Source organism: Lepisosteus oculatus, chromosome 8 (genome assembly GCF_040954835.1).
Source record: "Lepisosteus oculatus isolate fLepOcu1 chromosome 8, fLepOcu1.hap2, whole genome shotgun sequence".
NCBI classification, from domain to species: Eukaryota; Metazoa; Chordata; class Actinopteri; order Semionotiformes; family Lepisosteidae; genus Lepisosteus; species Lepisosteus oculatus.
In genome coordinates this window covers 5,724,814-6,013,171 of record NC_090703.1, presented here as the reverse complement: position 1 = coordinate 6,013,171, position 288,358 = coordinate 5,724,814, and the positions used below count along the sequence as shown (strand labels likewise).

General features: G+C 38.2%; 2 protein-coding genes and 4 long non-coding RNA genes across 17 annotated transcripts; 2 read left to right on the top strand and 4 right to left on the bottom strand.

The window, feature by feature from the left end:
* Nucleotides 1-50,619: 50,619 nt before the first annotated feature.
* foxg1a (forkhead box G1a) lies at nucleotides 50,620-59,686 on the top strand. Of its 3 annotated transcripts, none has more exons than XM_015350093.2 (2): nucleotides 50,620-50,708; nucleotides 57,453-59,686. In XM_015350093.2, the coding sequence occupies exon 2, from the start codon at nucleotides 57,519-57,521 to the stop codon at nucleotides 58,746-58,748; it is 1,230 nt and encodes a 409-aa protein (XP_015205579.1). In that variant the 5' UTR covers nucleotides 50,620-50,708; nucleotides 57,453-57,518; the 3' UTR covers nucleotides 58,749-59,686. The 3 variants fall into 3 exon arrangements, with proteins under 3 accessions (XP_015205579.1, XP_006632231.1, XP_015205580.1); XM_006632168.3 differs by having other exon boundaries at nucleotides 50,642-50,730; XM_015350094.2 differs by lacking the exon at nucleotides 50,620-50,708 and adding an exon at nucleotides 50,867-51,409.
* On the bottom strand, nucleotides 53,675-57,339 carry LOC107077733 (uncharacterized). Its single transcript, XR_001478733.2, has 3 exons — nucleotides 56,997-57,339; nucleotides 54,887-54,984; nucleotides 53,675-53,792 (listed from the first exon to the last, which is right to left on the bottom strand). It is a non-coding gene; the product is annotated as an uncharacterized lncRNA (long non-coding RNA).
* Nucleotides 59,687-82,583: 22,897 nt separating the features above from the next.
* On the bottom strand, nucleotides 82,584-98,755 carry LOC138240994 (uncharacterized). The gene is made up of 3 exons (XR_011190174.1): nucleotides 98,667-98,755; nucleotides 88,157-88,192; nucleotides 82,584-82,753 (listed from the first exon to the last, which is right to left on the bottom strand). It is a non-coding gene; the product is annotated as an uncharacterized lncRNA (long non-coding RNA).
* Nucleotides 98,756-112,509: 13,754 nt separating this feature from the next.
* LOC138241009 (uncharacterized) lies at nucleotides 112,510-122,994 on the bottom strand. The gene is made up of 3 exons (XR_011190195.1): nucleotides 122,943-122,994; nucleotides 115,664-115,880; nucleotides 112,510-113,868 (listed from the first exon to the last, which is right to left on the bottom strand). It is a non-coding gene; the product is annotated as an uncharacterized lncRNA (long non-coding RNA).
* On the top strand, nucleotides 116,452-180,726 carry LOC107077735 (uncharacterized). 4 transcript variants are annotated; one of them, XR_011190191.1, is made up of 5 exons: nucleotides 116,452-116,531; nucleotides 122,655-122,706; nucleotides 129,962-130,003; nucleotides 144,022-144,074; nucleotides 179,829-180,726. It is a non-coding gene; the product is annotated as an uncharacterized lncRNA (long non-coding RNA). The 4 variants fall into 4 exon arrangements; XR_011190192.1 differs by lacking the exon at nucleotides 179,829-180,726 and adding an exon at nucleotides 145,345-145,503; XR_011190193.1 differs by lacking the exons at nucleotides 144,022-144,074; nucleotides 179,829-180,726 and adding an exon at nucleotides 138,443-138,549.
* A 7,002-nt stretch (nucleotides 180,727-187,728) lies between these two features.
* Nucleotides 187,729-259,986, bottom strand: prkd1 (protein kinase D1). 7 transcript variants are annotated; one of them, XM_015350605.2, is made up of 19 exons: nucleotides 259,314-259,986; nucleotides 222,504-222,642; nucleotides 208,092-208,223; nucleotides 206,713-206,873; nucleotides 205,077-205,100; nucleotides 203,135-203,342; nucleotides 201,259-201,336; nucleotides 200,514-200,718; nucleotides 200,297-200,420; nucleotides 198,158-198,235; nucleotides 197,374-197,653; nucleotides 196,591-196,643; nucleotides 195,315-195,387; nucleotides 194,986-195,092; nucleotides 194,511-194,672; nucleotides 193,684-193,782; nucleotides 192,597-192,864; nucleotides 189,692-189,777; nucleotides 187,729-188,693 (listed from the first exon to the last, which is right to left on the bottom strand). In XM_015350605.2, the coding sequence occupies exons 1-19, from the start codon at nucleotides 259,476-259,478 to the stop codon at nucleotides 188,475-188,477; spliced, it is 2,661 nt and encodes an 886-aa protein (XP_015206091.2). In that variant the 5' UTR covers nucleotides 259,479-259,986; the 3' UTR covers nucleotides 187,729-188,474. The 7 variants fall into 7 exon arrangements, with proteins under 7 accessions (XP_015206091.2, XP_015206090.2, XP_015206093.2 ...); XM_015350604.2 differs by having other exon boundaries at nucleotides 203,135-203,345; nucleotides 259,314-259,985; XM_015350607.2 differs by having other exon boundaries at nucleotides 203,135-203,345; nucleotides 222,504-222,670; nucleotides 259,314-259,392.
* Nucleotides 259,987-288,358: the final 28,372 nt, after the last annotated feature.

Here is a 288,358-nt window from a genome sequence, read left to right as displayed (position 1 = left end):
GCACAGACCCAGAGTGTAATTGAAACAGGAGAGTACTCCTACTCTTGAAAACAGTACTATGGGATCTATAAAGACCACAAAGGCAGGGTTTCAGTTTTAAATCTACAGTATAGTATCCCTGAGCATTACCCTGGGACACTGGTTTGGAAATTCTGGTACAGGGGGAAGAGTGCTACCTACCAGTGCCCACCAGTATTGCTTATAGCATCTTTCTTTGAAGGTCTCCCATCCCTGGCCCAGCCTTGCTTAACTTCTAACATCTAACATACTGTATATCCTCGTATCGAATTCCGACGAGATCAGGCTCCAAGATGATAACACTGCTGTCATTTATTCAAAGCTGCACAATAAATCAAATTTTTTATGAACTGAAACATAGTTTTGTTAAATTATATCAGTTAGGAAAACATAGCTGCATTCTTCTTTATTAAGAACAATTGTTGGCATGTATTATTGTTCTGAGGAATCACAGGCTTTTTTACATTTTATTGGTAATCGAAAAAGACGTGGATTTGCAGATCTAACAATACAAGAAACAGGGTGATGCACAGCAAAATCATAAATCAAAGACTGAAAGAGCAGTATTATGTTTCTCAGCATGCATTCATTTTGTATTTTCATGATGTTAAACTCCCACAGCAGATTTTTTTTCTTATCTCTCAAAAGCATTTTGTGACATTCAAACTACATCAATACAGGAACAATAAACAATGAATTGTCTTCTAAAGAATTGTTTTTATTTAGTGCCAGTGTCTGGGATTAGAAGAAATGTTGTAGTTTCTTCCAGGTTATATATTGGGGAATGGCTTGTGGTTCTTTTAGTGTATGATTTGTCCAAGTAATGACAGACGATAATTAATTTTTCCTGTTTTTAATCTGATATCTTGCTTTCCATTTGAATTATTGTTCTACACTTATGCTCAACAATTATGTTGGAGGTAGGAAAGTAAGTACAGTGATTATGTACAGGGATGAAGGCACCATACTGAAAATACTTTCATGGAGATCTTTTCATTTAGAGTTTTGTCAATAGAGATAGTACCTCCACAGGTTTCCACAAATAACTGGAATTATTTTCCAGTTCTAAAAAGAATTGTACCCAAGACGTCCCCATGTGCTGATCCTTAGTCTACAATAAATTGATCACCATTTCATGTGTATCTATGACACATTCTGTCATGCTATAAATAGTAACTGTTTGAAGAAATCTCAGATTTATTGCTGCAGCCCAGCTTTTTGAGGGAGATCAATTCCTAAAACCATGGATCAGGAAAGCCCAAACCTCCCAGCATTGACATCAGTGGTTGACATGTGGTGCCAAGACCCTGTCTCAGCGTAGTGCTGTCCAGGGGACTGTCGGTCTGTTTGCATCAGTGAGATAAGCTACATGAGGAAATTGTGAGAACTTTCTGTTGGAACATTTGTCCAGCAGGGGAAAGAATAATACTAAAAGCTTTGAAGAAGACATTCATGTCCGTTTTTGGGGTGGTAAATAATACAATTCATTAATCCGGCAGCTACAGTGCCTTTATGCTTTTGCGAAGGATCACGATAAATTGAAAGTGCCAGAGCTTTATTCCATTAAGGAATAAGAAAGGTCACAGCAGAAAAAAGCCTAACGCAGCCACTTTGCGGTGCATACAGAGACCCCTTCGCATCAGACACCCAGTTTGCTATACCTGTGTTGTTTCGTCTTTGTCATGCCAGTTTGCAAGGAGGGTTGTTGCTTGTCATGTCGCACTAAAAGGAACACATTTCTGTTGAGGAAAGGGCGTAGAAGAATCGACAGTACAGTACGTACTATCCGTACACAGTAGCAGGCGCTCATGAGAAAATCCGTTTGTGGAGTAATCCCTCTCCCCGTGCTCTGTGTTTCAACCAGCATGTTTGCCGTTCACTGCGGCTGACATCCTTAGCCAGACAGGCCTCTTGTTTTCTTTGCCACCCTGTCATGGGGGCAACTGCTAAATCAGTATGGAAGACTCCAAGAAAAATTAAGACCAAGACCAGCTCTTGGCGTGCCATTTGATTAACTGAGTGTAGAGATGAAATCCTTTTTGTTTTCTTTCTTGAACCCCTGGGTTCTCAACATCTGATTTCTGAAAACCAGGAACAGATGCAAATACAGAGCCTGTGAAAGAGGGTGAAAGATTTTTAATATTATGGACAGCTGTGAAATGTTTCCTCAATAAAACCTGGTATATATGCTGATGATTTCTGGGTGTTTAAACCTGTTGGGATTTTTTTTCACAAACAAAGATATCACCTCAAGGTAAAAGCAAAGCAATAACACAGACACATCAAGACCTAGGCTTCTACTTAGAACATATTTCTTATGTGATTATACTGTACAGTGCATCAACATGTTTCACAGTGGGTTTTACAGATGCATTTCACTCTCCACCAACCAACTCATTTTCGGTATGAGAACAACACAAACCTGTAAAATGCCCTCTGTGTTACAAAGACAGCATTCCAAATGTAATAATTTTCACCTTCTCTTTCATGTTTCAGGCTCATGTTTCAGTGCATTAAGATGGATATGTTGCCAAAGTATATTTTTGCCAAGAATAGCAAAAAGCCAAATATTGCAAATACAAGGGATGGGTAATGTAATACTTGCAAGAGAGGAAGTGAAATGTGTACCAGAAATTCTTAATGCAATTGGTGTGTTTCTGTTTGTTAAACATTTTTTTTTTAATTTTATTAGTTGCTTCTTAATTTTGGCACCAAGATAAATGAAAGTAGTAAAACAGCTGCTTCTAGAGTGCATATACAGTATAGTTTGAAATGCTGAATATCCAGTTTGTGCATGAAAGACATTAAACTAGTCAAATAACCCAAAAAGGAAAATGCAGAACTAGTGTTTTATAATTTAATAGAGGCAGAGATACAATGCCTTTGTTATAATGTCTTTGAAAATACAGTTGTTTGCAGTTATTGACTTGCAGGCCTAAATATATTTGAGGTAAACCGAAAATGTGCTATGAATATTGCAAGAATGCATTTCAACCTCTCATTTCAAGTTTGGGTAATGTTTCTGTTGAGTATTTCTAACTCTGTAATTTCTTTTTTCATTTCTACAAATCACAGCATTTTTGTGTAAACAGAACAGATGCAGTGCATCTGGTCCCATTTTGAGTTGCTAATGTTTTTAGGGAGCAGGGCTGCTGCTTTGCCGAAGAACAGTTGTTGATGATTTAAGAAGCCCCTGGGGAGAAGACCACCTCCAGCTTGGGGATGTCTTGGTTGTATTTGCCTTCATAACGACAAGCCCCACTGGGAGCCATATGACCATATTACCACACATTAAGGCAAGGAGAGAACGAGAACTTCCTGCCAGCTATAAGCATGAAGAGGGGGCAACGAATTCGGGAAATTGCATGTGCCCTTGCAAACAAAACCAGCAGTGTGGTCTGAAGCAGAGACAGCCCATTTTAACAAAGACGGAGAACAGAAACACTTGCTCCCACACTTATAATGATTAATTGAACCTTGGAGTGTTAACATGTGTCCATCTGACTGTCTGACTCAGAAGCTCCCACAAAGCTCCGACCTTTGCACTTCACAGCGTGAAGCTAGAACCCCTACAGAGCTTGATCATTCTTCTGTACCTCTTGTTGGCATCCTTCTTTTGTTATTGCCTCTCAAAACTAGATTAGGTTATGATTTCATACTTATTTTATTTTCCAGAATAGCAGGAGTCTAAAAGTGCTTTGTAATGCGAGTGCATGTGCAACTACGTGGGCTAAGTCAAAAACTGTTTTCTTCACTGCCAGCGTTTGCTTTATGCTCTATGCTATGTGAATTGCGCCTCCTAAATTTTAAATAAACAAGGGCTTCATAGACCTGCTCTGAGTGTGTTAGAGGAGCACGCATGCTGTGTTAAAATACTTCTCCAGGTGCTGGATCGATCAGAAATGTGATGGTGGAGCAAGAAGCCACTTCTGAGAGACACTGCCCAGTGCTTTAACCCTGACGGACTCTGGGTCAAAAAGGAATGAAACATGTTTTAAAATCATGTTTGGAGTTTGATGTTGGCACATTTGTTAACCAAATCAGATTCTCCCACTGTATTCTCCCCCTCCCCCAAACAGAGATGAACCCAATTTAATTACAACACTTGCGAGGGTGTTGTCTGTTTCAAGATCTTACCAAACTGGCTCTGTCTGAATGATTAAGGAGTTCTGTGCAATGTTGCTACACTACAGCTGTGGTTCACTAATAAAATTAAATGACAACAAAATGTCCCCTAATTTGATTAGGGGTCTTCCATGTTGTAGATAATGTGATTATGTAAGACGGTGTAAAGTTAAACAGCCAAATGTTCTCTCCTTCACTTGTTCAATCAGGACGATATGGCATAATCAGATTAATTAGCCAATTCTGGGAATGAATTTGGGAACTCCTGCCAAAAAAGCAGAACTGCAGAGACTGACATAGAAATAAGAGGAGTAACAAGAAACATAGTAAATAAATAATCATGAAGATGTAGAATTTATGAGGAAGCCCACAGTATTCGGAAAAGATAAATAAAAAAGAGGAAGAGGTCTGGTATCACAGCATAACAAACATGTCTTTGAAGTTCAGGAATGAAGACCATGAAAAACACACTTTAGAATCCATCTGGGCCAAAGAACTCAAAGGGCTTCGTAACTTCATTGTAATATAACCCAAGAATGCTGAAGCTAAAGAAACTACGTTTTCATTTGAAAGAAATCAGAGAAGCAGAATTGCATCTGCAGTAAGGCCACTCTTGTGCGAACGGGAGATTTCATTTTCGCATCTATGGGCTGAGGAAGCCCAGCTGGGAGTTCAGCAGATGAAAGTGAAATGACAAATTTGTACAGGTACACACAACAGGTGGTGTTTGTCTTGATCTAGTGTTTTCTGACAAGACAGAGGCTAGGAGAAGTAAGTTGAGCAGTGGAAATTGTGTGTGTGTGTGATTTTATGCAGTTATAATGTTATTGTAACGAACAGTTCTTTCCGGACCCTATGCGGACGACACAGTCCGACGGAGTGGGGAAACACTGGGGAAACGTCATGCAGGAATAGGGGCTGAAGACAGGGGGGCGTGTCCAAGGTGCGCTGGTGCACGGGGCGTAGCCGAGGCGAACAATCCCAGAGAGTAATCCTTAGAGTATCCAAAAACACATGAGTAAGTCCAAAACCAGGAGATTCATCAAAAGAAGGGAATTAAAACCACGAAGGCCGGGTCGGAACCGGCGGACAGGGAACAGGAACGGGAACCGAGATTAAAACCTTAACGGGACCAGGCGCTTCCAGGTCCCGGACTCGCACGATATGGAAAGCCGATGCAGAGCCCGGAAGAGCGTCAGCGCCTGGCTTTTAAGGTGGGCTAGGACTAGGGAGCAGGTGCATAGAATAAAGTCTTAAGTGAAAGGGCTAGAGCACCCTTAAGGAGGGGGAACTAATATCGTGACAGTTATTACACATGATTTCTCCATAGCTGGTTAGAACACAGGCAGAATAACATGACATCACTTACTACTCTACCTTTCCTCTGATCTGGTGATCAATGTCAGCTAATTTACCCTGAGGACATACCCTCTGCCCGCTTGCCAGTCTGTAAATGTGTGAACATGGACCAATATCACCATCTTATGGAAGCCCGTTTCCGCCAGGGAGTAAAAAAAAACGCGCTATGGTATCTCAGAATTGCGACTTAGTATCTCAGAATTGCGACTTAGCAACTCAGAATTCCGACTTAGTATCTCAGAATTCCGACTTTATATCTCACATTTGCGACTTCGAAATAGCCATATTTCATTGTCTGTCCTTTTGTTATTGTAACGGATTCGGGTTCTAGGGCTTGTGCCCTCGCTGCACTGGCTCACTTTCTTTAAGAACACTTTCTTTAGCCCGGCGGCCAGCATCCCTGTTATGCGCAGGGGAGGGTGGTGTACTGCAACCAGATCGTACAACCTGTATGTCGGCCGTTTCGTTACACTATTTTCACGAATCGTACAGGATCATAGGCTCTATAAGCTTGAAGACTTGTCCTGTACAGTGCCCTGATAAAAATCAAATTAATTACACTATTTTTTATAGAATCCCATTTCCGCCAGTGAGGCTTCCATAGTACCCGGATTGAATAGTGCACGGTGGGCTTTTAAAAAATAGTTTTTATTTACGTAGACAGAATATGAAATAAGATACAGAAATAGGCAGAAGAATTCACAATTATAAAAGCTGAAACATACTTTTTACGTATTTCCATTGTATGTCCTTTTTTACTTAAAAAAGAAGGTCTTCTTTAGCTCAGCTGGCAAGACTCAGGTTCGAGCCAGTGCAGCGAGGCACGAACTAGGGTGGGAGCGGCGAGGGCACAAGCCCTAGAACCCGAATCCGTTACAATAACAAAAGGACAGACAATGGAATACGGCTATTTCGAAGTCGCAAATGTGAGATATAAAGTAAGAATTCTGAGTTGCTAAGTCGGAATTCTGACTTACTAAGTCGCAATTCTGAGATACTTAGTCGGAATTCTGAGTTGCTTAGTCGGAATTCTGAGTTGCTAAGTCGCAATTCTGAGATACTAAGTCGGAATTCTGACTTACTAAGTCGCAATTCTGAGATACTAAGTCGGAATTCTGAGATAGCATAGCGCGTTTTTTTTTTCCTCCCTGGCGGAAACGGGCTTCCATATTATCTGGCTCCGCACTGAGTAAAAAAAATGTACGCCAGCAAATTGCTATTAAGGTGGGTATGCTGAAAATGATTTAAAGATATTTAATTTTTTCCAGATCCCTTCCCCTTGGATGTCTCCTCTTCCTTATGCTGTAATCTGTTGACGCCCGCTTTAAAAAGCCAGAGGCTGAAGTCATTGTTTCTTTTCCAAGCAAATGGAATTTCTTGGGGAATCAGCAAAACGTTGCCATTTAATAAGGAAATGGCATTCATATTTTTATTTTTGCCAAACTCCTGAGACTTTAATATGCCCATATGTGCAATGGTAGTGTGCTGAAACCCTGCAGAACCTTCTGTTGTGCTTGTTTTCTTTTGTTTTTTTCTCCTTTATTATCTCTCCAAGTACGCCATGTCCTTTCCATATGATACCACTTGCCAAAACATTGGCTTGGGTTAAGTTGTTTAAACCCTTTCACAGCCTAGCCCATGCTCTGGGAAATGTTTTTGTATTTTTATGGTGGGGGAGACTTTGGCATCGACTTCTGAGTGATGTCATTTGCAACCCTGTGAAGGCTGCAGAGAACAGTAGGTCTATTATGCTGCTTTTCTAACATCCCCAGGATCTGAGGTGAAATCACCTTCTGTAACGCTAAACAAAGCAAAGGGAGAATACAGAAGGGAAAAAAGACTCTTTCTAAATAAATAATTAAACAAGACATTCTTTATAGAGTTGCTAAAGACGAAAAAAGTACACAAACACAGATTAAAACGTCTCTGTCACTAGAAACACTTAGTTGTGAAAATCCACAGAAAGCACAATAGATTAAGCCTGCCAAACGTTTCGATATCCCTCTTCTGAGGATTAAATAAATGGGAATTATTGTACATCATCTAATTTAAATGTTGCCCGTCGGCTTTAAAACCGTTCCTCAAAGTGACGTTAAGATAGAAGTTTCTAATATAACAAGTAGTGTTGTAAAGAAGCACCAAAGCAACATAGTCCAACTCACAACTGATGATTTGTACAGTCAATTACATGTGATACTTTATTCTGTTTAAACTCTAAAGTGCCAGAAGTGAAGAGATAATACTGCTGAATAAGCAATACCTATTAGGAAGCCAATTTTAATCCCTTTTTTAAAATAAGGACAGTACATTCTAGCTTTAAAGTTTTGCTGTGCATGCAGTCTAAAAGCTTCACTTTTGACTTTTTTTGTCGAAGAGAAAAAATCCCAATTAAAAATGAGGTTAAAGGAAAATTGTACCATTAGTAAGCTTATTTTTTAAAACAACTGAAATAACCAAAGTCTTAGAAACAAAACAGTCAGTGTCTATGACATGCTTGATACACATATTTTATTAACATAGGGGTACAAGTATCAACAGCATCTATTGTCTATTTGCAGTTCATATAAGAAAGGTGTTTACTTAATTGCTAAAACCCTCAGAAAATGTATTTTTAATGAGAAGTACATTCACTAGGTTTATTGATTACTGGAAACCTGGTGAGGTGGCACAGGGCAGTGAGTGTTGGCGCTGCTGCTGCACAGTTCTTGCATGCTGGGTTGGTTCTGGAATGTGGATATTTGCATGTTGGCACTGTGTTTGCATGGGTTTTCTCTGCGGTTTCTCCCACCTTCAAAGACACGCTGGCTGTTTTAATCAGTGTCTACGAGTTGCCAGTGGTCTTGTGTGTAAGATAAGTTCACTTTTATTGGCCATATACAATTTCTTGTATTAGGCATTTGTCTTTTTGCGTACCCCAGCTTGGTCTCCATGAGACACACAGGCACACGGACAGGGAGAGAAGCCTGGGGTCAGAGCACAGGGTCAGCCATTTATACGGCACCATTGGAGCAGCTGGGGTTAAGGGCCTTGCTCAGGGGCCCAAAGGAGTAGGATCCCTCAGCCACAGGTGCAGATCCGGAACAGTATTATTAAATACCAAATGCTGAGGAGGTAGCACCCGAGAAAATCTTGGTAACAACACCGCAGCATTTGTTTAGGAAGTTTTAAAAACTGACAAGCCACAGAGCCACTGCACCACCCTCAGTGTTCTGTAATGAACTGGCATCCCATCCAGCTTGTTGTCCTGCACTGATCCCTGTTCTTCTGGTATAGACTCTTCCCAGAGATAAGCAGCTCTCTGATGCCAGATAGATGGGTGGCCCAAGTGTGAGTGCGTGTGTGTTTGCCTGAGCCTGTTCTGCGATGGACTGGTGTCCTGTCCAGGGCGTATCCTGCCCTGCACTCATTGCTTGCCAGGATGGGCTCTGGTTCCCCGGAGACCCGGTATTGGGTCAAGTAGTTAGAAAATGGATGGATGGTGTGTATACTGTTGTTCACGGATGCAGTAGCAGCCTCTCTTTTATTGACCATTATTTGTCTTGTATTTCCTTGAAATACAAAGTCTATCTTTTCATAGCAGAATATAAATGTCTGAATATTTTCCTGTGTTATTGCCATTTCTATCCACTTCAAAGTGGTGGAAGACTTAAGGTAGATTAAGGTTGAAACTGCAGGCTTCCTTGCTGGGGGACAGTCCAGTATGACTCTCAGAACTCTTTGTTTCCAGACATGTGGCCAATTTGTGAGCCAAAACAAAGAGTACTGTGAGTGAAGTTCCCCCCCTTTATGCCAGCTGAACCTCTCAATCCTTTGTCAGCTTGCACATGACGTGAGCTTTTAAAACTCGTAAGATCTGAATGCACCTGAAATGGGCCAGCAGAAAAAGAAAAAGAAGAGAAATGGAAAACTGTTTCAGTAATATCAAAATGCAATAAACAAATTTGCCAATTCTGAAGTCAGAAAGCTTTCTTACTCTGCATGATGTAATTGCTTTCTTGGATTTGAAAAATCTTTTAAACAGAAGATATTACAGATATTTCCCACAGGAGCGGCCCTTTTTCAGCACTATGAATTGATACATAACTTATGATTTGTTCAATAAATTCTTTATGGGATTTTTTCACAAATTTAATAACTGCTGTATCCTCTGGGTCAGAAATGATGAGACCCTGTGAGGTGCAGTGAAATATTTATGTATTTTTAAATTGTAAACATTATTTTGTGACATAAATTCAATATGAACACCAGATTCCCTATCCTATTTTCTTTCACTTGGCTCATTATTTACGAGGTTAAGAAACTGGTCTGAATTCTTTCTTTTTCAGGGTGCATTACAAAACAAAAACCCATTCATCAGAAATTTCAGCAAAATAATCACACTTCTAATCACGGCAATGTTGAAATCACACCATGGTAAAATAAAAATGTGTTGCAACCGAGATAATGGTTCACCTAATAAAGAGATACTTAAACTACTGTTTAAATTATTTAAATTACTTAACTATACAGTAGCACTGAGCTAAAACTATAAAGAAATGGTACACATTGAATATCGGGGAGAATCACATTTAAATACTAGACATTAACAGTACATTGTCATAAGGGTTTCAAATAAAAGACATCAGTTTCAATTGAACTAATCATATGAGGAATATTTCAGTGTTAAATTCAACAGGGTTTTTAAACTTCGGAAGAGATTTGGGTATATTACATGTTTTGACCTTATTTCCAAAATCAAAATCGTTTTGGAAATGAACCACTTATCTTTAAAAAAATGAACAACATTGTAAGTGCATGGATTACGATGAAAATGCGAGATACATGTACTTCTAATGATTTTGTATAGGATCTTAACATTCCACCAAATACAAGTACACATTTTTAAAAACAAAATAAAACTGGTTATTTTGTGGATAACACATGGTGTTTTTCTTTAGCAAGGGCCACTGATGTGTCCTAATTATCAAATGCAAAAAAAATGTTTGAAAATTACAGGGAAAAATAATATTATTTATTCATCTAGGTTTTTATGCATATAAATATAAGACATGAAAATAATTCTGGAGTTCTCTCAAAGACCATTTGTCCTTGGAAGAAATTTCTGCTACTTTATCTGTCCTGGTCGAGGTGCCTGTTGCCATAGAAACTAATTATGGTATGCTAAAAGTAATTCAAAATATGCAGTGCTTTTCAGATGACTTGCGTTACGTTGTGCTTTATTTGTGTAAATTACATTTATTTAATTTTATGCAGCTGTTCTCAATTAGTATTGTGCCTATTCATCTGTGTTATAGTGCTGAGCAATTTGTGTTTGGTCTCAACAAAATGAAACACTTGATGCAATGGTAAGAAAGCTAGGGCTGATGTAACTAATCGTAACACTTTTCCTGGAGAAGTACGTAGATGATACTAAAATGTTCTTGTTTTCTTCTAAACAAATGCGGTGTATTGCAGCACCAAAGTCTCTGACATAGGTTTAATAATTTATTTATAAGACTCAAAACAATTTTCTTATCAAAAACAAGCATACCATAAGATAACATTTAAAGATGGAAGTATGTGCTGTTTCTTTGGCACTCTATGTACAGTAACTTATATTTTTATGAGACTCAAAGAGACACAGACTTTTTCATTGCTACCTGACTCAAACTTTAGCAGCTTTGAAGAGGTCACCCTTTTCAGCTGTGATTGCTGTTATAGTTCTTTGAATAACTCATCACTTCTTCAGAATGGTGTAATTAGGATTATGATAATTACGCCGCATCAGGGAAGAGTGGAACGAATTATTAAAAGAGAGCTTGGAATGATTTGCGGCACAAGTAATACTATTACTAATTACAGCTTCACCTAAAAACATCTCTGTGATTTCTTGCGTGATTAGGTATGAATCGCATGAGTCATGTCTCTTTCAGGGGTTTCGCCACCTTCCTGTTCTTTAGTTTTGAAGGTAAAGACACACTCAATAACAACCAATACGATGCAGTGATGGAGCTCGTAATAAATGTCCAGGCGAAAGATGGGTCCCCAGCAGCTCAATCACCTCGTAACTACGGTAGGGTGGAAATACTGGTCTTCCCAGCATGCTTTGCTCACACGCCCTTCCACGAACCCCTGTCACCACCAATGCTGCATCACTTTGGCTCATTACACAGAGGGGTTCTGACTGCCTCATTCACTCAGCCAGGCTGGCGTGCCTCCCTTAAGTCAAGACGGACAAAAGCCAAAACAAGCTTTCAAGTCCTCATCTCATTCAACGCCAACACAATATTTGGTGCTGTATTGTTTGCATCTCCTGAACAATAATTATCAAGTGAACTGAATTACAGTGTTCTATGACCCGTTTAGACACCTTTTTCTTTGGTAATGATGCTTTTTATTCTGTCTTGTAAAGATATTTCAATTTGATCTTCGTTTCAGTTCATGACTGGTTTTGTTCATATTCTGCCTTGTTTTATCGCCATGCTTCTAACAGATGCAAGCAGGCGTAGGTGTTGGATGAAGGAAACGTGCAGCACAGTCAGACTGAAAGGTACTAGGTTATGTCTGTAAGTGAGTCTAGGGGGTTACAGAAGTCATAAAAAGACAGATACAATGCAAGATGTGTCTATAAACTAAAAGTGCTTTTTGTGCAAGAAAACGTTGTGCAAGAGGAAAAGACAAAGATTCAACAAAAATTAGAAATCCAGCTTCTTCGAGAAATCTTCTGCTAGCAGTTTCAGAAAACAAGCCTACCATCTCCCAGGCTGTGTAATGACATGCAGACAAAAGATACTCCGCAAAAACTACAAGCGTGCCAGGTGTGGCAAACTATTCGACTCTAAACTCCGTCCCCAGCTCCTGTTGATGCGCAAGCAACAGCAAATCAGTCCATTCATCAGTCCATGTTGGATGAACAAACAAGGACAAAGTGTGGAACCACAACATGTAAGCTGAAGCAACAAACAACAGCCGACACATAAACGAAGTTCACAATATCTATTTACCATAACAAAACATAAATACAGAGGTATAGAACCAAAGAATATTATATTTCCTGGAATGAAAAGATGAATTGAAGACCTCAACAGAGGTAGACCAACATTACCTCTGTTCAACAGTCCTTCGTCACAATGTCATCTAACAATTAATCAAAGACACAATTAACAAATGTATTAAAAGGGATTTTTGCTTTTGAATTGATATCATTATAAGCCTGGTTGTTTTCTTTGCTTTTCACAAAACACATTAGAAAGGCTCACTAGCCATCTATGCATGGCTGTATGAATCACTATTTATCCTTAGTTTTAATGTGGTTGAAGGAACCCTCATACATTTTGATCACTGAATGAAAAGCCTCTGTAGTTTAATTCACACATGTCAATGTTATTGACATTGTGCTGCATTATGCTACTGGGTTTGTGTTTGTGTGTCTGAAGTCTGGAAAGAAAACTCAGCTTCCTTTGCTTGAAAAATCATATATTTAGTCTAAGGAACTTTTTTTTATGAGAACATTTTCTTTTCTTTTGTTATTCATCCTCCTTTTAAATTCCAGAGGACAAAATCAGTTCTGATAAATCACCATTCTATATCTTCCTGATTAGACACATTAAGAAGGATTATTTTCATTATATTGTCAGAGGCACATGCTTAAGTTCACCTCGTTCTTCATCCTCTTACCAACTTTCAAGGTCTCTCAGAGCAGGGTGAACAATGGATTTTGATTGTGACAGGAAGTGTAACTTGTTAATCACGGCACAATTTAGATAAGTCGTTGTTTCACATTATATGTCTTATAAAGGTTCATAAACTAAAATCAGAGTGAAGTGGCCTAGTTTGTCTTTATTCCCTCTGGGCACAGCTCAATGCATATCCTTCCCATTATACATGCAGGGAATCAACAAGGTACTGTACTGTATATCAGCAGTAAGCCAGCTATGGAACAAACTGTTCCCTAAGTTCCCCTAATAAAGACTCTCTCTCTACTTTTCTTTTTCTGTTTCACATTTTTTGCACCTCTGTCACTTCTGGTCTCTTGTGGTTCAGATATTGATGGTGTAAAGAGTAATATGATACTACTCATTGAAGACACTTCTCAATTCTCTTTTTAATGATAATAATAATAACTATAATTGCTAACACTTACTGTATATAGCGCTTTTCAGGACACTCCACATAAAGTGCTTTACAGGTAATGGGGATCCCCTCCACCACAACCAATATGCAGCATCCACCTGGATGATGTGATGGCAGCCATAGTGTGCCAGAACGCTCACCACACATCAGCTCTCAGTGGGGAGGAGAGCAGAGTAATGTAGCCAGTTTATAGATGGGGATTATTAAGAGATTCAGGACCTCAGTTTACGTCTCATCAGAAGGACGGTGCATGTTTACAGTATAGTGTCCCCACCACTATACTGGGGCATTAGGACCCACATGGACCACAGGTACTGACCAGGCTCACACCTGCTGAGCTTCAGTGGGTTGCCAGTTGTGAGTTGCAGAGTGATATGGCTGCTGGCCATTAAAGCATTAAAAATAGCAAGAGAAGTGCAATTAGTTGCATCCTTCAAGTAAAACAAGAATTTTCCCAATCGCAAATTCAACACTGTTGTGTAACTCTAGAACGCGTTATATTAAAACTTCTAGTTTCAGATGTTTTCAGTCCACACTAGTGCAACAGATTTACTACTATGGAATTGTTCTTCTAATTAGAATCCATGAACTGTTGGTTTAAAACTTCACCAAGCATCCTGTTCCTGAAACACACTTAATATAGCCTAATATTGGCACAAAGTAAGGAAAGAAACGAAATTAAGTAATAATTGTGAGTGCATAGGTTTGTTTCTGTCTGTCTTCTGTCTGAGTGCTGGTATAACGAGGTTCACAATACCCAATGAGGCTGCAAAAGCAATGTTTTTCACTGTAGGGCTCTCAAGACTGTTGACAAGCATGGGACCAGTCACTCAGTATAGTATAAAGTGAGTCTTTGTTTTGTACTGTGCTACTTAGACATCACAGTTGTGCCTGCGATGTGGATCAAACCCCAGTTTTACAGTATATGCTGAGCTGACATCTTCTAAGAAGATAATGGCCTGATTCCCCATATGGCTGTTCCCTGAAATTATCATTCTTTCTCTATTCCAAAGACTACACACCAATACAAGCAGCTTCATTTCCAAGTCTCCATTTTGTGACTTTTTTTGTTTGTTTTCTATTCCTTTGGTTGGCTTTTGTGACACTCATAATCTTCTCTCTTCCATTTTTGAATGCCTCGAGTCAGAATTTAATTACTTGAGCTCTTTCGCCTGTTCTTACACACAGCTCAGTTCTTGGCAACCATTGATAAATGCATCAAGATGGAGCCATCGGGTCCCATTACTGGAGAGTCCTAAACCTCCTCAGGGGGTAACAGGTACTCTTGAGCACTAATTTGTAAGCAAGGAAGCGGCAGAAAATGAAAATGCCTTCAGCAGCTCATTAGGCAGACTCAAAGCTGTAAACAAAGTGCCTCCTACCTGTTAACTCTGCACAAACTTCACATCTTTACCTGTTGCTCTGTTGAGCACTTCTAACAGATTTTTTCTCACTTCAACTGGTAGAAAATTGAAAAACGCATTTCTTAGGATTTATCTTCAGCAGTAAAGTGTTGTTTCAGAAAAATGTTGATGTCCTGCAATTTACAAATGAATACTGTTATTTTCTCTCATTTCAGTTTTGGACCTGATATAAGATCTGATAAACAGCTCCAAAGGTGACAACTTATAGGGAATAAGGGAAGCCCACTAATTTTGTGACTCAATGGCAGTTATTTATTAAATATGATCATGTACAAAGTGGCCTTTGATGGTTTTGTTGCAAAAGAACACATTTCTCTGAGTCACAGAATACATACAGCTACATATTTGGAATATGTATATTGCCTCATCACATCGTAATTTTGAATAATTGAAGATAACTGGACGATGTAGTCTGTCAGTTTAACAATGCACAAATATTTTATCAGGCTGTTCATGAAATATTTCTATGCATGCTTGAAAATAACGCTCCTTATAAACACTCAACTCAACTCAAGTCCTTAATATGTGTCTGTTTCTATCATATTCTAACATATTCTAAATTTTGTTCTGTCTCCTATCTTCTTCCTCATTTTGCTCTTTTTCATATGAGAGCATAAGAAAACTACAAACGAAAAGAGGACAATCTAACCTGTCTTTTAGTTTGTTGTTAATTCATCCCAAGATCTCATCCAGTTTTGTTTTGAAAACTTCAAGACTTCAGGGCGTCTACAACACACCTGGGTAGCCTGTTCCATTCTCCCATGCCCTTTGATACGAAGCTTCACAAAGAGATCGTCCATCTAGTCCTGCACTGGGACAGAGTCTCACTCATCGTACATTGTGCTTGGCACGATTCTGTATCAGAACATTTGGAAATACAGAGTTAAGAAGCAATACCATGGCAGTTCAGCCTAACGGATTTTATTCAGATAGGCAACACTGATGTGGCCGCAGGCGCTGTGTGGTTTGTACTCAGTAGTGAATGTCCATCTCTGAATCAGAGAGCTGGGACAAAATGATTCCACTGCATTACAGAGCACTATTGAATCAGTCCCTATTACGTAGCCAGTTCTAGGCTATAAACCGGATCATTATTTAGGTATTAATGGCAGCTCCACAGAAGATGAAAATACCTGAGCAGAGGCTGAGGGTTGCGCTGTCTAAGGAAAGGTCCATGATTTATGTCATTATGTGGTTAGGCAGTGTTTTGGTTTCTTTCATTTTACTGAGGCGGACGATTCATAGCGCAAAGCCGGAAAGGGAAAGATAATGGTGTACTTCATTTTGGCTGCGCGTCCTGTCTAAAACAACTGGCTTCGTACATCAACTGAGCTGGATATGCATGCTGCGCCCAGAAGGATGCAACACCTCGCTTGAATCCCGTTTTGAGCAAATAATGAAATTGTTATTGCACTGAAAAGGGAGCTGCCTCCATTACAAACTATCACTTTTCTCAGCTAACGCCTACAAACGCAAAGCTGTATTTACAACACTGTGCTGTGTTTATTAACTTTCCAATATCAACTTCTCATAGTCAAGAATTAATTGGAAAATATCAAGCGACGGTTTGTCCAGAATTCAGCTGGCAGTGAAAATCCTTTCCGAGGATGACTGATGGGCTCTACATCGTGCAAGTAAGGAGAGAAAACTCCAACCTGTTTTTATTGTTATTTCTTTGTTTGTTTTGTTTTGTTTTCTCTCATTGTTTCCCCTCTTCTCCACAGGACTGGGACTGACTCACAGAAAACTGTTGCCACTGACACCCACCAGCAATATGTTCTAGGTTTCTATGCTAAAAATACAGAAAATAATTACTCTGTGGAGGGAATGTATTCATCTGAAGAATCAATACAATATAGCCAGAGCTCTAAGATGCATGTGTAAACTGAAAACGGAATGAATATGAAAGGTAACGGCAAAAATTAGTACAGAAAAGGAGCGAGAAAGGTATTTTAGAAAAACATTCATATTTGTTTTCAGTTTGTCAGATTGGCCAAATGGTTTCTTCACACTTGTGACTTTCTGATATAACATATTTCTTTATTTTGTTTATTTGCAGAGACGAGAAAGATAAAAAATCCAAATTAACAATGAATTCCGTTTTGTCTTACTATACTACAAGGAGAACAGGTAACAGGAAACTAAATATGTATTGCTTTGATTTACTGAATATAGGATTTCAAATTTTTATCCACAGTGTTTAGCATTTACAGTTATTCTGAACCCTAATGAGTTTCACTAAATCTGCACTGTACACTAAACCTTTTCCAAAATATGACAAACAAGAAACACAGGCAAGAGGAAAAAGCTCAGTTGAGAAAAATGTATTTTTTATATTTTTCTTCTGATTTGTTTTTAGCTTCAGGGAAACAAAAGAAAGCTTCCTAACTATGAGCGGAGCTGGACAATTAGAGTTCATCTGAGTTAGCTGATCAATCACAGTTTCTCTGCCACTTAGCAGCACAGTGGTTTTATCCTGAGGCTATATCCACACTCCGGGTAGTGAAACATATCATTGAACTGAATGGCACTAAAGGGACACATAATTTGGATGTCCATAAAGCCATGGCAGTATCATGGGATTTGTGAAAGGGTTCATACCTCGGCAGATTTTTACATGGGAAAAGCATGCTGAATAATATCAAATAGTATGCATGTAAATAGCGACCGGGGATAAATTCCTCTTGAATTTGTGGCAGCTTTTATGTATTGTTGTGAACATCTGAAAAACACTGTAATGTAAGCCAGCCGCCATATCACCCTGCAACTCACAACTGGCAGCCCACTGAAACTCAGTAGGTGTGAGCCTGGTCAGTACCTGGATGGGAGACCTCCTGGGAAAAACTAAGGTTGCTGCTGGAAGAGGTGTGAGTGGGGCCAGCAGGGGACGCTCACCCTGTGGTCCATGTGGGTCCTAATGCCCCAGTATAGTGACGGGGACACTATACTGTAAAACAGGTGCTGTCCTTTGGATGACATGTAAAACCAAGGTCCTGCCTCTCTGTCATGCAGGCTTACTGTTTATTTTATTTCTTGTTTCTTGAGCGATGTCTGCCTTAATGAAATGCAGCCTTACAGCCACGCTTTCTCCCAATTATCTGAAGTCATTTAAGTGCATTTCGCATGAAACCCTCGAAGCACATTGCCCCCTTCCCCGTGTATTTATCAAATTACTGAATCAATACACTGCGCCGCAGTCTCTGGCAGGCCTTCAACAATACACAAACTGCTACATGAAAATAAATCTTCACAGGCCGTCTTTAATCAAGATGAGAAATAAAGATTCAAAATGGACGGAAATGCTGGAAAAAAAATAAATATTTCACTGAGGTTAGTATTTCAAGTAGAGCTTAAAACGATTTTACTTTAACAAACCAGGAATTAAACTGGCTTCGAATTCATTTTCCTTTTCTCTTCTCCGATATATTACCTGCACTCCATTGGCAGAGTAATTTATTCAAACCTCTGAAGAGAAGGCTGGATCTTATTTGCCAGCATATTTATCTTCTTTGCCACCGCGCTGTCACTCATCTGTGATCTCCACAGAGCCCTGGACCTGCGCAGAATTTAAAAGGAGAATTGATTCAACTAAATCCTGGCCACAGAATCAACACCGACAGGGTGACCCCCTTGAGAATCGGGGATGCTGAGCTAAAAAAAAAAATGCTGGAAAGTTTAACACTGTAATAAATTAAGCCTCCAATATGCTGGTGCTTTGGGGCTAATCTGTGATAACAATGATCTCTTCCTTGAGGAGATCTATTGTGCCAGTAAACAGCTTTTGAACACTTTAATGTCCTGAAGAAAAAAAACCATTAAACCACCTCCCTCCCGCCTCATACCTCTAATCAACTTAGGGTGTCTCTCAGAAGGGTTTGGTAATGAACAGAAAAATAGCTTCGACTGATCCTGGTTCGCCACTTTTTATTTTTAATCTGGACCTTGAAAAGCCAATAGTTCTGACTCGCTGGAGTGGAAAGAGCCTCAGCCATTAAGATCACACAGAACTCACTGGAGCCCATGGTTCTTTCTGGGGTTTATGATCTGTATGACCAGCTTTTAGCTTGAACGAGCCTGTGATCCTGCTGTAATGCAGAAGGATATCAGATGGATATTCTGTGAACATTAAATTAGAACCACAGGCACACACGTTTGGACAAAGTAAGAAGGAGAAAAACTGTATTTTCAAATTCAAATAATCTCTCAACTGTCTTCCTAATTCGAGGGTTGTACAGTATATTCTGAACAGCAATGATCGCAGTGGTACAGGTACAGTATGTCACTTTTACGTTTTAATTTTATTACTAGCTATCACTCAGGATATGATTATCCACTGGTCGTAACCATTACACTTCTCAACAGGGCAGTTTGGTTCACAATATGTCGCCTCTGTAATTCTTCATACGAATAAAAAAAACAGATTACAGCATGAACTTTAAATGCGACAGCAAGCTCTTAGGAGCCGCTTAAACATAAATTTTCTCGGGTTTTTTTTTTTTGAGTACTCAAATCTGCGTGTGCAGAACTTCTCTTTTGATTTATTTACAAATCATTTTGCCGACAACACCAATTTGTTGTCCCCGTACTTATTTTCGAGTCGCGTTGTTTAAATTTCAGTTGAAAGGTTTCCACTACCAGTCATAATAATAGCTGTGAAATGCGACCACAGTTTATAGCAGCTGTAGTGAAGGCGCCGTGACTGCCTCAGCAGAGCTACGCGCTTCTGGATGTGGTATGCAGGTCTTCTCATTTTATTTTTTTAAATAAGATCTGCAAGAGGCGCTGATTTAAAACGGTGTGTATTGGCTGTTAGCACAGGTATTGCAAGGTTTTAAGTACCAGTACACGAGAGTGAATTGCAAAGACGACAGGAGAATGAAAGGTAATACAATAATTCCCTCACTCGCCAAGCTCTGGCTGAGATGCAGGTGTTGTTACTAAGCGGTCGGCGGAGGGAGCCAGATAATTCTAACAACCTTGCTCGGCTTTACTCCTTGTGATCATGACTTAGACACGGCGAACGTACTGTTTTTAGCCGCCGTGACAACGCGGTAGAATCTAATCCTTTTTACTATCACAAAATTCTATCTGTAAACAACACGAAGAGAAAAACAGAAGTCTAAAAAACGAGCATGTCCACAAAAATTCATGTTCATCCTGTCTCCTCTAGTGAAACAATGGACTGTTGCCAGAATGTCAAAATGCAGAAGGGAAATAACTGTGTAGCAATTTAGGAGAAGGTGATAAAAGGCATAGACAGAAAATATAGAAACATGTATTCCAGTTCATTTAAAGGGCATTGTCCCAATGAGAGTTATTAAGCAGTTCATCATAAAAACTTTTTGAAATGACTGTTTCAATGGACACTTAAAGGGTTCACATCACATCAGCGACAGGGAAAAGAGTATTACAATCCAAAAGCATTTATGGTAATGAGGTTTAAACATCTCTACTATTAGATTATCTGAAACAGTGCATCCATTATAAGATTGTCTTTATTTAAACCAGAATGACCCAGGCAGATGTCCTGCCTGTGAAATGCCTTGATCAATTTTCATGGCCAATTTCTTCCCACAGTGTTTCAGAAAGCAAGACTGGCACTTAACCTTGGCAGAGACCACATGGCCTAGGGCAAGGGCAGCCATGAAATGTTTGACACAGAGGACCAATTTCATCTTTATTTTTAGCCCAGCTAAGAAACAATAGATTCTGTGCTATGAACTCATGGGCACAAAAGTTAAAATTTGGATTAATATCCATCTCTCGGCCTTTTCAGTTACAAATCGGCTTTGTGTCCATATATAATATATTCAGCGTCTAGATTTATTTTAACATGTATCAAATTTTGAAATAATTGGACAGAATATCCTTCTTAAGATCTCTAATCATTTTCACAGGTATTTGTCTACTGATTTGTATTTTTTCCCTGTTATTTTCCTTGCTGGATTTAAAGGCCTTTAGAACACAATGAAAACGGATGTTTACTGCACTCAGAAAGCTGTCCCTAAATTCCTTTTATCTCCTTGCATTACACTTTGAAAACCTCCTGACAAAATTCCTGGTTCAACAGAAATGTGGCCTCAAGCTTTCATTCGGAAGGGCTTCTGTAAATTGCCAGTGTTTAACAAAGGAAAAAAGTAAATAGAGGCTAAAATACACAGCTGTAAAGAAAAACGACAATTGGTAATGCCTCGCAAGTAGTCTCCACACAGGTCTAGTCATTGTATTAGAAAAACCTTGCTGTGAAACCTAGCTTCATTTTTTACAGATCTAAGTTAAGCAACGTATAGTTAAACTTTAAGAAATGTAATCATTAAAGTTGTTCATGAAAACAATGCATGTATATTTATCACGTGTTAAGTGTACAAATAATGCACAGTGCCAAGATAGTTTTTAAAACTAAAAAATGCATTTTCTTTTATAACTTAGAGTTGTTTTCCACGCGTCACTGTAAATTATTTATATATAAATATATTACACAGCTCCCATTAAAATATGTTAACATATTACATGGTGGAGGACAGCAGAATCTAAAATTCACCAGTAAGGAAAGGTCTGTCCACGGGGAAGAAAAGACAATTGTAGAGTCTGCGACTTTGGAAAAATACTTTTTTTCCCTTCCCTCATTTTTTCCCTCAGCAAACACAAGGATCATGATGTAAAATAGTCTCATAAGAAAGTTTTGTTCAGAGGTATCGTTGCATGCTTTCATATTTGTGTATTGTTTGCGCATAGCAAATATTATCTTGCCTGTGCAGTATATTAAAACTGCTTTCACATCTGTGGCTAGTCATTTTTCCTGTTCCGCAGCAGGGTTGAAGAGAAGCGAGAGACATCTCTATCATTCAGATATGAGTGCTCGTGGATGAAAATTGCAGGTTAAAGTTTTCAAAGGCTATCACATATTTTCATATTTTAACTAAGAAGATAAAGTAATCTCCTGATTTACAGGCCAGCCCTGCCTGTGCACTACTGCATTGGGCAATTAACTTGCTGTGCTACAATATACAGTTTGTACACAGGTGTGCAGTAAATGCAAGTACAGTACATACTGTATACAGTATGTTAAATAGAGATTTGCCATGTCAGACCTACTGTTCGTTTCTGATTTACTACTACTTAATAAATCAATCTTCTTGTGCCCTCTGCTTTTTAAGTTGTACCTACAGCTCAGCAGAGAAAGGTAAAGAGCATGCATCATACCATGATTCATAGAGATGGTATCACTACAGTGTAACAATGTATCTTTCATAAAGGATGACCCTATTGTGGAGCATTCTGAGAGCACTGGCTACAAGGCAGAGCTTTTGCAGGAGAGTCAGCAAAGTCAAATTGCAAAAATGCAATATGTTTGCATTTTATGTATGGAAGTTGAAAAGAATTCTCTGCTTCACCTCTGGGAAACTCGTCTTCCATTTCGCCACCACGGAATTACACTATCAATATTATGCTTCCTCTCACAATGCATTCCCAGAGCGCCTTTCCCCCTTTGCCTCAGAGTATTAAGGTGAGGATATTTTCTATTGGCCTCGATTCCTTATTCTAAACATCCTGCGTTATTTCTCCAAAGGAGAATGGGGTGTCATGGCAAATCCATCCACTTCTTTTGTGGAAGAAACAGCTAATAAACGCTGTCATGTTGTCACGGCTGAACAAAATCTCATGTTTAGGGGAGGGACATGAGGGAAGAAGGGCACGTATTTGCTGTCCTTCCCCTTCGCGTTCTTGTCAATCAGCTTTTGCAAGAGGAAAATCAATGTCTTCATTGTGAACCCCTGATACACGCCTGCTGCCCACACCCAGGTGGAAAAGTGAGTGTGCTGTAATGAACAACTAACCACAGAGGCTTCTGCAGGGACTGATTTAATCTCTCTGTTTTATTGCAGGGAAACACTGAAGCGGGGCTTTCAAGAGAAGTGGCATTGATCATGCTTTCCAAGTCCCTAAATCAAATATAACGCTTGCTTCCATTTTAATAATGTGAGTGCAAACACATTTAAAACAGGGTGACTATGTTCGGATTCAAGTCAGAACGTTCCTGCAAACCTGGAGAAAATGAATTTCAAGCCATTTTTTCTTTGCAAAACACGAAGTGTTCATGTCACCTCATGTTCTACAGGGAAGTGTGAATCTATCCCTCACTCTAAATTTGCTACAACTCAGGGTCAAACCAGTGATACTTGTGAGACAACACTTCATATACCATTTAGATGTCACACTTGCCGTTCCTTGTCTTCTGAAGAACATGTGCATGTGCGCATGCTTTCAGGTCACGTTCATTTGTAACCTCAAACTACTGGATAATCGTGTGATATCTTATTTTGTATATGTGAAATTGGTTTCCGGTGCTATAATGTTGGTTTTACTCCATCTACCTGAGCAGAAGAAAAGTCACCTTACTTTTTTAAATATCACGATGCTAAACAGCCATTGGCACTATTTCTGCCAAGCAGCTCAAAGGCTGTGGCTTTCTTGACTGCTCCATTTTCATTTGCTCTGACTGCATTTGACCCAGAATAATAACTTCCACTAGATTTATTACTTACAAAACACCTAGCCCTTCAGTATAAAAAACATAAAGGGAGTCATGTTTACAAGGACTGCTAAGTAACTGTATACGTTACTACTGCACTTTCAGTGTGACTAGAAGCACACTTCTGGTTATATAATTTAAAGGCATTTAATGTGATCTAAAATATCTAAAATATAGTTTTACTTTTCATGTATTAATTATTTTGGAATCATGAGTTTTTTAACTATATGAGAGTTCAGAGTTACACAGTAATTACATATTGGTATAGAGCTGTTTGCATGGATGTTTTGTTACTGATAGTTTTTATAGAAACGGTGCACATGTATTGCTTCAGAACATCGTTTTGTTCAACCACAGATTCTAGCTTATAATTGCACTCTGTGTTATGCAGTTTTGCATCTGTACTTAAAAATGTTTTCACATGTAACACTCAAAATTAAATGTGAGTAAATGCAGATACACACAGTTTAAAACCTGTCGTTTTAAAACATTTGAATAGTGTTTTTTATTGTTCTGAATTATTATACATGTTTGACCACGCAATTTTCAATTTTAACAATTTTAAAAGTAATAAGCACTTAATAAAACCTGATCACAACAATCAAGTATTTGAAATGTTTGGCAAACTGAAATTCAAATTAATTAATGTGAACCTGGATTAAAATATCATATGAATGAAGTGGTCTCTTTTTTTAATAGGGTGAACTTTGTATCACATAGCGCAGCAATATAGGATGGGAAACTATTAAGAAAAAAATAGTATAAGCTCTAGGAATAACCTCTCTATATTGTCACTGTCTGCACTATTCTCTCTTTGCTGTATAAGTTCTTATCTCAAATGCATGGTTTTTCAGAACGCTATCTGGAGCTTGACTGAACCAGCATGCACCCCTCTGTTTTTGTAAAATTAGACATGCAAGACATATTCTTAGTGAAATATTAAAATAAAAAAGAAAACAAAGGAGAAAGGTGTTGAGCATTTCTGAGGTCTATGGAAAACACTGTACAGTCAAAATGTTATTTTTCTTCTTCTTTTTTTTAGTTCAATTAACCTGTACTTGTTTTTTTGCAGCCTGTACACCAACGAAGCCCTGTAGACTATGCAAAGCATACTGTATGTTCTTTATGACACCACATTGAGTATTTCATCAAATTCAACCAGTGCTTTTAGCAGTTACTTCTCCTAGTATCTGTTATATAATACTGCAATGCTGAGATGTTAATTAGGATATCAGAAAATATGGCTGCTTCTACATTTAGTGACTGAATCTTTTCTTTTTCTATTGTGTGCTAAATGGTAAATAAATTAAAAGTCTTCAAAACCAAGGGCAATAAAAAACGTTCAATTGTTCAAAAGCCTAGAAAGAATGAAGTTGTCAACAGTCACCCCCATGTATAATTACAAAAACATTTATACAGATTAACTGATTAGATGCTTGAAAGGCTTGCATTCATTTCAATAATTGTGGTTGGGTTTTTCTTTTCTTTAAGCAACGCTGACCTAGGCTCTAAACTTAAATAATTTTGGAAACAGCCAATCCATTCTACTCCAAAAAAACAGACCCTGTTGAATGAGAGAAGCACCAATGATAAAGATAGGTAGTACCTTAGTTATTAGTTATGTATCCTCAGCCTTAATGTTAAGCATAAAAAATAGAGGCTTGTGTATGTGCTATATCCATCACATGTAAATTTTCTAGGTGGGCTGTTGGCAAGGAAGAGATGGAATTTTATCATCCTTGTCTCAGATGAACAAAGCATGCAAATAAAATTGTGATATTAAACAAAAAAAAAGATGGATACAAATTCCCTGTCTAAAGTGGATTTTAGACTAAAATGATTATTTTTTTCTCTATTTGAACAAATGTTACATGCTGAAGTAACTCAGAACCATACTATAATCTCCACGGTAGTACCTGAATATAACTGACACTCACTTGTTATTGCCTGGTGATTCTCTACACCTGATGAGCTGCATTCAAATTAAAATGACTGATACAGTGAATTAAAAACAACCTGTTCTGATGTACTGAAATGTGATTGATTGAAGGCTTTTTTATTTTACTTAACCATCAGCAGACAGACTGAAGGTTTGCAAATGCCATAATGTTTTCTTCTCAGTGTCGTTACCAAAGACTTAAGATTTGCATTGCCTCTGAATCTATACTGAATAGTGCATATCAAATGCCAACAGACAATTAATATCTAATATAACAGATGGGTGGCAATGGTATTTGGATGGTGATGGTATTTGCTTTTATACAGTTTATGCATTTTGTACCATAAATTTTAATTCACATAGAACTAACGCCGCCAAAAATACTACAGCATTTCTCCTTCAGGAAGATGATACCAAGGATGCGGTGAAGGTGAAGTGCATTGAGCAGAACTAATATGCTAAGCTATCTAATGCATGAAACATTTCACCTGCGGTATATAATAATCCTGGGGATCTGTTGAGCAATAAACCCATTGCATATGCATTCTAGATTAGTCATTATCATTTGCCTGCCAATGAATTAATCAAACTTGTGCTTCTAAATTCAAGCAGCAACACAGAGGCAAGTGTGCTCATTAATTCACTGAGCAGAAATCACATGTGGCAGAGATGTAATTTATAAGCCAGCAAAGAGATTCAGATTTGTAAGTCTGGCTACCAAGGGACAGCAATGGGTTTTCAGTTAACTAATGCTTGCAAGTCCTTACCATTGGAAGCTACATTATGCATTTGTGCCAGGCTACCAGTATTATTCATGAAACCTCTTTTGATATTTGTTTATATGTGTTGAGTAAGTAATCTTCAGACATACTCTTTTCAAGCACTGCCTACATCATTTTTCTTGAATCTGGTGCAAATGATGATGAATGTCTATACGAAAACTAATGAAACTTTTTGAAAGGAGAGTAATTTTATTTAGATTCAGTGTATTTCCTTATACCATGATCTGTACTTGTGAGGTATAAAATATTAATTTTAAGCTTTCAATAGAGCCTTGTGAATAAGTCTGGCTCTGAGCTGTTGCATGCAGTGTTTTTACTAGAACGGAAAGTAATCTCCTTTTAACAGCTTCAGAAACAGAGGGTGTGATACTAATCAGTTCTTAATTAGCTTAAGAATTATGTAATATTCATTTGCTTAGCAACCCTAGGAGGGGGGAGAGTGAAGTCAACCAAGGCACCTCGCCACACCACCTGCCTGTACAATCAAACCCACAGGTAGAGAAGGGCAAAGGCAGTTTGAAATGGATCATATGTTTTTGGAATCTAATCATCTTATGGTACATGAATAAGACAGTGATCATGGGTTAAATGCCTCAGTTAAATGAACCATCGTACTCATGTGCAACATCCTGCATATTTTGACTAAAGTCTGACATATTCGCCTTTCTTTGTTGGGCTGTTGGGTCATTTCTATAAACATGGCAGGACTGTGCTACATTTACCTGAAATAATGTCTTCAGAATTTTAATAAGAAAGCCAATGAAAAATGGCGACTTCATAAAAGTTGCTATATCGGACTGTGTACATTTAACCGGGGAGACAAGAAACGAAACAATAAATGCAAGGTTCCGCATGCACACAGCAATGTCCATTCCAAGAGGTTCCAGATTGCCCAAGCCTGACTATGCAAGCCTGTTGCTTTCTGCCACACACTCACAGCCCTGAGTGATTCTGCAGTACAAACAGTACTAGCAGTAGATACCCATCCTTTCCCCCACTGTAGTTTCGAAGTGCATCGTTCTTGCAGTGAGAGAAAGAACCATATAATGAATGGGAGTAATATTTGGTTGTGGGAAATAATTACATTAATTATTACTCATTATGGTGTTTTTCATTCCAGAGGATCCCAATTCTGTCTGCTCATAGAAGGGGACCTTTAAGAAGGGTAGAATTCAGGCAAGATACTGGGCTTAACCCCCTAATGCTTTAAAAGGTGCCATGGGATTCTTAATCGCCAAGTAGATAAGGACTTTAGCTTAACGTGTCAGCTTAATGAGGCACTGGCTGGAAATTGTGGTGCAGAGAAAAGAGAACAGCCTACTGGTTCACGAGTAACACAGCATTAACTTGAGGCTCCTTGGAGGCCTCAAGTTCCAGTACTGAGTGGGCTCAACCTTTCATTGTCACGATTATAGTCCCTCCCCCTTAAGGGCGCTCCGGCTCTTTCACTTTTGAGTTTATTTTGTGCACCTGCTCCCGGTTCCAGCCTCCCTATTAGAGCCAGACGCTCACTCTGTTCTGGGTTCCCGTTCCAGGTGAGCCTGGGATCTAGAGCACCTGGTCCCGATCCCCCCTTGTTCCCCCCGACCCTCCACCGGATCCCACTCCGGTTTTTAATCCTGTTTGTCTTCGTCTCGGATGGACCGCCCGCCTTTGGACTTTTGCCTCGACTTGAATTTCCCTTTGGAATCAGTTTTTGATTGTGTGTCCCAGACTCACCCCACTGAACACCTGCATACCTTGGATATGCCCTCTGTTTTCATTACCAACTCCTGCATGCTTTTTTCCCCGTGTTTTCCTCACTCATCCCCGGATTGTGTTGTCTGCATAGGGTCCGGAAAGAACGCCTCCGTTACATCCATGGCTTCAGAGGTCTTAAACTACAAGGAGGTAACCGCTGCTGCAGTGCTTTCACTGTGAAAGTGAAGTCATGGCTGACTGACACTCCATAATATTTGAAAAGGAGATATTAGGAGAGATAAAGGGATGAATAATAAAAAAACAACAGATCTTTAGCAATGAAAGAAAAATAAGTTAATTGTTTTTTGTCATCATACAATATATTTTTTCGTGCTCTTGTAAAATCTTAACAAAATCAAGATCTATCCTAAATATGTAAATCTATTTCCATTCAAAATACCTATTAACTAGCATATACCAGAAAGGTTAGAGTAAGGAGAAAAAAAGAATATTTAGTTTAAAAAAAATAATTACATTTTTTTTTATTTTTTGTGTTTATTGAAGCCATTCTCTTAATAAGGACATCAAGAGGATTTATTAAGCTCCATTAAAACAGTCAAAGTTTTTTTTTTTAACAAAGTTAATTAACAAAGTTGTTGTAATAGTATGAAACACCAGTGGAGGCTATGAGGAGAACGTTGATGCTCCTAACATGTACAGTATACATAGTAAGAATCAGATTGTGTTTCAGACGTCTAAGACTCTTGCACAGCAGTGTAGATAGAACACACATCAGAATTCTTTCTGCTTGCTTTTGTTTGGATTTTTAAGCAGTGCAAAGCTTGTGTTTTGTGATGGTTGTGACTGGATGTTCTGGAAGACGAGATGTAATGAGGTCAAATGTATGTGATGTGCCCTCTTGTAAAAGATAACGTCTAAATTAAACTAAAATCAGCATATGTAATGTTCTAAGAGACCACTGCCCCCAGAAAACCTTCACTGCTGCAGCCTCGCCTGCTATAGTACTGTACGTGTATCTGAGCTGCAAGGCTCACAGCTGACCGCTGCCTGCTTCCTGTGCGTCGACTTCATCAATCAAGGGCGCCAAGTCATTACGCTATCCGTCGCGCTGTGATGGCTATTTATCCAAAACACAAGTTCCTGAACTTGAAACAATCGCCACAATTGGGAAAGAAGGAGATCGGTACGACTCGATGGGGCAAATGAAGAGGCAAACGAGTGTTCTAGGTTCCGTGGCGGAAACTCCGTGCGATCCTCTGAGAAAACAGTTCTTCGAACGTCGGCTGGATGATGAGATGGGCTCACTGGCCTCCCCTTGTTTGAAACTTTGCTTAAGTTAAAAACATGAAAAAAAATGTGACTTCCACGGGGCAAAAAAACAGGCTAATTTAGAATGATTTTAATTACATTGCCTTTGCACTACTGTGCAAAAGATTGAGCTATTTTAGACGCAATCCTGGTTTATTATGAGCACCAACCATTTACTCAAAGCCTCCTCTAGTATTTTCTATTATAACACGTTTTACTTTTATTAATACAATTTAGTTCCTGCCTTTAGCATCTTTAATTCAGATTGATCAGAATGAACATCAACTTGACCACAACGACTCAAGGTAAACTGTGCATGAGCATCTAAGACGAAGTGCTGTAGCAACTAATCCATCACATTTACCAGTCAAATCTAATTGACTCCTTGTCAGGTGTTCTTCATCATTGACATAATTTGTCCCTCTCAACACATCCCTAAAGTTGAAAGGGGGCCGTTTACTGAATACCAATCTGTCTGGTTTAACGTAACTTTAAAATGGATGCATTATTACTGGGAAATCACTATTTTTTTATCTGCAAGAAGTAGGAAATAGCGTGAAGAGTAGAACAAAGGAAGACGCATAAGGCTTCCACGGGTGCTTAAATGCATAGACGCATACCAGTATTCACAGATTTAAAACAGAGGTGCGGAGAATGATGATATGAATCCAGTCAGTTTTCAGACTACCATTGAAAGGGTTTTTATACTGTGCAGTGAAACCTCACACACGGAAAAAGCGTCTCGAAACGCCGACGAGGCTCTGGAACGAGTTTTCACGGAGCTCAAAGAGTTCAGAACTAGCTGGTGCCGTGGATCAGAATTTCAATCTCAGCCTGTCAGAGGCAGAACAGCGCGCATCAAACTCAAAGGAGCCTGTGACCCTGGAGCTGAAAACTCCCGCTGTAACGCCTGCATCGCTCACGTCAGAAGCAACCTCTGTGTAGCGCGTACCTGACTAAAATCAAAAGCAGGATTTTTCGTGGACTCAGGTTCCCGAATTTGGTGATTTACAATGTAAGAAAAAAAATAGCTTTGAAGGGTGCATGTCATTTTTAATGCGTGGGAAACTGAAACCGTGCATTGAATGTCCCCGTCTGCTTTTACCAAAATGTTTAAATGATTCGTTCCTGACAATTTCTTCGGGGTATAGAAAAATATTTGCTGCAGAAAATCTCAGTTGAAAGATGGAGTCAACATTATCATTGCGGTACAATTGAAATAATTTCCCCATTTGATATCGGGATATTTTCAAAGTAGAAAATTACAGGTATAAATAGGAGACATAAACTTGCTGATATGAGCTTCACGCTTCTTAGAATTAGGTCAATAAGTAAGTCAATATCATTTAGCTTATGCAAAACCAGTTAATGTGGTAATAATCCACTTATTTCCTTTATTTTACGTCCTTATTCTGTAGCTATTTTTGGTAGCACTTGCTCAGCTTACTGTGTGGTTGATCTTTGCTGTAGGTTAGAATTTAATTTTTCTCTACACTTTAACACAAATATTCAGCCTTTCCTTTGTGAAAATGCGAAGTAAATAATTCATACTAATGATATTGTATTTCTGAGGAAAAAAGGTGCAAGTGTTACTGCGCTGAACAAACAATAAAAGCCGTAATAAAAACACATTTCAAATCACACACCAGATAATTATACTAATTTATTATTCAAGCTTATACTTAAGTGGCAATATGTATTTATTTTGGTGTTAATGAACAGAATTCTTCTCTATAATAAACTATTTAAAAATTGCTTGAGAAATGCAAATCTTCCAGAACGAGTGAAGTTCTTGAATTCCTTTGGAGAGGAGAGACATCTAGTGGCCGCCTGATGAATTGACAGTTCTGTCATCTGTTGCTTGATTTGCTTTATAATATAGATAGATAGATACTTTATTGATCCCGTGAGGGAAATTGCAGTGCAACAGCAGCTTAACACACACAACACAGCCACAGTGTAACGAATTATATACTAATAGTACAATACATACAATACAATACAAGAGTTACTCACAGTCCGGACACACAAGAGGAAACTAGAACAGAACAGTACACAGAAAATCGTATCACACGTATGAATATAAATATAGATGTAACCATAGATATAAATATAAATATAAATGTATTGCACAGGTCCCTGGCATATATTGCACAAAAGTGGTTGTAAATGGGAAAAAGAAAAAGAAAAAGAAAGAGAACAGATGTAGCAGTAGATGTGTATATGCGTTTAGTCCAGAAACAGGTCACTGTCGCTGTTGCCTCTGCCAAGACGCAAGGTGGATGCGTTGTACAGTCTTATGGCAGACGGCAAGAATGACCTCCTGTAGCGCTCCCTGTCGCACCGTGGATGAATCAGTCTATTGCTGAACGTGCTCTTCATTCCTGCAAGCCTGTCATAGAGGGGATGGGAGAAGTTGTCCATGATGGCCTCCAGTTTGGACATCATTCTCCTCTCAGCCACTACCTCCAAGGGGTCCAGGTCAGACCCAATGACAGAGCTCGCTCTCCTGATGAGCTTGTTCAGCCTTTTGGAATCTACTGCTCTAATCCCAATTAATATGATCCAGATCCTCCCTCAGCTTAGTTGTATTCAACCTGACACTTCTTTTCTACGGCGGTTTAAATATCAGTTAAATTCTACATTTTGCATAGAATTTAGTTTAGTTTAGTTTAATTTTGTTCTATTTGTCTGCCGGCTTTGAAACATTAGGTTTTCCTCTGTCTTCATTTGCTAGCGAACCAATCCCCACTCACAAAACTAAGCCTGTCTCTCCGCACCTCTGTTTCTCACTATTTCTCATTCACAAGTTTATTCTGGAGCCTTTTAATAAACTGGGGGAGGTTTGTTAATACTCTGAAAATTCCTCAGGGTGCCTGTAGTTAGGGGAATGCAATCCAGTCTATGGCCACAAATGAGCTATTACAAAGAAAGAGGTGAAAAACAAATGCACACCCCAAGATAATAGAGATGCGTCAGTAGAATCAGCCAGGCGAACCCACACTCTCTGTACTCCAAAGCAATTTATGAACGCTTGTAACTATCTCAGCAAACACAAGCCTCCATCAGGGCCTTCGTCCGGAGGAAACGTTGGCAAGCGTCGAAAAATAAATTCTTTCGGAGTAGAGAAAGTGTGTGCCTGGTTGATTCTGCACTTTTCATGAATTAACTTTTGTCAGCAGCTCTGAGACAGTTGTGCGCAATATGCGGGGCTCCACAGGAGCTCAGTGCGCTGGGACCTTTGGAAGAACTGCGGCCCACTCTACACCTCCTAGCCCTCCTGAGTGCCTGCACTTTCGCACCCAGGGCTTGTTACAGCATCCTGAAATCAGCACCCTGCTTGCCAGGAGAATGCCACTCCCTTTTTTGGCACTGTGGTGACTTGACAATGGTCATGTCTCTGAGGGCACAGGTCTGGCACTCAGGACTGACTAGGGTACTGTCGGGGGGGGGCATGTTGGGAGGACAATGGCTTTTCCAATTTGGTAGACACAAATGTTGAAAAATGTTGCTTTTATTATTTCTATGACACGACGCACTGAGATTTCACTAGTGGAAGGTTAAAACCGAAAACTTTAGTTTACTGCTTATCAGCTGTTCTACCGAAAATCCCCTGTGGGATTGCACATCTGTATTGTCAACATTTCAGCCGAACACACCAGCTGTTAATTCCCTGAACTTATAAATGCATGTTAAATAGAGAGCTCAAAATTATCCCCCATTATTGAAAGGAGATTTACAGCAAAATACCCACAATACACCAACAGGCACTTGTCTTGCACTAATTGGGATTAAAGAGTATTTTGGAGGGCATAGACCCGAGAAATATACAGTAGCTGAATCACTCAGGGCCAATATCCAACGATGAACAGGAATGCAACTGCAGCCAAGCCCAGCCTTGAAGATTTGTGCAGGTGTGACCATCCCGGACGAACCCCCTCGCCGCTCCACCCCGCCAGTTCGTCCCGCATCACCTGGGCACAAACCCGGGTCTCCAGCGTAACGCCACAGGGAACCAGCCGAGTGAGCTAAAGGAGACCTCCCTCAGCCCAGGCGGCTGAGGTCCCTGCTACGCGCAGGGAGGGCGATGACATCACTGTGCCCAAATTAGCTCCGCTACACAGAGACGATCCTTCTTTCCACTTCCATTGGAATGTGAGAAATACATGATTCCCCCCACCTCCCACCCCACCCTGAAAGAAAAAAAATGAGAAAGGCACTCTGTACCCCAACAAAACATTTGCAAAGGGACCCCAGAAAACCACATTCTGCTAAGGCCGTTATATATGCATAATTGAGGGATTGAGCAGTCATCTAGTGGCACAAAAACAAAATAAGAAACTGAATTCAAATTTGGAAAGGGATCCTTTCTGTGGCCCAGCTTGTTCCATCCCGCTTTGGTCTCGCTTGTGACGCTAAAGATGTCCCATGCTCTTTGGAACAAGGCTCGTGGACTCTTACCGCCAGCAGCACGGATCTGGTATTTATCTCATACCGGCTCTGGTGCAGCCTTGAGCAGCGCAGAGCCCACTGTCGTCACACTGAGGCATCGTTCCAGGGCTTGATCCTCCCACGCGACTGCCAGCAGCAATCTGATTGCAGGCTTCCCATTCCACAGACCCCAGCCCTCCACTAACCGGAAAGAAATCTGGGAGCCTTATGGGACGTGAAAGTTTTCTAGAGGTACTGGTGCCCTTTGTCCTTTCATGCACCGTCCGTGAAATATTCTTGACTGCGAGACTAAACCCAACTAAGTGGAAATATTCAAATTGTTTTGCAAGCTATGGAACACTTTTCACAATAGTAGCAATTGCTCTTGCTGATAAACCAAACAAAATGCTATTCCCCAATGATTCGACGGATCTGCGTTTCCATTACTTTAAGATGAACTTGCTGTTCTTCATTTTTTGTACAGAATGTCCCTTTTCCCTGCGGTTCCAATACATTGTACAATGTATTCTCTGTTGCCATCTTGTGGCTATATCTCCTTATGGCAACTGCTTAAAGGCTCGCTAGAAGTTCACGAATAGAGGGCAAAGTGCTCTGATAGCAACTGAGACTGCAAGATCTATGCAATCTCATAGATTTATGAAAGATATTCATACTCTGATTTAATTACATATATCAATTTTTAATTCTTCTATAAACACCTTTACAAATTTGGCTGTGTATGTTATTAATTTTGTTTGGATTTTTTTTTTACGAGGTGCCAATGTCTTTCTGCAAAGTGAGAAAAGTATACTCCATTATATTTACAAGAAAGCTTTGCCATATTGCTGCAATTCAGTAGAATGCATTGAGATATGTGTGTAATGTACAGTATGTAGCCCTTTGATATGATTTTTATAAATCGTATTTTTACCGATCCCAACAGCCGATTGGCAGTTTGTTGGTTTCTTGAAGCCCATGCTCCGCATTGATTGTTAGAGAGTACTTCCGGAGGTGATAGTCCTGCCAACATTGCAGTCAGTCTTCGGCTGTATTATCTCCAATCTATCAGATCTCCAAAACAACGGGGGAAAAAAACACGATTCTAAAGTTTAAAAAACAAGAGAACTCACACAATTGCTTTTTTGAATTACTTTTTATAATTAGCATAATTAAATTATCATTAAGGGAAAGTAGAAGCAAGGATATTGCTCTTAATCATTGCTTTGGCAAAGTAATTATAACTTGGAAATGACTATTATTCATTAATGAATCTCTTTCGAGCACGATGGCTTAACGTGAAGAAGATAAAGGAACTCTCATCTGCCTTTTTTAATCACAAGCACTGAGAGAAGATCTATAAATGTCTCAATAATTGAAAGTAACGTTAATGTTAGTACCAATATGTTCAGGAGTCCTAAAGTATAAAATGACATCAAAATATAACTACTGTGCAATGCAAAAAATGATGGAGATACTCCTGGGTTCGTGCTTTATTCCTGAACATGTTTATGAAGTGCTGATGGTTCCCAGTCAGTATGTTGGTCACGGTGATGTATAACAATACAATTTTATTTATGAGCCCGTTTTAAGATTTGAATTAATCAACTGTCACGGGTGCAAAGGGTGGCCTTTCCTTTCTAACCCTGTCATGTAAACATATATTTGTTTATTTCTTCTTCCATTCTGTTCTGACTGGTTTTGACTAAGTCCACTGTCTTATACCGCCCGATAACAGGCCCGACCGGCGTCGCAATAAGCATAACCGATAGTAAAAACAGATTACAGAATAAAAATCGTGAGATGCAACATATAGCTTCAAAAGAAGTCTTGCAATCATTGTAGCTCAGAGTGTTTGAAAGCATAAACTGCGTCAGTTAACATAATAGTATAATTAACATGACAGTTGCAAATGAACTATGGAAGAATTCATTTTTAAAAAAGACATAAACACACTGCTTGGTTAATATTCACACATAGAGTCTGCAGAGCGTATGTCTTAGACTCCTTCTGAGTCTGGAAGGTGTCCGAGGACAGTACACGTTCCCAATCTGCAAAAAGCACTGATAGTCAAACAATTATTTCCAGGGGCTACCAAGTAGCACATTTGTTAAATCAGAACGTAGAAAAAATCACTTGTTCTACCGGTCTTAGCTGTAAGATTTGAGTTTTATCCTCAATATTCTTCATATAATTTAGCCTGCGATTTGAAGTGGTCGCAGGGTACAATATGCAGGGCAATCTTCTTACTTTGCACAGCGGTGACCTCGTGTGGATAAATAAAGAATTACAGCACAACAATTTTCGTGGAACATAATTGATCTCATTTTCACAGTAGAACGCCACCGAGACAATGCCATTTTTTACGAGATGAAAATGTGCCCATATTGATCCACAGTATTGAATCAATTGATTTTGCAGTGCTCATATTGATTCAGTAATGTTTGCACAAAGTAGGGAACTTCAGTGTCAAATTGTCCTGCACTGCTGGACTCTCAAGTCGAAAACTCAGCACTCCGGAAGAGCAGCCCAGCTCTCTTCAATTAGCAAAATACCAATTGAAGGTCACTTGTTATTACACGTTATCCAGATAAGAACCTAGAAGAGACTACAAACGTGAGGTCCCTTGTTTCATTGCAAATACCTTATGTTCTAAGAATGCCATTTATCCCTTTTAATTAATAAATAGGTTTATTTTCAGGAAGATACATATTTCTGTTTCTACATGCTATCTACATATTCACAGTCTTTATTGTTTATTATTAATGTCTCTTTACAAACCTGAGGTTCATCTGTTGTTTTCTTGTTGTGCTTATGCTAGGGCTAGAGTTTGAATGAGAAACAAGTAGCAAGAAGTAATTATTTTCAAATGATCTGATGTTGTGAAAAGATAAACACATCATGTACCCTATGGAAATAATCAGAAATCCCAAAAGATTTCCGATACTTTAATTGAATATGTAAAATGCACATCAACATCATAAGGATCAGATCATATTTCATCACAATTCCTTGCAATTAACAAGGCTCCACCACCATAATCTCAAAACTATCCACACCTGCAGGACAATTAACACACATTTCTAATTCCTACCTCATTAATTGTAATTAGATTTTCAAGCAACTGAGCTACACTTGCTGGTATTGTAATGATCCCTCTGGAGCCTGGCTTAATATGGTCTATTAATGGCACAAAAAGTTAATTTTCTTCAAGATCTTAATGAATCTATCATTCGTGATGTCTTTTTTATTTATTTTTTCCTTTAGCAAAACCAGTGTGTTCACATATTTTGTTTAAAGCTTCAAAGAAAGCCAGTGTTTCTAAAAATAGATTGCATCCATATGTTGGGGAAGAAAATAGTAAGACACAAAGCCTCTTATTTTTCAATTAATCAATTAGGTTATAACACTGTATTTGAATTAGCTGGCTGGCTTTAGTCAGTGTGCAGTTAGTATCATTTGTTAATTTTTCTCCAGCCACAAAACAATCAAGAATGGGATTGCAACTTCTTATCATTTCACACAGCCATGTTACTTCAGGTGTGGATGTCTAATAAATCGACATTTTATCTCCCTTAAATAAAGTGCCCATAAAAACACATACACAGAAAATACGTTTATTTTTATCACATATCTCTAGAGATAAAAAATAATAGATCACTTACAGTGCCTTGCGAAAGTATTCGGCCCCCTTGAACTTTTCAACCTTTTGCCACATTTCACGCTTCAAACATAAAGATATAAATTTTTTATTTTATGTGAAGAATCACCAACAAGTGGGACACAATTGTGAAGTGGAACGAAATCTATTGGATTTTTTAAACTTTTTTAACTAATAAAAAAATGAAAAGTGGGGCGTGCAAAATTATTCGGCCCCTTTACTTTCAGTGCAGCAAACTCACTCCAGAAGTTCAGCGAGGATCTCTGAATGATCCAATGTTGTCCTAAATGACTGATGGTGATAAATAGAATCCACCTGTGTGTAATCAAGTCTCTGTATAAATGCACCTGCTCTGTGATAGTCTCAAGGTTCTGTTGAAAGCGCAGAGAGCATCATGAAGACCAAGGAACACACCAGGCAGGTCCGTAATACTGTTGTGGAGAAGTTTAAAGCCGGATTTGGATACAAAAAGATTTCCCAAGCTTCAAACATCCCAAGGAGCACTGTGCAAGCGATCATCTTGAAATGGAAGGAGTATCAGACCACTGCAAATCTACCAAGACCTGGCCGTCCCTCTAAACTTTCAGCTCAGACAAGGAGAAGACTGATCAGAGATGCAGCCAAGAGGCCCATGATCACTCTGGATGAACTGCAGAGAACTACAGTTGAGGTGGGAGAGTCTGTCCATAGGACAACAATCAGTCTTACACTGCACAAATCTGGCCTTTATGGAAGAGTGGCAAGAAGAAAGCCATTTCTAAAAGATATCCATAAAAAGTCTCGTCTAAAGTTTGCCACAAGCCACCTGGGAGACACCCCAAACATGTGGAAGAAGGTGCTCTGGTCAGATGAAACCAAAATCGAACTTTTTGGCCACAATGCAAAACGATATGTTTGGCGTAAAAGCAACACAGCTCATCACCCTCAACACACCATCCCCACTGTCAAACATGGTGGTGGCAGCATCATGGTTTGGGCCTGCTTTTCTTCAGCAGGGACAGGGAAGATGGTTAAAATTGAGGGGAAGATGGATGCAGCCAAATACAGGACCATTCTGGATGAAAACCTGTTGGAGTCTGCAAAAGACCTGAAACTGGGACGGAGATTTATCTTCCAACAAGGCAATGATCCCAAACATACAGCAAAATCTACAAAGGAATGGTTCACAAATAAACGTATCCAGGTGTTTGAATGGCCAAGTCAAAGTCCAGACCTGAATCCAATCGAGAATCTGTGGAAAGAGCTGAAAACTGCTGTTCACAAACGCTCTCCATCCAACCTCACTGAGCTCGAGCTGTTTTGCAAGGAAGAATGGGCAAGAATTTCAGTCTCTCGATGTGCAAAACTGATAGAGACATACCCCAAGCGACTTGCAGCTGTAATCGCAGCAGAAGGTGGCTCTACAAAGTATTAACGCAAGGGGGCCGAATAATTTTGCACGCCCCACTTTTCATTTTTTTTTTATTAGTTAAAGTTTCAAAAATCCAATAGATTTCGTTCCACTTCACAATTGTGTCCCACTTGTTGGTGATTCTTCACATAAAATAAAAAATTTATATCTTTGTTTGAAGCCTGAAATGTGGCAAAAGGTTGAAAAGTTCAAGGGGGCCGAATACTTTCGCAAGGCACTGTAAGTGATCTATTCCAAACATTTATCTAGTCCCATATGTTCTTGAATAGTTGTTCTCTTTATTGCCTTTCAACACAAATGATATTTTCTAGGTGACAGAAAGGGCAGCCGTCTTTGATTGTTATAAGCAGTGAAAAGATTAAAGTCAGTGAATATACAGTTTTGTAATGATCTTCTCAGTCATCACACTTGACGTCTGGGAAATGGGTGCGTATGCAGTAGATACACAGTATTGTCTACTCAGAGTTGATTCAAACTCTATTTCTATAGAGCTACGCACTGTTAACCTACTGTATACAGTGTTTGAAACTTCATTCTGCATCTTCAGAAGAAATAGTGAGAATTAAGGGCAATCAATGTTGTGTTGTTGGTAAATACTTCTCTCTATCAACAAATTGTCTGATGACATTTCCTGTGTTTACATCCCTTGCCAAAGGGGCATGTATCAAGAGAATATGCACTACATATTGTATCCCTTGATTATTTAAATATTAATGTATTTATAGGCCATGCAGTATTGTATAAAGTCTGAAAATTAGTGAAGCCGTATTTGTTAGAGAATCAAACTCCATACAGTATGCCGTACATGTACAGTAACTGTCAGGAGCAGTTCTTTCCGGGCCCTATGCGGGCGACACGATCCAAAAGGTGAAGAAACAATAGGGAAAAATATCATGCAGGAGTCGGTCAGGAGACAGGGGGGCGTGTCCATGCAGTGCTAGTGTCCGGGGGGAGTGAATCCAGGGCGAACAATCCAAGGGTAAATCCAGAGGGGGAATCCAAGACGGGAGGTTTAGTCCAGGACCAGGGGATCCATCCGTAGTTAAAACCAGAACCGGGTCGGGACCGGCGGGGCAGGGAATCAGGAACAGGAAACTAAAACCATAACGGAGCCAGACGCGGCAAGACCCCGGGCTCTCACGACACGGAAATCAATGAGAAGCCCCGAGCAATCGCCTGCGTCTGGCTTTAAAGGTGGAACTAAAGAGGGGCTGGAATAAGGAACAGGTGTGGGGAATGGGACAGAACGAGGAAGGGCTGAAGCGCCCTTAAGAGGAGGAGTAACGATCGTGACAGTAACATAGCAGAGACCGTAGTCTCCTGTGCTTGTTTTACAGTGATCCAACATTCTGCAAACCTGCAGTTTCAGAGAAAATAAAAACAGATTCAATGAAAATCACAAGCTGAATAAAACAAAGCGATGTGCAAAAAACAGCACCACAGAATGTCTCAAAGCCATTCATTGTAGCTACTGTATCTGTGTGCAGTGATTCCCTAGGCCAGGGTCAGCAACCTACACCACGTGTGCCATTGTTGGCACACAATGGATTCTTAACGCCAATGGCAATAAACGACTAATAAGTCACAAGGAAATTAAGTTAAAAACAATAAAAACTATGCTTGACTGATCTGTAATTCTATACAACATGCTACCGAATGAAAGCTTTTTGGCAAGAGTAAAAAATAACTATTCAATTGATTTATTTACCACATTATTTTTAGCAGAGCCATCCAGTTGTTTTCACAGGAGAGTTCACGAAGCATACCGCTGATAACATTTTTTAATTTTAAGTGTAAACACAGACACTGTGGATAAAATGGCAGTTGCTACTAAAGGAAAAAGTGAGATGTTCTCTCATCTCCCTTTTGGGGAGATGAATAGGGATTTGTTCAACATAAAGACCGTGTTGTTTGTGTGTCCAAGCAGGTACTGCGCAGCGCAGTCATTGTCATCCCAGTATAGCAGGTACCAGGCTCCCGTGTGATGCAGCGTCGGATCACGAACAGATCTGGTGAAACACGACAAATATTTCAAGAATAAGACGGACAAGGCTGCGCCTGTCTAACATGCAATTGCAAGGCACAGACAACAAAGCACCAATGTTTTCCTGTCACGCCCTCTGCAGCCAGAGGAGCGCCTCCTTCTCTGTCCAGTCCCTAGTTTCCGGTCTGCTGTCCTTCCTGTCCCTCTCTTTCCCTTGGGCTATATATTTCCGGGTCTTGCACTCTGTCCTGGCTCAGCATTGACGTTTGGATGTCCTGAGACCCGCCTAGCACCAGGGCGCCCCACGTCCGCTCCCTGAGGGCATAGGTTTCTATACGGCATTCCTGAACTCTTTGCACTAATGAGCCCGGGCCTTTTTCCCGTCTCGCCGCTACGCATATGGGTCTTTTTCCGCTCTCCTGCTCCCCACGGTTAGTCCCTTTGGACGTCCGTGACATTTCCAATTTCTGTGTAAGTAAAGATCAAGCCACAGAAGCAAGTTACAAGTCGCACAATGTTTGGTGAAACATGGAAGGCCATAAACAGATGGGGAATATATAATGGAGGCCTCTCCTGTTTGCTCAGATGGATGTTTTATTTAGTGGTTTGCCCAGCACATAGGTGAAGAGAGACTTAAGAGAAATGGACAAAAATGTGAACAAACAGCCAGACATTGGTGTTACAAGAAGTTAAAATCATTAGCGTTGTGCTTGATAGTTGCATCGATATCAACGACGTACTGTGGTTAGTTGTTCTTACAAGATACTGTGATTCATATGGCATTTGAGACGAGCTGTGCTGACTAAAACCCATGCATGGCACAAGTACAGGGAAGATATACTGCAGTAAGACCTTTATTAAACATTTTGAGTACATAGGAATTTACATCAAAAGTTATTTTCTGTCATAACTGATGGTGCTTCTGCTATCATTGGAAAACAAGGGATTCGTAAAGAGCATTGTGGATCACATTTGCCACCCCACGGTAAATCTTTATCGTATTATTCATCAGGAAAATCTTTGTGAGAACATTTAGAATGATTAGCTTAATCATGTGAGGACTCCTGTGGTGAAAACAGGGAAATATCTTTTTGCTCAATCTGCCCTGACTTACAGGCAGTTTCAAATTTTCAAACTCTGCTTTAGAAGATGGAAATCGCTTTACAGCAGTGTTTGTTGGTGAAGCTTTTGGGAAGGGTTTGATGTGCTTCGTGGGCTGTCTTGTTGCAATCGAGATTAAGATCTTTTTGACAGAAAAAAGAAAAAGGTCAAAAGCACCCCAAACTGCAGAAAAGTTAAATGCGCCGCAAAACTGTGTTTCTAGCTGACATCACCACGCATATGAATCAGCTCAACTTGACGTGCTGCCCACGTCCACATTTCCACCAAAAAGAAATGTTTTTTCTAACCAAAACTCCAGAGGAGGCTGATAGAACCTGTTCTCTTGAGAATAGAACAGTGTGAGGGCAAGGAAAAATACCCAACTCTGCAAGAACCAGTGTGAAGACCCCCAGCATACATTCTCCACTTGACAGGGGAGGATCCAGTGGAGATCTTGACAGTAACCTTGCTGAAGGAGAAAACGTTTCTTCAAAAGCTGTAAGACATACATTACATCAACACCAAATGATCTTAAATTGACAAGTAGCCTTTGCTTCATCCTCTCTCTTTTGTTTCCTGTCCTTGGCACATGTGTCCAAGCAGCTAATTGCCCATTGAGTCCATTCTATGCTAATTTTTACTAATATGCAATTGTATCGTATGCAGTCAATACAGACACTAACATACCCTGGGGGGAGTGAGGCACTTTCTGCTGGATAGCCTGATAACCAGCGACATAGTAGCATGTCAGTATAAAAACAAGATTAAATATATTGTCAATATGTAATATACAGTACTGTACATGTCAATATAAAAATATGTTGTGCAATACCTCATTTTTACACAAGAGTATTAATATTTCATTTGTGAATCTTTAATTTGTAATTTGTATTATATACTTCTTTTTGGGGTAAAGCTCTGATAGTACATCTCAGTTTAAATGTTCAGCCTGTACTTACTGCAACAGCTTATAAAGAAGGATCTTAATGATGTATACATGAGCACTAAAAAAGTGTGCCTTAAAGACATGGAAATTGCCCTGCCAAACCTGAAACATTATGTGGAGTCAATAAAGGCAAGAAGCCTCCAGCACTGGATTCATGCACCTGGGTGGAGATGGAGGTTGAACTTTGTGAACCTGTTTCTCATGGAAACCCCTTAGGTAGGAAGAAGACTAATATACCCCTGCCAGCAAAAAAGAACCCATTAATACCAAATGTGCTAAAAACCTGGATCAAGATAACCAAATTCCTTAACTCTCTCCCTTCTCTTCATATATTATCTACATTAGTGGACAAGCCCTGATCTACCCCTGGACAAAAAACATGTTCCTGCTTTAAACATTGGCAAGCAGCAAGCATATATAGAATGTCAGATTCTCTATGATTGAGGGATATGAAAATCATTTCAACAGCTCCAATCACAATATAATATACCAACAATAAATTTCTTTTAGATACTGTATCTTCAAGTCAGAGATCATGTGAGTCCCAAGAACAGTAGGCTTGATTTTTCCAGCCAAGAACTAGGGTGCTGCAGAGGTAGTGATGCTTGGAAAGCTTTTCTTTCACTGCCTTTTAACAATCTCAGTCTGTAATCGGTGTAGAGAAATGCAGTACAACCTGTCACATAGAACATATATATCTCCACAGATCTACAGCAAACTTAGCACAGGCACATCACCCAACTGTCCAAAGTGTGAACCCAAGTCATAACACAGCTCCATTGTTTAATGGAAATGTACATAAATTCTGGAAGGTAGCATGCAAGAAAATAGCTTTGATCTGTAGATAGATCCCCATCCTCCTATGTGCATGTAAAGAGTTGTACCTGCTCAGCTGCAGAATAATAGAAATGTAGTCCAGCCTATTCTGATGCTGGCCAGAAAAGTGATTTTAATGATGTGGGTGGGTGACAAGTCTCCCTCCCTCGGACTCTGGGAATTGTTAACGTGACGTGATCTCTGATCTCTGACGTGATGTTTTAAACAACTGTTTGAAAGTACTGGGTTTAAAAGAGGAGCTCAATATACAGTATACTCGTTAACCATTATTATAACCAAACCATAATTATAATTACACTATAACCTTAATAGGATATCAGGTTATACAATTGTACAACATACATTTTTTGGTATACTCTGATATAATGTATTATATAATGTATTATACCATTTTTATTTCATTGTTGTTCCCTTACGGAAAAGAAAATAAAATGCATTATTCCTACTGTGATTACTTTGTAACACGTAAACAAAATTGTTAAAAAAAGACATAGACATTTATTTTGCTGTTTCTGTAAATTTGTGCTAAATAACCACACCTTTTCAATGGGAGGTACTCAGCTGTAGGAATCTCAGGACATGAACATTAGAATAGAAGAAAGATTACCCATTTGGTTGCTAGCAGCTAACTGATCTGAGAAATTCTTTCAGTCCTTGAGAGAATCTTTGACAACATGGTTTCCCAGGCCCACACCAAAAGCAAAAGGTATGAAATGATTTCAAAGCCAAATCCTGGTATCTGTAAAGGACTACTTTACCAATAGTTTGATTTTCCAAAAGTAAAGTACCAGCCTTTTCAGTAAGGATAATTCATCTGTTGTTTGCCCATAAGTGGTAGTCCTACTTGATGTGGCTTTTCTGATTGTAATAGGAGGAGTTCATTCTGTGTGAGGGCTATTAAAAAATACCAATAAAGTCCACAGCTCTTGAGGAGAGGAGACTGGGGCTGGGAGCCGGCAGTTTTACAATCCCAGCAATTCATGTTTACTGTTGATCTCTGGATGGGGATCCCCTTGAACCTATTTCAGTCTCCAGGGGGCAGTTAGGTCCTAGAAATCAGCTTGAAGCTCTGCTTTTTACAGAACAAGCTTGATCAGTTCTCTTGTGGTTTTGCACAGGAGCAGGTCATCAAGCCCTCGGTAGAACTAACAATATCCCAGGTGATATCTACCTCCAAGTTACTGCTGGTAGAACATGACCTGGTCCCTGTATAGCTCATTCCTGCTTCAGGAGCTTAGAGAGTGTGCAATCGTATTTATAGTTTTAAAGGAATAAAGGTACCTTGAGCCTTGAGTAAGATTAGTGTGGCCCTAATGTATACTCAATACTATAATCAATACTATTAACAATGCAGGGACACCAAAAAAAAACACACAAGCCAGTCACTGCTCTAGTCTTTATTCTACCCTTATTCTTAAGAATAATATTTACATCTACAAGCACATGTATTTATTATATGTTTGCTATGTAATTTTCTATATATCAAAATATCCACATCAACCAAACACTTTGAGTGGCGTTTCTAGAAAAGCGCTACATAAGTGTAAGGAATTATTTTTGTTATATAATTTATAAATACATCAAAAAGTAGCTGAGCAGTACGCCATTAATAAAAGTATCGAAGCATAATTGATCTAATGATTCATAATACTGTTACTTTGCCATTATTTTGGTTTTCTCATGTGAAAGTCATTTTACTAAAATATGATACTCCAACTGTAAAGAGGAATTATAGACAATGAAAGTGTTGTGCTGTTAATAATTATGTGGTAGAGAAGAACACTACAGTATGAGTAACAAGACCTAGAATATGAGTATCCACACTTAAAATTGCAACTACTAATTTATCTCCTTGATGCTTTTATCTGAGGTGACCTACATTTGCACTCTGTTCTACACCTGGGTATTTATACATACAATACATTGCTCAAAGATACAGTCACAGCCTAACAGGATTTGAACCCACAATCTTCTAGTAACAAGTCCAGAACAGTAACCTGTGCACCACATAAAGGTTAAACAAGTTGTTTTTGCAGGGTTGTGTTGAGTACCCAGTTTAGTAACAGGGTTTATAGAGGGGATCCACGCTCAATATATACACACCTACAGTATACACACAGGGAAATCAAACGTATGTTAGCCACTGAATATTTGTGCACTTGTTTTAGGTTTTATATGTGTTCATTTGCGACAGGGAAAGTTTGTTAAAACAAATTAAATATTGTGTCCACTTAATTACTCAGTATATCCTCATCCAAAAATGAGTGAGGCGACATTCATCAAAAACTGCATGAAAACTAAATGAATATTTAGCGATTTGTGGTTAGGAGAAATTATCGATGTCGCTGACTGATAGTTTCGAAACCCTGTGTGGCGGAGTTTGCCCCCGAAATATTTGCGCAGAAGGTCAGACAAAAATGTTTTGTTCATTTTTTTCAAGACGAGTTATGGCCACTTATTAGGGTTTGTTTATTTTGTACTCGGTAATAAAAGTCCTTTCGAAACAAAACAAAAGATTTTGCCTAATCTGAGATCAGGATCGCATGGTGCAGCAAGGAAAACAAGGGGAAATAGAAAAAAAACAAAAGAAACAAAACAAACGCCTGAAATATGTGTTAATACCTACGAGACTTTATTCCTGTGGTTGCTTTGTGCTTTGGGGTGTTAGTGCCGGTCGTTTTAAATTAAATATGCGTTGTTATTGTTAAATATTTAATTATGGTGCTGACTTTTCCTTTTTTAAAGTTAAGGTCTTATTTCGATACATTTTCGGTCGCATGACCCGAGTCAAAGAACAATATAATATACTGTGGTGCGTTAGGAGCGGCACTAGAAACCAGACCGATGGAGTTCTCTACACTAGGCAGTCCTAATGGGTCTGTTTTCAATCGTGTATTGAAAAGGCCCCTGAAGGTACTAAAAGCCCGTTTTGATCTTCTCGCTTCGGAACCTGAACTGAATTCCGTCAGTTTATTTATTTAGTTACAATTAATTATAATTGAGTAAGTGTGTACATCTGGGAGATTGTTTCATAAAAGGCGGGACACACAACACAGCTGAAATATTTAATACTGCTTGACTGGGATATTCTGGCGTGTGAATGTACAAAACCAATCTACTGATAAAAAGGGACGTAACGTATGGACAAGTCAGTATACAGTATGCTCAGTTGAACCGAAAAGCAAATTAACGGTTTTGTCTTCTAAAGATGAAACGCTTGTACTGCAGCTCGTGATAACGAAAAAGCTTGTACGGTAGGTGGATCTAATCTCGAGTTGTCAACATTGAAATCGGGAAAATTAATCAAGTTTCTGTTCCTCTGAAGCAACACGATCTCGGACAAACAGTTGTTACAAATTTTAACAAAAACAGGGAATGGTTTGTTCTAAATATAAGAGGTATTATGTCCATATTTATTCCCATAGTAGCATAGTATTTATTCCACATTTTTTCCCATACTAGCAGCGCCTCCGGCTTGTCTGATGGTTTTTCGCTTCACAGTCGGCTCTTGTGATGATTTGAGTCCCCACAAGATATTGAAGTAGGTTCTGTTATTTAAACTGTGTAACACTTGATTGTTTCGTTTAATGACACCTTTTTACACAAATTATCAATATGTTACGTCCCCATACCTTTGAAACACATATTTAAATATGCTCAGAGTCTGCTGGATATGACTTGTTTAATTATTAAATAATTTATTTTGCTTTGCGGCAAATTGTCTGACATATCACTGAAATGCACCGTTTGATGTATATATTTGTTTTTTTCCTTATAAGGACTCGTATTTTAATTCTCTTGTACACAGTACAGTTCTGTAACGCCGACTTGCTGGACTTTAGCTGAAATTGTGTTTTTCAAACATTTTAGCCTTAAGAGCAATTCTCCGTAAAGAATGTCAAATGAATTTTAAGCCTTAGAAGTACAATACGCGGGCGTGAGCTCTAAGCTCTATATTGAATCTAAGAATTTGGACTGAATCCGTTAGATCGTATTTTCGGAAGCGTTGAAATATGATTTCTCGCAAACTAAAGTTTTAGGTAGGCATTTACAGCAAGGGTAAAGGTTTAAGAAATGCACTACTTTTGCATAATATATTAAAATTACAACAATCTAAAATCATGCAATATGAAGTTTACTTCGTAAATAATACTTATGTAATAGGAAATCTTTGTAAATAATACTTAGAAGTTTAGGTTTGTTTTGTTTATGTAACATATTAGATTTGTGATCATACACCAATTGAAATATTTATTTTCTCTTGTAGTTTCTAAACGGAACCCTCAGTTTAATCGTTTTGAAGTTTTCAGTTCGGATTTTGTCAACCAAAAAATGACTGGTGTTTTGAGATTTTTAGAGGCTGAAAAATAACGATAACAAGTAAGTCAAGGTTGACTTGTTATTTCAAGAGTTCAGTTAGGCCAAGATTATAAAGCCTTTATCTCGCCCGATTAAGAATTTAAAGCAGAATTGTGGCTGGTTAAATTAGTGGCCACGCGGTGGCGCCAAATTACCGCTAGATTCCACAAGACCTTTATACTCCTCGTGGTAGATTTGGATGTCAGATAATTTGTACTTTAAGGTCAGTTTAAGACTACCCAGTATTTCATTTTTTCAACATTCCCTGTTGTCTGTTGTGTATCAGGTTTCAGTATTTCTATTCTGTTTTACAACTGTTAAAGAAAGGTTTCTTTTTCTTTTTACAATAACAGAGCTGGCCGTATTTTTACCAGGTAGAATAGGCGTCTTTGTATGTATTTTTTCAGTCTTGAACATCAACCCCTAGAATTTCCCCTTTGTTCGTTTAATTGACCCCAACTCCAAGCTGTTCAAAACTCCCCATTCCATCTCCAATTAATTATCATCAGTAATTAGACGACACAGAAATACATTTGTGCATCACATTTCTGCCTTCTGGTTAATTCCTGTTTCATTGTTGTTACGAATAAAGGGCCGACTAGTTACAGATGAGCCTCTGTTATAACAATAGTAAAAAGTTTGTTTTTAATAAATAAATATGGTCTTATTGTTAAATACGTGTGCTGAAAATAGTGTATTTGCATTTCTCGGTTAATTTATTTTTTTTAGAAAATGTTGTTCATTCAATGTGTAACAAAACTAGACCTAAGTATTTCTTTCTCCGTTATTTTCGAAATGCCTAATGCCACATATTAGTTCAGGTTTTTCTTACGTGTCTGAAAATCCACGTGGTATTTCCTCTACTTTTCTCCATAAAGAAGAATTATTAGATTTGTATTACAGGCAAACAGCTTAAATATAGTTCTAATGTGCAGATTAATTTCCAATTCGACAGATATGTGTTATATTTCCAATTTGTATAAATAAACTATTGAGATCGAGGTAAGACGATCGATTTTTTTTAGAAATACATTAATAGTTCGTTATTTCAAATCCTGAACTTTTCCCCACTGAAAATCGGAACAATTGTACCCCTCTGTCAAATGAAAAATAACTTCATACGACTCTTCGCCAGTGTTCTGTAAAAGTAAACGCACTGTGGCGAGTTTCATGTGAAATGCAAGGTTGCTATAAGAATGTAATTCCCTATAATCCTATAAATGGTGTAAACGAACACCCTAAAACTCCGAAAACGTCCACGTTTTAAACGTCATTAATAATAATAATAATAATAATAATAATAATAATAATAATAATAATAATGAGATGTTATCAAGTAAGCTGTTTGGTCGGCATGAGTCCTTGTTAGCATTAATGAGTAGGAAGTCCTTCATGTGTGTTAAAGGAGGTTCAAACAGAGCAATAAACTTAATAGATTTGATTCTGTGGCTTCAACTATTTTATGCAAAGAAATGCCAAGGCTACACATAGAGATGCAAATACAAAACGACGCAGATCTCAATCACATACTGGATGTGGATATTTTTTTCATAAACAATTCCAACTCACACAGCTCATGTTTCAAGATTAGACTGATAATCTTTAGATAATTGTGTTTATTTTCTTAAATTGCGATAGTGTTTTGGCTGAAAAACCTGAACTTGTTCCTGGGATTTGTTCGTTTTTCAATTAGCGTGGAATGAATACTCCTCAAAGAAATTCACAAAATGATCTTCAGAAATATTTCTTAGTGTTCTCTAATAGCGAATAAAACATAGAAGAATTTGTTATTCATTAAATGTGCATCCTATTTAGAAAATTGTAGAAATATACTTAAAAGGTTGTGATCGATTTCACGCAAAAAAAATGACAATAGTTTTGATGTTTAGAGAATAGCGGAAGACTTTCATTGTGTTTTTTGTTGATATACTATCTAGGTGACAATAACAAGATGGGAATTTAAACCTGTTTTCCTTTGCCAGAATTAAAGACAAGATTGTTTCCAGTGTAGGGCAGGGTTGTAGTTTATTTCTGGAATTAAGACGCTTGTTGGAATGTTTGTATTGACGTGCCTAAGTTAACGTTTTAGGTTGAGACGCTCCACATTCATCGCACAAATCTGTGTTAGCGCGGAAATGAATTTAATGTGCTAAGGCAGTTGATATTACAGCGGGCATAGGGGTACAGGTTGGAGTGGGCGCAGAGTAAGGCTGTTTGGCTACTGTGACTTTGAAGTTCCGCTTACTTTAGACAACCAGTACATAGAAAACAGTCAAAAGGGTCGTTCAAGTTTAGCTAGGTTAACGGGGGAAGGCTTTTACAGCCAGAGAGTGTGGTTACCAGCCCCCGCCGAGACCTGTGCTTGAGAGGCCCCGAAACCTCCAGCGCCGGCCTTGGTGCGGCGGAGCGCCCGGGCTCGGTCGCGCGGCTTGCCAAGGTAACGGTGGGAGTCGGTTTCCGGGGAGCTCGCGCTCCCGCACCGCCCGGCTGCGCTGCGCTGCCTGCGCGCTCGAGGAAGCCCGGGCTCTCGCGGGTGGGGAGGGGAGGGCGCACGCGAGAGGTCTGCCGGTTGGCGACGAATTTTTTATCATCGCTTTCGGCCGCTTCTCTTGAAATTGGAGGGGGGTATTCGCCTTGTACCGGGGTTGTGAAATCGTTCAGAACAAGTGGCCGCAATAAGGTATTGGGGACGGGGACGAAAGGTTTGTGGTATTTCAACCAAACTGCTTTTTCTTAGAGGTGTGTCGTTCGTAGATTCTGACACCCCTCCGTTGACCCCGTTTGAACGTAGGATATTGGATGTTATATATGATGGGGTTGTTGTTGTTGTTTGTTGTTGTTTTGTTTTTTTTGTATGTGAAATGAATGTTTTTCTTCACGTACGGCAAAAGTTATGAGGCGTAATTTTCGGGAACTTCTCAGACTCTGGTGATACAGTTACACGCGTCACACGGTGAACTGTCTCTGATACGCGAACTTGAACAAAGCGTTAGCTTGTTCGCGGACGACAATACAATATTTTTTCTTAAAACGGCGACGTTTTGTACAGTTACTGTATGACTTCACTGCGGTTTCCTGCCGACCGGTTTCAACCCCAAAGCGGGCTGCGCTACACATTTAGCCCGGGGGCAAAACTGTATTCTTACGTTAACGATTGAATGTTGCAGCAACGAGGCTCCGGTTTAAATAACAGGGCGCTAGTTTGTTGTATTTGTCAAGTGCGGTGTTTTAGGGGTGTTTTTACTCGGGGAAAGCGCTTCGCCAGCCTTTCGGAGCGCCGCAAACCAGCGCTGCATCTACCACTAGAGGGCGCTGCCCCGACAGCGCTGAGGAGAACCTGCTTCCCAAAGGCCCTGAAACCAGGCGCTGCAAAGTCTCCAGGTAGCCCTGTTTCCATCTCCACATAACATCTCTGATTTCCATACACAAAGTATGTGTGCCCCTGCAGTGAATCATGGCTCTGTTTGAATAAATAGCGTATTTATAAACATTTTGTTGTCAGCGTTAAACGCTTCCGTCATCTTTATTCAAACAGTAACACGATTATAATCAATTATATATTCAACAACGTTCGGTATTTTAGAGTAATTGTGCTTGTCAGTCTTAAAAAGACATAATGGTTCGTCATTGTTCTGAGCTTTAGAACAATTTTCTGTAATTAGTTTGAATTATATATCTTAGCTGCGACAATTTGTATTTATGGTTTCGTAATGTTTTAAAATTGCAGTTATGTTTTTTCTTTTTTTCCGTCCTTAAAGTAATGTATACTATTGCAAATATAGAAAGTCCCTTCAGCAAATTGTAGCAAATAATCATTTTAATATATGACCATATTTAAATTTACTCTCTTGCCAAGCCTAGTTTATATCAAGACAAACCACACAACGCGTTTTTATAATTACTCACGCCTTACAACAAAGTGCTCAAAGACGGTTGATTGAACTGCGCGGTATTAGTAGTTATACTGTTTTTATGTAATGTTTTTGTTTTGTATCTTAAGGTTTAAAACAGGAGCAAGTCTAGACAAGCTGCTCAATTTAAATATTTACCATGGGACACACACCTCATACACAGTGTAACTCTATTAGTGCTTTAACGCCAATTATAATCTTCCAAGCAATTAATGTAATTATCTGATCAGTATTCTCAGGTTTACTGTAAAGGAATACGTGGCTGCTTGAAAACAAACCACGTGTGAAGTTGTCCAATAACTGAAAATAAACTTTTTAACATGTCGCCTATAATTTCTTTAAATTGTGAATTTATTTTAAAAGTGAATATATTTTACCAAACATTTTATTTAAAAAAATAGCCATTGTGGATAAGATTTACTGCATATTAGCCTTTTTGGACAATATTGGGACAATAATAACCCTTTTTATTTGGGTGTATATTATTCTCAATATTTTTAGACATAGATCACGATGCACATTATGAACATATGCATAATTCAATTAGTGGTAAATATTGAGTTGTTCTGTTGTATGTGCCTATGCGGATTTATCGTGAACATCAGTATTGTGTTGATGTGTAAAGAGAAGTATAGATTCCATATAATATAGGCTCATACAGGGAACGTGTAATACACCATTGATCTGAGAAAACAGTAAACAAGTTGTAGAGGAATTAACAAGGGACACGAAAGACGAAGAAGCAAATAAAGGCGAAAATAATTGCGAATATCAGTCTTTCCAAAATGAAGAAAAAAAGCCACAAGAGGACCCCGGGGACATATTAGTTTTTCAATACTGTGGTTACCAAGAACTTCTGTCGCCAGACGGTGTTTTAGGGCAAATTAATTCTGCATTTCGAATTACAAATATTGTATGTTTATTGTACTCCACGTGAACGACCGTTAAGTTCTGTTGCGATCTGCTCTATGTTTGTTTTAAAAGGACGAGTCATGGTCCATCTACCTAGAAATAACCATTCAAAACCTGGTTACTCTAACACAAGGCTGTGTAGAGTATACACGTTTAACAAGATATTGCAGAAACCGAGGAATAGTCGTGCCTAGCGTAGTGTTCTGTGGACAAGCCTCTTCTTCATCAGATGTTTGTATCTTTGCTGTTGATATATTTTTAAACATTCGTTTCCGGCAACAAACAATAATTTAGCGGCATACCGCAGGCTGTAGTTAGGAGAGACCGGCGGAAACAGTAACTCGAAATCACTTAGTTTACAGCACTGAAAGATTTCTTATCGGACTTGCAATGTCAATTTTCCAGGTTTGGTTAAATAATGAATTGTTGTTTTTCTCGAGTCCGGAGTGCATTATGTCTGATGCTAATCATAGTTAGATATTTTACAATTATTATGTTAAACGGTATCAGCCAATAATCACAAAACACTATCAGAATGCAGGGGCAGTTTGCGACCTACTGTTCAGCTATATGACAAATGACGAAATACCGCATGTGATTTGTTTCGATCAGTCATATTTCTTTTTGTTAAAACCTATCACTCAGTTCGTATCCGAGGTTTGAACACTGCAGGTTGTCTGCAGGGATGAGATTTTGTGGTTTTCCAGCTACTTAGTAGAAAAGCCCGGTATTCATTTTCTCTGGTACCTGTAATATAAAGCAGAAAGATTATCTTTGAACATTTAAGGGAGTTCCGCTTACAATCATTGACAAAGTCGCCACATTTATTTGTATATTGTTTTCTGCAATGTTTATTGAGATGAACATAACTACATAACTGTTAAAAAATATGTACTGTAAAAATTACTGTTCAGCTTTATCATTTCCAATAGGCCAAGCATCTGTGAAGAAAAAAAAACATCTTTCAGACACTGTTTGTCTTAAACGAAATTAGTTCAGAGCACCAAGGCACAAACGAACAATGCATTCGTAAAAATACACCAGAAGGAGTTGTTGTTTAAAAATTAAGATGCACAATTTACTTTCCAACATTACTGGAACACATGAGCACGAGAGCGAATTTCTTCTACAAAAGGAGTCCCTGGAATACTCACCTTCTGTGGTCAATTACAATGTTTATCGTTTTATTGGACGATAACTCCGTGTGCTTTCATGGGGCTAGGAGGAAGGGTAACAGAGCACAGACACCAACAGGAGGACGCTGCTTTCAAAAGGGGGGTTTAAAATATTTCTTTCCTGTAGTCTTAAAAGGAAATTTCAACTGTGCCACAATGTTATGATGGAGAGATGCTGAAATGACAGGCCTGGTAGACGCTTGTCTTAATCATCGGGCTCTTAATTTAGTTTTAGTGCGGGGTTTCTGATTGCTGAGGAACCGCTGACAACCTGCCGACTCTTAATGAGTGACGCGGCGAGGCTGCTGTACTGAAGTAACACTTCCCTCGTGCGAAGACCTCTCACTGGGAAGTTTAGTTCACTACTGTTCTCGCAAACGTAATCATATAACCTGTAACCAAAACCCACATAAGATACAACATGCTAAATACAGTAACTTCCAATCACTAATTGTTAACACATTTTTCAGTCTACAGAGGCCATATTTGGATTTAGTTGCATCAATGGGACTCCTTTAAAAGCTTCCAGCACAGAGATTTAAAAAACAAAAAACAAAAATCGTGGAACCGAGGGCGGGGGTATGCATACACGTGTCTTTCACTATTGCAGGACGTGACTTAACTCCGGGGACAGCAATATGTCACGGATTTAAAAAATAATAATCATTCGAAATGAAAATCAATATCCTGAAATTCTGCCCTCAGAAATACGCACTTGGGTAACTACAGAATTTCTGTAACTTGAATTTTAAAATGCATAGAAAGAAAGAAAACGGAACCTACACGCAACACGAGTTTAACGAAATGCACCCCTGAAATGAAACGCACAAGTCCAAGACGTGTAAGCTACAGTTAATTACCATTTTGATTTTATTGTTATGAATGGCTGTAGAGATAATTTGGCTTCAGCGTAGCAGATCTCTTCTCGCATGGTGTGCTCCCATCTCGTCTCCTTGGACTAAAACAGAAGATAAGAAGAATTTTGGGAAAAAAAAATAGTTAACACCTAGATATCTAAGTGTGTTCGCGCAGGCTTTCTGGCAAACCTAAATGTGAAAAACAGTTTAAATATATTTGGACATTTTTATTTGACTTTTTGCTACATTTTTGTACTGTAATGTCAGGTGCTTCTCAGATATCACACATAAACGTCTATGGGACGGCTGGCTAGACAGAATGTCCGAACACGTGAGTAATAACCCAAAAAGGCCTGCAAACCACAAATCAAAATGCAGATATGGCGTGACTCTAACTGGATTGTTCTTACAATGTCCGGTAAAAACGAAACACAATACAATGTAAATAACGCTCGTACTAATGCCATACTGATAGATCTATGAGCATTTGTTCTATATCAATTGCTATTAATCTACGAAAGGAGCCTCCCGTTAAACGCACTTAACTCACACGCAAAAAAATGTTTAGAGTATAATATAGCACTTCTCCTGATATTATTTGCATATAATTAACAAAAAGGTTATTGTTTATTGTGCAGCTTCTGTTCTAGCATGTCATAATCAAAGTATTATGCCCATACTTCATAACGCAATAATTCATTTCCGAGAGCTGTATACAATCACAGCTGAATGTGCATTATGCTGTTTTGTATACAAAATTATGTCGGTTTTAATAGAAACACAAAGTATTTTTCAACACGAACACCCAGATGCGTCTATTTTTAAAACAGTTCCAATAACAGTTTGCTGTTTATGAGTCTGTAATCAACTAATCTCTTTTTTCACGTTAATCAACACTTTCCCTCCTGCATATCAAAGTGCGGTACAAATAGTAGCGATACTCCACAGCAGTAAATGTTTACGTAACCTGGACCCCAGAATCCGGTTGCACCAAATCACTTAACTACACGCCAGACTGAGTAATATATTTGTCACCCATACACTTTATAGCAATAACCTGATGATAAAAATAATCATTTTTGTCGACCTTTATCTTTTCTTTTCTAATGGAAATGTTGGAAAAACTGTCTTGGTTTAACTATCTTTAGATTTGTCAATTTTAGGTCAACATTATAGTATTGTAAACTTACATTTAATAATACAAATATGGATATATTATATATTTATAATACTTACAAGTGTTATTTTGGTATTAAGTTACAGTATTAAGTTTAAAAGACTTATGTTTATATTTAATAATTGCTAATAAGTATTCTGTTTTTCAAAACAATTCACGAGAATCAAAATATCTGATAATTTAATTTAACTATTTTAAGATGTGTATATATTACATGCTTATATATAGTGTCCACATGGTAAAATATATACTTGTATAAATTACATTTTTGTTACATTTTACACGTCGTGTCTATACGGGTTATAGGTTAAGGTAAGCTTAGCACATAATTCGTAAGACTGACATGCTGTATCAATTCTAATACTTAACGGCACTACAGAAAATTGTCTTAAAAGTGTACCATGTGTCTGTTTCTACACACATAAATTATATTCACATATACTGGTATCTAAATATAATGTAAATAAACGCCCGTCATATTGTAACGCGCTCGATTACGTATTTTCGTCCACCATGAAATCATTCGCAAAACAAAATGAATTTATATCGCAAGGAATTTCTAGCATTTTATCATAATAATATTCTGTTACGCGCCTGCGGATTTCCCCTCATTAAGACATTAAGACAAGTTAATCTACTGCAATTTTAGGAAGGAAGAAAGACGTAGAAACGGCTTAGGAAGAGCAAGGCCTACATCGACTCCTCAGCCGCTCCAAGACAAATCTTAATGCCCTGGCTTCTCTTTCACCTCTTTTTCGTTACATGTATTTGGCACAGTTAAGCCGTACTGTTCATCATGCACGAAAAAGTCCATACACGAACTTAAAGTAATTGACACGGCCTTTGTTAAAAAAAATATATATAGATATCCGCTAGTGTATTTCTAAAATCGATTAATTAAAAAGTAGAATTGGTGCTGGAGACATAAAGTAGTACCTCTCCTCTTCCATCACCTTTCTGTTTCCCTCTTGTGTTTTTCCACGGAGGTATAAACAAACTTTAAACAAAGAGAGAAAATATTGAATCACCAGACTAAAATTATCCAATACAGTGGGATGGATGGAGGCGATGTGATTTATTTTCTTGGTTGGGTTTGGAGCCGAGAACGAGAACCTTTGTTGATGGGATGGGCACATTTTGCATTGCGTTGGTGAACCTTGTGTATCCTTACGCGCTTCAAGTGCTGTGAATGTCCGCTCCGTGATTGGCTGGGAGGGGGGAAGACGCTTTCATGCTCCTAGTTCTGTGGTTGGCTGTTGTCAAAAAGGTTCAACCAAATTTTTTTTACAGCCTAGTGTCTGTGGCTCCGTAATTAATTGTAGCTAGCTGTCTCTTATCGACGTGTTTTTCAAGAACATGAAGTAGTTGTTTCATTTTTTTTTACTACTACAGGAGTCGCCAGCGTAAGAGATTGAGATCCAACTGTGCTGCTGCTGTTGCTATTTTATCCTGTGTGTGATGTTGGATATGGGAGAACGGAAAGAAGTGAAAATGATTCCTAAATCATCGTTCAGTATAAACAGCCTGGTGCCCGAAGCCGTTCAGAGTGACAACCACCACAGATCGGCTCCCGAAGAAGAGGAGAAAAATCCTTTGCCTGCCCAGGTGCAGGACACGAAATCCGAGAGCGTGTGCCCCAGGAGTGAAAATACTTCTGCCGAGTCCGCCTGCACGGAGGAGAAGGACAAGCAGGAAGAGAAGAAAGATTGCAAAGAAGGGGACAGCGCGAAAGACGGAGAGAAGAAAAATGGCAAATATGAAAAACCCCCTTTCAGCTACAACGCCCTGATCATGATGGCTATAAGGCAAAGCCCTGAAAAGCGACTGACGCTCAATGGCATTTACGAATTTATCATGAAAAATTTCCCGTATTACCGGGAGAACAAGCAGGGGTGGCAGAATTCCATCAGACACAACCTGAGCCTTAACAAATGTTTTGTAAAAGTTCCCCGGCATTACGATGACCCAGGCAAAGGGAACTACTGGATGCTGGACCCTTCTAGCGACGATGTCTTCATAGGCGGGACAACCGGGAAACTTCGGAGGAGATCGACGACCTCGAGAGCTAAACTGGCTTTTAAACGGGGAGCTCGCCTGACCTCCACGGGACTGACATTCATGGATAGGGCTGGCTCCTTGTACTGGCCGATGTCTCCCTTTCTCTCCCTGCACCACCCCCGGGCGAGCAGCGCTCTGAGCTACAATGGGACCACCTCGGCTTACCCCAGCCACCCAATGTCTTACAGTTCAGTGTTGACTCAAAACACCCTGGGAAACAACCACTCTTTTCCTGCGTCCAATGGCTTAAGCGTAGACAGACTCGTAAATGGGGAAATTCCTTACGCCACTCACCACCTAACTGCAGCGGCGCTCGCCGCCTCCGTGCCTTGTGGCCTGTCGGTCCCCTGCTCTGGCACATACTCCTTAAACCCCTGTTCTGTCAACCTTCTAGCCGGGCAAACCAGTTACTTTTTCCCCCACGTCCCCCACCCTTCAATGACTTCTCAGAGCAGCACTTCAATGACGGCCAGAGCGGCCTCTTCCACGTCTCCGCAGGCGCCGTCATCCCTCCCCTGCGAGTCCTTAAGACCCTCTTTGCCAAGTTTCACTACAGGACTTTCCGGAGGACTTTCTGATTACTTCACACATCAAAATCAGGGGTCTACTTCAAACCCACTTATACACTAACAAACATCCAGTGGATCAGACTGTAAGTGAACATTTTACACGCATTTACATTGTAAAATATATAAAGGAATCCGACAGCAAAACAACAGAAGCCCAGGTATTTTTTATTCAAGTTCCCCATTTTCTGTGCACATCTGTCAAGTCTCGGGGGTTGTTTATTATTCCACTGTCAGCAACGTGCAATGTGAGGGAAAAAAAAAACATAGATTTTTTTTTTGGGATGGCAGTATAATTACTGTAGAATGTGTATTTAAATAGTGACTGCAGTTTTAATTAATTTTAATATAAAAGAAGAAGATTCTACTACCATCACCGGAGCTCCATGTCTGCAGTATTATCACTTATCATGGCTTTCCTGGTGGGCTCTGATTTTTCAAAATTAAATACTAATTTTTTATTATTATTTTTAAATAAAGATGTGGTATAAAGAGAACGGAAAAAAAAATAAATCAGCAGTTATAATGCCCTTACCCCACCCCAGGCTCTTTGTTATTTTGTCCTTTTCTTAAAATAAATTAAATACACGAAGCGTTTTTATATATTTTTTTTTATTTTAACCTCTTACTGTTATTTTATAGACCAAAGAATGGGTTTAGAGATACTGAAGTATTTTTTTCCAGTATTCTGCACCATCTGACAGGAAAAAAAAAAGTTTCAGAAGGGGACAAAATCAATGATTGCCTTTAGATTGTGTTGTGCATATTTCAATGTATGTGGTCACTAACAGGTCACATTCTTTTTGTAATTAGTGAAATGTTAATACCTATTGTAATTATAGGTAAACTGCGAACGTGTAACCGTTTTGAGTAAATGCTTCATAAAATTCTTGAGTGATTGTTAATGTCGTCTTTAAATTTCATGATTGTGATATTGTGGTCATATGCCCGTGTTTGTCGCTTAAAATGTTTACCGAAAAATAAAACAATAGGTTACGTGCATATATCTGAACACTTTGTCTTTCTTGCACAGCTTTAGAGGAAGAGGTTGCAATATGCAGTCTGTACGGAAATGCTGAAAGCAGATCAGCTGTGAAATATGGTCTAGTTTTTGTGGATGTGACCGTTGGGCCTAGTCTCTGACCTTCAGGAACGGAAATCTCTGTATGTGCACTGTGGTTCAGATATGCTTCACAGGCAGCTATATTTCAATAAAGCTTACAGTCATTCGATTCAGTATTTGTGCGTGAACTGTAAGTGGTGTTAAAAGCCTATATGACTTTAAGAGGACGACGTATGACAAACGCTCTCTACATTTCAGCGTTCTAGCAACTCTAGATACGCTGGCTAAAATATAGCTTGCTGTTATTTATATATTAACATTAGATCTACGTATCTTTTCAATCAGCTTCACTAGAACAGAATTTAAGTAGACAAGGTATAGATGTAAAACTTCAGTAAACCTCCCATTACTGGCAGCATTGTTATAACAATCTGCATACGCAATGTAAAATTAGTTCTTTATTATTCACGTTGAATTCTCGATCTTGCCGAATAATCACTTCATTCTGTCCCGAGTCGCGAAAGTTTTAAAAAAATGTTTTGCTTCTTATTACAATGTTTTAGGCGCTCCGTTGAATTGTATTCAAATGTTCGAGCACTAGAACGTTGAGGAAGAATTGGTTTTAAAATACACAATAATAACTTGCGATAAACAAATACGTTCAATTTTGCTCCTCTCATTTCGTGCGACAAGTAATTTGCTCATTTCTTACAATTGCTTTGTGATATATTTGTTCAACTGTAACGCAATAAACCTCATTGCTTTTCACAATGGGCCGATGGAAATCAATCTCTCTACTCGAGATGTTATCGTTCAAATGTTAAATGGGGTGATCACGAAACTGACAAAGACTGTTGAGGATAATGGGAATCGGAAAAGAAAACGCATTTAAACTGACGTTAAATTTACATTTTTGTCAAGATAGTACAGGTCATACAATGGGATCCGTGAATTTGGAAAATCACTTGTATCTCCATGTCCTTCTCTGAATTCATACAACAAATAAAATACCAGATTACCGTTTCTGACACATAAGTCTCTGAAATAGTAAGAGATGTACTTTTGTACGTGTTGTGCAGTTAGAACTGTACACTAAGCGCCTTTTAAACCAAATGTATTTGCTTTTAAAAGACGAACAGTGAGAATAGGACTAAAATAAGTTCTAGTAAATCGTGTTGCGTGACCGAGGATTATTTATAATTTAATATTCAGACGTCTACAATAGCAATCTTTCATGGTATATTCTTATTGGTAATATGTCTTGAATTCAACTACAAATTTGGCATTTTATATAGTTATTAAATTATATAATGTAATAAATGCTGTGTGAGTATGATCTATATAAGATGCATTGATCAATAATCAGATCAAAGACATACATTGTGTTATCAAACAAGGACAACACGATACAAGGAAGCTATTTTCACTACTTTATTATTAAACGACTTTGCTGTGCTATTTTGTGTTGATTTTACTAAAAACCTTGTCCATGTTGGAACACCAAAATGTTTATTTCTATTTTCAGTGGATAACTAAGTACATTAAGTGTATCTGACTATATAAATTCTGTATATAGAAATTTATACTCTCATATCGAACGAAACAAGCGTTATTTGAATTAATTGCATTATTATTGTTGTTTAATTTAATCTAGCCATTTTAAGAATTATTTTCTAAATGGCGCGAATGAGTGTAGTTCTGTATAGACTACATTAAGAGCTTTAGTTTTGCTCTGTTGTGTTTATAATTTTGTAATTGAAACTTACACGCGCACAGACTTATTTTTGCTTTCTCGCAAAAGATTGTTTACATTGGTTTTCAATAAGTGGGTTTTCTGAAAGCATATGTAGACGTTTAGTTTACAGAAAATATCTGACACCACTGCGGGATGTTTTTGTGTTAATCCGATTGAACTACTTCTTGTTTTGTACCCTAAAGCAAATTAGTTTGTTTATGCATATTGTATATGTTATGAAGTATATATATATAAGGTTCAAATTATCAAAGCATAGCATAGCATTTATTGTTTGCAAATGAGACCAACCAGAAAATTTACAGCACGTACTATACTCGCGGTAGATTATTTTTTTATCTCGCCTGCTGATAAAGAGACTTTCAATTTTTTTTTAAATGATCATTTTGGTACGGAAAATCCTGATTGAGATAGGATGTCACACACATTGTTTAAGATTATAGGGGTGTATTGATGAATTGCTCTCAATCTGAATCTCAATCTAAATCTGAATTCGGTGGTTTAAATTTTTACAGTCCGTGCCCAGCCTCCCCATATGAAATTTGCGCTGCCCCCAACGGGTTTTAATGTGGTTGTACCTGCTGCACATTAAAACATTTCAGCATGTCCCAAACTTTTGTTTTTTTTTTTACAAAATAAGGAAATAAGCTATATTTACTTAGACACGGCGAGCAGGGAATTAGTGCTGCACCGAATATCCGCTTCTGGAAGTGGGTCGGCATGGGGGAAGGGTGTTGAAGTACAAGCGTGTTCGGGTCAAATGCGGTCCAGGGTGGGGTGGCCGCGAGGCTAAGGTGAAGATACATGGGTCTGGGGTTGGTGCGCGACTCCTCTGCTCAGTGCGTGACACCGGCCGGAGGGTGTGGTCCCGTCCCGTCCCCCAGTTTAGCAGCTCGTCTGCAGGCCGAGGGCCCTCACCCAGAACGGAACCCGGTGCTGTAGCCGCCTCGCAGTGTCTAGGTAGGTAGAAACCACCACCTCAGTCAGCAGACCAGAGTCTTTGTTTATGAACAACAAGTTGGCGCTTTCGCCGGATTCCTCCTTTGTGAACATTTTTACTTGATCAAGGTGATTTTACAGGAGGGGCTTTTTTTTTTTTTTGCTCTGTAATGATTCTGATTTTGTAGTTCAAGACAGTAGGCCTGAACTGCTGGAATTTATTCTTTATGTACCTGGTATCTGATTGTGTACCTAACTGATTTCCGCTTCTATACTGAGAGGCAGGGAAATAAAGTAAGTGGGAATAGCAAATACACCAGTGCCGCTTAAAGAACCACTTTCTTCTTACTTGTGTTTTTATGATTTTTGGCACTACGATGCTACAATTATCTGTCTGTTGCAAAAAAGATCTATTCAGGTCCTGTATTAAATGTTCCCGGTTTAAACATTCTACAAAATTATTTTGGTTTTAAATCCAAGCGACCTGCGTTGTTATTAATGAGTACACGTCGTGTACATTACTGTTTAGTATTTTGGAGAGAACTACGCCTTAAAAAATTCGATTAATTTGAAATTTCAAATATTTGCAATTTAGAAAAAGCAACAAAGCATGTGTAGGGCTTGATCCTATAATCATTATGGGTTTTGGAACACTTTGCTGCTGGTGATGAGTTCAAGCTGTGGTTTGAATGTATAGCAGAGCCGGCGGTTTGGGGTTGGTGCGCTGTAATTGCTGTGTAAAAGCTCAGCCATCGAGTAAGGAAGTCTGAGAGTATTGCACGCTATGGGCAATGACCATATCAGGGGCACACTGGAAGAGGAGACATTATTTATAATAAGCATTCTAACCTGGATTAGGCCTGGTTGTATCCAGGGTTGATGCATCACAATTTTTGATCCAGGAAAATGTCATTTGGCATCCAAGATTCTCTGAATGTTCCGCATCGTGCTTAAAACCTGGGCAGCCCTTTGTGAGAGTTTAGGTGTCAGAGGGGAGCGTTCTTAAGAAACCCTAGAACGCATAATTGGCACAATAAAAATACACATACAAACATTACAGTATTTAACATTGTGAGACTTTTCGATAACGAAAAAAAAGAATACTGTTTAGCAGTTATTCGAATAAAAAAATGTCATCCAAATATCGCAGAAAGAGGGCGCTCGAATCACGCTGTAAAATTAGTCCAGAGCTTCGCAGCTGAGTTGCTTACCCTGACTGGAATACATTGTATTATTGTATTATACCAAGACGAAGTTTAATAATAATAATAATAATAATAATAATAATCACTTTTTAGAATTGATGACCCCAGAGACCCGTTAACATTCAATTTATTTATATTAGTGGAAAAATAAATAGGCAGAACATACATATAAACAGAATAATTATAAATTTTAAAAAATCGCCGCATGATGCTGAATTAATGTTTCACAGGTGCAATAGACAAATGTCATAAGCATTTTTACACTTTAGACAGAGATTTTTGTGGATCATTAGTATACTTATTTTTCTTTGTGGCATTAAATATGGCATAACGTTTAACTATCTTGATGTCTATATTTTGTTTAGAGACACTTGGAAAATAAAAAGATCAGCAGATTTTAATAATATGACGCTCCACTTAAAAATGTAGCTGAAAAAATAAACATATTTAAACGTTTGAGAAACGATTTTGCTTATTTATGTTAAGCACGGGTGTCTAGAATAATAATAACAATAATAATAACAATAATTTAGATTTAAGTTTAATGCTTAATAATTTAAATGCTTTAATAATTTACGTTTAATGCTTAATTGCATTTTAGAAAATCTATTAAGACATATTGAAAAGTGCGCGTAATTTTAATCAGGAACAATTTCTGTTGTCGTCTACCCTCACATATTATTTTATTAAGACTTTTATGTAACGTGGAAAAAAGACAGTTCATGGCATCCATAATTATGTTCAGGTGTGTATATTTATTTCACGTTTGTTAGGGTAAGCAAATTACAACAATAACAATATTAATATTAATAATAATAATTTTGCAAGAAAACGACCGTTTCTGACATTTACAAATCTGTAAAATTTTATTTTAACCCCACTAGTCTAGAAAAATAATGCTTTTTACTTCACCGTAATGATTTTAGTTTTTTTGCATTTAAAACTCTAGTTTGCTGTGCATACAATCGTCACGTGCATAGATTTGTTTCACCAGCTCGCGCTACAAAAAAAAAATCAAACCGCTGTGCAAGACTAAATCACCAGGGTTTTGTTACTTTTGTGACAGGGTATATATACTGTAAAGCCCATATATCTTACATTCTGTACAGTTCTTATTATGTATTCGTCATTTTATAAATATGGGGATTGTATTCATGCTTAATATTATTTCAACGGCTCACGTAGGTTACCACAAATCGAACACAGTAACGCATGTAGAATTATTATTAACAAAATGAGATTTATCAAGCGCATTTAGTTTGAAATATTTCAGACATCGCAGCGGGCATTTCTATCCAATCAGCTTCTTCCCCGAAGGAAACACGCGATTGACTAAAATAGTAATTATAGCGTCCGTGCTTCCGTCGGTGTCGTGAAGAGGATCGGCGTAAAACGTTTATTTCACAGGCATTTCATCACATGTAGTCGTATAGCCGTTTTCTGTCGCTGCTCACCCATATATTGCAAATGTAAAATTCTAAAATCACCAATAATTTCAATATGGCAGATTTTTTTTCCAGTTGCCCAAGAGTTTGTATTTAATGTAGTTACTGTACTTGAGGTACTGATTCCTGATGCACGCCAAAGAAGAACTTGCAGAGACCGAGAGCGGTTACAATGCATTTGCTTCCCGAGCGTTTTACATGTGCGTGGCATAGATCTACGATAATATCAAATAGGCATTCACAGTAATCACCACAATATAATATATACCAACCGACAGTGACGTAAATATTTTATTCGGCAAAACACAATTTGTTGCGGTGAATTCAGGGACGTGATGAGCAAATCTACATGGAACGACCGTTAGCCTGTCGTTATAGGTAACTGTTCCCTTCATGTACCAGTCTTTCCAGAAATCTATCTGAAAGGTGTGCACATTTCAGTCTGCATTTATAATTGACCGTTTAACCGCGACATGCTTGTGGAAATGGTGCCCGCAAACCTTTGATAAAAAAAACACCCTAATTGGCTAAATCTCAAACACACGTGCACATTCTATGTGTTTATATGTGGCTGTGCTCTGGTGAAATGTGACACTGAGTAAGTGGTTTGTTTTTGGAAGTTCATTTCATTCACTTTTGCTCGAAGCAACAGGCTACTAAGCAAAGCGCGGCGCTTCCCCTGTCTTACGGATTCGTGGTAGTCCCGGGCTAGGCTTGAGCTAAGGGGTTTCGTGTGAATGAACTAGAAAACACTCGACAGGTCGTGAATAATCGTTTTAATGAGTGCGACTGGGTGCGCCGAGCTGTCGGGTTAAACAAACAACTTGTACCCTGACGAAATCGGATTGTTAAAGTGCAAAGTGGTGTCATTCCAATTTACTTTGGCTTTCCTTAAAACCACAGATCTTACACGCGGGAGTCCAATTGTCCCAATTATACAAAAATAACAATATTTTCTTCGAGTGAGTGTGATCTTTATTTTTAGTTTCTGGTTTAGCCAGCCATCCAGCGGATCACAAAGGTGATGTGCGAGGCCGCACTGGTGCGTGAACGCAGGCGAAGTTAACGCGTTATTTTTTTCTTGATCTGTTGATAAGAAGACATTGATATGGTGTAAGTCGTGCAATATTGTTTTTTTGTTTTGTTTTGATCACAGCAGAAAGGAATTCGTGCTGATATTTATATATGAGCAGGGTGAGATTTAGAATGGTGACTCTCATTGGCCCGTACCTGGTAAGTTATGCTGCTACAGCACTTTATCACGTGTCTTTCCTATAATGTGTCCATGTTTTAAAACTTCAGAATGCAACAGTCTTCGCATTTTAAACCACTCTGTCCCAACTCATTACATAACTATTATTCACCGGTTAAAGCTTATCCGTGTGTTTTTCTTAGTTTACCCCTTCAGTAGAAACCGGCGCGGCACATGCCACTGCTATAGTGAAAATCCTCGGGTTTTTTTTTCCAAACCTCTCAGTAATTGAAAAACTCGTTTCCGCAAAAATGTTGGAATTCGATATATTCCAATTAGATAAAAGGACGCTGTTTAAAAATAGACTCATCATTTCGATATAATAATAATATTTTAACAGAAAATATTTAAATATAAAAAGAAAGCCCGTGTTTAATGAAATATGACTGAGTCTTTGGCGAATACTTGTGTTTTGGGAATTTGGCTACATACGAACTTTTTGGACTCGTTGATGTAGCCTACCTTGGTCCATGGTCTGTCCTTGTTTGACACGATTTCATGATATATAAACAAGTGCGCGCGGTGGATATTCATATCAGTTTTCACGATTATACACCAAGGGCACAATTGTAAACGCGATGATAATAGAACGTTATTTGCTAGAACTGAATTTTGAATCTGTTGGAATATCTGGGGTGTTCCGCAATAGCATGAATACTACTGCTGTGGAATTCTAACTTGGAATTTTGATGTGTTTTATCCTTTCTGGTCGGACAATAATACGTTTTTTTTATCTTGCCTTTATAATTCTTTATAATAAGGGGTTATACATGGCATATCCTATGATGCTAGCTCACGACAGTAAGAAATGTTTGCTTTTCAAATATCTTTTCACGTGTTTCATTTCTGTAGTTTACTAGTTTAATTGATTATACCTTAATAATAATCATAATAAAAGTGGCGGTGTTTCACTAATTAATAGTATTCTGACGTCAGAATTAGCAGGTATATAAAGTAGGCACCCAGGTGCAGCACCGTCTGACAGACCTTAGACAAAACATCACTTTTAAACTGAGTGTGAAACTGATTAGCGTAAAGATGGAATTAACATATTCTAAAAAGACAACTATTAAAATAGACTACTAAGTCTATTAAACATTTAGGCTCACGTTTAAGCTAAATCTATTCTTCTCTAGATAGAAGGTTAAGGTTCGCTAGAAATTTATTAAAAAAGTATTTAAAACTGGCTTCACAAACGTTAAAAGATGCTCACTTGAAACAAGCATTATTTATTTACAGTGTCTGTCTTGGGACGAAATAGATCACAAAATAGACACCCGCTCCGGAAAGTTTTCCTGAAGTCGGAGGGAGACACGCTGTAAAATTCTTTCGCGTACCTTTGCTGTATTACAAAACATAACTGAAATGTAAATTGTCTTTAAGATCACTGAAACAGCCCGAGGACGACTGATAGGCGGAAGCGGCTCTCAGATGAAAGAAGTGCAATTTTATTTAAAAATATATATATATATATTCTAGCTATCCTGCATAATATAAACGTGCAATTAATATTTCTGAGGCTCTGTAATGAAGTATATTCATTTGTCCTATTTTGGTTTTTATCTGCCTCTTAAAGCTGATGAAGATCTTTTTTTAAGAGGAAATATTAAAATAGTTAATTTGATCTTTTGAACAACCACACTCGAAGAGATGTATCGGTCCACATCAAAGATTGACTAATTGTATATATATATATCTTTCTCCATTCGTAGTAAAATTTGAATCTACAAACCCTTCTCATGCCTAGAATGGTGATGATTTATGTTTCAGGATGGAGGCGTGAGCCGAGGTGTTGAAGTCAGCCGATGTATTTATTTTTTAACGTATCTAAAGACAAAACGAATCTCTCTATTCGCGATCGCCAAAGATGTTCTCCAAGGGTTCGAGACCACAAGCAGCGCTGTTGCTTTATCAGCTGCTGATAGTGCGTAAACGTTATTAGAAACAGTTTAAAAGCAGATATGTGGGCAACTTACAACCCCTCTTAGACCAAAATAACGCAAAAGATATTAGCACATCCCGCTTGGTTTTAATAACCATGAACAGGAGATATTGTACATTCGTAGGTATTCATTACACAATGAAGGCTCAATAGTAATAATGCTATATCCCTGCGCGGACAGACAGTTCAGTGCAACTCATTCATCTTCGCTGAAAGGAGAACCCTTGTTTACAGCAACCAGTGACCCTCGGAAAGAGGAGAGAGTTTTTTTTACGCTCAGCTATTGACTGAGCCCCAAGACCATGAAGAGGGCCCTCTTCATCTGAACGTGATGCAGAAATTTAGACTAAATTGCCTTTTAGGCTGGAGATCAGCGGGTAAAAGAAGTTTGATGATGTATCTTCAACGCGAATCGCAGGCGCGCATGCAAAGAAGTTTTCAAGTCCGTCCTCAGGAGGCGAAAATAAACTCTATGCCAGGGCAGGCCCGTGGCTGTAAGCTGCCCGTGCCATTACTCAAGCGGCGGGGCAAGATGATGAATGAAGGCATTAAAACCATATTATGACAGACGTGGTGCGGAATTGCTTTATTTCACGAAGGAAGGGAGAGGCGCGCGTGTAGCAGGGGAAGCCAGCCAAATCGAGGCAGAGAGCGGCAGGAAGCTGTCCTGGAGATCTGTGCAACAGAGTCCGAAAGTTAAGAGGCTTTTGGTCTCCGCGCTTGTTTCACCCAAGCACATGTTGCTCCTGGAGACCAAGGCCTGAAAACACCAGTTGCAGTCATGTGATTGGGAGCCTGGTAGTAGTAGCTTTAACGACAGCGGAAAAACAATTATTTTTAATGAATATCAACCCGGTGCCTCAAATCAACATACTTCATTATTATGCGACCCTTTGAATATTATTAAAATCCATTAACAAATAATTTCAATTTCAGCCACTTTTTCAATTCACCTGTATCATGACGTAACTGGCCGTTTTACGACATTAGAATTACCATCATAATCGTTGATATTATTTGTTCCAAATACACATTTTTAGATTTTCAAATCAATTAAAAAAACATCACCCATGGTGGCAGTTACCGAATTGTATGAGATAATATGTGTCAGATTTATAGATGAAATACAGTGAAAACGAAATTTCCACGTGGTTCACATTTTTACTGTGTGAGTTAATATAGATAATGGCACATTTGGTTACAGGTTAGTTTTATACTAAAACTAAAAGAAATGCGTACTATACCAAAAGACGTAATAGTTTAGATTATTTTTTCGAACATGCCCTCAGTTTCTTCCGGTTGCGCTTTTTTAACTAGTCTAAGTGCAATGATTCCTGCTCGTCTACAAGCATGTACAGGATTGTGCAATTTATATCTCAACACCGCGCGTTAATAAGAATTAAGTTCTAATAGGAGCTGGCAGACAAGGGATAAATTATACTTTCAAACTAATCAATAGTGCATCTTTAAAATAGAACAGCACACTGAGATTACAGAAATAGAGCATCTATACTGTGTTGCGTGTGGGATCGGGTACGAACACCGGGATCGAAAGTGGTTGTTTGGAAGGTAATAATCTAATCTTGATAAAAATAGTAATTGAGTAATTTATTATCTGCCTGATCCTTTCTTCCCGAATCTCCACCTCCTCTGTCCTAAAAATGGCGCATACACACTCCCTCCTACAAGTCTTTAGTTCCGCAGAAGTTTTGTTTTACGCACCACGAGTGTGTAACTCACGGCGAGTCCTCCTGGAGTGATATTCTGTGTGGACCGGCTGCACGCTGCGTGGAACTGTCAGGACAGGGTTTGCGAGGATGCTGAAAGCTCGGGAACGGATCAGCGAATCGAAGATTTATTTTTTTTAGTTGGTCTGATAACTAAATCCATAAGGTTCAAAACATCGGATTGCAAGTGCGGGTTTAACATAAGCATAGTGAACACGAGCTTGAAATCTCATGCTTAACCAAGTGGTATTCTTTAACTTTTCAAGGGTATTTTACATAGACTTAAACCTGAGGGCTTAACAGCTATTTTACAGATCCACCAAGAAGGTGTGTATTAAACCTAGACTTGAAAGATTATCATGTCATATCACAACACAGTACACTAATTTTGTGCCAGCACTCCGAGACCAGCATAATTCACTGTTTGTGGGACAACCTTTTGATTTTTTTCCATGAATGATTTATATTTTAACCAAAGAGAGTAGTTTAGTTACGATTTCACAAGCTTTCCCATCTTGGAAAAAATACGACAGCGGAAAAACTGTCAAGTGTAACTTTTCGGTTACACTTTTCAGTTTTCAGTAGTCTGTTTTTTTGTTCAGAAGACGACGACAGACTTTAGAAAAAGTGTTGTTAATACTATTAACAACAACAACATACAGTATACTGTATATCCTATTGTTAACATATATGTAATGTTATGTATATTTTAATGAACCTCAACCAAAATGTTTGACACCAAGTGAATTTATACTGCTTTGTCACAAGATAACAAAACAAACATATTCCATCTGTTTTGAGCCTGCTGACTTACGTCACTATGTCCAATATGTGAAAAAAGTCAGTTTCCAGGAGCCAAAATTGTGTCAACATAGCCAGCACAAAAACAATAAATAATTAGACACACAAAAGCTGACGATTTATACTGCTTCTCATATTAAAATAAATCATTGGCATCATAAAAAGAAATCCATTAAGTGTACCAGAGGGGACGTTGTTCCAGTGTCGCAGTGTTTACAAATGTCCTCATGACCGTTATGGAAGGTTTTAAGCTTATCTAGTATTCTGTTTTCACAACTCTGGGTTTATGCTGTAAACATAAAGGGACTCAGGGGAATACAACACATTTCCAAATCCCTTCAACCCATCGACAACACGAGAGTACTGCAGGATTTTTACTTCTTGTGTAGAGGGGAATGAGCGATGTGGCCACTCAGGCCCTGATCTCCTCATGACAACGCAAGCTGAAACATAAAGAATATCTGCCCCCACACCCCTGCGCCACTTCTTTAAAAAAAAAAATAACTACACACCCATGAAAGGCATCAGCTTGTTTTCAATGGGGTCCCCTGACCCAGGACAAATCACAGAAGGCTGATGCATGATTGAATTACCTTAAATGTGGATCATTCTCCTCTCATTGTCTTGGATGTGTACATAAGGGCTCCTCCTGGAGCTCCTTCTATTTTGTTCCTATAGGGGACATGTTGTCCGTATACCTGTCTGTAAAACTGAACGTGAGCATTATATAAAAGATCTGAATCTGACAGGTAAATTACATTTCCACTACAAAAAAGGGCTGATCAAAAAAGGAAAGAAAAAGGTTGCAATCTAGCTTTGACATTGTCTCCCCAGTAGAGGAATTGGGCACTTGTGCTCTGAGATGCATCAGGGAACCCAGATAACCTTTAACCTCTTCTAATTACTCTGGTCCTTTAAAAGTAAATATTAGCCTTTCCTCTTCCCCATATTACATTGGCTTTAGTAATCATCTATTTGCTAAAATCTTTTTATCAAAATTAGTAGTTCCTATAAACTGGAATGTTATTTTCAGATTTATTGATGGTGAACTCTTGCTCTTTTGTAATAGCAGACACTTCATCCCTAAATTGTCACCTATATTTTATAAATGTAAATAATTTTCCAGAGTTTCATGTTGTCCTTATGAAAGTGGATCTATTTTTTTTAGTTTGTTATTCGTTTAATAAATGATTTCAGCCCGCTTTGAAACAATAGCATGTTGTAAGTGATTGTTTACACAACTTAGACAAATTCTCACATTTTCCAGTAGGCACTTTCCGAACACATTGCACCAGTTCTGACAATGTGCTTTCCTCTTTCTACGGTGTGCTTATCTTCCGAAAAGCTGCTCATTCAGTGACCTGTAAAATTTCAGGTGATTATCAGAACTCTGCAGATCAAGTTTTTAATGCATTCAAGTCATGTGTTCGCAGACTCCAAGTAATTTGTTAAACACCTGCGTGATTTGCTAGAAATTTTAACAATGTGTCATATGAATCTGCAGGAATCCAGACAGAGCTCTCATATTTTTTTGTATCTGAAACTAATTACCCTAAAATCAGATTGCATGCAATTGTTTAAATAAAGCTTTTCTTCCTCCACCCCCCTCAAGCTCCTACTCTGTATTGAAAGTGTAATGGATTATTCTCGAATGACAAAACAAACAATGCTTAATGTCATCGTCAAACCTCTGAAACAAACAGCTTTTCATTGTCATGCTCCATTCCAGAAAAACAAATGCTTTTAAAAATTTTGGAATCTTTCACACTTTTCCCTCTGAGCTGCAAAGAATGAAGATGGGTATAATTTTTTTTTCTTGTCTGGGGTGAAGTAGGTTGTCTGTCAGTTGAGTTGAGGCGACAGTCTGTCTACAGGCTGTAAGATGATCAGCACAGTGCTTGAGGAGTGCAGGCAGGATTCCGGGCTGGCAAGCAGAGATATCGATCTACCTCAACTACCTAAACAATGCCTCACCTGTTTCCCTTGTCCATACTTTATTTTATGCAGTCTAATGCTTGTTTTGTTTGACTTTTCTTTTATTTCTGTGGATCTGAGCTTTGATACACTTTGGGGAGTACATAAACACTGTGTTGTACCCGAGCATCACCAGACATCACGGTTACTCCAGTGATTTTCAGACCACCCTCTCCCCTATACAAGTGCGACAGCACAATAGGAAATTATTAGCCGGTGACTAAAGAATCAGGCCGCAAAGAAAAGTTTTTCATCCAGCGTACTAGTGTCTAGTAACATTAAATGTGAGACACAACTAATTACTCCATTGTGCCCCCCCAGTTAATGTTTCATAAATTGGATCTACTAAAAGGTCTCGTATTATTTATCTATCTTTCTCATTGAGTTGCTTGTTAAACATATCAGGATTAGTTGCTGAGCTTGTTAGATTTCCATCCACCTTTTATGTGTCTGTACAGATAGAGATTGTTCTGCCTCGAGCAGTGTTGAAACTGAAGACGAGACTCATTTTCTTAGACAATCATTTTATAAATATATTACCTTTACTTATTATCAGTTTGTCATTTCCTGCTGACAAGTCTTCTAACTTTGCCAGTAGGGAAAATGTCAGGGAACTGAGTTTCGCTGTTATGGCCTAACAAGGGCAAACTGAAATTCCTCTATGAATAATATGTGATTGGAAGCATGACTGTAGCACACACCTACAGATATATGTATATATATTTTAATAAAGCCTCAGTTTTTAAAACTTAATTGGTATTCAAGATATAATGAAAGAAGCAATATTAATTAGAGGCTCTGATGTGTGTGATGTGTGTTATGAGCTCTGGCTTAGCTAGAGCAAGGAAGCTTATGATTACATTTAGAATTTGACCTGTGAGTGAGAGGTGGGCTAATTATTCAGTGTCATTTAATAATAAATGTCCATTTTGCATTTCATTTAAAAGTTACATTCAAACATTTCTTGCTAGGCAAATTATTTTATATTTCATGTGAAGAATACTCAGTCAAAAACTACAAACAAAACATTTATTTGAGGGAATTTCTTCATCTTGTTTTTATTGTAGCCCAGAGAAAACTTTGTTAAATTTTAGAAATGCCACCACAATTAAAAGACAGGAAAAACTAACACCAAGAACAACAAAAAACAACTTGATTTAAATATTCAGAGTGTTCTTACTACATTCTTACCCAGAGTTTTTGAATGCAAATACTGATTCTTAACACAAGACAAAGGCATACTCTGTATTTTTCCATCTAAAATGTATTTTCTGGTGACTCTCAAACAGAATAATAATGCATCAAGATACAGATACGGAAGTCCATCACCCTAGTAAATCTTGCTTTGTGCAGCTCTGAGCTGAAATGGAGAAAGTACTGTATGTATGTATTGGTTATTTTACACACTTTACTGATGACCCCAGTGTGAATGACAAGTTAATTATTTCTGATAACTGGTATTTCTTTTTCTATTATTTAGTTTTGTATCCCAGTATTATGAACTACACAAGTAAGCCAAAGTATTGTATATTATATATTATATAAGTTATATTAATGATTTACTTTGAATATATAACAAAAGGCAATGCAATTGAAGCACTAGCATTTGTTGCATTTTAATTAGAATAAATAATGTAATATACCATATCTATAGTATATTTTTTTCCATAGATTTGTGTTTGCAAAGATGTTTCCAGCCTACAGAATGAAAAGACAGCTGATTTTGATTGCATCTCTCTTGCGTGGAAGTATTACAGTGTGATTGTCTAAATTTGATTTTAAACGTAATATCCTAACAATTGAGTTTTATTTAAAAAAGACCGTGTGACATTCATAAAACAGAAAACAGTGAACAGGAGTCATGTTTTTTCACTAGTAGTATAATGTGTTGCATCACCTCGGAAAGAGAAATCAATGTGTGGACACCAAAACCCTCTGTATTTACGCTCAGAGCAGGAAAATATCAATTAACCTGTCTCTGAAGAGTCATTTTCGTCTGGCATTAAGTTTTAGTGTTATGAATTCCTTTGTCATAAGATAAGAGCACAAGAACATTGATGGGCTGGGCTGGGTTTTTTTTTTGAGGCAGAAACAGGGAAAACCCTTAACAATCAAGTTGTTCTCTCCTTTCTGAAATCTGAGGTGTAAGGTGTGGCCAGAAACCATCACTTCAACATAATGAGCACCTTCATCTTTAATATACATATTGTTTTACAAAGTAAAATACATCTCCTTCTTAAAATTATCCTCAACTAATTGTCTTCAGCAAGTACAAAAAAAAGTTCTGTCATCAACCTGTTATATAAATACAAACATATTTGTGGCTCACTTTTAAATGTGATTATATATCTTACTTTATAATTAAAACAACGGTATGTGCATTTAAACTATGTGGACGTCTTTTTCCCTTTATAATTGCTTTCCATTTATCAATGTAATTACTAATTTGTACAAACACTTCACTGCAAGTTGAGAGAAAGCAGTCCAGGTTTAGCAACAAAGTGTATAAGTTGAGTTCAATAATCACAGTTTCTACACAGAAAGATATTTTAGCTGTACCAAATAACCCCAGAAAGACTGTCCAGAACCACCAGAATATGGTTTTAATGCTGAAAATAAATTTCTTAGGTCTTTTCACAAAAAAAACAGAATTTGATATTGTCCACGGAGTCCTTTTGTTAGGAATTATGTAGCACAGTTTCGCTGAAATCATTGTAACATCATCATCATGTTGAGAGCAGTGTGCTTAAATTCAACTATGAGGTGTTGCAGCCATGAGACAAAAGGCTATGTGACTTTGACATCTATTCATACATTGTGTCCAGTTCAGACCTCTAGGGTTTATCTTTGTTAATGACATAAACTCACAAGCTCTACATGTTTTCCTTTGTTTAAGAAATGAAATATTTTTAAAAATGAGATGAGGATGAATTGTACAGATGGACTGTATGTCAATGACACTCTTACATTCATTCAGCAAAATGCTATGAAGATGAAATCATACATCCAGAAGAAGAGTTTAAAGGTAGTAACTCAAAACCCTTTGTGTCTGCCTTGTACTGATATTGCCTGGTTTGATCTTGGACCATAGTTAACTGGCATAATAAGGATAATCTTTGCTTTTACTGTTCCTCAAGGACAATCAACAATAAAACTTGCATATTGTCCCACTGTGATACCATATGTTTGATTTGTTTCAATAGTGGTTGTTAAATACCACTTGCCACACTTTTTCCATGATTTTACTGTTCAACTTCATTTTTCTCTGCTGTTGCCAAGTTATACCACAGCTCTAATACGGAGGGTCTGATTTAACAATTCAGTTATTCTGTCTTACAGCTATTTCTGGATTCAAATTCCATGAACCAAGGAAGATGTGGTTTGTTTTGCACTGTTTTTTATACATACATAAGACTGGATATCTTAGTGGATATCTGGTGTATCACTGAACAATTGGTGCTGATCTGCAACCAGCTCTGTATCTGGGTGTTAACAGGCCAGAAGACATAAGATAAGATCACTTTGATGGCCATATACAATTTCTTGCATTAGGAATTTGTCTTTTTGCACACCCTAACTTGCTCTCCATGGGACATACAGGCAGGGAGAGAAAAGCTTGGGGTCAGAGCACAGGGTCAGCTATTTATACAGCACCCCTGGAGCAATTGGGGGTAAGGGCCTTGCTTAGGGTCCCAACAGAGTTGGATTCTTCTGCTGGCTACAGGATTTGAACCAGCAACCTTCCAATCACAGACACAGATCCTTAGCCAAAGAGTCACCACTCTGCTCCCCAGCCACCCCAGCCAATGTTTTTCAAACTGAGGATTGAATCTGATACACCAAAATAAAATAAAGGAAACTTAACTTAATCGGTAATAAGCCTTCTGGCACAGTGAGGAGGGCTTCTTGATATTTTCCTGTTGTGCAATCAGATTGAGTGGCCTTAAAATGTTGTAGCAATGCAACAGATCTCCTGCAATGAAAATGATCAAACTACAAGTCTTCCAAACCTTCTGTCTGTATGTCCAAGACTTCAATTTCTAGATGTTATCTTCTCTTAGAGTTTGCTTTTGCACTGTCAGATAAACGAATGATGCAAACTGAAGGCTCATGAAGAGATCAGAGAGGAAGAAACACTCAAGGGTTTGTTGACTTGGGTAAACATTGAATTGAAGTGTGAGCCTCATGGGCTTGTTCAGGCTTATCTGCTGTTTGTCAATGTGACTTGCTACTACATCCACAGTGGAGAGAACACAAGCATGCCACTTAGGAAATCCCATGCTGCTGTCATTTACACTTGTGCTGAGGTTCTGTGTACACACAAGTTTATCTGAAACTTGAAGCTTCTGTTTGTAAACAACCTCACAGACAACACTGGCCGTAGAACAAAACCAAAAATGAATGCAGGCTTCTGTCTCATGCTTGTTCTTGGCTAATGTCTGTTCCAGACCAAGCAATTCCTACATCCATTGTCTGGCAGCACAATGATCACATCCCAGGAACTGTTTTCCCAATCACACACCATGCACACAGCCTCACTGCAGCATGTACTTCTGCTTCAAGAGAAAAGGACTTGAATCCACGAAGACACGCTGCCAAACTTTTGTCTGTCTTCCCTCTTGTGATATGCAGCATTTCCTTAGGGCCTGAATGACTCATGAACAAAAGATTAGCGTGCAGTCTGGCAGGAGACCTATTGACCCCACAAAGCACATCTACAAGAACTAGAAAATGCAATCCAAAATGTAGAGTTCTGTGCAAAAGACTCGGACGTCTTAAACACAATCGGGAGTTACGGTATAGCAGCTAGTTAGGAGAAACAACCGTTTAATCAAAGCCCCAACCACCAGTTTCTACTGTTACAATGGCTTTGTTAATAATACAGTTTAGTTTGGGTGGGAGAATCCTGTCATTAAGTTGATTGTCAATGATCAGAAACTCCAGAACAGTAATAACAACAGCTCCCGACAAACTATACATAAGCAGCCAATATGATTTCACATTACATCACATTAATCAATCAAATCTAATTGACTCATTGTCCTAAATTCCTCATTCTCTTCACATCCATTAAGTTAAACTGGTACTTTGTGTATTACATACTGTAACTCTAACCAAACAGAATAAACTTTGATTTTGACGACAAGGCTAAAATGTCTGTAGAAGATTGCCGTAGAATTGTTTCTGAACAAAGAACAGTGGAGAGAGCTAAAAGACCAGGACAATGCAAAATGTCAAAGACTTTTGCACTGTGGTGTATTTTATTCTATTTTTTCAATATTCCAGATGGATGTGCTGGCATGCTTATCTTTCATTTTAACATTTGCATAACACTGATTTGATCAAGCATATTTGATGATATACTGTATTTATTTATTTTTTTGTATTTGGCCGTTTGTCATATGTTACTTGCAATCTACATCACAGAAGTGCTTTCATGGTGTATAATGAATACTGACAATATTTAAATTTAACATTATGCATAAACTACATAAACCTCTACAGAATATGATTTATTTTAAGCAGTGATCTCCACAAGATAATAAAAGACACATGAAGATTAAACTGTTTCAACTCTGCTTTGAGATGTATGGTTTATGTAGTATTTCAGTGTTTTTAAGCTGATCATAAGGATCATTTTACAATATGTTCACTAAGATACAAGAGAGCAAATAAACAACGTGAAAAAGCATAAAAGCAGGTATTGATTATTCAGTGACATCTGACAATGTTCCTACTTTGACTATACTTATTCAATCTTTCTTTTAAAGTGTAGTAAATACAGCTCTTAACTTACTGAACTGGTCTGCCTCATTTTCCCACCTTAAAACCACATAATGCAAGACTGGCCTGCTCAAAAGGAAAATCCCATCATAAAAAGAAGTATTAACATATTGAAATGCTTTATTCACAGCCTTGTCTAGCCAATAACCCACAAAAGAATACCCAGCGCTCCTAATTAAAGATTTAATTGTATGTTGTCTGTCTGTTTGGTTCTGTGAAAACCACAGAGCCAGTAAGGGGATGTTCTTTCTCACAGAAAGATTACAGAGAAACACAGAGCATGTTGGCCTTTCAAAGCCCAACTCTTTCTTTAAATTAAAATGCAGAGGATACAGGTACTTTCAGAAGGTGATTTTTAAAGTCAAATCGCACATATACAGACAAGCCTCAGAACTCGTTTGTGGGGACATGAACATGATATGTTTAGAAAATGATTAGATATTTTAGCATTGTAGAAGTTGAAATCCTTAATGAGAAGAAGGTTTCTATGTCATTTTTCTGACATTTAAATTCTCTGCTCTGCTGAGTCACCTCTGACAATTGTGTTTTTTGTATAATTCAATACATACGTGATGTGTAATGTAAAACCTGCTGTATTGTGGTTCATTTATAATAAAGTTGTAAAAAGTTTCATTAACTGTAATTTAAGTCCATCTCAATTTGACAGAAGTTGCTTTCAGCTGTGAGGTTAAATCAGTGAGGATGGGAGTAGTTGCACACTGTCGTGTGTTTTTAAGTCAGGGTTCCATTCAATATTTCTCACTTTAAAATCCATTTTTTTTCTCAGTGTCATTCAGGCCTTAAAACACAACTGAAGGAGAAAGGAAATCAATGTGATCTGAAATTATGATGAATAGCATTTGATTAAACATACTGGTTAGTTTGCCCCAGTCAAAATGGATAAAAGCATTTCCATATCTCTCAAGACTCTTTAATAATTATGTTTAATCTAATATTGTATATTAATTTGTTAATTAATTATTTTCCTAGTTCGATCAAGTAAGTCAAGTTATTACTAAAGAAAGGTGGAGGACACTAGCACTGCCTCAAGCTATGATGCTACCAGTGGTCTCCTCCAGAGCTTTATGGTATAAATCAGCTATCAGCCTGCTGAACTTAACAGTGGCCAATTCATTCATCTTTAGGACTTTATTTCTTCCTTACAAATGAGGCAGATACCATCTATGGGTACATCTACACAGGGTGATTAGACCGTTTACCACATCAGAGGGACAGGGATGTCTGACATATTTATATATGCCTGTATGTACAGTATGAGTGTATGTGTGGGTGAGTGTCAAAATGCATCCTTAAAAGATTTGCTTTTTGTGTGGTACTTTCAAACAACTTACTCTCCCCCCTCTTTGTTTACTGTTATTAAAGTGATTTTTCAATGAGGCTCTGTCTGTATAAAATTCAATACAGTTTCACAACTTGTTTAGCTTGATGTGTTGCTGTCACACGCTGGGCATGTTTTCTGTTGTAATCAAGGCCCTTGTAACTTGTTTGTGAAATGTTTTGCTTTTATGTTGTAGATGTGCTATATAATTATAAATAGGGGGCATGCAGCCTGCGTTTGATGATATCGCTGTGGATTAAAAAAAAATCCCACTGATTCACAATTTAATTTCTTCTCTCCAACCTGCTTAAGTCAAATTGGTATTAGACTATCAGATATTGTGTTCATTAAAAGTAAAAATGCACACTTCAATTATTTGATTTATTTGTTGTTACAAAATTGTCATCTTGTCACATTTTTAGGGAGGATTTAAATAAAAATCCTTACACATTAGCTTTAGTCATGTATTTTATATGTTGCTTTGAAATCAATATAATCAGGTTTGATCAAAGTTGGGTTTATTTTCGGAACAGTTTTTGAATGAAGCATGAGTCTCAAAAGCTGTCTTTGTTCAAATAAATACTGTTTTTAAAATATGAATGCTGCTAACTTGAGATTTTGCTATTATAGTCAAAGTAATTAGGTTCTAAAGAGGGAGATAATAACCCTTAAACAATACAGTGCCAGTAGATATTAAGAACAAAATTATTTTATTATATAGAATACAAAGAGCAAAGATTCTTAAGGTATAATTCACCACACTGCCCAGGCATTTCTAAAGACTGAAGCACAAAGCGTTTTTATACTGTTTTTCCAATATTCTCCTGAGTTTGCTCACAAAATCCAGACTGCAAACCTAACGTCATTCTAGAAGCATTACTCAAGTTCAGCCCATGGGAACTGAGCTTCTGGTTGTAAACTGATAAGCATTTTTTGTAAACACAAGATGTTGAAACAAACACACAACTCCTTCATGTCTGTGAGTGAGTGACAATTATGAAGAGAAGGAAGGATACAGAAGGGTTGGAAAAATCACTACTTGTGATTTTTTAATAAGTGTAAAATCCATTTAGGATTTTATCATCCAGACTAAATAGTTCATAATTATGAATGAAGAAAAGTAGAATGTGTGTGTGAAACAAGCCTTCATGGCTGAAAATGAAATACTTGCTATTTAAAACGTTTCACTGGTCATAGTTTTCTTGTTCATTTAAACACAAACCTGAGCAGTAACCTTGCAAGCTCTTTCGTTGCATTGGGGTCTGGCTGCTGTTTTTAAAGATTAAAGGGCAGAAATACGTAATCAATCAACATCAGATAAACTTGGAGTTTTTCTATCTCATACCCAAAACAATCTATAATAATATGTTATTTATATAAAATGCAATTCTGATATTAATTATCAGGCAGTGATGATCCAAAAGTAATAACATTAGATACAGTACGTGGGGAAAGAGGTAGGGTTCAATGCAATGCATTTTGAAATGTTGCATCAAGTCAGTGAGTAGTCTAGTAGTCTTGCCAAGATTTATTTCAGGTGGTAGTATGACAGTGAATGCCATCATGGTGACAGCACTGGTTATAAACAGACACAGAGCTATTGTGTGCTTTCATCTCTACAAGCAGTGCCGTGCAGTTCATGGGGCAAATGCTACGACTTTTAGTGAAGAAGTGTTTTACTTATGGCAAACTCTTCGCTCACTAAGTTTATGAGATGTCAGACATTTCATATCACTACTATCTGATGGTTGTGAATTGTGCTTTGAAGAAACCTTTCTGAGGCCAACAAGATTTCAGAGATTTTTCTACAGTCCACTGCATCACTGAAAGCCATTCAGTGGAACCCTTTCTTTAAAAATGGTATATTTTAAAACATATTTTAATATGTTGTGATATTTATAATATGTACATACGGCAAGTCATTCATTATTATCCACATCACCAGTATCATTGTTGTTGTTTTCTCTGAATCTGAGTTTGTGTAAAATGTGGGGTCATTCTTTTATAACAAAAAATCTAAAAATAATGAAAAGGAAGGGGTAACTATACTCATCAAAAGAAAGCAGATATTAATGCAAAAAAGGAAATTTAGTAGACAAAAGCAACAAGTAAAAATAAACATTTCCAATAAAAAACATGGGAAGTGCAGTGCTTTCACAGCTGGGCATTGTTTCTGAACGATGACTTACATAAAGATGAAGAAGAAGACTTCTAGGTAGGTATATAATCTATCTATATATATATTAAAAGTCTTTTTGTACGATGAACAAAAACATGGAAATGCCAGTAACATCAAGGATCTATTTAAGTGGCTATAATTCCCCTGTCTTGAGATTTTGGGATATTTTCAAGCTATGAATATACATCTGCTTTGTGCCTTGTTTTTGAAATACTGCCAGTTTTATGTGAACAAGAACAGTGCAAATTGCACGTGTAGAAGTCGGCTGTGAGAAATTTTAGGCAGGTTTCCAGAAACACAGATCTGATAGATTTTCCATAATTAAACATCAAGGTTTAGTTACAGAAAAAAAAAAGTATAAATCCTTGCCACTGTGTTTAATGGAACAATTATCATGGCCAAGGGGAAAGAAAACAGGCTTCTCGATTGTAATAAGCATTAGCCTGCAGCTGCAACTCCAAAATCTAATAGGTGATTTGAAACTTGTGAAGGCATTGAAACAGATGAACAAATTCACAGGGGATTGATTCAGGCTTTCCCCCAATACCCACTGCAACATATTAAACCATGTCACTGTTGTCAGGTCTGCTAGGACTCCAATAAACCTCGACTGTAACTTCACCCCTGTAATGAGCTTCTGGAGAGCCGTTTTTTTCCGAGCAGCACCTGAAAACACAACAACAAAACACCTTTTGGATGAAATCTGTGAGGTTTGCTTCTGTCTAAATTTGTCTGTAAAAGGTCTGTAAACCTGCTCTCCGCCAGCTGGGATGCAAGAGAGCCGACTCTGCTCCTGCAATGAATTTCACAGGGCAATTATCTACTTGGAATCATGGGAGTTTAACAAACAAACACCAGCGCCTGCTGAGCCATTGCAATCCTGCGGCTTGTGGGAGATTCAGGAGCATCTGAGGCTTTTAGACAGATCAATTCTTAATCACAAAGCGCAAAGATTGAAGTCTTGCTTCTGCTTTAAAGTCTTTGTTAGCAGGCATTCGCATTTTATTTATTTGTATTTATTTTTTTTTTCCTTTCCCAGAGAAGGCTAAAGCTGTTTTATTGACTCAGCAGCTGCAAAATGTTTATGGCTTGTTAATTCATATTTACCCCCTTTACTTTTGCCTGAAATCAACAACACTTAGCACAGTTTGGTTACAGCCTGTCCAGAGCAAATTACAGGAGCTTACTAAGGGGATGAAATACCTAAAACCTGCAGAAAATCAATGCACCTTTGATTAAACAAATCATAGCAAATTCACGGTTTGGAGAAGTAGTGTCCAGACAGGAGTGAAGTGTATGCCAAATAAGCCACACTTGTTCAAACACAAAGAATTTATTTGTCAGATATAAAGATCCATGATGATTGCTTGGAATGAGACATTTTGCCGGACTGTCTAGTCAATACAATATTTTGTTACAATTTTCACCTATTGTCATAGAACAATGCCACATTTTCACAATGCAGTAATTATTTATCAATGGCTGTTGCCCAATTTTAAAACACATTTGAAATATCTGACTAACAGAAGCCATTGAAAAATATAAGTACATGGGCTGTGGCAATGAAGAAACATTAAAAGCATACATAATGTTTTCATTTGAAAATTAAAATAACCAGTTTAGATTTGACCAGGTACAGGTCATTGCACAGGACAGGTAATTTCAGGATCTGCTTCAGGTTTATGTCAGACATGATGTTGAAGAACCATTCTCTTGTAAGAATAGCCTTTTTCTTTCATGTTCATTCATGCCAAAATCCTTTAGTGCGGACCTTAACCCTTGCCATTAAAATGGTTCAATTGTAAGGTTGATTTTCCTCTTTCTTTAAAAGATATTTAAGTTTTTAACAATCCCTTTTTGAAACATTTTCGTATAATAATAACAGCGATTTGTCCTCTTTTTTCTCTTTCTTGTATGCGAACCCAGGCAATTATACATACCCTGCATTGTTAATCTTAAAGAGCTAGGGAGCTGAATCCCTTTCCCACTCAGACATCAGACAAAAATTTAAAATATCATTTTCCGTGACAGGATTTTGTGCTGCATTGAAAAAAATATGTCTTTTACACCTAAAAAGTCTTGAATGTTTTTTTGTTTTCATAAAAACTACTTTCATTTTTGTTGTAAACAATAACAAAGACAATGTATTACATCCAGAGAATATTTCATCTTCACATTACAGAAAATATTGCATAATGAGACAGTTTGTGAAGGATTTTCTTTCAGTGCAAACTTCTGGCGCGATTTGGAGTTGTCTTAAAAAAACAAAACAGGGAAGTGTTTCGACAAAATGTCTTGGTATAAAAGCAAGCCTGAAATAAATGCTAAGAGTAAGACAAGAGGGTATCTATAATTTATGGAAAGGTGAAAATCTCTAAGCAAAGTTACAATCCACATACTATAAGAATGAACATGACTTGAAGGCTGTGTTTCAAAGGAGGAAAGAACACAAGTGCCTTCAGGTTAGATTTCAGCAAGGACAGGGAGGTGTCCACTTTAACAGTGACCAGGAGAGAAGTGATGGAGTACACACAATGTCATCCCCTGACTTTCTATCTCACTGGCATGGGCGTTGTCCAGAAGTTAAGGTTCTTTCACAGATGGCCAGCTGGGCATGTACAATGGCCTAAATCGCATCCCACGCCATAACTATGCTGATGAGCCCACAACATTTCACCAGGGCATGCTAATGGTTCCACTGGAGCTGGACAGCACTACAGCCAGATCATCATCTGGACACTGTAAGAATCTGGCGAAATCTTCTTACAATAAAATACACTGTTTTGAAAGGCAGGGTGTGTGATATCATTATTTCACACTTACCTTTTGGTCCATTTTAACATTTCACAAACATTACTTACTGTACATCAACATATATCCTTTAAATATCCATTCATATAAAACTTGGATGATGAACTAAAAAATCATAGTTAAGATCTTAGAAATTTTTAGAGTGCTTCCTGACTTATAAAGTGATCCGTCAATTTAACCTTCATAAGCTAAGAATATGCTTTTAATGTGTAATTACGTAAGGATCTTTTTATTTATATATAGTAAATCCTTTTATCCCTCTCTTGTTCAAAGTTACAGGATGTGTATTATAAACACAGAGGTGTTTGTGTTTATCTACAAATTACTGCACGTTAATCAACATTATGCTTTTCCCTTCTTATTTCTAAGGAGAAGAATCCATTTCTTCAGATGGAGGAGCAGTCAAAAGGATTTGAAGTCAACCCTGCTCATATAGAAGTCCAAGGGAAGGGGAAATTAATGGGCGAGATTGTTATTAAGGTGTTTCAAGGCAGTATATTAGCACGGATTGCACCTTTTCGGTGTGCCGAGCTTGCAGTCCTTTCTGTTTTTAGCTAATATTAAACTGATATCTCCAACAGCTCCTTCGGTGTTGGCATACTCAGGAAACTGACATCGCTGATGATTTAAACATTTTATTTTTGAAAAGCCATTGCCTTTGTCAATTAATTGCCACAGTTACATTTGTTGTAGGAAATTTCGACAGAAAAAAGCAAAGCTTCTCTGGATGTGGGGTTTTACACTGCACTAGATCAATCCCACAACCAGTAAATGGATATTATTAAACAGCATGGGGTAGTACAAACTGGGGAAGAAAAACTTGTGGTGTGCTGTCTTTGAGCAAGCTTTGCTTGCATGCTGTGACAGGCCAATTGTTGACGTGCTTTTTCATGCCAATCTGTAGCTTTTTTCAACCCTGGATACCATGGCAACCTGTTCTTAACAGGCTATGTAGCTGACAAGTCTCCCTGATGGAATTGTCTGGTTCCGTGATTGCCGACTCTTAAAAATAATAAAATAGGATGCGAAATACTTAAGGACATTGAGCATTCAAATGATTATACATTGGTCAGTTCAGGTGCAATTGTCTTCTGAATGCCACTGGAATTTGCTTTCATTATTTTTTTTTGCACAAAAAGTGCAATATATACATACAATATATATATGACATTTCTATTTCTTTCACCTGGCATTACATTTGCTTGTTTTGTTTTTTAAGTTTTAAATGTGATGTCTGCATATGGACTGTAATACACAATGAGATGCAACATGCAGGTAAAGTTAATAGTACATAAATGAGGAAAGTTATTGTAAATGCTGGAGCTCAGACCTGGATTCTCATTCCAGGGAGAGAGACGGGGAACGGGGTCTGACCCAGGAGCTTCCCCACACTGGAAGGTGGATATTGTTACGACACAATCACTTTGAAGCATCATTTAAAAAAATGTTTTGAAACAATCGGGATATGGGATACGCCACCGTGCCTCCGTAAGACATTCTTAATGTCTTAGCTGGTCTGCAGTATGTGTGTGTCTCGAATTTTAATATGCTTTGTTAATGACACTTGTGCTGCTTAAATGATTGTATCCCTCTGTTGTACTACACCCTGTTTGGGGTCAGTAACACATCATTGTCGTGTTTGTTTTACAGCATCTGAAATTTCATTAAACAAAGTGGGTCTGTAAAGTCTGTCATTCTATATGGAATTCCTATTTAAAAAAAAACATACAATAGTAATTCCAGCATCTTAATCAGCTTTTTAGCTGCAGTAAGAGCAACCCCTGAAGCTCTCAAATATCAGCTTGTTGGCTTCACTGTGCTAACAATTTAATACTTTGCCTGGTAACTAATACCTTCTGTACTATGAAGAGATTAGAAGTGCCTTAAACACAGTGAGCATCCTAATATGTGCAAGATAGTTTCTATCCCTGCAGCTTAAAAAGACAAAAGAAAGAGCCTGTTCATGTTTCATCTGAATGGATTTAAAAATTGAAGTCTGCTGCCAATTGCCTCAATTACTGTGAAGGAGGAGTCACGGTATATTTTGATTATGTTACCTAATGACACACATCACCTAATATTTGTCCAAGACGCTGTGCACTCCTGGACACTAAAAACAGTAAAAATTGCTCAGCTCCAGGCAATTTGAAAAGCCAGGTGTGAAATTAGCAACATAATGTCACCATTTCTTCATATAGGCATTACCTATATTGAAACAAAAATGAAACAATGATGGTCTCTAAATAATTTGATTTCTAAGTACTGTGCAGGCGGCATAAATGAGAATAAATATTGATAATCTGCTTCACTTTGGTTCACGATCTGAATTTATGGCATAAACTGAATGCTAAATAACATTATCACAGTGTTCTGCAAAGATTGGAACTGCTGCTGTCTAAAAGGTTCTTAAAATTACTCCTAATTCAGATTTATACAGAATATCATTTGAAGATAAATATGTTGTGCTCTTTTATCACACCATTAAAGACATTTTGCATTTTTATTCCATGCATAAAACATTTGTCAATGAGTAAGTAAAACTGAACAGAACGCACATTAGCATCATTTTAGTTTTTAAGCTGTCATGAACAGCCTGGAAAAATGCTAAGTTACTATTGTTTAAATTCTGTCATTTTATAATGTTTTAGAAGTTATCTATCCTGTAAAATTGTTAACTGATGCTAAAATTGACTTGTAAGTATTAGGACAATAGCAATTCCAGAGCAACTGGGATTTTGTCAATGCAAGATAAGTACATTTTTCACACTACGTTTATAAAGTGCTTTGAAACTGTTTATAGCTGATGGATGGGTGCATTTTCCACTCAGAGAAACCAATGTTTTTGTACAGGGAAATGGCTTGAAAGCTGACACGCATGAATGCAAATACCAACCCTTCTCACCAAGCAATTTCACTTCTATTTTAAAAGCATAAGTGGCAGAGTTGGAAAAAGTATTCCTTATATTGCACATAAAAATACCGGGTATATAAAACAGCCGGAATAACGTTTCATTTAGTTGCAAAATACTGTAGTACAGTCAAGAAGAACTAAGTGAAAATAATCAGCTTTAACGTGCAATGTATTCTGTACACGAGCCATTGTTTCTTTTTATGATTAACAATCATCAGAAAAAAACCCACTTAAACATCAGTGCTGAAGACACAGTAATTCAGATGTATGTTGCCGTTAATGTATGCAGATATGAACGTTGATATGTCACAGTACTCGTGGAAACGATGACATCACTCAATACACACCCTTGGAGGTCCATATCTCTCTGCTGCGATTTCACCCTGTGGAAATAATTTAAAAAAAAAAACATCAGAAAGCTTACAAACCGAAGGAGGCCATTCGCCCCATCTACTTCAGTTGGTTGCCAATAGCTAAGTAATCTAAGGGTCCCTTTGAGGCATTTCTTGAAGGAATACAGGACATCAGCTTCAACAACATGGCTGGATAGCTTGTTCTAGACTCCTCTTTGTGTATAAAAGCACCTCCTGTTCTCAGGGTTAAATGCTTTTCTTCTTAGTTCTCTGGTTTGTGTTTCACTGTTGATTCTGAAGAAGTCCACTGGGTTGTTTAAGTTAGTGCTTCTGAGGATTGTGAACATTAGAACCAGGTCCCTTCCTCGTCTCTTCTGTTCAAGACTAACAGGTTAATTTCTTTCAGGCTGCCTGTATGGGAGAATCCTTTTAGAAGTGTTAAGCTTTGAGAACGTACCTGGTCGCCAGACTGACTCAAGAACAGCAAATTGTGTTTTGAAACAGGGTGACCACAGTTGCACACAATATTGTAAATCAAGTCTTATCAGTGCGTTGTATATTTTTAACATACCATCCCATGCTTTAACTTCTAGTCTTTTAACTACGTACCACGACATTTTATTTGCTTTCTCTCTATTGCTTGCCTGTGTTGTCTAGAGGACAAAAAACAACCTGTCGAACAAAGACATCTATGTCTTTCACAGGTTGCTTCTACAGGCTCAGTGTTTCCCGTTTATCCTTTATGTTTCTGCTACCTGCATGTAACACCCTGCATTTGTCTGCTTTAAATGTCATCTGCCAGGTGTTTGCTCAGTCTTGACGGTTTCTTAGGCTGTTTGAATTTCCTTTGTTGCTTCTATGTAGCTGGTGTTGCTAATACTTATTAAATGTTTTTTTTACTCCTCATACAGTATATTTAATTGATTTGTAAAGCTATTTTGGTCACTACGTTGTGGGCTTTGAATTACCTACCTTGGGTATGTATCCGTTCTGTGCTTTAAGTAGATTATTTTAAAATGAGTGCTGAATCCATTACACAGTTAAATGAAGTAAGATTAATATAAATATACCATAAAAAACAGAAGTGCTTGTTAAATATAAATTGTAAATAGTAATGTTTAAATATAGTTCAGGTGGGTAGCTGCGTCAGCATTTTTTCAGCATGGAATAAACCTATTACTTATTCCCATGTTTAAATATAGGATATTTCATTAAAATATTATTGATGAAGTTACATTATTATGAATGTTTAGGAAAGAACACCAGCCATTTTATTTTATGTTTCCCCATGTCAATAGATATTGAACTACAGACAGAACAGGTCCCACAGTTTTAAAAGGTAAGGAAATTCACCTTTGTTACGTGTGAATCAGATAAACCACAGCTTTCATGTGTGGTGTGAATACACAACCTCTGCTCTTTCAGGACTGTCCAGCTACATCACGGCATGCTTTTTTTTTCCAAAATAGAAAGGGGGCAGATGCCATTACTGTTGAGCGGTGTGAGAGTGCATTGTCCAGCACACAACTATAATGAACACTTTAATTCATCTGCGTTTCTTTAAGTGGATTAAACGAAACGAAGGAGGACAATTAACAGCGGAAAGCATGCCACCCCGCACTGTTTCATACGAAGTGTCTAAAGTCAGCCCTGAATATAACCTATTCAGATTGCACCTGGAGCAATGCTGAGCCTGTGGGACATTTTCTTTGTGCGCTGGTGTCGGCAGCAGAGCGGGGCGCGAGGCTCGGCGCCTGCGAGGAGAGCTGGATGGGAGAAAGGAGGATGAATCCCAGCAGTTGTCAGTGAAAGATGGATTTTCAAGCATTTGTATGAGAAGGGAAGGCTGATGACAGACCAGAAAGGCCTGGCACTAGAGGCGCAACAGACAGTGGTGTTGTAATCTGCGACCGGCAACGTACCTACAGTGGCCAACTTCAAAACAAACAGCATTTGAACAGGCAGACATGACATAACATTCCTCTACAGTACATGGTTAAGAAAGGCCATCATATTAAGAATGAAAAACATGTGTCCTTAAGATAAGAAGAAAACCTCATCTTGTCTGGAATGAGACAGAATCTGGTGATGAGACCCTTGTATTGGCGGCACAAACTCTTGAGGGCTCACTTCCAGCTGTTTATAATGCTTCCATTATGCTCACTAGCCTGCGAGAGTGGTGCTGGGATGTGATCAATCAGATATTATCAAAAACCTTGTGCTCTCCCTGCTCGCTTTTCCTTTTTAAATATTTCACTTTTTCTGTCTCTGGCGAGCACGTTTCTCCAAATGTTTTTTTTCTTTTTCGTGATGGAACGTCGTCAACTGCCAGCACCACAGCTTTAAAGAGGTAACTCATACCCCTTAATATACCCTCTGTGTGGCGTGACCGAACGTCAGGGGGACTTTGCTATTGCCATCCTCCATGGAGCTAAATTATCACGTAAGCTTCTGTTTTCAAAGAAGGGGGAGGGACTCTTGCCATTGCCCAGCATGGTATACCCCTTTTTGGGAGTTCATGACTTCATTACTTGGAAAAGTCTCCTTTTGTTGAAGATAATCTTTTATGAAGACGCAAGAAAAATCAAATTCCTCGTTTTGAATCAGCAGATCATAGTCCGCTGACCTTCCTCTGCTGGTTTCCTGTCAATTTCATGTTGCTACGGTGCTTGCACTGTGCCAGGAGACAGGCAGTTTCAGTAGTATTTACCAGGAATCCACCAGAGACAGGATATCAAGAGATCTGAACAAAGCCATGCTACTTTTAGAGCCCACTGGACTAATAAAATGTTAATCTAGAAGCTGACAACACCATTTAAGCGTGGATAAAATGACTTATATAATTAATGTAATCTAATGATTAATTACAGCCATACTCTTTATCTCCAAGGATCTCAAAGTGCTTTATATATAGGAGGGATTGAACTCATTTAATCTACAACTGAAGTGCAACTGCCACCTACCCGTTTAGGTGCCTGTACAGCACCTCAGGTGGAAAAGGGAGAAGCAGCTACACCAATTGAAACACAATGACTTAAGTGAGGCCACACTGTGAAAGCCCAGAGTGGAAAATAGCCAGGACACCATAATTAGCATCTCTACTCTTCCAAACGTCATGGAATTGTAATAGCTGGAGTAGTTAGCTAAACATCACATCAGGAACAGGATCACTACACTTTGGTATTGGACTAGATATTCTGGTATAGAGAGATGTAAGCCATCTACTGGTCTACCAATGGAATTTACAGTATTTTTCCTTATAGCTCTCCCGTCCGATTACTGACTACACTCAGCTGGGTCTTCTGCTTTTTGCCTTTTTATGTTTTATGCTTAGATTTTTAAAACTTTTCTGTTTCCAAAAATGCCATCTGCAATGTCTGCTTGGCAGAATAAATAGTCAGGACTTAATTTGCTTATGTGAATGGATCAGTCAATAAAGAAATGAAGTAAATTAACGGGGGTTTGGAAAAAGATTATTTGTGTGAGTCCTTTTTAACCACGTGTGCAAATTAAGACCCTGGGCTAATTTTCTTTGATTTTTTGGGTGAAACACTGACTATTTCTATGCTAAACATGAATTTCTGAGAAAGTGTCATTATGAAAAAAGCAGTGTCTGCAGTTCAACAGGGGAAAAAGTGGTCCTCCTCAACCTATCTTTGTGTGCTTTGATAATGGAATTTAAAAATGAAATTGCAATATTAGACCAAATTAAAATCAATTTGTTTGAGTTGAGAAAAAAATCTTCAGTGTATTAACTTGGAAGGATGGCAGTGGAATATATTGTATAAATCTGAAATTAAATTTAGAGAACATATATTGTTAACTGCTGTAAAAATCCAATGTCAAGTAGTCTTAACAACACTCACATTAAATTCAATTTAATATCTGCCCTGCTGTTCCACAATATTACCCTGCTCAGGAATAGAATTTTTATATAATACTTTTAATTTATGCCTGATAATCTGGATTTCTTCAAAAGAAAGCTTTAGAAAAATTGTAATACAATCAGCTTTATTTGTCTGACAGGTACTTTCACGTATGTATGTGTCACTTATACTTTAATTTAAAAACTGATAATTAAAATGCCCTGTTGAGTCCCTGTGCATTACTCTCTTTCAATTCATTTATGAACAACCTAATTCTCATGTTAAATAATCACCCAGAGAGCTTTTTATTTAAATATTTTGGAAATGTTATTGTTAATGTTCTAATTGAGTGCTTTCTTTTTGCTTTCTGATCTTCCTCTCTGTAGGTTTTAGCTGTACCAAACTTTGCATTAATCGATGAAAATGACAGAGGTAACAGATGAATAAATTGACACTGGAGTGGAAAAACTGAGCACACTCTGTTCTTCTAGGTGTTGGAGATATGGGGGAATGTGGATTTCCATTTTTAATATCTGCACTTATTTTGAAAAAATAACAATCCCAATGCGCACTGACAAAATGAGAGAAAAAAGCTGTCATATCACACCTCATGTGAAAGCATTTTAACATTTACATATCTCAGAATGATAGAAAAAGTACTTTTTTTGAAGTATAGCAAGGGACAATGCTCAAGGTTCACTGTAACACACACTGTTTTTTTTAAGTCAGCAAGAAAAACAGATTTTTGTAGAACATTTTTCACAGAACTGTCCAAACAAACACCGTGGTGATAGAAAGGACGACAGCACCTGCCTTTTCAGACCATTTTCAGACTCATTTGTGACCCCTGTGAAGCAGATTGAGCTTTTCCAATATTGGAATATGCAAGGCTTAATTTAATATTTAAGAATATATAATCTAGAATATGTATGGATGTAACATTTTAGTACAGGATGTTGGCAGCATCAGTGTCTGAACTGAACATCACATGTCATTTCTACTTTTTATTTGAGTTATTGTTTTTGTCTAAACATGAATCTTTGCTGATCATGCACAGTGACATACCCATTGTCTTTCATCAACAGTAAATAGGATTTCTAAATCATTGAAAAAATTGTGTTCAATATATAGTATCAGAATGGCTCTTATGAAGAATAATTTGAATACATCCTTTTGGCTAGCACAAAAAGATCTTCAACTATGTAAAATATTAAGAATAAGGAAATCCGTATTAAAAAACTGGTATGATCTATTTGACCAAATCCATTTCTAATTTCCCACTTGCCTGGAGGCAGTACAATAGTGTCACCTACACTCGTAATAATTTTTACTGGGGGGTGGGTAAATATTTCTATTGAACAGATTTTTCGCAAAACCTGTTCATTATCTGTTCTGCTTTCAAAAGTATCGGTTGTACATTGTGAGGTGGGTTATCTTAGAATTTGTACTGTAGACATGTAGGCTCACGTGAACATCCGTCCATGTTTTTCATCTTAAAACTTTTTTCTAATTTATTTTATTTCTTTTTACATCTCACCATAATCCCTCGTTATTATTCACAGATTCACACACACAGCTTCAGCAATTAGCATAACAGCAGAGAGCAAATTAATAGTAACTTCAATAATGTTAGTCCCTTAGGAATTCAAGTGATAATAATGCAGCATTCAGCTCTACCAATAAAGTATCTTTATCAACCTTGGAAAGAAACAGTACGATGATAAAAATAAGATCTTGCCACAGAACTACACAAGACCTGCAACTTATTATTACATGATAAAAAAAGCAATATCTATAGAACCTAGAGCAATTACTGTATTAGATTGTTTTTACCCAGAAGCAATGTCAATATTGGTTTCTCCTCATTCCACTTTTCCCATCACAAAACTGATCTTCTTCAATGCAAAGTATTGTCACCAAATCCTTTAAATATCTGCTTTGAGCATTGATGCCCAAGGCACTAGGAGGTAATTCAATTTTTATCTAACACCTTTAAAAAAATAGCCAGGTGGCGGTTAACTCAATTACTTTGTTGTGTCATTCATTCTCTCCATCTGTCAGGTACATAACGAATATATGTGTTTAAGGTTTCTGTTGACCCAGCAGAATTTAATAAGGCTGGATCAAAAAGCTACCAGCCACCAAGATAATTATTTGTGCATAGGTGTTCCAGACATTTATTTAAAAAGTGAGAAAAAAAATCAAGTGTGAACATGGCTGTTAGTGGCTCTAACAAATATTCTGACAGTATAGGTTCAGAATTATGTTGTGTGAAACTTGTTTGAAGATGTTTAGTCATTAAACAGAAAAGTTTGGTTTATTTTCTCTTTTCTAATTAGGTTCATATATTATTGATGTAAATAAAGCAGTGTGATGAATAAACATAGATGATTTTACTTCCAGTAATGCAATAAATGATAGAGCAATAGTTGTGTTCATGGCTAAGATCACTCATTTCATTTGTCAGATCTGTAAAGGAGAGGTGAGGCCTTGATTTACAGTAAATACTGCCTTGCTCCCCATACACCAGTTCAGCACACATGGAATACTGTAGCTTGAGAGTACACTTGGCTATGATGCAATCTTTCTGATAGAGGTACTGCTGATATAGAGTACGACACAAAGGTTTTTTAATGATCATCAAATGGAACACTCTTTGCTCTTGTCCAGTCTAGATATTGCATGACCTACATTTCAGAAAATCTATTTCCAAAGAAAGCATACAGTTGGCTAGGATTAAATCAAACCTCCAGCCTAAACACTAATTGCAAAATATAAGACCAGCATTCAATGGCATTTTTTTGTCTCACAGAGTTTTCTTCTTTCTTTCTACAGACCTGATTCAAGGTATTGACAAAACCCAACCGTTGGATTACTTTAAGATCAGCAGTGAAACAAAAACGCAGGGACACAACAGGAAGTTATGAAGATGTATTTAGGATCGGGAATTAGAGGCATTTTTTTACACAATGGGTGGTGGGTATCTGGGACAAGCTGTTAAAATGAAATTCCCTGGGAAATTTCAAGGAAGGATCAGATAAGATCAATATAGTGTTAGCAGCCAATTGCTTATATTCATCAACATCAATTTGTGATGGTTGGACAAGTCAAAATCTAATATTTTCAAGACAATACCTATTTTAAGCCATCTGCAAGAGAAGGCTGTTCAATCTATTGGTGACTGTCAAGATATCTTTAAGTATTCATGGAAAACAGAGAATAAAATGGTTAAGGTACTGCCGATATTTGAATCTAATGTACATGGTTCTGTATTAATGAAAGGAGAGATAAGGGTGTTTTGCAGGGCGCACAAACATTTTAACCCTCAGCAGCAGTCTTCCAGTTTAACTTCGTCAACAGTAATTTGGCAGAGGGAGTAAATAAGATCATAATAATGTTTACAAACAAGAGGAGGCCAACAGATTACATTTTGGACCAACCAACATATGTAATTGGTAGGCACTAATTGAGCACAGAATCTCTTCCAGAATTTTCTTAAAAGAAACTTCAACAAAATGTACATTAGCTGGGTTGCTCTTTCCATACTCCCACAACTCTGTATTAGCAGTTCGTCCTGTTCTCAGTTTTACCAAGTCGTTTTTACCTGTGTTCATTTGTCTGTGTTTTGGTGTTGATATTGAACTACTTCTTTGAGTTCACGTAGTACCGTACCCTTCTAAGGTTGTCTTTTCTGTTCAAAAAGTAAAAGATGCGGTTCTTTTAGCCTGTCAGTGTAACATATTCCTTTGAGGCTGGTAATGTCTCTTCTTTAGACCGTTTTTAGAGTAGCCATATCTTTTGGAATTTAGGGACCAAACATTACTCAAATATTAGTTATTTGAGTTCCTCAGTCATTGGATTCTATGCCCTATCTATGGCCTCCTTTACTTTTGTTATATTTGTGCAGCATGGATGATTCACATGTTCACACCTTAGTCTAACTGGCTTCTGCATCAATCATTACAAGCAGGAAAGAAAAACTGTTTGTAAATGTGTGTACAACACCAAGTTAAACCACAACATCTATATTGTCATTATCTATTACTTATTGACCTTAAGCAGCATATACCAAATTACGTAGATTTTCTTCATCTGATGAAATTCAGACACCGAAGACCGAGGATGTGACCCTCCATAAGCAATCCATCTTTTTTCTGTTTCATTTAGTGAACTCAAGATCAAAGTTCCATCAGACATGTAGAGTTGCTGAAGATCACAGTAAACTACACAGTACCTGATATTGCTTTATCAACATCCACCTGCATGTTACTCTGTGTGAGAGATGGGTAGTGCTATGTTCAGTTCCATTCTAGTGTTTTATATAGTACACGTACACTTATTTCCAAACAGCATTTATATAAAAAGTGTTGTAAGAGTTTTACTGTAGCTTTCAAGTGTCACGCACGGGATGGAAATGAAAGCACTAAGTCTTGCTTTGGCATTTAGTTGTACATTGTAAGTCTTTTGGTGGTTTTATAGTAAAATGTTAACGTTCTGTTGCAAAAATGCCTATGCAGAACAAACACAACTACAAATCCCTTTTCAGGGTGCACCATCCTTTAACCTCTCTGAACACTTCTTTGGTGCAACAGGTGCCCCCAGGAAGTAAAATAGAGTGAGGCCGGTTTTGGCTGCTTTATGAGATACATTTGATGCAGGAAATGCCGCATACACAATATTCACGGATTACATCCATCGTACGCGTGGAGTACTGCACAGAGCGCACATTGGGAGCCTCTGTTTGATGAGGAGCTGCTAGGAACCAGGAAGGGGGCAAAGGCGATCCGTGTGAGTGAAACTGAGCCTGCTCCTCTGGGGACCCACGCATGCATTCTGTAGTGCAAGCGTAAGTATTGAAACTCCAACAGCAGGCTAAAGTGCTCTGTTGGCACATGAATGGACCTAATGGAATTCAAATCATAACATGGAGGTATGTGCAGAAGAATAGCTGGGAAAAGTAACTGCGTGTGCAGCATAGCATGAATTGATACACCGAAAATAGAATGAAACAACTTGACAGCAACAACAACAGAAGCATTTTATTTTAAAATGATAGCCTTGACCTGCTTGTTGAAACTTTAAAATATCACGAACAAAATAATATAACCAAGATAGACCTTTGAAACGTGATCGGGATTTGTATTACTATGGGTAGATAATGCCAATTGAGCCACAGAATGTCATGCCAGGGCTTAGCCTGGTTTTAAGTCCTGGAGCAACCAGATAGCGCATGAATTCCCCACCCCCCTCAGTCCATCACAGCTCCCAACTCCAGCAAAGTTGGTTCCCACTTTAACAGCTGGGCTATGATACCTTACAACAATAGTGTCTGCAGTGGGGATTTGAACCTACAACCCAGCTGTTATGAGCCCAAAGACCTACCCACTACACCACACTAGTCTGCCCCCTCGCCCTCACTGTAATCCGCAACAAATTCCCAAATTTGCCACTTCAGCCTTTCCAGAGTACAAGACACAGGTTCTTCTGTAGAACTGGGTAGGAAATGGATATTTTGTTAAGCAGCACGGTGTAAATATTAAATGGGAAATGTGTCTCTGCTGCTATGCGCAACTTTGTCAGTACAGAATACTTTGCACAATGTCGGTATTTTGATAAATGCAAGCTGTAGACCCCCAGCACGGCTGTGAAGGATTCATAAATGGGTGACTCAGACCTTCATCTCAATCCTCATTTATGGCCCTTAGCTTGTTTGGAACCCTGAGGCACTGTTACCAGTTCTCATATACTATATACAAGATCATCTTTCCCTTCCCGTTGGACTAGTTAGTAACATTCTGCAGTTCTGGAATTGGAAATGTCCTCTGCTGTAAGTATCTGCATGACAGTTGTTGACTAAAAATAAATCTGCCCACATATCATATTTGCACCCCATCAGATAAATTCAAGTTTGAAAGCTTTCTATGGAAATAAAGTCTCTCCTGCAGCAAAAGTGAAATCCTCACCACAATCAAATCAACAAATTATTTTCCAGAAACAAATCTGGAAAAGCATTTAAAATGATCCATATATCTAGTGTGGATGTATTAATTTTATTTAATTTTGTTTGAGACCTTTTTATTCTAAAGAGTTGTGCAACATAATAGAGCAATTTTCAAAGAACACTATGAGATCTATGACAGTATGACACCTGAGTAATAGTATTTGCAAAAAAAAAACATCTTTCCTAAAATTTATGACCTAATTTTTTTCCCCTTCTGTATCACAGAAATTGGTATCCACGAACCTCAGTCACATCTGTATTGTTCTATATGCTGCTTCATGTTATCATAATTTCGTTTAACAAAATGCAAAGGCCTCAGCGATGTGATGTTGTACCTAAATCAGTTTGCAGTATACCCATTTATCTAGATTGTTTCTTTAGAACTTCCACGTGATGGTTTAAGGTTCGCAAAGTAAATAAATGCTGGCCGGTCCTTCTGCTGTAACCTCGGCAGAGGTAGAGACTCATGATTGCTTCAGTTTCATTTCATCCTTCCCATTTGTCTTTGGGTTGGCAAAATAACCCCCTCCTGACCCAGAGCTGAAGAGTAGCAAGTGAAAAATGCTTGTGTCTGGTGCATTAATCTGCATTAAAGATGTGCCTACTTCATTGAAATTAACGCACTGATTATCTGTACCTGCTGCGGTGGAGATTAGATGGCAACAACTTGACAGATGGAATCCCGAGGTTGAGCACGATATCCAAGGGCTGTGCTGTCCTCATCCCCATTTGCAGTATTTACTTTGTTAGCCTGTGTGGTCTTGCTGTACTGCAAGCTGTCATTGCCAGATAGGAGGGGTCTCAAGCACCGAAAGATAAAAAACAAACACTGAGTTTTAAGTGCTCAGCCAAAAGAATTTTTTTAAGCAAGCGTATCAAGGTGCCTTTGTCAAGCTCGTGTTGTTTTCTTTTTTTTTTTTAATTTTATTTTGGGCCGTCTCCTTTTTTTCTAGCAGTGATTTTTGCTGCTGGTTGATAGAAATGAAAATTTTTGCATCAGTTTGTTTGGCTTAACCTTGTCACTCACCGCTATGCTGCAGGCAGGATTGAAGAACACAGAATTAAAAAAAGAGAGGGAGGGGGAGAGTGATGAGATATAACTCTGCAGGATCTAATTACACAATGTATGATGTTTGGTTTAGCAACTACAGAAATGCTTTGGTTAAACAGCCTGATTGATTGTAATAATCCTGCTCATCAGAAGAGCTTGTTAAATAGATTAGCTCTCATGTTATTAAGCTCTAAAAAATAACCCTCCCCACGCACATATATTCTTTAAAAAGAAAAAAAAAATGTTTCTTATTCCTTATATGTGTATTTTTTATCACTCCGATTAAACCTTTCATCATTTCAAGCTGCTTATTTCAAATCTGTAATTAATTAATAGTCTTTCATGACAACTGGTGTGTCCTCCAAAAGAAATACAATTAACTGTTAAGAGTCTTTATTTGTTTTATTGTTCTTGACTTTACAGCATGTAAAATGACAAAAAGCATTCAAAGCCATAATTATTTCAACTGCAATTCTGCTTTGTGAAGGAGGTAGGAGGGCTAAGACTGCCATTAGCTGGTTATTTGTCTTACACTTTGTGTGGTTTATTTCTTTAATGAGATTTGCCAGAGACGAAATGCACAGTTCAGGTGTGTCACAACACTGGTGAAGAATACTGGAGGATTGCGAAGTGTCGAATGTTTGTTGGGTTGTTTTGATCTTCATTCCTGTTTTGCATTGTCTTTCCCTTTTTATACAGTAGGGTCTTGAGTGTTCTTCTTGTGTTCACATTTCTGCCCTATGCTCTGGTTTCCTTGTGCCTACCAAAGATATGCAGGTTAGATTTGATATGATGCTCTTGTCTCTCTCTCTCACCAGTTGTGGTTTCAAGTATTTTCATTCTGGTTGGGTTTGCCCCTGCTGAAACCCATACTGGCTTAGTGTTGATAGAGAAATGGTTGAAGACAACGCTTGAACACTCTCTGATTTGTTGTCTGTTCAATATACAGAAGAATAATAGAACATTACAGCCGTTCTAATCAATAGCCTCAGGAACTGTCTCATTTTAAATAAAGGGGAGTGTCTGAATAGTCTGGCTTCAGTAAACACCTGGAACACCTAAATATTAACTGTACTGCATCTAGAAATCATTCAAGTACATCAATTATAAAAATATTTCAAATAATGAGTTACTAAAATTAACTCTCTTCATGCATATATTTTACCATACAGGCATTTTGTAGTTTGATATGGTAAATACAAAATGTAGGTGGGGGTATTTAGATTATTTTTCCTGCCTTTACACTGAGGCATTTACAAGTGACTTTACACTGAGGCATTGTGTTGTCTCCACTGTGAAGGACATAAGATTAAGTCACTTATCAATGCCTACTATAGAGGCAAGTACAGCAAGCAGCTGATTATGGACTTTGGTGTTTTGCTGTGTTCAGATAAATGTGTAGCACAAAAATCCCTTTCCTGAGACCTTAGAGATAAAAGCAGCTCTTTGCCTTAATGTCCAGAGGCTTTGGTGAAAGGTGCTTCCTTGGTTGAAGTGGTTATTTGCAGAAAGAAAATCAGGAGTTCAGGAGGAAACCAATTCACACTCCTTGCAGACAGAAAACTCTTTTTTGCCTGGGCACTAAAGCAGTAAATGAAGGTGATTGTGTTCGTTAAACGACTGAGTTTCATGCTCCGTTAGGCAGTTTCCTATATGATTAATTGGTTTTGTTAGTAAATCTGTTCATTATTAGTTAATTGCTGTTAACTATAGAGGAATGAATGGCTAAAGAGGGCTTGACCTGCAAGTGGTAAAGGCTGGAGCTGTGAATACACGACGATTCTGCTACCTGTATTGTGCAGGGCAGGAAGGGTGGGAAGTGGGGAGAGGACCTTTGTGAGCTGTGCATTGATGAGCAGGGCTATAGCAGTCTGGGGCAGCCAGCATCCTGCGCCCAGCCATTCTGCCACTGGCTCAGAAAGAAAGGAGCGAATAACTTCAGGATGGGTGCCCCCTGTGCCTCTATTCACCAGCGCTCGCCGTTCCTTCAGGGGAATCTCCAAACGGCTTGTGGGTAATTCATCACCCTTAATGAATGGCTGGCTTTTTTTTTCTTCTTTGCACGTTCATGTGCAGCAGTGTGTCCCATAAGCCCATTTTCCTCAAGATCGAATTCGTTTGATTTGAAAAAAAAAACAACAACGTATGGTTTCTGTCAGCCTCACATTCAACTTCTCTTTGAGAAAAAGTTAACCTCAAGGCGTATCAAAGGGCTGCTGGTGTATTAGTGACGACGAGGCAATTCCAATAAAATCCTTTTGAAACCTGCTCCCTTAAGACAGGAATTTTTAGCTTGTGAACCAAACGCAGCCATGTTTGTCTGAAGTTTTGGGATTACACACTTCTTAGTTTTTGTATCTGTCCTTTCATTCAGAGACAAATTCCTTCTGTGTGTTTGGAAGTCAGAATTCTAGGTGGCTGATGTAAGGTTCATTGTGCTTTGCCTGTGTAGACACAGTTTCCTCTGCCTCCTTTCTGTAAACTCGGTGGCTGATGAATAGCTCTTGAGTAAATCACCTCTTGAGTGCCCATTTGTGCGCACAGCCTTAATTGTTTTTGTAAAGGTAAAATAAAATAAACACTAGAGAGTGCAGGAGTGGTTTGCATAAAGGACACTTATTAATTCATTTATGACAGTGAAGTGGTCACTACAAGGTCTTGGTAAGTAGCTGAGGGAAAGTAACCCAAGAAGCTTATGATCTTTGACATTACAAATGGGAAGAGTGAGCACTGGGTGAAATTTAATATATACCAGATAGCCCTTGAAAGCCAGAGCAGTCTTTGTCCTACAAATAGCAGAAATGGCTGCTACAAAAAGATATAAGCAGCCCCGTTCCACCAGTAATTTCTTCTGTTTGTCCTACTGGTGTTCTTTTGTGCTGTGTATGTTGCCCCCAGACTTATTTTTTGTGCACAGTTGTGTTTTTGTCTGAGTCACAGCACGAAAGAGCTAACAAATGCAAGAATAACAAATAAAGAGCAAGGGAACACAATAAGAAAACTGAAGAAAGCATTGAAAATGTGCTCATTTCCCCCCAAACTCCAGTGCAACACTAATGAAAATCGAAGTGTGGCTGATTGACTGAATATCCACTGTCAAAAAGGCTGATGCATGATCCTAACTTTCTTTTCAACACGAATCCGTGAAACACTCCCCTAGCAGGAAGTATTTTACTTTTCTCGGGACAGATGATCAATTGCTTTCACGATCTTGAAAATGTCTTCACCCATTTTCTTTAAAGTGCGCTGTATATAGACAATGCAAATCCCCAACTGAAAATCAAAAGAAGAAGCTTCAGCATCAGGAGTCAAAAGCAAATTAAAACTACAGGTGTTCTAAAATGAAAAATAACATCATATCAAATTATCTCAGTAGAGATCTTTGTTCGTGTAATTTTCAAATTAATTAAATTCTGTTTTCCCTTCATTTTTGTGTTTCTGTTTCTTGGTGTCATTAGAAGGTTTTGTAAACACTGTCTGCTTGTGAGCTCTCACTGTTGTTTGATTTTGAAGTGCAAAGCGAATGGTCTAAAATGTCTGCCTAGTGGCATTAGAACCATACATTACCTGTTGCATAAGTGTACTCCTCACTCTTGGGATGATTATGTGTGCTTTATTGTGATTTCTGAAGAGTGATTTCCTTTGATGTTTATGAGGAAAGGTGAGACCAGCATTAGGTAGCTAGCCTGGAGCCTGACATTAAATCTGTACATGAAGCTGTGACTCAGGCAGAACAATGACTCTTTACATACGTTATTACAACCCATCAGTCACTTGTTTACATTATCTCTGAGCAGATGAAATAGGTTTTGTCAGGATCCTTTGTTGGAAATGGAGAAACAATGACCACAACAAAGTTTAGGATCAAGTTTTTGCGCTGTATTTTTCCACGGAATGAGATGAAACAGGGAGCAGTCCCAGCTATAGAACATACTGGCGATCCCTAAAGTTATTGTCTCAGACTGTGTCACATTTCATTAAACCAGTGGAGACTCTGCCTGTGAACATGACAGAGAGACTTCAAATACTGCATTAAGTCAAAGGATTATGTGATACCTGAAGGGCTATAATTACACCAGAGGTGCTAATAGCATTTATCCACCCAGAAATAAGGAACGCCATTGTCGCTGGAATAATGAAGTAGTGTTGTCTCCTTTTGTGTGGCTTTTGTCACTGCAGTTGAACTCAAATAAAAGAACCTCCAAATAACAGGTGCAGAGTTTGTGTTAGCAGCCACATTCACCTATCGCCTAACACGGGCCTGGGTTTTTCTGTTTGTCGGCGAAGTAAAGGCCCCTCTCTTTTATGACCCGTTTATTATTCTTTTATGTTTTGCCCTGTTGATAAAACCTGACTCAATGATTGTTTTCATTCTGAGGCACAGAGGCAAGTCTCCCATTTAAAGTGGTGGTAACAGTTTACACCCTTCTGTCACAGTAAGGGGAGAATGAATAGAATCTGTCCTTAGTCTATTTGTGGTCTGAAAAAAAAGTATAAACACGGAATTCCTAAGCTTACCACGAGATGGAAGGTCATTAACAGGCCACTTGAACAGACTGGAATTACAGTCAAATGAGACACTGAAACATCCTAAATAGTCTAATGCAGCGGCTAAAAGCTTCTTGAATTCCAGAACTTTTCAAGCAAACAGCATATCATAAGTAGAGTGGATTGGCAAAGCCTTCCTTTAACGTAGAGAACTGAGCGTCTCACGTTTGAAAACTCGGAAGTGTTTTAGTTCCAAATTAGCTCATTTCTAAGATGATTTTAAACCTAACATAAAAATAAACAAAAACTAATTTACAGTTTGCAAGGTTTTAAATAAGATTCATGCTCACTTTTACAGCCATTAATCGCTGTACACGACACTCAACAGCTATAATAATGGTATTACAAACTGGTTGTTGACCAGTTTTTGTTTTTCTAAGACTAAATATAAATGCCTTTATTCTTCTCTATTATAATCCCTTTGTAGAAAGACTGTAGGTAAAGTCACTGCTAATTGAAATTCTAGGCATGTTCTATAAATGTGTACAGTACATACTGTACACTCACATCAATTACAATCAGTGGGCTTGCAGAAACAAACCAAAAAAGTTATTTTTTTACTTAAATGTCTTTTAAAATGAAAATGTGTTCAGCAATGATGTTATGAGAAATGATTTAATGAAATTTTACACTTGATAGTCTTGCAACACATAACTTGTGGTGTCACAAAAACCTTATTTGGTGATTGGTATAGGCATCACTTAAAATGTTAAATTGAATAATCTTGGAAAACTAACCTTTAATATTGATAGATTAGTATATCATCATGAACATTTAAAATTGTTATTTCAAAGACTTATTTCTTCACATAAGAGATGTAGGTGTAGCAATATAACAAAGGATAAACATATGCAAATTGGCTTTGAGCAAAATTTCATTTAATCTTCCTAAATCAAATTAATTTTTACATAAGTGGTCTTTGTGAACTCCAGTCTTAATAATTTAGAATGTTGAATACATTTGAGCACTATGTTACAAAAAAAGATACAGCTGCTATAGAATCAGTCCAGAAAAGAGAGAAATTGATATATTTGCAGAATAGAAGGAATGTCCTACACTGAAATTAAAATAATCTCCAAAAAGTTTTGTTTGCAGAATTTTCAGTAAACTCTATTTTCTAACTGACTGATTTAAACTTTTTTTTTCTTCTTCAATATTGTCATTAAAACAATGACTTTGGTGTTTGTCTTTCTTCAGGTCAAAAAAAGGTTAATTGAAATTCTGTTCAGTTTAGATGACTATTGCTCCTCTGTAGTCCAGACAAATAAAGCCATAGTCTTTCCTTGGCAGAATATGAAGGAATATTTTAAATGCTAACATAGACTTCTGATTATTGTGTTATTAAAATAACTAGCAGCAGCTGTTACTGAATTTAGTTTACTTCCTTATATTGCAAGATCCAACCCTGAATATATACATAAAAATGGATGGTGTTTTAACTCGTTTTTTCACCTTGGCACACATAGGAAAAACACAAATGATACAGGAAGTATTATATACACTGGGTTCATCAGTTTAGCGCTACATTTTCAGCCTTTCCTACGCAGGTAGGGGAACACGTCTGATTTTACGCTTTTGGCCTGTCCTTGATATGTTTAGAGTTTCTCCTGGCAATGAGACTTTGTTTTTTTCCGCGTTTGTCTTCATCGAATTACAATGGCTGAATTTATTAGTAAACCGAACAAAACGAGACCTGAAAAACGTATTGCACGTATCCAAGTTACAAAGCAGTGGAGCGGCGTGTCTGTTCTTTTATGAAATGGAATCAGGTGATACTATGAAATATTCCCTGCCAGATCTGTACTCGCATAATTATTAAGCTGGGCTTCATTTAGCTCCAGTTGTCTGGTACGCTGTGTCACCACAAGCCCCCATTATTGAGCTAAATGGGAAGAAGGTAGTTAGACAGACATAAGCATAGGCACAGAAATCACTCAAAAGTAACAGGACAAAGTTTAACAGCGCGTTTGTTTCCAAACGGGAAGAAACGAAAATTTCCATTTTTCATCAAGAATTCGTTCAGAGGCCTGTCACAGAGGAAACTAAAAATCTATTTCAATAAAATGAATATAATTGTCAAATATAATTTAGTATTCTCCCTGTCTGTGATACAAAACAATACACTAAAATTTAAACGTTTTTGGTGAGACAACCAGCTTCAAACAATACTCTGTGCTCCTCCCACAGTATCAAAAATAGAAGTTTGGCTGATTCCCTGATGTGAAGTTCTCCATATTTAAAGAATGACCATGTCACTTCTGGTTTTATTGTATGATATTTTACAACATATGAAGTACATATGTATGGCTGTGTGTTGTAATTGAGATGATCCATTGTTTCACAAACAATGTTTCTTGTAAAATACTTGATGAATTGAATATGGCTTGAAATCTTTTGTTTTATGAGTAAACCACAAGATATTATATTGAGGGTAAAAGTAAGAGGCCATGCCCATTAGAGCCATACAAAACAGGAATCCTTTGAGTCCAAAGGCTTCAGTTTTAATCAAGGTGTTCTACCTGTTCTTATAATAAAAAAAGAATGGCTTGTCTAAAAGGAGAGAAAATGTTCCTATTAAAGATTTCTATTATTAGAAAATAAACAGCAGTAGGAAGGCTCCTAAGACATACAGTACTAAAGTGTTGAATATGAGCAGAAACACTTACCTGAGTACAATGTTCCAGGGATCACCCAATGTGCTTGTAAGGCACACTCAATGGTCTGATTACAAACAGACTGAAGATCGGGAGCTGGGATATAAGTGAAATATGAGATTATAGTTGTCCTTCACAGTGTAAATTACTTTTTATTATAGAGGCATGTAATTAGTGTTTTCACCCAGTACGCTTCTCTAGTCAGACTATATAGTGTAGTAGTTGAGACAAAGGGAGGTACTCTGAAAATGAATAATAAGAAGGACTTCACCTGATAATTAGGAAAGTGTTTATTTTTACAAGCCCTCATCTTTTAATGACTGACTGTGAAAGACCATGAAACCCTAAAGAAATATTAGGTGTAAATGAAAGAAAGACAAATGGCATTTTGAAAGTGAATAAAGTGATTTTATTTAGCATCTATGGATCTGATACATTAATAATGTAATTGTATTATCAAAGGCTTGTTCTTCTTTATGGTAAGCCTATTTGGAAATTTCTAAACAAATTAATGTAAAGCTAGCATACACTGTAGGTAGAGAGCAATAAATACAATAAGAAAATATTCTTTAGCCTTTTAAAGGACAAATGCCTTTGAAGAATTATCAATACCAATACTATGTGTTTATTTTTTGTAAATCCCATGTATTTCTGGTGAAGAGTTTCTCCTGAGCTGAATTAGTTACATATAAATTATATGTGGTTTATTTTGTAAAAAACATTTCTTACTAAAATTTCCCTGAACCAGGGGAGTACATAAAAAAACTATGACATATTCAATGATATTTGCTATTTATTCAAAATACTGCTCTCAGTAGCATAATAATATGTTTTCTGTAATGACATAGATAATTATCTTTTAAATAAGAAATGGTCTCAACTTGTTGGTTGAAATGAGGCGTTATCATAGTTTTGAGACTACTTTTTGGCTACTTATTTTGGTGAGTGCTACATGATAACCCTTACTAAAGCAAAGTTTGCATACATTCCTGAGTGGCTTTTAAAATAGTGACATCTTCATTGTACACAATCAGCGAGAATACCTGGTCAAATGTCAAGCTCTTCTTAAGGAAAGTTTTGTAAATACCATGTGATAATGACTTTAAATACTTTCGAGACAGACAACAGTTTCACAACAAGGTCACTTTTCTCAAGACACAAGAAGCTTTCTTGAAAAGCCTGCAGGCTCATATTGTCACTAAAGAGTAATTTTTCTTACAGCCCAGCGGCCATGACGACTGTGCTTGACAGTGCTGCTGCTGCATTAAATTACCAACAGGCTGTGCTGCTGAAAATCTTTCTGTTGGATATATAATCTACACATAAATCATGTTGCAACTTGAGGCATATTTGAGAGCTTGTGTTTGTAGCTGATTTGCTTTCTGTTTGGTCAGGTGGAATATGAGGTTATGACAGTGTAGCCATCAATCAAGGTTCTCCTGTCTTTATAAGCAAGCTAATAAGCTGTAAGTAAACTCAAGTTTCAATTAATCTAGTATGACATCTAACAATCTGGCATGTTTTGTAAGAAACGCAAACATACAAAGTGCCAGTGGCCACAATATAATGGAAGACATATGTGCAGAGGATAAAAAGCTGATTATGATTATGACTTTCCGCAAATCACCATGACCAATTCTTTGATACGCAATGAAATAATGAATAAATGTTAGAAATCTAGGTGAGTCAAGCTACTGTGTAATGAGCTGTAACAAGACTGTTTGACTTGCAAGTCCATTTCAAATAAGACAGAATAAATCACACTCCAAACCAAGATCCTTGTTTAATGAGGGATCACGCTGTTGGTTTACCTGCATTAATACACTTGTCTACATTCTGGCTGATCCTAAAGGTTAACATTGTTTTCCCCCATTCGTTCTGATGGGTTGTCAGCATGAAAATTATATGACTAATCAGCAATGAGTCTGGTAGGCCACAGAGCCTTGAGAAGCCACTAATATGTTCCTGAGAGCAAAAGTGTTGTTTAACACACTTGTTGTTTGGCAGTTTATGGAGCCAATAACAGACAAGGGTGGGTAGGTATGGCCACAAAACGGATTGGGATTTGGTATAAAGAGTAACCAAAATTACTGAAGCACTTAGCTGAAACCACAAACGAGCTCAGGACCTGCGTGCTGCTGTCAGAACAGATGGGGGAAAGCGATGTACAGTATGAGGTGTGGGGGAATAGAATCAGAAACAAGCTGCAGTGTGTGACTTGGCCCCCTCCTTGTGCAGCAATATAGGGATTTCATTAGGGATGTACCTCACACATACAATACCCATACTGGAAAACCAGTGGGAATGTAACTTCACTAACACCCCAGACCTTATGAAATAAAAAGGCAAGTTGTTTTTTTCCTGAGTAAACACACTCTGTTTCACTGGAATGTGTGAGCTATACCATTGATCCACTCTACTGAAACATAATTAGGAAAATAGCCTCAGTAGTATTAGTCACCTTGGCCTATTTCTGGAGTGTGTGCTGGTGCATTCCTTACTATGCACTCCTTACTGTGTCACCAGGAAAATCTCATAATTGCAGAAAATGAATTTATTACAAGCTCACAGCACACAAAAGCTACATGAACATAAAAATATACATGCAAAATGTGCTCTTCTTGCACTCATTTCCTTTTTCACTTGTCTCAAAACTGGGACAGGTTAATTGACTGTGTTATCGTAAAGCCAAGGTGCATTAAAAGCATTACCCTGCTACTGAGTCAAGCAGCTAAAAATTCCACTTTGTTAGACTTCAGCGAGCTTCACTATGAACGTGATTACAGTGATGCCAAACCAAACTATACAGTACTTGTCGGTTTTCTCTCCCACAATGCCCAAGGTGTTCAGCCAAGGTGATGGCAAGAACTGCAACACGACCTTGTGCAGAATCAAACCAGCAATCTTCACCTGTGACACACCATGTGTAGTTTCAGAAAGATGAATACAGTGGATCCATTTTACAAAGCACATAAAACACATTTGACATGTCTGAGTAAATACCTCTGTCAGACTTAGCAGACAAAAAGGTCATTGTTCCCCTTTTAAATCGCATTACTGTAATTACTTAACACACTGACCAGCAGTAGACAAGATGGGACAGTACAGATTTTCTCAGCAATGTTGTGATTTCTGGCACCACCATGAAGCTACGCCTTGATTCCACAAAACCTGATACTGCAGTTCCCCCAAACCAGTTCTGAATAAGCATTTTGTTTCACCTGACTGATTTTCATATGCTTTTCTCTAGTGCAGCCCTACCTCATGGCAGCTATAAGATTAAAGAAAAAAACTTTCTCATTTAATTACATGGATGGGATCACAAAATCCAGTTTCCAATAAAGGCTATACCAGTCATGGGCCAAGTCTCTCAACTGTCTAGAATACTTGCAGATGTTAGAGAGGATCACCATGCATCACCATGTCCACTTAGAAGCTTATCCCCATCTTCCCAAGAAATGTGATCTCCCCCACAGCAGCAAGAGCCAATCTCTGGAATATGGATCCTTAATCCATGTGGCTTCTTTCTCATCACCCCTCTAATCACAAAGAGGGGATGATAAGGCAGAGGAAGGGAGTTTGTGACGGAGCAGTGGTTTGTGAGGGAGCAGTACAACAAGGAGGTTATGAGTTCGAATTTCAGTAGGGGGCACAACTGTTATACCTCGACTGTGGTCATCGGTAAGATTCCTTGCTGTACAAATGGGTACAATTGTGGGTAAAAGTGTCAGTCCAATAAATTCATGTTTTGTTTTAAATGCAGGTGTGGGATGAGAACAGCAGCAGCCTCTCTTTAACTGGTCGCGTGGCTGCTTTCTAACCTCTTGGCCAAGAGTGTTTTCTTTGTGCCTGTAATTTTAGGAACATCTCACAGCTTGTTTTCAGATCGTGCTGTGTATGGAGTCTTGAACCAGCCAAATCCCTCGCAACCCTTTCAACTCTTCAAAATAAATATGTAAATATGAGACACAGCAGCAGCACAGCAGAGGAGGTGAAGGCAGCTGGAATCCAGCTTCTCAGCGGTTTCCTCTGACACTCATCCCACAAAACAACTATGGAAAATCATCCTGTTTATACGAATACGATCTGTGTAAGATGTCTTTGTACCTCCCGAAACCCTGCTATCAAAATATTTTGGTAAACATTTCTTCCCTGTCAAAAAATAAAAATCCCTAGTATAATAAAAAGAACTATTACTGTGTATCCAAAGAGAAAATGCATTTGCAATCAGAATTTCCTGATATATTTAAATACATTTTTTTCCATGCTAAAAATGGAAAATTAAATAAAATACAAGTCAAAGACTGATAGGGCAGACTTTCACATTTCAAAAAGAAAATGAGTAAATGTCTAAGAAAAGTTTAACTTTTTATCATTTTGAAATGGTTTATTAATATAGTTTGCTAAAAAATATATTATTTGTTAAATAACTTAATGAATCAGTAGTCTTTCAGGTGCGGTCAAAAATAGTACTCTACTACATAGCACTGCAAGATATGTAATAAATTTTTCCTTTTTAAAGTTATATAAAACTGGTTTTAAGCAAGTTAGAAAATTTCGTCAATGATTGCAATGCTGTGCTATAGACATTTTTATTTTAAGATTATGCTAGTGAGAGAACTGAAGTTGCCTGAACTATTGAAAATCAAAATAGCAACCGAGTTCATGACCAATTACATTATCTTTTGCAATTTGAGTCAATTTATATTAAAACTTTCTTTAAGTTTCCAATTAGATTGGACATTAGATTAACAGAAAAGGGATTCCAATGTTTGTGATGATGTACAGTATGTGTGATATGTTTAGGATCCTTAGGGAAGAAAAATACAATGTAAATGTAAGCAAATATTATCTAAAAAAACAGAAAACCAGGTGACATTTGCTGGTGAACTCCCTCCACTCACAATTTGTGAAGGGAGAGAACAGAAATGCTCAATGTCAACTGAAGGACTCTTACCAATGTTGTCACACACAGATCTGATGCTCAAATGAACCGGGTCTCCACACTATGCCTTCTGTCATCCTGAGTTTTGTACTATGATGGATTAATTAAAAAAAAATAAAAAAGTGTGGTCTCTAGTGCAGAAATGAGACTAAAATATATCTGACCCTTTGTTCTTGTGCCCAGATGGAAAACTGCCAAGGCGAAATACTCACAGTGGTCAGAGAAGGACGCAGAGGCCTATTTCTAGCAGAGTAAGTTCTTTAAATATCAGCAGACACTGAGATTAATATTTCTAACTGATAGAGCATTAAAATAAATGTATCAATTACAACTGCAACGAATTTGCTGAAATATCAGGAAAACGACAAGCGTTTTCTGTAGTAGAGACATTGATATTTTATTGAGGAGAAAGAACCTGCATAAATTCATTATACTGATTTAACTTTTATCATCAGCACGGTTGTCTTCTTGTACTGTGTGTGACCGCTGTTGGAAGCAATACTAGCTGTGATTATATGCTTAGCGCCAGATTGCAGATGCTCTCTGCTGTCGTGTTCCTCTCAAAGAGCCTGGGGAGGCATGTGCCTGCTCACTGAGCTCTGGGCCCTGGCTGTGACACACCATCCCAGCTCATTCTGCAAATCTTCAATGGGGCTCTATGCTGGTGAGTAGGACACCTGTGGCATCACTGTCAAATTTTCAACCTGCAAATAAGAATTTGTCGGATGAGGACATACAGTACGTTGTCCTGCTGGAATGTTGTCACATCAGGAAGAGCCTTGATCAATGTATCGCAAAGCAGAGTTCTGTAGCAAAATATATTCTTTTGTCGAAAACACTTGGAACTCCCCATTGAATAGTCTGTTTATATTAGTGAATCTATCTGCATGTGTGTCATCATGATAGTCTACACAAAACCTTGATTCATCACTTACAACGGACTTGAATCCACCACCGCCAAGACCACCTGAGTTGCCCCTCCAACATACTGTTGACACGAAGGTGTTGTTTTTTTTGATAAACGGGGCATATTAGTTCCAGTAATTTTTCTTGATTTTCACTAGGCTTGACATTTATCAGGCTAAATTACCTCATCTCCTGTGCCCAATCAACTCTGTGCTTGTGCAAAAGTCAACATCCCTAGAGTGTATCCTTGTCTATCATGGATGATCAATGGATCAAAATAATCAAAACATTTAATCAGTTTCCAAAATCCATATACTTTATTTCTCTAAAAACACAAATGCATAAATACAGTGATATGTTTCTTATGATGCTCTAGTAAAATTTAAGCCCTCACCTTGGCCCCCTTAACATTTTGAAATTGGGTTATCATTTGGGCTTTCTTTTAAATCACTTCTAATGACTTATTTAGAAGGAACCGAATTAGGGTGATGCATTTTCAATTTCATTGTGTCAAAGGAATTGTCTCATACTATGAAGGTTAAAAAATTCCCCAGGTTTGCAAACAAACCTTTCCAGACATTAAAATTGCAACAATTCAGCAGAACAGTTCGCTTCTGTATCAAGCTACCTGACTGCCCAGCAATTAATGTGTGCAAACCATTACCATAACAATAAAAGGATAAAAATTGAAAGGCATTTATAAGTGAACTTCACATGATTCAGAATTGCTTGGCATTTACTCTGGCATTTAGACTTATATATTTATTTCCTTTATGTTCATTTTAATAGTAAAACATTTTGTTACTTAATGCAAATGTGGTTGTTACATATAAAAGACATGACATTTTAAAATGGGAAATAAATTGATATAGTCCATTTCAATTGTAACTAGGTTTGGAATCCAGTGCATACTCTATCCAAAATTGCTCTGTGCCCAGCACTGTATTTAATTACAGACAGTAGAGTGTTACATGATAACAGCAAGATACCTTTCAGTTTTCAGTATGAAGCTTTGAAAGTTGAATTCTCCCTCCAGCTGCTAGACTTTTGGAAAAAGGCCTGTATAATTGAACAAAAAGTTGATTTTTTTGGATGGCCTCCCATTTTTTTTTTTGTAATGCAACTGTTCTGGTTCACAATGACTTCAGACCAGACACCACATAATGATATAGATCTCACACCCATTGTAACACACATTTAAACAAGACAAACCTGAAATCTAATTCTACCTCAAGGTACAGTTACACAAGTGTATCAGCCACATATATTTTTAACCTGTAATGCACTGTGTCATAAGGAATGTTAAATGCATTATCTGAAAAGATCTCTGGGGGCTTTTGGAGTGGCTCAACTGGTAAAGGCGTTCTCCTGAGCACGGTTTGGGCTCTCTGATCCAGGTGTCGTGGGCTTGAGCCTGGGACATGGCACCAGCCAGCTGTGAAGTGCCCATCCCAAGCTGCAGTGCAGGACTGGCTGGGCTTCATCAGGAGTAGGGGTAGGGTGGGGTTTATCGGCCGGGGCTGTCCCAGCTCTCAGAGACAGAGCGGCACCTCCAGGAGCCTCCCAGGCATGCAGCAGGGCGAGATGTGCCCCGCCCCCTGCTGGCACTGAACCTGCAGTACAGGGCTGTGCAGCCTGCCACACATTAGGAGACTAGTGGCTTGAAGGTGGGCGGGTCAGAAGAGTCTGACTGAGCTTCCTCCTTGCCTCCCGTGTGCGTTTATGGGGTTTGCACCTGAGAGCCGAGACACGAAAAACACATCACTGGCTAAGTCAGCTAGGCGGTTGTTGCAAAAATAATTGACATTCCATTTTTTTTTTAAAGTAACAATCTAGGAAACAGAAAGAAACTCGACGTGCATTTAAATATATTTAATGTAGTATGTTTTCTAACATTCAGATGGCATGAAATCTATATCTGTGCATTACGCTCTGGTTCAAATTATTGAGCAACCTAGCCCCTGAAGCCTTGAGAATTGTAGAACAGACATATTAAGATATCCTTATAAACCTGAAATGCAGACAGAGACTGATGTCTGGTGTGAAATTAGTACCTGAGGGGACTAAAGAAAATGTCTTATTAAAAACATTTCACCAGGGTAAATGGTAGCGGTTGTTTATTTTTAGCCATCAGTATAAAAGTGATTGAAAATGTGGAACGATTTGATCAGCTGTCTAATTCAAAAGTTGCTGTTTGGGTCAGAGCCCAGTGTCTTAATGTAAGTCAGAAATGTATTGTACAGTATGTGTGGCATTTGTTTTCACTAACTTATGGCTATGCTCATTGCAAGCAACCTTGTGCTAATCATTTGATTGAAACAGCACATCTGGATCTCAGGAGGTGTCTATTTATACATGACACAGACAGCAGAGTCTTTTTCTGGTGACATTCAGGCTCTTGTTTTAACTTGTTTAAACGTTGTGTTGTAAAAGCCATTCACAAGAGCAGAACGTACAGCGTTTTCTCACAAAGTGTCCTCAAAACATCATAGTATGCGGGTTGTACTATGTGTAATGCATACTTCATTCATAAGTTTTTTCTCCAATTAAAGATATTTTAAAATAAAAGTCTGGGAAGGTTCTTTTGGAATACAGTAGAAGAGCAGTTAGAAGTACTGTCAGGCAGATATTCAAAAACTTTCAGCTGCAATTTAGCAATAATCCCCACATATGTCTGTATTCTTACACTTGCTATGGTTGACATCACTCAAAACCTTTTGGCACTGTTTAACCTTTAGACACACTAGGGTGTTTTGGCAGCAGTGCCTTCTAGTTTTGTGCCAGTTGGCTTCTTGCATTATTGTGTTTATTAATAAATGTTAGTGTTCAACAGCTCTGAATTAGTTCTGTCAGTGCCTGCACACACAGTACAACACCAGACAACAGCTTTTTCACTGCAATTTTTGTGACCTTTCCTACTTCCTTTCCTCGAGCACAGTTGAAAAGCTGCAAGGAAAATTGCATTCAGCACTTATCACATGGCAACATAAACACAACTTTCTTACATATTTGTACAGTGTTGAAATTCTGTTGTCATAATAAGACTCCTTCTTCAATGAAAAAAGTGCAGTTTCTTGGACAGCTTACAAAAAACAAACTATATGTTCTACCATCAAGTGATTATATAGGTTATGTCACATTTAAATGGAGAAATAATTAATTCGTTCCATTATATAAGGCTGCCATTATTGGCCTGTCGTTAACAGATATATTATTTCTTGTATTTGTAAAATACTTTCTGTCCCAAAAGAACCGAATGTGCTTTACATATAGGAGAAGACTCATTTCACCGTCTGCTGTTTTGCACCACCTACCTGGATAAGTTGGCAGCCATTATGCACTGATAGACCCATTTCAGATGAAGTGGAGAAGGGAGAAATTTAACTTATTTAATTAAAGAGGAAATTTAGGGAGGCCAGAATGAGCAAAACCCAAAATGGAATTAAGTCAGGACACCAGGAACACAATCCATACTCTTATGAACAGTGCCAGCTTGGCCAAACAGTCAGGACCTTCGATTGATGTCTCACCCTTGTGACAGGACCTCCTAGTGTCCAGTTCCCTGTCACCAAAGCAGAGCATTGGTTTTAGTCCAGAGGCAAGATCACCACTTGCTGGTCCACTCCACCAACAGCACTGACAGCAGCAACTGGGCTTTTCTTGTCCTCCTAGTGCTCTTCGGGCTGCACCTTGACCAGGCTACAAGGTGATAGTGCAGCTAATGCAATCCAAAGTGAACTGTTGAGTCTTAAAAGAAATGCAATACACAAAAAGGGTTGATTATCCAATCTGTCAAACCTTTACAATAATAAAAACTTCCTCAAGTTTATAATGCACACAGTCTCTTATTTTCTCCTATTTACATGCGCTGACAAAACGTTTTAGCTTGATTAAGTTTACTGACAATGATATTGAATGTATGCATTATTTGACATCTCCATTGTTCCCAAAATTTACTGAAATCTTGTCTTGAAGAAAAAACTTGTGTTCCGTGTCAAGCTGCCACTTTTATTCAGTGTTCTGAATCAAAACGTTTTTGTCAGGCAAAAAATTAAGTCTTCTGCTGAATTAACTTATGTGGAATCACTTTTTTTTCTATTCTGTGAGCGTTGATATCGTTTTCATTCAGTTTACATCCGGCGGTATATAGCCTAATAGATTAGGAGATTCCTCAAAGCCTAGACATTTTAACCACAACATAATCTTTACGAGCTTTAGGGGATTTGCGAGAAATGGTTAAAAATGGTTAAATTTGCGTCATAGCGTGCGTCTACGTTCACAGTGACGTAACCCCACATGACTGTAGAGTGGATTTCCCCGCGACAGCAGGACGCCCTTTCGGCATAGAGGAATTGCGTTAATAGAGAGTGCACCTGGGAGACAGCGATCGAATCCCAGGTAGAAACGAGCCAATGACCGTGCAAATAGGGTTGTCATTCACATGCGTTGTCTAATTAAAACTGCAGCGAATGCTCTATCAAAATGTATGTCTCATGGTGGCAATCCCGATGAAAAACGCACTTTTAATAAAAGTTTTACTGGTGTATAATAAGAGCCGAAGTGCTCTGAGTATTGAGAAGGCGTTATGTAATATTAGCAGTTATTTAAGGTCGATTACCGCTTTAACTTAGGTTGCTGGAAAAAAAAAAGTTGTTTTAAATAGCCAGTATGACTATTTTAGAGTAAAAAGCGTTGTGACTACTACTGTATTCCCATGATAGAGAATTCGTCAGAACGCACGTACTTTGAAAACTACAGTCATCCGGTCCAATATTTATCGACGTAACAGATCATTAAAACGTATGACTCACACCAACCAGTAATAGTCATAGAGGAAATTTTAACACTAAAGTTGTCTTCGTGTCTGTTAAGAAGACCGAGTCGGCACGTGTTTGCGATAGGAATGCTACAGGCGGTCCGGTACCAAGGCTAAGTTTTGAGATGAACGCTTACTAGGTTTGGAAATGCATCTCTGGACTCAAGATAGGAGGAAAAGGTCATATAACACATTTCCTGTTGCTAGGTAACACTGCCTTTTAACCAATTTTATCGTGCAACTGGAAGGGTTGTTATTATTATTTTTTTAAAGATAGGTTGTCGTGCTTCCTTGGCAGTTCCCATCCATCTCAAAGTCTGGTTTGGACGCATGCTTGTAACGCCAAGTGATCTCCGTATTGAAATCTCGCACTTGTTCAACAGTAGGGTGCACAGTTTATACTGATTTTTTATGCTCCAATTTAATTTTTTAACAATGATTGGAAAATGCTAGCGTATCTGAATATAGTGCTTTCTAATTAAAAATTGGCCTTTTTGTACCGTTTTGCTGGCACGTGAAGTTTTCCGGTATTTTTGATTCTGAACTTTTCCACCGCTTGAAAAAAAAAAGGTTAATGCTATCACTTCTTTTTCAGAAAAATGGTATTGTTACTATTTGCTGTAAGTGAGCTGTGGCCACTACATATTTCCAACTATATATTCTGCTGTATTTCAGTGGCTCCACATTAAACATAGAATTGCATTTCTGCTTCTGCCTGTTATGATCTGTTAGACTTTATAAGATATTGGTGAGATAATAAAATCATTTTGAGGCACTTTTCAGTATTTTGAGAAATATTTGTTATGTATATGTGTAGTTCTGCACACCAGCCTTAGAGGAAACAGCAGAAGAATTTGTCTTCTCAAATTTTTACAGCTAGTTGTTTATTGTGCTTAACGTTGTTAGCTTGCCTAAACATTATAATCAAATATAGACAGAGCTACAATATTTAGAAAACACTTTTCACACCTCCTTATTAAGCAAGATGATCAAAATTATGACTCATCACTATACCATTGTTTTTGCTTGTTTTCTGCTGTTGTTTGAATAGTCATAGACAGCTGGTATTAATACAATAGGCTGAGCCTGGGGAATTAATGGTTGATTTATAATATGCTACAAAGGTATCTGTCATCTGGAACAGTTAATGCAGTGATATATAACGCACGTATTTGGGGTGCTACAGTGTGGCGTCTTTGGGCACAAAGGCTTATGTTTAAGGTAATAGAAATTATTTTTAACAATAGTAAGGAAGTCTGCCAAAAAGATTGCTTTTTATTTTGCTTATGATCCTGACAGGATTTAAACTACACGAAGCTGGGATATATGTGCTCCTTCTCTCTTTGTTCCTATCAAAACAACACTAAAGCACTTATGCTCCAGGGAGATTTGTATAGAATCTGACGCTTGTATCAGCTCTGAAAAAAAACAACAAAATTACAGTCTGAGGTGATGCAAATGATATCCTTGGTGCATCTTCCCAATGCTCCTGTGAGGATCCTGACAGCTGATGCCTGGATTAAACAAAAAGACCAGTAACTTATGACTAATAGCTCAAAGCAATCATCTCTCATTATTTCAATTACATGGGTAAATGCATGCAATCATGTATCAAATCACTTCTCCCGTTTGAAGAGGTTCTTTTCAGCACAGGATTTCTGCCAGGGAAAAAAAAGTGCAAATATTTACATTGGTCTTTCATCAAACTGCACCTTTGTTTGCTAAAAAATAACCTCATGGCCACAGTTTGGAGCAGTGTTTTGGAGGGGGGGGGGGGAGCGAAAAACAATAAAAGTGATTCTTTTGGTCAGTGATTAATCTGAAGATGAGACGGGTTCGCTACCTGAGTTTTCAGACTCCTGCTATCTCAGTTGTCAGAATGGTAATGGCAGCTCTTCCCCCAAATAACGGTACCTGCAAATCGAGCTCTACTGGCCAATTCAGGGCTCTTTAGGCACCTATGATTGATGACTCCATGACTAGGAGAAAATTGCCTGCAATGAATAATTCATCAAGCTATCTATTTGCTGTTAAAGTAGCTGACAGGAAAGTTCTGACACTGTCTGGGCACAATCCACTTAGAAATCACTTGCAAGTAAGGAAATATTAAAAATAGCTTAGTTGCAGCATAGTAGCACAGTATCAGGTTAGGGCTTTTTGCTGTCTGAGATTAAACATTGCAGAAAACATGATCATTTCTTCCTATCTTTTGTATTACCAGCAGAAAATGTTCTGATCAGATAAAGAAGCAGTGCCATTTCTATTGACTCGCTTTGCAGCTGTACGATGTTCTAGTGCAACAGAGGCTACTAAATTTCATGTACATGAGCATATGTATATGCTGTCACAGACACTATCATTTGTATGCTGAAATACAAATTTAGAGATGGGTTTGCACTGTTTAGGATTTGCATGATAATAAAATCTTAATTGCCACTCTGGTTAAGTAACACAATTGTGGCATTTTATTATGAACCATGGCTTGTGTGTGTGTTTTTTTTTAAACATCCGAATGGGCTAAATGTTACTAAATACATCTAATTTAACTGCACTGAATGAGGGAATAATAAGACGGAATACTCCACTGGCAAAGGCAATAGCACGAAAAACCTCCAGTGCACCAGGATTTGTAGGTATCTGGGGGCAGACATTTTCTGTAACCTTGCCTGTAGAGCAGAGCTTTTACAGAGCTAGTCTGGAAGGAGCTTATTACAAACAGATGACACTTATCGGTGAACATCTCAGACATTGCCCTAGACCTTACCCCACTGCCCTTAGAATAATCCATATCCATGTAACCATCTGTATTTTCACTGTCTTTTACTGCAGACAGATAAAAATATTGATCTGTAGATTGTCAGGTTTTGTAAAATGTTTAATGTGTTTGATCAACAGGCATGACAGAAATATGGATCTGACAGAGTATTTTTCATTTCTTAAAATACATATTACTTGCTTTTCAAAGTTGACAACATTCCAAATGTTTTGATATCTGTCAGTGTCTTCCAAGACTTTTGTATCTTTATTTGTTAACCTGTCCCTGGTAATTTCGTTTATTTTTCTGAAATATTCTTTCATACATTCCAGACAGTTTTTCAGTAAATTAATTGAATTGTGTTAATGGAGCTATTCTTTAGTTTAGGCAAAATAATTAACAAAACAATAATTAAAAAATGATAGTAAAACAATTAACAAAACTGTCATGAATAAATGCTTTTCACAAGTGAATGTGAGAATGATTTGAAATTGAAGCTACTCTGCTGAACGTCTATGGAGTGATCAGAATCCACCATTACTTTTGTTTGATAGACAAATTATATTTTACCTATTTAAAAATACTAATCTACTACTAATAATTTAATAAAATAATGACGCTAATAGCCAGCCATGACAAAGTCAATATCTTCAAATGACTGTAGCGTGATACATACGTCTTTGTTTGAAACAAAAAAGAATGAAAGAGGTTCCACAGTTCTCAAAAGTAGCACAAGACAAAGTGAATCTATTTTCTATTGACTTTGTGACACAGCCAGGGTCTTTTGTAACTGAATTCTTCCTTCCAGTGTCGATGTCCTACAGACAGAATTTTTAGCCAGAACAAATTCAAGTGCAGCTCTCAGATCAGTCGAACCCAAGAGACAGGCACAAGGGTAGGCCTACCTCAATTGCTCTTCCCCTTGCATTAGCCTTTCCTGCTCAGGCTCCATCGACCTGTCAGAGACATCACTGTGATTGACTGCCCTGGCAGATGTGCTGCTATAACAGGTAACCTGATCATCCAGACCCATCTGTCTCTCAGCCCTCCTCAATTCACACTTTGAAAAATATTAGAGATTGGGAGGAGCTGTATTCTTTGTTAGGAGGGGAAATTATATATATATACTGTATATATTATATATAGTATCTTTGCAATTTGCAAAAGATTGCCAAGATAAATAGATACCGATAAAGGGATATGCATTTTAATTTTGAAGGATGATCCATAGATTAGCGGCTTTATTATAGTTGTCAAGTGGGGTGTTTAAAAACAATATTTTTTCGCTTTAAGTACAATAGGAAGTCTTTCACATTCATTGTGCTTTCAGTATGCCATGCTATTTAATGAATGCATTTTTTTTTAAGGAAAAGCAATTAGAGAAGCGTGTGAATATATTAAAATTAGTATGAAGGCTTCTCAGACAGATGGACTGTTTAATTGTGTGCAGCAAGAGGAGGCTGTCGTGTTCTGGTGGGGAGGGAGCGTTTTTGTTTGTCCTGTTCAGTGCCCACAGCCTGGCAAATGTTGTGACATCATTGAGCTGAATTACCGATTGCACTTGTTCTGCAATGAGGAGCTCCAACAAGAACAGGCAGAGCGAGCCTCTCAGCACTCTGAAACGCTGTTAGCTAATTTACTACTGTCACTGTTTTTGATAATGACTTCCCACCAAAATATTTTGCCGAGATTGTGTACGAAGAGTTTTCCTTCTCTAAATCAACACCCCTAGTATGTTGCCTTGCAAAATCTATCAACAGCCTCCAGTCAAGGGAGCATTTCATCTCGTAGAGAGAGAAGTATATAACACTCTCCCAGCCTGGGTGTCACCAAGACCTTCTGCGGAATCATTCTCAGAAGAATGCACATTGGCAATAAATGTATGGTTCACAGTCACTGAGTTAAAAACAACACGCTGAGTGCAGGCAGGGATATAGAGGGGGAAAAAAATAAGTGAGAATCCAGCAAAACAAATGTCAGCTGACACCCAGGCGAGGGACTAGCTATATGTTCTTCAAGGCAATCGATTTTTCTTTCTCCAAAACATACTCAATCTGTTTCCCAAGCAATGTTACATAAAAAGCTGGAGATGTACAAACAGCTTTGCCTGTAGCAACAGTGCTGTTTTTCAGCTAGAGCAAGGTTAGCCTACAAGCTTGTTTCTCGTGCAGTTTTTTTTGCTGTTGCTTTTTCATTGTGGATATGTAGGAAATATGAAAAGATAATGACAATGCTGTTTGGGGTCTGTGCCTTGTATTTTCTTTTGGCATTCGGTTGATTTGAGAAATGATCCATGTGACAACTGTAACTGTAGCAATAAAATCAGATTTATGTTTATCATTTAAGCCAGGTATGTAGATTTTTAACACAACATCGATAACATTACAGAATCCGCTTTGTTTATCTGGTTACTTTAGAAGTCATCGGAAAATGTCTTAATATTTTCCAGTAACTATTAATATCCTGTGATTTTTTTTCTTCTGAAGTGCACATTATGCAAGATTTTAAAGATGGATTTCTGCATTTGTATGCACTATGCATCTTGCAAAACTGCATCATTACAAAAAGTGTTAATGAGATTGTTTTAGTGTGGTGGAGGGTAGTGCGAAGTTTGTACGGAGATGACAGCAGTTAAGACTATTGCATGAAGAACCAGCAGTGAAGCACCTTTGCACCTTGGCTGTTAGTGTTGATCGAAGCACATCTCTGATCCTGAAGATAGCAATTACACAGCAAAAAATAGCATTGACTGTGGTTAAAATAGTGCCTTAAATGACAACACACATACTGTATATAACATACAGTATATAGGCTCTCCACTTCAGAAATGGCTTTTATTGCTATGAGGTTTATGTGTGCCCAATTTCATAGTACAACAAACTACATTGAAAGAGAATAAAGCTATTAAAAACTGAAGAGCCATAGAATTGTTTGCCCTTTGTTTTCATAGATACAGTACAGAGATGAATCACCGATGCCTGCTGTTCTTCACATTTAAAAAAGTAAGACACTTTTAAATACTTTGACCATGCCATGCATAATGACAGTAGATATATCACAATGTTCCAGGAATAAAAGAATATTTAAAAGCTTTATCAGTCTATAGTACACACACACATAGTGCATATTCTTGCTAGAAAGGGCATATCTTATTTAATTAGCAGTAAACATAAGTGTTACTTGTTTAAAAATACCAATATGCTCCAAGTAAACTCTCACTAAGCAAAATGAAACTGACCTGCGTTTTGTGTTCACAGAGGCCGTGAAACGACTGACTCCTGTGAAAGTGTATATGATTCTTTCTTCCGTTACTGTCTAAGTAACCTGTTGTGTTGTGGGGTGTGTTTTTTTCACACCGGAGTGAATTAGTGATGGCAAGCACTCCATCTGCTGGTGCAGAGTGCACACAGCAGACAGCCAGGGTTAGAGCCCCAGGACAAGTCTGTATCCCAGCCTCAGCCACAAGATTCCATCTCCCTGCTTCACGGCTTCTGGGGCTGTTCACCCCTCCCAGCAGAAACCAGTTCGAGATTGACGTCTCCTTTTTTGTTCTTGTTCACTTATTAATGTGTGCCTGCATCTCCCACATGTGAACAGCAGTTTGCAAAAGCCAGGAGCTCATGTCACGCTTGCAGGCTAGTGCAGGGGAAGCCTTTAATGAGAGAGACGGAGCTTGTCATTATGTAATCTTCTGAAACCAGAATAATGGTTACATGTTTGCTTATGAATGTTTGCATGTTGGAGGTAACATATGCTGTTCGATGCCCTAGAATCTTACTGTAGAGCAAGATTCTGGCATTTAGTCTAGATATTTAATTATAAAAACAAAACTGCTTTGGGTTAAAAGGTTCTGTAGTTTAATAAATCACTTGTGGATAATGGAACTAAAGATGTCAGTCAGTTTGTGTTAAGTCAGGCAATTGCAGTAAAGGATATAATAGCCCCTTTAGCTAAGAAATACTTGGTAAGGTTCCAGAATCTGCAGAGGCTATGAATTCGCATTTAATAATACTTAAGACGTTAGTGTTTATTTTTTCTCCTCTGTCTGACATGATCTCGCATTTCCCAGTTGCTGCTCTTTTTTTATGTTCAATGTAAAGTTTTTCAGCTGTGGCATTTTGTAGCACTGCAGCATCTGCGACTGTATGTTTTACCTGTGACTATGAATGGAAACATGCTCTGTGACCAGCACCTTCTCGGGACTGGGTCCACTGTTTATAGTCAACAGAGCTGAAGTGGAGGCCTATGGCTCCAGGTTTTTAAGTGGGAGCAAAGTGAATATAATGCATCATTAAGTGGACAAGTGCAACTGTCACAGAGCGCACCGCATACTTTCTGCAAACAGCTAGAAACTGGTTGCATTGCAGGAATTGCATGAGTTTTACGGCCAGTGCACACCCAGTTTAAGACTCAAGGATAGTTGGGACCGTTGATTCAGTTGAACAAACCTAGAAGCAGAACAACCTCCACAAATGAACCTTTCTTTTTATTTTTACATCTTCTCCTGTACTGTTGCGCCCATATTTTAAAAAAAATGATAAATTTATGTTCCCATATGTTAGCATGACTTCTTTTCAGATAGTTGTGCTGAAGAATGAGCATTAACTTAGAAATTTTAATTCTGTGAACTAAGACCAGTCACATCCTGGAGATAAGGAATTCAGCAGATCTGTCTGGGTGTTTTTGAGAGGTAGGTGGATGTAATGAAGTTTTTTTTCACAGGTCTCCTGAAAGAACCCCCTATGCTAGTTGACAGATTGCTACAGCCTGCAGAAGCAGCTAGAAACCTGTGCATTTGAAAAACAAACTTAAGGAACAGATACAGATTTTGAATTTCAAATTAGGAAAAAGATTTTGATAGCCGTTAGGTGTGCGTTGACTTTAAAAATTTGGTTAACCTTTGAAGAAACTTCAAATGAAAAACATGTTTTTGTGTGCATGTATTTAGAATAACCTTTCTTTTCATATAGTTTAGAATATAGGAATGTCTTTCCTGAACCCTGTTCCATGCGATTGAACTCCTGTAGATTCAGTAAGACCATTGAACGTGATGGGGTTTATTTTATGTACTGATTTAAATCCTGTCATTTAAAGGGGGCCATAAATCGAAACAATTCCAATGCAAGACATTTCTAATGGAGTTTTTGTTGTTGACCCGTTGAAAGGGGGCGGCAAGTGGGGCACTTTGCAGTGTAATCCACGCAGGACAACGAGGTTAATACTCTTCCTTTCATCCTTGGGGAGCACTGGGACATGTTGCTGAAGGACCTGTCAGGGCAAAGGTGTGGAGAGTTGTGTGGCCAATTAGGTCTCGTTGAGCTTTATAGCCAACCGCATAATAGGAGAGACGGTTTCTGGTGCTGCACACAGATTGTCAGCTTGTGCGCTTCAAAGAGGAGATAAATGTTGAGGGATTAACCGGTTTCAAAGTACTTCACTTCCACACATCGTCAAAAACAATTGAAATATCACTCACTGAATATTATGTGTGCAGAGCCGCAACATTTATAAGAAGCGACCACTGGGAAGGCTAATCAGGATGCTGAGGAGACTCCAGTTTAGGCTTTTTTTTTCCCAAAGACACCAGGAGGAGTACATGTGTACATACAAGAGTCCTCTTTACCCGCATGGCTTGAGGAATTCATCCAAGACGTCTGCTTTAGTGTGAAAAAGAAGACACTTAGGACTAAGTGTAAATAGTCATAATTTATTTACCGTGACATCTCTTAAACATGAGTGAGTGAATGTTTTAAATACCAGCTCTTAGCTCTCGCCAAGGTCAATCACTTCCCTTTGGTCTCAGGCCTTTCCCAGCCTTGCATAACTGAGTAGTTGTGGTTTTGCAGACATGGATGCACATTAACAGTTAAATTCTTATTTCATATTTCGGCAACAATTATGACATTGCCGTGCATTTCCTAACTGACTACTTAGCTGGAATAATTGCTATCCTTTACCTCCATAAACACTTGAAAATGTCAACCGCATTGCTGAAACCTAAGCAATTTTATAGATGATTTAGACAGCTGAAGAGCCGCAGCAAGGGAAAGTTTTAGGAGTAAAAGGAAGGGAGAGAGAGAGGGAGAGAAACCAGCAGGTGTATGAGATGGGCAAAGGAAATTCAAATTCCGCACAGAGAGAAGTTCAAAGAGTCATCCCAGGGGCCTGAAATCCGTTCTCTTTAAGAAATAAAAATATTTCTGCTCTCGATTACTGGAGCCAAGCACACTTAGGACCATGTTTGTCTATGTATGTTTACAACAGCTGTCATAAGAGTCACAAGAAACAAGAAGAGTAATGTAAAGGTATCCCTCCCTTTTGCTGAATATTTAATGTGGGCTGCAAGAAAGAAAGCACAAACATTCTTCTTCTCCAGTGCTTGCCTTTCTTGCCCTCTTCAACTCTCTCAGGGGACGGATGGGTTTCTCTGCCGGTCACTACCAGTGCCCATTTACTGCTTGATCTGTGCTCTTTACTCTTGGCTTTCTTCCTGTCTCCTGAAACGAAATTTGCTTCATTTTAGCCACCTCAAAGCAGACTTGTGTGTATATATTTTCAAGGAAATTTGATTGTCGGTATGGATTTTTAAATCAGTTTTCAGATCAGGTTTAGAAATATGTAAACTGTTGTGTTATTTCATCAGGCAGCAGTGGAACACATACCTCAGATGCTGAACATCCAATACTATAAAGCGATCTTTGAATGAGACGACTAGGGTATAAGTAGATTAAAGTGGCCATAATGGGAAAACAAGTACCCATTTCAAGTGCAATTGGAAGAAATTTAAGACAAGGAAAGTTGCATTATAAATTTATTATCAAATTGAGGGTATTTTCACACTCATTGTGGCCTGAAATATGAACCTATATTTTCTGTCTTTGGTTTCCTTTCTTGAAGTTTCCTTAATGTGCAGAAGATGTAATACTTTAGCTCAGATTACTGTTGTAGGTTTGTAAGCCAATGTCTAAAAAGTTCAGATTTAATTTGAATCGACCAATGTGCATTAAAACCACTGTTCTTTGATACAAAATCATATCTGACCTTAAAGTGAATGTAACAAAACCTACAGATTCTACAACATCCTGCTATTTTCTGTCTCTGTAATCCAGTTGACAACGCTAGCCATCAGCTGCAAAACAGTTTTTTTCATTTATCACAACAGCATAAGCTACCTTTAGGAGATGGAAAAGAGCCTACCAATGCAGGCTTCAATTATGCATGAAGATTCTATATCAGGTCTCATATACCCTGACAGAGGAGCACTGATTGCAGGAGAATGTAAGGTTGTGCTCTTAGTGCTCTGACAGTTGCTCTACTGTATTCCTGTTTTTTTCTTTTACCTTATTTGTGTATTATATATGTCATACACTGTATATAATGTAACAGTTGTCACAGTATTCTGATTCTCAATCATATTTTCTCACAGCAAAAGCTGCAGTATGTTTTAAACCTTAAAAAAATAGCGCCTAGGGACTAGCACGCTTACAAAATACCAAAGAAAGTACTCCAGAGGTTTTTGTAGTTTCAGAAATAAAAGCCTGTGCCAAAGTGTTATTATAAGGATGTTATGTACACCGTTGAATATCTGTTAAGGTATTTACTTTTTGGTTAAATAATCAATAGATTTTTTTCAATAGATTCTTGTTATGTCATAGAAAACTGACCTTACTATTCATTGCATTTAATAAATGCAAGTTTGCCAGTTATTCCATCCAGTTGTTCAGTCTTAAATGTCATTTATAACCATAATCTATAGAATGGAGCACATTTCATATAGATATATGACTATATGAGAAGAAAACGGTTTCACGTTGAGATATTAAAATTTGATAGTACTACTGCAGTTTCTAATTCCGTACCAATGAGAATGTTTGGGATTAGCCAACTGCAAATAAGCTCTATCTGCACATCTAGGCAGTGGCTTAGTTTATGACGCCTCACTGCCACGCCAGTGATGTGAGCTCTCTTGAGCCATGCTTTTGAACTGAGGTGTTAACGGAGGCCTTAAACAGCTCATCCCCACCATTTACCATTTCTTAACATGGCAGTGTTGTCATGCAGTAAAATTGATCAATATTTTAAAATACACTTCTCTTCAAAGATCAATTATGATGCTTGCAACTGCTTTTAATTTTCAGAATTTAACTCCCTCCCTTGCTGTACAGTCAATGTTTTGGTTTTTACTTCAGTGGAATAAATGTGTTTGCTTTCAACAGATGTGACTTTGAGTGCACTGGAGAACACTTTATGCATTAAGCCGAGAATTCTAAATGAACATGCCCTTTAATGATTTACTCAGCCCAAGCAGACACTTAAAAACTGACACTGAAACCCAGAAAAATTACTTAAAGGATCAGTTACATCTAAAATGATGGAATCAATAACAATATTTTCCCTGGGACTCTATCTCACTGATAAGCAAAATCTTCCCTTAAAAGCCACATTAAAATTTAATAGCAACCAGTTTGCTTCAGCAATTGATAATTTCTGGACAGCTGTCCTCTAGTGTGTTGAAAACTTGTCTTCTTTACCATTTTAGTGTCATTTACTAATTGTTCTTTCTTCGGATACATGATCCCATTGGGTTGAATCCTACTCTTATAATACAGTAAAAGGCTTTTTTTGGAGAGGTCACAGGAAAACATCACACAAGTCTGAATCCCTTAATGCATCGGCAGTGTGTTTTCCATGAGTTTGCTTAGTGTCTTGGTTCTGCTAATCTGCTGATTGTTGCTTATCTTCATTGCTGTATTTTCTATGCATTCATATTTAAATAGTCCATTCTGTGAAAAAATGATTTTATTTTAATGCCATTGAATACAGATTGGTTCCATTTTTTCATCATACTTCTACAGTTTTAACAAGAGTTGCCATCCACTGGCTTATCATAATGAAGTATAAGCATTGCGAATAGATTGCAGTTTTTTTTCTTGCAATGTCAGATTAGCATACAAACGGCTGTTGCATCTTATCATAATGATTATATTACTTTACACCGCTGATCAAAACAATGTTCATTACCAGCTGAATTTCACATTTTGCCAGAACTCCCTGCTTTGAATTAATGTTTTTATAAAAGCTTGCTTGATTTACAGAATACAATTCTCATTTTAAAGCTTTAGTGAAAGATGTAGTGCATCTAGAGAACAAAATACATTTAAAAAGATTTTTAGCTGCAATAGTTACAGTCACTATTTTAATATCGAAGCCATGTTAAAATGTGTCAAATCAGATCCTTTTTTTCCTCAACAGTTAGATATTTGACGGGCCTTCTGTGTTTGAGAAAATGCAGCAGCTTGCAACAGCACAATCAGTTTTTCTTTGTTACACTGGATAGCGTAAAGTAAATTTGTAATATTTTCATCAAAGCCGGCAAGGCCAGGCCCTTTAAGTACTGATTTCATAAGAGCAACTGGAGCAATTACTGTTGTCCCCTGGTTCCTTTATCGGTGTCTCAGAGGAGGTGAATGGGGAAAGATTATCTTTCAAAGAACTTGCTCTGATTACAGTTGCATTCCCTGATCACCTAACATGACTGCAGAGGCTTGCAGTGATAATGTAGTATTTATTAAAGACAGGCTATTTAAGAGGATCAATACATTCAATCTTAGGCTGCGCTTACAGGCTTTGAAGGCTAGAATAGCTGACACAGTGGACATACTATAGTGGCTTGTGGTAAAACATTCCTCACTAAGCTTTTTTAATGTGCTTATCTAAATCAATAAGGTTAACTGCGTTTGCCAGGATAAGAGTCAATAAAATTTGTATTTGTTCAATACAAGTCATATTTTTAAAATACTTATTGCCTGTTTCTCTCCTTCTTCAGTTAAAGGGCATGCAGCTCCTAACAGCTGACAGATTATCAGTCCTTACATTTTCAATAGTGATCCTTCATGGAATTAAAACCCCACTCATTAATTAAAAGGCTGTTTCCACCATTTTCTTTTTCAGGGTGATCAATGTTTTCCATCACAAAGACGTGTTTCATCCCATTAGTATATAAAATACATACAGTGCTTACATACACAGAGATATTGAATGGCTTGCAGGTGAAATATTTTCTTTTTCATTAGTGCTCAGTTCTTTGTTGAATTTGTTGTTGAAAAGGATGATGTGAATCACTCTTGGACTATGTACCAGACTATTGAAATAGTATACTGCACTGCACTGATTCCCTTAACGCTGAGCTTAAGCTGTGCATGTACAGTACTAATTAACATTTTCTTTCTTTTTTTCTTGTCCTTCTAAACTGTGCAGTATAGGAGCTGAAAACAAACAGCTGAAGCCGAATGACATACAGTAAGTGCATCCTGTGAATATTCTTACTCTGTTAAACAGCTCCCCTATAATAGCCCAAACTTTTAGCAGAGCTGTGCCTCATACATTTCGCAGTGGTTATCTGTAAAAAGGAAATTATAACATGCTTATTGGGGGGTGAATACTAGTATAACAAATGTAAAGGTCTTCAATTGGCTGTAATAATAAATGCATTATGCTGCAAACAGATGAACTAATCATTACCTTGCCCTCAGACCTGAGTACTGAACTACTGGCATCGAAGCTGCACATATTTGTTATGTAGGCCACAAATAAAACAGTATAATGTTAAAAGGGGACAGACATTGAGTGCAGTATTTCAGCTATGAAAGCTACACAGGCCTTTTAAATCACTCACAGTTCAGCTCTCCACTTCCTCTGAGTAATGGTCTTTTATTGGAATAGGAACCGTCATTTATCTACTTACAGTTACATCACCAAGGGACTCGGTTTTAACTTTCTTTGCTCGTTTATTGGGATTCAGTTTCTGTTGTTTGTAAAAGCTGTTTTCCACATTTTTGTGCCTGAATAAGACAAAAAAACACAAGAAGACAATTTACTTGCAAGTAGACGGATTTTAAATTAAGTTATTGGCAATTCTATACTATCTTTATTCATTGCTTTCCCTGACTCGCAGTGGTTTCAGAGAAACAAAAAGGAAATCTGTAACTGAGCTTTCTTGTTTTTCCATGTTGATACACCTCAAGGGCTATCTTAGTAGCACCACTGAAGTCATTAGGGAGGCCTTCCAATCTTGAGAGTGCCTCTTAACCTCTGAATTCCAGTGCACAGAGTTATTGTAGTTCTTCCATCAGAGGTGAGGTGCTTTTGACCTCTGACAGAAGACCTTTTAATGCTTTTATCTGAATCTACATTTTACTACTGACAACATAAGTTGCTCCTTATTCTAGGCCTTCCTGGTGCATTGTTGCAATTTGTATTGTACAGTTGGTGTAATGGCTTTTACTGTAGGATGGTGTGTTGATTTAGCACAGTTTAGTCCGGTTGAATGTTATAACCTTCTGCATCTGAATGCCAGTGTACAGCAAATGGCCTTTACGTCTGAAGCGAACAATGCATTTTCTTTCATTGTTTCATTATTTTTCAAGGTTTCATAAAGAACAATCATTTTCTCTCTGTCGTTTCACTTTGAATGTGTGAACATGTGAGATCCGTTGGAAAACAACATCGCGACCACCCTGAATGCGCACATAGGTCGCGATTTTAAATTTTAAATTCCCGTTTTACTTTTAATGGGATCTTGTCCATGGAAGTGGGGCCACCTGGTGGTTAAATATAGCACTGCTATTTATATGTTAGTAACGTTTAGAAGAAACCCTGCGTACAACATACAGAGAGACGAAGATTTTGTGAGCAGCGATTCTTTTTTTTCTGTTTTATATTCACAAGAAACATTATTTAATCAAAACAAATGACTAAACACTCCAAAACAAACAGGACTTCACATTTCTTCAGTCGGATTTTTTAATTATGATGACTTGAACATTTTGTCTTCTTCCTAGTCCCTTACAAGCATGCGCAGCTCTACCGAGCCTCATTTCGTTGTTGAATTGTCCTTATGCAGCTCTTCCCTCAGTTCCTCTGTTTCCCCATCCATCCCCTCGAGCGCTCTGGGCTCTCAGCCTCCTGATGTTCCACCTCCACTTTATCCTTATCACCACAATCTCTGGAGAGGCCTTCTGGAGAAGTAGGTTTTGGTACCATATGTGCAATGTTGTGGTCCTTGCTGGCCCTACAACTGTGTAGTTGTTAAAAATCTTCTTCTACATTGGTCTTCTGAGGTCTTCAAAGAATTTGACACCAGTGTTCCTTCTTTATGTCATGATCTTGTCTGCTCTGGGAAGCAATGCAAGACTGGTCCCGCTCACCTGTGGAATGGGACACCTCTAAGGAAAGTGCTGAAGTGCTGTCAATTGGATTGGTGGAGCAGTAGGTGGAGTTTATCCCTCTGGACCAGTATTTTCAGACCAATGCCCCAGTGTAGTGACTGAGAGCTGAGCACACTGTGTTGTTACTTCAGAGACACATAAGATTCTGACTACTTGGTTTTTGACCACAGCGCTCTAGTTAAATTGATAAATTCTTACTTCTCTACCAGATCTCTCATGTAGTGGAGCTGTAGGCGCTTAATGATTACCTTGCATCTCCCTTGAGGGAGTAACACTTCAGTTTATTTATTGCAATTAATTAGATGTCTGCTGTGGGCTGGCTTTACCCTGTTTCCATGCCTGTACTTTGTGTTCTAGTGACATTAGATAGTATTTCATTTTTGTATTGTTATCTGAAATTCGTGAAAAGGTGGTTTATCATCCAGAATTTCAGGAATGTTGACCTAGTTAAGAATAGACCTTCTTTCAGTCTTCTGTAAGAGCCAGAAGGAGTGGTTCTCTTTCTGCTGCATAGCCTGATACCCAATGATCTTTATCTGTCTTTGTACAGCAGGGTCCTTGCTGGATTACATGACCCTTGTTTCATCTACTGCTTTTAAAATTCTGACTCTAATGTTCAATTGATGGATTGCACACCTTGTTTACACTTGACTGCTACTTCAGCTTCAGCCAGCTATGAAGATGTTATCACATCACAGAGGTCTTGGAAACCCTACTGGATTAAATTGGTTGTAACACCCAGTTATTGTTTTCCTCATGCAGTTATTTTTTTATTGGTTGCTTTGAATTATAGCTCCAAGTTTACTCTTTTCCAATTTGTTTAAATTCGTTGCCTTTTATACTTTTATTGTTAATTTTTTAAATAATCAAAAACCAGTACAAAATAAAACATCCCCTCTCATTCCTACCCACAATGGCGTTCCTAAAGAAGGAGAAAAATAAAATGAAAACACCTATAACTGATTAGGCTGGCATGTTTTTAATACAGCGGATTGTTTTCTGTTCTAAATGTGAATAAAGGAAAAGTTCATACTCCTCCATAGGCTGCACCACTGTAGTTGTTTTGCAGTTACAATAATTAGGATAAAAAATATTACTTTATGGCTGTATTTCCTCAAATGGTTAATATTCTTGAGTGATTCCATGTTGAAAAACTGTGGCTCTTGGATTTAATATATTATTGTGGACTGGTTGACACAAAAATGTATGTAGTAAGATCCAAATATCTGAAAGATCCTTGTAGTGAGTTTGTGCCAAAAAGAATATTATTTTTGCATCATGATGACTTTCCTTAAGTTCACTCACTTTGATTGTTTGCAGCTTAAGGACGTTTGCTCTGTTGATCACAGTGTTCTTCACAATGGGTTCTGCCAGCCCAGCCCCACCTGGTTAAACCCCAACAGGAAAATATCAATTAATCTCCCTTAACAGAGCTGGAGTAGGGGTAATCCTCTCATTAAACTGTTTGAACTTTTCAGCATGTAAACAAAGGAGAGATAATTGGTGATTGGGGTTGTCTTGTTTTTGTGGTGAATCTTCAAGAGGCTTTAGGTTCAGCCTCTTTGTAGCAGCTATTGTTTCTCATCATTTCCACTAATCCTTTCTTGTCAGGCCATTAGTACACACTGATGACCAAATACAGGGTGTGTAGTCCGTATTTCATTTCAGTATTAGGCACTATATTTTCTTAATTTTGTTCCCACCTGGAGAACTTTAAAACCTTGAATGTGAATAATGATTTTGTGCAGAGAATGGTCACTACCAGAATGCAAACTAAATTCATAACATAGTGGCTTGTGTAAAAGTGCTATACTGTACATACCCATAATATTCCTGAGCTGGTTCTGGGAGATTGCAGCTGTAGAGTCTTCTCTTTAATCTGATAGACCTCTTGTACAATTTCATAAGCAAGGAATTGGGAAAGGATGGATTTCATTTTCCTTACTTTTTATAGACTTCCATCTTGTTGCCTCAGTTTATTTTGATGAAGTGTCCAGCCCCATAACTAGCCAGAAAATCCATCTTTCTTTTAATTGGTTTGGTTTCAGCATCCTGATTCAAGACTGATGGCACAAACACTTCCAATATGCGATTATCATTGAGATCAACACTTCAGAGTCTCCTGGTGACCTGGTGGAGTCCAGTTTGGCATTGTTCTTTTTGGTTACTGTACTAATGCAAACAAATTTTTATTTTTGGGGGCATAAGAAGAGTTACAAATGTAAGAAAGCTGTTCGGCTTATCCAGCCTACTTGGTAATTAGTAGCTAATTGAGGTGAAGATCTCACCCAGTCGCGTCTTGATAGAAGCCAGGGTACCAGCTTCAACCACATGCCTGGGTAGATCCCACAACCCATAAAAGAGAAAGAAAAATTTTGATAATTTTACAAGTGGTAAATAAACTAGCCAGTTGACCAGCTAAATCGTGTAAGTTCTATGAACATTTCCTGCTTATGACAAAAAAATTGGTTAAAGCTTGCAAGCACTAAAGCAATTAAAACACCAGGGGTTCAAACAGTCAATATCATTTTCCAAAATGTGTTTAATTAAAATTAATCATCAGCTGCATTATATAGCCTCCCGCAGTGAAAAGTGGTACACTGATTCTCACACCGAAACGGCTGTCTTCAGGTTTGAAGTTCTCCAAGAGATGATTAAAGCTTTGAGACAACTGTGGACAACAAACAATAACAATCCTTTTTTTCTCTCATTAAAAAAAAAAGTTTTGCTTCTTGGGTTTGTTTGATTCCCAGAGCCACTGCATCCATTTCACTTGCACCAAGCTCAGCCATTTTTGAGTGTCAGTGTTTACTGAATAGGTTCTGAAGTTCCTAGTCCATATTAATCTATCGGAGTCCTTATGTGTCAGTGCAGCTGTGTACGTTTCTGACTTCTGCGTAGACCTGCTGTCATCCTAGAATTTCCTGTGTTCATTAAATGGTTCATGCCTACACTAAGGTATGAATATGTGGGATATTAGCCGTAAAGCTGCTACAAGGGTAAAAAAGGCTTTTTAACAAGAAACAAAGAGAACCCAAAGTGGCTTGGAGCTGAGGGCTGAGCTGAAGGATTACAGTGGGGTAAAAGAAGCCTGTGTTTGTTTGCAGACAACCTCAGAGCCTTTAATAATGGCTTGCTACCTGGCTTCATAATAGTTGTCAGTAGGGGGAAATACAGGTTAAAAGGGTTAAAAGAGTCTGTTTTCATTTCGTTACTTCTCTGTTAGGGGGGCTTAGTGGCCATCGCCCAAAGGAAGTATGACGTCCTGGAAGCCATCGTCTGAAGACCGCGCTGCTTGGGCAGCTGTACACCAAGGGGCATCACCTAGTGCTGGGGATTTATTAACAGCTCATTAAGTAGATTTGTGCGAACCTCCACTTTTGCTTGTGACCTTTCAGGATCAACCATCAGGTTTCTTCCTGCCTGTGGAGGCTAAATCCCAGCTTTGTCTTCCAGGGAGCCCTGCACTGCACTGCCCTGCACACTCCCTGCTGGCAGAGAGAGGCTCAAGGGAGAGGAAACCTCTTTCCTACCCTAATGAGAGACATTGTTTTCCAGCACAGTTTTGTTCTCTGCCCTTGCTTCCTTTGTGGTCAGTTTGGTGGCAAGCCGCTCGCCCTGGTTGAAACTAGACAGCAACAGCAGACTTTTTTGCCTGTGCTGGAGAAACTCATCCAGCACCAGACTCTGCAAATACCAGAGAACTATCTTCACACAGTGTTCATTTGCCAGAAATTCACAATCTCATTCTAATTAATGCGAAGTTATTTTGTTTAGTTTTATTCAATTTTTTAAGCTTGTGTTATACAGTAGATTGGTTATTCTGTCCCACTGGGTTTGTGTGCTGTTGAACGATATCAGTCATTTATTTCACTCAATGTGGCATAAGGTTGCATTAATTCTGACTTTATTACTTCATGACATGTAAATACAAGGTGTTTCTTTGAAAAAATAATTTAGAAAGAGTTAAAGGAAATGAGACACAACAGTGAAATGATAGAGCAGGCCCAGCAACAGAGATCAATCAGCTAGCTCTACACACTGTTCCCCAGAGACACATCCTCCTCAATTCTTAAATAGCCTTTGTGGAAACCAGCTTTTACTTAAACATTCGTGTTTCCCATTTCACCTGTTAACACTCTTGACAGCTATCGTCATGAACGAATTGGTAAAGTTCATAAACGTTGCTTTGTAAGGTCAGATCCATCCAATGCGAGGTACTGTAGCTGTGCTGATCAATTGGATCCAACGTAGTATTCTGGAATTTATTAAGCCTAATGCTAACCATTGTAATTCAATAAACTATTCTGAAATCTGTTCATTTACGTTATTAGGTGAATGATAAAGTAAAGGAATTCCTTTGGCAAGATACAGCAGCATTGAGTACTGAAACAACTGATGATCTCAAGAGCACATCGGCATAGAAAATTACAGTAGTGACCAACCTTCTTCTTCTCTGTATGTCACACATCCTTCGTCTTAATTAGCTTTATCAGCCTAATGAAGATGGCAGCACAAACAGTTCGTCTCACAAACATCTGAACATTTTCCTGCTTGATTTAATTTTGTTTGCAATGTGTTAGACAAACTGACACCGGAGGGTAAAAGTATTTATATTAAATGTCAATGGATGCATTTTTCAAGTACAGGTCATAGAACACGGCATCACGCAGAAAGGCAGATGGTATCAATGAGCAGACGTTTCCCATACATTTGCGGTGCACCTCAGCTCTCCCTTCTCGTATACTAGGCCTTCAGTTTATCTTGCTGTTTTACTGTATGACATTAAAGCAGAGAACAGAATAGTCAATGATTCTCAGACATGGCCCAAATCAGCAGAGCCGGTGTCAATATTTTTCCAATATAGATAGATGTTGAACATGCTTAATATTTTTACGGGAAAACAGAGGGAGTGGGTGGGGGGAGGGACAGGGAAAACACACTTACAGTAACTTGCGTTGCTTTGGGGCCAAAAAGGTCTCCAAAACAAATAAAAGCTATAGGCATCTATTCTGGCCACTTTTAAAATAGTAATGAGGTTGTTGTTACAGCCATATTGAGCTAACGCTAAAAGAGGATCCTGTCGTATCAATAAATTCATTGATTCCTCCCTTTCCTATAGTCAGTGGACTAAAGGAGAAAAGGATCAGTAGCCGTTTGACCTTCAGTGTGTATTAAACAAACACCAGATGGTAAAGATTCAGCAAATCTATTATTCCGTTCCTGAGAGTGGTGCCCCCTCTCTTGCATCCTGCTGAGCCTTTATCTCTGTCTGTCATAGTGCCAGTGCTAGCTGAGCATTGCGTTTCATACATCGCAGCACCCTAAGGGTGTCCATTAGCTTCATTTACTTTAATCTTTAATAATCCAAATCCAGCCACATTACATTTTGGAATTACCTAATGGCATTGAGGATTTAAAAGGCAAAGGAGTGAAAGAAAATGACAGGATTTAGAATGTTGGTTTCTGAAATTATGTGGTTTAATTGGTAGGACACGGCAGTATTTCCTAAGATATGATGTGGGGAGAAAACTTGACTGTTTTCATCGTTCTTTTAAGGCAACAGTTATTTCTTTGATATTGTCTTGGCATGGGAGTTTCACATTAAAAGGTGATGCATCCAAGACACTGCTTGTCTTGAATTAGCATATTGATTTTTTGTTATTTTGAATTGTTTTGAGGATCAATTGGTCTTATGGTCCTCTCCTTCATAGGTGCATGGTCTGCTTATTTGTTTCAGGTTTGTTATCCTTTTGCAGTTGCAATTCTGTCTTTTTGTATTTTCACGGGTTTTAGGTGGATTTCTGTTCATATGTTTTAATTTTCATTGGAACGCAGGGATTCCGTTTTTGTTTGTATTTAAAAATATTCCTGGTTTAGTTTTTAAGGTATCCATTTTCATTGCTTTGCAGTGTAGTGACACTGCTTCAAATCAGAGTACTGTTCTGTGCTACAGAGTTGATGAAACTGCAGATTTCATAATTCATAATTCATAGCTGCAATTGTCAATACATGTTATTGTAGGTAAGTCTGAAAACCATGCTGACAGTGTAGTCTAGCATGACTGCCAAATTTTCCTTTTTTTCATTTAATCTTTTTGGTTTAAATTGGAATCTGTCAGGATTCTGAAAGCAGTGTAATATTTCTCATTTTATGTTCCTGGTATTTCCTGATTCCTCTTACTGATTCTACTAAATTAGGTTCATTTTAAAGTTCTGAATTGATCAAATTCTGTATATGGTATGGTAAAAGGTTTAAATAATAAATTATGACTTGACTTTGCTTGCAGTACTGCATTTGACTGCTGTTACACTGCAAATTAAAACGGGGGGTGATTCTAGTCAAGAAGGCCTAATCAATATCCTAAGATGAAAATAGGAATTGCTCATTCTTAACAATATCTAAAATGTGGTAGAGTATTACCTAAGTGACCTAAGTCCTTTCAAAATCAAACAGTTGGCATTATATGTCAATTTAAGCCTTTTCTGATTAAATCGTTATGTTCTTACAGAAAAGCTGCCAGGCTGGCTTCTTGCTTGAAAGCACCATGTAATTTGATGACTTTTTGATGGTGATGAATTGTGAATCAGAGGAACACAAATTCCAGCCCAGAGTGTTGATCAGGTAAAGAATTTCAGGGTTGTGTAGCAGAACATGGACATTAGGAATCTCCCGACATGCTTCTTCTAAAAACGTCTTTCACATGATCTCAATAAGTTTCTTTTTCTCAAGTCCAAATTTAATTAGTTTAAATAAATGAAGATATGGGCTACTGTTTTTAGTATAATGTTATGGTTAATTTATTATTTAGCTACATGCTCAAAATCAGCTTTAAGAATATAGTACTTTAGTATTTAATACTTTTTGCCGATGTCTTATTATGTTTCTTGTTTTCCCATTAGCCATCTCCCTCCTAAAGCGAATCTGTGTGAAGAATATTCTATTTGTTCTTTCTTGTGTCCCTAAGCCGGTTCAACACAGGTATCCCTATCGCCATCTCTGCCACCCGACCCAGAGCTAATCTGAGGAGGCCCCAGCTAAAGACTCTTTCTGTTTTCTCCTCCACACTTATTACTGACAGATCAAATCCAGTCTGTTGTAATCCTGATCGGTTTCGTGAAGCCATGAAGCCTTGTGAAGCTTTTTGTTTGATGGATCAAAGCAACTCTGTCCACGAGGCTGTAAGGAACGAGGAACTCCTTCAAGTGTCATTTTATGTCATTAACAATTTTCAGAAGGTATTACAGATAGGGCGGAGTGATTAGAATTGAGAGGAGGGGATCTTTTCCCCTTCCAGGAATATCCCATGAGACTTTGTTAGTGTGTGAAGTTTCATCTGATTAATGGGGGCAGAAGATGACTTTCTGTTCTATGGTAAATTGCTTTAGCTAAATCAAGTGTGCAGTACTTTTTATAACCTAGCATAATAAGCAGGAGATGCGGAGCTACAAAGCAAATCCATACCACGCTTGTGAAAATTATAAAGTTCATTGAAAATGGAAATCCCCATCAAATTAAATATACCAAACTAAAAATAAACCGTAAAGAATGCAGTATTTCACCACCCATTGGAGCATATATTTGTCTTGTTCATTTGTATATTTTTGGGTACCCGTTTGAAATTGAATATTATTTTTTTTCTTTCAGGTGAAAAGCACAAATTGATCATGCATTTCAAAACTCTTTCCATAATTTAAAAATGCACAAGTGTCCTAGAACAACTGTTTTGAAATTATACTAATTACCACTTGGTAAACACTGTCTCTCGGTCATGCAAATTCTTAAACTGTTTCAGTGAAATGAAAGGCAAGAACTAGTAATTAAATCATGCTTCGGGGGTACTGCAATTATTTTATCATTATAACATCAGCACTATTTTTAATTAAATAAAAAAGTTTTCTAATTAAGAGTCACAAACAAAAATCCCAAGCATTGTGTTGTGTGAAAAAAGCTTATCTTATGCTGACAGGTTTCTCTGAACTTAATTCCTCCAGAGGACATAAATACAAGTTCAAGCAGCTGTTCCTGAGTTTGAATTGTTAAATTGCTTCACTTTCAATCATAGATTTTTCATAGATGACTTCAGTCAGTTTATCAGATATTCATCATCATATTTCTCTGTTTCTCTTAAAAAATCTAGATCACACCTCTTCAAAATAACCTATTGAAATTAACACTCAAGGAAAACAAAATAAAATTGCGTGTAGTGGAGCACAAATTATTCAGATTTATATCTAAGTCATTCCATGCAGAATTATCCCATTAGCAAGACTTCAATCAGACAGGTATTACTGTTTATTTCTGTAAATACTGCACCCTTACTGTAAATGCCTCCACAGTTTAAATAAACCTCACTGTATACTTACACTACACATTGGCCTGATTTGCTGATCAATAGAAAATGTGTGCATTGTGAGAACAAGCTACCAAATGCTGGCTTGTTCATTTTTTTCCCTGTTCTATATGCATGCTGATCACAGGCAAAGGATTCAAAATGGTCTCACTGCTCAACTTCCAGCAGCAGAAGCAATTTGGGATGCAACACCTCGTGATGCTTATCTGTGGATTGGCTCGGAATTATTCACTGTTCTCACTTAGTGTCAGGTGTTGCAAGTGAATAGAGGAGCAGTGAGGTGCATCTAACACTTCTGTCTGTACCGCATGATTCAAGAAATCTGATGCCTTTAAAAGGGTCTTTTTTAGCTTGGATTCATGGGAAGGAACCTTAAGTTTCAAATAGACGTGTCCTGTCTGTTTACATACTTGGGTAGGCCTGTTATTTTTATCAGTTCATTTGCCTAGCGGATTTACCTCTGGTGACCTGTAGAATTGCAATAGATACAGTCCAATTCACTGTGAACGCAATTCACAATTCTACAGTGGTAATCAGGAAAATATCCGGATTAGCAGAATGAACCTTGTATGAACTATTCGGTTTTACACCACTCAAATGAAACGATTGCGGTACATTTTTGTGTATTGCTGTGGACGATCGCATTAAATCTAAGCGATACTGCAGAAGTGTTTACAACAAAAAAATATTTTTTTATATGCCTTACAGGGTACTAAGGTTTCCAAGTAAGAAGCCATTTTTTTCCATTTTGCATGTTGTTTAGTGGAAAGCTGTGGTGTGATTTATCCCAGTATTAATACTTACAGTACCTGTATCTCTTCCTTGCTCCAGGAGGATGTGTTAATGAGAGGGCCTGGCTTTTCTTCACTCTGGCCCAGAATTTCAAACCAATTTCCTGGTATGGTGACAGGGGATATTGTGCTGTAGGACTCACAATCCTTGAGATGTTAAACTGAAGTCCCGACTTTGGTCATTAAAGGTTACAAGTGCTGTCTAAATCTGAATAAGCATTCTTACTTTCACTCCTGATCTGCTGTGTGGTGGGGCCACTGTGCTTCAGGAGTGGATAAAGTAGGCTCCCCCCTACAGTATATCTTAAGTTCTCTGGTGGACCATATAGGATGAACAGCACTATATAAAATGAATCATTATTAATTGATAATAGTTATAATTATTATTATATTAATTATATTATTATTTTATAAAATTGTTTTTTATTCATGGCCATTTATTATTGTTATTAACCAATTCCATTATTAAAAATGTTTTCTTCATATTCATACTATGTCTTAATAACGTCTGTAATTCATATTTTGGTCTAGTTATTCATTACCTTAATCCTCCTTTAACAAGATAAAAAAATCCATTCAACTCAACAGTTTGGGGATTGATAGTCTTAACTAATATACCTATTTTGACTAGAGTTAGCTGATTAAACTCATTTTAACTTCCTGTCTGTTAACCCTCTGTTTAACAGATTAGTAAGTGGAAAGGGGTGTCCTTTATTGTAGAATTATGTATGTTTAATCACAATTTTTTTTTCTGGCTATAAACACACTATCATATGGTTAAAATGTATATGCTTCTTAGATGTTTTGTATGTACATGTATCATAAATATACTGTATAAAATCCGATAAAGCATATGAGACACAAACAGGACCCACCATGAGCTTACCTCTATTAGATTGGGCACCATCTTAATCCCTGAGTTTTAAACCTATGTAATATTTACTTTATCTTGTTTTGAGATTTGAGCATTTCATGATTATTATGGGGGAAAGTCCGGTCTGCTTTAGCAGATTTTGTCTGTTAAATCCGAAGTCCCTGAAAGCAAAGTCCATTCAACTGAGAAGTTACTGTCCAGTTTATTCAGCCCAGTTTCAGCTTTGAGTACTTGAAGGGAGTGTAAAGATCAGAAACAGGAGTCCCATACCAGTACTTAAGGTCCAAATGCTGGGGTCTTTTAAGAAAAGGTTTGTGCAAAATGTTGTGCTCACTTAGCTGCTAAACTACCAAACAAACATGATGGCTCCTCTTCTTTGAAACCTCTCTCAAAGAACTTGTGTGATCTGTGCCTCTTTATGTTATTGGTTTTGGCAGCATGACCAGTTAACGGAATTGGCAGATTTTAATGTTAAAGTAAGTGGCTTATTAGTCGTAATTTTGCATATGTTGTTGCTATAATTTGTGTTATAGCCAAAAAAAAAAATTGAGATAAGTGCCCTTCTTACATTACAAATAAATGCGTCGGCAACAGGTGGATATCCTGGATATATATCCTATATTGTTAAGTGATGCTTCCTGTTATTTCTTTGTAACAATGCTAAGAAATGTCATTTTTGGGGTCTTCTTCCCAAAGGATCCCAAAGTGTTTTACATGCAGGACAGGACCTCCTTCATCTACCACTGAGATGCAGCTTTTAGCAGGGTGACTTGTGGTAGCACCCCATGCAGGTCAGGTGGAGAAATGAGAAATTACCTCACCGATTAAGTCAAGGAGGAAATTAATGGACACCTGATTGTGAAAACAGAGAATGGAATTTACCCAGGACACCAGTTTAATCTGTCTCGTATCTTGAAAAGAACTTTGACTGACTATATTGTCAGGGCCTTGGTTAGTTTCATTTTTAATGTCTCTCATCATATATCATATCTCATCATCTTTGAAAGAACATGCACTTGTGAAAACAGTATCTGTCCTTCCCACACCCATTCCATTCTGTTTTACAGTAAGAATGGATTCAGTAGTTTGATTAGATCTTAATGAATGCAATCGAGGAATGAAATATGTAAAGTATAATTGGAATAACTTGCCTAGCTGAGGGAATGGCAGCCAAGCTGTGAGGATAAGGGTGTCCAAAACCCCCTCCTCACTACAGGGAGGAGTGAGCTAGGGTATGGCTGCAAGGGTGTAGATGGGGTGGAAGGTGGGTGTGTGAGAGAAGGGAAATCCTGGGTTCGAGACTTGTATATGTAGCTGAGTGGAATCTAACCTTCCTCCTGAATGTCTGCTATCAACTCCATTAAGTATGTTATACACACCACATATGATACATATGTCAGGTATCGTATATGAACATTACATAAATGTATGCACAACTATTTTAGTGGCTTCATAGATCTTTCAAAAAATCTATATCATTTCACCTTTGAATAAAACAGGGGAGGGATATAAAACAGGGGTGGAAAAAGGCATTGCCTGCACTTTGAGTTATTACACGTGCATCATAACCTGTTCACCGGCAATCTGGTGGAAATTCTTTGGATGTTGCTGAACAAAGAGCGCTGATGTTGGCATGCAGAGAAAAAAATGATATGGTTAAAACCTATACTCGATTTCAGGGTCATTAATTGCACCTCCTAATGGGCATTTCACTTTATATGACTATTTTCTGATGTGAAAGCCTCTTCATCTAAATTAGAAACCACATTGGGTCAGACCAGAGTGTTAGTCATAGCCCCATGGTATGTTTGGAACAATACGTTCTGTAGTGTAAAAAAAAAAAATTTAAATCACAGCCGCAGACTAGAATGGCCTTAGAGAACACTATGCCTCTGTAAGCAGTTAGTGGCCTTTCTTTTTTGAAAGATACTACCTACATTGTTTGATATGCATGTTGAGAGAATGACAAATGCCATACAGTGACCCAATGTACTATTTCTCATTTTGTTCTTTATTATGTTAGTCTAATGGCTTTCCAGTTTTAAAAGTTAATTTCATTTGACTTTATGCAGCACCCAGGCTCCAGAAATGTGCCACTGCGAGTCACTGCTGACAGAAATAAATGGTAAGTCATTTTTTTTTATCACCATTACACACAGGATTTGGACCGTCTTACTATGTGTTTTTTAAAAGCTTGAATTATAAAATCTAATATGTGAATTGTCGGGTAGAAACCTTCAAACATCATTTAACAGACATAGTGACTAAATTAATGCTTGAAATTATTGCTACTTTCTTGTGAAAAGGGAGTGGTTCTGCCATAGGATTCATGAATTCAATCTGGAAACACTGTGGAAGTCTTAGCATTGTAAATCTTCATGCTTAAAAAAAATAAGCAGTGTACCGTTTATTTTTTGTATTAATGTAAAAAGACAGGCTGTGGTGTGACTCACTATGACTAACAGCCTGATAGCAAAGGCCTTGGGGGTCAAGTTACATTAATACATTTGTGCTGGGAAAATAGTATTCCTGAAAGATACAATTAAAACTTAGGGAATGAAGACTTTAGTTTGTATCTTCTGATGCTGGTTTGCATGATCTGCTGTTTTAAATCTTCACGTGACAACTGAATTAAAACAATTAGGCATGTCCCCTTTGATGTATAACATGGGAACCTGGTAACATCATCATCGTTTTCAGTAGAACATTTACATAGTGCTGTTCATCTCAGAGGCTCATTCCAAGTATTCTTCTGTTTTGTATTCCTTTAAATAACTTGAAAAAGCCTTATGTAAAACAAAGAGAGGCCGGGGTTAATCAAAAATCATGCATATTATATGTCTGGTAATTTACGGAGGGTTTCAGTTTACCTTTGGGGTAGTTGACAGAAAGCTGCCGCCCCCTGAGAATATACAGGAATTTGTGATTGGTCATGTGTTGAAGTTTGCATTTAATTTGGGTCTGAGACAAGACAGGAATGCTCAGGTGTCCACGTCAGTGCTGCACACAACATCACATGAAATCACTTGTGTTTACATTCTCATCGAGCCAGAGCGCAGGGCTGCGACTGGCCAGCACTGTCGGAATGGAGCCCCAGGAGGGTGGCCCTCTCGGGGCAGAAGAGCTGTCCACGGGCTAAGCAGTGGGAGATGTCTGGGGCACACTGCCACCTGCTCCATCTCTGGGCCTGGTCCGGGGTAACACTGCCTCATGTGGCCCGCTCGCGCGGGCACCCAAGTGAGCTTCACCATGGAGCGGCCGGGTCAGGCCCCTAATTGCTCGGCTTACCAAGGATGCGTCATGGCTCATTAGCAGTGCAGCTGTAAATTGTATTCAATCTGGATGTGACCTTCAGTAAACACAGGAGAGGATATTCATATAATTTTTGCTGGCAGGGCCTGCCAGGATCCTGTGCCAAATGCGAAGAGGGAGCAAACAAGAAGGTTTTGACTGAGGTCTGCTGGCTTTCTGGTGGAATCCCAGAGTTCATCGGGTTATCAAAACACACACCCTCTCGAGGCTTTAATAAAGTCCCCCTAACAGGCAGTACTGTTTTGTTGGAAAACTAGGTAAGCCTCCCAGTACAGTACTTTATTGATTTCTGTTTTCATTCTTTCGAATCCTAAGTCAACTTGGAGTGAATACTGAGAAGGTATGATAGCTTGCATATGGCATCTAACTGGAGCTTGTAGGAGAAGAAGGCAGGCAGAAGTGATGCCCAGTTCAACATTCAAAATATTAGTTTACATATTCAGAAACTATTGTATTAGCAGTACAATTAGCAAGGCACCTCAAGTTACTCTGATCAATGTCAGTGAAACATTCTTTGCAAGTCATATCTTCTGCAAGGTAAGATTAAAAGATTATTTTTCTTTCATAAACTGTAAAGCCATTCGAAATGGATTATGAATGGTTACTTTATTGTTTCCTCGTAATCACGTCATTATCTTGCTGTATCTCTCCATAACGCTTATTGGAGATTTTGTAAAGCGTTTTTTTTTTTGCAAGGCAAATCCCTAAACCTCTATTCTGCAACTACAGTGAAAGTAGAAAACCTGTTTGACTCACTCACAGAAACGTGATTGTCTGTATAGCTGGATGCCTTCTCTTCCCCATGTAATGTGGCAGTGAATGTCTTGCACCTGAAGATTCGCTCCAAATTGTTTGATTTCTGGATATACAGTAGACTTGGAAAATAGCCAAACCCTGTACCTGTTTATCTAAAGAAAGGATTAGTGCCCATCAATCTGACATTTAGTAGAGAATGCCAGCTCTTGGAGTGCTAGCTGTTTTAACACCTGCATCGAATTGGTTAAGATCATTTTAAGGCTCTGTCAGTTCAACCTTTTGTTGTCTGATCAACTGCAGAAGCTCTGTAACCCCCATCCCCTATTAGAGTAGACTGAGGGAAGTTCTACCACAAATGAAATCTGTAAAGTGTTTACAAAATGACTAAGCTCAGCAACAGTGCCTATGACTAAGACACCTGGGGCTGCTATACCATGGCAAGTACTGTATGCTGAATGATATTTAAAAAAAAGAAATGTGATTGCTTCCAGTGGTCGTTTTTTTTTTAACACCTCTCATTATATTTAGCATTGGAAATTAAATTGCTTAGTTTCTCTGTTGATATCTTTAAACTGTGAGACTAAAAATTCACATTTTCCTTCAGAAAGATTTGATAATTAAATTGGTTAACTTTGCTGTAATATGGCAGCTATAGAATTTGAGTTTAAGAGCTACAGTATTTCCAGTAGATATTCTGAAAGATTTAAATGTGACCACAAACTAGTTGGACAATGTGACTCTAACTACAGTATGGAGACTATATGAGACCTTCTGTTGTAAAAACCTTCTATAACTATATTTTGTGTGTGTTCTGTTAATGATTGTTATTTAGGAATGTTCAAAGATCTATCAGTGTAGTTTTTTTATATTTTATATTAATTAATCAAAGTCATTTGTATTAACATTACATTGCAAGACTTATAAAAACAATAAAAATATATAAGTAATCCTTGCCAAGCTCATAAGAAGAATCTGTTTATCCTAGCTGATAACCTTACACCCTGACAGAATACACACATCAATCCCAGCTCTAGACATAACACACTGCAATTCACCGTGCTCAGTTTAATTAGCATGGATAGGGTTTCCAAACTGCAAATTACAAGGAATTCAATAATGCAATCTCCTTTTCCTACTCAAATGTAACAGCATGGTATTACCCTTAAACTGTGCTTGTTTTTAAGCTGATTTAACAACAGATGACTGAAGTAACACCTAATGTCAAAAGACCATTGTTTTTGTATTTTTCCCCCAAAGTTGAAAGAGAATTTTGGAAGGTGAGGTCCACAAAGTAATTTATAAATAACAAAACCCAAGGCTGGTTATTTTAAAGAAGGGAAAGTAAAGCTTAATGTTAATCAAAAACTTTTTCAGGATTTTTTTTTTCATTAATTGCAATGAACCTTTGGCGAAGCTGACTTTATAAAGTTACATTTTAATAATATCGCAGAAACCCTGGTCATTTGAAATGACACTGGTAATTACTCTGGTCTAATTACACAGCACAGCATGCATTTCACTGTTGGGCGAGTGTGAAAAGCCCACTGACCCGTCTACACACTGTTGATAGATGGCAAAAATACGTCTTTGAGTGAATAGCAGTTTATTTGACTTCAGAAGAGTTTGAAATTTAGTTGGAAATATGAGGAATTTAAAAACTCCCATTTAAACCATGGATTATTTTTCTTATTTTAGGAAGGGCTTGTCCATTCTTTTGAAAATTATAAAGACCTAATGAATACTCTTATTGCTCACCATATAACAATCCTATACTTTTGTTTTTCGTGATTGCATTTATTAGTTCCAGAGGGTATGCACAAGCGGAACTCATTGAGCCAATCTGCAGTCATGAAATCAACAGAGAGGAATGACTTTATATTCTTTTAAATTCATCTTTTTTATTCTGTATTGACTGCCAAAGCTGCCACCAATATAGACAGAAAGTGTGATCAGAAATACAGTATAGTTAAAATAGCAAATGAATATTAAAGCTGGCTGCCTAAATTCCCAAGGTTTGATTGTGGTTTTGATTTGTAGAATATCTTTTTGTGGTTTTCTTTCTCCAGGTAATGGGTAGAAAAAAATCGAGTGCAGGGAAAAAATGTGAAAAAGAATCTTTCTTTGCTTTCTCCATTTGGAGCCCATCCATCATCACAACCCAATTAAATGGAGACCGTCTATCCGCAATTAAAACAATCTGTTTACATGTGTTTGCTCTGTGTTTACTTTTGAAGATGTTGAAGACCTAAATATAACAGTAACATAGGTGTCCTGGGATATGCCAGGAGGTCAAAGAATTTAACCTAAGAAATAAGGTCAGGTCTTTTCCCTTGGAACATGAGATGTACTTTCCTTTACAAAGTAAAAGGCAGCTTTATAATGTTATTCATACCTCACGCAGCATAGTAACAACTTGTCTATTCACCCTAAAAGGAGTATATTCCCCTTTTCGTAATGTATTAGATTTGTCCCTGGAGATTAGTCTGTAGGCAGTTTTAAAGGATGAAACAGGATTAGATAAGGTTTCTTACTGAGAAAGTGGGCCTGAGTACATACTGCTGAAAACTACTTGGGTTACAGGCAATGAAACCATTCTTTGTTTCTACATTTTAAACTGCAGACTAACTTACTAAATTATCTGTGAACAAAGTGTCTCTTAACATGTTTTTTAAGTATTTAAGAGGCACTGATCATGCTTTCAATTCCTTTTGACATGTAGGATTATGTAAAAAAATAACTTGATTTCCAACAGAAAACAAAAAATCCATGTTTTTTACAGGAAATCTTGAAAAAACAACTATAAAAATAATTCTCATTGCCACCCCACAGCCTTTTGCAGTATGCAATGTTTTGCTAATGTACAGGAAGTAAGCTGTCAAAATGAACAGCAATTAATATACATTATGAACTCATTCTTCAGATTCCTTCATCGGGAAATTAATTCTTAATTATGTCTGCACTGTTACATTCAGTGCCTTTTAACAAATGAGTTGGGAATTCATGTCTTTATTTTATTAAATATAACTTTTCTGTAGTTAAAAGTTAATATGCAAATGCTGTAAAGTGATTAGAATTGGCAGTCTTTGGAGAGCAGCCAGTAATAATAGTGATTTTCAAGTTCTGCAGTCCTTTTTTGAAATTGTATTTGGGCTTACACATTGTTGTGATCATTGAAGTACATCACAGGTCCATCTGCTTGGCAGAAAAGTAAATCCTAAACCATCTGTGCTGCAACACATGCCAAGGAAGTGATATTGATAGGTACAGTTTGAAACAGATCACCCCCCTTTGGGTGGTAAGTTACACTTACTAAGATTCCAAATGAAAAAAAGGCACCATTAGTTAAGGAATAAACAATGGAACGTGTGAATTGATGAACTCTGATAGATATGAGAACTTGGGACGTGTTCAGTGCTGATTAAATATTTTCCCATTGAACTGGAAATCAAGAGTTTGACTCAGTTTGACTAAATTGTGTTTCCAAAAATTGTCAGTAGCCAATTTTTTTTATTTTATTTTGATTTCAGTGGTAGTTTCAATGCTTTGGAGATGTCCCTTAAACATCACTTCCAACATTTAAAGTGATTTTAGCTACAGCGTTACGTTATAAAGGTCAATACAGAGGATGGCATTCAAAAACTTTACAGCTAAAAGAGAATGCGTGCTATATATTACATTACAATGTCAACTTGTAACTTTGTGCTATAGGAGATTTTTTGAAGACTTAATGTTGTTTGCTCAGATATTATTTGGATTAAGAAAGCATAGTATGAAATGGCGAATAGGGCTTAGATTTTTTAAATTGCAGATCAGTTGATTTTCAATTGGCCTACTAAAGTTAAAATCAATGTCGTCAAAACATATAGAATATATGTCCGTACAGCTATTTGGATTTTTATATTACTGAATAAATATTAGTCTATTAGTGAAATAAATGAACTCATTTCTCCTTCACTGAGTCAGAATAGTTTACATTTCTGACTGTCAGACTATCTCTAGTACTGCTGAACTCGACAGGCCTATCATTGGTTTCCTTGAAGGGAAGGCTAAAAAGATACTAGGGCTTAACTAATGAGCTCTGAACACAGAATTCATTAAGGTGTCCAGTGTGACGTGGTTTTCTTAAGCTGTACAGAGTCGTTCATATGTTATAGTGAAAACACATGTACCATACCTGGAAGACTATAAAATGGTGTAAAACTTGATTATCTCTCCTTGTATCAGGTCCTAAGTAGGTACCAAAACTATGGAGCATAGTCAGATAAGATAGTGTTTCATATAAGCATGTAGAGGACCCTTCCTAAGAATAACTCTTAGATTAATTACATCGTAATCTTTAGCTGTTTGTCTTTTCCAGAAAAGAAAAGCAAGTACGAAACATTCTGACTTGTTGGAAAGAGACATTTTGCACATGATGGTAAAATAAGGCACTCAGTGTCCAACGAGGTTCCTCATGCAATGAGTTAATAAATTATTTTAGCATTTATTTAGCTAAGGATATTTGAGATGGTGTAAATGTTGGACAGCCTGGAATGTCTAGGGAAGAATAGACCAGCTGCTCTTCAGGGACTTGGATTGAGGTTTATTTTTTTTTTCAGCGTTCCAAGATTAAGCTTTGCCGTTTCAAATTTTCCCCTGCTGACTGGTCATGTTGTAAAACTGATGCTTTGCGTAACCTCCCAGTAACTTTTCATCACGTGCAGTTTAAAAATGTCGCAAGAACCTGGCGTGTTTGTCAGACTGGTCCTAATTTCTCCCCCCCTCCCAGAAACTGTGGTAAATATGTGAACAGAGTGTAAACAGTGAGTTTTTGTCTGTTCTGTCTGCTTTGCAGCAAATTGATGGGGAAATTCTGTTCAGCATGATTATTGTCAAAAATGACCAATTTTATGACAGGGTTTTCTTTCTGTAATGGTACAAGGCACCACCCAAGCTTGGGTACCAAAGACATCAACTAAAAGTGTTAAAATCCCTGAAGCGTCTGGCCCCTTCTAGGGGCTTGAAGCCATTCAGCTCAGACACACTGCCAGAGTCTCTCGGCCCTGGCAAGTTGTCTCCTTGTTCTCCTGTGACATCTGTTTGAGGTTGATATCCCATTCAAGACGGGTGGTGGTGGGGAGGGGCATATCAGTCCAGATTTTCCAGAGAGCTTGCAGCACGTTGGAAGGTGATCGAAATTCAAATAGAAACGGGCACGTTTAAAGCTCCATTGCCGGTCCAGAAATGTTTCATTCTTGAAATGTTAAACTTCTTTCATCTGTGTTGGTACTGACTGGCAAGCCATTGAACACATCTAGGAAACAGGCAAGGCATCCCGTTTGCTAAAACAGGAAGTGACAAATCCCAGAAATGCCCGTTCCTATATTGACAGGAAAAATGTTCTATATAAATATTTGTAATCTGGATTAGTGAAGAGAAACCAAATGGAGGTTTAAGTACATGTAAAACCCTACACATTTACAATAATGCAAGCGATAAATTCCTTTTGATTCCAGTGCGGATCATTTTGTGTCATTGGAAATGTTTGTAATGCAATAACTTATGACAAGTGTCAATATAGCGATCAAGGTTATTTCCAAAGGAATTTTGTGTGAAAGGAATGCAAAGAAACAAGAAGGAAGAGAAGATTGTTTAATAACATCTTTGATTTTTAAAATTGTGTTTGATGATAGCAGACGTTTAAATGCTGCCTTTTATTGTACCATTGTTTTTGTGTGCAAATTTGGTCTCCTGCTTTTGTATGTCTAGTTCGCTTGCAAATTAAGTTTTCTGCAGTGAAATCCATCAAATGTATTAATTTAAGAGTTAAGAGTAGTCAACACGCCTGCAGCCAGTTGTTTGACATTTCAATAAAATATTTTACATTTCATTTTGATTTTTGTAGTCATTACCACATGATATATCAAATTGCTGCTGTGTATGTTATGAATCCAGCTGAGGTGAGAAAATGCTTCATATCTTTTATTTAATCTGTATCTTTTGTGGTATTTTTTTATGTGTTCAAGGGTTTACTCTAAATATTGGAATTAATATTAATCATACTTGAGTTAGATTTTTTTAAAGATATAAAAATTTAATTGAGAAAATTAATTTTAAAACACATTAAGATAGACTATAGTATGTGACTGCATTCTCAAAAAATGTTTGCAACTTAAATTATTTTAGAGATAATTGAAAGATATTAAAATCTACGTTCTCAGTTGAACCTTACTTACTAACACTCAGTTGAACCTTACTAACATTCTTTTTTATATTAAAATGTACTTGTTTCTATATTAGCGGTTGTCCCAAAGCAGGTTATTTGAAGTGTTTACATTAAAGTATATCAGTTGACTGTTCTGTAATAAATATATATTGTATATGTACATTTATAATAACAATGTATTTCACTGATATTTTATTAAAATGAAGCAGGCACAAAAATCTAAAATAATTTTAAAATGTTCCTTGTTCTCTAAAAATGTTTTAAAAATGTTCTCCTATTTTAAAAAAGATTTTTACTCAATGGTATGGTGGTACAAAAAAGTTAATTATTCTGAATTCTAAAATCAGCTTATTCTGAACACAGTTGCTTAAACATCAAGTAGAAATAATATAACATGCCTTCTGGTATACAAAGATGCAAAACATGCAGTTTTCTCATTTCGATCAGAGTAATTTGTTTTAAACCTAGGAAGTGTTTCAAATGTGCATTCTTGTGTGATTTAACATTGTGATTTTTTTTTCTCACACTTTGATACATTTACAGTTGTAGTGGAAACAGTATATTTTTATAAACTCTCCTACCGTGGTGTCACACAGTAGTAGAACAGCTGAAAAAAGAAAAATCTCTTTATTCTACATCACTAAACAACAGTAATGCCATCGTACAGGTTTTTCAGATTAGCGGAAATTGAAAGATTGAAAATCTATATCACACTTTTTTTTAGAAAGTTTTAAAAAAGTTCCCTTATCTTTTTGCAGGTATGTCTGTGTTGGGTAATATTCCTTTATTTTACCACAACTGCTTAAGTTGATGAAGTGTTCAGTGCACAGTGATCTTGCTGTGCAGCTGAGAGTGTGAAAACACTCTCTGCCTTGCTATCTTGCTGAGAGCTGTAAGGGAAAAAGAAAACATATAAGACATTCTGTGTGACACACACCTAAAAGTGGTGAATGAAAAAACACAACATTCACAGGTTCCATTTAGTAGAGCTACTAATAAACAGCAGGGCATTAGCAGTGTAGTAATTACATGTACACACTAGTGCATACAGTGTCTACTATTCACGTTTCACTTCATGGAGTTCTCTTGCTGGGTCTTACAGTCCCTGAGTCCTAGTGAACTGTGTCCTCATAATCTTGTTGCACGAAATCTTTGAGATTTCATACGCCAGGAATTAAAACTCAGTGATTAGAATGTGTCGGACTGAGTGCGTACTGTGTGTATATTCGTGGAAGTGACAATTTCGTGTACCAGAGTGCCTTTTTCGTTCAAAATCATCTTTTTCTAACAATCCTTTTTTTTTTTTGAGGGATAAAGACTTTTCATTCAAGCCAGCACAGGGTTAAAAAATCTCCCAGGCCATCACTTCCAACAATAATAAAATCACTATGGCAACACAAAGCCCATATTCATAGTAGCAAATGTGTACACTTTTAGCTGGGCTAGCTGGCTTTTTAGTGCTTGAACCTAATTCAGATACTGCTGCTGCAGGAGCAAGACAAGCTGAATCTACTGAAATATATAGAATTCCACTTACTATAACAGTATGAAACTTCTCCTTTGACAAATCAAACTAATAATGACAATGGAATCCAATTAAAAAAAGAAACTGCTAATTAGCTAATTATTCTCTAGATAGAATGATTAAGGCACTAAGTGATAATTGTTGATTATTTGAGAAATAACTAACAGTTACTTTAGATTTAATTGACTCCTGTACAATTATTAGAAGCATAAGAACATACACCATTACTAGTGTTTGTTTTTTTTTTTAAATGTAAAATTAAAAATATTGAGTCATAAGTACTATGTGTGAAATACAGTGATTAGCTTGAAGTTTAAAATCAGGCTTAAATTTGAGCTTCATTCTGAGTGTAGAATGTTAGGAAGAAAACACTCCTTTAAAGAGTTAAAATGCTCATTAATGTAGCAAAATTTGCAAAGTTGATATATTTTACCCTTTCAGTAATGTGCATTCACACTTAAGTTTTTCATTATTTTGAATGCTAATGTTTCTTGTCTTTGGAGACTGAATATTGAGTGTGTTTTCTCTTTTTTTGTTGAAAATGGAATATGATTAATTTTATTTGGAGCACAGACAAGCAGACAACAATTCAGGGCATTTTATTAGAAGTTTAATTCCAAAAAAGGCAATTTTAGAGAAATGGATTACCCCGAATAAAAATAAAATTATTTGTTACACAGTAAGTTTTTAGAAAGTTTAATGTTTTAATGATTACATATTAGATTATTTTAAAGACTGAGTTGGTAAATGTTTCTCACTGATTCTAATGCTTATTATAGCATTAGAATGCTATATTATATTATATTATATTGTTAGATGTAATTTATATTTCAATATAACTTTTTAAATGTAACTGAAAACATTTTTCTCTATGACCAATGGCTTTAAAAGATGTACATGTAGGGTACTGCTTGTTAGAATTCAACTATTTTGTATATTTGTCATATTCTTTAACTGTTGAAATTTCATTTACGCTAAAGCATATTGCAGGATTATTTTAAAAAATAATACGTTGTACAGTTAGTTTATATTTTTTCCATGATTCAGATAATTTTGGTGCTGATTCTTTCAAAGGTATTTTACAACAAATCCTTAAATCTCATAAATTGTACCATTTAGGTTTGTGATAGGAAAACGTTAAAAATGAGAAATGACTGTAGTGGCATTTAAGGTTTTCTGTTGTGTAGTCATCTTGTCTATGTTTTTGCGTTGCGATTTCAGCTGAAGAGATAAACACAATCTTGTGTTACATATTTCATGACTAGGAAGTGTAGCAGGGAATGGTTTAAGCTAAAGTGCTAGAAGCTATTAAAGACAAAGTGCACTTTAAGTAAAGCTACGAATCTTTACATTGATGGTAGTTTACATGTGTTTCTGTGGTGTTGCCTTGAAGTGTTGGAAATAATGTTTGTTTGTTTTGAACTTAATGGCTTAGAGAAGATTAAGATTTTATTTGTTGTTAGTGCTGTAACTGACCACTGCACACAATAATGAAGACAAACAATCAAACATTTCCAAAAAGAAAGCCCTTTCTTTTACAGTACATAATGTAATGGGGTTTCAGTGCCACTCCTCTGCCTCTTGAATTATAATGTTCTCTAATCTGCAATTTAGGTGGGAATTGTCACTTGTGTTTCACTTAAGCTTAAACCTATAGCACTCATGTGAGTTGTGGATTTAAAGTAATGGAGTGTTGTTTCGCTTTGTAGCTTTAGGTGCCAGATCATGAGCAAACCCTTTTTTAAACCGTTTTGCCAATAAGCTTTTGCATTGCAGGTAATGGGTGTAGAAAGTAGCTTTTACAACATCTATTCTCCATATATACTTTATCTGAACTGCTGTCCCCAGACCAGACTCTTCAGCATTATTACTTCAGGATTTCAGCCTCGATGCTACCAAATGTGTTGTCCTGGATGTCTTGGCTTGATAAAGCTGTGCTTGCAAAAAAAATTTAAATACTGACTGTGGTATCTTTTAGAGCTTCACAGTACAATTCATAACCTAAAAATAAGAGTTAACCTCCATCACCCTGTTTTTGTAAGAGCTGCTCATACATATACTGTAGATATTCTAATTTCTGTATGGATTAACCAGGGTACTGTATTATTCTCAATGGCCTATATAGTCACATATGGATACAATATACTGTATGTATATACCCTATTGGGCACCCGTCTTTAGCCTTCCTCAGTCAACTAAGCCCGCATGTTTGCACTATGTAATTCCATGTTTTTGTTGAAGCATGTTGGTTTTAATAACTATTATAATTATTTGGATTCCATCCAGAACCATTGTCCTAGATGTACTGCATAAGTTAGAAAATTAAAAAAAATTATCCTGTATTGGTAAGCATGGAGATCCATTATGTAAAACATGAAATTATTTCCACTGCATTAAGCATTGCTATTTCTCTCCTTCTCTAATGAGAAGGAACTAAATATCATCGGCCTACTTAGAAAAATAGATTGTCTTGTGTTCTCTGCTGTGACTGGTACAATTTTATTGTAGAAGGTATGATGCACATGTCTAATTTTAGTGTCAAATTACTATTATATACAGCCACAGGATTTTTAACATTTGTTAGTTTTATTGCTTGTGTCAATATTCTAGATTTGACCATGCTTTAGGAGAAAAGCTTCTTAAAAGCTGAGTTGTTCATAGAAGGAACAAATTCACTGTAGGGTCGCATCTTGCAAGGGCTTTCAGCTGGGAAGGAGTTAATGTTTGGAATTGGGTTACACAGTGTTCAGGCTGGAGGGTTCATTTCTACATTTTTCTAAAGCTATCCTGTAAGAGGAATTTCACTTTCGATTATAATTTCCTTTCAAAGCAGACAGCTCCCGGCCCACCCCAATCAGGCAAATCCATTAAAACGAAAGACAAGTCAGTGTGTTTGACTATAGTCTCACACAGGCAACCCCTGCCAAACAGTTTTTTAAACTATTTCAGTGACTCTGTAGGTAAATATTGTTCGCAGAGATGTGGTTGATTAGCTGAAGATAGACTACTGGTGTTCAGCATGATTAAGCTTGGAAAGGGTTTTCTGGGCTTTGTGAATGATGATGGCCTAGGGCTTTTGAACTCTTGACTGATGTGGGCAATGTTGAATAACCATTGCCCTCTAGAGGTTCTCCTGTTCAGTGGACAGTCTAAATAGAACCAGGAGGGAGATAAAGAGCACCATTTTAGAGTAAATGTATAATACAGCATTTCCTAACCAAGTCAACAAAGATTTTAATATAATTTTATGGATGTTAGGTGCTATTTTGAAAAACAAGTCTTTGTCACAAGTGTGTTTGCACAATTTACTAAAAATGCATCTCAGCAGAGCAAATGTACTGTAATTAAACATATTTCTGTGCACTTTTCCTGACACTCAATTGTTGACCTATCAAAAAAACTATCCCTAAAGTTAAGTTCCCGAAACCATACAAGTGTTTTATATTGCACGTTGGGAGTAGTTTGAATGTGGACGCAGAAATGACGTTGCTAATGAAATGAAAGGACAATTTAAAATGAATGCAAAATAAATGATGGGAGTGACAGGCTCTCATGAAAAGATCTCAAACAGCCGTCATTTTCCAGCTCTGAAATTTGAAATAATTGATTGCCTCATAAATAAGTAATGTAGGGCAGAGTCTCTCCAAGCAAAATACATTTGAAAAGAAATCATTTGCTTTGCGAAGACAAAAAAAAAGTATAGAACGCTTACAGAGATTGTAGGTTAAAAATGAATAAGAAGTGTGTTTGTTAACTTCAAAACCATGTCAATGTTAGTGACTCAAAAGAAGGAATAAACCTACAGATGCAGAGAGAAAAGCGAGATGACAGGAACAGGAAGAGTGTGAGCAGCCTGCGTTTAATTAGTGCTGGGTCCTTTACAATAAAGTAAGAGGGATTTGCCTTGTTTTATGATCAAGATCCTGTTTTTCTAATTCTTGTCCTTTGTTTCTTTGGTGAGGACGGATCTGGCTCTTTGGATGCTAAATAGAGAGCTAATTCAATCGGGGCTTTCTCCTAGGGTCTGCTTGCAAACCAATGCCAGACTCACAGGCTCTTTGTGTACGGCCCTCTCTGCATGTGTCTGTGCTCCCCCGGCTGGTCAGATTTTTTTTGTCTTTGCCGGTTAATAAGCTTGGAGCCTAGCAGTCAGATGTGGTGGGAACACGGCTGGGATGGGGCTCCTCACTGAAGGTGTTTGTTGTTAAATAGAACAATTCAGCTGTCTCTTTAGAAAGCCTGACAAAAGCAAATACTCCCCGCTGAAAATTTTCTTAGCCTGTTGCACAAAAGATGAAGTTTGTTTAAGAAATGGCTGCTAAAGAAAGCGTCAACCCATTAAGGTAATTATATGGAACCTGTGTCGTATAAAAGCTTAATTGATGTTAATGTTTGTCTAATTGGTGATTCAGAGAGAGCAAAGGACTAAAGGTCTTCATAGCACTTTCAGTCATGGCTCTGAAAGGGGTCCTTCTGGTTTTCACTCTCTGCACAATGCCTGCCCGTCTTTCTCAGATTACGCCATGTTTTCAACCCCTTCCAGCATTCCGCACCACTACTTAAAGCACAAAATAAGGGTGAAGAGCCATTGTCTGGTGCAACCATTTTTCAAAGAGTGTTTCTGACAGGGATTGTTAAAGGAATCATGTTGAAGACAGGGGGGTGTGAGAGGTGAAAGCCACTGTCACCTACTCCTGTCACAGCCCCAATGAGCAGCAATAGCCTTCTAATTGCTGAATCTGTTTTTTTTTCATACCTCCATTCTTTTAAACAAATACTTAAACCAGCACCTCATGTTCCTGCGGAATCTCGGAGTTACCCATTGTGGTTGTCATTTTTTGATCAGGAACAAGATGGCTATGGAGAAAATAGAAAGCGAATTCACGTCTGGAGAGCAAGAGAAATGGGAAAAGCTTTGGAATCTATGCAAGTTTCTAGCCTCTGTTTGAGACCTTCTTAGAAAAAAACAGGTTTTTAATTCTTGCCCCCACCTGGGCTAATAAAATTCTTTATTATAGCATGTGGTATTGCCTATTAATTTAGTCCTGTATATATGAGTTTTCTGATTGATATGTACGTTGAGTTCTACTAAAGTTAAATGGGCTTCGTTATTGTTGCGATATCCACAGGAATTGCGAAGAGACCTATTTCGTTCAGAATTAAGTGTGCATTCTCGGTAGTGTGCAGTAAGGTTTACATTAGGCTCTCTACTTCTCTAATTAACGGAACTCAGTGGTGGCTGTACTATCAACAGAGAGGGTAGGCAGAAAAAAAGTAAACTGAACAGAACTGCCTACTTTTTATCTGTCAAGGGCTTTAAAAAAACACCTGTATTGCTGAAATACCCGACTCTTTGTCTGTTTCTAATATTGCTTTTCTGCCTAATTGCCATTACTGCCACGTACATTAAGCCCTTTTTCAGTGAGGTTAAAACAGGGCCAGCAATGAATGGCAAACTGATTGTACTGCTGTCAAACTCGAATGTGAAGCTTATTCTGGAGATAGAAGTGTGAGGGAAAGGACAGAGAATTGCACTTCATTAAAGCTCCACCAAGCTGATTGGAGTGGAGGAGGTAATTGAGATCTAAAGTGGAGTTCCCATCACACTGTCCCTTTTTTTAGCTTCACAACTGTACTGTCACTCAAACGGCACCAGGAAACATTTGCAAAATTTACGAGCTCTTTTTAAAGTAAATAACAATAAAAGCCTCAGGATTCACTATTCTGCCAGTTCTTCTCACAGACTGCACTTTTGGGCCCAATTCGTATGTCATTAAGGGATGGAAATTGCCAAGAAATAGCATTGACCCTGCAGATATGACCTTCCACCTCTGGGACCTAATTCTGGTCTGAACACAGGTTTGGCTCCGCTAAGGAAACACCTTTTCTTTGCACAAGAATGAATGGCTCTTTTTCCTCTGTGTGTCACCTCCCCCTGGTTCGCCGCTAGGTTCAGTCTATGAGCCATGTCAACTGCCTGTCACTGCCACAATGGACATGCAGCCTGAATTTTTCCCCCAAATCCGAGGGGAACTTCCTCCAACAAAAGAAAAAATGTTTTGCTGCACAGATTTGCTTCGAGAAATGCAGGTCATTAATGAATGCATCTCGCAGACAAATAGGTAGTTGTTAATTATCCAGGCAGTTTCTTGTTGAACATGTTAACATGGAACATAAGGCTTCCCTGTGTCACTGTTACCTGATCATCTTCTGGTGGTGAAATCGGAGGAAATCAGAAAAGATGTCACGACAAGGGGCAGGATTATGAATGTACTTCTCTCGCAGCGATATTTGGTCTCGACTGTGGTGCCTTTTCTTAATCTTAGATAACAAACAAGCCAGATGATGTTTTAGCAGTGTGTTTCCCTCCTAAATTGTCTCCATCAAAATGGCATCTCTCAAGGAGTAACATAATCTCAGCATTTTGTTGGAACAATTATCCTGTGGCCTCTGTGTACAAAGTTCGTATCATATTACTCATCAAAGTATTTTGTGGATGAATAAAGACCACAGGCCAAGCCCCTTGATCCCACTGATGACCTTTTAGGAATTTTGAGTAATTTTTGCCATTTAGGACATTGCAATCCTAAGGCATCGCACTTCGTGAATGGAAATTTGATTCGGTAGACGTAATCTGTTTAGTTCTGTTGTTGTTCATGGTAAGTGGACAAAATATTTGGATGATCCTAAACAAGCACAATAATTGAATATGTTATTTCACAGTAGCAGGTGTTTGAAATCTTGAGCTTGTCTTTACATAATGAAGCATTTTGTAAACAAAGGCAGGTTATTATGTTGCTTCAGCTTACTGGGGATATGCACAAATGAAACAACTAATTTTCTTGATAGCATACTGTAATCATGCTGTTATTCTATGGCGCACTGCAGAAAGCACTGTTGCTTATTAATTCACTCTTTCCCGACTGCTACAAGACTTGGATTTTCTTTTTACTTTCAGTGGTAAGCGGTTATTATTTATTATATTCCTTTTAAATGAATTATCCCCCGTGTTTAAAGAATTAAAGAATTATATTTGATTTTTTTAAGGTGACGTTTTCCACATTGTTTTCAGTCAATTCTGAAAGGCTTTAAAAAAAAAGTGAATTGAATTAACTGCTACTTGAAAGCCACAAAAGCTATTATCTGAACAAGTCACTCCCTCAGGGAAGTTTCTTTGCCTCTTGTTTGGTAGCTATAGTACAACTAGATTCCCTGTCTTAGGCTGAAGCCTGTCTGGTTTTAAAAATGTACCCTGAGTACCATAAACCTCTGTGCCTCAATCATGCATTCACAACAAATCTGTCATATTACAATCTATTCATTACTTCATATTGTGCCATTAAAATAAAATAAAAATAAGAATTTAAAAATGAAAAAAAATCTTTTGTTCAATGATATACTTTTCACTTCATGAATCTTCCAGCGTGATTTGCAATGACACATTGTACATTACTATCCCTATAATTACTCGGGATTAGTGATTAGAAAACTGAAAATCCATTGGCTCCTCAAATTGTCTCTTAATCCCCACATCCAACTAATTTGTTGAGATATATTTTGGATATATTTTGTTTTCCAGGAGCCTGATATTTGTTAGAAGACAAATGTTCTTTATGAGATACAGGTGCCCCACTGCTGTACTGTTGAACTGGGGAAGCTCACTCTGAAGAGCAAATGTTGAAGAAATGCCAGGGAGGAGGGCAAGAGAGAGATCATTCATATCAAGTATAGGATTTTTATAGAAATATTCTGGTGCAAAAATCCCCACAGTCCCCTGCCACTTACCTCACTTCAGTTGCTGTGCATAAAACAGAACCAACAGCTCCAAGGACTTTATTTTTCTGTAAAATGAGCTGAGGCCCTAAAGAAGGTTTGGGAATATCTTAATCACTGATATGAGCTATTGTTTACACTCAGAATGACCACCTTTTAATTTGTCCTTTAATTTAATGTCCTTGCAATGCATGAATAAATGGTGAAGAGGAGCTCTTTTTTAAAATAGGATTAAACTTTAGCTGTTACAATTATAGTGTAGGTGAACTGATAAGCATTTTAGGTACATACTGTACCAGCTGTAGCAAAAAATAAGCATTTCAATACATTTAGTGCAGCAACAGATTCTATGCAGTGAAAAGTTTAAGTAGGTAGAATCAGTTTCAGATTCACTTCCATTGCAAAGTCGTTTTGCTGACAATAGATTCTTTGTTAGAAAATTAAACAGAAAATTCTGTTTTGGACTTTTACATCTCTTTGCATTGTCTAATCCCAGATGAATATCCTGATGTCCAGGAAGGTCACAGAAGGGCAAGACCCTTTTCACATTTTTTGAGCAATTAGCTTGTGGTCATCGTAAACAATAAATCTGTAGCCACTTTGAGTCAGTCTGGTGAGCTCTCTCTATGTTCCTTTTGTACTGCACCTGTGACAATTGCTCTGTGTTAGTAAAACTAACAGGAGTCAGGTTAGAGGTTAGAGGTTAAAGCACTGTCAAGAGGAAGTTATTCTTCAGGCCAGTGAGTCCCTTATCATTTTCATCTAATGTGACATCCATCTGTCAATCAGGGAATTAAAGTAGCAGGCCCGTACCTCATGCTGGTGAGTCTCAGAAAACAGCCTCACTCCTGTTCGTATTACACTGCTAAGAGACCTCCTAATTATAACTAACAAATCAAAGTTCTTTCAAAATGTAACCGAGATGGTCTTTAAAGGCTACCATCTGTTGTCAGCGATTTAGAAGATTAACAAAACAATTAAAAAGGAAAGACCCCAAGTTTAGAAGAACATGACTGCTTTTCTTATGTGCTTTTGAGATACAGCCTAGTTTTGTATTCATCTTTGACAATGAAGAGAACATTTTAGAAAAATTCACACATTAACCAGTTGTGTGTCACATGCTGTTTACAATTATTTGAGCCTGATTTACTTAACTGAAATAAATTTGAGACCGATTTTGATTTTCGGGATTTATTGTATGCAGGGAAAAAAAAACAAATTCAACAACAACAACTAATTCATATGGCCAGAGCGCCTATACTATTAATTACGAGTTTGCACAATGCCATGAAAGGTTCTGAAACACTAGTATCCATTGGAACAAAAAAAAAAACTCCCTGGAGAACACAATGTCTCTTTGGTGATTTTTTTTTTAAATGTAGATATCACACAAGCATTAGCTATGAGATTTTACAGTCATCCATCATCCTACAGTGTGTTCAGTGCAATATTGAGAGGTGCTAGTCAGCCATCAGCCCAGCATCTGGTGTATAATTACTTGTTCTGTCTCGCCAGGCATGGATATATATATATAGTGTATAGACATGTTTAGTTATCAGTGACAAAAAAATTGAAAGACTTAAAATTATAAATAGATTAAGATTTTGGGGACGTTGCATCAGATATACAAGTTAAAAGTTTTTGAATACGAAACTTCACTGTGGTCTTGGGATTCTGCTTGCACAGGAAGCAGTGGGTCAGGCCCAAGAACTTAATTTAGTGGACACAGCTGGAGTTCATGCTAGAGTTGATTCCTCTGCCTTTTCCAGCACAAGACAGGGATATTCCTCCTGGAAGGGCCTGAAAACATTTCTTGAAATCCAGTGGCTATATTTTCTGATATCTTGGGGACCTGTTATATGAAAACAGTTCAGTTCAATTTATGATTATTCAAACAGGATTGAAAAGCAGAATGGCATCATGGCCTCATGCCCCAGACCCAGATGTGTGTAATCTTTTACCTCAGAGTTACACATGTCTTGGCCCGCTGGAGAACAACTTGATGTTGAAGGAACAGGCCGGGACTTTTTGTTTTATCTGTGCCCTTGTCCCTGCATGATCCTGTCATCAGCTGGATGTCAATGACAGTGGATCAGTGTTCTTCCTGCGCGACCAGCTTGTTACAGAGACATCACTTCTCCAGGTTCTCAGTAGTGTACAGATATCCTGCAATGTTGGCACAGTGGGTATGACACTTGTTTGGGCTGTGCATGGTGGGTGCTTGGAGGTCTGCCCAACATGGTTCAAAGGTGGGGTCTCAAGTGCTCTGTTAGCATAATGCAAGATATTATATCATTCTTACACGTGGGAGACATTTTTGTTTAGGCTGTCCTTGTGCTGGTCACAAAGTTACAAGCAAATTACGAAACACGAAAAAAAATAGATATATATATACTGAAGGGCATTAAAAACGCAACACCAGAGCATAGAAGCTTATAGTGTTTTTATGTTTTTAATGCCTCTCAGTATGGAACGTGTCAGTAAAAGTAACTCGATATTTGAAAATCTATAAGGCACTTGGGGTATCAGTGTACATATGTAAATCTGCACTCAAAACCATCAAAGCATTTTTGAATCTTGATTACAGTGATTTTATGTGCTGGAAAGCCTAGTTTAAATTCTCAGTCCTTTGAAAGTCAATGATATGCAAAGACACAACATATGTAGTAAGTTATGTTTTGCTCACAGTGCTGTTCAGTCTTACAGGTTATAAAATGTATATACTGTAACACTACTGTATGTATTCTTTAAAAAATTAAAAAGAAAGCTAAACTGTAAGAGCGCATGCAGTGAATGGCTTCAGACATTTGTGTTTGTTTTATTGTTTGATTGCTTGTTTTTTGTAAAGCTACCCACATTTGAGATAAATTATTTTGATTGGTAAAAATGTTTCCGTATACACACTGATACATGTCACAAACACTGTAAAACTATAACACGCTAGCTCAAAGTTGTTATTATACCCAATAATTGTGTAAATATATATAGTAACAATTTTTTGTTGTCTGGGTATATAATTAAGCAAAATGGGGGAAAAAAACAAAGCTGAATAGGCTTTTGTATTGAATCCTGGACAACAGAAACCAAACGTAAGCAGGGATCACATAGTTCTGACAGATGGAGACAAAACACAGCGAGTTCAGCTGAGGGCAAATTTGGATCAGGTGCCATGAGAAATGAAGGTACGAATCTGTGCAGTGATAACCTGGCAATTACTGCTGTTTCTAATTACATGAGAAAAAAAGAGAGAGAGAGAGTTTTTGACCTTGCAGGTAAACCATCGAGGAGCAGAAATAAATGAGAGGCAAGCAGCTGGTGCTGATCTGTCTTTGTTACAGTGGCACATGCTGTAGGTAGGCTGGAGAAGCAGACTGATGCACAGATGTTCCTATTTAGAAACAAACAAGCCTCTCTGGAGCCCCGAGACAGAAACATTAAATAGAAAAAGTGATTTAAAACACTCTTTAATGAATGAGCTCCAACGGAAAGAAATGTAGAGCAGTGGTGGTGGGATTTTTTTTTTCATCATTATTATTATCCAAAAATACAAAGGAGAAATACACACTTTGGATTTTCTTAAATTCTTTTCTCCGTGTGCCACTTGGTAAGAAACGCACAATGAAATTCGACATCTCTTCCTTTTAGTGTTTCTCAGTTGTGGGAGCTATATTGCTGCCTGCCTTCAGTAAACCTGCTTTTGCGCTCATCTCCATGTACAAATGAATATTTAAAAAATTTGTTTTGACAGCAATAATTATTGACAAGTTCCTTCTCCTAAATTTCCATATGTAATGTTTCTCAAATTCAGCAAGAAAATTAGATGAAAGTGTGATAATAACATGCTAATGTGGTTTTCAGAGACAAACTGCGTTAGTCAGCAATCAAAAGAGTTTACTGTGCAGCATCACAGGAGTTCACGAATCTCTGAAAGAGGGATCTGTTGTACAAAGTAAGCTGATTCATGTAGTCTGCGATCAATAAAGCTTTAAAACCCGACCACACAAGGAAAAAAACAGCCCAGGATTCACATTTCGGTATTTTCTGAATTGAACTATCGAAGGTAAATCTTTTTCATTTAGCCCAGTTGTATCTGGCAGGGACCCGTGTATTTAATTTGTGTGAATAATCCTTGAGAGGTTTTTCAGAATTGGAAACGTGCGTGAAATTATCCGTGTCTTTTGTTGAGAAATAATCTGAAATTATCTGTATCTTTCATTGTTTATGAAAGCCATAACCTAATGAATTTGTTTTAGCTTCTCATTAAGAATATCAAATGTACGGACACATAGAAGTGTTCACTGCACAGATTTATAAAGTGAAATACACACTCTCGTGTAATTATCTTTAAGAAGATCTATCAACTTCTACACGAGGAGATGGTGACGGCTGTAATGGGGTGAATTGTATGTTATACAGACAGTACTCTTTGCCCTCTGGGTATTAGTCATGGTCTACTTCCAATTCACAGGAAAACATGGAGGAGGAAGACACAAAATTGTGTTCCCATTATTTCAATTCTGTTGAAATTCCAAAGTGCGTTTCCTTATTATTTCAGCGGTGAGTAACGTAGGAGGGTAACAACGGTCTTTGGGAAGCAACACCTGCAGTTACATTGAAAGGACTGACATTTCCATGCAGCTTGTGGAGCGGCTCTGTATTGTGCTGTGCAGGATAAAGGCCTAGGCCTTCTACCTGACTAGCTGAAAAATTCCTGTGCCAATGGGGCTTTGCTTCCTAATTTAGAAGTAATGAGCCCTGCTGTCTGTCACTTGCAAGAGATTGAGGTCCCACAGGGAAAATGTGGTTTAAAATAATAAAGAAGGCCAGGGCTTTTGATGCGTTTCTTATCCTTAGAGCCCATCCACCCTTTAAGCTATTCTTTCACTTGCCATAATTTTAGCAGTGATTCCCAGGGTTATGATCAACACTTCCCAGATCAGTGTAACAGAATTCTTGTTAAGAACCCACTCTTTGATTGCAAATACCGTTCTTACTGAGTTGGACTTTGCTAACTTTAAGTTGCATGTTTCAGAATTCTTTACTCCAAAGATCCAAATGCTTTTATAGCTCGGTGCAAATGAGGTACAGTACACAGGTGCACTACCACCAAGTTGCAAAGAGCATAGGGTCACCATAAAACGTCCCAACCCTGACTCATCCCAGACACAGGGAGATTTTTGAAACCGTTGACCTGGTAAACAGTTTGCAGTTTTTTTTTTTTGCTGAATCATGATTTCCTGTTTTCTGAAATATCCTACAGATTACCCAAGCTTGAAAACTAGAGAATGTCTGAGTTGCAAAAAAGAGTGCTGATTATGAAATATAATCTATTTTCATATAATTTGTCCTCTGTTATTTTTATCAATTGGGGTTAATAATAGCACAGTTCATGTTTCTACGCTGGTTGCCAGCATATGCTAGGGTTGTTCCAATATTCAGATTTTTCAACTAATCCCCTTTAACACATCTTCAGCCTACAGGTATCACTTAAAATACAAAGGAACTTGTTTAAAACCTGTTAATTGCAGGATGAGACTTGCTGCCTCTTCCTTCATTTTCAATTTGCACATTTTTTCAGCACCAATGATAAAGAGAAAGGGTCTTCTGACAGTCTGAGTTAGATAACTTGTGCAACATACATGTACAGGGATTTAGCCAGACCACACTCAGTGGGACATGCAGATTAAAAGCTGTGGCGTCAAGTATCAAGTTTGTTGCTCTCATTATGCAAGTATATTCCTGGCTTACCTAATGCAAAGAGAACTGCAAAGTGTTAAATTCCCTCAGAGCTGTGTTTGTTATACATACTGTAGATGCCAAATACACAGAACGTCAACCTTTAGTACGGTATCTGTTCACTTGTGTCTATTCACTATACAGTTTATAGGGAAAGTGTAACTGTATATTTATTTCTGTACATTATAACTCCCAAATCAAATGGGAGTAATCCAGCATACTGGAAGTAAATGTGTATGGCATTTCCTATTTACTATTTACCTGCTGGCAGTAGCCCCTTCATAATTGCTGGAGAAGAATGTGTCTGAAAAGAACTGCTGTAGAAGTGCTGAGCACTATGAGGCTGAAACCATGTTGTCAAACATTTGTGCAGGGAAACTGACATTTCTGGGTCCTCTGCAAGTTTGCAAACAGAGGGAAAAGGGCAGAATTTGCGTTGAATAACACACCTAGCTTCTTTTTTGTGCCAAAGCATTTCATAGAGGTGTATCACTTTGGGCATTTTGAGGATAGACAAACATTAAGTGACTTTACCTCTTGCTTTTTTTCAATTGGCATAGGCACATCACGGAAATGAAGACTGGATTCTGCACATTTGCAAATGGGTGCATTTTTGGCAGGTGGATCATGTGGTATCATCCTGGCATGTGTAAAATTCGAGGCACTCTTATTTGTTTTCCAAAAATGCAGACGGCTATGATGAAACGCAGTTGAATTTCTGTTTTATTTTCTCAACAGGTTCTGCTTCTGAGCTTTCAGGGGACATTGTGACATCTGCTCTCTTGTATTTCCAATAATCAGTGTAGTTCAGGACACCCGTGATACCCAGAATTGTATTTCATGCAGGTTCTTCAACCATGCACTTAATTGTTTTTCTGCCATAGTCCCTACACATTAATATCAGACAGAAAATAAATGATGTATTTATTTATTGAATGGGGTTTTATTATACTTTGATATTTAACTTTACTTACTTGCTTATTCTGAATGAATTGCATTAAGGGTGAGCTGAATCGGGTTTTTGGATCCCATGATAACCTGTTGGGGAGATGTCATCCACACTCTCCATCACTGCAGTACAGGTGCAGCATTTTGTTGGAACAGATTTGTTGTCTGTGTGCTACATATCTTGCAGGGAAATACACAAGTTCACATACTCACATTAAAAGCTGTAATAACCTTTTAAAATGATGAACTGAATAACATGGAGTGAATCTGATGAGCATACATGAAATTCAGTGCCATGTGACAAACAGGATTAATGCCTCTCTAAAAATGATACTGTGCAGAACATCTAATGCATATTAAAATACTTACATCTCTTGAATTCATGACAGTCTTTATTTTGAATAATTAGTGTCCTATAACAGCATATCAATATTTAATGAATTACCATAAAGTAGTAATAAATGTTATATTCACAAAAGTCATTCTGGATGCCCACGCTCATAAATGGATGAACTAGAAAAATGTCTTGATCACATCTTTTTTTTACTTCTAAAGAAGGCTTAGAAGTGAAGATAATAAATCACATGAAGAGGAGGTTTATGTGCATAAGAGAAAATATTTGTGTGCAATTGTTCTCTGTTTGACTTCACTGTTACAGTTTTGTGCAATGAATTGTACTTTTTATTCTAGGATACACTTTTACACTAAATCCAATGCTCAGAGAGATAAGGGAAAGCTTATTTTTGTTACAATAGGTGTTTTTTCTCTGAAGGATTGTTTCCCCTGTCTCAGTGGTTCAGTATTTTCTGAACTATATACTGAATGTCTTGCATTTTTAATAGTATTAACATTTCCCATTCAGTTCCCTGTTCTGAAAATCTTTAAAGGAATGTTGTAGCACAAATCAGGCAGTTGACGACTGGTCTCTCTAAAACAGTGTGTCAGCTGCAACAGTGCAAGTTCCTCTTGCACAGAGATGGGAGTTCAAACTTGTGTGCCATGCTGTCGTGTTCGCTTTGCAAATGCTTAATGTTGAGCTCTGACTGGTGCCATGTAATCCAAAGAAAAGTACTCAAAATTCACAGCAAGATGGTGAGATTAATTATAACTGTGGAATACTATGATGGCAATTCTTCCACATGCTGTATGATTAATTGCATTGCACTTTCTACACACTTCACTAAATGATCTGATGAATGTGTAATCATTCACAGATTTCTTCAGTGCTGAAAATTGATTACCTTTGATTAGCCCTGATCCGCACAAAGAACTCTGACAGAGTATCAGCGAAACATTAGAACATACAGACAAAGTAACAAATGATTTAATTACCAGTGTGGCTGTTAATACAAGATTCCCTGCCGTGATCCTGGAAATCCTTGTTCAGTGTTGCCTGTGGGTTTATTTAATTCTCTTAAGATTTAGATTATACATATATATTTTAATTCACAAGTTCTACTGAAAGCCTTATTAAGTGCCCTAATGTCTCTGGTTTCTATGGAAAGATGAGAAGACCTCTGGAAGACTTCAGCTGAATAGGATTCATTCCTGCTATTTACTCTGTATACACAGATTGAGAAAACACAGTTGTGTGTTTTCTCAATAAATATCAGTTGTCTAGTTCACCCCTGTTCATTCGCTGATAATAACATGTTTTGTTTTTTGTAAAGATGCTCTTAGCTGTCTGTCGCTCAGAAGAAATATGTTAAATGTTTTGTTTCAAAAGTAACACAGTGCTGTTTTTTTACAATATTTTAACATGCTTTCGTATACTGTATGTTTAGCATTGAATTGTCATAACACCTCATTCACGTCCACTATAATTAAATGGCCTTTTTGTTTGCAAAACATTTCGTTTTACCAAGATACCATCTGAATGTTTTAAAGATTGCTAAACATTGACTAGAATTCTTGTTGGGCTCCATCCAAACTTCAAATTAGGAGCCTAATTAAACTTTGTGTTTTTGATCTGAATTGGATTGTGCTGTATTGCACCAGAAGGCAAACAATGAGTGCCAGCACAAGCATGTGAGACAGATGTGTATATTAATGGTGAACTGTTAGTTAATGAAGAGTATTAAGTAGATGCGGTCAGAGCACTTTTAGTTAGTAGTGCAACAGATAGGTCACTTCTGACACCTCAGAGCAAGGCTGCTTGGGGAAAGTTGACAAAGCAATGGTTCTACAATGTGTTTGGTGCATTGAAACATAGATAAACCCCCTTGGCTGCATTGTCCAAAAACCTGCAATTTCTGAAACGTAACAAAGAAACTCTGCTTGGACAGCCTGCTTCATCTGACTTTTCAGAGTACAAAAAAATGGAAATGTTTTGTGAAGCAACTTAAATAGAGCCATGTCAAAGAGGAAACTATAAGCAATTGAAGGACCATTACTTTTGGCTGCTGTATTTTGAATGATCTACAGTACTAACCAGGGTCAAGAGAAAGTGAAATAATAGTCTGTAAATTAAAGCATATTTAGATATTGAGCAGGATAAATAAATGCAACTAAAATATAGACACTCGTGAATAGAATGTACTGTATGCAACCAATGGACTGGAGCGAGTTTTAAAATACGGGATATTTTGAAGAAGAGTGCAAGCAGATCCTTAATCTGAGGGGTTGCTCTGAATGTAAGATGTAAAGTTCAGATTGCATTCCGATATTGCTTTAATCATGTAAAAAACACAAGATGACTACGTCCTTCCTGGAGCTGTTCCCCATCTAAATGAGTTAAAAATGTTACCTTAATTTATTTTTTAAAGTGAAAATGATCATTGGAATTTTTTTTTTTAAAGTGTCATTCTCATTTAGGAATTTATGCTTTTTTGTGCTTCGGCTGTAACTAAGCATATATTCTGTTGGTAGATAATGGTTTTATATGTCTGATCTAATTCCTGTCAAAAGATTTGGCACTTAAAACCTTCCCGGCTATTAGCTGGGGATGCCCGGCAGAGCAGAACATGTGGAGGTCTTGTAACCAGTCTCCTCTGAATGATACCAACCCTGGCACAATGAAAACACCCACGGGGGGGGATCTGTGTGCCTTCTAGGCAGAACGCCATAGCCCACAATTAGTCTATATATTCAGGGGGCCAAAAACCCTTATTGTCTCACTTGATGTATAATTATCTGTTTTGATGAACTGCAGCTCTGAGGTCTTTTGTCTTGGGTCTGTGTATGGAGCAGTTGTCTGGCTGGGGCGCCAGCCTGGACTTTCCATTTAGAGGCTATGCCTGAGTGAGTTCACTGCTCTCCTCCTGAGTGAGTGAAACAGGGAGTTTTTCTGCCTGATTTCTTGGGTTGATGAGACACAATTATGGCTCAGATGAAATGCATTCTTGACTGCCATTTTGTTTGCATATTTCTCAACATTTACCCATTATTAAACTCATCTTCCAGTTGTAAACTGCTTTCAAGTGGACTTCTGTTTCCTACACAGTTTTGTCACGACAGGAGAGAACAAAGTGGGCCTGTGCAGTCTACTCTGTTGTCGCCGCTCAAGTGAAAAACTCTGCTCACGGAAATTGAAAAAACAAAAGCTCTGTGGAAGCTTCATCTCCTTCCAGGTGGACAGAGACATGGGTCATATTCATAGAAAATATTTCAGATTTTCTTATTTGGTGGATGGAAATATTGCATGGAATGTCTTCAGCTTAAGCTCAAAATTTCTTTTTGATGCAAGTCATTAACATATGGTGGTGAAAAGAGAGGAGCAATGAGTTTTGTAGGAGGGTCACCTGCATGTCTTTCACACTGAACTTTTTGACTGACGTACGATGCATGCAAGTGTGAGCTGGTTGTCGTAGGCCAGCTGAGAGTCTTCTTGTTAAGAACCTTTTACAGAAAGACCTTTAGTTGTAGCACTGACATGGGCAGCAATGTCAGGTTATGGTGTTTTTTGTTCTCTGCAAAGTGAATGCCATATTCTGTTTCATATTCATGATTCATGTCCGCAGCTCATTGTATCCTGGATTTTTTGTTATTATTATTATTATTATTATTATTATTATTATTATTATTATTATTATTGTTATTATTATTGTTATTATTATTATTAGTAGTAGTAGTAGTAGTAGTAGTAGTAGTAGTAGTATAAATATTATTAAGAATCTCTTTCCCTCGCGGGGTCTGTGTCACCTGCCATCTCATTTCATCAAGCACAAGCTAAGTCACCAAAGCATTCGGTCAGTGCTAAGTAACCTGTTGTTAATCTGAAACATTTTTATAAAATCTAAGAACAAAATTCAGGTGGATTTAAAGTTTCAGTAAGCCCTCCTACCCACCTCTCATATTCTTTGATGCTTTGAGGTAAGGAAAGGTATATCATGTGTGGATCTATTTGGGGGTTTTTGAGTAACTTTTTTAAAACTTTAAATTCTTGACTTTTGCCTTCTAAAGAGTTCACTATACAAGGAATAAGCTGCTCTTAAACACCTTGGTTCTTGTGATTTCAGATGTTTGTGGTGATGATAAAAGGAATATTTGAAAGACTCAATATCCTGAAGAGCTTTGCTTTCATGTTTTCTGTGAACAAGAACACAACTGCTTTATAAAGTTTTCTTTTGATGGAATTGGTCCGTTACTTTTTTTTCCTGCCCTTTTGCTAATCTATCTTTGCATATGCATAAGTGTGTTCCTTTTAAATTCACACTTTGAAACACTCATCCAGTTTTGTCCGGGAGATAAAAATGTGATTTCGTGTGCATTCTTTGTGTCAGGGTGGGAAGGGGATGCACTTCTGTGTCTTTATGAAGTCTATTCGTTTGAAGCCCCCGCGAGCAATGAACTTGTTAATGCGCCAGAGATGTTTTAATGGCAGCATGTCAGCACAAACTATAAAAAGTCTTGTTCACAACTTCACGTTGTTACATTGTGGCACTTAAGCATAAAAACTGCATACAAGTTTTTCATCGCTGTTACTTTTTATGTTGGTTTCAATCATAAAAAACCAAAGATGGTTTAAATTGCCTTTTATCTTTGCTTTCTAGCTTTGATTGCCTGTGCAAAATCTGATCACACCCAAAACTCCTCATAACTCCTGGTTATTTTTGCCCCTTTCATAGCACAGATTACTGACCCCCTAATGTCTTTACCAAAAGTTAATAGGCACTTAAAAGAGAGAGTCTTTGTGCTGTCATCACCCAGTGTCAGGGATTGAGTTGGCTTTTCTGGTGGTATGATCGAATGTGGGCTGTGCCCTTAGCTCCCAGGAAGGGAATTATTTCATTTTTTCCTGCTGTAGATCACCCCCCATATGTTAACAGTACTTTTAGCAGTTGTACATTTATTCAATGCCTGTATTGAAATCCTGGGGATTATTACTAATGCTGTGACCAAACAGTTATTTGGAGTCAGTTACAGGAGTGCCTCAGCCTACTGCAAACACAGCAAAGGAAAGTTGTGAGATGCTGTTACGTAAATGACTATGGATAGTTAAATATATCCAGAACTACAGATGTTCTGTAATCAGTGAGCAGCAGACAATGTCCTCCTAAGGATATGAATCTACACACAAGGAATGTGTAGAATAGCATTTCATTACAAATACTGTATATGCTTCAGGAAACTCTTTTGACTAGTTGTGCCCTCATCCCAAACTGTCAGAATAATTGTTAAAAGATTAAAGATGTTAGTTTTTTTTTTTACATCAAATTTAAAACTTGTCAGTCTAGCCCAGCATTACTGAATATAGTGAAATTATGAAGGAACACTGTTTTGCTAGAGTTTGACAATGAATGATTACATTTTCACATTTCCTTCTGTATGATATGAGCACCTGTTGAAGCTTAAGGCTTTTTACATTTAAGATGACACAAGAGCAAATGATCTAAACAGATAATTAGGGAACGTACCAATCACATCTGAAATTAACCACAGTCTTCCTAAGCTGATAATGCCTTTTACTGATAATGCTTCGTGCCACATCTAAATCACCTGAAAAACAGGGTGACAAGCATTTCTGCGTAGTGTACAGAGTGTAGTCAAATAGATAGATTGTAACATTTAGATTGCCATCTCTTATTGTTTTAGCCTCATTGTTTCAGACCGAATAAATCTTCTTTTTAAGAAAAATGTCAGAAAGCAAGCGTGGTTGTGTGTTTTTTTTTCTCTAGTTAGAGCAACATTTCTGAGTTAAACGCAGATGTAATAAATTGCACATACAGCTGAAGACAGTGTACACTTCAAGTAATAATAATTTAGCCTGTAATATTTGTTGCTCGCACAGCCAGTATTTTACTTTGCTGGCTGGGTGTAAGGGGAAAAAAATGCGGCAAGCTGGTTCATTATTTTCTTTACCTGTCAAATTGGAGCAGTAGCGAAGGACTTCTAATATGAATCTGCTAATGGGCAGTTACCTAATATCCCTGACTGTCATAGAGATGATGTTCATATAAAAGTAATTCTATTTTATGCCTTAGAACATTGGTTTATCATTAGGCCCTTTATTAAACCTGGACTCTAATTTACTTCTTTCACACTTTGGGAGCCTAGCAGAGTCCTTTATGATTATGGTTTCCAAGGTGATGTTAGGCACAGCATCTACAAGCAACACCAGTGTCACTAGAGTGAACAACACAGAACAAGGTGCACAAACCTATGCTAAATTGCATGCCATTACTGTTAATATTTCCTCATTAAAATGTCCCCAGTTTTTGAGCTTGCTTGTGTGAGGCCTAATTTTTTTAATCAGCAGTTGCTCATACCGTTCATTATGATTTGGTATTTCTTTTCCAATTTAATGAAGATTAAAAGTGGAATTTGATCGGTTTTGTTGCTTTTTACAGAAAAAAAGTGTTATGTTTCTACAGATAAATTTAATTTCATCATTAGGTCTCATCTGTTAAAGTTTGGAATGTGTTAGTGGCTATACACACAGACTAAGATCTTCTGTGTTTCGCAGATGCATTGGAGAATTAGTTGTTGTCATTATCATATCGGATGATAATGGGTCATTTTAATAAGAATTCTTAGAATTTTCTTTTGTCACATAGCACTGTATAATTTAGATTTTTCCATGCAAAAATAGTGGTTCATGAATAACTGTCTTTGCTGAAGGCATTCTGTTTGTTGGGTTCGCAGTGTTTTTTCTGTCACTGTGCTTGTTTCAGGTTTACTGCTGTGTGGGAGTGTCATGGCTCACGGGCTGAAAGCTATGATTTTAGGCTGCAAACACCCAGTCTCAAATTTAAAAATTGTTCATTCCACTGGCTTCTACCTACTTTCAACTTGTTTGCTTTTTCTAATTTCTGTGTTGCGAATTTAGAAAGGGGGTGGATTTCCCGATGTATTTGAACTCACGAATGGTAATACTGAAATGTACTGGAATGCAATACTGTAATGCCTGTGTTGTCTGTTAAAAATGACATGGTGCATATAGTCTTATACAACAGCAGTGTTCTACAAGACTCTTTCCCCCAGTAAATGTAATAATATAAATTAATCTCCAAAACTTGTTTTATGGCATGAATTCAGATGTTTAGTAGACCCCTTTGCCCACCTGCCGCAATAATGTTTGTTAGGCTGAAGGGAAACGCAGAAGAGTAAGGTAACATACAACATCCTGTCAGAATGGTGTTTTTTTAGCTCTTACTAGAGCATTAAACTGCGCTGAAAAGGGAATATTGGTGAAATGTATTTCAATGCCAGCCACACAGAGGGTGATGTCTGAGTGGAAGCTGCACTAAAATGCCTCCTGCTGTTTACAGGTAGGGCTCTAAACCAAAACCTATTTCAAAACTAAAATTGTGCAACCTAGACTTTAAGGTAGATAAAAATGCCTGGCCTCTTAGAATTCCGCTGCTTACTCCGTAGACAGCACATCAGTGGTTTGAGTCTGTGCTACGTCATCGCCAGGCTGTAGCACTAGCTAGGGGCTGCCTTGATTCAGCCAGGGCACTGAAGTCTGGGTTTGCAGCAGGGACTCCTGTGACTTCCGGGTGCAGGTGTTAGTGAGAGTCGCGTCGGTTAATCCGATTTTCGCTACCTGTGAGCCAGCCGTGCGATGAAGGGCGGGCGATTCTAACGGCAGGGAAACGTCATGCCTCCTCGTCTGCACTGCTAGGGAGGCCATAGCACTGAGCCCAGTTAGCTCACAGGCGCTCGATCCAGACTTAGGATGTCTACGGGCAGAAAACGATTTGAGACTTTTCTTTGAAGTAAAACAGGGGCCTCCCCAGTGGCTCGAGAAGTAATCAAGCTCTCCCCGCCACAGGTCAAGTACTGCGGCCGCGGGTTCGAGCCTGGGTCAAGTCACTAGTGCGGTCACAAGTCACAAGTCCCCAGGCGGCGGCGCACTACTGGCTGAGCGTTGCCGTGGGGATAGTGGAGGATAAGGAGCCTGTCTAGGCCCTCGGTGGCACTGTGACCCCTGTGGGCTCCCCGCTGCTTGCAGCCGTGTCAGTGTGGGACGCGGCTCTCCTCCCACTGGCGCTGCAGCAGGAGTCCTGAGCTGCGGGACCCCATGCCCACTTAGCCAACGCGTGACTCGAACCAGGGAGGGTCCCCGGTTGGAGACTCACTTCCTCACCCCACCCCCCCCCCTTGTGTGCGGTCACGGATTTTGCGAACGTTAACACACAAGTGTGGCGAACGCTTAAACGCCCCCACCTTTTGGCTCTATGGAATCAGGTTGGCCGTACAAAAACAGACGATTCTAAACGCTCTTGAAGAAGTAAATGAAGTCTGTTGCTCTGAAGTTATTTTGGAGGGACACCCTTCCAGGTTTTTGCACCAGAAACACACCCCTGCCTCTTCTTCCTAGATCCATGCCTGTACTCCAGTACCAGCTGTTGATTTCCCACGACGGAAACATCCTCTCTCACTCTGGTGGAGCAAGAGGGCAACCCAGAACAAATTGTTTTAGGAATTCTCAGAGTGGGAAAATAAAGCATCAAGGCAACTTTTTTTTTAAGACAGATGGTTTCGAGAGATGTCCAAGAAGGATACGCTAACTGCGTGGAAAACAGTTTTTACGAAACTCATGAACGTGCAGTTGCGTGGAACAAGCTACAATACGATCCATCAAGCCATAAATGTATAACGACTGCCACCACTCACAAAAACAAAATGGCACTTTGGAAGATCAAGGGTCAATCAGAATACTACAGTTTGTCTAATCATATGACGTTTCGTTACACAAGATTTACATAACATTTCTACTTGAAAGAGGAATTCCTGTGATCCGGGCTTCCTTCAGCACAGTGTGTTGTCGAATGTAGCTTCCCATCATGCTCTGCAGCTCAGAGCGCAAGGACAGTCCCTCCTGCTGGTCTCGGGACCTTGTATCCCCTCAGCTAACTCCCTGACATTTCAATGAACTACGCAGTTGAAATGTTATACAGTAATTAATGTTGATCCTAGCACACACGCAGCCTGCAGTACAAATTAGGATGGAAAAGGTTATCATAATATTTAGCTAGTCCAATTGGCAGACTTGAACAGCTCCCCGTGGGGCACAAGGAAAAAAAAAATATATTTTAAAGTTTAAAATTTGGCACTGAGAGCGTAAAAAGATGAACTTTGTAAAAGTTAGTTTTCCTCATGTTCCTCATGAAAAGCAGGTACTTGCAAGACCAGGTAAACTGGTAAACCACGGAGAGAACAGTCAAGTTTGTAGCTAAGGATCAGCCCTGTATTCAAAACAGCCCATTTTTTTCTATGAATACAGGAAACTCTCTTGACACAACAAATGTGTCCTGTCACTGGAAAGGTATTTGTGGACACTGTCAGTATATTAGTGACTGGAAGAAGCACTAACGGCGTACAGACCCAGTTCAGATTCATCGCTGGAGTTCAGCTCCAGGTAAAAGTGCCAGCTGGGACTTTTCGGACTGACAGCGGTTCCTGAAAAATGCCCAGAGACTAAATAATTTAGATTGCAAGATTGTGACCTGTATAATTCTTTAAATGAGTTTTGCAGCAACTAAATGAAAGAGATCAGCCATCTGTGAGGGAAAAAAAAAAGATTATTTTACTTCTACATTTTTGGTAATGCCGATATAATTTGAGATACTAAAATAATGCTTTAATCATAATAATCACGTCGACAATAAGAATAATATCTGTAATTCAGTTGAACTTTCTGAAATTTGTAAATTAATGTGCTAAAACCTTGAGCTCTATTTGGATCGTAAATTACAACTTTCTCACATCCAGGCAACATGTTCAAAAGATAAGATTCCTCAAATGGTTCTCATTCCCCCTTTTAGAAAGGTGACCATTGTAATAATTTGCTGTGGATCATTTTAACTGGATTAGCTAGTTTAGAAGTATTCAATTGAACAGCAACTACTTTTCACATTAATATAGATTGTGCCTTTTGGCTATTTTAAATATTTTTTCCGTTGCGTACAAGCGTTTCACATTTTTAAAACGTTGTGCATGTAACTTTCGTTGTGAATTCAAAACTGTAGTTTTTGAAAGGCTTGGAAGTTCTGACAGATATTTTCACTTAGTCTCAATGCGCCCCCTGGCGATCGCTTTCTATACTTCATGTAGTTCATGACGGCTGAGAGACTGGAACTGTATAATAACTACATGACTTTGATAAATTGAAACGATTGTGGTAGTACAGCTGTAGTAACAGGAGTAATAACACTGTGATAGTATGATTACATTCGGCTTCATCACTATCATGATCTTGTAATACAGCAAATGTCTGAAGTCTGTATATCACGTAGGTGACGGAGCACCGACTTGTGGACACTACTGCAAGGCTTTGAAATATTTTAGCCTTTTAACTTATTTTTATTGTCAGTAAGAATTGTTATGACGAATAAAATGTAAGGTATTTTGTAGAAAAAACTTTTTTTTAGCTTTCATGGTGTTTATCTTTTAATTGCCTGATGATTATTGTATATATAAACCTTAATTTAAAAAAAAAGTAACGAAATGGTTATACTGTTAATACTGTAGTAAGTGTTGGCTAGTCTGTAACTACCAACCAATTTAGAATGAGCAGGAACCTATATATTTCGAAATTTTAACATAAACTTTGTTTCAGAACTAATTCGTTAAAAACACGAAACAATTTCGGGTTAGATAACACGATGCCGGTGTGTAAAATTATTCGACTTTACGAAATTCTAAATCTCTGAAATTAATATTCAAATTTGGAGTGCAGTTCATTTAAAGAACATTATATGGTATTTAAAGAGGACAGCATAATATTGAAACCTAGTAATTTTTATTCTATTGGTTTTGCTCCGGTCTTTAGTCACGGACATGCACTGCTATTTCTACACAAGGTGAAACAGTGCGCACAAAATATTTGTGTCCGTAAAATGCCTGTAAAATGCTTTAATTGTTTCTTGTTTTATTTTAAGCGAATTCCTCCACACTGCGGTGCTTTTGATGGCTGTGATAATAGCCGGCACATTGGTACACCACGCACATTTGTAGCGTATATGGTGGATTATCTTTTGAGGAATGCGCGCAAGCTGCCAAGAACTTAAGAAACGCTCACAAAACACAAGAAAGGGGTCAGTCAGCTCGTATTCTAGCCAGTGTTTGTTATTTAATGATTAAGAGATAGCTGGAATGCGATCCCCTTACGTTTGTAGCTGACCGGTGTACCTCTCAGATGTAAAGTGTTTGTTTTGAGGATTCTCTTGTGTTCGCAGGTGCAGATTGGCCTGGGGGCGAATTGAGCCGATCCTGTTCTGCAGGTGTACATTCTACAGACAGGACCCTGCCTATCCACTCAACACCCTGCTATCTCATCGCGGCCGTGGATTAACTGTTCACATTAGGAAGATACCCGGCGATAAAGGAAACAGCCCACTCCAAACCCACTCGGGTTCGGGTCCAAGCCTTGGCCGGTTACTGTGCTCAGCTTCTTCAAATCTGTCAATGAAAATATAAACGGAAGCAAAAGTTCTGACCTCGATTCGTACCTACAGCATTTTTATTGCAGTATCTCCTAACAACTGTAAAGAAACGGATGTCTCCCACTCTCCTGACACGCACAAACGAATATCCGAGCTCAGCCTTCGCAGCTAACAAACGCTGCGAAAGACGGCAGTGGTATACACAGTATACACAAGAAACCTCAGTCTGAGGTAACGTGTAAAATACCGAGACAACTCCAACAGACACCCGTGCAAAAAAAAAGGATGAATCTGATAAAAAGGGCGTTTTGTTAGAACAAGTTACATGTGCAAGGTGGTGTGTTATATTGGCAACACTAAGCATTTATATTTCAAGTACTTTTTAAAGGGCGGTAATGAGATGTTTGTCTGTTTGTTTGTATGTTGTATTTATGTCAGCATGGAAACAGCAAAAATATTTTACTGTTTTGTTATTGTTTTCTAACAGAAGTACTAAATAATTTAGATGTGGGAAACTATTATACTTGTTTGCCTGTAAGTGAAATTATCTGTGCCAACACTGACAGGATGAATAAATGAGTTACTAAGGCAACAATCACATTATATCCTTTCTCACAATATGCCGAAGAAGAACATATGGTTTATTATTGATGGAACTGTGACTTCTCATTAGCATACCAGCTATGTCTGAGCTTACAAACACAACAACGCTACTAAACTCTTTGCATGAATCTATTGCAGGAATTATGATTATTAGTATACTGTATTGTATAAAGAAGGAACTTCAGTTTATAAATGGGAAGTATTGCCCGAATTGTGTTATTTAGATTAACGACATATGTAAATAGTTACGATTGAAACGTTTATGTTGAGCTTGTTTCGCACAGCATTTTATTGGATAGACAGCAACGCAGTAACAAAAGCATTTTGATTCTTCATCCATGAATTAAATCTGCCAGGTCACAGTGAAAGATTAAAACGGAGTATTCCAAAAATGTCTAGTATTCAAAAGAATTGCTATAATTATTTCGTCTGCACTCCGTTTAGATCTAATTGTGCAAGCTGCGCATATGTCATATGTTATACTATGTCATACTATGGCTATCGCAAACCATGTCATTTTGACTTTTATAACCCGTAATCCTTCGTTTCGGATAAAGACGGCACTGTTTTATTCATCAATGCCTTCCTATTTAGAAATATGTATTTAGGTTTTAGAGCTTATACTAAACGATTGTATTCAATCCTTAAGTGAACCCTATAGATTTAATTTATAATATACACTATGAAGTCAGGTATAATAATATTAATTATGATTACTTCACAAATTGTTATAATAAAGTTTCATTTTCGATGCAGTTTAGCAATATTACTGAATGGTGTTTTTAAAACAAATTTCATTACAATCGTCCCATTTGCTGTAAGATACCGAGTCTCGATTATTTCAACGCGGTTTTATGATTATCAGTAATAATGATATGTAATTACTGAATGTTTTCTGCAGTGTTCGCAGTCTTGGTTTTTAGCAGTGTATATTCGGATAGCGTGTCAAGCGCATAAATACAGTAATTGACGATAGTGGGAAGGCTCAAGCGGTAGTAATATTGCTCCAAGGTGGTTTTTGTTTCACCTCTAATGTCATCAGCCAATTATTATATTTAATTACTTTCTTATTCTGATGTTTCATTTACGATTTCCCCGGCGTTAAAAGCTAAACAATTAAGCCTACAGCATGGGGGATCAGCCAGCGTAGTTTTAATTTACAATTATCTGCTGTGATTAGTGGTAATTGTAAAATATGTTTGTTAAGCACACGATGAAACGTCTATACTGCTCTGTCCCGGCCAGTATATATAATACTGTTCCCATTCTCCTTCTTCAATATTAGCACCACTAATATTGGCGAATGTCGACTTCCAGAACGCATTTTGGGGTTTACATCAATAGGACTGAATTAATTACGAATTTGGTGCAATAACATCTCGCGCGGGAAAGAGTTTTTTTCTTGCATTTTTTTCCCCCCCGAGCTGGGATAATTAACTCTATTTGTATTTGCGCGGTGAAACCTGATACAAACCTCATGCCCGATTTATTTTTTCTATAGTACGCTACCACGTTGGATTTAAATAGTGTTTAATGCCCTTCTCTGGGTTTTTGAGGAAGACAGGAGCGAGAGAGGGGGGGAAGGAGGGAGAGAGATTAATTAGACTGCGAAGAAAGCCATCCTTCTTATCACTGGATCGGGCTCCTCTGAAGTGATTCACACCTTTCGTAGCCGAAAGGTTCCTTGTACACCGTGCTTGCGAGCCCTATCAATTTGTATCTGAAGCCTGTAGTTTCCTTTTATAGCCTGTAGTTCTAACAGCTGCACGGGTTGGCAAGAGGGAAAAGGGAAGCACGGAGAACTATTCTTTGTCTTTATCTTGATTTTTTTTTTTTACTGTTTGTTTTTGCATCACTGTATGAAATGAAACAAAGAGGATGGGGATCCCTTCAAAGGAAAGGGTTCGCTACCCAAGGGGCTCACGCTCGCCGTGGCCGGAGAGCCCAGCCCGAGGTTTCAAAACGGCCAGGTGTCCAGTGTCTTATTGTGTTTTGACAGGTGCTCTTTACCAAACAAACTCAGAATGCTATGCTTGGACACATAGCCGAAAATAAGCAACACGCGAGCTCTTTGCTATAAAACCGAGGAAAAAATCCTCCACTCGTAAACTTTTTTGAGCTTTTTAAACGGTGTTATCTTTTTATGCATACTTTAATTTAGTTACAAAGTACGAACGACACAGATAATAAGTCCATTCGATCGCTATTTTTTTTTTCGTTCCCAAGCAAAGTACACTGAAACAGTTCTCATTTAGGAGGCTTGACCCTGAAAAGGCGGGTTTGTATGGACTACACCAAGAATGCCAATATTGTGGTTCATTTGTTCTGTATTTGAAAACTCTAACCCAGCGCAATTTTCTCTGCTGTAATGAATAACTATTTTAGGAGCGAATTTATGGTTTTTCTAAAAAGATTAATCAAAACGGATCTTTTAACCGCTGTGTTCTATAGTCTTAATTCCATTTACATCAGATGTGCGTAGTGAAACCTGAATTTAATTAATCGCGCTCTTCAACCTCAAACCCCCACGTTTAATTTGGGTTTTTGATTATTACCTTAGCTTTTCTGATTACTACTTCAGGTCGCATACAATGAATTATTTTTTTTTTCTTGATTCAAAACGACGTATCCCCAATTTGAGTATTAATGACGTTGGTCATAGAAACGGCAAAGTTATTATTCTTATCGTTTTACGCAAAATTGAGTTTTTAATATATCTAATTAGTATATTTTATTTATTCAATTCTTTTTATGTTATATAATTGTATTGCGGGGTTTCCGTTCTGGAAAAAAAACTAAATATTAAATCATTTCGATCCGATCTCTGCTGAAATAAAAACCTCTTTATTTCAATTGTCGAATACTATACTACAATTTCAAGGGATTTCAGCCCTTGATAGGGTGGGGAAAACATTATTATTACTATTGTGAGTGCTGCTTCACTGCTCCTCAATCCTTTGTTTGACTTCGGACTGTGTGTCAGGGACTGGGTGCCTAATCCGTGGAGTTTGCATGTTCTCTCCAGTTTCGCGTTTATTTTCACCGGATTCTTCGGATTCATTCAATCTTCAAAACACGTAACAAGATGAACTGGTGTTTCTAAACTCTCGCTCTTGTGTGTCCCGTAATGGCGTAGTGTACCGGCTAGGGCTTGGTACCGCCTTGTGCCCTGTGTCTCAGGGATAAAACCCAGGTTTTTTGCAACCCTTACCCGAAACGTGGGTGAACGCTGTGAACGTCTTCACGTTTTCCACAAACCAAATCAATGAGATTCTCTTGTATCTATCCTTACATAGATATATCCCTTGAAAAAATTCTTTTCTGTCAATTCACGTTCACGCCTGGCCTTCGTGACATGCAGTTGTGCTTAGAAAATGTGGCGAATCCAAGTGAAAATAGTGTAAGAATGTTGTCAGGATATTTAGGCAGGATCAGTCGGTGTGCAAATACAGATTTGCACGGAGCGCCATCTGCCGACAGAAAGGTCTGTGTCACAAAGAGCGGAAATCTACATTTTCAAACAGAACGAAGTATTCATTTGGTCACAGGGTAAAGTCTCGGAGGGTCACACAGTCGTACTTCAGACTTATTAGTTTGTTACATTAAGCTAATAATATTTTATAAAATTCATGCTGTGTTAGTAGTTTTCAGTTTCCTTTATCAGCTCATGACTATGCAGTGTTGATTAGTATAAGGTTTTTTCCCATCTTTTCAAGAACAGGCCGTGCTGTAGGCTGATAATTTGTCCTCAAGCAGCCTTGTAATGTGGGTTACTTCTGCTTACTTTATTATTATTTCTACTTGATAATCATAATTATGATTATTGCAGTTATTTACAACTGATCTTACATAAAAATATGCACATAACCAAAATCCAATCCAGGATTTATTTCATATGCGCATAATCAAAACCCTCTACCAGAAGGATTGTGATTTCCAAATATTGCTCACTCCGAACGCGCCGGTGTTGTGCAAAAGCCGTCTTAGAAAAAGAAGGTCAAACAAATTTGATACATTGTTGGTATCTCCTCGTTTGATCAAACGGGAATAATTCGCAATAAGCATTTCTGTGCATATTTGAGACGTTTTAAAGTTGATAATATTTCCTCTGTTTCAAAACAACCATAAATAAAATTTCCCTTTTGTGTTTATGGTTGCGAGATGCTTGTTTCAGTAGTTCTGCATCGTTTCTATTGACACCTTTCGGTCCTGGTCATTTACCCTAAAAATAATGATGAAATCATTTTTACAAGAGTAAGCAAAAAATGTCAAACATACCACACGCATGGTGTTGGAGATTTTGTTTTACAAAGTAGTTACTCCACTTCTTTGAATTAAGGTTAAAGGTTCCTATTGAATGCTATTGAAAGCTTGCAATGACGTCATTAATTGTCAACAGAGTTGTTGTAATTCAATTCAATTCAAGGTGCTTTATTAGCATGACCGATGGGTACAATCAGTGTTGCCAAAGCAAATAAAAATAATAAAATTAACATAGAACAAAACAAAAAATAGAAGTAAAATAAAATCTACAGACATGTTACAGACATTTACAACAAAGACATATTATATAATATTGACATACTGTAGGCAGCTGGAGCATTATTGGGAGACGGACTCACTGTTCCTCAGGCTGTGACAGGAGATCACATACTGGGCTGCCAGATCAACTGAGTTCCCTCCTCCCTCTCCCAGTAGGATTGGGACCTGTTGTGGTTTTGGCAGGTGTGGGAACTCTGGGATTAGATTTCTGAATTTTGGGAAGAATGTTTCTCTAATCCCAGAGTATCTGTCACAGTGCAGTAGGAAGTGCACCTCTGTCTCTATTTCTCCCTGCTGGCAGTGGGAGCACAGCCTGTCCTCTCTGGGCAGCCAGGTCTGCCTGTGTCGCCCAGTTTCTATGGCCAGGTTGTGGTCACTGAGCCTGTACTTCGTCAGGGTCTGTTTCTGTTTGTTATTTTTTATTTTGGTCAAATATTCAGCTAGTGTGTATTGTCTGTTTAAGGTTCTGTAGCATTCCAGTTTATGTTGTGTTTGTGTGTGTGTGTCCCAGTGTGTGAGATATTGCTGTTTGATCTGTGCTGTGATGTGGTTGAGTCTGGGTTGTGGTGCTCTAGCAGTGCTGTCCTGAGGCTGGTTAGTGTTGGTGTGGCTCAGGTCGGTGAGCCTCAGGACCAGCTGGCTCAGGGGGCTCTGTTTTGGGCTCAGCTCTTGGCTCAGCAGGGCTTTGTGGTGGTAGGAATTTTGGTCGCTGTTTTTTAGGTGTAGCCAATACTTTAATATTCTTTTCTGTATGTTTATCAATAGTGGGTACTGGCCTAATTCGGCCCTGCACCCGTTGTTAGGAGTTTTTCTCTGCACACGGAGGATGATTCTACAGATCTCCATGTGCAGAGTTTCTGTGGGGTGTTTGTCCCATTGGGTGTAATCCTGGTCTGTGAGGGGACCCCAAACTTCACTGCCGTATAGGGCAATGGGTTGGATTACACTTTCAAATAGTTGTATCTGTCTTCGTCTTCATGTTCATGAAACTGCCACAAGGTGGCAAGATTCACATGGTCATTTCAACTCTTGTACAGTATACTACTTCCTTCCCTCTTCACAGGCCTTGTCATTCAACAGGACTTCCGACTGGCTTCGTAATGTCAAACACTTCAGAATTTTACAGCGATAATGTTGTGAAAAGATTCCGTACTGTTGCCACCGATCACAGGGCAGCTACACGGAAAAGAACTTTCGCTGGAGAAGAAACAGCAGCAGAAAGATTAATTCTGAAATTAATGATATTCTGATATTGCGAAGAGCTTTAAAATGCTCTTCAGTTTGTAATGGAATCTTGTAAGAATGAATACAAGCTCATTTTCTAAAACAGGCAATCAAGATATAGTTTTTTTTTTCGCTACAGTATAGCAGTACAATACAAAATTACAACATTGTTTTTGTTCTCTCTCCGTAATTGGTTTAAAATGTAAATGCTTGCCCAATCCTTCCTTTTTTTTAAGGCACAAATTACCGACATACTGCTTAAGGACCACATAATTATACTCAGTTATGAACTTCTCTGATGCCAGATTGAGTTTAATAATGACAAAAATATATAATAACGGCAGAGTTAATTTTAGCTTGCTGCTGTTAATCAGATCGCTAGTCTGTGTAAGAATACATGTGTTATGACTCATTGGAAAAACAACATTATGACTTATTTTTCAGACCAGAAAGGAGAATGCAAGAGCTACAGTATAAACAGAAGTAGGAATTAAGAATAAAAAATGCAATCCTATTTTTTTCAAAGAATTGGTCATGTAAATAATTAGTAGAAATGTCAGCAATGACGAGCTGCACTTTGCTCTTAATGTCTTCTTAATCACGGTCCAAGTCTGCAGACTTCCCTGCTTCTTGTCTTTATAAACTGCTCTCACAGACAGATTTCAGCCCCAATCCCTGGCCTTGTCTTCTGTAGTGCTTAGACAGAAGCCCCAGTTCTCAAGGAATTGTCAGACGTTCTTATATCCCCACATCAATGTCTCTAAACAAATTGGTTACTGTATAAATGCTTTTCTGATCTAACATTACATAAGCTAATGCTGTGGTCTGTTAAAGCCCTGTTCTGACACATGGTTGGACGTGAGAATGTGTCACTCATTTCCCAGTAATAAGCCGGTAATCACACGGTTGTTAATTATGTGTCGTCTAAAATGGACCAAAACGCTCATGTCATCAAAAAATCCATGTTGTGTTTTTCTATGCCTTTGAATAGTTCAGTTGTATTAAAATATATGTTCACCCGTTTTAAATGTTTTTGGCTTTGCCTTGCTTCACTATGAAGAGAATGGGGATGATGAATCATGAAAAACACTGTAGAAAATATATTTTTTGTTGTTACGTGTACAGGTTTTCTTGTCTTAAAAGCATTCAGATTTATCCATCATTCCATTGTGCATGTTTTTCCTTACACGTTGGTAAACGTCAATTCTTCAACACTGTACTGTAGTAAGAAATCACACATACTTTAGGAACCTCTTTTCAAAGCTAATGTCTGCCATATAATAGTTTGAGAACCTATATAGAATAATACAAGTACACATAGAAATGTTTTCAACTTTTACAGCCCAACAAGACTTTTATTGAAAACTTACACAAAGAGGCCACATGTTAACAAGCTGCTGAACGTCATTAAAATCCATCTTCATAAGAAAAGGAATGTAATTTTATCAGAACTGTACTGCTGTTTACATTGTTACTAAGGCATTGAGGCTTACTTTTTCCATAAAGCACTTGTGCTATAATTGTACAGTAAGGTTTGACCCGTGTGTTCATTATAAAATACTCACATTTGTTGAAGACAGTATTCTGAAAATCTTCACATTCTGTATGAATCCTTAGACGTACCGAGACACAGCCAGCTGAACAGCAGCCCAAACCTCTCTGAGTGCATACGACACTGCTAAACTATAGTAATAAAGAAATTGACAAAGAAGCTTTTCCAAGGTGACATACGGGTAGCAATCTAGCAAAAGGCACACTTTAAGACATTCTTCTTTTATTTATATTTACGAAACATGAGCAAGAAACAGACATCGGGTAACAGATGGTGGTGGCTGTACTGATTAGGTGAATAGCTCTTAACTGCACACTCCAGCACAAGAAAAGTACAGTTGCTCCTGGGTGCTCAGCAAAGTGACATGGGCTGTCCTTATTCAAACAGAAGTGGGATGAGGGCAGCAGTAGCAGCAGTATTCTGAAATTGTTTTGGGTCGTGTGTTGTTTTTTTGCAAGGCCCAGGTGAAGGCTGGCTCCTGGCTGGTGCACCAGCCCCGTGTCAGAGGTCGTGCTTGTCTAGAGAATGCTGACTCTCTCGCCCAGAGCCCTCATCTCTGCCTCCTCGGCCTCTACGCCCTCACTGCAGTCTGTATGTGGGTTGACCAGGTGAGCTGGGTACTGCAGGCCGTGCTGTCCTGCAAACAGCTCCCACCGGGAGTCATCGCTTTCGTGGGTGATGTACCGCTCTCCAATCTTGCATTCAAGCCCTCTCAAGTCCAGCCATGTCTGGTAATCCTGCAAATAATACAGAAACAACCATTTCAAGACATGCTGAGTGATATAAAGGTTGCTAGTTAGGTGCATGCTCTGACGTGCAAGCTCAGCCTACCGGGGCCGGTTGACAGTAGCTACCGATGTAGTTCAAGTAGGGAGCTTTGTCAGCACGCGTAGGTTGCAAAGGAACAAGTAAAGGTTTATTCCACGCTGGGTGACCCGGAGAAGGCTACATCCGAAACATTGTGTTTCTTTTCTTCTCTTTTCAGCATGGACTAAACCTTTACTTGTTCCTTAGTAGCTACTGATGCATCTTAGGCATAGGAATTAGCTTCAGAGTCCTTTTCACACATGGTTCTTTTGTAGTGGAGCTGTGGTTCGATATTTAACTTTAGAAAAGTGTGAGTCGTCCCTCACAATCAATACATGCTTTTGCTTTGGTTATGCAGAAATCTGCAATGATGCATTTTGTACTGCTACTATAATGTAGAGAGGGCTTTGATTGTTTAATCAATAAGTTGGAAGGTACTGGATTGCATCTTCATTACTTTAGCTCAAACAAACAATTTAATTTTCTTGGGAAGCCACACAAATGTTGCATCATTGCTTTGAGCCGAGAGTATTAAACCTTTTGAAGCCTGACTTTGTAGAAGAATGTTTTTCCCATGAGCATGGTGCCACATGAGCAAGCATCTCTGAATCTGGCTACATAATCCCTTCAAACCTTTCACACAAGCTGAGAAAGAAGACTTCTACAAAACATCTATATTAAGACATGTATAAAATTTGTCTAACTATAACAACACAGTTGTGCTGTGTAGCGTAACAAGCAATTCACAATTATAACTCTCTGATGTACTCTATACTTTTTATTTTGAAAAAGATATGTAAAGGCTTTATGAACTGATATCTTTGATCACTGTAATAAAGCTGTAATCAACCTGTAAAAAAAACTACTTTTCACAATTCGGTTTAGAAAATATCATTAGTTAAGTGTTTCTTGAAAATAAGGAGCTCACCTGTAGCCAAGGGTGACTGAGAGACTTGTCCACACTGTACCTCTTCCTCATTTTCACTTGCAGGAGGTTGTTAATGAGGTCAATTGCTGTAATGACAAGGGAGCCTGTCAAGGAATGTACCTTCACATAACAGATAAGCTTGGAAGTCTCTATCACACACTTTTCAGAGTCAACATGGGGTAATGGGCAAAACAAAATGTAAAGCTTATTTTAAGGGTCATAAGCTTCTCAGCTTCACTTTGGATGGGTGACCTTAAGGACCTTAATTACAATTGCCATCAGTCAGCATTACTCAGATGAATACACAGTCAGAAAAATACAGGCTGCTCTCGTAAAAACCCATTAAACACAGTGAAGCCATGTTCACTGCAACAGAACAACTGCAATATATTTAACTGTTTCTCAAATTACCAAACACTAACAAAATCTAAAGCCTTAGAGACCGGCATGAATTGTGATGTTCTCGCAAAATGCTGTCAAAGGATGAGAGATTTAGGTATCGTGGCAGTTAGTGTCTAATGAAATTGCAAGAAACAGAACTCAAGACAGATTGTTATGTACAGTATAAAAGAATTATGAAACACAAAAGCTGCTGTTAACTGACCAATCTTTGGAAATGTTTGTCTGAAACTCAGACAAGCTTAAAAAAAGGGTCATCCTTAAGAACAGCCATTTAAACAAGGTTTTATCAGGTATTTCTTTCCAGACATAGATGCAAGATTAAGCTTCTCAGTTCTCATGTAAAAAAAATAAGAGAGGATAATACATTAAAATACCATTTTTAAAATGGAAACAAGAAAACCAATGTGATTAGGAAATGATATATGGCAAAACGGAACTCGGGGACACATGAAGAAATTCCCTGGACTGCGCATATTTCTGTACTGAGGAGGATAATGAGGCCAGGCAATGAGGAAAAAGGAAGCACGCTGATGGAATACTGTCAATAATGAGTTTTATGCTAGAGTAAACCTGCACTTAAACAGAAGAGTCACGCACAAGGATCCACCTTCAGATCCACAGATTTAGGATGGAGCTCTCTAAACAAAGAAAATATTCATCCTTATCTACGCACACATGCATGAATGTCTGCAAGTTAGCAAAAAACAGATGTTGCCAAGTACCTTTCCTTCGTTTCCCTGAAACACAAGCGAGGTGGTTTGTGGAAATGACATCTAATCTAAAGAGGACAGTCAAGTGTATTTTTTACCTTCATTTTGAAACAATTGACACAATCATGTTTAGTAGTGGATGATGGTCCAGTTTTAATGTACATGTAGAGAACTATATTTTACACTCTGCAATAAATTATTTGCTAGTAATTGTTCTTCATTTAACAGTTATTGTGGTTTTTGGCATGTGCCGCTCAAAAAGTTAATTCATTTGTATTTACTTCTAATTTTTTATGGGCTAAGTGAAATATTTATAAAGTTATACATTGATTCACTACTTGATTGTTTGATAAGAAAGTAAGGCTGCATTTCACATGGAATGTGTACGAACAAAAGAAAGATTATAACCGAGAGCTCATCGAGCTTGTTTGGTAGTTAGTAACTAATTGATCCAAAGATTTATCCAGGCATTTCCTGAAGGAAGCCATATCTGGGTAGCTTGTTCCATACACCCACAACCCTTTGGGTAAAGAGATGTATAAGAAAGGAAAAATGAACAGGTACTGAGCAGGTGTAAGTCTTTTGCCTACACCCCTGAAGCATCTCAAATTTCCATGATATGTCTCAGAGTGCTTGTCCATTGCTTCTCACACAAAATAGATTGTCTGCAATGCTTTCACCTAAAGAATGCTAGGTGATAAAGAGATCTTTGATTATCCAAAAGTACATAGTAGCTGAGGTATGAGGTATGATAATGAATAGGTAGTTTCCTTTCCTGGGCAGGACAGCTACCCTTCTTACCCCTGGGTTAATAAGTGAAGCTGGTTTGTTGATTCACAAGGTCATGCATGCAGTGAATTGGCAGATATGTTTGCAGAGTTTTCAAAAGTTACGTCAGTGTCATTTAAAGGACAATTTGGGAGAACTGGCCACATCTGCAGGTTCTCCATTCATGGAAACCAGTTTCCCAGCTTTTCAAGGGAGCGCCGCATGTCTGGCACCCTAGAACTTCTCTTCCATTCACGGTCACATCCGTGATGGCTGCGGGCAGGGAGAGTCTGCTGCAGGATGAGCTTTTACTTTGACAGCCTCTGGAGCAGGCATGGGAGGAGTCTGACTCAGATCTCAGTGCAAACCACAAAAGGGCTTGGCCCCTCGTTTCAGTGGGCTGGACCAACATTGTCTTAGTTAAAATCAAAACTGGGCCATAATTGCTCAAAACTCACAGGGATTCTTTAAGAAGCAGTTTTGATAAGACTCCTGGATCAGCAAGCAATTATTGATCACATATATTTGGGCTATGTGACCTCTCATTAGAGATCCCTCTTACATTTTCATGTTTTCACACTTTACAGTCGTTTAATGTGGCTTCATTGATTCTGATTCTGTAGATAATATTTAATACATTAAAGCTTAAACGAAGACAATGTTTTACATGATCATGGTGTATTTGTTTGTGTTGTGCAGTAATCTGCTGTTACTCGCAGGGGTAGGTGATGTACCTTTTTTCTCATTCTAGAACGTGCACTAAGATCTCCAAAATAAGGCTGATTTAACTAGTTTCTGATCTCCTATGCTCAGAATAAGCCTTTCATCAAGGACAGTTTTAAGGTTAATGAAATGTTTCTCCCCTGCAGGTAAAGGAGTTTAAATCTCAGGATTCACAAGGGTTAGACACCTTGAAGTCTATACTACAGGTGTCCGATTTGCGAATGTAGAGCTCGTGAATGTCCAGGTTTTACTCTATAATCATACAGAACAGACAAATTCAACATGAATGGTCATGGACTTGCCTTCTTGGGATACTTCTTTCCACGGGTTTGGTGGGTACATGAATGCGGCATTCTGGATCTGATCATGAATGTCCTCATCCTCATTAAAGGGAAAGGTGCCACTGAGGCTGACATAGATGATGACGCCTACAGACCACATGTCCAGAGATCTGTTGTATCCCTTATTCCTCAACACCTCAGGGGCCAGGTATGCAGGTGTACCAACCACTGAACGTCTGAAAGATTTCTCCCCAATGATCCGAGCAAATCCAAAGTCACACAACTTAACCTGCACAGAGAAGCATAACGCACAGGCAAGGAGAAACAGGAACACTGTTAATACAGTAAGACTTACAGCCCCCCTCCTGGGTTTTCATATCTTACTGAACTATTCCAACTTCAAAGTGGTAATTAAAAACACTCAACAAAGATGTTATTTATTTCTGCTGCTCTTTACAAATTAATTATAGCTCGTATAACTACTAAATTCCAAAAACTAATTGGTTCTCTCTTTAATCTCATTTAGCTAATGCACATTGTAAAGAAAAGGAGAACAATCTGAAGTCTAATTTCCCTTGAAGAGCTACGTTAGAAGTTGCTCATTATTTGTTGTGGTGGCCCACTATCCAGTTTTGCTGCAAGGCTAGAACAAATGCTAAAAATAAATTAGTATTAGCTGCAGGTTTCACATAAAAAGCACACCTAATACACAGAAAAGAACATTGGCTCAGAAAACAAAAAGCATTATGTACAGTCTCCAGCTATCATTGTCTTCAATAACCTACTAGGTATACTGTAATTTGTAGCGTTTTTAACAGAGTGAGTTGATATTAATCCTTCAAACCTTCACAGTTTGTTATAATGTGGGCATTAGTTTATTTTACTTTTAAAGTGTGAAACTCCTGATTGCTGCAGAGTTTTGCCCACTGACTAATCTTGTATAAAGAACAAGCAAGCAGGCTTGAGCAGAAAGTGCAGCATGCGTGCAGAGCCCATTAGCAAAAGAAAGGAAAAGAAAAAAAAAACAATTTGCAGCCAAGTTCTGCTGGTGTGAAACAATGTTGCAAGGCTTGGTATGATGGAAAAATAAAAAAAAAGTGTTTCTTACCTGAGGAAAGGGGTCAGCAGAGGCGAGTAAAACATTTTCAGGTTTGAGGTCACAGTGAACAATGTTCTTAAAGTGAAGATGTCTCAGTGCTACAAGAATCTGCAAAGAAGACAAAAAGTAATTATCTGTATTTTACAACTAGTGCTCTGATTACAGTCGCTTGGAATATTTTGAGTTTTGTGTTGGGATACAGTTGCTAATTATAATATACTGTACAATTAATAGCAGCTTTTGAAGCCCTCTATTATAGTTAAACATGTCATATATTAACTAGAACTGAATTAACCTTTTTACTGGCATGTTCAATTTAGCCATAAGTGATGAATTTCATTCTTTTACTACAAAATTAATCTCCCTTCTTTTAATTGCCACAGTGTTTTTGTAATTCTGCATTTCATTCATTCATCAACATCATTACAAGCAATATATGGAAGATTTTTAATTTAAACTGTGTGCTTTTTTATTAATCACAGTGTTGGTTATCTAATTTTATTAAAGCGTGCACCAAAAAGTGATAGTTTGTTGATAGCATCTTGCATAAATCACTTAAAAAATTTCACACACAGCGACTAGCTCTGGCTTTTAGACTAATCATCGTGGAGGAGATGCAGGTATTCAATATGGTTTTTGGGAGTAGACGTACTGTAAGTGATATTTGGAAAATACTTTAGCATATATGCAGTGAATGAATCATTTAATGCAAACCTGCTTTTAAACAGTCCCATTTTCAGAATGAACTGAGTGTTCGTTATGAGTGAAGATCTGTACTCTGAGCCCTTGGCAGGAAGTCTGTGTGTGTGTGTGTTGTGCAGCTCGCGCACACGTACCTGGGTGATTAAAAACTTCGTTATGCGCTCCGGCAGTCTTCCCTTTTCACTTGACAGGATCATCTCCAGCATGTCTCCATGGAGCTTCTCCATGACAACAAACACTCGCTCGGGCGTCTCGAACATGCACTCCAGATTGACAACACCAGGGTGATGGAGGTTCTGTGGGTCAACAAGCAGGCAGTTCTGCCTTCAGGGGCTCTTAACCCGGCTCACATGGTCCAGTCAGGTAACAGGAGGAAACTTGCATGCGCAGGGTGACATAAGGGGATCGCTGCATTTCTATTTAGAAAACACTTTTTATGTTTGCGATAGACACCCCACAAATAACGATAACATTCACTGTGCCTAAAGTTTTTTTTTAAACTTAAAATTATTTTTAATTCACCCACTTAATCTGACGTCATTAAAAATCTACTTTAACGCTGTCTGTTATTCTTTAAAGCCGAGGTTACACGAAGGAGCAGCCCATTACCTGTAAGATGGCGACTTCATTCCGCAGCTGGCTCTCCTGCTTCGTAGGAAACCTCAACTTGTCTATGATTTTAATGGCCACGTCCCTTCCCGTTTTCCTGTGTTTTCCTAACACAAGGATCAAGTGTCATCAAGACTTCAAGACGATTCATTTACATAAAAAGTCAATGTGGTGTACAGTAGGGAAAGAGTCTTATCGGCTTTAAGATGGGTGGCAAGGTATACTGCTGCATGTAGGTGGCCACATGTTTCCTATATTTGCATTCTGGAAATACATTTAAATAATTGTTGCTCTATTTATTTTAAGGAATAATAATGAAAAATACAGACCTCCATATACTATTCCAAACTGCCCAGAGCCAAGAACTTCATCAGGAAATATTTGGTAAACCGAACTAATATCCTGTTGGGAAAAAAGAACAGCATTGGTGTCATCTATTTTTCACTTTCAAAATCATGCATATATTTTCATAGAAGCTGACACGAGTGCACATACTGTATGTTTAACAAATTCATGCTGTATAAAATTAGAAAATGAATCACAGCTATTTAAGTAGCCGATGAGTAAAAGCTTAATGAATAGTTTCTCCAGCTGAAACATTACCAAGCTGCGTGCCGGAGCTGTGCTGTTTAAACCTGGCAGGAGATTCAGTGGGTGCCCAGGCGAGGCACAGGATCAACATATCCCATATCTGTGAGTTTACTAGTTCTTATCTGGCCAGTGCACAGTGGCTTCATTCCTTTAATGCTCTCTCAGTAATCCAAAGTCCTTGGAAATGCACTGAGCATTCACATGCTGTTATCCACTTACTAAACATCTCTTTGTCATTCCCAAGCTAATGGAATGCTCTGGGTTATAGGACTAAAATGCCATTCTTGTTATAAGTGTTTATGATTACATACTACATACACACACACACGTACTGTATAAAACAGATCTATAAAATGGTCTTCCACAAGCTTGCAGATCTCATAAGGTCAGGTCATAAGGCTGCTGCCTTCTTAATAATTTTTTGTTTGCATTGCACGTGTACGTTAATTGGCATTGCAATGTACAGAACCAAGCCATATTAAAATTGGCCACAGCAGCCTATATACTATATCTATCGCAAAACACCAAGCATAGGATTGTGCAGACACAATCAAATACCTCTGGTAACTTGGTGTTCTGCAGCAGTATAGTCATGCAGGAGGCTGATAATTGCAATGCTGATGCAGGAGTGCTAAATCCGCTATACATTTTTGTTGTTTCTTAATAAGGGTACTTATTTTTATATAGCAAGAGTTCTATATTTTTCACTACTTTTCTCTGAAAATCATGCTTATGGGTGGAAGACTTTTGCCTGACAGGTGTTTTCATCTGTGCTGCATGTGAAAAGTCAGCATCTTTGCTCCCTGAAGTCCCGTGTTTAAAAGCATGTTACTGACGCGTGAAGATACAGATACAGCTTAGAGTTTTCTAAGATTTAAGCCTACTGACATTCAAGAGATTAGCGGTAGCTCTGTGTTTCCACATGGACGGGGACTTATCATGAACTTAATGGGCTACAGGTGAAAAAGGTTTTACATTTCATTTTGAGCATTTGATTTATTTTCACATACTTACCACATTTTCCTGAATTTGGCAGTTGGAAACAGAAATGCTAACCGAAACATCTTCTGTTGGTTAAAAACAACAACAAAAAGGATGTAATTTGCACACTTGTATCATGCAAAATGTCACATTGTAGCAACAAAAAAGGTATACAATATAGGGATGTGATATGATCAGTTAATAAAAATACAGAAAAATTCCAAAGAAATTGATTTACTTTTTTTAAACCACAAATAGTGTGAATAGTAAATGTGTCAGATATAACAAACAAAAAAACAAAACTTGTCTTCAAATGTTACATATTTTCCATGTAGTATGTGTCCAGTAAGGTCAGACTAGAACTGTTTTTTGTATTTGACATATGACTGTAAGGATAGAGAATCACTGAAGCAATCTGGAGGTGTTCACACTTCAGGAATGACAAATATCAATGTGAATAACTAGCAGCATCAAAAAGAAAGGACCATTAAGTCATGGAGCCAATGACCGAGAACAAAACATGAAACAATTTTAGTAATTACCTTTAAATATTCTAAGTAAATAAGTAAATACAAATAAGTCACACAGTCCATCAAAGAAAGTTCTGTACAAAGCTTAGGGAGTCTACCTGTTCCCTACTATATTGAAATTTCCGAATGTTAGAAAGAGCCAGTGTAATCAATGAACATGAAAGGAAGTCTCTTTTTCCCACCTCCCCTTCCAAAGAGGAAGTGAATGAGGTGAAAATGAGTCTGTCGGTTTATGCAGAGCAGTGCAGTCATGACAGGCACAAAGCGGAGCGAAATAAAGACTTACTATGGTAGCTCTGTTGATTCCCATGGGACACACCCTTTGGAATGACTGGCATCAGGGCATGCTGTATTGCCATTTCCCACATTCTGGCAACATCCTGGCCGATGCCACTTATGAGTACGTTGTTATTAGCGGGCATGTTCACTGTGTTTACCAGATTTTCCCCGACATAGTACATAACATTTGCTGTAGTGATCTCAAAGCAGTGGGGATTTGCTCCAGAAGGAAGTAAGTTGAAGTTCTTAGCTGGTTCCAAGGACAAAACTTCAGATAATGGAATTTCCTAAGAGATTTATTCAAAACATGAACAACGAAGTGACAATTCAAAGTGCGTATATTTTTAATTTAATTTAATTCAATTTTCCTCATCAGAATATCTAATGCACTGTCAGAGCCAGCCATCTATTGATGAATCAAAAGTAGCAGTACAGCACTGTGCGATATAGATTCTTTAGCACACAGTATTCTTAGTGTGCAGTCTCATCTTCAGAACAATTAAAACAATGCATAAAGAGACTTAGGTTTTCGAATATCTGGTACCTTAGAAGAATCATTTCTATTGCACAGCAGCAGAGGAAGCAGAAGAAAACATATATTTTTAAAAAATGAGAATACAGATAAAAAGTTTACTTATACAGAAAAATTCCAAAGAAATTGATTTACTTTTTTTTTACAGAAAAAAGTTTACTTACAGTATACTTTTTTCTGGAACTATTGTTTAGGACCTTCTAGCTGTCCAAATACCACATTGCTGCAATCAAAAGATATCATAAAGCAAACATTTTACCTTATAATACTTGCTCCCCGTGTCATTCTGAAACAAAGTAATACATTTACTGTCCAGTCTCCAATAGTGTCTTTTCCGCTGTTTGAAAAACAAGAAGAAAGATAAAGCCTATTAGTTTCATTTAAGGACTATAGCCAGATTAAGGCCTGAACCAAGTGCTCCCAACCAATAAGACCCTTGTGGTCAGGCAGCCACCACCTGCTCTTCCTGGTGACTCCAGGAGTGTACAGCCATGTGCTCAGTGTCTGCTGTCCACAAATGAAGTGCAAGGGCTTGAGGAGATCTGACCTATCTGTTAATAATCTTGCATTTTTACAACTCAATAATTACTTTAGTTTAGGTTGCCTACAGGCATTCTTAGATGAAAGAATATCTGATAAGAATATCAGAGCCCTAACATATTAACATTGTGGAATTGTATGATATTAATGCCATTCCTTGCATTAGTAGCCCCCTGAATGAATCTCTAAATCTGTATGCAGATGCCAAACCTACTAGATGTTCCATTTTGTGTTTGGTAGGTGTTATATTTACTGTATGCTGGCTTGTGGGACAGGCAGGACTTCGTTGTTTCATTTTTTAAATTCAAATTGTTTAATGCAGTTTAATGCTGTGCTTTGGTTTTAAACTTGCACGCCTTCTGCTTCTCTGCGCAGATAATTGCGAGTTTGTATATGCTGTTACGTGACAGTTTAGCTAGAAGCCAGGGTGTGTGAAAGGGCGTGAAACCGCATTTCTGAGCGTGTAAAATGTAACAGCTCACATGCAATTTCTGCTGATTTTAAAAGCAAAGAATACATTTTTTAACATGTTAAACTCTCCTGTCTCAGAAGCACCTCATTCTAGTTATTAAAAAACAGAAGGGGCTGACAACATTCATATAAATAATCCAGAAACCAAAAGAAATATAAAAACAACCTGCACCACTGACATCCAATAGCACGGTGAAATCTAAGGTGAAAATCTAACTGCTTTGTTCAGAGGTTAGTCATTTAAAAATCTGGGGAAATATCATTCAACAGCTTTAGGGCTGTGGGAGAATTGCTGGCATTGCCACAGTGAAACTGCCGAAACGTGGGCTTCCTCTTGTTCAGGTGCTGGGAGTCACTTCTGCACAGCCCTGTCACTGTGTGCATCATGGTCAGGCTGGATCCTGAGGCGCTGATGAGGCAGGAAATGGTGAGGGACAACTCTGGCCATGACACCTTCACACAATCAGAAGCTTAGTCTGAGAGAGCGCGAGGATCGCTGATCTTAGTCTGAGAGAGCGCGAGGATCGCTGATCTTAGTCTGAGAGAGCGCGAGGATCGCTGATCTGAGTCTGAGAGAGCGCGAGGATGCTTGCACTGTCTGATCTAGAGGAGGGCTGTTGCCTCGTGGCTCCTAACATGGAAAAACACTGACATTAAATGAACTGCACTCATGAGGTCCATATGGAACGCTATGAGATAATATGTAATGGTGCAAAATATGTTGATATTCAGTTCTGTTCCTGTTTTGGAGCAACCCGTCTGTTGTGCTATTCAAGCTCAATTTGGAAATCCATCAGTTATTTAATTGGTTTTCTTGAGCCTAATTGCCATACTCTTTCATTCATCACTTTAAGTCTTCCTTCCATTCAGAAAGGTAACATTTTAAAGCTCATCTGCTTCATGATGCATCTCCATGGACACATTGGATTAAAGCACTTCTGTACGAGGTATTTGTTTTCCCCCAATTCCTTTAAGTTCATTAAGGCTTTCTTTATTGAACGATATTGAAACAATTAATCACCGAGCGGTGTCAAGCCCCAAGCACTAAAACCATTGGAATAAGTGATGAACATTTAAATCCACAAAGGAACATTGGAAACTTGATCTTGATCATTTTTTTTTTAGTTCCCTTTCAGTCTGTAGATGGAAATTCAAACTGCTACAGGGATAAACTCACTCCGCGGCCCCAAGTGTGAGGGGATTTGGAATGAAGCATAGAAGACGTTGAGCATCACTACTGGCTGCTTCTTCCCCTATAAAATGTCTCCATCTGTCACATGCATAGGCACTTACACGAAGAAGGAAATGGATCAGAACGGCCTCAAGATGTGCTGTGAAGTTGCAACGCTGAGAATCTTCACTGTACCAGATGACTTTGTTCTCTTACCAGTGTGTCTTTACTTGTAAAATGGACCATCCATCCTTCCTTCAACACGTTGCTGCTTTTCCTCTTGGTGTGCTTGACAGACTGCACCACTCTCATCAAAGGGATGTTGTTGCTAGTGGAAGGGCTGTAGAAACACCGGCAGTGCGTTAAAGTTCTTGGCGTCTCGGGGGGCGTGGCTGCAGCTAGACGGGGGCGGGGGGGGGGGGGGTCTCCTGACCTTATCATCCTGCTGGAGTCGTCAGGGTCCGTGTCGTGGTCCTGCATCTCCCCGATGTGGCTGTGGCCGCCGCTCATGGAGATCACCGAGTCGTGGGCCAGGGACTCCTCCATGTCATCCGCCAGCCCGCCGTTCCTCTCGCTGTCGTTGTCGTCACTTCCTTCCTCCATGACAACATCCGACTCCGGCCCCGGACTGAGCAGGTCTGAGGGAATACAAATGTCGTCGGCTGTCAGAGAGTGTTGTGTGCTTCCTAGCTAGACAAGGAAACTGGTTGAAGCTTTTCCAGTCACTACACAGTCGCTTCTTTTGCGCTGAATGATTTATTTTTAAAATAATCTATTTTCTTCTTTTTTTTTTTTTTACATTTTAACAAGCAGATAAGGCCAACACTGGCCCTACAGAGCCACCGTCCAGCAGGACTTTAATCATTAACTTACTACGATCAATATCAAGAAAATGTCAAACTGTGGTCCTTGAGAACTATGGGGTGTTATTACTATCTTCTCAATCGCCACAATATACAGCATTTGTATTTCACTTTATCCCAATATTAATTTTTGAATTAGAAATACATTGGCTCATGGCTCAGAAGTCTGTTTCAAAGTTGCAGGGTAGTATTTTTAAAACTGCAGCTGATCTGCCAACAAGAAACTAGTACCAGTTTCGCGAAACATTCATCTTGAATAATCTTCCCTCTATACGTCATGGAGATACCAGGGGACACAAAAAGTTACAGACTTGCCTCCATTAATGGCTACTTCACCAAGGCAATTATTTGGCACTTTGGGAGCACAGCGTTTATGGCAGTTGAACTTGCAATCTACAACAAATGGAAAAAAGAACAGCCAGGATTTACTGTGGACATCATCACAGATACCTACAATGCCGACTACTTCCCTAGTTCACCCATGGCCTTGTCCAGATCAGACTCCGAGACTGAGAGGACAGAGAGGTCTTGGTGCGATCAAGGGAATGTTAAACAGGTTTCTGTCATTTCTTGTTTAGTGATATGGCGTGAAAGGCTACTAAAGAGCTCTACAGTTACACAACTGACCATCTAAACATCCACAGTTAATTTTCTGTTCATAGGACATCCCTTCAGCTTATGCATTCGTGCCTATTTATTCTCTCTTGACTGAACATTTTTTTCCCCTGAGAGTGGAATGTCACTTACTCCAAGTATGATTATAAAGAACATATCTTGTTAAAGACTTTATAGAACAAAAGGCTGTCGGAATGCCAGAGTTTTCGTCCAATGAGTAATGTAAGTTGACAGTCTTTCTTTTTTGTGATTTTTCTGCAGGAATAGTTTTTATGCGTGACAGCGAGAGGGCACTCAGTAATCAAGGGCAGCATTCTCACATTGCTGCCATTCTGCATGTACTTTGCAATGAACCATTACGCTGAATACAACACAGAATGCCTGTATTCCTGTGAGAGCATCCATTTAGAGGTTAATGTTAGGAGCAGCTTAGAGAGTCATGATTGTTCTGTGAAACTGCCAGTGAACTAATAAGGATTGATACTGCTGTTAGCCTCCTATAGCTTTTGTTTGAACTTTAAACAGAGATGGGTATGTGTACAGGGTATGTGGGTGAAAACGTCGCTTTAAGCTGTAGTGTGTGGCGTTTCTCAACTTAATACATGAACTGATTATGATTCTGGCAAAACTGCAGGGACAGTTAGAATGCATGTTATTTTCTCACAAAGACTAACACTAATGTTGGGACGTTTATACTCGCATCTGCACCATGTATTTCACTGAACCACTTTGCAAAATGTGAAACTGGAGCAGGCAGGATTGAACTAACTTTGATATCACTGCAACACTATCTGTAAAGCTGTGAGGTGCTGTAGAGGCGTATGAACATGTTAAACCTACAAAATAGCCCTGGAAGAAGCAAAAGCACATCAAAGCTTATATTTTCACTCACAAACAGGAGCTACCAGCCTCAGGCCCATACTTTCCTATCCAGTCATTACAGGTTTCTATGTTTGCGCATCTAAATCGTGCCGTGTTTTAACTCCCTCAGGCATGTCACTTGTACCTGCTCCTAATATTTCATCAAGGCTTCAAGGAACAACAGCTTTTTATTAGACCCCTTTCTTACATTTGAAAAGCAATTTCCCCTACTGTTCACAATATTTCAGCTTCCCTTCTCTATTTGTTCTCTTGCTTTATGGACTAAAGCAGTGAAATTGCTTTTAAAAGCTAGAAAGCATGCCCTTCTAACAGAAAAGATATTGGTACAATAATTTTATCTTAATGCGCAGCTGTCAGGGCTAGATCTTGATTCGCCTTTTTGTCAGGCAGAAACTATAAGCATGTGTAATTTAACCCACAAATTTTAACACTTAAAAATTATTTAAGGCAGGGCTCTGTGCATTATTTGGCAGAGTTTGCACAATTAGATTTGGCCACTACTTGCCCTGTGCCCAAGGTAAGTGCATCCCATATCAGTCTGGCCATTGTGTTTCCTTCACTAGCGTGAGTAGGCATCGCTGACAATAGCTTAACTTGAGGGGGTTGACTTCTCCCATGAACATTTTTAAGTCAAGACTCGGATTTCCCAGGTGAATATCGATCAGCACAAGAGGCGGAGCCTGAGAAAATGCACCTTTACATTGAAGGCCCTGCCGAAACAGCCCTTTCAGAAGCTTCTTGCAGTACTGGCAGACAGTGGGGCGCGTGTAAGAATGGACAACGAAGGTGTGGGGCACTTTCACTTTGGAGAGCAAAATCTTGTCCAGCTGGATTGGCCGGCCGACGTATGACTGGGAGTTCGATCTCTTCTCCCTTCCAATAAAGGACTCAGACTGCGTTTTCTGCTGTAAATCGAGATTAAGAGAAGTGTCCTTTAGCACGTTCATTTTTTTTGGCATCATTCAAAAACTTTAAAAGCACATCTCAACAACAATTCTACCCCACTGTTTATTGTACTCACACATATGCAGAGTATACCGAAGTGTCTATGGCTACTGAGAACGAAAAATATGTTTTGTGGGAAACTAGATCAGTGAGCAAATTCCCTTCGTTTTAATTAGGACAGTCCAAATGAATAAGAAAAAATGCGGCTCAGTTTTTAATTAAAATCAGAAGCTGACAGTTCATTTTATAAATGTGGAAAAGAAATTGTAAGTTCACAAATATAAACCGATATAGATCACACCTATAAATACAATTAAAAACACTAAAACCCTTGGATATTTTAATTGTTTTACACGCTAGGGCTATTTTTGAAAAAGTGTCTTGAAGACCTGCTCAGTGAGTGTGTTGGCTATATCGTTTGTCAATTTCAGCTCCTCGTTTGTTTTTTTATACCTATGTATTTTCTTTGGCAAACACTTATGAAGCAATTTTTCACATAACAGGGGTATTATTTATCTTTGCATATTACTGTGGATTTGTGGATGAGCTGTAGATGGGTTTTCTATTCTGCCACAATAATTTTGTGTCTGTAGCTGTTATAGAGTCTGAAAAAATTCAAACTACTGATGCAAAACAGCTTATATTAGAATTCATTATATAATCTCCAAGGTACCAAGTGGAAGTAGTGTGAGACTGGTCTCACCAACTGCTACGATGCTTTTAACATCTGAAAAATCAGCAGCTAGACACACATTAATAAAACAGTATTCCCCTATGCATTAGTCATAGATAGCATTACTTATTAGTCTGCGAAGGTTTTAAATAATTAGTGATGCACCTAATTTCTTCACTAATAAAACTGGCAGCAGGACACTAGCTGATACACAGTCTAAATGTGTTTACCTGTCAGCACTTTAACACAGTCTGATGTTTTCTTGGAACACAGAAACTGATCTCTCCTCTCTCTGGGTTAGTGCTAAGGAGGAAGCTAGGGAGCAATATGTTGTTTTTTTTTCCCCAAAGGAAAACGCACTAATGTAGAAAGAAGATAAAGACTGAAAAATGTGACTTGATCACAATTACCTTTCATATAATATATTTGTAAAACACTTAATTTTCAGCAGAATGTACACTTCCTGTCGAACAAAGAAATCCCTAGTAACAGCCAACAGTATTGAGCAACAAAACATGCAAGACCAGACCGATGTTCTGCACTGAATTATTAATATCCGAAATGGAATTGTAAGAACGGAAGGTGTTTTTTGGAATATCAGCGTTTTTGTCATGACATGACAGAACTGAGAATAACGTTCCTTATTAAGTAAAAGTAGTTATTTATTCAGAATGTGCTTTGCTAACGTCAGAGAAAATGTTAAATACAAATGGACTTTGTTTTTTTTCTTTCAGTTCAGATTAAATCAGGTGTTCTTGAGAAACATATAGAGCTGGGATAAGGTTTTACTGCTCCGGTGAAAGTGTTAGAAGTTCTAATGTAATTGTGGCCTATCTACACCCTGTTACAGCTGCAGATTACCTTACTAAAAAAATAAAATCTTCATTTCAGATAGTAAAATACATAAAGGACAAACACCTAAAACCAAATCAGTGATCTATTGGAACATGTAAACTGAAAGCAGTCACTTGAATCAGCAGGGAAAAAAAAACATGAATCATGTTGAGACAGTACCTACCTCAACACTGGGGCTGACAGGAGACTGAGGCATGCAGAGCAGACAGGACACAAACAGGCAAAAAACATCGAAAGGGAACAGAAAGTAGTGATTATTCTGCTGTAAGTTAAAAAACAATGCTGCACCATGCAAAGAGCCCGTAGGCACAACAACTATTAAAGAATAGCAGGAAAGTACAGGGAACACTTTGAATCATTGCAGCATGTCCACTGTTAGTAACACTTTGCATGCTACCTGTTCTACAGTGCTATAAATTGGAAAATAACTATAACTAAATACATTTAATAGATCACTAAGTAAAATGAGAAACTGATTTTTTTCTACTGTGTACTGTATATTCCTGACAATTACTTAACCATCATTATTTCATATAGTTTGATCAATATCTTCAAATACCATTGCTAGTTTGGACCGAAACACATCTTGCCTGTAGTACAATGTCCTTGTCTAAGGATAGCTATAGCACTGGCAGAATACACATTTCTTTACTTCTGCAGGCGGTGCAGTAGCATATGAAAACAAACAGCTGTGATGTAATTCAGAAATGATGTGCATAGGCTTTATAAATAAACAGTAAATCTCACTTCAATCAAATTTAATCTGAAGGAAGCCCCTGTAATCCGAAACTATACAACTGACTTGCTGAAATGCAGTATACATTATTTTTATAATGGATCTTGAGAGGTATGATTATTAAAAAGTATTGATATAATTTATACATTTGATCTAGGTGGGAAATGCATTTTTACAATGAACCATGAAGAGCAAATTATCTTTAGTTATGAATGTTAAAAAAAGTAAAATATATATTAATAACATATTATTAAAAGCAATTCATTGGCTCAGGAAACAGACTCTTAGACGCTTTTATTTTAAGATCAAAAGGGGCTGTGTAGAAATATGGAACTACAACAATGCTTGCTTGTCCAGTCCAAGATAAACCTAACTTATGAACCTATAAATACTGATAAACTAAAATGCAACTTAGTATTTAGGGGAAACACCAGAGACAGGGAATCAAAATACGGAACTAATAATATTAACAGCTACAGTATGTATTTGAACAATATATCATTTACAGACTGGTTTCTGCAGAAGTATAATTACACAGTTAGACAAACTCACTGCAGATAAATATTGGGGAACTATGTAATTCTGAATCACCAATTGCTTTTACTGAAGTTATTTGCTCGGTGAAGTGGATATCATAAGATGTAAGATTAAAAGTAATGAAAAAAGACATTTTTTCTGCTGTAGGTGTCCATGCCAATAGTACTGTACTGTGCAAACTTTGATATTTAGTGTAATGAGCCTAATATATTTTCATTCAAAATGCTACCAGATTATGAGAAAGCTTTCTCAGTCAAGAAGAGAGTTAAATAAAGGACAAGTTAGTCTCCATTCTTTTAACTGACAAAAATGTACATTATAATAGAATCTGAAAATCTTCAACATTTTCTTCTACTTTTTGGTATTGACTTGCCCCTGTGTACATGAGGTTTTTATACACTGACGCTGTTCACAGACTGACATGAAGACAAGGACAGACACATAAGACTGTGAAATTCTGCCCTAGGTCATAGTGAGACACTTTTCTGAATTACTTGCAGGCAGTGTCCAGCGTTTGTGTTCTTACCAGTAGTGCTTCATCTGACGCGCAGGGCGAAGGCTCAGCAGAAACTGACCTTGAGGTAGTCAAGCCAGTTAAGGAGACATTAGACAACCTCCTCTTGCGTATTCCACTGCAGTTGTTTGGAATTTTAAATGCACAGCGCTTGTGGTAGTTCAAGCCACAGCCTTTTAGGGCAGACAGAGAGATAAGACAAAACATTGTCAGCTTATTTCTAAGGGTTATTTAGGTTAAAACATGCAGAGGGAGTACTGTAAGTCCTGCCAACCCAAAGAGACCGGTCGTCTGCATACTGGTGGTGGATGCACACTGCCGGTACTGTTTTTCTCAGCACAGTTTCAGTCCATCTGTAATGACTTGTTCTCTTGCTGAACATGTGCAAAGATGCCTTCTGTAGTGGGAAAGAGTTCAGAAATGCCCAGGAGTCAAAGAAAGACACAGGCCTCCACTGTTTCACCCCTCCTCCATCACTCAACAAAGTGACAGCACACCTTCTTTACACACAAATTCAGATCAGCTACTAAAGTCAGCATTATTTACTTTAATCGTCTGCAATTCATTTGCAGGGCATATTTTATGATCCCCTTGAATTCAGTGCGGTTTATTTTGGAGTGAAGTGTTAACTCTCAGTGCTTCTTCAGCCAGAATCATCTTCTTCACAACGAAGAAAGACTTTCACAGGTCAGACTCTCCTGCCAGGACTGCAATAGACGAGGTGTATTATAATACTTTCAAGAACAATTACTGATATCAGTTCTGCAAAACAAATCTGTTATGCAGAATTCATACAGTATGTAGGCCTTTTTATTATTATCTAACATTTTGTTAAAAGGTTTAAATATACACATTAGGATTTACTCCCACAACAAAGTCAAAGGGTAACTACACTGTTTGCATGAGCTGGAATAAGAATTCAGGATAGTGTGTGGGTAGCCATCAGTCAGCATAGAGTGAGACAGGACACTGATTGGATATTTTCGTACTGCAGAGCACTTCAACATCTTAGAATTCAGATGGAAAGAATTACATTTTTTCTAATCCCCTCTGACAGAATCATTTTTCCAAGCAAATTTTTTTCCCCACATACTGACGGCAATATTCACAAAGCATTTTTTGGACCTTTTTAAAAAATGACGACATCTAACAGGAGTGTCTGAACAGCCCACAGGGAGTTTTTAAACAAGCGTTCTGAAAACCTTATGTAACTAATTTGCGTCTTTATTGTGGTGGTTCCCTACTTCAGTTTCGGATTTTGTTCTTAAGGTTCCAGGATGAACTAATGGATGTGAAATGTTTGTGTATCTAAGGGTGTCCTGGATAAGCATTTTACGGTCTAGTTTTTAGTGTTTGCTTCAGCTGAACAGTTGCACAGGAGGGTCTCTTACCTTCACACTTGAGACCTTGTCTCACAAGACCCCAGAGCATTTCTCCACAGTGATCACAGAACGCCGGAGCTCTGTAGGAGTGGACGAACAGCGTGTGAGGACGGATCTGAAAGTCCTCAAATGTGGCAGAGGCTGTAAAACAATTACAAACCATTTATTTTACCCAGCAGTGCCCCGTAAGGAATCCCTCCTCTTTTCTTTTTCCCTCCACAGCTTAACGGTTTAAGAGAGAAAACACAGACTTGGTTGGCAGTCCCATTGTTTATATTCCCCAAAGGTAATTTGAACAGCAGAATCACAAGCTTCATCTTCTGTTGACAGCTACCTGTCAACCTCTAAGCCAAGCAGACAGGCTTAGATATAGCAGCTCCCAAGAAACACTTTGAGGTAAGGATAATAACTTGAAGCAAAATTATTTTTCCTCCCTTTCCAATTTGTGTACACACAGAAGGGCTTGAAGATCTCTGTTAGCTATTCATCTGCGACACCGCTCCTCGTAGTCCACAGTGGACTGGAGGCATCCTTGCAAACATTCAGAATCTCCCTTTGAATGCCTCTTTTGCTAAGAATGCTACAGTCCAGCAGATGAACAGAGTATGTATTCTATGACATTTGTCATCAAGGGAGCTGAGAAAACAGAGGTAACTCAGAAGGGAGAGAGTTAGGAATGGTAATTTAAAGAAATTAATCTAACTAGGAATGTCTGTTGATGACAGTCATAATCCTTCTGTGACAATAAGCCAGAATAGATGGCACAACTATGAAATTGATAGACTATATATACAGTATATATGTTTTCTACTGAACAAGGCATAGCATTTTAAGTGCCATTAGGTGGCTAAAAGCCCAAACCAAGATGGGCCATCAGCTCCATCATGAGCCAGATTGAGTAAATTAATCTGGACTTTAATTCCCCATGGAATATCAGTGACAAATTGCTTTTGGAAGGGAATTCCAAGGCTTAAGTGTGAACAAGAAAATGCCTTGACATTTCTGTGCCTTTGGATGAACAGATGGGATAGTAATAAAACTGGCATCGCTACATTTATTGTTTGGATGGTTTCCCTGTAACCTGGCCAAAGAAGAATCATGTACAATCAGTGTGCCAACCTTTATATGGTCATATACAGTAGGGCTGAAACTGGGTGCACAATATATACGTCTCACATGCAATTCAAGAAGCTAAAATACCTTTACATAGAAAATGTCAATAAGGAAATTTATGAATCATGAATATAAGCTGAAGAAAGAAAGGGATATGCTTTTTTTGGTGCAAGAGAGCATTCATTATCAAGTGTATTGAGCATTTAAGTTGGGCTTTAAATATACTGTACAGTATATACAGTATACCATACTGAGTATTTATGGAGGGGTTTTTAAACATAAACTAATCTGTGATATATTTGGTATATTTTTACAGTATATTTTAAACACAAAACCACAAAGATGAACAATCATCACAGAAAATTGCACAAAAGACCATATAGGATGTAAGCAAAAAAGATGTTGTCGGGTGACAGAAATATGCTATGAATGCATATTTCACTGCTAGGTTTTGACATTAAAACAACAGAAGTATAACCTTATTTCCTGTAAAGTAACAGGCAAATATGTAAACTTTGTAATAAAAGGCAGCACTGGTCATATAATGCAGAGAAAGTGACCTATAAATACATGTTTCAATTTTAAAAATGCTCCAAATTATTGGCAGTTTTTTTTTCTGTGCCTACTTTGAACATGCTGATTAGCAAGTAGGTTACTTAACAGCATTCTGCTGATTTGGGGTCACCTGCTGATTTGGATAAAGAAATGGTTGATGGACTCTGCTCTGGGCCCAGCATGTGTTCAAATCTGCCATCGGAGTTGCATGTTCATTCTTTTCTAAATTGGCATGTGCTTACCAAGGTACAGCCTATTGACTGAAATAGTCACTGCTCAATGAAGCATGTTTTTTTTTTAAGTCAAGGAGCATTTTTAGCTTTTGATTAAGCTTTTTGTCAGCAAATAATTTAAATTTATTGAAATTATTATTTTTGTATTTTGTTTAGAGGCTTAGTTCTGCCTGGAAATTAAAATAAGCTGTCATTAAAGGCTTGACAAATGACGCGCACCAGAAAAAAGGAACCCGACACACAAAAGGCGCAAATCTTGTTTGGGGTTATTTTCAGCATGTCACCTTCTGGCATTTTACAACTGCCATTGGGGAATTTAAAGTATTGTGACAAGCACACACAAACAAAAACTGTACATTTCAGATATTGCACTTCAAAACCGTGGATCTGTTCTTTTTTTACAGCAAACTGCTCTAAAAATCAGCTAGTGATTGTATAAAAATTATGCAATGGCAGAAATGATATGTTGATGCAATTTAGGTAGAGCACTAAAACGCAGAATTATATAAATATTCACTCTCAATCATGACTTAAATTGATTCATGACTTAAACAGCAGCGTTTGTTGTAAAAAAAACACTGTTTCTGAACAGTTGGAAACAGCGTGCAATGCTTCACTGCGCTTCTCCAACACGTCTGTGAGGTCTCATAGCCTGCTATGGGAAAAAGGTACCACAGGCTCTCTCCTTGCAGGCCAGTAATGTGAGCCGTGCTCATGGAGGAGCACCCTAAGGGAGAAGCCAGTCGACCGGACCAGCACGTCTTTGTGAAATCTTAATCCACGCAAAGGTGGGAAGAACATGCTGTCCCACATGTACTGGCCATTACTGAACCCAAGTATTCATGCTGGATAAAAGATCAAACAGAAGTATCTTTTGAAATTCGTTTTTTCCTGCTGATATCTTGACTTTGCTCCTTTGCTCTTTCCTTATTTCACAACGCCTTCTTACAACATGTCTCCTACGAGCAAACCTCCGGAGATGGCACGTGATACAGGCAGGTTGCTATAGGCAGTATACTATAGTAGACTATAGGCCCTGCTATAATCAGGGTGCTATAGGCAGTATACTATAGTAGACTATAGGCCCTGCTATAATCAGGGTGCTATAGGCACCATACTACAGTACACAATAGGCCCTGCTATAATCAGGGTGCTATAGGCAGTATACTATAGTAGACTATAGGCCCTGCTATAATCAGGGTGCTATAGGCAGCATACTATAGTACACTATAGGCCCTGCTGAAAAAGCAGGAAAACAACGCAGTGAATGTCAGGCAAACAAAAGCTGTCCTGGGTGCCTTCCTGCTAAGCTCTGCAAAGCAGTGATGGATTTTGAACAAGCAAAATGACGTGAGTGCATCATGTATTTGCAATGTGTGTCCTCTGTGGCAACGTGCAAACTAAACAGAATCAACATAGAGAAAACAAGGGCCGTTTGGGGATGCAGGCGAACAGCTGATACCAATAAAGAATTCTGTTCAGGGACCAAACAGAGAACACATGAAACCCTCCTAAGCCTGCAAGGGAAAGAATATCTGGACTACGATTGCCACCCAGTACATGTGTCATCTTTAACATGTGCTTTTGCTGGAATCGGAAACTGCCATGGGCTTCTCTGTTTCCTTTTAGTCATTTCACCCAAAACAGTGCCTGTCATGCAAGGTACACCTTAAATCTGCATTCAAAAATCCTGAATGTCTGTGCCGTGTGTCTGTGTAGATAACTGCTCTTTTCTGGCAGTAAGTAAACAGAGGTTGCCTTTTCCTGAAACAGTTTTTCTGCGCTTTATAAATTTAATTAAACTTATAATAATAACAACAACAACAACAACAACAACAAACTTCCTGTGATACAGACTATAAGCAGCTTAAAATGGGCTTCAAAACAAGTCAATAATGAAAATAGCTGAATTAATCATTTAGAAGCATCTTGATTTTACCCCATTTTTTCCCCCAAGAAGTAGCTGGATGGGATCTTCGGATCAATTCAGCAATTAGCCTATATAGGCTGAATGTCCTCCTCTCTTTTGTAATCATTCTAATGTTATTCGTATGTTATCAGGCAGAGTAAGAAGCAAGCTCTGCAAGCTCTAATACTGTAAACTCAAGCCTTCCACCCGTTCTAGTTGCACAGGGATGCTGTTCAGGTAAACCTCCCCTGTGGGCTGGTGCTTACAAGGCTTGATGCACATCACCGGGCGCCCGCTAGCCCTCCGTGGGTGCGAGGGTGTGACTGCGGCGACATTCAAGCCCAGGAGAGGGACACCCAAACAGGAGTGGCCCGGGCTGACGAGGAGGAGTGAGCGCAAGGGAAACGCAAAGTAACCCCCGAGTGGCCAGGAGAAACAGGATACGGCACAGCAGGACAAAGGAGTCGTCACGGAGGTTTGGAGTCAGTGAGCACAAACAATGAGCACCAAGGAAATTTTCAGCTCCCCCTTTTCCCTCCATAATTTCATTATGAGGGCAAAGTGAAGACAGGCTGTCGCTCTGTTGTAGCTCAAGGACACGAGCCTCAGTCTCCACGTTAACCCCGTACAGGTGTAACCCAGCCCAGGATAAAAATATATAAATGTGTAATTTAATAAATAATTTATTGATAGCATGAAGTAAAGTAATGTGAGAGAAAATGTATATAGTATATATTCCCATTCCTAACCAAATTGTGTACAGTACTTACTAAAAATGAGTCTAGTTTAAGGTTTTGTTACAAATCTATCATTAAGACTATTGGTAAAAAGAGATTAACATTTTGTTTTTTTTCCTCATTCAGTGTCCAAAAGAGTCTTACACACAATCTGAGCCCTGTATTCATGTCATTTCAAGGATAGAGCATATCTATTTTACCTTGTATTTGTATAACCAGTGATATGGTACGTTCCAAATCTTTTTTTATCCGTTAAATAACAGAGGCTGATAAAAAGTGCCCTTGACATACCATGTCTCATAAGGAGAAAGTGTTTTTTTTTTATTTAAAGACCTATTTTTTCCTCATCATCCTGCAGTTTTACCCGTTTAGAAAAAAAATCTAACCTCTTCAAGGCAGTCTTACATTGGTCATCACTAAAAGAGTTATTTTGAAAATTCTATGCAATCGGAGAGAGGTGAAAGGTAATTAAGCCTCAGTGAAAAAGTAGATTGGAAAACTACAAAAATAACGTAGTCATTTGAAGCCTGCATAAAAATGGGACAAAAATGTAAGCAGACCACCAGTGATGGGCAGGTGACAGCCATCCAGGACCCATTAGGCTGCTGGTAAAATAGAGACACCCATGACCTGCCTGACCTGCAGTGACATAAGTGACGGACATGTCTCTCCTCCAATCAGTGCAGACTCTCCTATAAGGCACAATGGAGCTTGAAGATCAAACGATGAGCAGGCGTGCAGGAGGGGCATGTGTGAAGGTCTTCATCACATAGCTTACTGGAAGTCACCGTTGCGATCCAGCTCACTTGCTAATAAAGTTCAATTCCAAACTGGGTAGGGCTATAACAGAAAATAATCGGTGCTTCCAAATTTATACCAAAAAAATCCTGCAAAATTTTGGAGCTGCTTTCCTTGCTGGATTGTACACTATACCACAACTCGTTGCTTGAAGTGGGGTTTAAATCTAAAAATATAATTAATTGCTTATGGTGGCGCTGTCAGTGTGAGAGAATTTTCTTTACAGTCACAACCACTGCTGCCATGCTCCAGGTCTCTAATATTTTCCCTTTGTGAACAATCTATAGAGCACTCGTTAACCAGCAAAGATGCTAATGTGAGTTCTGAATTTTTACTTGAAGGCAAATAAAACACTACAGCAGCCAACACAGCCTATTGTGCCCTTAACTATAATTACACCTGACAACATCAAAGCCTTTTGTCTTTTTCAACAATACCATAAATAAAATGAGACATGGTAGAATGGTAGACTTAGGGAAAAAAAAACACTCCGATCTTTTCATAAAAGGTTTCCCCTTGTAAACACAAGAAAAAAAGAAGAGTGGCTTTTTTCCCCAGTGATTTACATGATGTTTTGATTTTTTCCATATATCCTATTTTAGATGTACACCAATTAAGGCTGAACCCCTTAACAGAACAGGTACTGTGCTGCCTACACCAAAATCTGCAATTGTCTAGGATCTATTAAAGGGGCAGGCCAAGGCAAGAACAAAAGCTTACCTCCACCCAGTCTATGACTCATTCATGGCAAATCTCTGTCTTACTATGCAGGCTGTTGTTATTAGAATCATTACTATCCCATACTCCAGCTCAGATAAACCAATGTCCTGTGTACCTGATCAACTGAGATCCCATAGTACTGTTCATAAGAGTAGGGGCATTAATTCCAGTGTCCCACTTAAATTCTATTCTGGGATTGCACACGTCCTCCCTAATTTCCTTTAAATCAATTGGTGAAGCAGCTCTCCGCCTGTTTTACTGTGCAGTGGGGCTGCTGCACATCACCCAGCTGGGAGCTGTATTCCAGTGGTAGATGGCGTAGGTCCCTTCCTTCTGTATATGCCAAGCATCATGTTAAGGCCTAGTAGAGGATGGGTGGTAGTTATGTTTCCCACATTTATATATATGGATTTTAAAAGTTTCACTTCGGAAAAGATGTTACTTATGTGCTAAATAAATTTAATTTGTTTACTCCTAAATCTTCAAATTAAAACAATGAAACATTTGATCAGAGTATGTCAAAAATGTATGTCTACTCCAGGGTAAATAAATATGAAATAAGAAAGCTTACATGTAACTTGATGTATAATTATAAATTAATTATTTATTATGGTGTAGTGAAATACGACTTTGAATCTTGCAAGGGCAGAAGTAAGATGCTTATTACACTTCTGTGTTGTAGCCATACTTTAGAATATGATTATCAATGAATTGATGAGATATCAGCACATTGTCACACTTAAATATGAATGTCAAACCTAGGCCATAAAAGAGCCATTTTGTTGCAACAAGCAAACATCAGTCAGTCCAATTGATTAAATCTGTTACACACTTCGATCAAGGAAACAGAAACTGTTTAAGCATTTTTAAGTTTGTAAATAAGGAACTCTTCACAAAATGAAATGTGCTCAAAGACTCAATGTGCTAAATCTGTTCCTTTAGCAGACAAGTGCAAGAGGAGTTGGATCAAATTGACAAAATCTTTGAGGTACTGATAAAGGCAAGCCAGGAGATTACTTCAGGCTTCCAAACTCAATACAGACAGTTGCAAATTAAAAGGGGAAACATTTTGAACAAGTTGTGGGGACTGGACAAGATTTTCGGACTAATTAGATGCTATTAACACCTGAGAAAGATGAGCTCCATGACTTACAATAAAAGCCTTCCTATGTTTTTATAACATTAAGAGGTACAGTGAATTTTATAATTTCTCTTAACAGGGAATTTAATTACAACTATTAATATGCACATAAGGTATTCTGGATGCTATTTATCAGTGGTTCACAGATACTAATTTCCACTGATCCTGCGCTACGTATGGTAATCAGCGTACGTAAATCCAGGACCCGTCCTAATCAGGGCTGTGAAACTATTCCTGACTGCATCGCCTATTGGACTTGAAACTTTTTAGATCAAAAGCAAAATAATAGCAATTTAATTTTGGAATTTTAGGGGAAAAATACATACATTTGTATGAAATTGCTGAAAAAGATCAACGAAGCAGAAAATACCCTGAAGCCTCTATAACCTGAGCCCAGATCTTTCATCACGAAAGCAAAGGGGGACAAAAGGCACTAATCTCAGCCCTCAAAGGGCAAAGGGAAATGCACGCAACCGGCACACAAGCGCCCATCCTCCAGACCCACAACAGCCACGGTCTGTATTATTTCCCGCTGGAATATTCGCCTCCCGTGTCTCTGATTGCAAATCAATGCTGCTGCTGCTCCCGTGTCCCATCCTGTCGAGAATTCAGTTCACGGCTCTGTAATGAGCCTCTGCCTCACCACCGCATGCAGGACGTCACTCGTAAGGAAATCGGTCAATGTTTTATTTTTACCCGTTTTCAGTATGAAACCTTTTCCTGCCACCATATCACCATTTTACCTCGGCCTCCTGCTCCTTTATGCCGGCAGTACTGGTGATTCACCGAGACAAGGCTCTAAAGAATGGGACTTCTTCCCAGTCCGCATGGCAGAGGGAAGGAGCAGACGTTATAAGATAAGCTTATGTTAATATGTCAGTAGTTTTTATATGAAAATATAATGGATGCAATTCACAGCCCAAGCGCTAAGAACTCAGCAACCTTCCAAAATATCTCGGCATTTCTTTCATTACATTTTATACATCAGAGGGTTTTATTTCATTTATAACTTGGTTTTACAAATAGATGTTTAAATGTATAAAATATGAATTCCCTGTAATTCCGTCTGCTACAAGCCACAAAAACATCTTGCTGTTTGGTGCTATGGTGGTGGAGGACTGGCATGTCATTTCTTCTGAATAACAGAATGTGCCCTGCTGTACAGGGAGTCAGCTGGGGACAGATGTGAAACAGAATACAGAACATCCATCAGGCACATACTGTCCCAGTCTTTTCCCACTTTTGCTCAATGAATGATCAAACTCGGCTGTTTCTTAAGCTTTTTGCTTTGTTTACTGTCACACAGAAACAAAAAACCTCTGTAGGTTATACCTCATAACATATTCATCTGTCACACTCCCACCAGACCTGAGACTTCCATTTATGATAGTAATTGCTTTCACTTACACAGCGCTTTTCTGGACACTCCACTCAAAGCGCTTTACAGGTAATGGGGACTCCCCTCCACCACCACCAATGTGCAGCATCCACCTGGATGATGCGACGGCAGCCATAGTGCGCCAGAACGCTCCCCACATATCAGCTATCAGTGGGGAGGAGAGCAGAGTAATGAAGTCACTTCAGAGATGGGGATTATTAGGAGGCCATGATTGGTAAGGGCCAATGGGAAATATTTTGCCATTTAATCTCTTTCATGATTTTAAAGGTGGTGAATGTGAAATAAACATTTTTTTACATACCTTACCAAAGAAGATGCTCTGCGTCTTGAAACAAAGCAGAAAACCCAGTTCTCTGGTGTCTGGTCAAATGTAATCTTCTATACCTGTGGCAAACCTGGTGTCCACATACTGTACTGTACACCTAAAGCCACCATTACACAGCAGAGAAGATCACTGAAACTCAGGGTGATGGAAGAGGGGCAGAGGAGATATAAAGTAGCTACATTTCTGGGTTTATTTAGAGGCACACATTCTGCCATTAAAAATCACCTACATTCTCCTTCATTAAAAAAAAACTTCTAAATTCTTTTGTCATACCTGCAGTATCACAGCATGCCTTTTACAGTTATAGTGACAGTGTTTCGTTTATGTTGGACAGATTTTGTTCTGATAATATGAGTTGGTTGATGAAAACCTGGCTGAGTAGAATTGTATATTTAATGATGGGGAAAGGAGGGATAATTGAGAGCATAAATAATTTAAATGAGGCAGGCAGTCCAGGTTTAATAACACTGTGTCTTTTTATACCTGTAACTTGATTTGCGTCCAATATTATGCAATGCTCTAGAAAGACAATTGCTGTGTTTTCTCCTGGGGGTAGAAAGTCACCGTCTGTTCTTTTAGCTTATGTCTTTTCTTGCCTGACTTTAATTTTCTGGCTTCTGCATCACGTTAGAAAAATGTCAGGAAAGTGATCATAGATCACACTTTGGCTCCTATTTAGGGAATCTTTGTGATCTAGGGTGTAGTTTGCACTTTTGGAGTGAAAAAAAGAAAAGTGACAATATGTTCATAAATTAGTGAGAAAGAATTTGAGAGGTGATTTTATTTATATATTCATGTATTGTAAGGTTCTCCTTCTGCATTACTTTCATAAGAGCAGGCTTATTTTTTTTTAAAAAAAGAAGTGGGTGACATAGACTTAAGTAGTTAGAGACAATTTCTACGTTTTTAGCTGTCTGCCTAAATCTCTCCTCTCTTATCTGTAGAATAGGAAAGCCCTAAAATGATTAATTTATTTTTTATCTTTAATAGATTATTGCCAAGACATTGCAAATGTGTGCCACATCTTATTTATAGCGCAGTCTTGTAAGCAGCCCGAGGCCCAGTGAGGAGAGGTGAACTGCCTGCGGTCACACAAATCAGATCAATTGGACCACATGCGTTCTGTTTATGTTAACCAGAACTTGCCATAATTCACACAGAATTAATTTTAAAAATGCAGTGTAGTCATTCACCCCACAGGCACGGGGTAAGATGCCTTTTCTCTGTGCTAAAGAGACAAAAGTGTTATTTGGGAGATCTTGCTTGGACCCTAATGGGAGCAGAGCACAGGTCATACCCTTAAAATAACCTCAAGCTATTTGTACAGGAATATTGCCTTTTCTGTTCCTCTGCAGAATGGAACTGAACAATTCTGTTCAAAGCTGCGCCTTAGAGCTGTGAACAATGAGCAAGTTAGAGTAAAGGGGGGTCTTTAGTGCCCACTGATATGGGTACAGGGGCACCCAAACCGGGTTTAATGCTCATACAGTAGGACAGAGCAGACTGAGACAGCAGGTTGAATCCAGGTCCATCACATTTGCACTAAAGCTACTTTTGCAGCTTTGCTGACAACCTCCTCAGGGCACCACACAACAGCTGAGTACCACCCTGCTTTGACAAGGCTGCTGTGGATTTGGACATGGTGTGAGTCAGCAGCCTTTGTGGTTTATAACTCTGCCTGTGGTCATGTTCTGTATCAATGTCTAGCTAGTTCTTGTTCAGATTTACAGCAGATAAAGATGCATTACACGTATCTTTATCTGCTGTAAATACACGTTTTACACGTTTTTTTTAGTTTTTTCTAGGATCACTAAAAGCATAAACAGAGATTCTTATTCTGAATGGTTTACAATTTTGCTTACAATTTTACATCATTCTGCCTTTATCGCTTTATAGCTCAGAGTTCTAAGATGCAAATCCATTCCAGTGCTGACTACAGATGTTAAATATGTAGCATAATCAATTTACACACCAATGTGATGACACTCACAAGTTTGATATAGTGCAAAAATAATTATTCAGATAACATTTCTTACCAATGCAAAAATTCAAAGGCTATTTTTTTTAATATTAAAAAAGTTTGATATAAAGCATCACATTGTGCAAATCACTGCAAGATTTCTTTAGAGATTTTTTATAAAACACACATACTGTATATATAGTATATACATATGAATTATTCCAAAAGAACATTATTTTCCTTACAATATAATGTGAAATATTTATAGTAATATCTAAATTGTAGCTTTCGATTGTGCAGAACAGGAAACAGGAGAAGAATGTCTGTCAGAGCACTCTAAAGAGAGAAATATGTTAAGTCCTCCTTTAGGAAACTCTTGAGTGGTAGTAAATCTCTTCAGATTCACAGCAAACAAACAAGACTAATATCTTCATCAAACTGATGACAATCAATGAGTAAGAGGTGAATCTGCATTTTGCCCTGCGAAAATCAGGCCTTCAGTCTGCTGCATTGAATATGTATGACCTGTGAAGGGCTTGCTCTGATGAACTAAGACAGTGCACCAGCATTCATTTATTTTGCAGAAATAAATCACAATAAAACTAAGAGTCCTACTGTTTTACTCACAGAGTAAGTGATGGTCCACTCAGCACAGAGTTGGTGGCCAGGGATGGGTTGACGTTAATAGTCACACAGATAGTTAATCACAAAAGTGGAAAAAAAAACATTAAAAGTTTATTTTTAAATTGCATATACAGTATTTCTATACACATAACTCTAAGTATATACAGAACACATATAACTACTACTACTGATGTTAATGATGTGCCTTGACTACAAGATCATAGGAAGCAACTGCTACTGTTTTTTAAACCTGCAGAAAATATGAAAACAAACACTTCCAAGAAAAATTATCCTTGACATTCCAGTGGACCACTTACTGTGGGATTTTATGTGTTTCATCAGCACCCACAAGTTAAGCTGCTGTTTTTGTGTATTTAAAACAGCATGTGTATAAGCAAGGCTTTTCTTGCAGATAATCCAAGCCTCTGTTCTGCTCCAAGGGTAGAGGAGGCACTGAGGTAAAGCAGGTTGAGATTTTCTACTGCGTGCATCACTGCTGAAATCTAGCAAATCAGGAGTATGACTGAACACCCATATCCTTTACTCAGTGTCAGTGCTGCAAGAAAAGTTGCAGGCATTTTCTAGGCATTATACAGTATATAAGGTAGAGTCTAGAATTTCTTTACTTCTCCTGAGAAAAATCCAGTCTCTGTGAAGAGCTCACTTGGAAGGCTCCTCTTCATTAGGGAGGAGCGCAGTCTTCCACCATCCGTTTAGCTGACAAAAGTGTCATTAAAAAGTGTCATGACAGGTTCCCAGACAAATGTCATAAAAATATGTGTCTCAGCTCCTCTCCTCATTACCTTAATCACCTGAGCACTGCTACGTCGCGTAGCTCGGCAGGAGATGCTGTAATTTTCTTCCATTTCTACAAACCGAGTTTTAATCAATTACCTGACATAAAACACCAGAGCAAACCCACAGAGTGTTTGTTAAAACACATTATAGGTGTCAAACATGCTACTCCGAACACTTCCATTCTCAATCTGAGGCATCCAAGATTCTCACAAGGTATAACAGCCAAACTGTAGATACAACAAGCTTCCAAAACACTTTGAAACCCAACTTTAAAAACAACATCTTTGTTTCCATAGATGAGATCCTAGGATGACAACGTATGATTACTCTTTTTTACAAAATGATGGCACAACAGCACGATCTCTCAGAAATCATGGTCAGAGAATCACTACAGTGGATGTTAGCCAGGAAAGAATGAGGTTTTTATTATTATATCACATTCTAAATACGGTGCCTTTGTTTTATCTAAAATGTGTCATTTTTAATGCATGCACTATTAGTCAGTACTGCGGATAAAGTTTTTTTTGCTTGTTTTTAAAACCAGTATAATAACACTGGTTCACAATGTACTCATCGAGACAGAATTTTGGCCTGCTTCTAATCTACTACATTATAAAACATAAAACCTGCAGAAACAAACGTTCTCAGTAGAATCTCAGCAGGACAGACTGAAATGGCCCTAGTTGCATTGACAACAGCTCAGTGCACAGGCAGTGATATTTTCGTTAAGACAATATAGTATCTCATAATTATTAAAATATTAAGACTACATTTCTACAGCAGTGAGAACTTGGTATACAATAATCCCTAGAATGTTTGTCATAAATCCTATGTATTAAACAGATTGTTTGCACAAAATTAAGGCATTTGCTACTGTTTGTTTTTTCCAACTAATGAAAGTGTTGTGAGAAGGGCTTTCTGACAAATGTGGTTTGTTTTGCAAGATATATGATTCACGGTGGTGTCTTCTGCTGCAGATCAGGAGATACCCAGCAGGTATTACTTGTGTGCAGTCAGATAAAAGCCTCAACCCGACATCTCTGAAGCTGGGTAAGTGAGGGACACTTAGTTGCAGGACAATGCACCTCTATGACTGGAAGGTTTCTTACATCTCATCTCACCCAAAATGGCAACATATTGGGTGCTGGACAGCATCCAGGAGTGCACTGATGTGCTCTGTGTTTCTGGCTGTTATTTTAGGCTGACAAGATTAAAGTTCTTTAGATTCCAGCTTACACAGAAGCCTGGAAACCCTGACTCTTACATTGCCTTTTAATGGAATGCTTCACGCCATGAGATTAGAAATGGAAAAAAAAATGCTGAAAATGGAGTCCAGAGGCTTTAATGTGCAGCATGATAGCTACACAAGGGCTTTTCATATCTCATTAAGTTATAAAGGTCAGGAGAAGGAACACAGTCGGGAGCAGTAGTATATTTCCTTTCTTCAAATTATTCACTAAATGTTTGGCAACCTTTGCTTTTTCTAAAACAAACCAATTATGCAACTGTTTTTTGTGGTCAAAAGGTATTACATTTGAGAATTCAAGTTTATTTGGCACATAAACATGACTTTACAGGCCATTAACACCTGATGTCCTAAAACTCATTTTGGGTCATGTATTCTCAACACTATGCTAAATTCTGTCATTGTCATTATCAAGAGGAATGAAAACCAGGACAAGGAGTCTTATATTTCTGAAGCTGGATGGAGCTGGAGTTCTGAAGAGTTACAGTACAGTATGAGGCAGCAGAACCTGAAAACTTCATCTTTATTCTGACAAATCTTTCTGTTTGTTTGATTTTTACTTTCCACAACATCATGGCAGTGTTCATATGGTTCTAAGCATGTTTAAAATATATTTATACAGTAGTATCCATATATGGACATTTTCAAAGCATGTCAGAAAAATTAAGCACTGTAGCAAGAAAACCTTTAGCTAGAATAGTGTCCACAGGAATACACAACAGATATTTTGCATTCAGTATTCTGGAACCAGGTAGCACCTATTAAAATGGGATGACCGCTATTTCATCATACTCCTTCGCATGTCACCCAGGGCTTTGCTCGTTTTTATTTTGGATTAGCCTTCTCGGGGTTTAATTTCATACCTGACAGCACAACTTCAACAAGGTCTCCCTCCTGAATGTCTGTTGCACATTTCACCAGCTGGAGGATATTGTCCGAGCTTGGATCATGACGAAACAAGAGAATTTTGTCATACATCCCATAAAAGCCACACTCTGGGAACTGCAAGATAAGATAAAAAGACATATAACTACAAAAATCATTAAAGGATCTACTGATGAACTGAAAAGTCACAGAAATCATAAATGTATTACAATTGTAAATATATATATTTTTTTGGACACTCAATCTGTATATACCTATGCACAACTTGCACATATTTTATTGTAATACAGTGACTATGAGTATATTTTGCACACACCTATGTATTTATTTTATATTTATGTTGTATAACTGTACGTAATTTAATTTTTCTTCTATTCTGATGTCTGTTTTTTGCTTGTCTTGGGCTGGACTGCTGTAACACATCAATTTCCCTTCGGGATCAATAAAGTCTTATCTATCTATATTATAATGGAGAACATTATATGGCCGCTAGGAATCAATGAACAGTATAATTTAAAAGTGTATAATTTTTAAGTGTAAAATCCCACATTGTTTGAAAAGCTTATAATTTTGGCATCACTGGATTGTCCTGAGACGGGTCTGGCTATGTTGTGAAAATGTGGCTGATCGGGACACGAGTCTCTTCTTTACACAAAGGGTTGTTGGAAGCCGATACCCTGACAGCGGTTCATGAAACAGCTGCATGAGATAGTTGGATCAATTAGCTACTACAGTAAGTACTAAGAGGGTAGTCAGAGGCCTAATCCCCTCATCTCACTTGTAAACTTTTTGTTCTTCTGAGATATGGTGGCATTTTAATTTAGATGGATGAATGCACTATATTTCTTTGAGGTGAACCTCTGCCTTTTCTGAATAATAACATTTTCAGAATTGCAATTTGATAATATTTGTAAAGCTTTCGACAGCTGTGTGAAAAAGACACTGTTATTACAGTGAGGATAAATGTTCCCAAATTTTCACATAACAGACAAAAGAAATTCAATTTTCTTTGCCTTTTCAGTTGCATAAAACAAAGAACAGACATTTTTTTCTCACCCATTTCCATCTTCCCTGAAGATATAATATTGCAGTAAAGCTGCTGAAGACCCACAGGTTAACACACATATAATCCCATTTGAGTACTGATCATCTCTTTGGATTTTTTTTTCTTTAGCAACCATCACTTTACAAATGTGTTTCTGCCTGAAGCAGACATTTTTCTTTAAACTACAACCACTAATATAAACATGGGAAATGGCAAAACATGTTATCAGTATAACCTTCAAAGCAGTAAGCAATCACTCTTGCTTTTTAACGTAAGGCAACATGATATTTATAATTAATAAAACTGCAGACGTCAATTTACCCTACATTTTGTGGTTGTGTTTTAATGGTTAGCTAATGAACCATTTGCAGGCTGTGCAATCAAACAAGATGTATTGTATACTTGTCTTTGAAAGTAGACATATTTCTGATTTTAGCCTTTTCAATTAAAATAATCTGAACTCACAGCTCACAGCCCAATATTTTTGTCTTTACCCTTGGGGTTACCATCCCACTCTGTAGTAAATGAATAAAATGGACGACAAACCCACAATTCACCCACAAGGGAACTAAGTCCTTTTAATCAACATAATTAATTCTGTGCAGTGTCTGTAAGTCTCTTGGCAATTTGTATAAAACCAATGAACAGGTGAGGCAAACCTGAAAGCAGAGCTATCAAAAATAATGCTAAGGAAAAGGGCACAAATATGACCTATGATGTGTTGTGCTCTCAATTCTAGTCACAAACCATTGACAGCAAACATCTGTGCTGCGCTTTCTGAACTATTGTATTTGAGATGCGTCAACTTAATAATCAATTCAATGTCAGAGAGGAGAACAACATATTGATAGACAGTGTCCTTTCCTGGGGAAGAGTTGTTGGTACTGCATTGATTTATGTTGTGTTTAATCACCCTGCTTCTATACAAAATTCTATTACTATTCTGCGAATTCAGAATGACACTGGACCCTGGGCAACATTGCAGCATTGAACAGGAACTATTTCAGGCTTTTAAGATCATATGCTAGGATGACTTCAAATATTAAAACGTACGATTTTTGTGCTTTTCCATATAAGACCATATTTTCCTTTTGCCTCACAATAAACAGGAGGCCACAATAGTATAGTCTCTTTAGTTGTCTGATATACAATTTTCCTAAATAAGCTAAGGAACGGGATGTCCGGTTAATAATTAATGGGATCCCTCTGTATTTAAAGGTTCCACAATTTTGTAACAGAATGTACAGTAAGTCTGTACAGGAATGTAATAGCTTCGATATGTTGTGGTGGTGGCAGAGGATTATCAATATTTGTTGTTATAACAGAAGTTAAAACACATTCTTAAACTGCTGGTACATTTATTTTTGCAATATCTTTTTATCAGCCTCACCTGTTGAACTTGAGTTTATATGTTTTCTATAGAGAGTGATTTTTTTTTGTCTTGTTCAGTTTTGATTGAACTCCCTTGAATGGAATATCAATATTCGCATATGATTGCTCTGGAAATCCAAAAGAAAAATGTATCAATTTAGAGTACATATAAAATGTACTGAAAATTGTATTCATTAAAATGTGTAATTGTACAATCTATCATGTGCAGCAGTTTGTAATAGATGTTTCTTCTTTTTTGTCATCTGTGAAAACCCCTCAAATTGCCATACACAGTTTGTATGGGTTTAAATAAAAAGTATGCAAAGCAGAGATGTTAAAACCACACTTTCAATCAGAGATTATATTTAAGTGAGAAATGTGTCAAAATAACTTGTTTTATACAGCAATTAACCTGCTTGTTTTTTACATCTATCATATGAAAAACCAAAATCTACACATAGGATGTCTGACTTTGTAACGTAGATTAACGAAATCGTATCTGTATCCACAACTTACAATTCACACACTTCTAGTTTATCCTGAAAGGCGTGCGAGTCAATGACGACAGAATTTCTGCTTGTACATTTTCTAATTATGTTGCTGTCCTTTTGCAATCATGCAGCAGTAACAGCTGAGTGGGTGGGCACTGGCACATTTACATAATTACAATAACAGCGACTCTGGAAGGACCTTAAAAAATGAAACCAGCATTTTATTGGGGGGGGGAAAGAAAAGAATGAGAGGGAGGGGTGCAATGAGATTAAAAGGAAAGACCGACCGAGAGCGACTGAATAAGACGCCCCAGCCTCTCTCTCTCCGCGCACACGCTCAGTGACCTTGGGGGACAGTTCCCCAGCGATAGACAGCAATAAACAGAGTGGTCTCACAATGCCACTGGCGTTAAAGCCGTTTCAATGCCATTTCCTGTCAGCAAAGCCGTTGCTTTGCTTGTGCAGTGTTAAAACAGAGTAAAAGTGTTTGAATAGAGGCAGAATCCGCCTTATAAATAAACCTCGCAATAAGGCTGCCAGGACCGTTTCTGATGCAGAGCTGAGCGGAAATGGCGCTCGCTCTTGAACACGGTTCTGCTTCACAACAGGCGGGATCAGCGAGTCAATCAATGTTCATCTGTTCGCGGTGCGAACTGCCTGGCATTTGCGTCTTACTTTCTTGCCTTTCGTGTTGACGGAGATTTTTTTTTTATTCTAACAAATGGCGCGGTGGTATTTTATTTTGGTGTTTTCACATACTGTATTTAAAGCTCTACTGAATAATAAAAAAAAGCTGGTTATTTGAAGGCTCCTGTGAAGTACTAGATCTAGCACCATCTCGATTTTCCAAGGATAAAACAAGTCTAGACCTACACGTATAGTTATACGTCTGTAAAAGTAACTTTTTTATTTTATTAGAAACAAATTCTTAATGTTGACTTAAATATAATGTTACTTTACAAGTTTCATAACAAATAATGTAACAGTTTTTTTCTTTTAAATTGTCTCATTTGTTTTGTTTTTTGGGGAAAGGCATTGATCTGTTTAACAATAGCTCTCTGCATCTCCTTTTAATGAGGCTTTTAGAAAATGATACAGAGATGCAAGCATGGTACTAAGGTCACCATGACAGCAGATCCACTGTAACACTATAGTTGTCATGGCAGCAGAACTCAAGGCTCTTTCCTGATTGAATACTATTCATTTATTTGACACAACGAGTGCACATGTATCTGCTGCATGTCTCAGCCATCAAAAGGAAACAGGAAAATGCTGATACTTGTCATTAACCCTTGCAAAACGTGGTTTCAAGCACTCCGGCTAGAATTCTACAAATTACACATGTGGCTATTGCAGATGTTACCGTCTGTCACAGATGGAGCCTAGATGTCTTTTCTTCATCAGCGCTATCCAGTGGCAACTATTGTATTTTCTGTTTTCTTGTGCAAGGTGAACTGAAGCGGGGTGCTCTTTTACACTCTCCTGTTACTAAATCGTCCGTTTGCTTGTGGCACTACAACATTCTTTTCTGAATTAAGATGGTCAAACTTGCAAAAGCAGAAGAATGTCAAAATAAAATTATGAAAGGTGTGAAAATTCTTAAACATTAACGAGGGCGAGTCCAGGCTGGGCATGCACTGATTAGTTACAGTTGTGAAAAATCTGGTTCAGAGGAAATGAAGTTGTGTCTGAGGCAAAACTCCGTGGGCAATTCGTACTGGGACTGTGAACAGCTATTTAGAATACTGGCCCTTATCTGCAGATTTCCACCATAAGAGTTTCTCATTGTTTTCCATCTCTTATCAAATCATATTAGAAAGCTTACATCTTTTTTGTTCTCTGTATACAAGACACTAGAAATACTTTCTATCTGACCAAATGTCATGCATACAATAAGATGGAGGGCTGAAGCACGAATGGAATAAGGACGTTTTTATTGGTCAGTGGATTTCCGAATCATTGTTTTGCTTTTTAATACATTTAATGTGCCTAAATGTTTCATTAAACTTTGCCTTGTTAACTTATCCTGCGCCCTATCTTAACATAAAGCCCTTGTATATCCTCCCACGTCTGGGAGACATTTATTTCCACAAAACGGTCTCCCGTAGAGAACGAGCTCTGGATCGCATGTCTGAGGACAATCGGTTTTCTCCCTCCAGGATTAACACCCTGTGACTTTCTGAGTGTAAGTGCCTCTTCCCTGTTGACAAGGGTAAAGGAAGCACAAAGAACAAGGTGTTGAAAATGACTTGTGTCCTCTCATAATTGCCACAGAATCTCCTGGCTGTCACATAAAGATGTGGAAAGTTTCTCAGATCACATAGTTAAAATTGGTAGTGAAATGCCAGTGGTTAGCTCTACAGGTCCTGCTGATATACACATCTTTAACTGTACAAGCTACTTTGTGTGGCAAGAGGACATTCACCCCATTTTTTAAAAACACTCCTTGAACTGGGAGACGATATGAAACTGAGACTCATAGAGTTTGTGTCACACTGGCCTAATGACTGGCGAAAAGCATATTTTGTTCAAGCTCTTTAGTATTATAAAGCATGTGAAAATGCTTCCTCGTCTTCCCAGGGCACTTTCCTTAGTTGCACTGACCATGTGTTTAAATAATCTATAAATAAAAATAATGTTCTGATTTCAGACTTCTAAAAATATAAAGATCCAAATGCTTATTCCTGAAAATCAAAATATAGTGTAATTACATCTTCGAAGCTCCATGGAAATTAATTTTCCACACCAAACATTTTCTGTTTTTAAAAAAGACTATAAAGATTCACATGCAAGGTAGCGAGATTTAATGAATCGTCTTTTTTATTACAGTAAAAGTGAATTGTAATGCAGTACCTGGAAAGATAACACTGAAAATGCAAACCTTTAATGAGCCTCTGCATTCACCCTAAAATTCTTCACACAGCTGTAATTAGGTTTGCTTTTTTACAGCTGAAAAAAAACACTTCGCACTGTCTCACATGAAAATAAAGTTGTCACTAGAAAACAAGATTTTTCTGTGTTTCATAATAAGGCCGTGTGTTTTGTTCATTATCTTAATGAGGTACAAATAATGCTCGCACTCTGGAGAGGTGGACTGTGCAAAGTCTAATTAACCTTATTCTGTCTAGAATGAATTTTGAGACTTTAAAACTTTCGGGATATACTGGTGTTGACTGTTGAGGAGCCCAGATTTGTTATTTTAAGAAGCAATTTTTTTTACTTGTGGCCACAGAACACTTTGCACATTGCAATACGAACATAAAAAGGTTACAAATGAGCAGCAACTCAGCTTAGCTAAATTGATTGCTAGTAGCTAATTGATCTGGGAATCTAATTCCAACGTTTCTTAATGGAAGCCCTGTTACTGGATGGAACAACATGCACGTTAACTTGTTACAGACTCCCACAACCATTCCTGCAATGTTTCGGTGAAAGCATTATTTTGTTTTCACAGCTATAATTATAATTACCATTCCCTTACTGTATCTGATGCATCTTGGCTTTCACAAAGACACGATTTGCAACTTGGGTGATATTCTATATTCTCTTGGGAGAATTTTACTGGAGTTTTCCACAAGTTGCTCTAAGAACCAAAGGGACTACATTCCTAGTAAGGGTCAGTAATGGTGCCTTGCTTTCCATGTGCCCTAGGTCAGGAGACACTCTGTAAATAAGCAATACACAAAACAGGCCTGCGTTTACACCATTTCTTTTCCACAACTTGATAAAGTATGCTGCCAACATGCCTTCACGATTTTAATGACAAAACTACAAGAACTTCAACGCACTGGCAACCATGAAAAATATTGCAACATAGTTTATAAACTGTCAAGCTCATGTTAATTATAGCTTGTGGAGAACTTAATTATCAGTCAGGGTCTCTGTTTATCACACACAAGGCAAGACAGCAGATCAGCTTAAAAACACAGCAAATCTGCCAGGTCATTCACAGGAGCAGGCGGTGTATTTTTACTCCTCAAGTTTCATCACAGGGAATGGAGCAATCCTGTTGTAAATGCAAATCTCAGTGCTACACCCTGTAACCTGCCTTCTAACGTTTCAACACAAATATGGTGATCATTCTCCACAAAAAGTACTTGACAGTTTTTTACATTCTATGTATACATAAAAATAAAGTTTAAAAATGAATCTTTCATGTATAGTATTGCCACAGGATACACATGGCTCTAAATGTGTAGGGTCCTTGACAATTGTATTAATGAACCACATTTAAGTCCCTAATTTAAGTATAATAAACAGTATGGTAAACTACACCTTTTTTGCCAGTGAATCCTCTTTTTGGTTTATTGAACACTCCTCCATCCTAGATGTATATATAAAGATATAATTAACCTATTTTGACAATAGAAATTCCACTAGATAAATCACTTCCGTTTGCAATTGTGCAAGTGAAGAGCGAGACAAAAATCTTCCCTGTTCTTGTTTGTACAGGTGCCTAAAACAGTTTCATATACAGAAATACCTTATATAACCACAGAGGACTAAAAAAGTGAGAAAGAAGAATGTGATGACATTTCTATGTGATCCTGAACGGTAGCAATTTTGCATGATGTGCAATTTTTATGCAGCTCTTTATTGGCGAAACTATACAGCAGAGATCTCACATCTCCTGCTGTGTACGTTGATAGTCAAAGCTTTTTAAGCAGCTTTGAACAATAGCTTTCAGTGTCGGAATTAATGGAGACTACAGAGAAATTTTGGAATAATAAAATGAAACTACTGTGTCATAAAAAGTTGTCTGCAATTCTCATAGTCCCCTCTGTATCAAGTACAACTTCATAGTGTCCATTTAATTTTCCATAAGGCTTCCTTAAATTACAGCATCTGCAAATCAAAAAGCAGTGGCTGATACCATGTCTTGGTTTTAGACCAAAGAGGAAGATAGAAAAGATTTTAATTGCTGTGCTGCTGTAGAATTCACTGTATCTAAAAATAACATTTCACTTTTTTATGGTGTCAAAGGGAAATACTGTAAAACATCAATATACTTAGGAATGCATTAAGGAAAAATAAAATATGTTCAAGTTAATGAATGTATTTTTGCAACAGGGCAAGAAAAAGCACACAAAGACAGCACACTGAGGACTCGGATGATTAGAGAGTAGTGACAATTATGCAGCCAGTCAAATTCTATGACTTTGACAGTTAAATTAGTTTTCATTCACAACACCTCTCCAAATTCTGACCAAATTCAATTTCATGGCACACTAAGAATGACAACTTATTTATTAATATTTGACAATGTGCTTATGTCTAACATAGCTTTTAGTAATATCATCACCTTTGTTTCTACAGCAGGATTTATCACACTGCAGCACAGAGGAGAAAAGTGGGCTACATACTGTACTATGATCTTCATCTGCAGAAGACAAAAATGCTACAGAAGAAATGTAAATATCCTATGCTACGTTTTTATCTCGCTTTATTAATATAAGTAAATGCAAGATTTAGGTCTGCATTATGAATCATCATCAGCTTTGTGGCGATGGGCCATCATGTTGAGCACAGGCACTCTGAACTGAGGAGGAGACATGCATATCAGCATATGCATATGTGCAGAAGAGAAACAACATGATTTCCAAATGACGTGCTAAATAAATCCCTAAAGTTAGAATCTTCCACAACATGGTGAATGATGGCCACTTGAAGATCCTAAAAAAACGCTTTGGTTTTCGGTGTTCTTACTTGCTACCAGAGGGAGAAATCACACTGTCCGCTGGCAGAAGGTGGTACAGCGAACTTCAGTCTAGACCTGACTTTTAATTTATTTTTGAGCATCTATGAAATAAACCAAACTCTACATATACCAAAGCATATGATCTGACGCTGTCCATTACTGTCACCATCGTTGCTGATTCAAAGAGCTCTAACAGAAAGAAAGCCTTACCCTTCGTGAAAGCATTTTGTCTATCCCGTAGGATCCTAGTTCTGCAGAGATGTTCCTCTAGTTTTGCTTTAATTATTGTTTTCATAACTTTATATGAAATCCAAAAAAGACTTATTGGTCTGTAATTACTTGGTTCAGTTTTGTCAGTCTTTCATGGATGGGCCTTACGATAATTCTCTGGTCAATGGGCATTATCCTTGTCTTGAGTGACTGCTGAAAGATTTTGTTATTGCCCTTTCCAAAGTGTCTCTTGTTTCATTAAGTACAATTGGTAGAAGACATTCAGAAGCCCTGGAGATTCGCTTATCTTAAGTGCTTCTAGTATGTACCGTATTATGTCTGCCTCTTCTATGCTAATACTGTTTACTATAGAGCTCTGTCTTTCTTCAGCCTGAGGCATGCTTCTGATTTCTGCTTCACTCTGAAATATTCATTTAATACATCAGCACTTTTTCCTTCGTCGTCTAGAGGTTTCCAGTTCTTATCTGGGGGGTACAAATTCATCCTACTTCCCACTTGATTTTTACTTTACTGCTCTTTTGGTTTTTCAATATTGAAATAAAAACTTTCATTGTTTCTTTGGCCTCTCTAAAGGGCTTCAGTTTATATTGTGTCTCTCAAGTATTTTACACAGCGTATTAATATTCCAACACCAAACAGAAAGACACGGTTCTGAAAGGCACAGTGTAGGTTGAGTCTCAATGGACTCAATTGTGCCTGAAAGAGGATAAAAGTTCAAGTGACTCATGCATAATGTATCCCTCCTGTGTCCAGTGCTTTTCCCTTTATAAGAATCTACATTCTGGTAACATGAACCAATCTGATGGAGAGCCCTCAAGGAAAGGCTGAGTCACTCGCATTATTAGCATGTGATTTGGAGCTTCCTTACTGCTTGAGCTTGTCCACTGGCCCAACGTGAAAAAGGAAAGCCCCTGAATGCGCTCAGAGACATTACATAAATTATATAGAACAGCACTGGCAAAACATCAGCCTCTTCCTTATGGTTAATGCTCCAAACTCTCTGCAATGTTGTGAATTCCCCATGGAATGAGTCACCTCTTATGAGCACAGTTTAAACTAACAGTGGGCTGGCTGTTGTGGAGCTCACTGGCTAAGCTAAGGGATGCAGAGATTACTGTTACAGAAAGTGCATTTCAACAGCATGAGATCTCTTGACTTCCTCTGGGGAGGTTGAAAATGCATACATTTTCATGGCTTTATCTTGGTCATGAGTGGGCATGACATTTATCTTCAGCATTGAGCACCATTAAATATTGTACATGAGTATAATATTTAATGAAGCATATTCATTTCTGATAATATACTTTTTATTAAAATCACCTAAATTGAAAATCTATTTTTTGGCCCATTTTCAGTTGTTAATGATGAGTCTTCTATTGTTTACATCTTATTTTGTCCCTTACAATCCCAAAAATGTCAAAAGCACCAGAGTACCATCACAAGAAAAATCCTCCATCCAGCTGCACCTTGTTCATGTGAATCCCTTTGTCTCACCAAGAAATACGTTACTACAAACAGGCTAAGTCTAGTACAGACAAACTGTGAATTTACTCTACCAGTTGTTTCTGTATGCCATCTAAATAGGGATCTAACACCAGCTGAGTCCATGAAACTCCTTATTAACTGACCTTCAGAGTCAGAGGTCCAGTCAGGGAACACACCAATATAAATGCAGTGTCCCCTGATTATTACAAGCTAGAATTGGCAATCCGATCTCCTGTGACTGAAATGAGTGCCTTCTCATTCCCTCCTCACCCTGCCCTGTGTCTGAGCAGTCCATTACCTTGGTAGCTTTGGATGCACCGTGTTTATCTAATATTGCAGTCAAGCAGTTCCTCACATAACCTGTTAGGCAGCTTGGTTAGATCCAGAAAGAGAAAACATATTGAATCTCTTTGCAGAATACAAATGACAAGACATTTTTACTCTACTTTCACAGCTGTCCGTGTAAGAAATTATTAATTTTAGGTTTCTAAAAACCAAGAAGATAAACTTTTTTTTTCATCAGTTTTGTGCTTGGGAAGTTTGTTCAGAATTGGATGTATATAACAGTACACTGTTTATGACAATTGCAGAAAAAACAAAGACTTCTTGTGTATCCTAAATGCTTGCTTGTTTTTTTATCTATGACATAATACAATATTTTGTCATATATTGTGACCTGCAGATATAAGAGACAATCATTGTACATATGGCATGAAAGAAAGGTAGTTGTGGCGGTTTTCCAGATTAAATTACTCTACCCTCAATGAAGATGACTTGTTAATCACATGTGGTCCAATGCAGAAGATGTATTAGCAACCAAGCCAACTGTGTACGTAATAACAGCCTTTTCAAAACACTTTGTTTACGGCGAAGGAAAATAAAACTGACAACAAAAGCTACTACAGTACATTGTCATTCAAACCAGAGGAGGAATGGAATATAAACAGTGCATTAACACATGCAAACTGTGAACACTCTCAGAGACAACCATTTCACTCCCACACATGGCGCCCATATACAGTACTCTGCACAATGATGACTCTTCTGTTACTCATATCTGTGTATGCTAACTGTAGGCCATTTAGTTATCATTTCATGGTGCTTCCAAATTGTACGTCTTCATTAGTATATCAGACAAAATCTGAGCAGTACTAGTGGGCAGTATTTTCAATCACGACTGTTACACTGCTAACTTTCCTCAGTGTCCAAAGTTTCCACAAAGCATAACACCAGACTCCCACAGTCCATCCTTAAACAAATACAGTAACAAACAGACAAATGGGAGTCCGTGCCTTCAGGCAATTAGCCTGCTATTAATATTCTAATAACACTGTACATTGGTCTTAAAATACAGCACTTGAAATACATTTGTTGGAGTTAGCTAAATGGTTAGCTAAGTGTTGGGATAATGAGAAATAACCAACAGTGTTCAAGGTTTGTAACTCACCGGACAAATGTCATTATGGTCACAGATAACTATTAAAAGATGTCGAGATAAATCCAGTAGGTAGTCCCTAGCCTGATTAGTCTGTCAAGCTTGAGGTCACTGAAGTTAAGCTTTTCTTGCCTGATCAGTTTCAACCATATTAAATTATGGAAATAAGCAATCAGTTCGGCCTTCACAATTGTTTGTGACTGATGGAATATTAAGGGATACGTATAGATAGTTCTACATGAAGACCTCATTTCCATACGTTTCACTGTCGATTCTGATGTAAGAATCGCTTGCATTGCTAAGATGGTGCTTGTTTTTAAAGGGACTGTTACGTCCCCGCGCGTGTCCATGCTTTTGTTTTTTTCGCCCGCTTCCTGTATTCAGGAAATCCCCCCCCCCCCCCATTGGTCCATCACTACACCGTCACTGCAGTTGTGACATCATCATCAATCAACTCCCGGCCAATCAGCAATCAGACCTCAAGTTCAAATACAGAGGAAGTTCTGACCTCAGAACGTTCATTGGTGGACTTTTTGCTTGTATTGCTAGCTTCGGCTTTGTTTTTGCTTGTATTACCTCGTTCGTTACTCCTTATTTGTTCTCATTACACCCTGTTCCTGGCTTGTGTATTGTACTATTCGCGTATTACCTGTTTTCCACCATTGTGCAATTTGCTCACTCGTGTTTGCATTCAACTGTGAACTTCTTGTACACTTAGGGGAAAAGGCAAGAGTAAGATCGCCAGATATATATTTCACTCGTAGGGTTGTTTTCTGTCTAGACACGCAAGGTTAGGGGCGTGTGCCACTTGTGTATTTTGGTTCTGGTTAGTCAGTGTCGGAAAGTTAGGGCGCATGAAGACGCCGAAGACCCTTTTATTTTTGTTTGTTTGGGTTAGTTAGGTTAGTCCTCACTGTATTAGATAGATTGGTTTCGTTATTTTCTTTTCTTTGGCACCGCTCAAGTTCCTGTTCCCTGTGTTAGTGTCCTGTATACGTACCATTCACTTTTGCACCAAACTTGTGTTGTCACGTTTCCTAAGTCCCTCACCAGAAACCCGCCTGCATCCATACCCATCCTGAATGTTACACCCCTTTACGCCGAGACACCTGGGGTCGTAACAGGGACCAACATTGCTTTCCGGATATGAGGGGACTCACTTCATCCACCGCTCAAGTGTAGAACCCATCTGGTTGGCACGCGACAGCAGGGATGTTACAGCAGCCCCACTGCAGCATTGCTCTGGTCAGAGCAATATATTTTCACTTCACCAACTGAGTTAACAGGGAAGCAAGGGTCAACTGTACAAACTCTTACAGCAAGTTACAAATATTGGGACACTGGCTTAGACATTCTGGTTCAGAGGGTGACACCTACTAGTCCACCAGTACCATAACCTGATGTTCCTAAGAGGTCTCCAATTTAAGCAGCGATCTTGCTTAGCTTGTGAAATCTGTTGAGAACAGACACCAAGTTGGTTAGACTGCTGCCCAAGAGTACACATTTTATTTAAGGTATGGAAGAAAATAAAATATTCTTAATAATATAAGCGGTCTTGTTGTTCTTACCTAAGCTTATTTAAGAATGCACAGCATATTATATTTATATTACATTAGCACTGATAAAATCACAGCTAAGGTTTATTTCTCTCTCCAAAACCAAATGAGTGCAGCATAAATAAAGCTGTGTGTGTATGTGTGTATTTATATTTCTCATGTCAACTTAAATGTTATTCCTGAAGTCGTTATCGGGCTGCCAAGTGAATGATTTAGCTTGGAAATGTAAATCAAATTGCATTTGCCACACAAACACACCGCAAAAGCTTATCTGTATGAGACAAGAAAAAAAAATCAAACGTTTCCCGCATTCAGATAAAACCGGTAATTATGTTATCGTGTCTTCATGAAGGACCGTTTCCGTTATCACAGCAAAACGCCATTGACTTCTAAGAGATGATGTTTGTGCCGTAGCAAGTTATGATTGTATTAATGAAGCAAACTTGTTTCCTAGTGTAAAACCAAACAAGTCCTCCTTACAAACTCTTTAATGGGAGGGTCTGAGCAGACCTACTCAACAGTCCCTCTCTTTTTCCCATTAAAGGCTCTGGAAAGCTGCCACTGAATCATTTCCTTCTTTGGAGTCTCTTATCTAGAGCAGACTAGAAAAGCGTCTCTGATAATTATTTTCCCCACTGTTTCAGCAGCCTCCCTGGGACCTCCTTCTAGCGGGTAAAGGCGGGAGGGTAAATGTGCAGGAGGCCACTTAAACAGCACATTTCAGACTTAAACGTCTCAAAATAATGTTCTTTTAATGGGTTCACCACCTCCCGAAAAGGGGAGGTGACATACAGTATGTTCACCCTCTTTTTATATCATTTGATGCAGCTTATTTTGGGGGACCATCTACCAAAAAGTCAATACAGCAATCTTAACCTTTTTTCATTTGTAAGGGAAGTGCAAGCCTGACTGAACATGGCTCCTGTAGGACTTACTGTGCTTTTACCATGTTGTACCACAGCACAACAGGGGCAGTTCTGGTATAGGTCAATCAATGATCATGGACTGAGGCTTAATTGTCTGCACTTCAGTCATCCCTATTGCCAAAGAACTCCATACTCCTTTGTGTCTGTGCAAACTCTATTGTGTATCTAGTCCCATGTGGATATTGTGGTGCTTGGCAATAGACCTTAGTGCACCCACCGATCCTCTGTACTACAGGGAACATGTTGATTGGCATGAAAAGGAAGTGACATCTCTCACATGGAGGTATGCACACCTGCAGTGAGCTCCAGTGGCATGCGGATGTGTTCTTGTTTGAGCTGTGTGATGACACAGGTGTCGCTCATATCTGTGCTTCCATTGTGAAAATGGGGTGGCACGACTGAAGGACACATTAAACTTACATTAAGAGAAAAATACTGAGCACAAGTGCTTGGCATCTTTCTCATCTTATTTTTTTTTTTAAATGGCGACAAGTGAAAGCTCAAATTTAGACATAATGTTTGCACCAATCTTAGGAAGCCAGATTAAAAGAATCAACTAAATAATAAAATCAGTAGAATAGATCTTCAGCTTATCATATTCCCAAAGCAATCCCATGAGTGTGGCATTCAGATAACAAAAGGCCACATTAATCTTTTGATTTTCAGCCTATCCCCACTCCAGTCTCCTCACATCCAATTAGGACAGACTTCAGTTTCTATGACAACATGAGAACGGAAAAACATAAAAACTCTCTCTGCCGTGTCTGTTCTGACAATGCAAAGTGCTGGGGGCAGGAAACTGGTTCAGGGTTATACAGGCATTGCCTAGCCTGAACCATGAATTTGCAGTACGAAGTAGTGAAGAGCCCCTTGCAAGTCTACTGCACACTTGCAATTAAGAGATTAGTCAATAATAATCACTCCCAAAAGTACAGAAGCTCTGCAGCTGAGCAATTTGACTTCAGACCTTGTGGCTTAAGCGCTGGCTCTTGCCGGCTCAATCAATAACTCCTGTAATTATTTTACATGCTGTGTTGACATGAACCACATGCCGGATTTCAGCTTGTGCCGGTGATTGCAGAGATAACTTATATTCAATACCACTAAAGTGCAGGGCTGTTGTTTTTCTCACCAAGAAAGAAAGGCTACAGAACAGGCACAGCTGGGAAGGGCAGCAAGCAGAGCAGAACAATAACCATGTCGGAGGAGACCTCTGTGGGCCTGGTTTTATCTCTGTCAGGCCCTGGCTGGGGCTGCATTGCTTCCCTGTGGAGAATGATAAAATGTGCACCTAGTTATCATGTGCATGCAAAAATATGCATGGTAAAAAATTAAATCTGTTAGTTTCTATGGGCATTGGTAGACAAATACTGTATGTAGCTACAGTAAAGGCAAAAGGTGTGACTCAGATATAAATGTTGAACCTCAATCTAGCCATTATTCCAAAACCATCATTACAGAAGACATAGTGTCATCCACTGCTTTATAGTATCGATCAGAATATCATTCTAATCCCCAGAGCTGAAACCCATTTTCACAGCTCTTCAAGACGGACAGCAGCTTACATGAAAACGAAAAGTAAGTTAGTGTTGCAACAAGATACACCGATTTTTTTTAAAAAAAGCAAAATCTTCTTTAGTCCTTTAATTTAAGTGTCTCCCTTTCCACATCACATGCAATAGGTAACAATATTCCATTAGCACTCATCTGAATGGGCTCTGAAACCCTAGAGGGGGAGACTTTGATGTTTCTCTTTCTAGCTGTCATCATGCACAGAAAAGGTGCTATATCCAGTTCCAACTCCACCATCCCCTGGATGTCTTAAATTTTTAATTGATACCCATACTCTTTGCACTGCCTGATTGTGAGGACTCATATGATGATTAAAATAGAGTTCATCAAAACATCCTGTATTTTACTTTTAAAGAAACAAGCAGTTGTAGAGACACAACCCCCTTTTAAAACACCAGGCATTCCCATCAACCACAAGCCAGCATTTCATTGTCTGGTGATCACTCTGTGTTTATCAAGACCTCTACCTAGGTCTGCCAGAGCTGCACACAATCATTGTGACAATCCAAACTACAGCTCTGTTATCTTTTTCTAACAAAAAATCATTTTCTGAAGGCTGACATTCTTATTTTAAATTGCAGATATTGGTCTCTTCAAAATGTTTCTGACCTGGAATTCTGATTTTTGTCTCTCTGTTGGTTGGATATCACATAAGCTGTGGTGGTTCATTGCACATGGCTCTGGTTCGATTCAAACCAGAGTCTCCTCTGTAATGTCATGAAATCCCACCAGTGATCACATCCCAATTAGATTACAGCAAAAACAGAGGACAACAGAAACCGCATGCAGAAGTGGAGCACTGAGAGTTTACCGACTTGTGTCTCCACTGAGACAGACTAAATCATCTCCAAAACCACTGCTATATCCACTGCAGCCCAGCATACAGGCAGATCACCTGTAGGGTTATCCCCCTTTTCATAACCACTATGTTGAGCCAGAAGGCTCCGAGATGAAAAGACTTTCAAATGAAAGTCTGTTGCTTTCTTCACATGCTGTGATAAGGCCATTACTTTCTATCATCTTCCCTTGTTAATAAAGATGACACATAATGGGTTCAGTTAATGCAAGCCATTAGAATAATGAGGGCTAGAAGAGAAGACGCTTTTTTCTTTCACCCATCACTGTGCGGTAATTTCACTTTATTAGGTAGTTTTATTTTTTATCAGCTGGTAATTCGTGGGATATTAGAAATACATAAAGCTTACTGGTGATTAACGTTGGGATTCATTTTTAATCTTCATTGTGGTTTATGTCCCCTGTAGATTGACAGGATATGCCCATTTCGTTATGAAAATCTGCCCATGGTGAATTTATCATACTTTTCTATGGTGTCTTACACTTAACACATGCCTTTACTGTCCCCTAATGAAATTGCACTTTTTTGCATATACTGTATGTAATACCAGTTAAAACTTTTCAACTCTGGCCAAGTCCAAATCTTTAGACTTTGCCATTAGAGGGGAGATTTGTTACTGAAATGTATTTCTCATTGAATTAAAAATCTGAAATGGACTGCTCTGATACAGTAGATAAACTATAACAGACCCTATTCATTCTGACATTTCAAAGACATATCTTAACACTTCCTTCCGAAATATCTCGGATAAACAAAACATGAAGAAGACAGTCAGCTCCCTAGGGGCTTTTTGTAGCAGGAGGGTAACTTCTTCTGCTCAGCTCTGCACAAGCTGCCCAGGAGTGTGTACGAGCCTGCACTAGAAACTAGGAAAGGCAAAAGAGTGGGTGCTTGCAAGATGCTTTGTTGACTTCAGTGATGTGTATTTTTACCATACTGTCTAAATATTTTTGCCAAGGGGATTTAGTTTATTGGATTCCAAGAAAAAAGTAGCATGTCTCCAAAATACAGCAAAGTATGCTTTAATACATTATTCTACACTGTCCGTCTCTCATTGCAGTACTGTATTCTGTTCCTCGAAATATAGAAGAGCAATCATTTGTGTATCTAATGTGAAGCCCCCACATATTTAAAAAATGAATTCCCCCAGGGAAAGAAAATTGAATGCTTCATTTTCCCCACATCCGGACCAGATGCAAATTTATTTCAGCACAAAAACACTGTAGTTAGTAAAAGAAACTTCTACCAATAAAAAGAAAGGTTTTTCATCCAACCAGCTCCTAATCATTTGTCGTATATTTTACTGCATTTAAAACTAAAGTGAGCAACAGAATTACTCATCACACACCACCGATACACTAAAAGATCAGTTTAATAATCTCCCACCAAATTTTTTTTCAAATAATTTTAATACTTGAAACCTGTGACTCTTCAGGACTAGGGCAGAGAAATGCTGGGGCAGGGATTCTCTGCGTGTTGCTCAGCAGGGTCATCTGTGATTGGCCGGGGAACAGGGAAAGTGGGTGGGGCCAGAGCAGTTGGTCTCCGCCCCTTCATCTGAATGCCTGTTTCTACTTCAAAATCACAGAGTAGAACCAATCAGCTTGACTGGAGGACAGATTTCAGCACACAGGTGTGAATATGAACAGGAAAGAAGAGGGAAGACCGGCTCAAGTCTGTTCATTCCAATCCGGGAGCACAAATGGGGGAAAAAATAACCAAAAGAAGACATTCATTTATGTAATTATAGCAGACATTCGGTGTAAAATATTTCAACGCACCAACTCTAGGAGGCTCAATTCTTTACACACTGCACAATACACAATAATTTCACTTTCAGAAGCCTAGTCCTCTTCGTTCACTATCAGCTGACTCTTTCTAAAGTTTCAGATACTGTAGCTAATTTTCACTCGGTCACAGAACTAGACTGTTAAGCTAAATACATGGTGACCATTATGTCTGCTCATTCTCACCTTAATCACTATAATTATACATGTTCACACGTTATTAGTAACTATTTTACAATTCTTACCATGTCATTCGCAGGCCCGTCTGAGCATCCGCTAGTCATTTTGTAACTATCTGCACTGACAAAATCGCCTCAGTCTTGCAGCCTTCCTCAAACTCCGCGTGTTCATTAGAATTACACTCTCAACTCAGAAGGGGGCAAATTAAATTGCTGATTGTGAAAAATTCTCCATTACTTCCATGATGTGTGTTCTCTCACGATCTCCATTAGACAGAATTTCACAGGTTAGCACTTAGATAATAAAAATGAAATGTGCTGTATAATGGCTATAATGGCACTCTAATTTAGTCTGACCTATGACCCGGAATCATTTGTGCTGCCCAATCAACCCTTTTAACTAATGCAAAAGAGCGTAATGAGGTGACAGCATATTATGTCCGATCCATTAGAAATACCAACAGTTTACTCAAGCTTCTGCAGCACTGCATGCACTCAAATGTGAAACTAAAAACTGACAGCTGAGGCATTCTTTTTATTATTATTTTGTTACGGTTGTTTGTTGTTCTCTTAATGCAACCTTTCTAAATCCTCCCAAAGACGACAAAACTCTGCTTACAAGACACATTATCTTCACAAACAACCTCTGTCACTTTCATCACTTGAAATTGAGTGCCTGATTCTCTCTTACGGATTATCACACTACAGCATACTTGCGACTGGGGCTTTCAGCACCTGTAACTGTATTGCTCACCCTGACTGATGTGTGACTGATGAGCTGTCCACGGTGGACCGCAAACACGCAGTGATTCAGGGTTCGCATTCTGACTCCATCTACAGATCTTTGCACATTTCTTTTGATAGTTTTGGGGACAAAGGCGTATTCAGATTCAAAAAGATTTTGTAGTATACAGTCTAAGGATTTATGTTTGTTGTGGAGACACCAAATCAGTTTAGGAGACAAAAATCTTTTTGTCTCGGATGCATTTTAAAAGCTCCAGTTGATCAGCGTCTTTCTGCGATGGGTACTAGTGAAATGGTAGTGGTCTGTTTTTTGTTTGTTTAGAATATCCAGGTTTGTGTCATACCTGCGCTGAAAAAAAAACCTAACAGGTAAACAACATTTATAACAACATTTATAAAGATGTTAATTGGAAAATATTTTACTTTACCTTCACCGCATCAGCACATTTGGCAAGTGGAGATAATTGCATTTTCAAGCATTTCTCCCTTCATGGAAATCAAAACTTGGTAACCTTTAAGCAAACTACATTAACACTGAAGCAAACAGAAGTTTATTTATAGAAATCAATTACCGCCAGATTCAATGTTTACTTAAGAATTACTTGGAGCAATTAAGAGATTGAACAAGTTCCTTTTTAACTCTGTGACTGTCAGTACAGGAGACAATTGACTAAGATGAAGGAGGCTTTGTATTTCATGGATTAGTTTAATACAAAAGTCTTAAATGAATACCTTGTTTTATTAAAAGCGTTTTATAATTCCAGGCTCATATTTTAAACGTGACTGAATTTCAAGGTTAACTCAGTGATGTCCTCTTTGAAATATTGTATCACACACATTAGCAGTGATTGGAAATGGAAGGAAAGTGGAAAACAGCTCATTCCAGCAAAGGGAAAGCATCATTGCTTAAGTCCTGTTGCACTACTTTCACAAAATTCACAACGTTAACAGGTAACTGTTGTACATTAGGTGAGGGCTCAAGTCAAAGTGCACAAACTTTATCTGCAAAATCTTACTATTTGAACACACTCTCTTCTGATCAGCCTTACCAATGCTGTTCGTTAGTGACAAATGGAAGCTAAGGCATGTTTTTTTTTTAGTGATGATATAACTGAGTCATTGCTTGTTGTTGGGTCAGCAGCATATGCAGTACCGAAGGATGAAATTAACAAGCACAGTTTATGCTTAACACACTTAACAAAAGGTGTCAACAATTATTGTACATTTTAAAAGCCTTCCTCTTCCGTATTCTAAATTCTCTCAAGTCTCTTTCAGTTCGGTAGCATATTTTACTCTAATCACAACATGGTGACAGCATGATCTTCAGAATTCCAGAAAGAAATTTCTATAAACTTGGGTGTTATGCCTTGAATTTAAACTTCCCCAATTTTGATTTTTAACATTAAAACATTAAATTATGCTGCGATGCCTCAACCTTCTTAATTTGATAAGCAGTGTACTGAAGCATAGATGAAACAATATGTCAAAAACCATGCAAAACACTAATAAGTGCTATGCGACTGGAAGTATTTTTAGCATGTTTATGTAAATTGGCCCTGCACTGCTTTGCTCCTATGAATAAACATGTTTACTGCAAAAATGTTGTTACTGAGACACACAAATCCGTACAAGTCAAACGTAATGCTGAGAAAATGATATTTTGACAGCTTTGTGTCACATGCCTGCACATGACAAATAACAAACCACTGAACACAGCTGATGAATTCCTTAACTTGTTTTCTAATGACTTTAATGTTTTCATTTGTGCACCACTTTTTGAAATGACTGTTATACATCTGATTGCAGGGCTCCCTTTATATGTCTTGAGATTCATGATTGCCAATTAAAAGCCATATGGTCAATGGAAGATATCAAATAATGATGGCATGATTGCATTCCACAATGTAAAACCCTTTTGTCTCTATCAAGCGTTTTGTCCCCTCTTGGAATATTTTAAAAATAATTTGCATAAAAAGAATAGACGTGTCCATCTAAAAGGTCTAAAAACGATTTGGCAAAATTGAAGTATTTGTTTCTAATATTTGTAATTATGGTTCGATTTTATTACAGAATCACACTATTAGCTAATACTACACTTATCTAAAGTTCCCCACTACACTGTATAAAATCTAAAGATCAACCACTGAATGAACTGTGAATCCGAGGCTGAAACATGGAAGCCATTCTGTGCCAAACACTAAAGTAAACCACAGCTCGGTGAAGGAGAATCGGAAACAGTTTCTAACAGTCTTTATCAGACAAAGAACAGAAGAAGGCCGGCCATTTGGGATTTCTCTTAGAGTTACGGAACTGGTGTTGCATAAAAAGAACAAATACTTTATAAAGGGCATCACAGTCATGCTGCCAATAATATTAACAATAACTTAATTCCACCATGCAAAGAGGGAAAATCCTCAAACAGTTCTAATGCAATAATACTTGATCAGTGGCAAAAAGCTTTATTATAAAATGATAAAACTGTGGTTAATGAAGGCACCTGCTGTTCACAATCTAACACGAAACAGCTGCTTTTAGGCAAGTACAAGTTTAATCCAGTGACGCTACATTATGTAGTGACAGGCATGCTTAATTCATTTTCAGTTCATTTTCTCTTAACATAGGAACAGCTTCTTGTTGTCACTTCCCAGTGACACTCAATGATGGGCTCTTGTTGTCCTTTAGAGGAAATCTATCTAATTGTGTGGTTTGGTTTCAGCTCACTGGTCTGGAAGAAGGATATATTAACTTGGTACAATGCTCGCAAAGATCACAGGTTCTGTTACATAACACCAGAGCCCAAGTAAAACTACACTTTAAATCAGCAGAAAAAAATTGCAGGAATCCCTATTAAATTGTACAGTTCAATAAATTACCAGCAACAGGAAGGAATTCTTGCAAATTTACATTTTTTTATTAAAGCTAGCCCTTTGTTGTACTTGAATAAAGGTTTAATTACCTTCACGCTGTTTCCCTGAGCTCACTGCCAACAGAGTTGTGTTTAGTTTGATTATTCTGAAGGTGGCACTCAAAAAACCCCTGAAGACATGGAATTCTATTGACTTGCTAAACACTGAGGGATAGTGGAGAGATTCACTGAGCACAGATCTTCTCTAGTTGTAGGAAAGCAAAAGGTTCTGCTTAGCATAATAACGCCAAAGCAGTTTATTCAATGAGTAAACTGGGCCTCATCTTCCCAGCACTGACTAAATTCTGCTGTCGTTTAGTCAGCCATGTTTTTTGCTTTCACCAGAGCAGTTCCTAAACAGCCAAGAATGCTATGGAAAACGACCTTGCTGATTTTTCCTCAATGCTTCAATCATTTTACAGACAGCCGTTTAACAACCAGATTAGTGCTCTCATCCCAACCTGCCCTCAGTCCATGTACACTAAACCACAGCCACACTGTAAACACTGCAACGCTCAGGGTAATGCAAGTGAAATGACTACTTCAGAGGCAATTGTGATCAGTTGCCAAGCAACCAGAGAAACACTTTACCAAGTACCATGCGAAGACCCGAATTAGCCTGCGGATCCACTGATTTCTGTAAATATGTCCATATTTTTCTATTACACTTTAAAGGCAAAGCAAAATTGTGTTGAAAAATCAAACTCCAGTCAAAGTCAGGGGAACGTTTTTAGAATCTATTTGTAATTTTATTACTTTATTTTTAATGAAGTCCAGGTTTAATGGTGATTTACATGTTCATTTTGCTCCCAGATGACCTAGCAGGGGCTAAGAAAACCTCAAAATCCTGCACTGTAGGCTTGAGAACGTAGGCACGGGGCTTTCAGATTCAGGCTGAGCCTCTGGCCCGTGTGGCAGAGAACGGCCAGGACTGCGTAGGGTTGAGCAATCTGACTCACCGTGCACCAGAATGCCCTACTGATGATGCAGGTCTGGGCACCGCCAGCACTGGCCATATACCCAGTCCTCTGCCTTCTGGGCTCACAGAATGAATAACAGTTGTAGCGAATGTGACCAGACCCCAGACTCAGGCCAGCTCAGACACCCCTCTGAGTGCCTGAGAAACACAGCCAGCCCCGAAAAGAGACAAGCCTGCTATGCTGAACGACTAGTGCCATGCTGTGGGGGTTGTGAAAGACATTGCGAGACCTAAGAACCGATTTTACTGTCTCAGTTCCTTGCGACACAGTGACTTAAAGATTCACTGCTGACAAATGCGTGTGCGCTGTCTTGTTCTCTGCTAGAATGGTTGTAGCATTTTCCACCTAAACTTTGATGTAAATGGCTAAATGTTTCAGGAGCCAAAATAGGCCAATAAACATAAACGGGTTTTATTTGGGTGAACACCAGCACGAGGTTGGAAACAGTGTCTACTTCCTCTGCTTTTTGTTAGTCCAGACCTCACTGCTCTTATTTAACAATACACACACATTATCGAGTGAAGTGATATTTTAACCACTGTGGGTTTTAAACAATATATAAAAGAAGGGTGCACCCTGGGAGACATAAATTTCAACTTATTCCAGGGAAAATGTGTAACTACAGTATCACAGCTCTCAGACCAGACTGAGTGTGAGGATGTTAGCACTTACCTTGATGAATGAACAGTGGACTGATTAATAAGGACACTTGCAAGAACGGTAATGTAAAATGTGAGAAACTTATTTAAACATTGGTGCCATCAATCTAATTAATCTCAATAAAACACTGCTCTAATGATTTCTGACAATGTCAAGGAGTGCTGCATAGAGACAGCTGCTCACAGTCTGTTAAATCACCCGTTGTCAGATATAAAGACTTCTGCCAATAGCCAATGGTTCATGAAAAACGACAATATGTTACGAACTGCTGTTTGTGGTTGGTCTCCCTGTGTGGTTGTCTGGGAAGAGCTGGGGAAAATAATCCATGCTTGAAGTGCACAGTTTCCCTCAAAAACAGCAAAGATTCCAGCATGTCCAGAATTAAAAAAACAACAAAATGCAGCACTAAGTAAGCAGTAAGCCCAGCCTATCATTCCTTTTTTTCTTACTTCTACTCTCATGTATGAGAGAGCATCACTTAATTAAAAACAATGGATTGGAGAATGTTGCTTAAACATTTTTACGGTGAGTAACAAAAAATGTGAGAAAGGGGAGAGGACTGGGAGAAACTGTGAGAGCTATGGATTTTAAATTACCGTCTGTCTTCTTCGCTGTTGAAACTCCAGAGATTTTTACACTGGCTCAGTGAGCTGATGAACGTGTTGCAGAACAGTTTAAATGGTGCCCATTTCCGCCGTTTCTAGAGAAGGTATAATGTTGCTGTTCAGTTACAGTTACTCTGAAACTGCAGTGTGTTTGACGTTATACATTCACAGTATGTGTAGAAGACACACTGTAGGGTTCAACCATTTGTACAGCTCAGTGGTACTTGAAAGTGTTTATGCACAAACTTTTAAAGCCGTTGTTTATATTCCTTACTATGTTTATCAAGACATTGTTCATCTTCGCTTAAGTCGGGTTAGGGAATATTTAATGTAAAAAATAGATTTGACTTTTATAGGTCTGGTAAATAAAATATCAAATGTTAGGAAATTAGTTTAGCTATGGGAACTTTTAAATTCATGTGCTCACCCTGTCATGTTGTTTGGTTCTGTCTTATATACTAACATTTCATTTCATTTTTAGGATGCATCAGTTTTAGGGGTTCTGACTGTGGATTCTGCAATTTCACAGAAATTCATCTCAGCATTAAGGAACATACAAATAAAAGACTCAAACCAAACCAACCAAGAATGAAAGATGTCACTCCCTTACACCGAAAAACAGTGAATCCAAGAAGGGTGTATTTTTTAACTATCATTTACAGAGTAAACTCATTCACGGAGTAATACTCTAAACTCCAGATGCACTGCTGTGGTAATTCAGCACAGTGCTCTGAAGGAATATTGATGTAACTACTGAAATGACACTAAGAGAGTAAACAGCTGTCATCCTTAGTGCATGGGGCTTCAGTTAATGTTGCCGAATGCACATGTAAGTGTAATGGGTTCACTGAATAATATGGCGGTGATATATGAGCCATAAACAGAACCTGAAATATACAAACATTTAGCCTGTTCGGAACCAAAGACTTGCTAACAAACAATGATTTTGGCACTTGCTTCTGTCTTTTCACAGACGATGCTGATCTTGGATGTTCTAGAATGAAAGTGAAATATACGGTAAATTACTCCATGAATGGTTTTTAATTCCCCCTCAATGTCAGTTTAGCCAAAAAATCTCCACAGAGTTCAAAACAGTCTTGCTCACAGATGCCCTTTCTCTTTGTTTTCTTATTGTCTTATTATCTCTTTTTATTAAAGCGGGGCTTTTCAACAGACATGCCTAACCTTCCTGTCTTAAAACTGTAATCTGGTTACACAGAAGCTCTGTTTAACAGTTGTATTTGAACACTGAAACTGTATTTAACACTGCTGACTAAAATGTTTAAAAGGACATGCTTTCCTGTTGCCTGTTATTGTTTTTTTTTCTTTCCGAACTAAATGAGCTGCAAAGACATCCATCCAGTTATCACTTATCTGAGTCACATCTCCAGATAGCTCATCCCAGAAACTCTGGACGCACGGCAGGACTAGGACCTGAATGGGGGGCAGACCAGGCCACTAATGCACGGATGCATAAAAACATTAGCTAACCAGCCAGCATGTCTGTCACGATATTAGTCCCCCCTCCTTAAGGGTGCTCTAGCCCTTTCACTTAAGACTTTATTCTCTGCACCTGTTTCCCATTCCCAGCCCAGCTTAAAAGCCAGGCGCTGACGCTCTTCCGGGCTCTGCATCTGATTTCCATATCGTGCGAGTCCGGGACCTGGAAGCGCCTGGTCCCGTTAAGGTTTTAACCTCTGTTCCCGTTCCTGTTCCCTGTCCGCCGGTTCCGACCCGGCCTTCGTGGTTTTTAATCTCCTGGTTTTGGATTTACCCTTGTGTTTTGGATATTCCCTAAGGACTACTCTCTCTTGGATTGTTCGCCTCGGCCACACCTCCCCCGTGCACCAGCGCACCTTGGACACGCCCCCTTGTCTTCAGCCCCGTTTTCCTGCATGACGTTTCCCTAGTGTTTCCCCACTTCGTCGGATTGTGTCGCCCGCATAGGGTCCGGAAAAAACTGTTCGTTACAATGTCTCTGGGAGGAGAATGAAGCCCCAGGAGAGGCCTGCATGGAGAACATGCAAATGCAGTAGGTATCCCAGTCTGCAGCTACTGTATATCCCAGACCCAAGAACTGTGATGCTTTTATACCCATCAAGCTCCCATGTGTAAACATCATCAGGGCAGACCCTCCACATAGCTCTTATTGATAGATGCACTTCACAGCTTAAAAGAAATCAGATTTTGTTGTGTCATCCCTTGATTGCTTATATACAATATTGTGCCTCGTCAAAAATGTTCAATTCCGCTGGTTTGGGATGTGACCCAGAAAAGATATGTGTTGCCCGATTTTAAGACAAAGTAAAAAAAAAAAAGGAAACTTTTCAGTGTGATGGAGCAGTAGATTTGAGGATAAAGGAAGCTACAATTTCAGGAAAGGTGATTGATGTTCCTGGTATTGATGTACTGTAGATCACTGCCATTCACAGACACTGCTTTTCTGAAGCAAGATTTTTTTTATTCACGTTAGTCAACATCAGCTGCAAACCAAGCAGTCCATATTAAGGCCATGCGCCCTATTGTCCCACACTAACACCTTGCTTATCCACTTAGGATGCAGAACGTTAGCTTTAACTTTAACTTTAGAACACCCTTTGCTATTGCTTGCTAAAATATTATATTATCTTCTTTCTTCCTGGAAGAACAGTATGTGTTGCAGATTGGCAAAACATCAGCTAGGCCTGAGAATGTGGAGTGGGGGACTGAGTTCTCAAAAGCCTCTTTCTTCATGAATTGAAAAGGAATAGTACATTTTTTCCACGTGATGAAAGCATTTTCCAGCACCCCAGCATTTTTTCTTTCTTTCCCCTTCAAGTACATCTTGATGTGCCAGTTGCTATGGAGCAAATCAATGTGCTACAAGCAGCCAAAACAAAAAGTACATTCATGGCATGTCTCTTATGTCAAGATTTACAGATACTTATGTGAGCTCATGTCTGCGTTATTGTAGGTAAGGCAGCACATTTTCTGAGCATGTTACACTGGTCATCTCAAAAACACTTTTTTAAAGAAGCCAGCCTCTAGCACAAAAGAAAAAAACATCAATAATTGAATCCATTAGCAACAATTTTTTAGTACTCAGGTTACAGTTCATTAGGGTAACTTATAAAAGGCACAAAATAACTAGAAATAAAGGGGTCCAAAATATTATCTTTTAGAACTGTGTATTCTGCTCCCACTGTGTTTTTGTTAATGGGATAATTAAAGAAAGATTTCTAGTTGGGACATCAGTAAAGAGCTTTCAGCTCTTAAAAGGTACCAGTGTCTGAGTTTCAGAACTGCTCCCGTTCAGATGTATTCCCTGAAATGTAACCAACTGGATGTCAGCAGAAGGAAAATGCTCATTGTTGGTGTGACTGATACAGTGGCATCCCCACCCGTTGCAGTTGATCAGTTGATCAACTAGGAAGAGCTGTGTAGTGCAAAATTAAGGCTGGCAAGTTGAGGGGCTGCATAAAGTTCTGTGTGCTGAAGTGGAAGCTGTCCCCTTGAAGTAAGTAGGAAGTTAAATAAAAGTCTTAATCAGCAAGTCACTGATTAGCACTGTAGACGCAGAACTCAGCTGGACTGAAAACCAGCAGACAGTGCTGCTAAAGGACCAGGTCTGGAAAGCACTGGCGTAGAATGGTATTGCATTCTATTCTAAGTAATCATCTCTAAATCATCTCTAAATGAGTTTTGCCTAATATCACTAATAGTATTAGTATTTGCTTAATAGACAGGACAATCGTTTGATCAATCAAATCGACGGGACAAGCGTCTTGCTAAAAAAATTAAACTCTAAGAATTAAAACAGTGAACAGACAGTGTGGATACAGAGTAGCATCCACAGTACACCCTGTAGGTACTGTATGGACACCATGTTTAGAGTCAGTAATAGACATTATAGTACTAATCTGAGACTAAAAACCTTTGGTGCGGTAAAGTGTAAGAATGACTGAAGGAGAAAGATCTCACAGGAGCTGTCTGAGCAGAGGAGTCCTGAGCAGGTGGTGAAAGGCACCGGGCAGCTCTGATTTCTGTGGGATAGTAAAGACCAGAGAGGGGGAGCAGCCAGTCGGGTGGAAAAGGAGGAGAGGAGAAGGCAGGGAGGAGCTGTAGGGAGGTGGGCAGGAGAAGAGGGGTTGGAAGAGAGGTAGGCAAGATCTGGGGGCTTTTGAATTAGTTGCCTGCAGCAATAGGAAGATGGTGGAATGGAAGACTGACTGGAGTCACAGAGCAGAAAACATTTTAGAGCTTTAGAGCTCTGGAGGAGCTGGAGTGAATGGAAAGTGCTGGAAGTGAAGCACCACGGTCCTCTCCAGGCGTATCGTAGGATACTACCAGGGTTCCCAGTCCTGGTCCTGCTGACCACACGACAGCCGGATTTTGTTCCAGCCCAGCCCTCAGTTACACAATCCAACCCTTGACTGACTAGGCAGAAGATTAATTTGAACTATTTGTTCCGAGCTCTTAAACATGCTGGAGCCTTAACCATTATATTTTGTAAGGGAAAGGAAATCCTAAACTTGAAACACAATGCCACTATTCAGCTGAAGGATCTAATGAAGGTGGGATGGAATGAACCCCTGTTCCAGACAGAGTAGGAGAGGGAGAGGCTGGTGGAGTATACAATATATAAAAATATGAATAATGAAGGAGAAGTCCACATAGTGGGAGAAGGGAGAGGAAGGGGGAAAAGGAAGTGTTTGTGAGTGTGTCCAATTGTGAGATAGAGATATAGGAGCAGACGAATATTAATAAGAGGAAAACCTGAGGATACACCTGTGAAGCGAGGCTCAATGAGCAGAGCACGGACTGCACCAGGAGACTCGGTATATGTGCTTAAAAAGGTACAGGATGAGGAGAGCAAGGTATCGACAATGCTGGTAATCCCCAGCTGAGAAACTGTTGATAGGAGAATCATGTGACCCACGGTGTCACAGGCAGAAGAGAGACCAAGAAAGACTAAGACAGAACTCATTCAATTATTTTTACTCAAAATAATTACTGAGTTAAGAGTCACAGTGACCACTACAGTTAAAGGCCGTCAAGAAAAGCTCATTTAAAAATATGGTCCCCTTTTCAGAATCTTCTGCCTAACAAATTCCAAGTGATGCTTAAAATGACTGATTTTAAGCCTAATGCATCAAAATTGTATGCCTGTGCTGTTTGGAATTTGACCATGAGTATCTTGCTTCTACTAGGCCATCCTATTGACCAAGCTGTCTACTTGGTTGAGACACATCTTGCATGTTCCCTTCTGTCTTCACAATGTTGGGAATCCTAATGCACAGGCTACAGTACGTGCAACAGTTGAACCATATGGGGAAGTTACATCAGCAGGGATAATCACGACAGCAGACTTTCATAACCCACTTGTTTTTAGCTCATAAATCATGCAAACCATTACTCGAGTGGATTATTCCTCCTTTATCCACTGCCCTTGCTCAAAGGGCCCATTTAGAGAGGGAGGAAAACGGACCACATGAGCATTTTCCAGTTTTGACAGCTGGCTGTTTTGCAATTGTGTGAAGCTTTCCTTGCAAGGGGGGAGACCAAATTTGTTGGAGAGAAGGGGCTCATAAATGTGACCGTGAAACATTCCTTAAGCTTAACTGTTAAGTCTGTCAGTAACCACTGGCTCTCTTGTTCTAAAAACCACGAGAGGAATATTCATGCTTTTAATTTTAAGACCATTTAGAAAAATCATGCAATAATAAAAACTCCCATAGACACGGCCATACACATTTTAGATTCTAACAGCTTTTTACTCCTTAGGAACGATACACATGAAGGAGTTATTTTTCTACAAGATGTTGCAGTCATCATGTTGCAGCTTTTTACTTTCTTTAATGGAGGACATCATCTCATTTTCACAATTCTATAACTGACAAGCAAGAGCCTGAGGTTCAAAAAGCTTGTTATCCTATTTTGTTATCATCAAAAGTTTGAACGGTTGACCATTTCATTTGTAGTAGCACTAACTAGCACGCAGGCTTTTTGGGTGCATGCAGAAAAGTGTTATCACCAAGAGGCCTTCCACTGACTCATCCAATTACTCTGGTCAGTGTCACAACAAAAAGGTAACATCTTTCAAATGAAAGCTTTAGTCTAATTCTTTAACATTTTTGTGTGACAAGTAATATGGTTAAAGCTACAGTGTCCCACGAGAAGCTTTTAAATTGTAAAATATTTGAATTGCATATTTGCAGGTAAATTGGAAATTGGAAGATTTAATGAGATTCATGAAGATAGTTTTACATTGATTTTTGATAAAGTCCATACCGGCCAGAGTACCAACTATACTCACCAAGCTAGAGTTCATTCTGTGGAATAGAGAGCAGGTGACTCCCCCTGGATGAGACACAGGGGTACCCCAAGCAGTTCTGATCCCCCCCCTTACACTGGAGCCACTGGGATAAAGTACCTCACTGAAGGAAGAACAGCAGAGATTCGAATCCACAACCCCCCAGTCATGAATCCAGAGTCTTGTTCTCAGTGTATCACTGCATGACACTGCGTGTCATTTGACATTACAGATATCAGAATGTACTATAATGATAAAGCAAAAAGCTAGATTTCACGAACAGATGTTTAAAGACACAGGAGCAAATTAACGCATCTGTGAGGAAAACATATGCTCAAAAATGTAGTAAAAATGACCAGACTGTATTTTGACATAATGTTTAATTAAGGTTCCAAAGTGCTATAGATCACCAGAAGCTCTTATTTCCTCTGATGTCCTTTATAGTGAAGGTCTTTGCAAATCATGAGCAGTAGTGACCAAAGTAAGCTGAATTAGTATGAACAACCTCAGGGATCTCCAGATGTTTCAGCCATATGATCTGGAACACACATATTGGCTTAGCATAGTTAATATATTGACTTAAGACCCAGTGTCAAAGCTTAGGTCATGCTTACAAAACTGAGCCATTTTAAGTCTTTGCAGTGTTTTTATTTCCTCATTTTAAATTCATGCCTGTAGATGTGCATTTTGTGTTGTAACCAAGGAATCTCATAGGTCTTAATATCTCTTTGCTGGCAGTGTGGTCTTGCGGTACTCCATCTCTCATATCTATTAATTATATATCCATGATCCATATTATAGATCAAGCTAATAACCCAGATTCCGAGATTACCAAAAAATAAATCTGCAGGAGCGAGACCAAAAAGCATAGTATTTATGAACCATTTCCCAGTTGGTATCATCACTAATTTGCGTAAATCTTTTCTACTCTTATCAATGTCTTTTAGTAGTAAAGGCACATTATTATTCACTTGCATCTAAGTCTAGAATGCCAAAGCTCTCATTAATATGTAGGCCCGTTACACAGCCTGCTTCCACCCAAATGATGATGAGCTAAGTTTTATCTACATCCTTCAGTTGCATGCCACCACCCCATAGCCCCGCAAAAAGCAGACAACCCTTTCAGACAGCGTCCTTACCTCTGTCTCAGGGCATTTGTTGAAAAGCCTGGGGTTACATTCTGTTGGATTTTGAAATTCTGTCATACCAGCCCAGTACACAAGGAAAACTGATTTGTTTGCAAGTACCCACAAACAGACACCCTGACAAACTGACTCATCTTCCAGTGCATCTAAACGTAGCTGGGAACTAGAAGTTAACATCTAACAAAGTACCAACCCCCCCAGCAATATGCTTAGTTAGATGAAACTGTCACATGACATTGCTTCCACACTTTCAGCTTCCCAAAATATTCTGTAATTGATCTTATGTCATGGGCTCTGGATTACCACCCTCACCACAGTTTCAGTTTAAAGATATAGAAAACCTATCTGAGACATACACCATCAAATACAACGACAGATTGCATTTCATCAAGAACGTATGTTAATATATCATCTCAGGCATACTACACCATCTGCGTTCTGTACTCTCGGTCCATTTCTCCATCCACATTCCCCTCTTTCTATGTATATACTTTATTTATTCAAAAGTAAAGCGTCTTAGGTTTGCAAATGGGTTTGTTACAGAAGAAAAGAGGGCCTGGTGGACTTTTTGAATGATTATGCCTTTATTCACAGTGGGGGAAAATAATGGAAAATAACATCATGGAGCAGGTGAAAAGACTATCACACTCAGGCTCCAATGATTTTAAGCATCTCAGAGGATGCAGAGTTAAAGAAAGTAAGAGAAAAATCCAACAAAAAAAATCACCTGGATCAAATGGTTTTTACCCACTTGAGCTCAAAGAAATGAGGAAAGTTATTCGTAAGTCACCCTCTAGGATATTTCAAATGCTCTTAGGGCAGAAAATGTACTTGTTGATTAGAAAAACTCCAATGTAATACCCATTGTTAACAAAAGGGAACCAAACTGAGCTAGAAAATTATAAACCAGTCAACCTAACTTTGATTACATCTAACAGTATGGAAAAAAATAAGAACTGAATGAAAGAAGTACAACTGAATGGAAACTGACAGCCTCATTGCTGGTCCACAAGAATTCATTCAAAAACGCCTTTTAAGGTGAAAATAACTGACAGTGTTTCTACACTTAATGAATGCGGTACAGCACAATTTCTCAAAATTGCACTCAGCAAGCAACTTTACATTTTTACTCCATTGACTCCACTCTGGAATTGTGTGCATGTAAAAAAAAACAAGAATCTCCAACAATTATGGACTGACAGGTTTTGTACAGATGGGCATAGTTTCTTCATGTTCTACAATCTGGTAAAACAACCACCATGTTCACAGGGAAAAGTCACGTGTGAACTAATTCTTTCTTTTTCTCATATCCATTGTGAAGCAAAGATTTCTGTCTGGCCAGTTTTGGCAGAGTAAGGATCTCTTTCCAAACTGTTGGTCATTCCTTAGTAGTTGATGCCTATTATTAATATTATTTAATTATTACTACTTATTATCATACACCATACCACACTACACACGTATGCATTGTTCAGTACTGCGTTCACCTTCAGGACTTTGTTGATCTCCTTAAAATGGTTAATGTTAGGATACTAATACTGCTATAAATGCTTTTTTTTAAATAGATTTGCTTCAACAGCTAGATATTCTTGTAAAAAATGCAAGTGTCAGTACTGTATTTATAGTTCTGTATTATTTGGCTTACAACACAGTGCACAGAAAGTTTATATACAGTACTGCGGTGCTTAATGATTTAGAATATTTCTGTAAATGGAACTAGTTGTAAAATACTGAGCAAAAGCTTAGAACTTTCCAGTCCTGCATGAAGGTCATTCAGGCTACTGGCATTCCTGATGTTGTTGATATTAAACAGGACGATTTTCTAACTGTTTCAACATTTTGTACGGAAAAAACTGTGAGCAATTTCAATTCATGTTTGGTATTTCCATGTTGGTGTCATAGTTAACCTGTCAAATGAGCAGCTATAGAATACGAAATCAGGAGAATATATTGGCAAAAACTTAAAAGGAACAACTGGTTTACAACAGTTCAGGAAGACAGCCAGCCCGTGCCTGGAATTACAAGGTGGAGATTATTTAGAAATTTGAAGAAATAATCATCAATAATTTAGAAGAAGCATATCTTGCCTAAATAAGCTATTTGATTTCTTCAACAAAACTAGCACAGTGAATATAACATCATAATGTTTACTTTCAAAAACCTTGCGATAAAGTACAATGTGAAATACCTATCTACCATAAGGCTGCAGGAATTGGGAATAATGATTACACATGGACATAAATAGTTAAGTTAAGAACTGAAAACAAAAAGTACTGTAAAGAGAAGGTACTGTACTTCTATCTGGAGTGAGGCAGCACAAGGATCAGTTCTTGGACAGATACTCCTCCTAATCTGTACCCATAATCTAGACTCTGGTACAGTGAGTAAATCTGCCCATTTCACAGATAATACAAAAACAGAACAACACGGAGCTTGATTAGATTGTAAATGGTTTAGATTTTAAATCAAGGGAAGTTGTATTAAAATTGTACAATGAATTGATTAGGCCTCAATTGGATAAGTGTGTCCAGTTTTGGTCATAACACTACAAGAAAGATATTGCTCTCTACAGAAACCAGTTTTTTTCCGGATCTGAAGGGAATTTCAGACAGAGAAAAAGGGATAGTCTTTTCACTCTAAAGCATAAGAAATTGCATGGGGACTTGATTCCAGTTTTCAAAATCCTGGAACACATAGACCAAGTCAACTCAGGGGACCCTGTTCAGATTAGCAGTAACACAAGCACCCAGGCAGACAAGTGAAAATTGAATTTAAGGAGATTTAAAACCAAAAACAGGAGATACTTCTTAATGCAGACAGCTGAGGGAGTCTGGAACTGACTTCCAGGATGTAGCTGAAACTAAGAGAAATCTCAGATCTTTAAGTTACTAGGAAGCAAACAAGCAAGGCAGGCAGAATGCCCCTACATCATCTGTAACCTTTCTTTGCTCTTTTGTTCATTGGTAATACTAAATTGAATGCAAATTATTTTATTTGTCATAGTATATTGTGATTTATTTCTAACTAATAAAAGGATACCCACTGTTATTTACATATGTATTTTCATGTTTTTTACGCTTCATTTAAAAAGAACTAATCAGTGTGCTTCAGAAACTTCTGAACTAAGCAGACTTCTCTATTCTCTACGTACACTTTATTTGACTTGGAAAAGATTAATGAACCAGAGCTTAACCAGCATGTTGATTTTGAACGGAACTACTTTTCTCTAGCTGATGATAATTATTTTACCTTGTAAAAAATCAGAAAACAGCTCATGTTCAAAGTTTTGTTACAATAATTTAAAAAGGGATTCAGCTGTAGGGATACCCTCTAATACCTCTGAAACTTTCTATCACTTAGAAAGTGCTAGAAACCCAAAATGCAGAGATAATATCTTATTAATGCATCTGAATAAGAAAAAACACATTGTGTGTCGCTTTAAAAATGTATTTTTCCTGCCTTTAATGGCAGAAAACATATAGAGGCATCAGATAGGAAGGCTTAATGAAGTTACAAACATTTAAGAAATATTTTCCACAAACAATAGAGTAACTCCATTTGAAAAGTTTACAGAAAACAAATAAGTTTCCTATGTTCCTCTACAGATCAGGCTGTTGTTCTCCCTGTTGCCAGGGGTAATGTAACTAACTACTCATGTGTCTCTCTGCGACAGACAGGAACAATCCTGGATGCGAAGACAAAAATATACTTCCAAAATGTATCTGGATAAAGAATGATATTTTCTTTTTCAGTTCCAGGACAGTAATATTGGTTTACTAGAATGCATTTGGCAGCAGAAACACATCTGGAACTGGAACTGCAAATGCAATGCACATTTGTATGTTTTTTGCATTGATAGCCTAGAATCATATCTACTGGTGTAAAACTGCAATAGTAATGGCTTCCAATTTAAATATTTACAAAAAACATGAACAGTGCTTTTGGCTATTACATGTTTGGCATAAAAGGTTTAATTATCCAGTGAAGAAAATCATGCTTTTTTTCTCATCTTTGTATCTTTTTCTCATCTAGTGAGAAAACCATGCAGTTCAGCCCCATGAAGTTGATCAATCCAGCCTGTTGTAGCTGTTAGAATCTGTTTACAGGGCAGTTTGCCTTGACAATATCAAATACTGTTTACCTCCCAGCTTCCATTTTACTAACATACTTCAAGACCTTTGTTTACGATATATAAAATAGTTCAAAATGTACTGCTTTGTAGCACAGGCATATCAATCAGCCTGAAAAACTGCAATATGTGCTGGTGTGTATATACATGTACAGGGTTGTGCAAAAAAACAACAAAAAACCCTTTTTGCCTTGATTCATTCTACCACAAAATTAATGTATTGATCGTGGAAGAAAATCAATGGGCTGCCCCCACACACTTCCCAAGCAATGAATTAGCAGTTCCATAGGAACTATAAACTTCAATCATGCGTCTTTATTTAAAGACATTTTAAAAGTAGTTAGAAAAGCAACCAGAAAACGACATAAACTCGATTGTGTCATTGCGGTGAGTATGCGAAATAGTGTGAAGAACAGGCACAATCTTTTCGCAATGATTCAAACAGAGTGTCGGCAGCTGTCACTGAGCTCCTCCACGCTAAGGGAACGGCGCCTAAGCCAGAGCACACTCCAGCAGCGCAACAGTTAATTTTCACACATGCAGGGGGGGAAAAAAAGAGAAAACAAAAGTTTAGGCACAAGTTTACTCCTCGGTGTGACAGTGTTTTTTTTTTTTTTCCCCCACTGCTCATCGAGTACCAAAACAAAACAGGCATTCAGTGAGGAAGAAGAGAAGGAACTCGACGTCTTGTTTTACCTTCTGGTCGACGATGGAGCATGCCATTTCCCTGACGTGCGACAGGGTGAAGTCGCCGGAGTCCAGCAGGACCGATTCGCGGCTCAGCCCGATCTGAATTTGGAAAGAGATGCCTGGCGACCCCGGGAGAGGGCTCGGCGGCCGAATCACCGGAGGCACACTCATGAGAATCAACCCGATGTCCGACAGGATAAAAACTAGAAACTGGGAAACTTAAAAAAAAAAAAATTAAATGTCAAAACTTTTCAAATGTTTGCTCGCCTTTTGTTTTGTTGTTGTTGTTGTTGTTGTTGTTGTTCTTGTTCTTGTTTTTTCCCCCCACACACCACACAGACACACAAAAAAATAGGGGTACTACAACAGTGATGATAAACTTTCAATCCTCTCCCTATCCGGGGAGGAAAATGGCGAGGAAAACGCGACAGAGGATGCAGTCGGGGAAGCGGTGAGAGGTACTGAAAAGCGGTCAGTTGTTTGAAGAGTGAAAGGCGAAGATGAAGCCGCTAGTCGGCAGATCTGTTGAAATGTTCAGATCTGATCAGAGCCCGCCTCCTCACTATTGCCCCGTGCTAATGAACCGTGGGTTATGTTTGTAGTCACTACAGCCACGAATATTCGGGTGGGTTTCAAGCGCCGCTTCTTCACACATCACTGCTGTCACTCCAGTTTCGGTCAGTGCGCGTTGTTTCACTCCCTGCGCTACAGGGATAATTACAAGTTTTATACTGTATATCCACCGGGGCACAACCTACTATACTGAAGGTGGGGGGAAAGAAAGTTCATCAGTGTTTAATTTTTTTTATGCCCGAGAAGACGGTTTTCCTGGGGAAATTAAGTCATAACGCTCCTTTTTTTTACGTTTAAATAGACGTATTTTTTATGTATTTGTTTGTTTTAAATAAACAATTTAAAAGTTTACAAATTAAACGTGTTCTCATGAAGGGATAGCTGCATTTAGGAGTATTTTTTGAGTCTGGAATACTCCTTAGAATGTACAAGATAGTGTAAAACAATAAGCTGAAAAGATGCCATTTAACCGTTAAGATTTGCACCATAGAGATTTCGTTGTTCAACAAGACAGAAAACAGTAGATACAGAACATTGCGTTGAAAGCATTAAGTGTGGATACAACTGATTAAACCTTATGTCTATCAGAGGAAATCGTTCTTTCTCACCTGTCGCAAATACTGTATAACAACCCGATATTTACTAAGCTAATGAAACGGGCTGTGTTCTTAGAAAATACGTCATTCAAGAGTCACGATTTTATTTCTGTATTGTATTTTCAGTGAAGGCGAAGAAAAATAACAATCCGATATTCCGCGTTAAAGCCAGTTTTGTATCAGATTGTAATCATTTCGACACAAAGTGAAAGTAAACAGTGTTGTTCCATAATACAGTGATAGATATGGGTCCTGGTAGTCCTGCGATTGACCTTAGGGAAACAATCATTAACATTTCCTTACTTTTATGATTAGATTATTTATATTAGCCAAAGTATCTCTTCCCATATTCCAGAAACATCAGCGTGTGACCCTATAATACTTCAAGATTGGTCTTAAAAGTCCCCCCCCAACCTCCTATAAATACGTTCAATATGCTGTAGGTGCTTTCTGTAGTGTTATTATTTAATTGGAGTCCACTTGTACATCTTTGTTGGAGGAACACGTCGAAATTTTTTTTTATGGGAAGTACTTATTTGCAAGAACCTGATTACCATTTTAAACGTTTCAATAAGAATTACAAAACCTTTTCTGAAGAAAATAAACAACAAAGAGAGTATTTGAATACGAAATTATTTGTTCTTGATTAGCTTAGCTTAATTTCGCACGTTTAAATGCTGCGGCTTCTCCATTATCTTTGTTATTAGTACAATTGCATAACCACTTTGATCGCGAGTTTTAATTGATGAACAGCTTTCATTTGATAAATTATTACCAAGGGAGTAAATCATTAAGCACAAGCAACACGTCGGTTTCATGTTTGTTTGCCTGTTTGTTTTTTGTTTGTTTGTTTGTTTGTTTCACCGTCTGAGCAGAAAAATAATCCCAGTAAAACTCGGAAAATTGCTAATAATTGGAGTAGCTTGCATCTCATGAGTATGCATGAGTACAATTGATCGTGTCTCCTAAATCTGAAATACTGAGTTTCAAAGTATCTCCTAACCGAAAAATATAAATATTATAGCGCGCTCTTTGCTGGTTCGTTTTCCTGAAAACACAAATTATGTTAGTTTTACTCGTGTTTACTCTGTATTTACAATATGTTTATACTGTTTGTTACAATGAATTATGTACTTTTACTCTTTAGTGTACACAATATATACTGTATATTAACGCACGTTTATAAAGAATCCTTTGTGTTGTCTAGGATAGTGTCAAAATTTAATTTGTGAAATAACACAACTGGGACCACAGTTCAGAAACCTTTGCTTCTTACTGTAGTAGATGAAGAATTGCAGCACTGATTGGAGTGGTGTGCTCTACTTCCATACCCCTGTCCTTACCCTGAGTTTGTCTCTGTGAAAAAACAACAGCAAGCCCATATCAGAAACAACATCTTCCCTGGTAATTTCAGATTCTTGATTTCAACTGTCATTCCCATCTCTTAAAGCTGTTATCGAAAGCGCTGTATGTTTGTAAAGAGTGGCAAGTGTCAGATGAACACCACCTTAATTATATTGCAACTCTCCAGTTTTCCCACTGGCCTTCAGGCACTTACAGGACAGTATGTCATGACTCTTTGTTTTAATGTGACATCCCACTGCCTTTACCCCTCTGGAGTTTTTAATATTCCATCACAATGATCTGAACTGAGATAAAAGGGCAGTTCAAGATCTGCAGGTCCATCATAACCCCACAGACAGTAACCATGTGGAGGATGTTGGGGTTGTCGGTGGCCTAACGTTTTAGATAGCCGGTTCACGGCTTTATGTGTATTCAGACACCCATGTCAGTGTGGCATAATTTCAAAACATTTTCTCGTATTGTTCGAAATGTAGGCCTGACCCATGTGCCAACTTTTTTTCTTCACTGTTAATAAGCCATTGTCGAAAGCTGTAGAGTGCTAAAGACCACATGTATAACACAGTTTATATTTTAAAGGGAATTCCCCCTTGATTTTTCTTTTGTGTGTGTGTGTTTTTGAAAGGTAGGCTTTGGGGTTGCTTCTGCGTGTGTTTTGCTTTCCCAAAATACATCTAGAAACACCGGTCCTAGTAAAGATACATGCTGCTTGTACTCCATGAACAGATGTAGTCATTAATAGTTTCACTCCCAGAAAATATCCTCGAAGTGCTGCCACAGGGAAAATCTGACAAGCCAGTTCATTCTGTTCTTGTTAGCGCTTTCTCACAGAAAAGCTCCTGAAAGGCAGGATGAATGGTGCACGCATCTTTTCACTCTGACGAGATTGAAATGGGGGGCTTGGTGAAATGTCTAAAAAGAAAATGCTGTTTAATTGCTAGGATACCATTCTGCCATCCTTAAGTAGGCCAAAGACATGGATAGCAAATTACTTGGGTTATTGTGTGCAGGGCCCCTACAATAGCAGGAGAGAGTGTACTATTACAAATCTTTTCAATTCGTTTAGCAGCTTTTATTTGGTGTGTGCGTGTGTGTGTGTGTGCGCGCGCGCACAGGCGGCGTTTCCTGCCTCCTATGCTTCCAGATGAACTGCTCAATAAATGCAGACATATCACCCAGCCAAAAGGAAATGAAGCAGAAAAACAGCATTACAGAGCTGCAGGGCAACTCTTACAAATAACAATCCTTGGATGTAACCATAAGCGATGGTCTCTTATTCAAACTCCTTAGCCATTCAGGTCCCTGTCCGCCTACACACTCTCTGTATGACCTTGTCAGACACAAACCTCGGCAGCACAGTACTACTGTGACCGAGTCATTTAACTTATGCTAATTGTATGAGCTGGCAAAATAAACTAACTTAAGTTTTTCAGTTGTTTTTTTTTTTAATAGACCTGAGAATCTATTCAATAAATTCATAGAGGAACACCACAAGATTCCCAGTTTCATCAAAAAATTCCCCTGCGGTGATTAAGACAAATACTGTTTATCCCTAGGAATTACACTTCGGCACTGAAAACCTTCTGATTAAATAATGAATTACTGTGCTAGGCCCAGTTAAATTTCCACTAGGAGAGCCTCCTGAGATGAGCTATTCTGTAACAGCAATGCAAGTATAGCTTTTTCTCTTGATTACAGTCATCATCTGAAGGACAACCCCTGAGACCCATTATATTTGAATTTCTGTATATACAGTGTACATACAAACTCACACCATTGAAGAGAAGGATTTTTGACGTATATAATTAAAAGGTTTAGAAAATACAACCAACCAGGTTCATTACTTCATGGTCATGAGATTTATATTTTTTGTTATTTATTTAGCATTTTATTTCATCCTTATACTTTGTTAATATCCACCATTCTAGAGAAGCACTTTCTTTAGCCCCACCTCTCCCAGGGTAAAGCACAAGACAGGGGGTCCATCAAGACAGGCTGAGCTCTGTGATCCAGGTGAGAGAGAGCCTGGTGACATCACCAGGTGGCTGTAATGCCAGCCTCATTGGGACTCCTCAAACAGCGGCAACCATCTTCTGAGGGCTGCCGAGAACCAGCTGGTACTTCTCGACCAGTGTCACAGCAACCCTCGTGGCTTGCAGGCTGGCAGTGCCTTGGGCGTGGGATGTGCCTTTCCAATCAGTTCTCAGCCTGCTGTGCTCCCTGTGATGTGGTTCTCAATGAGCGGCTCGAAGGTGGGCAGGATGGAGGAGTCTGTCCACTACAGCACCTCCTCAGTCTTTCCCGTGTGCGGTGGCAGCGTTCGTAGCTGTAAAAAAACCCACATTCTTTATTATCGATTGTCTAGAGGTTGTGTGTGTCTTGATTAGAAATAAATCTCTGATGTGCATGGCTTCTGGTGGACCAGCCTACCATCCAAGCCAGTAGTACTGTAGCAGGCCTGCCAGTACATTCAGTACCGGCCAGGGGCGTACCTGTATTCAATGGTGGATGAAGTGAGGCCACACCTCTATATAAAGCAATTTTGGGATCAAGGGGATGAAAACCCGTTTAGAAATACAATTAATTATTTAATCAATTGGATAATGTTTTTGTATAATAATAATTACCTTCCTGACCACTTGACCCATTTTGCAGAGGGAGCTGTAACTGGTTTCCTCATTAGACATGCTTATGAGTCTGGTGATCGGATTCAAGTTTCGAGGGCAGAGGAGTGTTAAAAACAGTTTGAAACATCACCAGAAAAACTAAAAGAGTATAAAACCTAAAAGTAAAAATATCTATAATGGAAGCAGATATTCAGTCAAATGTGGTACTATACTGTATGTTTGTACTGTATATGATCCAAAGCATTGACACTTTTAAAGTGGTGTAATACAGAATAATATGTCTTGCAGTTTATTTATGTGATGCCTTAAATGATCAATTGGTGCAATAGTGTAATATATATATATATTTTAAAATACAAAACCCCTGAAATCAGATGGAAATGGGGAATTGTTGAAAAACATATCCATCGTCTCTTTTCATTTCCAATTCCAGCTCAGCATTTTCACAGTTCAAATGTCAAGTCAAAATGTGAAAATTATTCACCTCTGCCATGTGCCTACGTGACACTTTGCATGCAGCTTACACTTTACAGAGTAAATATTCGGTGTTTGTGTGTTTGTTTAATAGTAACTTTAGCATGTGTCAGTTATTGTCACAAACTGACTGTTTCTGTATGTTTTATTTAATTAAGAATAGCAAGTGATTTTGTTTCTCAACAGAGGTGTTATTAGTATTAGATATTAAAGGGTTAAAAGCATAGAGTTAATAAAAGTTAGCATTTTTGGTGTTGTTTCTTGTTAAACGTGAAGAAACATCATAATTCCAAATTAAAAGCTAGATCCTGGCTCTTCCATTTACCTTTGCAAGTAAAATATGCATTTAAATGCAAGGAGACTCTCAGCATGATACCATGTGTATTGCAGGAACTTCTGTACAGCAGATTGTTCATGAAACATAATTTGATAAATACCATAACCATTAGAAAAGAGCTGTCCATAAAGTCGTTCCTGTATGTAAATATACAGGGTCATTGTCACGTTATCTATGGGAGATGTTCAAATGTTGTGTTTGAATTGTCTCCTTCCGTGTGCATTGTAATATTGTTGGGGGGTCAGATCCTTTTTAGAGATAGTTCACCAAATATGAAAATATACTGGAGGAAGTTTTAGAGGTAACAGAGCAGCTTTGTCTGAAGGTTTGTGGTTTATTCAGTTCAATTGAGCAACGTGTTAATCCATGGTCTTTTTTTGTCTGGAAGACTCCTAGGATCTAATTTGGTTCCGTAATGGCATAGCTCTGATGTGAGCGTGGTGGTAGGAACTAAGCGTTCAGAAGGCTGACATTAAAGGGCAGTTCTGGCAAACTCATCTAATATAGCCAATATAGCACTATGCTGTACTAAGGTGAGTACAGCACTGGACCCCCTGCCTACAGGTCACACTTGGGAGTGGAGGATGCAGTCATCTATCTGCTACATAGAGCTAACTCTCACCTGGAGAAGACAGGGAGCACTGTGAGAGTTATGTTCTTTGACTTCTCCAGTGCCTTTAACACCATCCATCCCCCATTGCTGAGAGATAAGCAAATGCCGGCACAGGTGGACACTCCCCTGGTGTCCTGGATTATAGACTATCTCACCTGCAGGACACAGTATGTACGACTAAAAAGCTGTGTGTCCAAACAGGTTGTTAGCAGTACTGGGGCTCCACAGGGGACTGTCCTTGTTCCATTCCTGTTCACCTTTTACACCTCTGACTTCAAGTACAATTCTGAGGCATGTCGTCTACAGAAGTTTTCGGATGACTCTGCAATTGTGGGGTGTATTAGGGAATGGAGGGAGGAGGAATATAGGAGCTTGATTACCAGCTTTGTGGAGTGGTGTCATCTTAACCATCTCCAGCTCAACACCATCAAGACTAAAGAAATAGTCATGGACTTTTGGAGGAATAAGTCTCCGCTGACCCCTGTTTCCATCCAGGGTGAGGACATAGAGGTGGTGCAGTCCTACTAGTACTTAAGGGTACACCTGGATGATAAGCTGGAGTGGACTGTTAATACTGACGCCCTGTACAAGAAAGGTCAGAGCCGACTCTATTTTCTTAGGAGGCTCAGGTCCTTTGGTGTGTGTGGAACACTGCTACACATTTTTTATTAATCAGTGGTGGCAGCGGCCATCTTCTACGCTGTTGTGTGCTGGGGCAGCAGCATCATGGCAAGAGATGTAAATAGGGTCAATAAACTCATCAAGAAGGCTGGCACTGTGTTGGGACTGAGCCTTGACCCCCTGGAGGTGGTGGCTGAGAGGAGAATGCTGACCAAGCTCACAGCCATCATAAACAACGCCTCTCATCTGCTACATGGCACTGTTATTGGGCAGCAGAGCACTTTTAGACACAGAGTGCTCCAGCTACAGTGTTCAAGGGAACGTTTCCGCAGGTCCTTCCTCCTGATGGCTGTCAGGGGGTATAACACTGCCCTAGGCTGGGACTGTCAGCCCTTCATCTGCTCGTCTATGGAAAGCATGTTGCACTATTGTACTCTTTGGACACTCAATCTGTATATACTGTACCTATCTGCATTTTGCACATATTTTACTGCTTTACAGTGACTGTGCATATTGTGCACACACCTAACTATATTTATTTATTTTTATTTTTTTGGGATTGCTGTACTTATTTTAATTTTTCGTCTATTCTGATGTCTATTTTTGCTTTTTTTGGGCTGGGCTGCTGTAACACCTCAATTTCCTTTCGGGATCAATAAAGTATCTATGGGTCAGCAGATCTCCCTACAGGAAAGGTGGTTGATGTGGGCGTGTGACTGTCTTTCCACTGAGTAACAATTTTGTGACTTTTATGAAGCAGCTGTGTTTGTATTGCAAACAACTGTTGACTCTACCTGGACCCTACCTGAATCAGTTCTTCTAAAAGGAGGAGTGTGAGAACTTTGCAGATAACAAAGCAGTTGCAGAGAACAGACTTATAGGATGTAGCATGGGCAAGGAAGTCTGCCTATGGAAGTGAGTTGTGGAAGCAAAGCTCTGATTTCAACCTCCTTAGAGGTAACAGGTTAAAAAAATAAGATAAAAATATTTGCATGTTGTAGAAATAAATGCACAGCAATGACATGAAATGTTGTTCTAGAAATATAAACACCACCCCTGTTTCCATCACAGTTTGGTCACCTCTGAAACTGCAGAATGTGGTTGACTGTCTCTTCATAATGACATATAATTTATCTTTCAACAAAAGAAGCTAGAATTATTTCAGTTATAAATCTGTAAGATAACCTTTTTTTTAATCATTTTAAATTACAGTGGACTGGAAGTCAAAAGATTTTCAGTACATGTCATTTGATGGGGAAATGAAAGTGAGTCAATCTCTGACATTTTGTCAGAGCATTTCCTGGAAGATAATAAGTCCTTTCTATATATATGATACAGCGGGTCAAGACCCCATGTTGAATGTCATGATGAATTCCTCTAATTGCAATTTACGTAATAAGCAGGAGTGAGTTTTGAAAACTGTAGGTACGTATCATGAGGAGAAAAAAAATTATAGCTTGTCAGAAATGACAGATTTCAGTTAAGCACTTCCTTTTCAGTTTTGCTGCCTTAGACCTTCCACTACCCAGCAATTAACTCTGCTCGCATTAATATTCCCCTGAATTGACAAGACTGACAGAAAGAAACTCTGTGTTGTTAATAGGAAAGCCAAAACTGGCTGCAGTCTCTTTCCCTCATATCTTTCATTGTGCATCTTGCTAAATTAATTTCACTGCAGTTCAAGAGCCCTCATTAATTTCTTCAAGAAAACTGATTTATTGAGCAAATATCTATGCTTCTTCCTAAATTGTTTTGAAATTTACAGAAAAGCACTCTTTCCTTCAGAAACATGTGGCACGTCTTTGTCGTTTTTTAAGTTTATGTTCACACCTTTACATTTAAGGTGCAATATTCCACAAAGTGTTAAGGAATAAATTTAAATATTACCACTTCATGCTACAGGGCTAGGGGAATTTGTCTCACTTTGATGTCGCTTTCATTTTAAGAGGATTTTGATTCTTTAGTAATTTTTGGATTGGTTTGTTGGATCTCCAACATTTTTTTTCAGGAACCACATGATTTTGAAGAAGCACTTGTCATCGGTCAAGAAGGAGTCAAGGAGTGTCAGTCTCTACTTGCCCTTTGCGATCTGGGCTTGTTAGGACCCCTGAAAAGTCTAATCAAACCAGTCCCTGGGTGGGGATGTACTGTATATCCACAATTGTGCCCTAGTTCTGTCTGCCACTTTCTTTTCAAAGAGAAAAGGAAGTGTTTAGGTTACTGCTACAGTTTAAATTGGGATAAAAAAAAACACTTGTTTCAGTTACTGAAGACAGAAAGTCATTTTCAGTGGTTTAGTAAAGAGTGTAACTGTTGAAGGCACATCTTCTGTCTAACATACCTGTGGGTAAAAATGAATGTTTTTTTTTTTAGTTATTTAAACATTTCATTTAACATCAAAAACCTCCTTGTCCTTTTTTGTCACCTTTTTGTATCCTGCCATTCAACCTACTCTAAAAACTGTGTATACAGTATGAATGTATACGTACCGCCTATTATCCGTGTGAAGTGCACAAATCATTCCATGCGAAACTGACCCTCTTTTAAACATGACCTACATTCATTGTTCTCTTACCCTGTTCTCAGCAATTCATGTGCCTGTTGTCTTCCCATTAGCTCAGCACAGTATAAATAAATAGGTTTCATCTGTGAAACAAAAAAAAATGACGACAGATTTGCATTTCCCTGCCCAGTCTTTTGTTTCCACTGTTAGTGCCTCTTACATGAAGTTATTGAGATTCTCAGCTGCTTCATATTGCTTTAATGTGTCATCTTGAAACGCTGTTCCGATGTAACCTTGGTTACCGAGTGTTTTTGTCTCTTTCAAGTTATTCTTTGACTCCTTATTTAAATATTGCTCAGCTCTGCTTATTCGTCATAAAGAATGCAAAATTCGTTTTCGGCTTGGAATAGTTTGTCCAGACTGAACAAATTGTCTTTGATTTTTTTGCTCTTGGAAGGATTCCTCATGTTTGCATTGTAAAAAGCAAACTTTGTTAAATTTTATCAATGTATGCTTTTACTGGCTTTTTTTTGTGTGTTGACATTAAAATGTGAGTCTTTTTCTATCATCTCATATGTTCTCTAATTTCCATAGGTCTTTGAATATCTTTTATACCCAAATGTTGAAACCACGTATCTGTACTGATGTTTTTGCAAATACTCTAAATCTCTCTGTTTTTATCTCAATTGACAAGATTCCAGTCTGATCCAATAGGAAAGGAAGTACCAAAACAGCTATTCATTATTATTCTGTCAGTAGACGTGGTGAATTGCGATAATCAAATCAACAGCAGGAACATCGCAATGCAAAGATGCTTATCTTGTGGCATTTGTCCTCTGTAAATCTCTGAATCCAAGGGGAGACCATCTGGATCAAAGTTTTTCAATTAGCTTTCAGTTTTGGTATATCCTTTTTCTTAAATTCTATTTCTTAAATAGTAGTTACTGTAGTTGTCACAATTTAAAATTTGCAAGTAGTACAGTATACATGGAATATAAAAAGGATTTCAGATTTGTAAGATACACTAAAAAATGCAGGCTCATACATGTTACTGACTCAGTGATACACCAAAGAACCATAGCACAAAACTGCAACTAAGAAATACAGAAAACAACTGTTTGAAATAAATGGAATCATCTGGGCTGTGTGTTCCTGTCACTCATTGTGACATCGTTGTTCCAAACATTAGAGAACACAAATAAAAGAGATACAGTATATTCAGTACAGCACGGAAGAAAAGTGATTCTACATACCTGCTAAACCTATACACACAGCAGTGAGTTTAAATCTGATCTTTATATGAAAAGGTTTAATTTCTCTAGTCTTCCACAAGCCTTTAGCTTTCATACACTGTTGTTTTAGCAGTGGTACAGAACTGATTTTTCGTGTTACCTGTGAATAATTTCTAATTGTTTTCCATTCCCCTGAAGTGGAAAGTCAGTTAATTTGTAGCTCTGGGAATGCATAACTGAAACCTATTGCCTCAATTAATTTCCAAGCTATACCTTATACCATAGAGCCCTCCAAAGATCGTTTTTAAAATCGCATCCTCAGAACAATGTGCTATGAGCTGCAGTCTTGGTTTGGTGTGGTCAGGCTTACTGCTCCCATGCTGCAACAAGCACTTAGCTGTCCTTTTGAAAATAAAGCGATGCTGGAGGTCAGACTTTGAAATGTTGCTGCATTTCAGGTGCATTTACAACACATTTATTACATAGTTCAGGTGGGTAGCTGCGTCAGCATGCGCAGGCTGCAAAGGAACATAGCTGAAAAATAATAATTGATTTATTAATTTATCTTGATCATTAATAAATAAAAGAGTATTTTAACAAAGGAGGAGAAAACATGCATTTTGTGCATTCTGCCTATTGTATTTCTGATTGATGTGGCAAAAGCAAAAATTGATATCTTTCTGTAAACATGTACAGATCACCCCCATGAACATTACTGTAGCTTTTATTTCAGCTTCAATCTTCTGTTCTGGTTGCATGTTTTAATTAGCCCTATCTTTCTCTCCCAGTATTGAGCTGGGTGAAGAAGAAAATGTTTCATTTGCATTGTTTTTCAGGGTTCAGTGACTGGGGGAATACAGTACCAGCCTTCTACTCTGACCATGCTCAGAGTACTCAGCCCAGCTACAAATCCACCTTCTGTGACAGGAACTGCCTACCACACACATTTACTAATAAACATGCTGAACCAGGGGTATTGAAGATTGCAATTATCTTACCTTGGTTCTATTAATATATAACTGGTTAAGTTGCTATTGCTACTCAGATGCTCCTGGAAGAGTCCTCCAATGGCCTTTCAGAAAAAATAGGATATATATTTTTTCAAAATCCCAGACATGCTAACATCGACGCAGGAGGAAACAGGTGTATAAGGATAAGAAAGGTTACAAATAAGAGAAGGTCATTCCTCTCATCTGTGATGATGTGATAATTGGAAGAATGTGGTAGAAAATTCATTGTCTTGCTTTATTCCCACAGGTTTGCTTTTGTAATTTTTGTGTCAGGATTTGCTTTTGTCCTTCCCAATTAATTAGTACTCAACATCCGTGACGACAAGATTGGAGAAATTACACCCCTGCACTAAATTAAACACTGTTGCTTTTTCTTTTTAAATTAAACTTTTCTGTGGTTTCACCTAATTATTCATGTTAATATATTTAGTAATAAATACCTCATAAATAATTTGACATAGACATGCTTTCAAGGCAAGGCTTTAACTCAGCATGTGTTGTCAATTCTTCTTTCCTTCTTTTTCTGCGTCTGCCAAGATAAGCCTTAAAGGGATTTTTTTCACAGGTTTAAAAAAATTCTCACAGTAGCCTGACCATTAACACGCTGGACTGAGGGTAAGATGGACATCCCATTATATTGCATCCAGTTGTTTTGTTGATTAAAACGAATAAGGTTAAGTTTACCTTAAATTAGGATACTAAAAGGAATATTAACTGTTGAATATTAACACGTCTGCCTGCTCCAAAGGCAAACTATAGTGCATTGATCGCTCTGTAGAGAGGGTCATTGGCTGCCATCTGCCCTCTGCTGATGATCTGAAAGATTGCTGATGAGCACTCCCACCCAGGTTACCACCTGTTTCCTAAAGATCCTTCAGGAAGATAAAACCAGAACCACCAGGTACTTGAACAGCCTCCATCCCACGGCTGTCGTTTCACTTAACCAGAATTCCTAGTTCTGCCGTATGTGCACTGTCTTCATGATGTCTACTGTCTTATTTCTGTCTGGTATATGTAGAATGTTTTTGGAGCACTAAGTGCACCAGAGTAAATTCCTTGTACATAAAATGTACTGGGTGAATAAAAGTAATTCTGATTCAATTATAGTTACAGAATTTAATTCTTAGACACCTCCATAAAAGGGAAACACTTTATTCAATATCACCAAAGACATAACCCTTAAAAGTGTGCAGAGCATTTGCACATCAAATACAATTTACTTACTGTCATGATGCCCCATAAACTAAAATACCTCCGGTTTAGTCATTTATCCAGTATATATTATTATATCTACTGCACAAAATGTAATCAGCAGAAAAAGAAATAATATACTACAATATTGCTCATTACCTACTTTGCTTTAAATGTGTGTAGATCTTCATTAAGTTCAGCCCTAGCTTACAGTAGTCTTATGGATCAACTTTGAGACTATCACTGTTGTGTTTTTCTCACATGGAAGCTACAGACCGACATCTTTGAGCTGAAACCTACTTCTTGTTGTCAGATTATTTCAAAACACAGGGTCTTGTTTAAGACAGTTCAGTGAGAGAAACAGAGGTCCATATCGTGTAAATACTCCTTTAATTACATCTTTCTAATTTATGCAACTCAAGAGAGGCTGCAAGATAATAGGATGCAAACCAGGGTTCATTACCACATGTGACACCTGTTTTTGATATTTAAACTGGGAAATTGAATAGCAAACATCACAAAACATATTGCAACACTGCCAGAAGCAACTCTACACACTGAAAATAAAAAAACAACAAAGTACATGTTTAATTATTTTGTGTCTTCCACAAACAACTTTAATTGGAATCTAAAAACAGCAAGGGACAATGATTCAGTTCATTAGGGATTAACTAACGCAGGAAGGGACAGATAAAGTCCTTTCGTATAATACGGTTGTAGTGCAGCAGCCTCATCAGAGAGCAACATGCAGAGTCCTAATGACTATGTAACTGCCATTCTCATTATTAGACTTATGAAGCATAAATCAGGTCCCTGCAAGCTTTGAAGGTACTGATCATCAATTATTTCTTTAATTGTGTGTTATGTTTACTTGTCTCAGGATGAAAGGAAGGAACTGCTGGAGCGAGGAACAAACATAATAATTGCTGCCTCAATGACAGTTGGTTTGTTGGTATCTCATTATGCGCGATGTGTTGTTTAGAATCTGCGACTTCATGCCTAGCATGTAAACACACTCTTAGAGTAAATATTTTTTTTTCAAACTTTTGTAAGCAGAAGCACACCTTGCGTAAGAGCACGAACGGAAAATAAAAAAGCAATTGAGGCCAACGGCAGACGGTTACAAACCTCGCCTCACTTTGATAAAGGTTTTAACCTCTGTTGTAAGCTTTTTGTCCCACTTTTTAAGAAAGATCTTTTGCAAAGCCTTTCCCTTTCTTGAGCCCACGTGGCTTTCATGATGGAGGGGGTTTTGCTAAGGCACTGAACTTGTTATCTAAAACCATGTGGAATACTGGACATTCAGCTTTACTGACAAAATTGGGTAGGAAAGGTCGAATGTCAAAGTGTCAAATACTACAATCCCAGTTAAAAACAATTCATAATATCAAGAATTACTGGCCTAGGAGGAATAGCCTGCACCTAAACTGTTACACAGTTCAGATTCTGGTATGTTTTACAGAATTCATCATCGTCATAACATTCATGAAGCCTTCCATCCATTGTCAGATAGCCACTTCAGGCATTCCAGGTGAGGGCTGTGGAAACGCAGGGCACAAGGCCTGTATGTATCAGGGTAGCAGTCGATAGACTAAGTAGTCCAGAAAGCCTTGACACCCATTTCCTGAGTTCTGAGATGGCACAGGGACGTGCTGGGAGTTGGCACATTCATTTTGGGAAAGTTTAAACTAATACTAGGAACCTCAAGGAAGCACAAGTCGCTCAGTTAACGATTCCCTTCTAGACCAGCGCTTGTTGTGTTTTAATAGGTCTCCTGTTTGAAGTTGCAATATAGCCGTGATGCCCACAGGGAGCAGTCAGTGAGACACAGACCCTCCCAGTTCAGCCGTGTGTAACACTTGACAGTGGTAATTTGTCACAGCAATGACATCAGCAGCTGATGCTGTTTGCATGTTGGTAATATTTACTGCCTTTTACACTTGCATGGTACCACAGTGTTGCCTCATTATTACACAGCAGCGCCGGAGCTAAAATGACATTGTGATAATGAGTTTCACTTAAACATTACAGGCTGCTTGCTGGAGAAATAGCATGATAATAATGCAGTTTGCAGTCACATAGAATTAGCATCTGCAGTTTATTTACTTTAATCTTTATGTTATGTTCTTGCTTTCTCACCATTGGATTCACATCACTGGGCATTTAAGCACAACTGCTTGCAGCTAACATGTCTTTTCAGTCAATGTACTGTACACCTCCAAGATATGATTTTTCCTTTAGTAGTAATGTACTGTTCAGGAAATCACAAACAGAAAATAGCCTTGTGCTGCAGCGAAAGGGAAAGACACAAAAGGGCACTTTCCCTTTTTCTGTGCTCCCACCTAATTCCACTTTCTTTGCATTGGTACTGCTGTAGCTCTTGGTCTGTTCATGTGACTGACACTTAATTTGTTAAGCTTGTTAAAACAGCCATATATATTATACACAGTTAATTAATTTGTCCTTAGTGTGTTTCAGTAGTAATTTGGACAGAGGTAATGTGGCATAATCTGTAAAGAATGTTGTTGTTTAAGATACTTTCCTCATGACAACAGTCTAAAGTTTTCTATCAAGTGTCCAAGTTCCCTATACAAAACCCTACAGTTATTAATCACTGGAAAAAATAATTTATTGACCCATTGACAAAGCTGAATATACATTATGGGCGGCTACCTTCAAAGCAAAATCTCAGTGAAGCTCATTTGTTAGTTCCTGGACAGTTCAGAAAGAAGCACTCTGGTTGAAGAAAAACACCCCTTACATCAGGCAGAGCCAGAGCCTATACTTTTAGTTAACTTGGTCTGTTAAGCCCATCACGCGTCAGAGGGAATTTCTGACGCTATTCAGTATCATTTTCTTTTTCTGAAGCCACACAGCATGTAAAACATGAGTTTTCCCATTCCAGAGATCTGCTGAAGTATCAGTAGATTTTCTCTTGTTTCCTGGTTGTCACAGCTCTTCTTCAATCTTTGAGCTCATGGGAGTAACAGAAACAAAGACATGAAATCAGTGGAAAAGCGTTTTTATTCGCTTTGGATGTATATAATTAAAAAGACAATTGTTGTCAGCAAAAGCATGCAAACACATCTTAAAATTCTCCCACAGAAAAGTCCCAGAAAACTTCATTGTCCATGATTTAATTTATTAATTTGTTATTCAATGTACTGTATATCAAACTCATTGCCTGGAGCTAGGGGGCAACCACTCAGGCTGGGGGCTCCCAGAGGTTTCTTTCCTTCCACTGGGAGTTTTTCTTTTCCTGTCCTCTGAGCCCACATATTACCTGTAGCTGTACAATCCTGTCAGCTGCTGTGTAGTTCTGTAAAGGGCTCTGTAGCAAACAGTTGAAAGGAGCACTATGGTAAATAAAAGACTGATTGCTGACTGTTTATTTGTTATTTTAATCTAATTGGTTTTGCACTTTAGTCCAATATTACATTTACTACCACCGAAACAAGATAGAGAATGAAAAACATTTGAGATTTACATATTAGATTTACATTTACAATTACCATTTTTTAATCCAGAGAAAGAAAGTAAGGATGAGTTAGCAGATGACATTTCACATGAGACTTCCTGTAGAACTCTATATATCCGTTTCTTTTTTACTATTTCTTCTTTTATCTTTTACAGGTTCTTTATACATTCTATGAAGGATTCACATCCACTGATGTATAATGAAATTTCACCTTTGTACAGTATATTGTGGTACCAACTCAAAACCCAGAGTGTCTTGTTTGACAAAGTTGCAACAAAGAGAAAAGGCATTTAACAGTGATAGATGCACAATAATGCTTTGTACTTTCATTTTTTCTCTTTGTAACAATTTAACATTCAAAACAACATTGTGCATTCATATCTGATTGTTGCATTTCTGTTCAGTGCTGGTGCATGTGCATTGTGAGAAAAATATATTTGTAATTCAATACCAAATTCTTCCCATTCCTTGTTTCTGTGATGTATCCTTTATCCCAAATAAACCAACAAAATATATGTGTGGTTTTGCTAATTGCAAATCATCTGTGATATATGCTACTGTTTCACTAATTGCTGTTAGAAGCTGTGCTCATTAGCTTTTTTCATCTGGCTTGGTACACAAGCTAAACAACCTGCAAACGATCCAGCAATTACTGATATTTTACCACTCCAAGTTGTAGAGCTTGTATCAAAATATCTGCTGTAAATAACAAAAGGGCATTTGCTGTTAATGCCTGAAAGCAGGAGGCACTTTATTGGAAACTAGCTTATTAAAGAGTATTTGTTTTAAGAAAGAATCACAGCAGGGCACTCATAAAGAGGTTTCATGGGCTTTTTAAGTACAGCACTACGCCTACAGATAATTTATTGACCAAACGGAGTTTTCTTGTTTACCAATAAAATACTGCAGCACTGACAATGTGTGGATAACATGCAACTGTTTGCCGCCGTTATTCCGCAAATCACTGCAAAAGTCTCTGCAGCTGCTCAAGAGCCAGTATTTATTGCCAGACAAATGCAGCATGAGGGAAACAGACATACACACACACAGCAAATAAACAAAGAGAGATGCAGATTATTTTAATGTGCTCTCTGAATGCAAGCCATTCATTTCAATGTCCTACCTCTGTGCTATTATCTGCCATTGTAAAGGATGAAAGGGAAACTGAGATTTTGTGTGGGCGGATGGCTTGCTTTTTATGTTAAATCTGGTTAAAAAAAAGAGAGGGGGGTGAAATTAAACAAAAAAAAGGTTGAGTCTGATTACCGTTCGAAAGGCCATTAGCAACAGGATGATTGGCAGACTTAACAACACCTCTAACACATTATCCTGGAGACCATGGTAATTATTCCAGGTGTTGCAATATGAATGCCTTTTTTCTGGGAGGAAGTGGCATGTTCAGTGTTGTGCAGCAGCAGCTGCTGAGACTCAGCCTTCAGGTGTGTGTTGGTGAAGGGAAGAAGAAGCCTCAGAGTCATGGGTGGATCTTAATTCCACACTGGAACCGGGGAACGTCTCAAGGATCCAGAACAATCTTCCCTCCAACAAGAGGAGCTGGATCGGAAATGCTGAGATTGTCCTGTGGAACTCCCAACCGGACACATTCGTTTGAAAACAAATGTCTCAGGTGGTTACCAGAATGTTTTGATTTTTTTCCAGCTTGTGTCATGTTGCAGAAAGGATGCTATCTGGTAATTTGCCCCACCTGGGGTAGAAATGGTGAGGGCACTAGACTCTAAACCAAAAGCACATGGGTTCAGATCCTGTTGTACCTTTGGCTGAAACTCCTCCAGTACTGGAGTGTTACAGATGGATACTCCCCAGTTTGCCATGTAAATGAAGCTTTATTCCCGCTAGTTAAATAAAGGGTTAAAAGGAAGCCTCTGGAACAATGGCCATATTTAGTTATTCGCAGTTTGCCATGAGAAGCAGGGGCTGGTTGTGATCTGCAGCAGAGCATGACCGAGTCTGTATGGCAGAAAAGAGCTGCCTTCCAGGGGAGCAAACCTCACTGAAATGTCCAGGGATGTCCAGGAAGAGAGCTCCTACAGATTAACAGGCACACTGCAGTTACTGATTGTTTACACATTTCTTGCATTTGAAAAGCCAAATTCACCCCCACAGGACCTCAAAGCTCATTACATATATGCAGTAGGTGGGGACCCAAGTCATCCAGCCCTGAAGAGCAGTGACCTCCTGGGTGACACAGACGCAGTAGCTCCAATAATGTAAAAGCACAGACCTAATTTCTTCTACCCTTAGAGAGTAGAGAGCCCACTTGTGTACTGATACACTGATACAGAGTGAAAATAGACATTTTAGCTCTCGATAGCTTAATTAAATAATCAAATAATTTTCATCATCATTTTTTGCTCCAGTTTTTGGTCCTCTGTTTTGTTGGATTTGTTTAAAGGAGGAAAGTTCTTACTTATAATGCAAGCTTTTTAGTGTGCCGGCACCGTTACCTTATTTTTGTGTTGCTGTCTCCTCTAATCATTTGGAAGAGTAGCAGGTGAAATGCAGCAAATCTCAGCTGTGGCTGCCAGTATGCCTCGTATGAACAGCAGCTTGTAAAAAAAAATCACCAAAACTGAGAACTTGTCAGGTAATGCTCAGTTTCAGCCCCAAGTTAGGAGCTCTGAAGAAGTGAGTATAACCAACCAGTCTCCAGAAAACCTGTATATTGTGAAATGTGTGTCCACTAAACGAATCTGAAGAGCCACCAGTAGAAAGTCTCAGTCTAGGTCACTGTGACAAGACTCCTATAAACCTTTAAAATGGCATATCGTGAATTATACAATAAAAAAACTATAATGTTGCCCATTTGAGACCTCTAGGGAAAATTAGGTTGCTGCAGTAAGTGATGCAGGTGGACCAGTATGCGGCACTCTTCCCACTGGACTTGAACTTCACACCAGTGCCCCAGTGAGGTAAATTTGTTATGAGACGTTACTGTCACGCCCTCTACAGCTAGAGGGCGCTCCTACTCTGTCCTGTTCCTGGTTTCCCTGTGCTTTGCTTGTCCTTCCGGTGTGTTTTTGTGTGGGGCTATATATTTCCGGATCACCCTTTCCTCCTCGCTCAGCACTGAGGGTTTGGATGTCTTGAGACCCACCCAGCACCAGGTCGTCTCCTCCGCGGCCTGAGGGCACAGGTTTCTACCCGACATCGTCTGACCTCCTGAGCAGGGCTAACCCCCGTTTTGTCGCTACGCTTAGGGTCTTTTTTGCTCTCCTGGCCATTCCATGCCCTTTTCCGACATCTGTGACAGTTACACCAAGGCCTACTTTGTCATTAAAGATCCCTTTGCAGTGTAATTAGCAGGGTTAACCCATTGTGCTGGCTAAAGTCCTCCCAGTGTTGGCTTAATGTAGACTAAACAAACCCCCCCCCCCCCCCCCCTTATTTCAACTGGTGAAGCAATTTCTCACTTCTGCACCAGCAATGTCGTGCAATGGGGCGGAATCTGCAAGCGGAAGTTTCACTTCAGACTGGATGAGATGGATCCCTCAGACGTGAACGTGGATTGATTGATTGATTGATTGATGGAAGTTAACAAATGCTGATTGCACTCTACGCTTTCTAGCCTTCATCTGCTGCTTGGGGAAGATGGGACTCTATTTAGTAGTAGCAGTAGGTTTTGGCATCACAGGCGAGCTTTATTACATTTTCTGAATGTGAGTTATGAAGCCAGTGATGTGAGGCATGGCCTGCAAGTCCAGTATCTTCCATTGAAGGAAAGCCTCCTACAGCACCTTCCCACTGATAGATATATTGATGTTATCTTTATTAGTCTGAAAACCTACAGACAAAAAGCAGCTTAATCAATGTGGTTATTATTCACTAGCTTGTTGAGTGGATTCTGAGCAAATTCATGCCATCAAATCATTTTCAAACATAGATATTCTATTACTGTTTGTCATGTGAGATTTGTGTTGCTAAATTGTGTTTAAATGAATGCCTTCACTATCTCATTACCTTCATTACTGAACTTTGTTAATTGAATTACAGCCATAACAACTCTCCCCAGTCCATTTGTTCTGAAATAAACCATATATAAGTAGATGGAAATTAGCTTGTAAAATTAGTTTTGCATTCAGAGGCATGTAATATGGGAACATTAAGTGATTTGAGAAGTGAATTGAGCACAGACACTCAGAAATCACAGACGTCTTCCAATATACTGAGCAGCATAAAGTAATTCCTTTTTAGTGAGGTTAAAATGTGAGGAAAACAAAATATGGGATAATGCAAATTCAGAGTGGCGTAAATCCGGAGACATATGACAATTTGGGGGTGGCAATTTCACTTCAACAAGCAGGAGACAAAAGGATTAAAAATTCTGCTTCTTTCTACCTCTGGTGGAGAAAACTCCAAGGATGTCTAATATAAGATATAATGCAAAGATGTTATTGGGAATATGACATTCTTTCTGTTCATTTGTACTTGTATTATGATTAAAATGTCCATTTATGCCTGTAAATATCATACATAGGAAGAACAGAAAAATATACCTTTTGTACAGTACATTGAACTTTACTCTTGAACTGAAATACAAGTCTTTTTATTTTTAATGTATTTTAATATTCCTTTCTTCACGTATCCCAGAGGCATTTTCCATTCCTGTCCTGAAGGACCTGCGGGTTTTTGGGTGTACTTTTAATTAGCAGCTAGGTAACGCTAAACTTGATAATTTGACTTCTTAACCCAGTAGCTACTTTAAATAAACTATTAAATCCAAAGTTATAATGAAAACCTGCAGGACTCCGGTCCTCCGGTCGGGTAGAAAACAATGGACTACCTCTGTCCTAGAGCAGGGTTCTCAGTCCTGTTTCCAGCGGAGCATAATAACCCCATCGAAGCCTTAATTATCCTAACACCTCTTGATTGGAGCATTTGCAAATTATTCTTTCTACTCAAAAGTTAGGAATTTTCCATATCTTCTGAAAAACAATGGAATGGTGACCTGCAACATGTAAAGTAGCTGAAAAAAATCAAATCATTCAAATTAATGGTTCAATTGCGCAACTGAGATCTGAGCTGAAACAAAATCCAGCACGTGCCTGAGCGTCCAGGACCGGGATTAGGAACCCCTGTCCCACCTATGGTGTCACGTTCGTCATCCCTCCTCTTAAGGGCGCTCCGGCCCTTTCGTATTTTAGTTGATTATGTGCACCTGCCCCCTGTTGTGTCTGTCACTATTTAAGCCTGGTGCTCTCGCTATTCCTGGCTCAGCACTGGGAGATGGACGCCCTGGAAGCCCTCCCACCAGCGGATCCAGGAGACACCCGACGGCACAGGCTTCATCACAGCGTCCTGACCGTCTGAGACCGGGGCTCGGAGCGCCTGGCCTCGTTACCCTGGTTTTACTCCCTATTCCTGTTCTGAATCCAGTTCCAGATTTTATCCTTGTTTGTCTCGTCTTGATGAATCACCCAGTTTTGGATTTTGGACTGCTCCCCGGATTCCCCCCTTGGACTGTTTGGACTTGTTTGCCTGCGCCACGCCCCCCGAGCACCGGATCACCACCGTCACGCCCCCCTGTCTGTCAACCCAACCTGATCCTCTATGTTTCTTCCCTGTTGTCCTTCTCCACTTAAATCTGGATTATACCGTCTGCATAGGCTCCTAAACTACGTTACACCTGGTCCTGAAAGAATAATAGCGTCTTCTGGTTTCTGCTCCAAGAGTTCTTGATCACAGACTTTCAGTTTTCTATTTGGGACATATTTAAAAATGTGCTTTTGTGTCTTAAAAGGCCAAAAATAGGATTTGTAAGCGATATCAACCCAGTACCAATTTCAGAGCTGCCTCCAGGATCAGCAGTGAAATATGAGCTGGAGGGCAGAAGTTGAAATTACATGGAAGTGCACTTCTTTACACAAAAGTAAAGTGGGATTATGAAACAATCTATCCATGTTGTTGGAGCCGATACCCTGGTTTCTTTCAAGCAGAGATGAGATCCTTGGATCAATTAACTACTAACTACTAGGAATAAACAGGCCAAACAGCCTCATCTCAATTGTTACTGTACCTTTCTTATGTTCTTACCTGAAATGTAACTAAGTGGGCTCACTGTGGAAGGAACACATACAGTATAGGTTAATTCCATGCTGAAGAGTATCTAGAAGAAACACAGCATTTCACCTGTGGAGCCTTCTTCAGATGTGAGGGAGGAAGAGGACGGTAGTGATTATTGTGTCTGCTAGAGAGATTCTCACCTACTGTATCTCTCTGTTCATCATGAATTGGTTCATTCAGAAATAATGGTTCAAGAAGGGCTGTGTAAAGTTCTGTGTGCTGAAATTGTTGGAAACAACTAACCCTAACCTTTGAAGTAAGGTATTTCTCACACCCAGGACTGGAAGCAGATCTGCAGGTTCCCACTCGAACTCAGCTCTTAATGACCTAAATCAACTCATTATTGCCTTTATGGGCTAATTTAACAACTTCTCCTAGCTCCTCAGGTGCTGCTGCTTTGAAGAGGCATGGAAAAGCTGCAGAGACACCAGCCCTCCAGGGCCACGTCCACTCAGTCCTGTGATAACATGAGCCTGCCTGCCCCTATCGATGGCTATTGTGGAGACCAGTAGTCTAAAAGGCCTAAATAAGCAAGATACATAACTGGCTTGTGGCAGATTTACAGGTAAAGGCCATGTTTCATGTCCTGTATAACGACCCCTGAGAAGTAATACTCAGTACTAAGACTAACCTCAGGAAATGAAAAGTAATTAGGAGTCCATGTCATTAAAATGCATGTTCTTCTACTGTTCCCCATCACAACCTGCAAATCAATTCTTTTTCCTTTTAAATAACAATAATACAAGGATGGACAATTAAAAAGTGCTGAGGGAAGCATTAGTGAAGGCTTCACCAACAATTATGTTGTGTTAAGTCCAAGCTATTTCCTTTTCAGGCATTATAACTGTCAGGGGAACCAATCTAAACATATAAAGTGCATATTGTAGCTAGGTTTATATGTTGTTAATTAACGTAGCAGACGGCAGGAATGTGTCTGAGAACACTGTGGTCCAATTACCAAGGGAACAGATAGGCATATACGCTGTCTGCAATATTAAGTGTTTAGAGTAAGTATGGTCCAGGTATAATTAAAGATAGTACCTCCTTAACCCAAAACATGTGGAAACTTGTTTATTTCTAACTTTCATTTCTTCCCCTGATGATTAAACAGATGGCTTAGAAGAGACTATACAAAAAAAACACCTTTCAAACTGAGAAGATACAGCTCAAGTATTACAATGAGGCCATAGCTACAAATAAGGCCTGTCTTGCAATCAAATTACGCTTTTCTACAATACTGGGTTGAGAAGTGATATTGCTGAGACAGGAGGTGGCTGTGTGCTCTCTTTGCCATGCAGATTTTGATTAATTGTAAGCAGAATATAAGAAATTCTGGATTAAGTCACACATTAGCGTTTATGGATCTAATTTCTTAAGGTTCCAAAACAAACAACTCTAGTCTAATTTGTAATCAGTCTAATCCACATGTCCAACCTTGCAGTACTATTCTCTTCGTTAAGCAAGGAAGAGCCATGACGTGATTTTACTTTGTAGTCTGAGGTGGAGAGTCAAAGCTTGAATCTGAAAGTCAGGTTGGAGAAATGTGCAGTGTCTTGTAAAACAAAATGCACGTTGCTCTGAAGTTGTCTAATAAACTAGCTGGGCATGCAAGCAGGTCACAGCATGAAGCCCTCTGTGGACGGTGGGCTGTTCTCAGCGGCACAAAGTGCAGCTCCAATCACTGAGGCAATCACACAGGAATGTAATAAGGGTTATGTCATCTCATCACCTGCTTTAATCACACCAAGCAGTTATTGTCAGTAATATCATAGTCACTGAACATTTTGGTCTTTTTAAATAGCGTGGAAGAAAGCTGTTGGTCAGAAAGGTCAAGAGGTCACTGCTATTGTTCTTTTTCAGTCATTGGCTGTACAATCGGTATAACCATGGATCATTTATATGATCCTAATGTTCTGTAAAAAGCAGACTTTGAGCATACTGTTTATTTTTGTTATGTTTATTTTAAAAAGTGCTTTGACTAAGGCAGTCAATACAAAAACCAGACCTTAATTCACAGAGGTCCCTGGGCACTGGGGTATTGAAGGAAATTTATTTGATTCTCAATTTCTGTGGTGTACATGTTAATTCACCTTGGATTAACTGAGAACAATGCATCATTTCAGTTTTTGCTGTGTTCTTTCAAATGCACTAATAATTAGAATGGCAGTTCAATGAAAATTAGCATAATCATTCCTCCTTGAATTAGCATCTACAAACCTCTAATTGTCAATTATACCTGTTTATTGTGTTGACTGATTTAAAAAAAAAATGCATTCAGTTTAGAATTTAATGCAGAAGGAAAATTGCAGTGGTCCCTTGTTTACATTATATATACATTACAGTCCACAATTATTAAAACAAAATACAGAAGGGCAGAATTAATTCATGGCTTCATCAGACAAACATAAATCGTTACTTTACTCTGTTCAAATACCCAACAATTCCCGCAGGACAAAGTACTAAAATACACTGCAGCCACTTTCAAATGACTACTTAGAAAGAATACTATCATGAATAGAAATAACCCTTTAAAATAAAAGCTTTGAAAAAGTGTTCAATATATTTAAATACCATACGAATAAAGAACAAGAGGAGGGTATTTGGCTCATGAAGCTTGTCTGGTTTCTAGCAGTGAGTGATATAAGGATTTAAGATTCTTGAAAGAAGCAATGGAATCTGCTTTGATGGCCAGGATAAGTGGATTGCTCCTGACTCCTTCAACTCTTTGTGTAAAGAAGTGCCTGGAGTTCTGTTTTAAATGTCCCTGCATGTAATTTTGACATGTGTCTGCCGAGTGTCACTGTTGATTCTTAAGACATCCAGTCTTTCCTCCCAATTAACTTTGTTAATGTTATTGTGAATACTTGAGTCTGGTACCCTCACAGTCTTCTGTGTTCTGTACTAAAAATATTAATTTACTTTATCCTGACTGCATTGCATACCATTGAAGCCGGCGGAATACTGTCCCTGTTTTCCTCCTTTCTGGGCTGACTCCTGAAAATACTTTTTTAAGGGTAACTCAGTTGTTACAATATCATTTCACTGTGTTAATATCCTTTCCTAAACAACACGTTACAGTACGAGGTGTGTTCAAGAACGTCTTAATTCTAAAGGTATGATCTCTGTGATTCCCTGTTCCTATGGTGATCAGTAAAAGAATCTCCCTCTATGGGAACTAAAGTATACTGCAGGTACAGTGACTTCTTGTCTCAGGCAAAAATGTGCAAGTCGAAATGACCAAAGTCTTTAGTTTCTGGAGGCTAGAAGGTTACTAGTTCAGCATGAAATTCTAAAGGTGTGATCTTCGTGATGCCCCGTTCCTAGGGTGGTCAGAACAAAATCTCCCAACATAAAGTTGCTTTTTTTTTTCAAAAGTACTGTAGGTCAGAACACTGTGATTCTGAGGTGTCACTCGTTAAGTGTTCAATGATCAACAGCTTGACTTGGTATACAGGAGTAAATGCTGCCCAAAGGCCTCAACATTCAATATTGCTGGTCTTTTAAAATCACTCTCATAATTGATGTATTTCAGCACAGCATCCTGACAACCTTTTTTTCTAAATGAAATGAAAACATTATCCTTTTCTGAACTGTGTTTAGCTCACGTACTGTTTTTATAGTCTCAATAAACAATGAAAAAATTATAAAGTGCAAAAGAGAGAAACTTCAAGCATTTTTAACCATTATAAAAACACAATTTAACCAGTGCTTAATGTGGAAAATAATTTTGTAGTTGTTTATGTATTAGATCATAATTGATAAAGCTATTACATAATAAAAGCACAGCTTGTGTATTAAATGTAAAAATCTACTACAAGCTCCGGAAAGATATGTCTAAGAAACAAATACAATCTTTATCTTTTGCTACCACCTAGTGGTGAGGTTGGTTTTACCGATGCAAGTATGTTCAAAATACTATGTTTATGATAATTATTTCATCATTAGAAATTGATCAGCGATAGTTAAGCTCTCCCAGAAGACTATATTTTAGTCTTAAGTCAACACTCAATATAACTTTAAAGGCAAACAAAAACATAATAATATGTGAATATTAAAAATTTAGCATTATTAGACAAGTAGGAGTTGGCCACTTGGCAAAGCGCTGATTAAAAGACCGAGAACCTCCAGATAACTGAATAAACCCTATTTTGTATAACCAGATGTACGATAGCTGCAAGCTGGAATTTTCCAACAAACTTTCCCTCAGGGGCACCAGATTCCTCCACCAGGAGGCACTGCCTACCATGCGAAAAGTCCCGTTCTGCCCTCCTGCTTATGAATGGGAAACAGCTTCAATTGTTAATCACTCCAGACACAGAGGCTTTCTTGGACGAAAGGATGAATTCATAAGAAATCTTTCATGTTTGGATACTGCAGACGGGAAGTTGTTTACCTTCTACCAACTTTTTTTAACATTGTCAAATCCTGTCTGTAAGCCATGATATTTCGTGCTAGAGAATAATTCTGTTTTGCTTTATGACAGCCACATATCGATGCATACAGTACTTGTGTCTCCATTAGATTCTCTTCCCCAGACTCTGCTCAGTGGTTGACACTCATCATCCTCTAGTGACTATAAACCAGCATGTTAAAGTTTGTGTTACTGCCGGCAAGCTTCTGGGCTCTGGCGTCAGGCCCATTGAGGACTAGTTCTGATGCACATCCTCATTTGGGTTCCAGCATCTCGATTAATGTTTCTTCTTTTTGCACATCACTTTCAGAGGATCGCTTCATGAAAGTAATGGCTCGTTAGCGTTGTGACTGGAAACACAGTGCACCAAGTTGGGTATGTAGATGAATCCTAACTTATTGCACTTTTGCGCAACTACCCTTTATGTTGAACATAAGACATTTTAATACTGTAGTCACAGAGGGCTTAGAGTAGCTGAACAGTGTTTAAGAGCTGACTATAGCTGTCCATATAATTCTGTTAGACAATGTTAAAGGCCCTCTCTAACCTGGATGTAAGTTCAAGCCCTGGATATCTGTATAAGTCATACTGGCACAGGGTGTATAGATGGTAAGGTAAAGTTTACTGGCTCCATAATTTGGAAAATAATGCTATTTCAATCTCATTATAGAATTTCTGAAAGGCAGCCCTACCAGGCAGACCCATCAAATGAATTTTTATTAGACTTTTTATATTTTCCAGGATTTATATTTTCCTTCACAAACCATATGCTATGCTTAGATTAAGCCGTAGGATTACATTGGCCAGGCAGCAGAACAAAAAAAGGCAAAAGGCAAAATGCGAGATGTTTCCAAATTTCACAGTTCACAGATACTACCAAGGAAGAAGTTTTCCAATATTCTGCTTCATTCACATTATATCAAAACTCATACTGGGAGCAAGGAGTTGCATAAAAGCTACTTTTAAATACCGCCAGGAAACACTACAAAATGTTGAAGAACGGGCCCAGGTTCATAAATACCAGGATACTGAATCGTTATCACAGATGATTAACTGTCGTCTAGTTTTAAGAGCAACAAGATTTCAGCACAGGTGTTGTGTTCATTTCAATATAGCTATCAGTGATGAAAAAACAACAGAAAATAAAACAATATTTTGCAGTATTAAATCTTTACAGCACAACATCAAGCTAATATTTGTTGATGATCAAGGTCTGCCTTTGAAGTTTGTATATCAAAACTTGTGAAGCATTTGTCAAGATTTGGTAAGGATCTGTCCAACAACACCTTGTCTTTCCTTTTATAAGACAAGACACCTTTTTCACAGCAGCCTCATGGTGACATGAATTGTGTCAGAAATGATTCCCTTGCAATGTAAAATACTGGAATATGAGGAGGGGGAAAGAGCTGAACAGAAAGTTAAAAATGGAGGCATTATGCCCATATTTCAAGCCATTAAAAATATCGCCGAAATGATGAATAGAGAAAAAAAATTTTACACTAGGAGTTGTTGTGGCTTCTGCTGCTATGCATTTCAGTGAAAGCTGTGTTGTGTGTCTGATAAAAAAAGATGACAATGTCAGCTTCACGCAGCGTAGAATAAACCTTATTTACTCACTGGAGGGTATTTGTACAGTGTAGTATCTTCCAAAGTAATGGGTTTGCTACTTACCTTATGGCTATGTTGAGAGCACAACGATTACATTAGGATATAAAGACTACCCTAGGGCTATGTTTCCTCTGATTATTTTGTCCACCATATTTACTATTGCAACAGCAATGACCCATTAAATCAAATGTAATTAAGCCACATTTTACAATATTTGTCTCTCCCTCTGTACATACATATCAATTCACATGTATATACATAAATGTCTCAGCATCATTTGAAGATATGTTGGGAGAAATGTGGTTTTATGAGAATAAGCATCAAGCAAGCCACT

Bases quoted from the DNA above. Each gene is read 5' to 3' on its own strand.
- foxg1a (XM_015350093.2), top strand. From the start codon at position 57,519: ATGTTGGATATGGGAGAACGGAAAGAAGTGAAAATGATTCCTAAATCA.
- prkd1 (XM_015350604.2), bottom strand. From the start codon at position 259,478: ATGAGTGTGCCTCCGGTGATTCGGCCGCCGAGCCCTCTCCCGGGGTCG. The intron at 200,421-200,513 runs GTCAGGAGACCC...GTGTTTCTACAG, and splicing joins GACTCCAGCAGGATGATAAG to CCCTTCCACTAGCAACAACA. The intron at 194,673-194,985 runs GTAATGGGCTGC...GTTGACCCACAG, and splicing joins ATGAAGTCGCCATCTTACAG to AACCTCCATCACCCTGGTGT.